Source organism: Aotus nancymaae, unplaced genomic scaffold (assembly GCF_030222135.1).
Source record: "Aotus nancymaae isolate 86718 unplaced genomic scaffold, 86718_ANA_hifiasm-v0.15.2.pri h1tg000011l, whole genome shotgun sequence".
NCBI classification, from domain to species: Eukaryota; Metazoa; Chordata; class Mammalia; order Primates; family Aotidae; genus Aotus; species Aotus nancymaae.
Window position 1 is genome coordinate 60,282,087 of NW_026988422.1, and position 286,715 is coordinate 60,568,801.

General features: G+C 47.8%; 3 protein-coding genes, 1 long non-coding RNA gene and 1 pseudogene across 5 annotated transcripts; 2 read left to right on the top strand and 3 right to left on the bottom strand.

The window, feature by feature from the left end:
• Positions 1–4,760: 4,760 nt before the first annotated feature.
• On the bottom strand, positions 4,761–59,811 carry LOC135274180 (uncharacterized). The gene is made up of 3 exons (XR_010341963.1): positions 59,399–59,811; positions 44,582–44,675; positions 4,761–4,862 (listed from the first exon to the last, which is right to left on the bottom strand). It is a non-coding gene; the product is annotated as an uncharacterized LOC135274180 (long non-coding RNA).
• LOC105734105 (histone H1.8-like) lies at positions 34,091–39,523 on the bottom strand (annotated as a pseudogene).
• A 27,520-nt stretch (positions 59,812–87,331) lies between the features above and the next one.
• VASH1 (vasohibin 1) lies at positions 87,332–107,770 on the top strand. Its single transcript, XM_012476892.3, has 7 exons — positions 87,332–88,199; positions 95,350–95,438; positions 96,533–96,589; positions 98,416–98,490; positions 100,065–100,446; positions 102,095–102,207; positions 103,714–107,770. The coding sequence occupies exons 1-7, from the start codon at positions 87,891–87,893 to the stop codon at positions 103,784–103,786; spliced, it is 1,098 nt and encodes a 365-aa protein (XP_012332315.1). The 5' UTR covers positions 87,332–87,890; the 3' UTR covers positions 103,787–107,770.
• A 5,754-nt stretch (positions 107,771–113,524) lies between these two features.
• Positions 113,525–139,336, bottom strand: ANGEL1 (angel homolog 1). Its single transcript, XM_012476891.2, has 10 exons — positions 139,223–139,336; positions 132,936–133,511; positions 131,798–132,024; positions 131,293–131,362; positions 130,269–130,702; positions 127,665–127,791; positions 127,251–127,361; positions 115,957–116,026; positions 115,275–115,438; positions 113,525–113,774 (listed from the first exon to the last, which is right to left on the bottom strand). Exons 1-10 carry the CDS (start codon positions 139,284–139,286, stop codon positions 113,614–113,616), a joined length of 2,004 nt encoding a protein of 667 aa, XP_012332314.2. The 5' UTR covers positions 139,287–139,336; the 3' UTR covers positions 113,525–113,613.
• A 16,967-nt stretch (positions 139,337–156,303) lies between these two features.
• LRRC74A (leucine rich repeat containing 74A) lies at positions 156,304–197,342 on the top strand. 2 transcript variants are annotated; one of them, XM_012476802.2, is made up of 14 exons: positions 156,304–156,628; positions 158,186–158,314; positions 161,080–161,252; positions 166,136–166,243; positions 167,688–167,784; positions 171,326–171,375; positions 171,719–171,800; positions 179,150–179,235; positions 179,955–180,149; positions 184,105–184,200; positions 187,500–187,646; positions 193,049–193,156; positions 194,046–194,128; positions 197,165–197,342. In XM_012476802.2, the coding sequence occupies exons 1-14, from the start codon at positions 156,592–156,594 to the stop codon at positions 197,187–197,189; spliced, it is 1,416 nt and encodes a 471-aa protein (XP_012332225.2). In that variant the 5' UTR covers positions 156,304–156,591; the 3' UTR covers positions 197,190–197,342. The 2 variants fall into 2 exon arrangements, with proteins under 2 accessions (XP_012332225.2, XP_064230565.1); XM_064374495.1 differs by lacking the exons at positions 171,326–171,375; positions 171,719–171,800.
• The last annotated feature ends 89,373 nt before the right edge of the window (positions 197,343–286,715 follow it).

Here is a 286,715-nt window from a genome sequence, read left to right on the forward strand (position 1 = left end):
CAAGGTGGCCTCACTCTTTCCTTTCCTGCACTAGCGCTGAGATACTCAGATGGTACCCAGACCTAATTCTGCCATTAGCCCAAGCCAGGAACAGCTCTGTTTGTGGAGAAAGTAGAAGGCAGCCAAGTGCTTGGGATACACTGTCTCCTTTCTACAGTGTAACCTTAGAATCCCAAAATGCCCTGAGGCAGCCCAATCCTGCCTACCCCTCAAAGATGGCTTCAGTATTCATGTTTTATTCTGTTACATATTATTATAACTGTTTTAAATAATAGAAAAGAAATTTTAACACAGAGCTGTCTGGCTCTAGAGTTCCATGCTCTAAGTTTTTAAGGCTATGAATTTTCCTCTTAATATAGCTTTGACTATATCCCTTAGTTTGCAGTTTGTACTACTTTCATTGTAATGACAAACATTCTGTAACTTCAGCTTTGACTTAATTCTTGACCTAAGAGTTGTTTAAAAGAGAATTTTAAAATCTTCTAGTGGTTTGAAGTTTGTTTATTCTTATGAGTCAGAATTCTCTGATTGCAAGGAAAATAACCCGAACTGACTTAAATGAAAGATGGGAATTTTTATAAGGATATAAGGACCTTGTGTACTCCAATAGCAAAAATGCATTGAGACTCTTAAAATGGTATAAATCAACGACTGGGAAGTCACTGGGAGTCTCTCTCTGATCTCTGCTCTCTCCTATGTATCTAATCCATTGTTTCTGGATTTTTGTTGTTGTTGTTTGTTTTGTTTTATTTTTTGAGATGAAATCTAGCTCTGTCACCCAGGCTGGAGTGCAGTGGCATAATCTCAGCTCACTGCAACCTCTGCCTCCCAGGTTCAATCAATTCTCCTGCTTCAGCCTCCCAGGTAGCTAGAACTACAGGCACAGGCCACCATGCCCAGCTTATTTTTGTATTTTTAGTCGAGATGAGATTTCACCATGTTGGCTAGGCTGGTCTCGAACTCCTGACCTCAGGTGATCCACCTGCCTCAGCCTCCCAAAGTGCTGGGATTACAGATGTGAGCCACTGTGCCCGGCCTATTTTATTGTTTCGATAGTGGTTTGGTGGGGAAAGTTTGTTTTGTTTTATTTTTTGCCAACCAATTTCTTTTTTCTTGACTTCACATGGCAGATCACAATCACTGTTAATCCTCAAACTTGTCTATTTAGGTGCAACCACCTGAGAGATGATATTCCTATCTCTGTGCCTCAATTCCAGATTTTCAGGGAAGGAGGTCTGGCCCATCTGGATCAGGTGTCCAATCTTATGTCAATCAGTTGAGGCCAGGGAATTGGGATCATATTGTACTAAGTTGTTGCTGAAAACCAAAATATGGGAGAAAGAGTTATGGAAGAGAAGGGACAGGGATTTGTTTCTATGAGCAGATTAGACACAGAAAAAAGGTATCCACTACTGTTTAGTTTTTCTTATTTATTTCTGGGTTTATTACATTGTGGACAGAAGGTGTAGTCTGTTTTATTTCAACCTTTAAGAATTTATAGGGTTGGGCCGGGTACAGTGGCTCAAGCCTGTAATCCCAGCACTTTGGGAGGCCGAAGCAGGCGGATCACGAGGTCAAGTGATTGAGAGCATACTGGCCAACATGGTGAAACCCCGTCTCTAATAAAAATACAAAAAAATTAGCTGGGCATGGTGGTGTGCACCTGTAGTCCCAGCTACCTGGGAGGCTGAGGCAGGAGAATTGCTTGAACCAGGGAGGTGGAGGTTGCAGTGAGCCGAGATTGCGCCACTGCACTCCAGCCTGGTGCCTGTTGACAGAACAAGACTCTGTCTCAAAAAAAAAAAAAAAATGTATAGAGATTTTCTCAATCATGATTATGTTCTCATTTGCTTTTATAGAAAAGGAAATGTGGTAAACTTTTTTACTACTACTGTTCCTGTCCGTTTCTTAACATGTTAATACTACATTGTTTGGCACATGAAGTTTCAAGTATATCACATTCAACTTGAGTATATTACAATTTTCTGGAATGCTTAGTGAAATCATAGGCTCTCAGGGTTGCAAGAGACCGTAAAGGTCACTTAGTCCATTCCTCCTTCAGAAACTTTCCTGCTGTCTAACAATCCCCCAAGTGACCATTAGCCGTGTTTGAGCTCTGCGTTCCATTATTAGACTGCTCTGACAGTCAGGAAGTTTTTCTCAAATTGAACTGGACTCTGCCTTTTTGTCACTCTGTCACTTCTAACCATTGGTATCCCAGTCCTAACACTGAGTATCCTCTTTCATATATCACCCCTTTACATTTCTCAGATCAAGTTCCAGAAACGCAAAACCAGAGCCCCTCTTTCTGGATGTCTTTTCTGATAGCTTTGAATGTACTAAACATTTCAAAAACTTCAAAATGCCAGGTGGGAAAGAAATACCTTAATCCCAAAAGTATTGTTTCTGCCCCTCACTTTTTAAGGGATCCTTGAAAAAGTTAGGTTATGGGGGATTTTGCCTCAGTTTCTCTCAACTTCATCAGAGGGTCTAGAAACAAGTTTGCAAACAATTCTGATGGGGCAGAAGGAAAGAGAGGGAGTGAAGAATAAGGTTTATGTGTAAGAGGATGCCTTCAGAGCCCCGGTAGGGCATGCTTTATGCTGGGAAACAGCTATTTGGTAAGAACATTGATCATCAGTTGAAAATTGCTTGTGTCTTGTCTGTGGGTGAAGCTTTTAGAAGCAACAGGAGATGTCACAGGGAGAACTGCTGCTGCCCAAACTGCCACTGTCAGGGGTGAACATTCGTTTTGCTTGTGTGTGCCTGCCTCCCCCAACTAGGATGTAAGCCCCATATATCAGGGATTCTTCTTCCCCTGTCTTGATCATTTCTGCACCCTCAAGGCCTAGAACAGTGCCTGGCACATAGTGGGTACTCAATAAGTACCAGTTGAATGAATAAATGAATTCATGCAGCTCAGCTTTCTTAATGTAAGTATCACTCTCTCCTTTAGTTAACAAGTCATCTGGTTGCTTCTCTTCTCTTTAATGCATGAGAGGAGAACCCACTTCAACCACCTCTCCCCTCTGGATTCTTATTTGATCTATATTGCCAGACTTTGTCAGCAGCTTCCCAGAGGGAATGGAAACGTAGAATTAAAGAATGTTTGAGCTTCCTTGGTTCTACCCTCGAAAATGTAATGTTCTGGTCCCTGGAATTCCCATGTTACTAACTTCTTTGGGTAAAGACACTTGCATTAGTTTCTCAGGGCTGCCATAACAAATTACCACGAGCTTGGTGGCTTTAAATAACTGTTTATCCTCACACTGGCCTGGAAACCAAAAGTATGAAGTCAAAGTGTCAGCAGGGTCATGATCCCTTCAGAGACTCTAGGGGAGAATCCAGCTTCTGGTGGCTGTCAGCACTCCTTGGCTTGTAGTCACATCACTCTATTGCTTAAAGGCCAGCATCTTCAAATTTCTCTCAGCTCTGAGCCCTTCAGATCACCTTTTCCTCTCATGTGTATTGATATCTCCCTCTGCTTCCCTCTTATAAAGAAACACATGACACATTTAAGTTTCACCCAGATAATCCAGGATAACCTCTCCATCTCAAGATCCTCTCATCACATCTGCAAAGAGCCCTTTTCTTTATGAGATAACATTTACGAGTTTCAGAAATCAGGACCTGATGTCTTTGGGGCCCCTTATTCAGCCCACTGCCCCCAGTTAAATATTTGTCCATTCAACAGACATTCACCTGGCATCTATTCTATGCCAGGCACTGAGCTGATCTCTGGAGACACATAATGGGAAACAAGGGTGATGTGTGTCGTCCCCGAGCCCACACTCTAGTGAAAGATACACACAGCAGGCGAGCCATGGACCCCCAGTGCTCATCAGTCAGTCACCTAGCAAGGTCTTCCCTGAATAAAACCCAGGACAGACAAATGTGGACATTATCAGAAGACAAATGCCTTTAGGATTTCACTGGGAGGCGGGGGAGAAGAGGCCTAAATAATAACTACAATCTACTCAGCACTTATTATGCACTAGGCCCTGTGCCAAATGCTGTAATATGTTATCTAATCTAGTCCTTAGAACAAGCTCCGCACATAGTTCTGATTATCCCCATTTTACAGAGTGAGAAAACTGAAGCTCGGAATAAAAATAATTTGCCTTGGGTCTCACAAGGAGTAACTGGCTGAGCTGAGATTTGGGCCCGGGTCTGTTACACTCTAGTGTTCTTAATCAGCATGACCCTGCCTGAGCCATCTGAGGACAGTGGTGACCAGGTAGATTGCAGGCACTGAAAGAGTGAGAGAGGCAGTATTGGGCATGGGAAGAGCTGAATTCTGCTTAAGGTCTGTGTGTCCTTGGGTAAATCCTTTCACCACTCCAGACTCAGTTTTCTCTCTGTAACATGAGAGGATGGGAACAACGGAGCTCAAAGCCCCCATTTTCTGCATCTGCATCTGAAATGGAGGGCTGACAACAAATTTCATTATCCTCATGCTTTTGCCTGGAACAAGGGCTCACATCAGGCACCCAGGAACCCCCAAAGCTAAAAACAAGTAGGCACAGTGGAGATAGTGGGCCACAGAGCCCCAGATTGGAGCTCTATCAAGATTATCCATCTCAGGCTGGGCGCAGTGGCTCACACCTGTAATCCCAGCACTTTGGGAGGCCGAGGCAGGTGGATCACTTGAGGTCAGGAGTTCAAAACCAGCCTGGCCAACATGGTGAAATCCCATCTCTACTAAAAATACAAAAGTTAACCGGGTATGGTGGTACTCGCCTGTAGTCCCAGCTACTCAGGAGGCTGAAGTAGGAGAATCTCTTGAACCCAGGAGGTGGAAGTTGCCATGAGTTGAGATCACGCCACTGCACTCCAGTCTAGGCAACAGAGCAAGACTCCATCTAAAAACAACAACAACAACAACAACAAAAAAGATCATCAATCACACAAGATCAGTGGCCCAGGAGACAGGGATGAGGTGTTTGGAGGTGACTCTGCAGGTCATTCTCTTGCTCCAACCTGGGTTCTTAGCTCACATGCCCTTATGATTTCACTGCTCAGTGACAAGCAGATGGCTTCTCTTCCTGGCTCTCCAGGGGGAAAGGGTCTTCTGGGGAAATTGCATGAGACTCTCCAGGATCAGAGAAGAAATAGAGATCCAGACGCTGTGCTAACCTTCCCTGCTTGTAAGATGTGGACAGGTGGTTGGACCCTATGAAGGGTCACAGACCTCTTTGGCAATTTTATTAAATCTCAGAATTCTCTCCCCAGAAAATTTCTTACAGATGTGTACCCTGCCAGCAGCACCACCGTCTTGCTATGAAGCCCATTCATGGACAGCAGTTTCAGAAGCCCTAGTGTAGACGGTGCACCCTCTCTCTGAGAGAACCTCTTCCGGGAATAACTAAGCCTCAAAGGATGAGGAGAGTCAAGGCCACTTAGAAGCCGCTTTGTTTTCAAGTCATCTCATGTGATTCAAAAGCTGAGGTTTATGTTTGGAGGGAGGGGGACTAAGAGAGATAACAGGGTGAGATTTGAAACCCACCTGCATACCATTCTCAACCAATGACATTCTTCCCTCTCCATCTATCTTTCATAATGTTGAATTTAACATTATTTCTATGTCCTTGGTGATCTAGAAGATCATCTTAAATCACAGATCTGGCTGTGTGCAGTGGCTCACGCCTGTAATCCCAGCACTTTGGGAGTCCGAGGCAGTTGGATTGCTTGAGCTCAGGAGTTTGAGACCAGCCTGGGCAACATGGTCTACTAAAAATACAAAAATACAAAAATACAAAAATTATCCGGACATGGTGGCGTGCACCTGCAGTTCCAGCTACTTGGGAGGCCCAGGCAGCAAGATCGCTTAAGCCCAGGAGGCAGAGGTTCCAGTGAGCCAAGATCCCACCACTGCACTCCAACCTGGGAAAAAAATGGATCCTAGGAATGATATTGCTCTGCCAATGACAAGAAATGTCCCCTCTCTCCTGTGATGGCTTTTCTTGCATTCCAGTAAGTCCTAGGTTGTCCCTCTCATCCTTCTGGAAACTGCGTTCGTATACAGAGTACATACTCCATACTCAGAGCCAGCCAAGAGTGTTGGAAATGGTGGACAGGGTACCCACCCAGCACCACAAGGCCAAGTTTGGGATATCACAAGATTTGGCACTGAGAAAATGGAAATTTTTCCATTCAATCAGTAGATCTTAATCCTTTGGGGGTCACTGATGCCTTTGAAAATATAATTAAGCTACACACACACACACATAAAAATATACAATGTCCATAGAAACAAAAACTTGCCACCAATTTTAAGGGGTCCTGAAGTTTACCCCAAAATTCTTTACAGCTGCCTTGTCCAAGATGGTGACCACAAGCTACATGTGGATACTGGGCCCTTGAAATGTAGCTACTCAGGGTGGAGATTTACCATAGATATAAAATACATGCTACGTTTCAAAGACTTTGTTTGAAAAAAGTAAAGAATGTAAAAATATCTCAATCTTATATGATTACAAGTTGAAATATTATTTGGATATATAGAGTTACAAAAAATACATTATTAATTTCACCTATTTCAGGCTGGGCATGTTGGCTCACGGCTGAAATCCCAGCACTTTGGGAGGCTGAGGTATGTGGATCACGAGGTCAGGAGTTCAAGACCAGCCTGACTAACATGGTGAAAACCCATCTCTACGAAAAATACAAAAAATAACCAGGCATGGTGGCAGATGCCTATAATCTCAGCTACTCAGGAGGCTGAGGCAGGAGAATTGCTTGAACCCGGAAGGCAGAGGTTTCAGTGAGCCGAGATCATGTCACTGTATTTCAGCCTGGGCGACTGAGCGAGACTCTGTCTCAAAAGGAAAAAAAGGTTAATTTCACCTGTTTCATAAGCCTCAGGAAAGGCTTCCCAGGATTCTCAAATTATAAATGTTCACTTTAGGTCCTGCCACACCCTGCTCCCCACTGGCCATTTCCTGATACAGTCAGAATGGCTGGGCTAGGCCAGGCTCCCAATGCCCCACTTCTTCCTTAGCAGCAGCTCTCATCCCCCTGCTACCAAGGAGGTGCCTTCCCACGGGAAAAGGACCCCAGTCAGGCAGGATGTGGGTCTCTTGGCAGAGGCAGAGCAATGAGCCCTCACCAGCCTACTATCCCCAGATGGAAATCCTTAGGCCCAGTCCCTGGGTCTGCAGCCCTTAAGGACCTGGGCCCAGCTGTCCATACAAAGAGTGATGTGCTTTCCTGAAAATACAGGAAGAAGGTTTCCACTACAGCCACCTACATGAATTCCCGTTCCGGGCAATGTCAGCTAAGAAGAGTCACAAATGCCACCTAGTCCCTCCTCTTACAGGTGGAGAAACTGACTTCCAAATGGTTCGAGTAACCTGTCTGGCCACACAGTTGATTACTGATATCACCAGGGTCTCTCAGAGCATGGCTCAGAAAACACATGCAGCATGAATGATCCAGAGAAGGAATCTATTGGTCCAGGAAAGGAAGCCAACTCTCTCACTGTAGTGCAGTGCCCCTCTTACAACCCCCACTGACATACCCTCATCCCTATTCAGAAAATGGGGAATTCATTTCCCTGCTGGTAACTGCAAGGGGATGAATGCAGAAGAAAAACAGAAGCAGCAGAACAGAATTCCAAAGGTGAGCTTTGACTCGAGAGTGACCATTTAGTCATTCTACCCTCCTCCGTGGCAGATGGTGGGTCTTTGCAAGCCCGAGGCACTCTCACTCACCCCACTCCACTGCCTAGCAACCGTATTCAAAGACTCACATATCCTACATTAAGTCACATTTATATCTACCTGCTTAAGAGTTTACTTGCAATTAACTAGTTGACATGTTATGATTTAGAGACATTTAATTAAAACATTATTAACATTCATATTTCTTTTTGTTTCGTTGGGTCTTAAGCATTTTCATGGGACCTTGTAGAACTTTAAACCCAAAGTCAGAGCAAACGGCCAGCTGTGCACCCTAGTATAATTGCACTTTTTGTTTACCTCTGGTATCCATTTTAATTGGTCAGGGTCTGTGCCTACCAGATAAGTCTCTTGATCATTATCCCTGCCCAAAGGGTAAAATGGCCCTGTCTCCCACGGGCTTACTTTGTCATCTTAGCTAAGCAACAGCCTTAATTAACAGCCTCCATTTGATCTTTTGCAGAAAAAAATGAATGAGACATAGAGGATCCTAAATAGTAACAGCAACAGATACCAGAAATCTGAGGGGCACTTGGGTCCCACCCTCACTGTGTTGGGATTCCACAGTCATTGACCACACAGCTGTTGACACTGCTCGCTGAAAACGATCACCAATGGATACACATAGAACTGTAGGGTTCACAATTTCACATACAAACTTCTGCTGATAGGGGATGGAGAACATGATTGTACAACTGCTGTGACCCACCTCTTCTAACACCCAGAAACTAAAGTCCTGGTGTAAACACCTGGGCCCCTCATCGGGGCTGGGAAGGTCACACAGCCCCTCCCTTAGGCAGGTGAAACATCTGATTCATTGGCACGTGAGGCTGTGAGCGGGAGTGTGCCCTGAGAGGACAAATTCTTGATGGCTCCATCCCCGTGGGAATGGCACACTGCTGTTGCATGTGGCTGTGGTGTAGTTTGGATGTTGGTCTCCTCCAAATATCATGCTGAAATATGATCCACAGTGTTGGAGGTGGGGCCTAATGGGAGGCATTTTGGTCACAGGGGTTAATTCTTCATGAATAGATTAATGCCTTCCCTAGGTGGGGGATAAGTGAGTTCTCACTCTGTTAGTTCCTGTGGGAGCTGATGATTGAAAACAGCCTAACGTCTCCCCTGTCTCCCTTGCTTCCTCTCTCACCGTGTGATCTCTGCACACAGCAGCTCCCCTTCACCTTCTGTCATGAGTGGAAGAAGCCTGAGGCTTTCACCAGATCCCAATCTTTTAGACACCAGAACTGTGAGCCAAATCAAATAAATTCTTTTTTGCTTTTTCTTTCTCTTTCTTTTTTTTTTTTTTTTCAGATGGAGTCTTGCTGTCTCCAGGCTGGAGTACAGTGGCATGATCTCGGCTCACTGCAACCTCCCCCTGCCAGGTTCAAGAGACTCTCTTGCCTCAGCCTCCCAAGTAACTGGAACTATAGGCACCTGCCACCATGCCCAGCTAATTTTTTTGTGTTTTTAGTAGAGACAGGGTTTCACCATGTTGGCCAGGAAGGTCTCGATCTCCTGACCTTGAGATCCACCCACCTGGCCTCCCCAAGTGCTGGGATTACAGGCATGAGTCACTGTGCCCCATCAAATTCTTTTTTTTTTTTTTTTTTTTTTTTTTAATAAATCACCCAGTCTCAGGTATTCCCTTATAACAACACAAATAGACAGAGACGGGCTGGTAATAAAGCCCTTAAGGGGTAATGAGAGAAGTGTGGGCTTTGGAGTCAGAAACTCCTGAGTTTTAGCCTTGGCTCTATCACTTGCTAACTGTGAGACTTGGGAAAGGTTATTAGATTGCTCTCCCATTTCCTCATCTCTAAAATGGGAGGCTCCTCCTACCTCAAAGGGCTGTTGTCAGACTTGAGGGGGATATTGTTTGTAAAGCACCAGTCTTATATGGCCAAATTACTTGCCTTCCTATTCCGTGTTGCACGTTCCTCTGAATACTCCCAGTTCATCCCAGAAGTGGAGGTGCACAGCCAGGGGGTTACGAAGCTGGAGTCAGCAGGGGAGAGGACTGGATTTGAATTCATGCTCTGCCATCTATTTCCTATGTGACTTTGGGCCAGTTACATACTTTAAGGGTGGATAGCAAGATTAAATGAACATGAAAATGTTTGAAACCATGCCAGGCCCATAAGAAACCCTCATTAGCTACTGGCTATTGTTATTTTTATAGTAGATGTTCAATGAATGCTAATTGAATCTAAATTGATCCACAGGTGTCTTGGGGATGAGATGGAGGCTCATTCATTAGAGGTAGGTGCCCTTTCCTCCAATAAAGTTTCCAGAGTATTTTCATTACTTAAAAATTTACACTTTTCTGATAGAAAACTCAAAGGAGTATGGAGGCCAGAACCCTGCTGGTTTGTCCTCAGCTGGGCACTTTTTATGTGATTTACTGACTTATGTTTCTCATCTTCATGATCCTAAAAGGAACTTGTAAGTTGTGTATTATTTCATTTACATTTTCCAAAAAAAGAAATGGCATCAAACAAGACATGTTTTCCTTTTATTATTATTATTATTATTATTTATAGAGATGGGGTTTCACCATGTTGGCCAGGTTGGTCTCCAACTCCTGACCTCAGGTGATCTGCCTGTCTCGGCCTCTCAAAGTGCTGGGATTGCAGGCATGAGCCACCTCGCCCGGCCTTCTTTTCCTTTTGTAATTCTTTTCACAAATGTCCTGAATCTACCCTACCAAAAAAGAAGCCCCCACACAAGATCACAAGGGAAAAAGCAAGGAGGAGACTTGAACAAGTGTGACCTAGTGAGGATTTCAGCCTGAGAGGGATGATCAGTGCCCAGACCAAGGCACCATAGTCTAGAACTTCACTGCCCAAAGTGTGGTCTGTGGGCAGCAGCATTGGCATCATCTGAGAGCTTGTTAGAAATGCAAAATCTGGCCAGGCACAGTGGTTCACACCTGTAATCCCAGTACTTTAGGAGGCCAAGGCAGGTGGATCACCTGAGGTCAGGAGTTCGAGACCAACCTGGCCCAATATGGCAAAACCCTGTCTCCACTAAAAATATAAATATTAGCTGGGTGTGGTGGTGTGCGTCTGTAGTCCCAGCTACTCAGGAGGCTAAGGCATGAGAATTGCTTAAACCCAGGAGGCAGAGGTTGAGATGAGCTGAAATTGCACCACTGAACTCCAGCCTGGGTGACAGAAGACGACTCTGTCTTAAAAAAAAAAAAAAGATTCCTCTGCACTGATGGATAAATAAAAATTAAAATAAAATAAAAAAAGAAAGAAGAAATACAAAATCTCAGGCCCCATCCTAGGCCTCCTGAATCAGAATCTGCATTTAAACAAGATCTCCAAGTGATGTATTTACACATTAAAGTTTTGAGAAGCCTCCGGGAGGGTAGTTCACGCCTATAATCCCAGCACTTTGGGAGGCTGAGGCCGAGGCCGGCAGATCACAAGGTCAGGAGTTGGAGACAATCCTAGCCAAACATAGTGAAACCCTGTCTCTACTAAAAAATACAAAAAAATGAGCCAGGCGTGATGGTGGGCGCCTGTAATCCCTGCTACTCCGGAGGCTGAGGCAGGAGAATTCCTTGAACCTGTGAGGCAGAGATTGCAGTGAGATGAGATCATGCCATTGCACTCCAGCCTGGGCAACAGAATGAGACTGTGTCTCAAAAACAAAAGTTTTGAGAAGAACTTTTGTAATAGATACAGTGGTAGGTTTGAGGTCTGGAGAATTGTGTTCTCATCCGGGTTCAGCCATTCACTAGTTACATTACTTTGACAATTTACTTATCATTTCTGAGCCTCCATGTCCTCATTTAAACAATTATGGAAAATTATAATGTCCTCCTGCAACCTACCTGCTATGAGGATTATTGGAGCATGTGTGTTCAGGCAAGAATTTGGAGCATGTATGTGGAAGTGTTTTGTAACGTATTAAGTGCTAAATAAATACAAGATTTCATTCTTTCCATCATACGCATTTTCTTCAAGTAGTTTCAGTGGTCTATAGGCTGAGAGATCTCCATCCTATTCCTCTTTTGACTTAGAGCAGGAGAGTCTGCCCAAATATGAGCCTACTCTCATTGAAATTATGATAACTGCACCCAAAGCTGCTCCTGTTTGGTGAGGATTGTTGTCACTATTTCCCAAGGCTTCCGTGTAGGCTAAGACGAGGCAGTTTCAATGATTCAAGCTGTCCACACAATTTCTAGGAGACCTGCCAGAGTGATATTTAGGCTATAAAGAACCCCCTTGGATAGTCCAAAAAAAAAGTGGGGGAGGGGCTTTGGGCACATATATCTAGCTCTGCTATTCCTAGTCGTGACCTAGAACAAGTCAGCTTAGTTTTCTAAGCCTCAGTTTCTTCATCCATACACTGAAGATAAAAATACATACTTTCCCAGACTTTTGTAAGAATGTTGTAAGGTAATGTGTGTAAGCTGGGTGCGGTGGCTCATGCCTGGAATTCCAGCACCTTGAGAGGCCAAGCTGGGGAGATCACTTGACATCAGTTTGAGACCAGCCTGGCCAATATGGCAAAACCCTGTCTCTACTAAAAGTAAAAAAATTAGCCAGACATGGTGGCACACACTTGTAGTTCCAGCTACTCATTCCAGCTACTCAAGAGGCTGAGGCAGGAGAATCGCTCGAACCTGGGAGGCAGAGGTTGCAGTGAGCCGAGATTCAGCCTGAGCGACAGAGGGAGACTCCATCTCAAAAACAAACAAACAAACAAAAGATGATGATATGTGTAAAGCATCTAATATAGCACTTGGCACATAGATGCTCAATAAATGATGCTAATATCCATAGTTACTGTTGTGTTTTTTTTGAGACGGAGTTTCGCTCTTGTTACCCAGGCTGGAGTGCAATGGCGCGATCTCGGCTCACCACAACCTCCGCCTCCTGGGTTCAGGGAATTCTCCTGCCTCAGCCTCCTGAGTAGCTGGGATTACAGGCACGCTCCGCCATGCCCAGCTAATTTTTTGTATTTTTAGTAGAGACGGGGTTTCACCATGTTGACCAGGATGATCTCGATCTTTTGACTTTGTGATCCACCCATCTCGGCCTCCCAAAGTGCTGGGATTATAGGTGTGAGCCACCGCACCCGGCCATAGTTACTGTTATAGTAAATGAGAATAATTAAAATGTCTATTATAGATGTCTAGTTTCCCAGTGATCATGAAGCGCTTGTCCTAGGCAAATATTTTGAGCCTGGAATAGCCTGGGAAATATTCAGTCATTGACTCATATATTCAAGCATTTTTAAACTCTATCTATATGCAAGGAAGCTTTATATAATAGAAAGAGCATAGACGGTTTTAATCTCCAGGGTTCCTCAGTGCTCTAGGATTCTAGAATGTGCCACGTTTCAGTGTAGAGGGGAAGAGAGGAATACCCCAGAGCAGGATCAACCTTGAGTGTCACCAAATCAGGGAAGATTGTTCCCTTGCTTAGGGAAAAAGCCAGAACTGGAGGCAAAAAGAATGGAAGAAAAGGGAACAGCAGAGAGCCCCTCTTCACAGGGAGAGCAGGGAGTCAAGGATAACTCACTCTCTAGGACAGAGCCCATACCAGTCCCTCACACCAAACCAGGGTAATGCTTGGTTTTTCTTCGAGCAGCTTGAAACCTATCAGAAGTTGGGATGAGGCCTTTGGCAGTAATCCTCAAACTTTAGGGATATCAGAGTCACCTAGAGAGACTGTTAAATAAACAGATTACTAGGTTCTAGCTCTGGATAGTCTAATTCAGTAGGTTTGGGAATTTGCGTACTTAAATGTTTCTGATGCAGGTGGAAGAAAGTCTGCAATGGGGAGTGAAATCCAGTTCTTCCACCTCCAAATCCTTTTTTTTGAGACTGGGCCTTGCTCTGTCACCCAGGCTGGAGTGCAGTGGTACAATCACAGCTCACTGCAGCCTTGCCTTTTGGGCTTAAGCAATCATGCCCAACTAATTTTTGTTTTTTTGTTTTTTTATGGAGACAGGTTTTTGCCATGTTGCTCAGGCTGGTCTCAAACTCCCAAAGTGCTGGAGTACCACCTTGAGACACCATGCCCAGCCCCAAATCCTATTCTTTTTCTATCATATTAAAGACCCCTAGATGGTGGGTGAGTGGGTGGGTGGGTGGGTAGATGGATGGATGGAGGGACAACAAATAAATGATATTTCTCCCACAGAAGTCCACAGGGCTATAAATAGGCAATAGAGTCTGGGGCGCTGACTTTGTTTGTCTCTACTGTCTCATTACCTGAGAAGGGGCTGAGCCTTAGAGTGCTGACTGGATGATTCTGGGACACTGATCAAAGCCAGCTTAGCATGGTAGAAAGGGCATGAACTATGGAGTCAGAAGACATGAACTCATGTCTAAGAATTGGTCCTCCCTCATTGTATGACCGTGTGGAATTCATGACTTTATTAAACTTTTATTTTCTCATCTGTGTAAAGAAGATAAAAATGTCCAACGTACAAGGTTGTTAACTACTAAAGTATAATAAATATTATCTTATTTCTCCAGCTAAGGACACATCTTCAGTCTCATTCCATTTTCCCTCCTGATCGGAAATCCTTAGGAGTATCTAATAACTCCACACATTTATGTACACATTGTTTTTGGGTACATAGTCTCATTGGAGTCTTTTTTGAGGTAAGTAGGGAGTGTGATTCCTAACTGAAAGAAAGCTGAAGGAATCAGAACACAGAGAATTGGGGTTCCTTATCCAAAGTCACCCCGCCAGCAGTTGAGGAACGACAGGACTCCAGGGCATCTTTTGGTTCCAAGTCCACTGGTCTTTCAACAGTCCCTTGTTACCCCTTCCTGATGAGGGTACTGTAAAATCACATTTGACAACCTGGTAGTGGGGAGAGGTCACAATTAAAATTAAATTGGTCCCTAATATTAAAACTATAGATTATAGTGGGAAACATTTTATTTTTCATCTCGTGTATCTGTATCTTGCTGCTTAAGACTGGTTGGACTGAAGCCACTCCTGGGAACTCTTCCCTTTTGAATTCATCTCTTCAGTCCATTTCAGGGACTCTTTACCCCTCTGGCCTTCAGAAGGCATTTGCGTCCTGGTTTCTGATAGAGGAGGCTCTGCAAGGGAACAGAGTCTATTTATTCTAACTTGCTCCGTTGTCCCTAATGTACTGTCACACAAGTGACTTGCTGTGCGATGCTAGAGAGGAAACCATAAAATGCACGATTAAGAGTGTGGCTAATGCCTCCCAGAGAGTCAGGTTCTCTGGAGGTCACATTTCCAGCGAATTCATTGCCCATGGACGGTTCCCCCATGTCCTGCAGAGGAGCTTAGCTGTGGGATTGCCTGCCTTGCCCTTTTCCACTTTTCCGTGAAGATTTGAAAATTAGGTGAGAAGTGGGGAAGGGGTAGTAGAAAAGGTAGCTCTAGTCCGCTCTACCTGGAGCCCTCCAAGGTGAGAACGGACCTATCCTGCCCTTTCTGTGAGAGTTGTCTCTCCTCATCCTGTGGTCCAACCCTTGCTTTAAGGAGCCTGTCCATCTCTGATTTCTATGACTCAGAATGACCTAGAAAAAAGACATTCCATTGTGCTATTATTTTGTTCTGATTTTTAAAGTAATTCCAAGTCTTCCTGGTTCTCTCCTTTTTGGAGACACTGAAGAATTGGCTTCATTCTGAGGTTTTTTTGTTTTTTGTTTTGTGATGGAGTTTTGTTCTTGTCACCCAGTCTGGAGTACAGTGGCATGATCTTGGCTCACTGCAACCTCTGCCTTCGGGGTTCAAACAATTCTCCTGCCTCAGTCTCCTGAGTAGCTGGGATTACAGGTGTGCACCACCATGCCCAGCTAATTTTTGTATTTTCAGTAGTGATGGGGTTTCACCATGTTGGCCAGGCTGGTCTTGAACTTCTGAGCTCAAGTGATCTGCCTGCCTCGGCCTCCCAAAGTGCTGTGATTACAGGCATGAGCCACCATGCTCAGCTTTTCTGAGACTATTTTAACACAGCCATTTGACTTGACAAGAATGTCACTTCTCTCCAATCCCAACAGTCTGAGAATCAGGGCAATATTTATCCCCATATTGTCAACAGATGAAGGTGACAGAAATGCAGATGTATTAGTTGGAGTACTCCAGGGAAACAGAACCAATAGGCAATAGATGATAGATAGAAGACAGAAAGAGAGAGAGAGAGAAAGGAAGGGAGGGAGGGAGGGAAGGAGAGAGAGAGGAAGGGAGCAGGGAGGGAGGGAGAGAGAGAGAAAGGAAGAGAGGGAGGGAAGGAGGGAGGCAGGGAAGGGGGAGAGAGAGAAAAAGAGAGAAAGAAAGAAAGAAAGAAAGAGTTTTGCTCTAAGGCATTACCTCACATGATTATGGAAGCTGACAAGTCCAAAATGCTGTCAAAGAGAATTCATTCTCACTGTGGAAGGGCCACCTTTTTGCTTTTCTCAGGCTTTTAACTGATTGGATGAGGCCCCCACACCGAGGAGGACAATCTGCTTTACTCAGTCTACAGATTCCAAAGTTAATCTCATCCAAAAACACCCTCTGGGAACCACACTTCAGGCTCCTGTGACTCCAACCTGTTGGCTTTTGCCTTAAAGAAATTCCCTTACCATCACTTACCCTCAAACACAGGCTCCTCCCAGGCTTGAACGGAGAGGTGGAATCTTGACTCCCTCCTGCAGCTAGTGACAGCTGTACGAGTGGCCCCGGGACAAGTGCCTCTAAGATTTCACTTCTTTGGAGCCTCCCAGTTTATCTCATCCCCAACCCTTGCTACTACCACCATATCCAGTTGCAAGGAGGCAAGAGCTGAACCCTGTTTACAGGAAAGACGAAGGTATTTTTCAGGAGCTCACCGGGTCCCAATCCTTGAATGCTGGCTAAAAGGAGAACCCACCCACAAGGCTGATGTGTAGAGCCAAGGCCAGCCCAACTGTGGGATAGAAGAAGGTTGGATCTAGGGGTAAGAAGAGTTCTAGCAGAGCAGCTGCTCAGCCCTGAGCTGGCGAAGTGCTCAGAAAGAAGAAGGAGGGCTTTAGACCAGTGGTCCCATCTGCGCGGACATCACAGGTATCCCTTGCATTAAGACAGAGATCAATTAGGAACTATCTCATGCATCATAAAAGAAATCTGCACTTGATAAAAAGGAGAGTGACTAGAACGTTCTCTGAATAGTGACCATCACCACTCTTTCCAAACCCCCACCCACTGAAAGCACATTCCAATTTAGGGACAACTCTCAGGACAGCGTTTTCAGGACCACGCCTATGACCCCAGTGAAGTGCACCCACCCTGTTTGATGTCCCAGGAATCTGAGGACACCAAGAAGGCTTTAGGACAAGCCAGCCTGCGTGGATCTCAAGAAATGGGCTCTGCTAAACAAACCCAGAAGGCACTTTCCATAAGTAACAGCAGAAATGCCATCATGCAAATTGTGACAAATCGGACTAGCTACCGTAAGGCTGGGAGCAGTGTTTTATTCTTTCCTTTATGTATTTAATTTTTGAGCATCTCCGTCAGCCTAGGATGGAGTGGAGCTGACAGTGGGGTGGAAGAGATGGTGGGCAAACAACTCAGCCAAGGATAGAAAGTCCAGAGGAGGGAGCTGAAGGAGAAACAGCCAGGGGGAAGCAAAAAAGCCAGGACTCTGCGGGGCTTGCTGCTCAGGAGCTGAACTTGCAGCTTTGACAAAGCTGACTTTAAGCCGACCTTCAGCGGCGCTTCTTAGCAATGTACACCGGGCAATCGCTGGTAAATCTTTATTAATTTTAATTGGCGGCACCCATTTATAAGAACCATTAAAAAGGATAAATTGAGCCCATCCGGCGTAATGTCTTTTGTTAATTAGTTTGTCAGCACTGTTTTAATATCCCCTAATGACTTCATATTTCAGACCTGACATTAAAGGAGACGCTGTGAGAAAGGAAATGGTCTTATCACAGTGTACTGTACCGTTTTTCTTTTTTGAACAAAAAGTGTCCTTCCAAATGCTGACCAAGGTTAGATGTCATTTAATTCTCAAAGGTGGGTGCCTGAGGACTTCTGAAGCCCCCAATTCTATCTCCAAGTCCTGCCATCCCATCATTTCTCAATTTTCCTCTTTCTCTTAACCATCTCAGGCATCCCCAAAACACTCCTTCATTTCTTCTTTCCTCCTGCCTTCATTTATTCCACGAACATTTATTGAGCCCCTCAGAATAGGGGAGATGGGATGGCAGGCAGTCAAGCAACATGCAGGTATTTCCTAGAAAAAAAGATCCAAAAGCTTTACATTTTAATTCCACTGAAGGACTTTTTTTTTTTTTTTTTTCCTTCGGATTCAAAGCCAGCATTTTTCTTTTGGCAGAAAACAAAATACGAGAAGGAAGAGAAAGAAAGACAAAAATAATTAAGGTGGGTCTTGACTCCTGGTTCCAAACATTTTTGCTCTAATGAAAACCAAAATTGACACCAAGCACAGGTCTTGAGGCAGTGGAGGGGGGAGGGATGGGGGGGGGAGAGAGAGAGAGAGAGAGAAAGAATGCCCTGTGTTTGGATCTTAGGACCACTGCCATGGGCCTCAAAAAAGGGGGCACAGGATGATGCTTGGAATGCTGGAAGCTTTTTTTTTTTTTTTTTTTTTTTTCTGGAGATGGAGTCTTGCTCTGTTGCCCAGGCTGGAGTGCAGTGGCGCCATCTCAGCTCACTGCAACCTCTGCCTCCCCGGTTCAAGCAATTCTTCTGCCTCAACCTCCTGAGTGGCTGGGATTACAGGCACGCGCCACTGCACTTAGTTAATTTTTTTGTATTTTTATTTTTACCACGTTGGCCAAGCTGGTCTCGAACTCCTAACCTCATGATCTACCCGCCTTGGCCTCCCAAATTGCTGGGATTACAGGTGTTAGCCACTGTGACCAGCCCTCTGGAAGCTTTTAAAACTATTCACACCGGTCAAATCTAAACAAAAAGAAGGAAATTAAGTTTGTCACTCTGCCCTGGTCTCTCATTGTCCCAGGGCCAGTGAGACTTGGGGTAAGGAGCAAGGAAGGGACCTTCAAGAAGGAGCTGAGGCGCCCATGCTGGCATGTTGGCCCCTTGCAGTTATCTTTGGCTGGTTAAGTGAATTTACAGGCAGTATTACCTAGTTTTAACTGATTGCTCTCACAAAGAGGACAATTAGAAATCATAGCTCAAACTGCAAGTTGACATGAAAAATGACACAGCTGAAACCTCTCCTACTACTACAAGCTCTTTGTCAACCATCTGATGAGGTAAAAATAATGTTGATCTAATCACATCTGACAAGCAATTGGCCAAAAAAAAAAAAAAAAGTAAAAAACTATCAAGAAGACTATTTGAAATGTGGATTTACATCCACTATTATTCACAGTAAACTTTTCCCTGAGCATATTCTGTGCCTTGAGATATTAACTAATAATCATGGTACTAATTTATACTTTATGGATAAATAGGTGGAAAAGGAGGCACATACATGCTCAGAAAAAATTACTGACAGAAGAATTACGTGGCTGTAAAAGTGTGCCTGGAGACCGCCCAAGTGTGGGGCTTTTGACCTAACTCCCCGGATCCTCAATTTTCTCCTCTGTAAAATGGTAATAACTCCACCTACTTTGTAAGGTTGTTCTAACGACCACAGGTGAAGCATCTAAAGTGCCCATTGCAGAACCTGGCACTGGATGTGGCACAGCGTGATGGAGCTAACATCATCATTCTCATCATCATTACGCCATCATCATCCTGGTCACCACCACTGATATAGTTGGGAATATATATCCGTGTCTCTGCCCAAATCTCATGTTGAATTGTAATCCCCAGTATTGGAGGTGGGGCCTGGTGGGAGGTGATTGGACTATGGGGATGAATTTCTCATGAATGGTTTAGCACCATTCCCTTGGTGCTGTCTGCCCAATAGTGACTCTCCTGAGATCTGGCTGTTTATTTTTATTTTTTATTTTATTTTTTATTTTTTTGAGATGGAGTCTCACTCTGCCACCAGGCTGGAGTGCAGTGGTGCAATCTTGGCTCACTGCAACCTCTGCCTCCTGGAGAGATTCTCCTGCCTCAGCCTCCCAAGTAGCTGGGACTACAGGTACACCCAGCTAATTTTTGTATTTTCAGTAGAGACAGGGTTTCACCATGTTGACCAGGATGGTCTCCATCTCTTGACTTCATGATCTGCCCGCCTCGGCCTCCTGAAGTGCTGAGATTACAGGTGTGAGCCACCGCACCTGGCCCAGATCTAGCTGTTTAAAAGTGTGTGGCATCTTATTCTCTTGCTTCTGTCTTTTGCTCCTGCTTTCATCATGTGACATGCCTACTTCCCTTTGCTTTCCACCATATTTGAAAGCTTCCTGAGGCCTTCCCAGAAGTGGATGCCAGCACTACGCTTCCTGTATAGCCTACAGAACCATGAGCCCACCAAACGTCTTTTCTTATAAATTATCCAGTCTCAGGTATTTATAGCAATCCAAGAACCATAATCATCATCACATCATCATCATCCCATCATCACCATTAACATCTTTATCATCACCCCACAAGCAATCTTCTGTGATCCCTTTTGACGGTGTACAGCAATCAGTGAATTACTGAAGTTTTTTTTTAGTTATTATTACAAGTCCTGTTAAGAAAATCTGTAAGAGTTTCTTGCGTGGCCCAGAGCTCTCTTGGATACACTTTCTCCTTTTTCATCCCTCCTACACTTTATGGATGCTGTAGAGCAAGGCCTCACCAACTCCAACAGACAGATGAGATGCATTTGAATAAAGCCAGCCATAGGGACTGGGAAGAGCTTCAGGATGACGGACAGCCTATTTAAAGGGCCAGCCTGGGCAACAGAAGGAAACCACATCTCAAAAAAAAAAAAAAAAAACAAATAAAAAATAGAAACCAAACCAAAAAAAATTAAGAGTGGCTGCTTCCCAGCACCACGCAATAGTTGTCTTATAGTGTGACATGGCAATTGCCCCATAAACTGCATACCTCGACCATACCTTGGCTTTCCGTTGAAACTACTCTCTGTAACCCTAATGTGACAGGCAAGCAGTCCAAACCAATGCTATTTTGGCCCCTGAGCCATTTTAAGGAAAACTAAGACTTGTAACAAGTAACTAAGGTCTATAATTTTCTACCCTACCCAGACAATGTGTAAACTAATGCTTATCTTGACTTCTGTGAACCACTTAAGTAACAATCGGAATGTCCAAAGTCCCCTGGCCCTTGGAATGTCCAAAGCCTCTCACCCTCACCCCCGCCCAGGTGGTGGTTTATGGGCATAAAAGGTCTTGACACCCTCCTTTCGGGGCCACAGGTTAGAGAGACACGAGTCCTCCGTGGCCGCCGGCAATAAAGACCCTGTAATTTGGCCCAGTCTTTGTCTCAGTGGTGATTTTGTGCTCGCTTGGTTACAATAGGACAATAGGCACAGTAGGCCATAGCATTCAATCTTCAAGAAAATCCAGAAATGGGTCAGGTGTGGTGGGTGGCTCATGCCTGTAATCCCAGCACTTTGGAAGGCCAAGGTGGGAGGATCGCCTGAGCTCAGGAATTCAAGACCAGCCTGGCCAACAAAGCGGGCATGGTGGCAGGTGCCTGTAATCCCAACTACTCAGGATCAGGAGGCTGAGGCAGGAGAGTCGCTTAAACCCAGGAGTCAGAGGTTGCAGTGAGCCAAGATCACAACAAAAGAAAAAAAAAAAAAGGAAAAACCAGAAATGGAGATACTTTTCAGTGAAATCTTTCCTTTTTTTTCCCTGCACCAATCTGTTACAGTGCCTAAAATAGCACTTTGGAGCTGTGCTGCTTGAGTTTTACAAGCTTTTCTGCCTTAAGGGATCCCCTGTTGAACAGCAAATGTCCATGAGGGAGGAGTACATTAGGTCTCAACTGACATCTAAAAAGATATTTGCATGTCAGTCTTTTGAGATGAAATCAAAGACAAGAGAGGTGGGAGTGAGGAGCAGGGCTAGAGTAGGGGGCAGGAAGGGACCCAAAAGGCAAACTGGGGGGAATTCCAAGCGTCTAACATTACCTACACCCCGGTTTTGCTGAGACTGGCTTTTACTCTGGAAAAGGGGATTCTTTGCTTTTGAATATCTACACTTTGTCCTTTTCCTCTGAACACCCTCCCCCTTCCCCCGTACACCCTCCCCCTTCCCCCTCCAATCTCCTTTCCTCAGCCTTTGTGTGTACCCCTGCATGTGTATACACACACACACACACACACACACACACACACACCAGAAAACTCTGAATTTAAGAAAAGATTAGGATAAAAACAAGAGTTGAGGCCAGGCGCGGTGGCTCACGCCTGTAATCCCAGCACTTTGGGAGGCCAAGATGGGTGGATCGCTTGAGGTCAGGAGTTCCAGACCAGCCTGGTCAACATGGTGAAACCCTTTGTACTAAAAATAAAAAATTAGCTGGGCGTGGTGGTGGGTGCTTGTGGTGTTCGAACCAGAGCAACTCCATCTTGAGTGGGGGTTAGGAAGATGATGCTGGGACTTGCTGGGCCACATTCCCAGAAAGTTAGGTATTCCTAGCCTCCAGATGGTCATAGTTAAAGGAACATGATAACGTTTAGATAACTTGATAATGTTTACTAAACAGACCTGGACTTAGGAGTGTCCTAGTATCCTGATATCTTGAGAACAAAGGCATTCCTAATTTTGCTTTAAAGACCATAATGATTCTTGCAAAATATAGTCATTAATAAAATTAATCCTCTAACACAAACCCTTGTAGCAGAGCACATCTCCCTATGATCTTTTTCTATCCTCTATATACAAGCATTGTACCTAGGGAACACGTGTTCCTCCTGTTACTTTTGGTAACGCCCTACTCCTGTCCAAAAGAACAGGAGTAGCTGTTCTTTTGTCAGAGGTGTGTGAACCAGAGCAACTCCATCTTGAATAGGAGCTGGGTAAAATAAGGCTGAAGCCTGTCAGGCTTCCACGTGCAAGACTGGACCCAGAAAGTCTGAAGTCCTGCCTGCCTTGGCTGATTGCTCCCCCATCCCCCCACTGCCTGCACTGGCCATTATCCCTGATTGCCCAGCGGAGCTTCTTCCAGACATTGAGCTTCTCTCCCCACACTGCCATCTTAACTGTTATGATAATGTGAATACTCCTCACCCCACCCTGCCATCTTAACTCTTGTGGCTCTGTGAATATCCCTCCGCCCCACCCTACTATCTTAACTACTCTTACACCTTACCCCACCTGCCACTGTAACTGAACTTATGGTAATGTATACTCCTTGCCCCTACCCCCACCACTGTAACTAATCTTACTCTGTAACACCCCTGGCCCCCCCAAAATTGCCCCAACCTATAAAACCAATTCCCACCCCAGTCCTTTCTCGGATTCGCCTGCCTGCACCCAAGTGAGAGATAAAAACAGCCTTGTTCTCTCGACCTCGTGATCCACCCGCCTCGGCCTCCCAAAGTGCTGGGATTACAGGCTTGAGCCACCGCGCCCGGCCAAGTAGCCATTCTTTTATTCCTTTACTTTCTTAATAAAATTCCTTTCACTCGGCACTGAGGACTCACCCTGAATTATTTCTTGTGCAAGATCCAAGAACCTTCTCTTGGGATCTGGATCCGGACTCCTTTCCTGTAACACTTTCACCATTTTACTTTCTTAATAAACTCGCTTTTGCTTTGCACTGTGGACTCACTCTGAATTCTTTCTTGTGTGGGATCAAAGAACCCTCTCTTATGGTCTGGACTGAGACCACTTTCCTGTAACATCAGTGACTCCGGAGGCTGAGACACCAGAATCCCTTGAACCAGGGAGGCGGAGGCTGCAGTGAGCTGAAATTGTACCACTGTACTTCATCTTGGCAACAGAGGGAGACTCCATCTCAAAAAAAAAAAAAAAAAAAAACCAAAACCAACAACCACAGCACTACCAAAAATCAGGAGTTGGAAAATTGCTAGACTGTAATATAAGACAAATCTGAAAGGAAAATAAGCTGTTGTTGGAAATACATGCTTGGTGCCCCCCCAAAAAAATAGCACTGAGACAAAGGATTGTTTAGCAACACAATTTTTACTTCCTGGACTAGGAATGTCCAGGAAGGGCACTCTTACTAGCCATCTTGCCACAAGAGTACAAGGAACAAAGGAAAACAGGCAAATCTATTCCTTACGCATTTGGGGTCATCACTGCTGTGTCTGATCTCCATTGGCTGGCGCCAAACCTCACAATCTAAACTAAAACCCACTGGCTAACAACTTAAAACTTTTCTAAACAGGTAAGAGCAATGGAGCGCTGGGACCTGCCTGTGAGCATGTCCAGCACAGTTATCTTGGTTAAAGTACAAGGACATAGAATGTACTACGTGCCTGTAAGCATGGCATGTCTAACAGCTACATGGGATAGGGCTTAACAAAGTTATTAGCACACTTATTTTTTTTTTTGACAAGAAAGGAAACTTTAAAAGGAACTCATCCACCTCCCACAGCTGTGTATTTGTGTTTGCATAGGATGTGTATGGTTTACCATCTTTCAGCAACAACTAGTCCCCTCATTTCCCTAAAACAAATTTTCATTAGCCAGACCATGTGCTAAGTGCCAAGGATACTAAGATGAATAAGAAAAGTAATTCTTATCTTCAAGGAGCTCGCCATTTAGGTGGCAACACCAACAAATATACAGTAATGAATAATTTGCTACAGGTTTTAAAAGAGGGGAATCTGTGGGAACATAAATAAAGGGCATACCCACCTATTCCTCTAGAAAGTCGATTTTGTGAAAGCTTCATGGGGGAAATGTCCCATAGACTAAATATTTCTTAAAACTTTTCAATTATGCAATGTGTCATACAGAAAATAATATAAATGATGTATATGTACCATTTAAAAATAGTAAACAAACACCTGTGAACCCACCACCCAGCCTAAGAGATAGAACAGCTTCCATATCTTTGAAGTCCCTCTCTGACTTCACATGAATGTCCTGTTTTTCATTCCTTTGTTTTTACTAATAATTTTCTTCCTGTATATGTGTCACTAAACTATTAATATATACTTTTTTGGTTTGTCTGGTTTTGAATTTTATGTAAATGGAATAATACAGTATTATAATTCTGAGACATGACTTGACCATATGTTTTTTGAGAATAATCTCTGTTCGTATACAGTTACAGTTTATTAGTTTTTAGTGATGTGTAGTCTTCTGTTGTACGAACATATCCTAACATATAGATATTTTATCATTGATAACTATTCCATTCTTTTCCATTTTTGCTATTATAAACAGAGACACAATGAAAATTCTTCTGTAAGACTCCTGGTAAATATGTCTCCTTCAAGAGGAACTCTTGGATTGTTGCTGGAATTATATTGGCTTGAACATTGATTTTGTGTCCATTAATTCTGGTAAATGCTCTTATTAATTCTAAATTTGTCTCTGTAAAAAGTTTGGTATTTTTTTAATAGACAATCCTATAATTTGAAAATGGTGGTAACTTTCTTTCTTTTTTTTTTTTTTTCTAATTTTGTATACATTTTTTCTGTTTTTCTTTCTTTTTTTTTTTTTGGAGACAGAGTCTGTCTCTATTGCCAGGCTGGAGTGCAGTGGTGCAATCTTGGCTCACTGCAACCTCCACCTCTTGGGTTCAAGTGATTCTCCTGCCTCAGCCTCCCAAGTAGCTGGGACTACAGGTGGGCACCTCCACACCCAGCTAATTTTTGTGTTTTTAGTAGAGATGGGGTTTCACCATGTTGGTCAGGATGGTCTCCATCTCTCGATCTTGTGATCCACCTGCCTTAGCTCACACCTACAGGTGTGAGCCACTGTATCCAGCACATGTTTTTCTTTTCTTACCACAATTATTAAGACTTTTAATGTGATATTGTATGTAAATGATGGTAACTGGCATTTAGATCTAGTTCCTGACCTTAAAGAGAATGTTTTCAACATGTTACCACTAAGTATACATTGTACTTTTCTGAAAATATATAATTAATTTTCTTCTATTAGGTTAAAGATGATTCCTGCTACCCATAATTTGCTAAGAGTTTTTTTTTATCATAATTTTTAGTATTGCCAACAGTTCTTCACTTAAAAAAAATTGTATATTTTTTCCGCCTTTAATCTGTGAATATGATACATTACCTTATTCAGTGGTCTAACATTAAACCAACTTTGTATTCTTTGGGTAAGCCTAATTGGTCATTATCTGTGTTAATATATATAGCTAAAATTAGTTTTTATTAATGTATATTATTTTAAATTGTCTCAGAGCCTTTTAGACCTAGCCAGCAGTGCTTTTGCCAATGCAATTTTCATAAAGACTTTGTGGGTTTCCAGTTTACCTGATTCTGGTCTTCATGTCATAGAGTCACATTTGAAATTCTTTCCTAGATAGCCTCTTGCTAATTTTGGCAAACTAAATCCCTTTTGTCTAGTTGAGAGGATCTACTAGGAGCCACCATAAATCTTTTAGTGGTCTTATCTAATCTAAGGGTCCCATAGTTACACTCTTAACTAGCTTTTTACCCTGAGGCCATTACTTACTTTGAAAATAATTTACTGGCTTGAAGGACAAGAAGCAGTTTTGGTTTTCAACCCATTACCTTCTGACTTCTCTATAGTTATTCAACTCTTGTTTCAAACTTAACAATTCTTTCTTTAGCTGATCTCTCTCTTCCCATACCTTATCTTAGGCACCTAAAATACTCAACATTCTTCCTGGAAATCATTTTGCCAATGTCAACAGTTTATTAGATTTATTTTCTATTATACGAATTACCATGGGCAACAACAACTTTGTGAGATGTTAATACTATTCAACACAAGTCATCAATTTCCGAGCCTTCTTTTTTTTTTTTTTTTTTCTAATTTTTGTCAGTTTTTTTGTTGTTTTTTGTTTTATTTTGTTTTATCGTACTTTAAGCTCTGGGGTACATGTGCACATCCTGCAGGGTTGTTGCATAGGTACTCACATGCCATGGTGGCTAGAACAGTTTCCTTATTTACATTCCAGCCTCCACAACTGCTTACTTGCAAATTTTTCAAGTTTTGGAAATAGTTCCCTTGCTGCTTTTCTAGCCTCTGTTTGTCACCCAGTCCTAAAGAAAATGCCTCATGTTTTAGGTTTTTAGTTCAGCAGCAACCCACTTACAAGGTTTCAATTTCTCTATCAATCAGCTCTTTTTGCATAACAAACCACTTCAAAATTTAGTGGTTTTAAACAACAATCATTTGTTCAGCTCAGAATTTTGTGGATCCACAATTTGGGCTGGATTTAGCCAGTAGGTTCATCTGCTCATGTGGGCTGGGCTTACTCATACTTCTATGGCCAGCTGTTTGGTGGTCAGCTGGATGACTTGTTTCCAACGCTTGCCTGGCTGGTCCTTGGGGCATAGAGACAATTGAGCCCTACATCTATCATTGAATGACAAGCCAACAAAGGCATCTTCACATGGCAGCCATGGCAAGGGTCCCTAGAGCAATAAGAGAGAAAGCCTGAATGCACAAGTGCTGTTCACGTTTCTGCTTACATCATATTTGCTAATGTCCTATTGACAATAAGGATTACAACATGCTTCCTTGATTCATCCTTTTCTTTTTCTCAGACTATTTATTTCCTTTTTTCTTCTTTCAGCTTTAGAGGTTAGATTGACAAATAAAAAATTGTATATATTCAAGTAAAATGTTAGTATTATAGTCACTATGCTATATATTAGGTTTCTAGAACTAATTCACCTTTTCACTGTAAATGTGTACCTTTTGACCAGTGTCTCCCATTTCCCCCACTTCTCTCCCCTGGAAACCATTGTTATACTCTGTGTCTCTGAGATTTTTAGATTCCATATATTAGTGAAATCATGCAATATTTGTCTTTCTGTGCCTAGCTTATTTCATTTAGGGTATGTCCTCCAGGATTATCCATGTTGTTGCATATGACAGGATTTTTTTTCCTTTTTAAGGCTGAATTACATTCCATCATATATATATGTAAATATGTACATATACATATATATATATATCACATTTTAAAAATCCATTCATCCTCGGCTGGGCACGGTGGCTCACACCTGTAATCCCAGCACTTTGGGAGGCCAAAGTGGGTAGATTTTAAAAATTCATTCATCCAAGGCCAGGTGCGGTGGCTCACGCCTATAGTCCCAGCACTTTGGGAGGCCGAGGTGGGTGGATCATGAGGTCAAGAGATCGAGACCATCCTGGTCAACATGGTGAAACCCTGTCTCTACTAAAAATACAAAAAAATTAGCTGGGCATGGTGGCACGTGCCTGTAATCCCAGCTACTCGGGAGGCTGAGGCAGGATAATTGCCTGAACCCAGGAGGCGAGGTTGCGGTGAGCCGAGATCGCGCCATTGCTCTCCAGCCTGGATAACAAGAGCAAAACTCCGTCTAAAAAAAAAAAAAAATTCATTCATCCATTGTCAGATACTTGCTTTGTTTCCATATCTTGGCTATTATAAATAATGCTGCAGTGAAGATGGGAGTGCAGATATCTCTTTGATACAGTGATTTTATTTCCTGTGACTATATTTCCAAAGATAGAAATGCTAGCTCATATAATAATTATATTTTTAATTTTTTGAGGAACCTCTGTACTGTTTTCCGTATGAGTGTACTAATTTACATTCTCACAACAATGGGTAAAGGTTCCCTTTCTCCACATCCTCACCAACACTTATCCTTTGACTTTTTGATAGTAGCCATCTTAACAAGTTTGAGGCAATATCTCACTGTGGTTTTGATTTGTATTTCCCTGATAATTAGAGATATTGAACACCTTTTTATGTACCTGTTAGCCATTTGTATGTCTTTTTCAGAAAAATATCAATTGTCCACTTTTTTTAATTTTTCAATTTTTTTTATTTTTTATTTTTTATTTTGAGACGGTCTCACTCTGTCACCCAGGCTGAAGTGCAATGGTGTGATCATGGCTCACTGCAGTCTCGACTTCCCAGGCTCCAGGGATCCTTCCACCTAAGCCTCCCAAGTAGCTGGGACCACAAGTGTGCACCACCATGACCGGCTAATTTTTGTGCTTTTGTAGAAATGGGATTTCACCATGTTTCCCAGGCTGGTCTTTGCCCATTTTAAAATTCAGTTATTTTTGAGTGTTTTTGCCACTGAGTTGTATGAGTTCTTGGATATTAATCCCTTATCAGATCTATGGTCTGCAAATATATTCTCCTGTTCTGTGAACTGTCATGTCACTTTGTTGACTGTGTCTTTTTCTGCTTAGAAACTTTTAGTTCAATGTAGTCCCATTTGTTTATTTTTGGTTTTGTTGCCTGCATTTGGTATCATATCCAAAAAATCATTGCCAAGACCACTGGAAGTTTTCCCCTATGTTTTAAGAATCTTACATTTTGAGGTCTTACGTCTATACCTTTAATGCATTTATAGTTGCTTTTTGGTGTATAGTGTGAGATAAGGATCTGATTCCATTGTTTTTGGTTTATTTGGTTTGGTTTGTTTTTGCTAATGTAATTTTCCTAAAACCGTTAATTGAAGAGACTATCCTCCCTCCATTATATATTCTTGCCACCTTTGTCAAAGATTAGCTGATCACTATGCATGTGTTTATTCCGGAACTTTCTATCCTGTTCCATTGACCTATACATCTGTTTTTATGCCAGTGCCAAACTGTTTGATTACTATAGTTTTGCAATATGATTTGAAATCAGAAAGTGTGAAGCCTCCAGCTTTGTTTTTGCTCAAGATTACCTTAGCTATTTGGTGTCTTCTGTGGCTTTATACCAATTTTAAGATTTTTTTTTCTATTTCTGTAAAAAAAATGCCACTGGAATTCTAAGGAGATTGCACTGAATCTGTACATCACTTGAGTAGTATGAACATTTTGACAATACTGATTCTCCCATGAATTTGTCTGTTATTATTATGTTATATTTGTCTCTTCTTGGATAAATGCAAGAACTTCAGAACCTTTTAAATCCATTCCCCCTCCTGATTTATAGGCCATTGTTGTAATATATTTTAATTCCATATATATTTCAAATTGAATAAGTTCTGTTATTATGATGTCAATATTTATTTAGATGTATCCACTAGTTATCATTTTCATTGTTCTTTATTCCTTCTTACATCTCTGAGCTTCTGGAAAAATACCTATTGCTTTGTTTCAGGTTCTGTGGTAACACAATTCTCTGAAGTTTACTTGTTTGTTTTGTTTTTTGTTTTTTTTTGTTGTTTTTTTTTTAAAGATGAGGTTTCACCATGATGGCCAGGCTAGTCTTGAACTCCTGACCTCAGGTGATCCACCCACCTTAGCCTCCCAAAGTGCTAGGATCACAGGCGTGAGCCACCGCACCTGGCTACTTGTTTGTTTTTTAAGTTTTACTGAGCTATGGTTGACATATAATAAACGGCTAATATGTAAAGTATTTGATGTATTTTGACACATGTGAACTACCTCTGCAATCAAGATAATAAACATATCCATCATCTCCAAAGCTTCCTCATACTCCTTTGTGATCTGTTTCTCCCTTTATTGCTGAGTAGTAGTCTATCATAAATATGCCACAGGGTTTTTTTTTTTTTTATCCATTCACTGGTTCGTGGTCATCTGAATTTCTTTCAGTTTTAAGCTATTATAAACAAAGCAGTGGTGAACATTTATGTGCAAATTTTTGTATGCACATAGGCTTTCATTTCCCTTGGATAAATATCTAGGAGTGAAATAGGGCTCAATTATATTCTAAGTGTATGCATAAAGTTTTAAGAAATGCCACAGCTGCTTTCCAAAGTGGTTGTACCATTTTACAGTGCCCACAAGGTTTGAGAGTTCCAGTTGCTCCACATTCTCACCAATACTTTCTAATTTTAGCCATTCTAAGAGGTGTGGTGGTTATCTCATTGACATTTTAATTTACATTTCCTTAATAACCAATGATGTTGACAATCTCCTCATGTGTTTATTAGTTATCTGTATATTCTTTGGTGAAATATACATCCAATTTTCTACCCATATTTTTATTGTATGTTTTGTTACCACTGAGTTGATTTTTCGTTTTGTTTTGCTTTCCTCAGAAATGGGGTCTTGCTATGTTACCCAGGCTGGACTGGAACTCCTGGGCTAAAGTGATCCTTCCACCTCAGCCTCCTACATAGCTGGGGACTGCAAGTGCACACCACCATGCCTGACTTGTTAACTATTGAGTTTTGAGAGTTCATTAAGTAGTCTAGCTACAGGCTTTTATCAGATATATGATTTACAAATGTTTCTCCCAGTCTGGCTTCATTTTTCACTTCCATAACAGTATATTTTGAAGAGCAGAAATTTTTTTGATAAGGTTTAATTTATCAATATGTTGTTTTGGGTCATATTTTCTTACTTCTTTGCATGCTTAGTAAGTTTTGCTTGGATGCCATACATCTTCAGTAAAAAATGCCACTTTATACTAAGCTTTAAATCAAGTTATATAGTCCTCCAACATATTCTTCTTTTTCAAAATCATTTGAACTATTCCAGTTATGTTACACTTACATATGGAGTTTAGAATCAGCTGATAGTCTTCAAGTTTGGCTATAAAAATAAAGGTACTATGAACAATCATATACAGGTTTTTGTGTGGACATGTTACAGTAGGTAGCTAGTCAGACAGGAGCAGGGCAGGAGAGGGCTTCCCCCACCACAGACACACCATGAATGTCAGGCATCCATCAAGTGCTGATCAGGCAGTCTCCAGCTGTCTCTCTAAAGTAATTATTGGTCACAGCCTGCACCAGGGAAAGGCAATTTCCCAAAAAATAGAAAAAACCTGAAACGTGATCAGTAGCTTCCTGATAAGATCTCCAGAACTGAGCCAGTGGGTTCAGGCATGCGCATTAAGAGGCAAAATGGCAGCATTTAACTCTAGGAATGCCAGACTGGTAAGGGAAGAATGCCTCAAGTGAGGATGCTACAACTCCAGCAAATAGGCTGCACATGTGCTCCCTCCCAAGCGGGAGCAGGCCACTACACACGCCTACAGCCCATCCCAGGGGAAGAATCAGGAAAAAAGCAATGCAAGACCCTGAAAGTATGCCAATGTGTACAACAGAGTCAAAGATCAAACAGTGCACTGGATCTCTCAAGTCGCCCACTTGGCCCTTTTCCAAGTGTACTTTACTTTCTTTCATTCTTATTCTAAAGCTGCTAGTAACCTTTCACTCCTGACTCAGTCTCTCCTTCCTTGTGCCCCTCCATTGAATTCTTTCTTCTGAGGAGGCAAGAATTGAGGTTGCTGCAGACCTGTATGGATTCGCGGTTGGTAACATACTTTGGTGCCGTGTGACTCGGATACATTCTGTTGCTAACAGGCATAAGTTTTTATTTCTTTGGGATAAATGCCCAGAAGTCCTATTTCTGGGTCATATGGTAAGTATATATGTGTGTGTGTGTGTGTGTGTGTGTATATATATATATTTTTTTTTTTTTTGAGACGGAGTTTCGCTCTTGTTACCCAGGCTGGAGTGCAATGGCACGATCTCGGCTCACCGCAACCTCCGCCTCCTGGGTTCAGGCAATTCTCCTGCCTCAGCCTCCTGAGTAGCTGGGATTACAGGCACGCGCCACCATGCCCAGCTAATTTTTTGTATTTTTAGTAGAGACGGGGTTTCACCATGTTGACCAGGATAGTCTCGATCTCTTGACCTCGTGATCCACCCGCCTCGGCCTCCCAAAGTGCTGGGATTACAGGCGTGAGCCACCATGCCCGGCCTTTTTTTTTTTCTTAACTGATCAAGTGTTTTGGAGATGGGCTATACAATTTCGCATTCCCATCAGCCATATGTAAGATATCTAGTTTTTCTGCATCCTCACCAGAATTTGATATTGTCACTTATTTGCATCTGAGCTGTTCTGATAGATGTGTAGTAATTTCTCTTTGTGGCCTTAATTTGCATTGCCCTAAGGCCAGTGCTATTGAACATCTTTTCATGTGCTTATTTTCCATCTGCACATCTTTTTCAGTGAAATGTCTTTCATGTCTTTTGCTCATTTTCTAATTAAATTGTTGACTTCTTTTACTGTTACAGTTTGAGGGTTTTAGAATATATATTATAGATACTAGTCCCATATGTAGTTTGCAAATATTTTCTCTCAATCTGTGGCCTGTTATTTTTGTTTGTTTGTTTTTATGTTTTTAACAGAGTCTTTTGCAGAGCAATTTTTTTTTATTTTGATGGAGTCCAATTTGTTAACCATTTCTTATATGAATCATGCTTAGTGTCATATATAAGACCACCTGACCAAGCAAGTAGAATCTCAAACTAGAATACATTCCTGTCTTAAATCAGACCAACAAAACTGGTATAGATTCAAGTTTGAGTGAGCGAAATCAAGAGAACCAAAAATCCCGGAATTAACTGTCATCATCATCAATTAATGTTTGTTTTCCATGGACCATGCATTGTTGTAAGCAATGCAATACTTCAGAAATGATCTCTCCCTTTTTTAGAATGTAAGCTTCTTTGCCAGAAGAAAAAAAAATGATACACTACTGAAATCTTTGGGAGACAAAAACCAGAAAACCAAAGCAAACAATGAAACAATGTAGGAACTGAGTACATAACAGGCTCAGAAAAACAGTCATGAAAGATATTGCCAAAAAAAAGGAGAATAAAGGAAAGTGTTGCTTCTTTATATGGGGACACAGAGGAAGGAGTCACAGAAAAAGCCACAAAATAGCATTTTGATCTGGTTTGATCTTGATCAATATCAAAAAAATAAGGTGCAGAAAAGTTTAGTTAACACATGGATTTGTAAAAAGGAAGGACAAAGTTGCAGATGGCTTGAAACTAGGTAAGTAGCAAAGAAAATTCATTTCAAGGGGCTGAAGCCTGAAAACAGACAATCTTAGGGAATCTAAGGAAAGTCATTGCCTATAATTGTGAACTTGACAACTGTGTATGGAATATTACTATATTCACAGGGAGGGCAATTTCAGATACATTCCACATTGTCCTCACAATGATGCTTTCCAGTAAAAATTCTTGTCCCTAATTGATAGGTAATGAAACTGGGGCCAAAAATCACATCATAAGAGTGGCACAATTGGGGCTGAAATGCCGGATCTTAGTGCATTTTTCCAAAACACGTCTGTGTCTTCCCAGATAGGGAGGTGGAGTGATGAAGAGATACAAAGACACCTTTCAGGGTAGCAGGGACTGGAGGGCTGCTGACAGACACAGAGGCACCTGACCCAAGAAGACACAGAGAAGACGAAAGTGCACTGGGCCACAAATCAGAATTAGATCCTGCCCCAACTGTGCAGCTTACTAGCTGTGTGACCTTGAGGAAAGCTACTCTCCTGCCTTGAGCTTCTTATAGAGGACAGAGGGCAGGAAAAAAAATTCTTTATTGATAAATAACTTACAATTAAATAGAGAGGTGCATTTGTTGGGGAATAAAAACTAGGGCAGAAGCTCAATCTCTCTCCATTTCCACCCTGGCACTAGGCCTCAGCCCTCTGATTGAACACTTTGGATGATGAGGTCTTGATGGACAGCCCAGGCTTTTTCGGGCCCTTCGGGGCCTCTGTCTTCCTGGTCAGGTGTGCAGGCACCACCTTGGACCCACTGCCCCTAGCAGGAGAAGCTGCCTTGGTGTTTGGCCTCTGCTGAGCACCCTGGGCAGCTGCCTGTTTCAGGGCCTCGGCCTTGGCCACCACCTTTCTGGTGGGGGAAGCAGCACCATTCTTGACCTTGCTGGCTGTGGGTTTTGAACTCTCACTCCTAACTTTGGTTTTTCTGTGGGCCTCGGCGTCTCCTTAGCTGCTCCTGCTGCCTTTGGCCTTTGACTTCCTGCTAAGCCCATTGGCATGGGAAGGGGCCTACGTGGCTTTGGCTTTGTGGAGGGGTCTTCCGAGCCTTCCCCAGCTTTGCCTTGGTGTCCCCAGCCCCACTGCCTTGCTGGGGAAGGCCTTCTTGGCTGTACCTAATTTGGGGGGAGATGTTTGCACCTCTGCTGGCTTCTTGGTTGCCTTTTTCATCTTGCCTGAGTTGGGAGGGTCCTTCTCTGCTTCACCTGGTTTCTTGGGGCCCTTTACCCTGGCCTCACCAGCTCTCCTGGGGGCGGTCCGGGGGGGGCCATCTTCCTAGACTGGATTTTCCTCTCAGACTTGGGAACTAATTTGAAGTTGCTGGTAGCACCCCCTGCCCCCTGGCCTTGGAGTTGAGGGACCTGGCAAGGAGGCTGAGGTACCCGAGGAGGCTGAGCCACAAGCTGGTTGCCAGGGCCTGCTTCAGCAGGTATTTGAAGTGGAAGATGTCCCCAGGAAAGCCAGTCCTTCTAGTCCTTCCAGACAGGGTATCTGTGTCCCAGCCAGCTAGGCTGGAATAGAGGAGTTCAGAAGAGGAGGCTTGGCCTGTTCTGGGGATTCAGAAGCCAGCCGCCCTCCCTAGCCCAGACCCTGGGCCCGATTCAGGGTAGCAGGTGCTGGAGGGTAGACAGATAGATAGCATGCTAACTGCTGACAGAGACAGAGAAGCTGAAGGAGCAATTGGCCATGAATTGGAAATAGATCCTGTCTCAGCTCTACAGCTTACTAGCTGTGTGACCTTGGGGAAAGTCACTTTCCTGCTTTCGGCCTCGGTTTCCTAGTAAAATGAAGGGGTTGGAACACATAACCTTTGCTGTTACTTCACATTCTAACAATCTATGATTCTGGCTATGATTTGGAAACTCAAAGAGGGATTCTAGAAAAGCCTATGAAAGACTACAATGTCCTTTTTTCTCTTTTTTTTTTTTTGAGTCTTGCTCTGTTGCCCAGACTGGAGTGCAATGGCACCACCTCGGCTCACTGCAAACTTCACCTCCCAGGTTCAAGCGATTCTCCTGCCTCAGCCTCCCAAGTAGCTGGGATTACAGGTGTGCACCACCATGACCAGCTAATTTTTGTATTTTTAGTAGAGACATCATGTTGGCCAGGCTGGTCTTGAACTCCTGACCTCAGGTGATCCGCCCACCTTGGCCTCCTAAAGTGCTAAGATTACAGGTGTGAGCCACCGCACCCAGCCCAATGTTCTGTTTATAGAACAAATACAGATTATTTTGCTATTTCTGCTGCTTTGCCTAACATCCCTTTCATCTGTTCCTTTGGGGGGGCACTGTCCTTCCCACAGTCCATGGGATTCTGTTAGGGCTGCCAATCACAGTGCAGGGCCCCAGCCCCGGCCACACTGATTGGCCCAAGAGTTGCACACGGGACCCAAGAAAACCAATCAGAATCTTTCCCTGAATGTGTATGTGTGGATACAAGGAGAAAAAGAGAACTCACTTCTCGGGTTGCAGAACTGATACAAACCTGGAGATGTGTGCTCCCTACCCTCCTCCCTGCCATTCCCTCCCTCCCGGTGTAGAGGGGGCATCTACCTTCCTCATCTACCTTCATCTTTCCCTCTCATTGTGGAGGCTCATCTAGGGCAGAAGAGAAAAGTGGAGGCAGGAGCGGGTAGGAAGTAGGGAGGTCGGGCACTGGCCTTATGGCTGGAACGTGTCAGATGCCAACTCCCTTCAAGGCTTCTTAGGACATGCGCCTCTAAATTCCCCATATTTAGAGGGGTTGTTCATTTCCTGTGGCTGTCTTCACCAATTAGCACAAGCTTGGTGGCATAAAACAGCAGGCATCTATTCGCTCACAGTCCTGGAGGCCAGGAGTCTGAAATCCCTATCACTGGGCCAAATTCAAAGGTGTGAGCAGGGTGGAGTATTCTCCAGAGGCTGAAGGGGAGAATCTGTCTCGTGCCTCTTCTAGCTTCTAGGGGGGCCGCATCCTCGACTTGTGGCCACATCACTCCAATCTCTGCCTCTGTGCTCACACTGCCGCCTCCTCCTCTGTGTCAAATCTCCCTCTGCCTCCCTCCCTCCTGAAGAACATTTCCATGGCATTTAGGGCCCACCCAAATAATCCAGGATAATCTTCTCATCACAAGAATCTTAATCACATCTGTAAGACTCTGTTTGTTTGTTTGTTTTGTGGTTATGTTTTTTGTTTTGTTTTTAGACAGACTTTTCTTCTTGTTACTCAGGCTGAAGTGCAATGGTGCCATCTCGGCTCACCAGAACCTCTGCCTCCTGGGTTCAAGCGATTCTGCTGCTTCAGCCTCCCAAGTAGCTGGGATTACAAGCGTGCGCCACCACACCTGGCTAATTTTTGTATTTTTAGTGGAGACGAGGTTTTACCCTATTGGCCAGGCTGGTCTCAAACTCCTGACCTCAGGTGACCCACCCGCCTCGGCCTCCCAAAGTTCTGGGATTACAGGTGTGAGCCACCGCACCCAGGCTGACCCTGTCCTTAAATAAGATAATATTTACAGCACCCAGAGATTAGTACCAGATATCTTAGGTGGCCATTAATCAGCCCATTACAGGGTATAAACTAGCCTGAGTTTCATTTCTATTATTTACTACAGAAAGAGTTGTAACACAATGTTTATTAAAAATAGAGAAGTACCAGATAAAAGAAGAAAATAAAATCCAACCCCACTCAATTAAACTACAAAGCACGTGCCACCATGCCTGGCTAATTTTCTGTATTTTTAAATACAGAAAAATAAATTTCTTTTATTTTTATTCTGTATATTAACCAGGATGGTCTGACTCTCCTGACCTTATGATCCACCTGCCTCAGCCTCCCAAAGTGCTGGGATTACAGGTGTAAGCCACGGTGCCTGGCCCATTCAACTCTTAAACGAATACCTAATGGACAGCAGGATGGAACAAGGTGCTTGTTAACAGAGAAGAACAAAATTGGCCTGACTTCTTGCCCCAGGATCTTACAGTCTGCAGAAAGAAACTCTCCTGCCTCTCCTCTTCCCCTGCCCTCCCCTCCCCTCTCCTCCCCTTCCCTTCCCAGTGGGGGCTGTGAATGTGGTTAATTTCCAGTATTTACAAGGTCTAAAAATCAGTTTTTAAAAAACCAGCTCCAGCCAGGCACAGTGGCTCATGTCTGTAATCCCAGCACTTTGGGAGGCCAAGGCAGGTGGATCACTTGAGGTTAGGAGTTTGAAACAAGCCTGGCCAGCATGGTGAAACCCCATCTCTAGTAAAAATACAAAGATTAGCCAGGCATGGTGGCGGATGCCTGTAGTCCCAGCTACTCCAGAGGCTGAGGCACGAGGATCGCTTGAACCCAGGAGGCAGAGATTGCAGTGAGCTGAGATAGTGCCACTGCACTCCAGCCTGGGCACCAGAGTGAGACTCCATATTAAAAACAACCAACCAGAAAAACCCAGTTCTGGCCAGGCGTAGTGCCTCATGCCTGTAATCCTAGCATGTTGGGAGCCTGGGGCAGGAGGATTCCTTAAGCCCAGGAGTTCAAGACCAGCAGCCTGGGCAACATACGGAGAACCTGTCTCTATTTTTAAAAATAAAATAAAAACCAATGCCCAGAAACACACACAAGTTTCCCTTTCCCTTTAAATCGATGCACTTTGGGGCCAGGTGCAGTGGCTCACGCCTGTAATCCCAGCACTTTGGGAGGTCAAGGTGGGCGGACCACGAGGTCAGGAGATCAAGACCATCCTGGCTAACACGGTGAAACCCTGTCTCAAAAATAAAAATAAAGTAAATAAAAATAAATTGATGCACTTCTGGAGAAGCCATCCCATGTGGGAAGGAAGGCCTTACAAATCGGCGTGCAGGACCCCATTGGGAGCACATACAGAGTTACCACACGCAGGCCCTACTCTGCAGCCCTGCCCTGAGAGAGCCTGTGGGGTTTGGTGTCACTGTTGTTGTTCATTTGCTTTTCAGTGCTTTGGTAAATTGTGCCCCTTACACATGTCTGAGTATACAAAGACAGTCCCTAACCTGCATCCTCAAGTGCTGGGGCCAACAAACAATTGGGCTTTTGATTTAACAAGTTGGGTCCCCAAGCTGAGAACCAGTGTTTAATCACTCAGGACAAGAAGAAAGATTTTTTTTTTTTCTGAGATGGAGTGTCGCTCTGTCACCCCAGCTGGAGTGCAGTGGCATGATCTCGGCTCACTGCAACCTCCACGTCCCAGGTTCAAATGATTCTCCTGCCTCAACCTCCCCAGTAGCTGGGACTACAGATGGGTGCCGCCACACCCAGCTACCTTTTTGTACTTTTATTAGAAATGGGGTTTCACTGTGTTAGCCAGGATGGTCTCGATCTCCTGACCTGATGATCCACCCGCATCAGCCTCCCAAAGTGCTGGGATGACAGGCGTGAGTCACCGCGCCTGGCCACAAAGAAAGATTTTAAAAGCCACAAAGGCAGAAAGAGGGAAACAGTGGAAACTTGTGCTGGCACCTGAAGAGAAACTGAGGCAGGAATGATGACGTTTGAAGGGGATTCTAGGAATTTTATCATGAGGTATGTGACACAGACCTTCTTCCTCATCTCCTGATGAAAGCTAGGCAAGTACCCACTCCCTGCAGGTGTGCTTGGAACTGGGCCATCAGATCAGATGAAAAAGTGAGAACAGCCTCGCAGAGGATGCAGGGCAAGCCCCAAGGCCGGCGGGGGGAGAGGTCAGCCAAGTCCAGCCTGCAGAGCCACGTGGCAGTGGCAGCAGCAAGACCCGCTCTGGTTCACCTGCCTGCGCTGGGCTGGACAGTGAGATGACACCTTCCTCTTTTAGCCACACTGCCCAGAGTGAGCTCACACCCTCACTGTGTCTCACCTGGAACATTTTAGCAGCCCTTCACCTGTCCACCCCCACACACCAACATGATCTGTCTGAATCACAAATCTGATCCCATTTCTCCTTGATGATAACCTTTGATGTCTCCCCATGTGCCAGTCTATCCTGTGCATCGAAGGCCCAGTGACAAGGCTCTGTCCCAGTTCCCACCCTCAGGGTTTCTTCCCTGCTCACCTCTGCTCAGCGACACAGGGGCAGCCCTTGACAACCTTCATGCCCTTACACACGCCCTTCCCCTTTTGCTGCCTCAGGAATTCTTATTCATGTCCCATCTTAAATGCCTAACGCCTGGATCTCCCTAGCAAGTTTATGCTCTCCCTTCTCTGGGCTCCCAAAGCACATCAAACCTATGTGGATTCTTGTAAAGGGAACAGATGAAGTCTCTGAGTACTTCCCACACAACAGGAATTCAGCTAAGCCTTTTCATGCATTAGCCCATTGAATCCACAACCCTAAGAGATCAGTCTCACTGTTAATCTATGTATAAATGAGGAGACTGAGGCCCAGAGAAGTTACACACCTTGCCCAGGGAACACAGCTAGAACAGCCGACCTGGGATTTAAGGCCTCTCACATTGGAACTGGGCAGCTTCACTTCAAAATACATTTTCAAACCTTCTGGCCAGGTGGGATGCCTGTAATCTCAGCACTTTGGGAGGCTGAGGTGGGCAGATCACGAGGTCAGCAGTTGAGACCAGCCTGACCAACATGGTGAAATCCTGTCTCTACTAAGAATACAAAAATTAGCTGGGCATGGTGGCATGCGCCTGTAATCCCAGATACTCAGGAGGCTGAGAGAGAACTGCTTGAATCTGGGAGGTGGAGGTTGCAGTGGCTGAGTTTGCACTACTGCACTCCAGCCTGGGCAACAGAGTAAGACTCTATCTCAAAAAAAACAAAGAAAACAACAACAACAACAACAAAAACCTATTTCCCCATTCATCTTTCTTCCCTAGTTTCAAGACGTAACCTTGAAGCAAAGGGGAGAAGCCCTTTCCCTTAACCTCAAATTAGACTCCACGCCCCTCCCTTTCCCACCATATACTCTCTTCACGTGTATCTGACTATATGCTAGTATCTAACTATGTGCTTACTTAGAAGTTCCAGGGGTTAATCTTGAGACAGACCAAGCCTGGAGACCCAGCTGCAAAATGCCAGCGATTACCTCCAGGCAGCTACTCAACAAGCCAGCCATTGTTGAGAGGATGCCAACCCAGGTTCCAGGTGACCGAGACCCAAGAGAGGTACCGAAACAAGACACACAGACTTTGTACTCAACACAAATCCTGCCTGCCTCCCAGCTTGAATTTCCCTTTTTTTTTTTTTTTTTTTTTTTTGAGACAGAGTCTCACTCTGCCACCCGGGCTGGAGTGCAGTAGCGTGATCTCTGCTCACTGCCAATCTCCACCTCCAGGGTTCAAGTGATTCTCCTGCCTCAGCCTCTCAAGTAGCTGGGATTACAGGCGCATGCACTACGCCTAGCTAATTTTTTGTATTTTTAGTAGAGATGGTGTTTCACCATGTTGGTCAGGCTGGTCTCAAACTCCCGACCTCATGATTTGCATGCCTCAGCCTCCCAAAGTGCTGGGATTACAGTCGTGAGCCACTGCGCCCGGCCAAGTTTCCCTTTTTAAGCTCTTGCTTTCTTTCCAGAAATTCAAAGTGGTTACTTTGGGTATGAATCTGGTCATTTCTCCAATTGCCAGTTTTGATAAATAAAGTCACTTTCTTTCTACTGTACCTCGCTCTTGTTATTGAGCTTTGCAAACAGCCAGCAATCAGATCTGTATTCCATTACAAAACCATCCTATTAGGTGCCTTGAAGTACTTCCCATGTGTGTCTTAAATGTGTCCACATCAGTAGCTCCCAAACCTGTTTAGCCTCAGGGTGACCTGTGGGCCCCATCCAGATGGAGGGAACCAGAAGCTCTTGGGATAAGGCCCAGAGTCTGTCACTTCTGAAAGCTGTTCATGTGAGACAGAGGCTCAGCCAGGCTTAGGGTGACCAACTATCCTAGTTTGTCTGGGACTGTGGGGTTTCCTGGGAGATAGCAAAGCCCTGGGCAAACTGGAACGAGCTGATCACCCAGGTAGGAAGTTCAGGCGTGAGCGTCAGTCTCCTCTCAGAACCCTTCAGCTCCCTGTGGCTGGGAACCCTTCAGCACCCAGTACAGTGTCTGACACCTACGAGGTGCTCAGGAAGTGGGGAGAACCGTGCCTTGTGCCTGAAGCTCAACAAACTTGACAGTTTTCTTCAGCTTTAGCCTCAACTGGAAAATAGTGTTCAGGGGCCTTGAACATGGGGGACTCATGCCTGTAATCCCAGCACTTGGGAGGCTGAGGTGGGCAGATCACCTGAGATCAGGAGTTCGAGACCAGCCTGGTCAACATAGCAAAACCCCATCTCTACTAAAAATGCAAAAATTTGCCAGGTGTGGTGGTGGGCACCTGTAATCCCAGCTACTTGGGAGGCTGAGGCAGAATCGCTTGAACCCATGGGGTAGAGATTAAGCCAAGATCATGCTATTTCACTCTAGCCTGGGCAAAAGGGCTAAACTCTGTCTCAAAAAATAATAATAATAAATTAACCTCAGCTTACTGTAACTTTTTTTCAACCTTATAAACATTTGTTTACTTTGTAACTTTTTGACTCTTGAAATAATACTTAGCTTAAAACTCAAACACATTGTACTACATCCGTACAAAACATTTTCTTAGAATGAAGACACGAACACATACATTACACACGTTAGGGTCAGGGTCATCAGTATCACTGTCTTCCACCTCCACATTTTGTCACACTGGAAGGTCTTCAGGGACAATAACATGCATGGAGCTGTCATCTCCTATGATAACAGTGATTTCTGGAATACCTCCTGAAGGATCTGCCTGAGGCTGTTTTACAGTTGACTTTTTTATTTTGTAAGTAGAAGAAATACACTCTAAAATGACAGGGAAAAGTACAGTATAGCAAATACATAAAGGAGCAATATAGTCATTTGTTATTAAGTATTATGTACTCTGTGTCATTGTATGTGCTAGATGTTTATAAGCCTGAGAGCTCAGTGGGTTCGTTTACATCAGCATCACCACAAACCTGTGAGTAATGCATTGAGCTAGGACATTGCCACAGCTATGACCTCACTAAGCTATGTAATTCAGCTCCATTACAACCTTGTGGAACCACTGTTGTATCTGGAGGCTGTGGCTGGCCAAAACATTGCTATGCGGTGCATGGCTGTATAATTATTTGTTTAATGTCTTCATCTCTAGACTGTAAATTCCACCAGGGTAGAGACTGTGTTCCTTCCGCCCTTAGCCCCAGCACCCAGCACAGGACCTGGCCACTGGGAAATGTTTGATAATTATTCTATTTTACTTTATCTTATTTATTTTTTTGAGACCAAGTCTTGCTCTGTTGCCAGGCTGGAGTGCAGTGGCACGATCTTGGCTCACTGCAGCCTCTGCCTCCTGGGTTCAAGTGATCCTCCTGCCTCAGCCTCCCAAGCAGCTGGGATTATAGGCGCATGCCACCATGCCTGGCTAATTTTTGTATTTTTAGTAGAGATGAGGTTTTACCATATTGGTCAGGCTGGTCTTGAACTTCTAACCTCAAGTGATCTGCCCGTCTTGGCCTCCCAAAGTGCTGGGATCACAGGGGTGAGCCACCGCACCCAGCCCACCCTGCCACTTCCTCCATGGAAGCCCAGCCCGCAATGTCACTTCCCCTCCCTGCCCCACTCCATGTCCAGAGCCTCTGCCCAGGGTTCTATAATTTATTACATCCCATCTCACTAGTAAACACTCAAGAACCAATGAGATGCAGGGAGAGCTCCACCAATCCCCCTTGGCTCAGTGGCTCATGCCCGTAATCCCAGCACTTTGGGAGGCTGAGGGGGTGGATCACCCGAGGTCAGGAGTTTGAGACTAGCCTGGCCAACATGGCAAAACCCCATCTCTACCAAAAATACAAAAATTAGCCAGGCGTGGTGGGAGACACCTGGGAGTAATCCCAGCTACTCACGAGGCTGAGGCAGGGAGAATCACCTGAACCAGAGAGGCGGAGGTTGCAGTTTGCCGAGATCACGCCATTACACTTCAGCCTGAGCGACAGAGCGAGACTCTGTCTCTAAATAAATAAATAAGCTGTTGGGGCAAAAAAAAAAAAAAAAAAAAAAAAAAACCTCCAGCTGGTGTCCCCCTCCCTTTAGCCTGAAGTCTGGAAGCAGACACAGTATCTAATGGATACTTATAATTTTAGCCCAAAGTGCCAATGAAGGCATCGCAGGCATCTTTTGGAGCAATTAACTATGAATGCAAAGGACCTCCCCTCTCCAGTGTTCAGCCAAATCGCAAGTATATTCCCTTCACTCATTATAATGTATCTAAGACAATTAAGTATTGTCTAACTATGTCGCAATTAAATCCCCTATAATTAAGGAAGCGGGGAGCCAGGAGAAAAGGACTCTGGTTTTGAAAACTCAGTCCAAGAGGTTGAGCAAAAGAGCAATATACACATTTGCCACTAGATGGCAGGCTTTCTGCTTTATTCGCTAGCTTGCCCAATTTTACTTAATACAGAAATGATCCTGACCAGCACTCTAACAACCCGATCTTCCAAAGTATCCAAACACATTAAAACTCATAGAATGTTAAAGGTGGACAAAAACTTAGTGATTTTTTTTTTTTTTGCCAAACCTTACATTTACAGAAGAAAGAGAGAGAGTCCAAAAAGTAAACCCCAGGTTTTCTATTATTCCCTTCTGCCTCTAAACAAAAGCCACCCAAAAATCTCCTCAAAAAGAGATATAATAAGGGCCAGGTGCAGTGGCTCATGCCTGTAATCCCACCACTTTGGGAGGCCAAGGCGGGCAGATCACGAGGTCAGGAGTTCAAGACCAGCCTGACCAACATGGTGAAACCCTGTCTCTACTAAAAAAAAAAAAAAAATACAAAAAATTAGCTGGGCATAGTGGCAGGTGCCTGGGAGCTGAGGCAGGAGAGTCACTTAAACTCAGTCGGTGGAGGTTGCAGTGAGCCGAGATTGCACCACTGCATCCCAGCCCAGGCAACAGAGTGAGACTTTGTCTCAAAAAAAAAAAAAAAAAGAGAGAGAGAGAGAGACAGAGAGATAATACAGGTGTGTTCCATTTCTGAAAAGTGCGTACAGCGCAATTATGATTTTTTACACCTTTCTTCATGCACGTAATACTGACAGAGAAAGATGAGCTCTTCCATAAACATGGTGGGATGTTTACCTTGTTTCTGTCTTACCTTGTTTGTGAGCTTGGTAAGTCCTGGGGCGAATGAATATCTTGAAGTCCAAGATCCCTTATTCAGCTCTGTGCTCTCATAGCCTTGCCAAAGCCTGGAAAAAGGACAAATGAGGCATCTGAGTTGGTCGCAAGCAAGTAAATTAAAGTGGAGTCCCTACAACCAGCTGGGTGACTTTAGCCAAGGGACTTGCTGCTCAGGACCCTGATTTCAAGAATAGGGGATGTTGGATTCACTCTATCATCTAAATCTGTAAGTGCAAAATATACAAGAGAAGTGCCCTGTGGAGCACGAGGAGTGTTGCAGGACACAGGCTCTCAAAGTGTGGTCAGAGCCCTAAGAGAGCCCTCTCCCTTCTCTAATCACGTATCCATGCAGGGACAGGTTTCCTTCATAGACTTCAGTCAAAACAGCATGTCATTGAAGTGCAGTGGCTCAATGCCTGTAATCCCAGCACTTTGGGAGGCTGAGGTAGACAGATGACCTGAGGTCAGGAGTTCGAGACCAGCCTGGTCAACATGGTGAAACCCCGTCATTTTTAAAAATAAAAAAGTTAACCAGGCATGGTGGGGGGCACCTGTAATCCCAGCTACTTGGGAGGCTGAGGCAGGAGAATCACTTGAACCTGGGAGGCGGGGGTTGCAGTGAGCCGAGATAGCGCTATTGCACTCCAGCCTGGGCCACAAGAGCAAGACTCCATCTCAAAAAAAAAAAAACCTCACAAGAGATTGAATGAAGGAGATATGAGAATCTGTAGACCACTTAAAAGATTTGCAAAACTATAAAACAATACCACTCTCCAAATGTCTTTTAGGAAATCTAATTATTATTGGTAAAAATGTATAATTTATGTTAACACGTAATGGGTTTTTACAGTTATTGTTAGACGTATTAATAAACATTTGAATTTCTCAGCTATAATTTCTAATATAGTAAGGCAAATATAAAAATGTCTCACATGAACAAAAGCACTTGGAGGTTCTCAGTCATTTTTAAGAGCATAAAGGGGTCCTGGGACCAAAAATCTGAGACCTGCTGCTGTAAGTTTCATCAGCCCCTGTCTTAGCCCTGTTATTTATCTTTCATTCTTCAGAAGCAGAGAATTGTATATCCAAAGATGTTAATTTCAGCATTATCTACAATAGCAAAGAAAAAGGAGACTAAAAGAGAATGTCTAATACCAGAGGAAAGGTTCAACGACAATAAATATGCTCCATTAACTCAGCAGCATTATATTATAGTATTATCATAAAATGATTATATGGCATAATGTTAAGTGAGAAGACATGCATTGGCACTACCACTGATTGTAAAATGTGAGACTGGGGCCTAATATATAAAAGTGAAAACACTAAACAGCTACTATGTTGAATTTGGATGTTAAAATCATGGGTAGTGTTTTTCTTTAAACTAGTGGCTATCACTATTTTGTTACTTTTTTTTTTTTTTTTTTTTTTTTGAGGCAGGGTCTCTCTGTCACCCAGGCTGGAGTGCAGCAGTGCAACCATGGCTCACTGCAGCTTCAACCTCCCAGGCTCAAGCGATCTTCCCACCTCAGCCTCCTGAGTAGCTGGGATTACAGGTGTGTACCACCATGCCCGGCTGCTTTTAATATTTTTTGTAGAGATGGGGTCTCACCATGTTGCCCAGGCTGGTCTTAAACTCCTGGGCTCCAGTGATCCCCCCACCTGAGTTCCCAAAGTGCTGGGATTACAGGCATGAGCCATCACACCCAGCCTTGTAACGTGTATCTTTAAGACAGCATTTTAAAGTTACCATTGGTGAGTGCCTAGGGCTCCCCCAGGTAGGCTAGAGACAGAGGCCACTGTCCTTTTCCATTTAGCAAGCCAAAAAGTCCCAGTTCTGAAAAGCTACCTTCCTTCAGCATACCCCCACAAAAGTCATTGTCCTCAAGGCCTCTGGGAACAGTCTCTGACAAATGGCAGATCTGTGCAAATACACCACTGCCCCAGTCAAGGCCACAGCCACCGGCCCACTTAGGAGAGCTGGTGAGCTGGTGTCGAAAGGGAAGTGGCCGGTGCTGTCAGCCTGGCCAGCGGGCTGACAAGGGGTCTTTGTGATGGGAATAAGACTGCATCCCCCTCACCTGGAGATTCTCCAGCACCCCCTCCTCTCCTGTACTGCCCCCCAGTATACACGCACACACGGTGGGGGGGTTATGTTTGCTTCGTAGGTGTGTTAATAAAAATCCCTCTTAGCCTCACCACTTCTGAGGTTTTGAAGTGAAAAACTTTGCCCAAAAGGAAGGTTCATCTTCAAGGCAGCCTCACCTTCACCCCATTAAGTAGCTCCTGCTCACATCTTTCCTGAAACCACTTAAGGTAATTCCCCGTCTTAACGCTGAAGGTGATTATGGTTCTATTTCAGACTCCCGGTGTAGGCAGCACAGGGTGAAAGCAATGCCCTGGGTAATCAAGGAGGTGATTTTCTTCAGGCGATTGCATAGGGAGAATGTTCACAAATACAGAGAAAGTTCTCAGAGAAGAAATGCTGGGGAGCTGGGGGTGGTATAGAGGCAAGACTAGGGGAAAGAACGGACGTGGACACGGCTTATTTGAGGCGTGGGATGGAAACCTGCAGAATATGCAAGGGCAGAGGGGTCCTTTGCAATTTCTACCTCCCTTTGGAGCACCAAATAAAGTTCAACATAGGCACAGGGTACCAGAAAGCTGGCCTCCCTTTTAACTGAGCAAGGAGGAAGTAAGTAGTAAGAGCAAGGTCCTAGATGCCTCCAGGGGAGGTGGTGCTGGGGACCCAGGTGAGAGGAGGCTGTGGGGAGAGGAGGAGGCTGTGGGAGGAGGGCACACATCTCCAGGTACTCTTTGGCAGCTGAAATTTCACTCCTCAAATTAAGAAATCGTCAGCCTGGGTGTGGTGGCTCATACCTGTGATCCCAACACTTTGAGAGGCCAAGGTAGGTGGATCACCTGAGGTCAGGAGTTCTAAATCACCCTGGCTAACATGGTGAAACCCCGTCTCTACTAATAATACAAAAATTAGCCAGGTGTGATGGTGCACATCTGTAATTCCAGCTACTCGGAAGGATGAGGCAGGAGAATCGCTTGAACCGGGATGTAGAGGTTGCAGTGAGCCACAATCATGCCATTGCACTCCAGCCTGGGCAACAAGAGCAACTCCATCTTAAAAAACAAAAAATTCAGAAATCATGTCCTCCCATCCTATCCTTCTCCCTGTGTCTTCCTCAAATAGCAAGAGAGTGAGGCTATGGTTGAAAGAAAACCAGCTCAATGCCTTGTATCCCCCGCAAACACATATACACACATGCAGCTCTGTTCCAACTGCCTGGAAGGAAACTGGCTGTCACCAGAGGATTCCAGCCAAATACCTGGGGTTCCTCAAGGATGTCTTTTGAAAACAACAACAACAAATGTAGATGGATTTTGTTTTTTGTTTTTTTTGAGATGGAGTTTCGCTCTTATCACCCAGGCTGGAGTGCAGTGGTGCGATCTTGGCTCACTGCACCTCCCAGGTTCAAGTGATTCTCTTGCCTCAGCCTCCCGAGCAGCTGGGATTACAGATGTGCACCACCATGCCCAGCTAATTTTTGTACTTTTAGTAGAGATGGGGTTTCACCATGTTGGCCGGGCTGGCCTCAAACTCCTGGCCTCAGGTGATCCGCCTGTCTCGGCCTCCCAAAGTGCTGGGATTACAGGCATGAGTCACCGCACCCAGCCAAAGACAGAGGGTTGAATAGCTCCAGTCACAATGGAAAGTTTTAATTTTCCTCTGCAATAAGAACAGCCTTTTTCTTAATGTTTTCTTTGATAGAGGCAAGCCCCACATCTCCCCACTCCCCACCACTGGCTTCTTGGCCCCAGTCCTCCTCTTTGTCCAAACAGCCAGATGTGTGCATTTTTCTCCATTCACATGGCACAGCGTTTAAAGATGAGCTGTTTCCCCCATTAGCGACTCTTTCCACCCCGGGAGAGACTCTGTTTGTGGAGGATTCGTGCTGTTGGCTGTAGATAAAACAATCGGGGTGGGGGCTGCTTTGGAAACAGGGGGAGGGGTGGGGATTTTTCCATCTGGAATCACAAGGCTCTTCTGGTAGGCCCAGATGGAACCACGATCTGTCTGTGGAGACAAAGCTTCTCTTGGAACTGGCCATGGCTGCAAGAATACGAGGCTTTTGACAACCAGTGGCCGAGAGATAGGAAACTGAAGTGGGTTATGAAATGCCAAGGACAGATCACTAAGCCCATTCATAAGCTGAACTCATGTAATTCATCAAGGAGCTTCCCTGAGCCAGTGAGAACAAGGATTGTAGAACTTTGAATTCAGACCTGGATGTTAGGAAAACAACTCCAAGTCCGACAGTTCCACCCTCCTTAGCTTAAGTCGTCTCTCAGCCGGGAGCACACACTAGAACAATGCTGGGTCTTCAATTACTGTAAAGAATTTTATAAATGCTGAGTGTCCCTGTCGACACTATTAATGAACATCCTCTAAGCTACACTTAAGCCAAATCCCAAGGTATAATTAGGGATACTGAACAATGATATAACGTAGATTGCTAGTTTGCTTGAAGCTCCCAACATCCAATTAGAGGGTGGTAGCGATTTCCCAGAGCACAGGAGATGAAAACCATCTGTCACAGCCTGCTTCCTAAGTCCTTCCTTCCAGGAGCTCTTTGTGTCACCTAATACCACAGAAAAGGAGCACCTTCTCAGCCCTGAAATGCCATCTTCCGACCAGACACCAGTTAACAAGTTGCATGCCCCAGGGCAGGCCACCTTTCCTCTCTGAGCCTTCATTTTCTCTTCTAGAAAATGAAGCTGTTGGACATAGGTTGGTGGCTTTCAAACCTTTTAAAGCAGTGGAAACTTTTGTTTTTCTCAAGAGGAAAGCCTGATGATGGAACTCAATTAGGAATATCTTTATGTCACTGGGAGGAAGTATAATAAACACTCCACTAATCAGACTGCTGGAGGGAGATAGCTCAGCTCTTTTGTGTCTTAAGTCTCCAAGCAGACGATCAGCTCCAATGGATTGGATCACTGCCTGAAAGTATTAACTGCTTAATAAATGTCATGTAGGAAAAAAATGTGTGCTTCATTGGAAAAATGTATCCTTTAGGGCATACCCTCCCAGGTTATCTGAGTGCGATGCTTTAGGGGCTCTGGGCCACTCATTGCCTTTGAGCTATTTTACAAATCTGTAAATTGTAGATAACTGATACCAATGTAAATAATTCCTGTTTGTAGACATACAAATAAATTCTATCCTGAGGTGGTTCAATTTACTTCCTATTTTCCAAAGGAAAGCCAGTTTCTTTTTATTTGTAAATATACTTCTTTCTATTTGTAAATGTATTTCAACATTGCTTTTCTCTATATAAATTTGTGCCTCTTTTGACTTCTCATTTGAACTGGTTGTCACATCTTACCAGCCTTCATTCATGACACACTAAATACAATTTTAACATGTCTACTTTATGTTTGTAGGAGTGTCATCATTTTAGCTTTCTTTGAAAATTCCCGGGCGTGGTGGCTCATGCCTGTAATCCCAGGACTGTGAGAGGCCAAGGTGGGCAGAACACCAGGTCAGTCGAGACCAGCCTGACCAACATGGTGAGACCCCATCTCTACTAAAAATACAAAAATTAGCCAGGCACGGTGGTAGAGCCTTGTAATCCCAGCTACTCGGAAGGCTGAGGCAGGAGAATTGCTTGAACCCAGGAGGCGGCGGTCGCAGTGAGCTGATATTGCACCACTGCACTCCAGCCTGGGCTACAGATCAAGACTCCATCTCAAAGAAATAAAAAAGAAAATTACCTTAGTTAAAAAGTTGATCAATAAAAATGAACATTTGGGTATTTTTTTCAAGTTATCCCCGATCTCCAATAGCATTTACACTCACACACAGTTGACTTTAAAAGTATAATGTTAAGGAAATGCCTTTAGAAAAGCAACACATGCTCACTGGGAATAAGAAATGAGAGAAACAGCAACAGGGATACTAGGAGCTGGGCTCCCTTAGGCATAAAAGGGCAAGTGGGGGAGCAGTTACCCCAACTCAAGAGAGAGGGTATTGAGAAGGCTGGTGATGGGAGCTGAGGGCTGAAATGAGGGGAAGCAACCTACCCGGGGCAACCCAGTATAATCACACCAGACCAATCTGCTTCGACTTTTATGTAAGAAAGTTGTCAGTTGTTTTTCAGTTGCCATTGATCCCCAGGTTGAAGGTCAAATAACCTGAGCATGCCCAGATGAACCAAGTGTGCAACCACAAGCAGAACCTAAATGCTGGAACCCAGGAGCAAGGACTGCTTTAAAAGGTGGACAGCACATGACAGGATCCAGGATCCAATCAGATTGCACTCTGGTGCCACCTCATGGCAGCATCCAGTCAGATTATGCCTCCCAGCATCACCTCATTGCAAGATCCAATCAGATCATGCCTCATTACCCTTTGCCTATAAAACCCGCCCCAGCCCACCAGCTAGGGGACATAGATTTGAGCCTTGCCTCTTGTCTTGCTAGTCAATTCCCAATAAAGGTTTTTGGTGCCATGGTGTTGGCTTGTGTGTGCATCAGGCAGTGAGCCCATTGCTTGCTGGGTAACACCAACAGAAAGAGAATAGAAATTAATATTCCAGCCTTACTCTACTCCCTGCCCCCATGGGCCAAATCCAGCTGGACCAAGAGGGCAAGGGAGTACACATATTCATAGGCATCAGCCTTCTTGGTGGAGGGAACATCACAGCCATTTAGACAGTCAACCAAAATAGCTTGGGATGAGAATCCAAACATCCACAGCTCACTGTCTATATTAACATGACTATATGATTCCACTGTCCTCATCAATGTAACTCCACTATTCCAGAAAATGCTTGCCTAGGAAGATAAAAGTTGCAAATAACTCTACTGTTCATCCCAGGAACTTCCTGAAGGACACACAGGTCTTCAATAGGAAGCATCAAAAGACAGTTTATACCCCACGATTCTTTAGAGTGCCTCAGCTGGAAATCCTCACTTTGCTGTGTCTACTAATCACGATCCTACCCACCCCAACCAAGCATGCCACCTCTGCATGGCAAGAGCCGCCTTGCACCAGGCTCAAAGTTTCAATAAAAATCATGTTGCCCTCCGATTTGGAAAGCTACCGAGGCTTTGTAGAGGGGGTACTCTCCCTCACCACCGCGAGCAATCAACTCAGCCTTGCCTTCTCCACAGGTTGCTCTGGTGATATTTAGGAGCTGGCATTTGACAGAAGGGAAGCGTATTTGGAGATGATTGTGTATGTGAGCCTGAATCATCCAGGCAGGTTTCTTCCCTGCTCCAGTTCAGCGGGATGACAGCATAAATATTCTTTCATTTTCCTGTGTGGATACAAAATCTTAAGTTCGGGGGCTGGAAGGAATCCCAGCAATGAACTCATCCGTCCCCTCCTTTATGGATTAGGTCAGTGGAATTCACGCGGGGAGGTCAGCCAGGGGGCTGGGATCTGAATTCAAGTCCTGCAGCTCTGAGCCAGGTGGCCTGCATTCATTCGTTCTCTCGCTGCCTTCTTTTTGTTTTTTTAAACAATCCTTTGCTGTGTGCCGGGTATTTTCTCAGGTGACGAGCACTCAGAAGTGGGGTCATATTTTTGAGACACTTGCCCCCTTTTTGCCTTCTGGGTCCTTTAAAGCAGATCCTGGGCTGTGTGTCCCTTCACTGAAGAAAGTGGTGGAAGGAAAGAAAGTTGGTAACAGTCCATGAGAACTCCCAGTTTCCAATCCCTGAAGTCTAAACATTTGGGAAGAACAGAGAAGACCCTGAAACTCTAAAATAACCAGTGGAGAGCTGGTTTTGTAGACACTCAAAGAGGCAGATGCACAGAGCCAAGGGGGCTCCGGGATTTTGCCCCAAAACTGGGTCAAGGAGCCAGAGTCAACCTAGCACTTTGGGAGGCCAAGGCGGGTGGATCACGAGGTCAGGAGTTTGAGACCAGCCTGGCCAACATGGTGAAACCCCGTCTCTACTAAAAATACAAAAATTAGCCGGGCATGGTGACGCACACCTGTAATCCTAGCTACAAAGGAGGCCGAGGCAGGAGAATCATTCGAACCCAGGAGGCGGAGGTTGCAGTGAGCTGAGATCATGCCACTGCACTCCAGCTTGGACGACAGAGCAAGACTCCGTCTCAGGAAGAAAAAAAGAGACAGGGTTTCCTCCCTCCCACTCCCGAACAGTGCGCCAGGAGTGCCATGCTAGGCATGGGGCAGCCTGCCCTCCAACACACTCTGGTCGTAAGAGAAAGAAGAAGATGCCTCCTGAGTTCGGTTTTAAGGAGCTCCTTAAGAAAAAGCAGCCCTGAGCAAAGTAATACTGGGTGAGAGACGCTGCTTTTGCTTTTAAAATAAACCACAGTCTTCCCAGCAAACAAAGAGTGTTTTCTGAGTAACTCAAAGAATATTTCTTTTCTCCTGGTAAAGAGAGGGCATCTTTCACATGAGTCCGGATCTCCTGTTTTCAGGAAACTAGATTAGAATGCCCGTCTTGCATCTGCTATTTTTCAAGTGCCTTAAGCTCAAAATAGTCCAAAGTGGTATGTTTTGGGGTGGTGTATCCTGGCACCTTTCAGCAGAAACAGGGGTGCAGAAGGGGTCATGTGGAGTGAGCCTGCCAAGGAGGACCAGGAAGCCCAGGCAGCCTCACTTCCTCCTTTACACCCCACCCCAGGCAGCCTCACTTCCACCTTCACCACCACTGCCCCCTGCCCCCCAATATCTCCTCTACCCCTTCCCACCCCCGGCTGCTGATGTGACCCTGACCTTGCAGCTGTTCCTCCTGGCTCCCTACTGGCTGCAGGCCAAGTCTCAGATTCCAGTCTTTTCCACAGCCTTTGTGTACCAAACTTTCAAAGGAGGGAAGGAAGGGAGGAAGGGGAGGGAAGGAAGAGGTCAGAAGAGAGCATGGAGAATTTAGCAGAGGAGAAAAGGAAGTGAGAGGAGCACTGGAGGGTGGTGGGGAAGGGAAATGAGACTGGAGGAGAGGAAGGAAATCAGTAACTAATTGTGAAATTGTGGCACCTGAGGCCTGGGTCCTTCTGGGCCTTAACTCTTCCCCTGGGGCCTATCACAGGGAACTTAGGAGGACTGTTTGCTGTGACCAGCCTGGGCAACATGGCAAAACTCTGTCTCTACTAAAAATACAAAATACATTTGCATTCATGAAGCACCTCAAATTTAGATTTGCAAAGACCTTCAAACAAAATACCTGCATTTTAAGAAGATGGCCTGGCACGGTGGTTCACGCCTGTAATCCTAGCACTTGGGGAGGCTGAGGTAGAGGGATCATTTCAGGTCAGGAGTTCGAGACCCGCATGGCCAACATGGTGAAACCCACCTCTACTAAAAATACAAAAATTAGCCGAGCATGGTGGTGAGTGCCTATAGTCCCAGCTACTCAGGAGGCTGAGGCAGAAGAATCACTTGAACCCAGGAGGCGGAGGCTGCAGTGAGTGGAGATCACACCACTGCACTCCAGCCTGGGTAATAGAGAGAGAGACTCCATTTCAAAAAAAAAAAAAAAAGAAGACTGCTCAACCTTCAACTTTGAACTTGTCCCCATCCTGGGTCACACCAACTACAGTACACTGAGTCAGTATTTTTCATAAATTTAATGGCCATGGTGCCCAATTTTATTGCAGTGTTTTCTTGGTATTAAGAAATGAATCTGCTGGAGGCAAATACTTAAAATAAATTGCAAACTTTATTTTATTTATTTATTTATTTTAGGATGGAGTTTTCACTCTGTTGCCCAGGCTAGAGTGCAGTGGCAAGATCTCGACTCACTGCAACCTCTGACTCTGGGGTTCAAGCGATTTTCCTGCCTCAGCCTCCCGAGTAGCTGGGATTATACGTGCCCGACACCACACCCAGCTAAGTTTTGTATTTTTAGTAGAGACCAGGTCTCACCATGTTGGCCAGGCTGGTCTCAAACTCTTGACCTCAGGTGTTCCACCCGCCTCAAACTCTTGACCTCAGGTGTTCCACCCGCCTCAGCCCCGCAAAGTGCTGGATTATAGGTGTGAGCCAAATTGCAAACTTTATAACGCTGTTAGGGTTCTCCTCTTGTATTTTTAATTTATAGAGAGCTTTAAAAATGAGTGTAGCCCAAATCTCTCTCAGTTGCTGAGAGGCCCTGATGCTACCTCCCACAGCCCTGAACCCCTGTAGGACCAGCCTCCCCTGGAGGACACCCACAAGAACAGGAAAGCCCCACCAAAACGCTAAGGAAGGAAGCAGAATTGGTGATACTGGGTCACAGCCACTCGATCCCCAGAGATCCCATGGATGGTGACACCATAAGAACTTGTTTTCTTCCCTGAGAGATGAAGAAGAGCGGGGGAAGATGATTACATGCCAACTCTGGGAATACGTTTGGTCCTATCACTGGGCCCCATTTTTGTTGGTGGCCAACCCAACGGCCTTTCCCTGACTCCTTCCCATGAGCTTGCCTCTCATTGTAGGGGATAAAAGGCCAAAGATACCTTCCCAGTCTCTTCCACGGCTAAAAGTAGCCCGGTCAATGAGATACAAAAACAAAAACAAAAAAAACCTGGGTCGTTTTTAGAATATATTTTCCTCTCTGATAAAAATAGAGGGGCAAGGCCAGATGCAGTGGCTCACACCTGTAATCCTAGCACTTTGGGAGGCCAAGGTGGGCGGATTGCCTGAGCTCAGGGGTTCAGGACCAGCCTGGGCAACATGGCGAAACCCTGTCTCTACTAAAAATACAAAAAATTAGCCAGGTATAGTGGTGCGCACCTGTAGTCCCAGCTACTCAGGAAACTGAGGCAGGAGAATCGCTTGAACCTGGGAGGCGGAGGCTGCAGTGAGCTGAGATCATACCATGGCACTCTGTTGCCTGGGCAACAGAGCAAAACTCTGTCTCAAAAAAAAAAAAAAGAGGAGCAAGAGGAGAGTTCCTTTGCCCACCTCCTTGTTTCTGGATTGAATTGCGGGGCGTGGGGGCAGGTGAAGACAACGTGCTGGTGCTCCGACGGGCCAGGAAGTGTGCTAAAGGCAAAAGGATAGAAGGACCTCACTGAGCTGTTGCACCAACCCCTGAACTGTCTACACCCAGCTTCTTAACTATGGCAGATAATGGAGCAGCTTTATGAGTTAAGCTACTCTGACACAGGTGTTCTACGACTTGCAGTTAAAAGCATTTCCCACACCCAGGTCTGTGCTAGCACTCATAGAGGATACTGAGACTTCCAAGATTTGGTTTCTTCTTTCTATTCTAGGAGCTTATATTCAAAGTGGGGAAACTAGACATATGTACAGGTGTTCAACATCCTTAAAAATTAAGCAACTTGGAGTATAATCAAATTTTAAACTGAAAGCAATAGCAATTCCACTTGTGAGACTTTTTCCCAAGAATGTATGTTCAGAGATATTTGTTGAATTGCAGCTTAGAGCAGAGAAAATGTGGACATACCTTAAATGTTCTGCAATTTAGAAATTACAGCGCACACATAAATGGAATACTATGAGGTCAGTAAAGATGATGATATTGATATATACTTGATGATGGCAATTCTATAGACTATAATCAGAAAAGAAACAGGTTAGCAACTGTGTACTGTATAAATCCACTCATGGACAAAAACAGCTCTGAGTCTGTTATATGTGAAATGTCAGCAGTGATTATTGCTGTACAGTGGAATTATGATGGATTTTTAGTTTCTTTATGCTTTTCTGTACTTTTTGCACTGGTTGCAATGAACGCATACTGTGTTTGTAATAGTTGCACTAACAGCGTTTGGAAATGCAACTGAATATTAAGACTATCTGTGCTAACAGAGTACAGTGAAGAGCTTTTAAAAATCTACCAAAATTCACTGTGCATCAGCTATTTGCAAAACAACATGGTATATAAGAAGGGGATGGAGAACATGAAAAACAGATCCACAGTCACACACACAGTCCATGGCTTTGAAGAGTGGCAGAATATGCCATCCCCAAAATATGCCACTTTGCATGATTATTTTGACCTAAAGGCACTTGAAAAAACAGCAAGTGCAAAAGGGGTACACTCACCTCCCATTTCCTTTTTTTTTTTTTTTTTGAGACAGAGTTTCGCGCTATGGCCCAGGTTGGAGTGTAATGGTGTGATCTCGACTCACTGCAACCTCCGCCTCCCAGGTTCAAGTGATTTTCCCGCCTCAGCCTCCTGAATAGCTGAGATTACAGGCACACACCACCACATCCGGCTAATTTTTTGTATTTTTAGTAGAGACGGGGTTTCACTATGTTGGCCAGACTGATCCCAAACTCCTGACCTCGTGATCTGCCCGCCTAGGCCTCCCAAAGTGTTGGGATTACAGGCATGAGCCACCATGCCTGTCCTGACCGCCCCCACTTTTCTTCTTAAAAACAGGATATAAATCTCCCATGTAAAAGGTGCATTCCCTCTACCAGGAGAAAATAAATATTCTCCTCATCAGAGATGGGAAGTTGAGGCCTAGAGAAATCTGTACATACGGAACTTGTTAAAATAATCTTGATGTTCTTTTAGTTCTCACATATATTTTAGTTACTCTTCCACAATTGCCTCTCTTTGTTCACTCTAGTATATAAGCACTTAGGTTTGCCAGTTGTTTAGATCTTCATTTTCCTTTGGGGGCTCCCATGTACATGTCAAAATCTCTGTGCCTTCTTCTGTTCATCTGCCTATGCCATCTTAATTATCAGCCCCAGCCAGTAACCCTAAGATGGTTGAGGTAAAGTTTTTCTTCCCTTACAGCTTTAAAGAATCAAGTGTCTGCCTGGGCAGCTAAGACATAGACAGGTGACATACTTCCATCCATTCTTAGGAGCTTAGAATATTTGTTACGTATCCCACCCTCTCCAATGACATAATAGATATTGAAACAAAACACTGAGTTTTAAGTATTTGGCTTTTATGAAAAAAAATTGAAACAACAGTTTTATATTATAATTTTAAATACAAAGTATTTAAGTCAGACATTGTGAAGAGCTTCTGGGAAATGCTTTTGAACCTTGTTAAGTTTTGCCTAGGATTGTTTGCAAAGTCTGATTTAATACTGTCTATAATAGAGAAATGTAATTCACACCCAAAACTTTTGTATCCTTCCTTCCTTCCTTTTTTTCTTTCTTTCCTTTTTTTTTTTTTTTTTTTTGAGATGGAGTTTCACTCTTGTTACCCAGGCTGGAGTGCAATGGCGCGATCTTGGCTCACCGCAACCTCTGCCTCCTGGGTTCAGGCAATTCTCCTGCGTAGCTGGAATCCCAGCCTCCTGAGTAGCTGGGATTACAGGCACGCGCCACCATGCCCAGCTAATTTTTTGTATTAGTAGAGACGGGGTTTCACCATGTTGACCAGGATGGTCTCGATCTCTTGACCTCGTGATCCACCCGCCTCGGCCTCCCAAAGTGCTGGGATTACAGGCTTGAGCCACCGTGCCCGGCCTTTTTTATTTATTTATTTTTTTTACAGAGTTTCTCTCTTGTTGCCCAGGCTGGAATGCAATAGCACCATCTTGGCTCACTGCAACGTCTGTCTCCCGAATTCAAGCAATTCTTCTGCCTCACTCTTTCGAGTAGCTGGGATTACAGGTGCATGCCACGACGCCTGGCTAATTTTTTTGTATTTTTAGTAGAGACAGGATTTCACCAGGTTGGCCAGGCTGGTCTCAAACTCCTGACTTCAAGTGATCCACCCACCTTGGCCTCCCAAAGTCCTGGGATTATAGGCATGAGCCAGCATGCCTGGCCAACCTTTTGTATTTCTTAAAGTTACAAATGCAGCAAAGCATCTCTTCATTTCTAGAACCCTTCCAAACCATAAATACTATTATCAGTTTAAACTCTGTGATGTTCTGATAGGCTTATCATTTATGTAGTGTGACCCTGAAATACCAGCAGCATAGCTTAATTCTTGAATTTGACCCTGTGTTAGTCTGTTCTCATGCTGCTAATAAAGACATACCCGAGATGGGGTAATTTATAAAGGAAAGAGGTTTAATTGACTCACAGTTCAGATGGCTGGGGAGGCCTCAGGAAACTTACAATGATGGTGGAAGGGGAAGCAAACACATCCTTCTTCACATGGCAGGAGAAAAAAGTGCCAAGCAAAAGCAGGAAAAGCCCCTTATAAAACCATCAGCTCTAGTAAGAACTCACTAACATGAGAGCAGCATGAGGGTAACTGCCTGCATGATTCAATTCTCTCTCACCAGGTCCCTCCCATGGCATGTGGGGATTATGGGAACTACAGTTTACGATTAGATTTGGGTGGGTACACAGCCAAACCATAACAACACTCTTCCCCTGTTTCTAGATATATTCTAGCAAAATAGATAGCATTCTAGCTTTCCGTAGACTAGAATGACATTTAAACAATTGTCCTTACATTTAACATTTGAGTACAGAAAAAGATGGTCTAGGTTTATTTACTAAAACTGTCAACTGGTTTCACCAAACCACCCACAGTCCCGATAACATGGATTCATCCCAAATTCTTGTGCTCAGCACTGGCTCTGAGCTGCATCTGCCAAATCACATCACTTTAGGAATCTTCTTGCCATCATGCTGCTATTGTCGTTGCCACACACACCATTGGCCCAGGCATGGGACTCAAGCCACGCCCTAATTTGCACAGAAGCAGGTGCATGTGTGTGTGCATGTGTGTGTGGACATGCATGTGCATGTGCATGTGTTTGTGTGTACGTGTATGTGCAGGCATGCATATGTGTGTGCTTGTGTTTTGAAGGTCTTACCAAATATTGGGCATGGCACCCTCACCCCTTTCCTCTCACCTTAATGCAGGAACTGGTTTGTCTCTCTTTCGTTGCTTAAAGTTCTGCTGGCCAGTACCCTCAATATCTTAACTTCTTGATTCATTTTCAGTCAGCAAATCGTCACTGAAGACCATTTATGTGCCAGGCACAGTACTAGGTGCTGGAGGAAAACAGTAATAGTCCTCAACTTCAGAGAGCTTACAGTCCAAAGTCTCCTGTCAAAGACAAACCTTATTCGAAGAATCATACTACCAAATACAGTTTCTCTAAGTGCTTTTTGTAAGGCCGCTGGCCTCGCCGAGAGCACAGACGCAGACCTCCCTACTTTTTTCCAAAGCCCGGACGAGCTCAGGCAAGTTCAGACAGGCTCAGGCATGTTCCCTTCTCCCATGCTGGCACAGCCTGACCTTCCCTTAAAAAGCCCAGTATGCAAACAAGGTGCTGCAACCCTGGCCTCTTTCTAGCCAATAGCAGCCAAGTCTTTCTGGCCAATAGCAGCTGAGCCTTTCTAACCAATAGCAGCCAAGTCTTTCTGGCCAATAGCAGCCGAGCCTTTCTAGCCAATGGCAGCTGAATAATTCTAACCAACGGCAAGCCAAGTCCTAGCTGAAGGCTTGTAATTCTACCCAGTGACAGTCTTGCTCTCCTACAACCAATCGAGCTATTTCACTCCCTATAAAATCCCACATCTGAGAGGAGTCTGAGCGACTTCTCCGGCCCCTCCTGTCAAGCCGGAGAACCTCATCTGGGAGCCTGAATAATATTCCTTCGCATTGGATCTTCTCGTGCTGGTCTCAGTTTCTTCTCTTTAAACTCGGTGAGAACAAACCTTACACTTTTTAACTTTGTATTTTTGAAATAATTTTAGACTCACGTAGAAGTGCACATAGAAATACTATACAGTTCCCGTGTACTCTTAATCCAGCTTCGTCCTGTGATAACATCCTGCATAATCATAGTACAATAATCACAACTGAAACCAGAAAAGTTCCCTTGTCCTCCTTGCAGGTCGTGCGATGGGGGTGTGGCTTCTTCAGTGCCCCACTGCTCAAACCTCTAGGGGAGAATACAGACGGGCATGCTGTAGGGCTCCCACCCCAGGGCAGTGTCTAGGGGTGAAAGTTTACAGCTGAAGCCCCAGTGGGCGTGTTACAGTATGCTCTTTTAGTTTTGCTATTAGTTTAGCCGTCTATAGGTGGCTTGTGTTAGTCATCTCGATTAGACTCCTGCCTTACCACAAGGACGGAGGGCTTTCTGTATCCTGAGGTTCTTGTCTTGGTGCACCAAAGACTCGGATCACATGTGGGCTTGGAGAATGAGCGGAAGGTTTTATTGCGTGGAAGTAGCTCTTAGCAGATGGGAGCAGAAGGGATATTGTTTTCGCCTGGAGTCGGGCCGCTCGGTGGCCGGAACGCTCCTCCGACTGCCCCAGCCAAACTCTGCAATGTTCTGCCGGTCAGTGGCCTGCGGGAATGCCGGTGCCTGTGAGTGGGTTCCTCCACCAATGCACTCCTCTTGACTTCCAGCTGCTTCTGTCTCTGCCTTGCTAGGGTCTGGGGTTTTTACAGGCACGGATGGGGTCATGGCAGGCCAGGGTGGTCTTGGAAAATGCAACATTTGGGCAGGAAATGCCTGTCCTCACCTAGGTCCGTGGAGGTGGAGCTCTAACTAGGGACCACGCTCTCCTCTACCCAGCATTCCCCTTCTTTCTTCCCTATAATTTAAAGGGACCACACCCTTCCCTTCCCAGCACTTCTGTATCAAACCAGGAAATGTACATGGATGCAATACTATTAACTAAACTACAGCCCTTATTAGATTAGCATTTAGCCATCTCTAAGTGCTCTTTTTTTGGTGGGCAGGGACAGTGTCTTGCTCTGTTACTCAGGCTGGAGTGCAGCAGCAAAATCACGGCTCACTGCAGTCTTAACCTCCTGGGTTCAAATGATCTTCCCACCTCAGCCTCCTGAGTAGCTGGGATTATAGGTGTGCAGCACGATGCCTGACTAATTTTTGTAATTTTTGTAGAGACGAGGTCTCACCATGTTGCCTGGGCTGGTCTCAAACTCCTGACCTCAAGCAATCCTCCTACCTTCACCTCCCAATGTTTTGGGATTACAGGCATGAGCCACCATGCCTAGCCTCTGTGCTAGCCTCTAAGTGCTTTTCAATGCACAAATTGGTAATATAACAATCATAGGCAGTAAATACTACCATCACCCCCATTTTATAGATGCAGGAACTGAGATCAGAACAGTTACATAACTTGCTGAAGAGTCAGTTTGCAGTGGCATGACAAGGATTGCAAATCCAGGCGGCCCGACTGTAAGGGATTTGCTCCCCACCACTGTACTATCCTGCCTCTTAACATTGTCCAACCTAGCCAGAACGTGCTTTCTAGTTCAAATCCAAACAATCTATCATAGCTCTACCATAAATGGCCAGGGAACTATTAGAAAAACTTGTAACACTTGGATGACACCTTCAAAGCCAAAACTTTCGCTTCCAAAATCAAAGTTTGTTTCAATGAGAGGGTTCCCAAAGGAAATGACTACTTCCATCACTATTCATGAAACAATATTCTTTGGTCTAACAAAGGTTGAGATTTCAAACATTTCCTTCAGGTTGAAAATAACTTCAGTTGAAATATTTTGATTTGCTAAAGGAAGTTTCTTTGTAAGAAACTGCAAAACTGCAGGTGCAGTGAAGGCACACCCAAAACAAAGGCCTCAGGAAATGCAGGGCTTCCTCTCCAAATTATACACTGTTTCCAACTGTCTCATTCCCACTGAAGGAGTTAAGAACATGCCATCCCCAAAATATGCCTCCCTGGCATATTGACTATTTTGAGTTAAAGGCATTTGAAAAACAGCAGGTGCAAGAAGATCATTCTGACATTCCTTCTGTTTCTTAAAAGTAGGAGATGAAATTCCCATGTGAAAGATGCCTTCCCTATACTAAAAGGAAACTAACAGTCTTATTATCAAGAATGGAAGCTAAGAATTCTGCACAGACCTTGTTAAAATGACTTATCTTTTTTAGCCTCCCCACTGAATTTAGTTAGTTTTTCACAAGTCTACTACTCTAATTCAGTACGTAAGTGTTCAACTCTAGCTGCGTCTTTGGGTCTTCAATTCTTGCTGAAGTCTCCCGTGCCATGTAAAGCTTGTATTAAATATATTTGTATTCTTTTCTCCTGTGGCTCTGTCTTATGTCACTTTAATTATCAGGCCCAGCTAAAAAACCTTAAAAGGGTAGGAGTAGGCCAGGTGCGGTGGCTCATAATCTCAACACTTTGGGAGGCTGAGGCAGGGGGATCATGCGGTCAAGAGATTAAGACAATCCTGGCCAACATGGTGAAACCCCGTCTCTACTGAAAACACAAAAATGAGCTGGGCATGGTGGTGTGCACCTGTAGTCCCAGCTACTCGGGAGGCTAAGGCAGGAAAATCGCTTGTACCTGGGAGGCAGAGGTTGCAGTGAGCCAAGATTACGTCCCTGCACTCCAGCCTGGCAAGAGTGAGACTCCGTATCAAAAAAAAAAGGTGGGGGGGGGTGGTAGGGGTAAAATTCTGCCTCCCTTACGCCACACAACTCATCTGCAACATATGCACACTAATCTGCTTAATGTTAGAAAATACCAATCCCAGAGGAGAGATAAATAGAAAAGAAAAATTAAACAAGGAAAAACACCTTTTTGCTTAACCATGCATTTGTGGCATGTATATGTGTTACCAAAGTGCAGAAGTGACCTAAATGACCAAAGAACCCCACTTCTCCTTTCCCCACGGCTGAGATGTGTCACTACCATGTGCATCCTAAAGCCAGCTCAATCACCACAATGAGAATTCTCTTTTCTAAGGCATTACCACCCTCTTTAACATTTTGTGAATCCAGTTTTGGCACAATCATTTGAGATTATAATTTGGGCTTGCTCTCCCATAGACTCATCCCTGCTCTGATTTTAAGCAGGTAGCCAGGCCCTTTGGAACTGCTTACCTTTGAGATTTTGCAGCACAGAAAGCTAAAAAGCCTCAAGTCCATGTCTCCTTCGTTGCTGGTGGTGGTAGGGTAAGGAAAATGGGACAAGTGTTAAGGAAATGTAGTCAAGAGATGTGTCCTAAGTGAAAAGGGGAACAAGAGTAGCAAGGGGTGTTGCTGAACCAAACTTAATCTGTTTGCTCATGCACGATGGAAAGCCACACACTGGGGCATTTTTGCAGAGATTTCTGTAGAGAAAGGTATACTGCAAGATAGCCATGCAAGGAGACAGAAGACAGGTTCAAATCTATCTCCCCAGACCAGCCTTGAAGCAGTATACTTAAGAGAGAGATTCTGAGAAGCTTTGGGATTTATTAGTGATTGGCAGCAAAAGAGAGGAATTTTGGAAAGGCCCTTGAACATGTACAGTTTTGTCTTCCAGTTGAGTCACATGTGCAAATTCAGGTGAGTTGGTATGAAATATGCAGTGGAAATTTTGGCTGTGATGTCAAAATCACCCACTGGGCAAGTAAGTCTATTCTGGGAAGACTCTAGTCAGCCATATTGGTTCCAATCAGTTTCAGCCAGTGAGCCAATTATTGCTGCAAGTGAAGGGGACTGTATCAAGCTGTTTCCTTATCTGCTATCCTATAAGTCAAGCTCAAGGATTCTTGTTAGTGACCAATTTCCCTTTTTTTTTTTTTTTTTTTTTTTGAGACAGTCTCGCTCTGTCACCCAAACTGGAGTGCAGTGGCACAATCTCAGCTGACTGCAAACTCCACCTCCTGGGTTCTAGTGATTCTCCTGCCTCAGCCTCCCAAGTAGCTGGGATTACAGGTGTGCACCACCACACTGAGCTAGTTTTTGTATTTTTAGTAGTCACAGCGTTTCACCATGTTGGCCAGGCTGGTCTCAAACTCCTGACCTCAAGTGATCCACCTGCCTTGACCTCCCAAAGTGTTGAGATTACAGGAATGAGCCACCATGCTCAGCCAGTGACATATTTCTTTAACTCTATGGGGCACAGCTCCAGGGACAGAACATGTTACTGAAATGCCAGGGGTCCCACTGCTGGTGGCACAGAATGCCAAGTGTCCCATCAGTCATTGCACAGAAAGTCAATCTGAGACAAGTATTGCAGGGAAGAATGCTTTATTTGGGTGCTGTGGCCAAGGAGAATAGGAGATCAGTCTCAAATATGTCTCTTCAACCAACTAAAATTAGGAGTTTATATAACATGGAAGAAATATAACTATCTGTGGGAAAATAGGAATTAGAGAAGGTAAAAAAGAGCTGGTCAACAGCAGGTGATCTGTGAGGCAATCATGACTGGTGAGGGATCTCACTGTCCAGATGTGGTAATCTGGTAAATTTCAGTTCTTTGATACTGTCTGGGAGGCTTGATGGTTGGTTTCCTGAGAAAGAAACTTGAGTAAGACAAATGTAAATTCCTCATGTTTTAAGACTGGGAGTGTCAATTTCTATGTTTATTCCAAAGAAACCATAAACATCAATGCCATGGAACAATTGGTCTGGTTTCAAAGAGAGAATTCCCCAGCCTGCAGTGAGGAGCCATGCATCACTTTCTGGAAAGATCTAAAGAGACAGATGGCTGTTGGGACACCTAAGGGTGCTAAACTCCAGGCACTAAGGGCCTCAAGTTTCCCAAGAGTCCCTTGCCCCAAATGTGGCATAGATGCAGCAGAGGCAGGAGCCAAAAGGGACACAGAGGTCTCAGAGTGACCAGTGGGGTTGGGGACTGGCAGCAAGTCCCAGATGAGTCTTTAGTGCTTAAGGCTTTAAGAACTTTGTATGGGCCAGGCACAGTGGCTCACAGCTGTAATTCCAGCACTTTGGGAGGCTGAGGCAGGTGGATCACCTAAGGTCAAGAGTTCAAGACCAGCCTGGCCAACATGGTGAAACTCCATCTCTACTAAAAACACAAAAATTAGCTGGGTGTGGTGGCTTATGTCTGTAATCCCAGCACTTTGGGAGGCTGAGGTGGGCGGATCACCTAAGGTCAGGAGTTTAAGACCAGCCTGGCCACACGGAAACCCCGTCCCTACTAAAAATACAAAAATTAGCCAGGCATGGCAGCTGGCACCTGTCATCCCAGCTACTTGGGAGGCTGAGGCAGGAGAATCACTTGAACCCAGGAGGCAGAGTTTACAGTGAGCTGAGATTGTGCCACAGCAGTCCAGCCAGGGCAACAGTATGAGAGTCCACCTAAAAAAAAAAAATTACAAAAATTAGCTGGGTGTGGTGGCGGGCACCTGTAATCCCAGCTGGGGCAGGTGTAACACTGTCAGAGAGACTTAGTAATTACTGAAATTTAACATCCCACCAATTACACAGGTGGGATTAATCCAAGTCGACTTAAGGAAAACAAAAAAGGTTGTATTCTTGAATATCTGAATTTGTGGACCAAGAGTCATACTGTGTCTATATTCATTTATTTATTCATTTGGCAAATAATTACTGAGCTTCCACCACGTGTTGTACATAGTGGTCCCCAGGCTTCCAGTGATCACGCTGGAAGATGTTCTTCCTAAACCAAGGAGGGGCCACTGCAGGCCCCAGGACATCTTACGGGTAGCATTACAAATGACCCACGCTGCACTGATACTCTTACACTGTTAAATTAAGTGCAGTGTAATGTGATGTAGGGGAGGAAAATTTTAGCTCTACCTTCCTTAGGGCTTATCAGCTGAGCTTAAGAATTAAATGACATACTAAGAGAAAATCAACAGGAGCAAAGCATACAACTTCATTCAATACAAGTTTACATGGCCCAGGAGCACTCATAAGGAAATGAAGACTCAAAGACACAGAGTTTAACATTTATATACTGAATTGGACAAAGAGTAGTAAAATGTGACAAGGCAAAGGGGCTTGGGCTAGGGTAGTTAATTGGGAAGAGGAGTGACTAGGAAGATAAGGGTTAGTCTAACAAGGTGTGTTCGTACAGATCTCCCTTGCCTCAACTTCCTATTCTTTTTCTTTTTCTTTTTTATTTATTTTATTTTATTTTTTGAGACAGAGTTTTGCTCTTGTTTCCCAGGCTGGGATGCAATGGCGTGATATCGGCTCACCGCAACCTCTGCCTTCCGGTTCAAGCAATTCTCCTGCCTCAGCCTCCTGAGTAGCTGGGATTACAGGCATGCACCACCATGCCCAGCTAAAATTGTATTTTTAGTAGAGATGGGTTTCTCCATGTTGGTTAGGCTGGTCTCAAACTCCCAACCTCAGGTGATCCGCCCTTCTCAGCCTCCTAAAGTGTTGGGATTATAGGCGTGAGCCACCGTGCCCGGCCAACATCCTATTCTTGATGACGAGAATCATCCTTTCTTTCTGGTATAAGGAAGACATCTTTCACATGACAATTTCATCTCCTGCTTTTAAGAAACAGAAGGAAGGTCAGAGGGATCTTCTAGTACCTCCTGTTTTTGAAGTTCCTTTAACTCAAAATAGTCAATATGCCAGGTCAGCATATTTTGGGGTGGCATGTTTGTAACTCCTTTAGTGTTAAACTTCAAAGTTATACATATAAAAATTTATTGCAAGGAAATAATCATGGATGCAATTATTTTGCTGGGAGAATGTTCATCTTGGTGTCATTCATCATAGCAAAATCCTGGAAACACCCAAAATAGGCTAAGTATCTTACAATACATCTAGTCACTAGAGCACTATACAGGCATCAAGAATGATGTTGTACAGCTGGGCACAGTGGCTTATGCCTGTAATCCCAGCACTTTGGGAGGTCAAGGCAGGAGGATCACTTGAGGCCAGGAGTTCAAGACCAGCTTGGGCAATAAAGATAGATCCTATCTCTATTAAAAACTAAAATAAAATCAATTAGCCAGGTGTGGTAGTGCATGCCTGTAGTCCCAGCTACTTGGGAGGCTGAGGCAAGAGGATGACTTGAGACCAGGAGTTAGAGGTTACAGTGAGCTATGATCACATCACTACACTACAGCCAGGGTGACATAGCAAGATTCTCTTTAAAAAAAAAAAAAAAAGTATGGCCTGGTGCAGTGGCTCATGCCTGTAATCCCAACACTTTGGGAGGCTGAGGTGGATGGATCATTTGAGGTCGGAGTTCTAGACCAGCCTTGCCAACATGGTAGAAGCCCGCCTCTACCAAAAATACAAAAAAAAAATTTATCCAACAGGCACCTTTAATCCCAGCTACTCAGGAGGCTGAGGCAGGAGAATTACTTGAACCTGGGAGGCCAGAAGTTGCAGTGAGCCGAGATTGCGCCACTGCACTCCATCCTAGGAACAAGAGCGAGACTCCAAAAAAAAACAAAAAACTTGTTTGTGTTACTTTTACAATTAAAAATAAATCATTAAAGAAAAATACTTTAGAAGAACATTTGATAACATAGAAAGGCATGAACAGTATACTGTTAAGCTTTTTAAATCATAAAACTGAGAGTATCACATTTTTATAAAAACAATATAAATATGTGTATGTGTACATAGGTGTATTGTATACATGAGATGCTGGGGGATTGGCGTGATATAAAAAAAAGAAAACAAAAATGGTGATTTCTGCCAGGGTTACATCTGTAGGCCTTAAGCACTTTTGCCTTCCTGGATCCCTTCCTCCATAAAAAAAAAAAAATGTAGAAAATTATATTTGATGACTACATTGGTATAAAGATGAACATAACCCAGGCTAGGTTTATTATTATATATTCATTATTATTACATTTATTTTTTCTTCTCATGTTAAAAAAATTAAAATTAAAACATTTGAGGGCCCTAGGTGCTTCCTGTGCCTATTGGGTAGGTCAGCCCTGATTTCTAAGTGCTAGGATTGCTTGCTTTTTATGTCCTTCTGTTTGCCTATCTGCATTTTCTAAATTTTAGATACCAAAGATTTATGCGTTTGCTACAAATGAAAAGCTATTTGAACAAAGAAATTTGTAAGCATAAATAAATGGTCCATTTTATGCAACATACAAAACTGAGAGCAAATGCAGCACCTAGGGTCTGTAGCCTCTGGCGACTTTAAACATCCCATTGGACACAATGCAGCATCCCCAGCACTGCTGGCTAGACTATCAGATGAATTCCTGCCATAACCAAGCAACAAGACAAAACTGCTGGTTCACAGAACAAAGTAGCTGTCTGGCTTACTGGAAAGAATGGATCCATGCTCTGTCCATCACATACAAAAATGACACCATCAACCCCCACTGGTGGATGTGCAGTGGAACCTCAAATGCTTTCCACATTCTTTGCCCAGTAGGGCTCAGCCTTCAGAACCCTACAAATGAGTAAAATGTAAAAGAATTCTATACTGTCCTAGTACTATAGATTCATAATAAGTTGATTCTTCTGGTATACATTTTCCCTTTATTTTTCTTCTTCAAGGTTATCTTTACTCTTCTTGGCCCTTTGCATTTCCATATGAGTTCTAGAAGTTAGCTTGTCAATTTCAAAAAAAAAAAAAAAAAATTTAATAAAATCTGCTAGTCCTTCAAAAAAGACTGCATTGAATCTAAAGATTAATCTGGAAGGAACTGATATCTTTGCAGTCTTAAGTCTTCCAACCCAGGAATGTAGTCTAACCCTCAATTTATTTAGATTTTAATTTATTTCAATAATTATGTGCCATTTTCAATGAAGAGGTCTTGTACATGTTTTATTAGATTTATTCCTAGATATCTGGTGTTTTTAGGCTATTGTAATTAGCAAACATTAAAGATATTAATTGAATGAGATAATATGTAAGGAAAATACTTTGCAAGATGTAAAACTTTATACAAATTTGAGGTATTTTTTTCTCACCAGCACTAAACATATCATTTTGGAAAATCATCTATACACTCTTTTTAAAACATTTTATTGACACATGATTTTTATACATATTTGTGGGATACATGTGATATTTAGTTACATGTGTAGACTGTGTAATGATCAAATTAGGGTATCTGAGGTGTCCATCAACTCAAGTATTTATCATCTCTACGTGTTGGGAACATTTCAAGTCTTCTCTTCCAGCTATTTGGAAAAACACAATACAGTGTTGTTAACTACAGCCACCCTATTCTGCTATTGCAAATTGGAACTTATTTCTTCTACTTAACTATGTGTTTGTACCCATTAACCAACTTCTCTTTATCTCCCTGCACCACCTGCCACCACACACACCCCTCCTAGACTCTGGTATCTATCATTTTTCTCTCTACCTCCATGAGATTAACTTTTTTTTTAAGTCCCCCATGTGAGTGATAACATGGAATATTTGTCTTTTTGTGCCTGGCTTATTTCACTTAATATAATGACCTCCAGCTCCATCCATGTTGCTACAATGACATGATTTCATTCTTGTTCTGGTGAAATAGTATTCCATTGTGTGTGTATATACACATACACACACACAGCATTTTCTTTATCCATTTTTCCACTGATAGACACAGGTTGATTCCATATCTTTGCTATTGTGAACAGTGCTGCAATAAACTTGGGAACGTAGGTATCCCTCTGATACACTGATTTCTTTTTCTTTGGATAGATACCCAGTAGTGAGATTGCTGGATTCTGTGGTAGTTTTATTTTTAGTTTTTTGAGTCATGTCCATACTCTTTTCCATAGTGTCTGTACTAATTAACATTCTGACCAACAGTGTATGAGAGTTCTCTTTTCTCTTCATTCCCATCAGCATGTTTTTTTTTTTTTGTCTTTTTTGTAAGTTAAGCCATTCTAACTGGGGTAAAATGATATCTCACTGTGGTTTTCATGTGCATTCCTCTGATGGTTGGTGATGCTTAGCATTTTTTCTTATACTTGTTGGCCATTTGTGTGTTTTCTTTTGAAAAATGTCTATTCGTGTTCTTTGCCCACTTTTTTTCAGTAGCGATATTTGGTTTTTTACTGTTGAGTTGTTTGAGTTCCTTGTATATTCTGGATAGTACTTCTTTGTTGGATGAATAGTTTCCAAATATTTTCTCCCATTCAACAAGTTGTCTCTTCACTCTGTTGATTGTTTCCTTTGCTGTGCAGAAGAATTTTAGTTTAAAACAGTCTCATTTGTCTGTTTTTTTATTTGTTTTCTGTGCTTTTGAGTCCCCATAAAATGATTGCCTAGACCAACGTCCTGAAGTGCTTCCCCTATGTTTTCTTCTAGTGGTTTTAGAGTTTTGGGTCTAATTTTTAAATATCTTGAGTTAATTTTTGTACATGATAATAGGAATCCAGTTTTCATTTTTGGTATATTAATATCCAATTTTCCCAGGACCATTTATTGAAAAGGGTGTCCTTTTCCCAATGTATGTTCTTAGCACTTTTGTTGAAAAACAGTTGGCTGTAAATATGTGAATTCATTTCTGGGTTCTCTATTCTGTTCCTTCAGTCTATGTGTCTGTTTTTATACCAGTACCATGCTGTTTTGGTTACTAAAGACTTGTAATGTATTTTGAGGTCAGATAATGTAATACCTCCAGCTTCATTCTTTTTGCTCAGAATCACTTTGGCTTTTCTAGCTCTATTTCAGTTCCTTACAAATTTTAGTGGCTTTTTCTATTTCTGTGAACAATAACATCGGTATTTTCATAGGGATTGCTTTGAATCTGTAGATTGCTTTGGGCAGTATGATCATTTTAAAAATTTAACAATAAATATTTGTTCTTCTGATTCATGAACATGAGATGTCTTTCCATTTGTTTGTGTTTTCCTCAATTTCTTTCATCAATGTTTTATGGTTTTTCTTATAGAAGTCTTTCTCTCCCTTGGTTAAGTTTATTCCTAAGCATTTTACTTTTTTTGCAGCTATTGTAAATGGTATCGCCTTCTTGATTTCTTTCACAGCTTATTCATTATTGGTATATAAGAATGCTACTGATTTTTGCATGTCAATATTGTATCTTGTGAATGAATTTATCAGCTCTAAGAGTTTTTTAGTGGAGTCTTTAGGTTTTTCTAAAATAAGATTATATCTGCAAAGAGGGGCGATTTGACTTCCTATTTTCCAATTTGGAAACCTTTTATTTCTTTCTCTTGCCTGATTGATCTGACTAGGACTTCCATTACTGTGTTGAATAAAAGTGGTGAAAATAAGCATCTTTGTCTTGTTCCAGTTCTTAGAGGAAAGGCTTTCAGCTTTCCCAGATTCAGTATGGTGTTAGCTATGGGTTTGTCATATATGGCCTTTATTATATTGAAGTATGTGTCTTCTATTCTAATTTGTTTAGTTTTTATCATGAAGGGATGCTGAATTTTATCAAATGCTTTTTCTGCATCTATTGATATGCTTATATGGTTTTGTCCTTCATTATGTTGATATGATGTATCATGTTTGATTGATCTGGGTATGTTGAACTATCCTTGCATCCTTAGGATAAATCCCATTTGGTAATCGTGCATTATCTTTTTTGATATGTTGTTAGATTCGATTTCCTCCCATTCAACAGTTTGTCTCTTCACTCTTCCAGAGTGGACATTAGGGACATTAGTCTATAGCATTCTTTTTTTGTTGTGTCTTTATCTAGCATTGGTATCAGGTTAATGCTGGCCTCATAGAATAAGTTAAGGAGAATTCCCTCTTCTTCAATTTTTTGGAATATTTGAAGAGAGCTACTGTTAGTTCTTCTTTGAAAGTTGGGTGGAATTTGACAGTGAAGCCATCCAGTTCTGGATAGGAGATTTTTATTACTAATTCAATCTCATTACTCGTTATTGGTCTGTTCATGTTGTTTCTTCCTTATTCCATCTTAGTATGTTGTATTTATCCATTTCCTCTAGGTTTTTCAGTTTGTAGTTACAGTTGTTCATAATGGTCTCTGATATGTTTTTGTGTTCCTGTTGTATCAGTTGTAATGTTTCCTTTTTCATTTCTGACTGTTTATTTGGGCCTTCTCTCTTCTTTTCTTGGTTAGCCTAGCTAGCAGTTTATCATCAATTTTGTTTATCTTTTGAAGAAACAAATTTTATTTCATTGATCTTTTGTATTGTATTTTGGTCTCTATTTCATTTAGTTCTGCTCTGATCTTCATTACTTATTTTCTTATGCTAATTTGGGGTTTATATTGTTCTTGATTTTCTAGTTCTTTGAGGTGCATTGTTACATTTTTAATTTTCAATCTTTCCACTTTTTTGATTTAGGCATTTATTGCTATAAACTTCCCTCTTTCATAGGTTTGTGTGTGGGTTTTTGTTTTCGTTTTTTATGGAGTTTTGCTCTTGTTGCCCATGCTATAGGGCAGTAGCACAATCTCAGCTCACTGCAACTTCTGCCTTTCAGGTTCAAGTGATTCTCCTGCCTCAGCCTCCTAAGTAGCTGGGATTATAGATGCCCACCACCACACTCAGCTAATTTTTTGTATTTTTAGTAAAGATGGAGTTTCACCATGTTGGTCAGGCTGGTCTCGAACTCCTGACCTCAGGTGATCCTCCCACCTCGGCCTCCCAAAATGCTGGGATTACAGGCATGAGCCACTGCAGCCAGCCTGTGTGTTATGTTTCAATTTTCATTTGTTTCAAGATTTTTAAAATTTTCCTCCTTAATTTCTTCCTTGATCCAGTGGCCATTCAAGAGAATGTTGTTTAATTTCCATATGTTTGTACAAGTTCCAAAGTTCCCCCTGTGATTGATTTGTAGTTGTATTCCACTGTGGTCTGAGAATATACTTTGTATAATTTTGATTTCTAAAAATTTGTTGAGAGTTGCTTTCTGTCCTAACATATGTCCATCCTAGAGACTGTTCCATATGCTGATGAGAAGAATGTATTCTATAGCTGTTGGGTGAAATGTTCTGTGTCTGTGAGGCTTATTTGGTCTAAAGTGCAGCTTAAATTTAATAATTTCTTTGTCAATTTTCTGTCCTAGATGATCCATCCAATGTTGAGAGTGAGGTATTGAAGTCTCCAGCTATCATTGCATTAAAGTATATCACTCCATTTAGATTTAGTAATATTTGTTTTATATATCTGGTTGCTCTGGTGTTGGGTGCATATATTTTAAGAATTATTATAACCTCCCACTGAATTGATACCTTTATCATCATACAGTGGCCTTCTTTGTCTCTTTTTATCATTTTTCACTTAAATCTACTTTATGTCATAGCAGTATAACTACTCCTGCTCACTTTTGGTTTTCATTTCCATGGAATATCTTTCTCCATTCCTTTACTTTGAATCTATATGTGTATTTACAGGTGAGATGTGTTTCTTGTAGGCAGTATATAGTTGGATTATGTTTTTTATCCATTCAGCCAGTTTATATCTTTTAAGTAGAAAGCTTGATCCATTTACTTTCAAGATTATTATTGATTTGTGAGGGTTCATTCTTGTCACTTATTAATTGATTTCTGGTAGTGTTGCATATCCTTTATACTTTTCTTTCTCTCTCATTTTTTTTTTATTGTGGTTTGGTAGTTTTCTGTGGTAGTAATATTTTAGTCCTTTTTTTCTTTATTGGTATGTTTGCTCTACCAGTGCTTTTTATACTTTCATGTGTCTTAATCATGATGATACCTTCCTTTCACTTCCAGTTATAGGACTCACTCAAGCATTTCATTTTTTTGTAGGGTCAATCTAGTGATGATGAATTCCCTCAGCTTTTGCTTATCTGGAAAAGACTTTATTTCTACTTGGTTTATTAAGGATAACTTTGGTGGGTATAGTATCCTTCATTGGAAGTATTTTTTTTTTCTTTTATGAACTTGGGTGTATCATTGTATTTTCTCTTGGCCTACAAGGTTTCTGCTAAGACATCTGCTATTAGTCTGATGAGGGCTCTTTTGTAAGTGACTAGAAACTTTCCTCTTGCTGGTTTTAGAACTCTCTCCTTGTCTTTGACTTTTGACAGTTTGACTGCAATGTGTCATAGACAAGAACTTGTTGCATTTTATCTCCTTGGGGATCTCTGAGCTTCCTAAATCTGGATGTGTAAATCTCTTCCTATACTTGAGAAGTTTTCAGGTATTATTTTGTTAAATAAGTTTTCTATCCCTTTCATTTTCTCTTCACTTTCTGGAACGCTGAAAATTTAAATATTTGGTCACTTTATGGTGTCCCATATGTCATGCACCCTTTTTCATTCTTTTTATTATTTTTTCTTTTATTTTTGTCTGGGTTATTACAAAAGACCAATCTTCACGTTCTGAAATTCTTTCTTCTGCTTAATCTAATGGATTGTTGAAGGTTTCCAATGTATTTTGTATTTTATTTAATGAATTCTTTATTTCCAGAATTTCTGGTTTTTTTTTTTGGGGTTTTTTTTTTTTTTGATATTTCTTTGGTAAATTTCTCATTCATATCCTGAATTGTTTTTCTGATTTCTTTGTATTGTTTTTCAGAATTATCTTGTATTTTACTCGGCTTCCATAATATCATCAGTTAGAATTCTTTTTCTGGGATTTTATAAATTTCTTTTTTTTTCTTTGAGACAGAATCTCGCTCTATTACCCAGGCTGAAGTGCAGTGGCACGATCTTGGCTTACAGAAACTTCTGCCTCTCAGGCTCAAGTGATAATCCTGTCTCAGCCTTTCAAGTAGCTAGGACCACAGGTGTGCACCACCATGCCCTGCTAATTTTTTGTAGAGTCAAGGCTTCCCCATGTTGCCCAGGTGAGTCTTGAACTCTTGAGTTCAAGCAATCTGCCCACCTCAGCCTCCCAAAGTGCTGGAATTTTAGGCATGAGTCACCACCCCGGTCAAGGATTTCATAAATTTCTTTTTGATTGGAATCTGTTACTAGGGAACTATCATATTCCTTTAAAGGTGTCATATTTCCTTATTTTTATATTTATCTTGTGTTCTTAAGTTGATACCTACATATGTGGTGTAATAGTCACTTTTTCCAATTTTTTAAATTTGTTTTTGTAGGGAAGGTCTTTTTCCTGAAGATGTGTTCCTTGGGTAGGACATGTTGGCTTTGATTCTGGATGCATGCAGTAGTATATTCTCCATGATTTTTTTTTAAATTTTGGCTATTAACAGCATCAATGATGTCTATGATTTCCTCAGTGACTTATGATTCAGTTGCTAGTGGAGGCTATGGTGAAGTCTTGCTGGGAATGGGGTCCTCAGGTGGGCCTCTCCTTGGGCCCCAGTGGTAGCAATTGTGGGCCAAACATGCCTATCCTTCAGCGTATGCTGCCACCAGTGTAAGTGGGTCCAGGTAGGCCAATTCTTGGGTCTCCAGGTGATTTGCTCAGGTACTAATAGCAGCAGCAGTGGGCCAGGTGGGTCAGTGGATTCTTTGACCTTGGTCATTGGGCATGATGTGGATGATGGCAGTAGCAGGGACAGGACAAATCTCTGGCCCCCAAGCAGTCTGTGCCGGTGTTGGCAGTGGCTGTGATGGGCTGGACAGGCCAGACTGCTCAGGCCTGCAGCAGTCTACACACTCTTGCAAGGCAACCAGAGGTTGCAGTAAGCCAAGATTGCACCACTGCACTCCAGCCTGGGCAACAGAGTGAGACCCTATCTCAAAAAAACAAACAAACAAACAAAAGAAAGAGTTCTCCATCTAAGTCTGAGTTTTACTCAACAGCCACTAGATGGCCTCACAGAAAAAAAATGTCAAAAAGCACGATTCAATCAAAATCCATGGACTTGATACAAAGACTTAATCTATGAGCTTCTTCTTACTTTTTCTTTCTTTTTTGACAGAGTTTTGTTCTTGTTGCCCAGGCTGGAGTGCAGTGGCACTATCTCGGCTCACTGCAACCTCCACCTCCCAGGTTCAAGTGATGCTTCTGCTTCAGCCTCCCAAGTAGCTGGGATTATAAGCATGCGCCACCACGCCCAGTTAATTTTTGTATTTTTAGTAGAGACGGGGTTTTACCACACTGGCCAGGCTGGTCTCGAACTCCTGAGCTCAGGTAATCTGCCCACCTTGGCCTCCCAAAGCGCTGGGATTACAGGCGTGAGCCACCACCCCCGGCCTGAAACTGCCACTGAAAATTCTTCCACACCTTGACCAGCCCTTAGTGTGGGCTAAGGCCCTATTGAGCCTCTCTGCCTCCCTCCCATCTTCACAGGAATCCTCAACTGAAGAACAGATGAAGGTGAGATCTAGCTTCTTCCCGGGAACAGTTCCTGGCAATGGGACACTCTCACTTTCAGCTGCCCCTGAGTCTGAATGGTGACTCACACCCCCATCCGAGCCCAGCCTTGATTTCAGCCTCCTCCACCTGCCAAGCACTGCCTGTCCCAGTCACCACTGGGTTCTCATTTCCTTCCTCTTTCCACCAGTCTGAAGAAGAAAATGGCCAAGAATCAAGTCCTTGGGATATTAAGATTACGTATAAAACACAAAAACGAGAAAGCCTTTGCTGTTATTTACCCCAACATCATTTCATGGAAGTTTCTTGGATCCCTTCTTCATCCATGCAGCAATAATTCTGGGGGTGGGAACCAGCAATCCAAGTCCTCCAAATGATTTAGGGGTTCCCCAAGGATTATCTGATTCCATAAGGACGGACATTTATGGTTGTCTTTCTGTTGACTAGGCTATTTTATAACCCTGTAAAGACAGAAGTTTAGTTGTAGAAAAACTGACAATAATACAAATTATTCTTATCCAGAGATATGCAAATGAATTTTGTCTAGTAGAGATACATGGATTTTTAGAAAAGATAACGCCACTCCAATTTATAGCATACAGACCAGTTTTATGTCCATTGGTAAATTCAGCATTATTGGTTATATAAGTCTCTTTAAATTTACTCTTAACTGGATTTAACCATTTTCTGGCTCCCTCATTAGCTAAGGAGTTAAATAAATAAAATCTTCAACACAGACTCATTTTATACTTGTATGAGAGCCATTGTTGTACTTCGTTGAACAGTATACTTTAGCATAGCGATTCTCAGAGTGCAGTCCCAGACCAGCTGCAGCATCACCTGGGCGCTTGTTAGAAATGCAAGTTCCGCCAAGAGCGGTGGCTCATACATGTAATCCCAGCACTTTGGGAGGCCAAGGCGGGCAATGATGAGGTCAGGAGATTGAGACCATCCTGGCCAACACGGAGAAACCCCATCTCTACTAAACATACAAAAATTAACTGGGTGTAGTGGCATGCGCCTGTAGTCCCAGCTACTTGGGAGGCTGAGGGAGAATTATTTGAACCCGGGAGGTGGAGGTTGCAGTGAGCTGAGATAGCGCCACTGCACTCCAGCCTGGGTGACAGAGCAAGACTCCATCAAAAAAGGAAGGAAGGGAGGGAGGGAGGGAAGGAAAGAAGGGAGGGAAGGAAGCAAGGGAGGGAAGGGCAAAGCGAGTTCTCAGACCTCACTCAAGTCTGCTGAGTACGAAACTCTCGGGGGCGGGACCCAGCCATCTGTGCTGTAAGGAGCTCCCCCAGGTTCTTCTGATGCACACTCAGATTTGAGAAGCTCTGCTTTATCCAACCCAGCAAACATTATCAAGATGCTACTTTAGTCCCAACTGAAGAAAATTTGGAACTGACCATCTTTGTTTCCCCCATCCCAGCCTGCCCGTGATGGATGTAAACAGGCCATCCTTCTCTCTCACCTCCAGCGACCATCCCAGTGGGCCCACTTGTTCCCTATCTTTCCCAGAAGCAGTAAGGGAGTGAACGAGAGTTCTGCGAGCTGGATAGAACAGGAATGTCAAGGTTTCCTTCAGGAGGTTCACCTAGGGCCTGTTTGCAACTGCAGGTCTGACCCTGTAGAGCTAAAACCCCCACAAGCTTCATAACTAATGTTCCCAAAACAGGGAGCATTTGGCCATGACCCCAGAGAGAAGGGATGAGGATAGAGGTAAAAACAATCTCAGGACCCAGCCTCGAATGTTGTGTTTCTTCTGTCCTCCTACAGTAACAGAGCATTATTTCACTGCTGGCAGATGCAGAATCACAAGTTCATTGTGCACTGGGCTGGAGCACATATGCCTCCCATTTGTCTTGCAGCCTGGCTGGGCACTCTGCCCTGTTCATGGGAAGCCTTCCCTGACTGCTGAATGTCAAGCAGGCTGGATAATCATCCTCAACAGAGAGAGGATCCATCAGAAACACTGTCTTCCCTTCCCTGGCACAACTGATGGGTAGGAAGGGCACTCTTGTCTCCCTTCACCCCACCCCCACCAAACCAGCTGGAGCTGGCTGCTGCCTGTGTTCTCCTGTGAGCATATCACAGGGGTACATGGAGCCCTGTGGGCAGCACAATGGGTAAAGTGTATTCTTGGGAGGCAGCAGAGCACAGTGGTGAAGAGGAGGCTCAGCAAGGTCTGGGTTCAAGTCCCTCCTCCTTTCCACTTATCAGGGTTGTGAATTGGGCATGTTGCTTCCCTCTCCTAACCTTAATTTCCTCCAGAATGGGGATGATAAGGACACCTTCCTCCAGGGGAGCTATGCGAAGCTCTTAACACAGAGCCAACCCCCAGATAAGCCTCTGTAGTTGGTGGCGGCGGTTGATGATGAAACAGATTCCCTAAAAAGCCCCCCGGAAGGAGAGTAGAGATGAAGGACAGCAAACAGGCATTAAACACAGGTTGAACACAGAGGCCACAAAGGAGCTGGGTACTGAGGAAACTTGTAATGGATGAGAAGCCCCCAGTCTGCATTGCAGCCCACTGGCAATTGTATGCAGCTGTAATTTGCTTTCTAAGTTGATGCACTCAACCATAGGACAAATGGGAAGACCAAATTGGAAAATCTAAGCGGATGCCCTTTGTCAAACGGAAAAACACTAGACGAATGAGTGTTTTCTTCCTTTTCTTTGTTTGCCAAAATCTTTGTCTACAAATCTTTATAAACTTAGGTTGAAGACGCTTTCTTACCTAAAACCAGTGGTTCCCAACTGACAGTGGGTGTCACAATGAGAAAGGTTGCCACTGGCATCTAGTGGGTATAGGGCCTGATGCCACTAGCCGTCCAACAGTGCACAGGACAGGCCCCCACAACAAAGATGTGTGCGGCTTGAAATATCAACAGTGCCTAGAGCCAAACTCAGTTGCCTGGATTAGAACAAATCACACACTCTGTGCGCCTCAAACACCTTGTTCAAGCCTGGGTGGGAGCCTTGGCCTGAGTCTGCCAGGTCTTGCAGTTAGCTGGCGGCCTCCTGGTACAGCAGAAACGGCATAGCTTCTGAACGCGCTCAGCCACTCACTGGCCACAACACAAGAACAGTTGTTTAGCGTCTCTCAGGCCATTTTCCTCAAAATGGAGAATAGAATGCCCATTTGCAGGATTATGGTAAGGATTACATAAAATACTGTATGTAGAGCCCCTGGCACATGGTGAGGGTTCAATAAGTTATTGGGATGTGTCATCTTAGACAAAACCTCAGGGGCCACAGCAATATCTCGCATATGTGCCTCTCTGCATCAACTCAGGCTACGCCATGCATACGGTACAGGCACTCAGAAACTGTTGTCGAATTAAGTGAAGTCTCCCCTGAGAACCAAGCCTCAAGAAATAAGCCCAGCCCACCTCATGGACCCACAGCCTTGCAACTTGTAAATGGTTTTGACCTAGTCTTCAGGATGCACCAGCATCTCAAAACCCCCTCTGTTTCTCCCTGCTGTACGTCTGGGTCCTATCCATTGAACAGGGAGGCTGAGATCAGCCTTCGATTCTTTCGGGGACACCCAGAGCCTTGACCACAGTTTGACAGCCATTACCACAGCCCGGCCCTTCCTGGCTGACTGACTGGATCACTCCCCAACTATCCAAACACCTGCTGCAGTGCCTGGAGAAAAAAGTCGGGGGGAACACCATGCTCCTGACCACGGGAGAGACACAAGTCTGGATGAGTGTGATTTGCCTGGAAAAGAGAGGGGCCATCACCCAGCCCTTCAGGTTGAAGAGAGCTTTCCTAAGTACACACCCCCATCCACAGCCACCCACTGACACATACAGCTTGGCCACACCCTGAAACAAACATGGGAAGACCTTCTCTATCCCTTGTAGCGCTTTCAAGGGCTCACCTACGGCTGAGTGTAGTGGCTCATGCCTGTAATCCCAGCACTTTGGAAGGCCAAGGTGGGTGGATTACGAGGTCAGGAGTTCAAGACCAGCCTGGCCAACATAGTGAAACCCCGTCTCTACTAAAAAATACAAAAAAATCAGCTGGGCATGGTGGTGCGTGCCTGTAGTCCCAGCTACTGGGGAGGTTGAGACAGTAGTGTCACTTGAACCAAGGAAGTGGAAGTTGCAGTGAGCCGAGATGGCGCCACTGCACACCAGCCTGGCAACAGAGTGAGGCTTCATATCACAAAAAAAAAGTGCTCACCTACTATCAGTTTCTCCCCTGCTAGTGGATATATCGGGGAAGACAGACTGGGCCAGGAATGAGGAGAGCCCTGAGTTCAAGTGTAATCCCACCACCAGCTGGCTGAGTAATCCTAAATCCTGTCACTTCTCTGAGCCTCAGTATTTTACCTGTGAAATGAGAGCTAGACAAGAAAATCTTTAAGGGTCTTTCGAGCTGTGCTATTCTGCAGTCTTTCTATGACCAGTTGTGGCTTTGGTCCCACATGAACCCGCTGAATGCAACGCAGACAAGCCCTGAACCATTCTAAGATCAGCCCTTGCTGCCTGTCAAGGCCTGGATCTCCTACTACTGTATAAGGTGGCCCCCAGAGAATGGCAGGGGTGAGATCTTTCTGTTAGAGTTCTTTGGAATGGACACAATGAGTCCTGGCCCTTCTGGGACCCTGGAGGCCAGGCCAGCCTGCCCAGGAAGTATCAGGCAGGGATCAGATTGCAAAGATACATGGCAACACAGACACTCTGCCAGCCCACGGGAATCCAGGCCAAGAATAGATAATGCTTATACCAAGCATGCATCATCATTGTTAGATGTTTTAGAGCTAACTGCTTCAGGTGCCACATTGCTCTTAGCTGCTTCTTCCAAATCCCTCAGTAAGAGGAATCCAGGCATAACCATTGACTAAAAGAACTCAACTCCAAATCCCCTCATCTGTCTTCTCCCCAAATCCCCCTTTCCTCCATGCCCCTGGTACTCTCATTGAGCTCCGGTAACAGTTGTCTGGATCATATCTGGAGCTTTACCAACACAAAGCTTTCTTTCCTATGTGAGGCCAGAGCAGAATGCTGCCATCTGCCAGCTGCCTCACGCTCTCGGCTGTGGGGTAGTTGCAGGGTGGTGTAGGGGAAAAAGAACATGAACTCTGAAGTTGTAATCTCAGTGGTGACGCCCTGGACAAATTATAATCCTTAATGGTTTTGAATCTCAGTTTGCCTACCTGTAAACTGATGTCAGCAACACCTACCCTGCAAGATTGTCCCGGGGAGTAAATGAAACACTGCAGGTAAAGCACCTGACCTACACTCGGTGCTCAGTAAAGAGGAGCTATTTTTATAGGCTTTCACTCACCTGGCTGAATAATTCAGTTCCAGACACAAAATGGACAAACAGTTTGAAAAAGAAGTGATGTAAAATGAACCCCAAACCAGAAGGCCTATTGGCACTTTATTTGAAGTGAATTGGATTCTGTTTGAATTAAGGAAAAATAGACTTATTCTCTTTTTTTTTTTCTCCAAATGGTCAGGCAACTGGAAAAGAATATGTGATCCAATTTTTTTTTTTTTTTTTTTTTGAGATGGAGTCTCCCTCAGTTACCCAGGCTGGAGTGCAGTAGTGAGATCTCAGCTCACAGCAACCTCCGCCTCCTGGGTTCAAGCAATTCTCCTGTCTCAGCCTCCTGAATAGCTGGGATTACAGGCGTGCACCATCATCCCTGGCTAATTTTGTATTTTTAGTAGAGACGGGGTTTCACCATGTTGGTCAGGCTGGTCTCGAACTACTGACCTCAGGTGATCCACCCGCCTCAGCCTCCCAAAGTGCCTCCCACGCTCGGCGAAAGATAGACTTATTCTCTAAGAATTTAGCAGTCAATTCAGACAGATGCCAAGTCCATGAAGAACTGTCTAATTTTGTCATGTGAACCCCAGAGTGGAAGTCAGACCCATGCAAATTCAGGTTTTCAGGTGACCTGAAGCAAATCGTTTCACAGTCTAGACTAGATTTCAGCGGTTCCAAGCCCAGCTACCATTCGCATTACCTGGGGATAGTTTCTAAACTATGGGTACCAAGCCCCACTCCAAACCAGTTTCATCAGGATTTCTGCAGGGTGCAGCCTGAGTATCAAGAATTTGAAGAGCTCCTTGGGTGATCCTAACGTAAGCTCCACTGCAGCAGAAGCTCTCCAAGCTCCTTCCAGGCATCCCTGGTGCCTACAGCCGTGCATGATTCAGAGTAGACACTTAGTATGTGTTTGTTGAATAAATGAATGAAGATTCTGGCTCACTTTTTTTCTGTTTTCATGTTCATAATTTATGAGGTAAAAGAAAAAAAGGAGTTTAATCCCAAGAAAGAATCACAGAGAAACACTGTTCAATAGAAATTTCTGCAATGATGGAAATGTTCTATAATCTGTACTATCCATTACAGTATCCATGAGCCATAATGGCTACTGAGTACTTGAAATATGGTTACTGTGGGTGTTGAACAATCCCATTGTTCAACACATGGACACAGGGAGGGGAGCACTATACACTGGGGTCTGTTGGGGCGGAGTTGGGGGGGACAGCGGGGGGTGGGGAGTTGGGGAGAGAGAGCATGGAGAGAAATGCCACATATAGGTGAAGGGGAGGAAGGCAGCAAATCACACTGCCACGTATGCACCTATGCAACAATCTTGCATGTTTTTCACATGTACCCCAAAACCTAAAATGCAATTAAAAAAAAAATATATATATATATATATGGTTAGTGTGATTGGAGGAACTGAACTTTTAATTCTATTTAATGTTAATTAAATTGAAATTCAAATAGACACATAGAACTCGGGCTACCATACTGAACAGTCCAGAGCAGCTACCTTTTATAAACACATCTATGCCTATACACCTCCATGCTCCGAACAGCACACCATTTACCTTTAACTCAGTCCTTCTCCCCCACCACCTGTAGTCTTGGCTAATAAAATTCCCCACCCTCCTCTAGCCAAGGAGTAGGCCAAGGATCCAAGCTACATCAATAGACTCTTTCTCTCTGGGAATTTCACTCTAGCTTCTGTGTCACAAGAATAGAAAATGAGTCAGAGCAGATTAATGTGAGTGTTGATGCCCTAAGACAATGTGCGTTCATTTCCAGACCATTAGTCCAGAGTGTGACGATAACAAAAGTGATACATGATGTGAGTTAGGAATCATTATCATCATCCTTGTCATCATCATCAAAGTGACTTGTACCCAGCAGCTTGGATGTGCCTGCTCCTGTAACTAGGTATGTCATTTGCCTAGCTTCTCTTATGCATCCTCTCTTCATCTGTAAAATAGAAATCATACTCATCCTAACTTCTTCCATGGTTTTTGTGAAGACAGCAAATGGAATAATTGTCTTGAGAGCCAGGTGCGGTAGCTCACGCCTGTAATCACAACACTTTTCAAGGCCGAGGCAGGCGGATTACTTGAGGTCAGGAGTTGGCCGGCCTGGTCAACATGATGAAACCCCATCTCTACTAAAAATACAAAAATTAGCCAGGCATGGCGGCGGGCACCCGTAATCCCAGCTCCTCAGGAAACAGAGGCAGAGAATCGCTTGAACCAGGGAGGTGGAGGCTGGAGTGAGCAGAGATCAAGCCACTGCATTCCAGCCTAGGTGACAGAGCAAGACTCTATCTCAGAAAAAAAATAAGGGAGGGGAATAATGGTCATGAAAGCTTTGAGCCAAATAAGGAGTTACCCAAGTGTCTGTTGGAGGTGTTATTCCCAGGGCATAGGTGTGGGGAATCATGGGAGGGTTTGATGAAGGACCTAGGATCTGAGACCAATTCACAATCTGTGCCACACCAGATAAGTCACTTGTTCTCTCTGGGCTCTGGGCTTTTTCGTTATACATCTCTTTCCAGTTTCACCATTTTCTAATCTATTTACAAGCCCCCTTGCCCGACGCATATCCTCTTCCACTTCTTTTTTTTTTTTTGAGACGGAATCTTGCTCTGTCACCCAGGATGGAGCGTAGTGGTGCAATCTTGGCTCACTGCAACCTCTGCCTCCCGGGTTCAAGCGATTCTTCTGCTTCAGCCTCCCAAGTAGCTGGGACTACAGGCATGTGCCACCATGCCTGGCTAATTTTTGTATTTTTAGTAGAAACAGGGTTTCACCATGTTGGCCAGGTTGGTCTTGAACTCTAGACCTCGTGATCCGCCCACCTCCGCCTCCCAAAATGCTGGGATTATAGGCATGAGCCACTGAGCCTGGACAACACATGGCATTAATTATCTAATGCTGTGTAACAAGTTAGTCCAACACTTACTAGCTTAAAACAAGAATAGTTACCATCTCTAAATTTCTGTGGGTGAGAAAGACAGGGCACAGCAAGGCTGGATGTTCTCTGCTACATGTCTGGGACCTCAACACTAAGACTCAAAGGCCAAGGGCTGGAAAGATCTGAAGTCTCAGTTCCCCACGATCTAGTGATTGACTCTGGCTGTTTACTGAGAGCCCAGCAGCAGCTGTCAGCCAGAACACCCTCATGTGGCCTCACCACGTGGCTTGGGCTTCTTCACAACATGGTGGCAGTTTTCTTTTGAGAAACCAAGAAGAAGCTGTCTCTTTTTTATGACTTAGTCTTAAGAATCATACAGCATCACTTTCATCACATTCTATTCATTAGAAATGAGTCACGAAGTCCATCCCACATTTAGAGGAAAAGGAATTAGATTCCATCTTTTTAAAAAAATGATAGAGCTTGCAAGCCAATTTTAAAACCAGTACCACTTGGCTAACACAAGAAGCAATGCATAGAGTGAAAGCAAGTGTCTGAAGAAGTAAGACTTCTGTTCACATTCTAGCTCTGCCACTTACTAGCTGTGTGAGTTTGGGGAAATGACCCTCTGAGTCTTGGTTTATACAATACAGGGTGGCAGGTGTTGATCCCTGGCGACTTTTCCATGCTTGGAGTCTTCTTGCCTCAGTGAGTTTAAGAAGATCCAGCCTGCACTAACTTTCTTGGAGTCCCGTGATCCTTCCCATCACTGATAACCCTTGGTTTCTGACTCTGGAGGTAGTAAGAGGTTGCTACGGAAGCACAGGGTACCTGGAAACTTCAGGTGCCAGGGACAGCTTTAGGGAACAGATGCAAAACCACTGAGGCCCTTGGGACTCTCTAAGGCCTTCCCTAACCCAGCCCTTGGGTAGTAATCTCAGTTTGTCAAGAAATACAATGACCCCATTGAGGAATCTGAATCTGCCGTCTAAGGCCAAGGAATCTGCATCCTCCCACAAGACTTATTCATGCTAACTACAGGTAGGGGAGAGGGGTAGACTCTTAAAGCACACACTCGGCCATCTTTACGTAAAGTTCTTGGCTTCAGCCTAGAGATAGTGCCTTTCCCACTGTTTACAGCTCTATGGCATGGGGGAGGCGGAGGGTGCTTTCAGTGTCCAATGCCCAGGGCCACGCACCACAGCCAGTTGTACCCTCACCTTGCTCTAGGCCAGCGAACCCTCCCCAAGCATCGCCTCCCACGCCCATGTCGCGGTCCCAGCGGGGTCCGGGGCGTCCAAAGCCCGGTGGTCTAGGGGCGAGCTCTGCGCACCCCATTCCCACCAGTGCAGCCGCCCCATTCCCACCAGTGCAGCCGCCCCATTCCCACCAGTGCAGGCAATCGGGTAAAACAGGGGGGCTTTTACCCTTTTCGTTTCCAGAGGTAGTGACCCACCCCCCACCTCAATCCCTAGATGTCCTCCTGTAAGGACTGGGCGCGCTGGGAGGGACTCTGCACTCACTCAATGTACTCGGTGTGACCACCTCGGCCGAGATATTGGGAAACTGAGGCCTACAGAGAGAGGGAAGTAAACTGCTGAACATCCCAAAGCAACACAGGCACTGAATCTGGTCTAGAATCCCAGTCTTCCAGCCTAGTGCTCTCGGTCCTACCCGCTGAGGGCCCCTGCGAGGAATCCTTTTCAAGAAATTCCCGATCCCAGGAATTCCTTCTGCGCCAGGAATCTCAATGGAGTTTGCGCTCCGTTTGGCACGTTGAAAACTTCCTCCGCAGCTCCGCACCGCCTTCGCGGCGCCCTGACGGCTGGGTGAGGAGAGAGCGAATGGCCACCGGCGTCCTTGAGGTAACTCGGGACAGAGGGACCGCTGCGGGGGGCTGAGGACCCGGCGCGAAGACGCTGGCCCTTTAAGGGGGGGACGGAGCGCATGCGCGGCGCGGGCCGGAGTCGAGCCGGGTGGGCGGCTGGCGGGCAGGGGACGCGGGCGGCGGTAGCGGCGGCAGCGGCGGGGCCCAGGGGCGGCGGGGGCTGCAGCGGCGGCGGCGGCCCTAGCGTCGCGGAACTGCGGAGCCGCGATCGGCGCGTGGACTCCGCGTGGGCGGGCTTGCTCCCCAGGCACCAGCGCAGCCCGCGCTCGCCCGGCTTCGTCACTTGCCTCCAGCGACATCCGCCGGCCGAGGCTGCGCGAGCCTCCGACTTGCGGTCCCCGCCCCGCGGTCCTTCCTCCACCCTCAGCCCGGGCAGCGGCAGCCGGAGCGAGCAGCCACGGAGCATCCTCTGCCCGCCCCGGCCGCGCCACCGCCCATGCTGCAGCCAGTCCCGGGCAGCGACCCCGCGGCCGGAGCCCGCCGCTCGGTGACCTCAGCCTGGCCCCTGCGCGCCGCCGGAGCCCGTCCCGCTGAGCCGCGGGCCCGGTGCCCTGCGATGGCTCGGCTGGTGCAGCGCGGCGCCAGGTGCCCGCCGTCCGCCCGCTGAGACGCGCGGGGCTGGGGACCTGCTGGGCCTCGGCGCGCGCAGCCTTCGCCTCCCCGCCGCGCCCGCTCCTTTTCTGCGGACTCCGCGGCTGTTTCTGGGGGCCAGGGAACTGGGGGCCCAGACAAAGCCCACTTTGTGCGGGGAGTTGGCCGCGGGCGTGGAATGTGCGCGTCGGCGTGCGCCCCCTCCCCGCGCCCAGCCAGCTGCGAGTCTTGGCTCCCGGACTTGTCTCGTCGCGTCGGAGAAATCGCCCCCCGGCGCCGCTCTCCCTGCCGGGGGTCCGGGTTCGGAGCTCGCGCGGCCGGGAGTCCCCTCAGTCTTCCCTGGGGCGTTCGAGAGTTGTATAGGGGATTTTGTTCTCTGAGAAACTGAGACCCAGGGCGCCCAGTGGGCACCCGTGCCTTGACTCTTCCTTTCTGCAGCCTCTAGTCCGAGCTGTCTGGCCTCAGTTTCCCTCCGACTTTTCTCCGCTCTGCCAGCCCTGACTGCTGCCCGTCATTGTTCTTGCAGTCAGATGGGGGTGCTTTGTGACGGCTGCCAAGTTGGGGTGTGTTCTCTTTATCCCGCTGTTCAAACAGAACAAGGCCTCCAAGGCTGACCCCAGACAACCCACTCCCTCGGACCCCACTTCACGTTGTTGCACTGATTTTTTTTTTTTTTATCAAGTAGTGTTTTATTGTACAGGAGCCACGCCCTGATTTCTTAAAGGCGCCTGGCACTCTGGCCATGTGTTATCTCTGCAGCTGGTGTGTGGGAGGCCTCTTGTGAGCCACCTGTTTTCCCGCCTCCACCACCCCCCTCGAGGATTTAGGGATGCCAGGGGGAAAGAAGGTGGTTGGGGGTGGCAGCAGTGGTGCCACTTCAACATCCGCTGCGGCCACAGCCCCATCTGGGGTCAGACGTTTGGAGACCAGCGAAGGCGCCTCAGCCCAGAGAGATGAGGAGCCAGAAGAGGAAGGGGAAGAGGACCTGCGAGACGGAGGAGTCCCCTTCTTTGTCAACCGGGGTGGGTTACCTGTGGATGAGGCCACCTGGGAAAGGATGTGGAAACACGTGGCCAAGATCCACCCCGATGGAGAGAAGGTGGCGCAACGGATCCGTGGGGCCACAGACCTGCCCAAGGTGAGATTTGGGGGCCGAGGGGTGATAGCACAGTGTAGAGTGTTGGTGATCTTGGGGCTAAGAGGAAAGCCACACTGTCCTCCCAAGGGGCAGGGGACCACTGGCTCCGTAAGATCTTTAAAATGCAGAGGAATCATACCTGTCCAGGAGAACTTTCTCTCACTGCCATTCTAGGAGGGAGGTTCACATACATGTCTTCAGGAGGCCCTCCCCGCTGTCTTTTAAAATGCCCACGTTTTACAGGAGGGGACAGCAGATGGAACTAACACACTAGGATGGCTTGACATCTCATTTGCCTGATGACACTTGCCAAGCCAGAGAACCGTGAGCAGACAAATGGAATGAATGACTCAGGAGATGCAGGGCTTCCTATGTTGAGAAAATATTTTCGTGCATTATGTCATTGAATTCTCCCAACAGCCTTGTGACGTAAGTGCAGTTTGGGTTCCCATTTTACAGATGAGAAAGCTGAAAACTCAAGTAGAAATTCAAAGTCCCACAGCCAGTAAATGGCAGAACTGAGATTCAACTTCAGGTCTTCAGGGGAGCGTGGGGTGGGTGGTGGAAGGAGGTGTCCAGGTCCTCTGCTCTGTTGGACACTAGATTCAAGGACATTAGAAGAGGTCTTATGGAGAAGCATAAAATGAAATGATTTTCCTGTGTTGGCTGGAACTCCTTCTCCAGGACAGCTATCCTTCAGTTGTGTCACCAACGAAGGCAGAGGCTGTATCTCATTCATCTTTGTCTTCCCAAGGCCTCCTGTGTGCCTGGCACAGAACAGGCACTTGTGTGTATGTTTGCTGAATGAAAGGATATTTGAGAGTTTCTGTGCTGTATGCTGCTATATAGAAATACATGGCTGATATTTAAAAAAAAAAAAAAAAAAAGACAAAGAAAAAGAAAAAACATAATCAAGACTAAGGAAGCATTTTCCAAATGCAGAGGCCTGAAATCTCGAAACAAGAGCCCTTTGGACTGAGTTCAGAGCCCAGTGCTTAGCCCAGCCTGCCCAGGTCAGAGGGAAGAGGGCTAGGGAGAATGGAAGTTAGTCTGAATTAGACATGAGTACAAGTTGCCCATTTTGTTTTTACCATGTTATTGATACTGCCATCAGGAAGTGTCTTCTGGGAAAAAGAGAATCAAAGGTTGAAGGTTAAGAAACTGCCCAATATTTCCAGGGGAAAAAAATGTAGATTGATTTCGAATGGCTGCATAAATGTGCTCTGCACTGACTTACAATTTATTTAGCTAATCCCCTAGAGTTGGACATTGTTTCCAATTTTATTCCTAAAATAAATACTGTGGTGAACATTCTAAAATATAAATTTTGGGGTTCATCAATGATCATTTCCTTGGGAAAAATTCAAGTATTGCATCAAAGGAGACTGATATTGGTAGGGGTCACCTGCTTGTCTAAATGGCCCCTTTCACCTCTTTGAGATGCAGTGTTCTTACCAATAAAATGAGATGGATTGTAAGGAAGATGAAATGAGAGACCGTGTTTTAAAGTATTTGACAAACTATAAAGCCACAAACCAGTACCCGGTTGTTGGCTGTCCATTACCTTATTTTTTTTAATTTTTAAAAAATTTTTTTTTGAGATGGAGTCTCACTGTGTCTACCAGGCTAGAGTGTAGTGGCGTGATCTCAGCTCACTGCAACCTCCGCCTCCCGGGTTCAAGCAATTCTCCTGCCTCAGCATCATGAGTAGCTGGGAATACAGGTACCTGCCACCATGCCTGGCTAATTTTTGAATTTTTGGTAGAGATGGGGTTTCATCATGTTGGCCAGGCTGGTCTCAAACTCCTGACCTCAGGTAATCCACCCACCTCAGCCTCCCACAGTGCTGCGATTACAGATGTGAGCTACCACACCAGGCAAGATGTCCATCACCTTTACTCATGTCCTTTATCAGGCGGGAAGACTAGGTTTTGCTCAGATCATTTGTACAGCTGAGGCCAGAGTCACACCCTGCTCCCATGTGAGCAAGTTCTTGTTGGGCAGCTCTCCAGCCATCTTGCTTATGTCTAAATCAGGCCATAAAAGAGTGTGAATGGTTCCCTGCAGAACTGTCACCACTCCTGGGAACTAAAAGAAAAATCAGTGCGCTCACTAGTAACTGGTCTATAATGTCATCTTATCACCTTCAGTCCTCATGTACATTCCTTCTGGACACGGATGAAGGAAGTCTAGGGGTGGGGGCTGTGTTGTGACCTACCTCTAGACTACCTAGGATGGAAGGAATTTTGTGAGACTGGAAAAATTTGAACTTCCCCTCTTCAAACCACAGATCTCAGAGAAACTGCATGCATCTGCATGAGGTCCTTCCGCTACCTGGGCCCAGAATAGAAAAGCGCCTGCGGGGGGTGCGGTGGCTCAAGCCTGTAATCCCAGCACTTTGGGAGGCCGAGGCGCATTGATCACGAGGTCAAGAGATCGAGACCATCCTGGTCAACATGGTGAAACCCCGTCTCTACTAAAAATACAAAAAATTAGCTGGGCATAGTAGCGCGTGCCTGTAATCCCAGCTACTCAGGAGGCTGAGGCAGGAGAATTGCCTGAACCTAGGAGGCGGAGGTTGTGGTGAGCCGAGATCGCGCCATTGCACTCCAGCCTGGGTGACAAGAGCGAAACTCTGTCTCAAAAAAAAAAAAGAAAAGAAAAGCGCCCTTAGAGTCTGGGAGTGCAGTGGAGTCCAGGAGGCCTTGGAGAGAAGCAGCGTGGGTTGGGTGCCTGGGTGCCAGTGGCGGGGGGTGCTGATCCCGCCCTGACCATCCCTAGGCACCATGCCACTGGAGCTGACACAGGGACCTTCCCTACGGCGGCCACACAGTATGGGGCTCAAGAAGTGTTTTTTTGGGACTGTACAATGTTTTAAAAGGCGACTTGAGCCAAAATTTAAAACTGGGAGATTTCTCACATAACGATCCAGATTTTTGGCATCTTTTCAGAAAATTAGACTTGGGAACACGTGGGACTCTGCAGTCCCACGTGGCAGCTGTCAGCTAAGGCTGGGGAGTGGGTCCTACTCCCCCATCTTGCCACCGTCTCCACCACTCACCTACCAGGCCTCCCTGCCCCATGTACGTGACCTGCCTGGCCCTTGCACGTGGTTGAGTCTGGGACCCCTGCACCGTGATGTCATAAAAGGAGAGCACTCTGGAGTCAAAGCCACCATGTTCAAATCCTTGATCTCCCATAACTACTTACATGAGGAAAACAGGCAACCTTTTCTTGTGCCTCAGTTTTCTAACTGTTAACAGTGCCCCTTGAGAGGATGTTTGAGGAATTAATGATGTAAAGCATGTGTGCTTCATTAGGTGCCTCAAATAGATACCCAGTAATGGAGCAAAGAATGAGTGTTCCGTCAACACTCTACTAGCGCTTTGGAGCAGCAGCCTTTACGGGGATGATGCCAGTATGTTATAGGACAACAATTTCTAGAAGGATCTCCAATCCAGCAGCAGCTTAGGCTCCTTGATAAGAGTCTCTCCTTGATGTTTCAGGCTTCCACCACCTTTAAAAGCTTAGTGGCCACTGACCCCAGACCCAGCTGCTGAAGGTCTTCTAACCACGGCTCAGGCCACAGAGCTCCTGCAGAATGGGAATTTGGACATCTCCTCTAGTTACTTACGATGACTCCAGAGTCCTTTCCTTTTGTTTATTTATGAGACAGAGTCCTGCTTGGTCACCTAGGCTGGAATGCAGTGGCACAGTCATGGCTCACAGTAGCATCTATCTTCTGGGCTCAAGTGATCCTCCCACCTCAGCCTCCAGAGCAGCTGGATTACCATGCCTGGCTAATTTTTTAAATTTTTTTGTTGAGATGGAGTCTCGCTATATTGCCCAGACTGGTCTCAAACTCCTGGGCTCAAGCGGTCCTCCTGCCTCAGCCTCCCAAAGTGCTGGGATTACAGGCGTCAGCTACTACACGCAGCCTGCACATCTCCTCTAAAAGGGCAACATTTCCGGGATCAGCATGTGCAGACTGCTATGTTCGGGGACACTGATAATGACAACAGCAAACAGGAATTAAGTCTGTGCTATGTGCCTGACCCTGTTCTAAGTCCTCGACCTGAGCATCTCATTCGCGCTATAAGGCTGATTCTGTGTTGGTGCCTGCTTTACAAATGAAATGTCTGACGCACAGGGGAGGTCAGGAGCCTCACTAAAGTCATGACTGGGTCGGGTGTGGTGGCTCACACCTGTCATCCTAGCATTTTGGGAGGCCCAGGCGGTTGGATCCCTTGAGGTCAGGAGTTCGAGACCAGTCTGGCCAACATGGTGAAACCCTGTCTCTACTAAAAATACAATAATTAGCTGAGTGTGGTGGCACATACCTGTAATCCCAGCTACTCGGGAGGCTGAGGCAGGAGAATCGCTTGAACCGGGGAGATGAAGGTTGCAGTGAGCCAAAATTGCGCCACTGCACTCCAGCCTGGGCGACAGTGAGACTCTGTCTCAGTAAATAAATAAATAAAGTCAGGACTGTAAATGGAAGAACTGAATATCCACAGTGACGATCTAGTTGGAGACTCGTTGCCCTCCAGGCCACGCTTTTTGGGCATACACATCCAGCCACAAGCTCTCCCTGCCTCCCTCACGCCTCATTGTGCCAGACTGAAATAGACCCCTCCAGTGAGAATGTCTCAGTAGAACTCAGGACTGTAGGGGTTCCTGGAGCCAGGGGAATCTTTGGCCTTGGCTGTGGAGGAGGACTGCTCCCTAGGGAGATCTGGGTAGCTATACCACTGCCCCACTTAACCCCACCTCTCAGCAGTGAGGAAGTATTCCCTGACTCCTGTTTCAGAGGTGGGGTTGAGGGGCAAGTCCTAAACTGGGCCTGGTCATTTGCATATACAGAATCTTCTTATTTGTGTTTGAGTGAATGAGTCTATGTAAAGGTAATGAACATTCAGAAAAAATGTGTAGGTGCTGTCTGCAGTGAGGTGACACAAGTCAAGGAGCTAGCCTCGGTGATGGTGGCCTTTAAGGTCCTGCCTGTGAATCCCCAGGTCTTTTTTTTACTCTTCCTTCTCCCAGAGCAGCCAGCTCCTGGGTACTTTGTTTGGACAGCAGGTGCCAGTTGCTCTCATGGGTACTGCCTGGCCCCGGTCCAGGCCTGGCTCTGGGTGAATGATGCAGTGCTGGGACTGCAGCTCCCTGTTGCAGCTTCTTGTGGGAGGGTGTATTTACAGTCTTTATCTCAAGCTCCTCAAGGTCACCGGATCCCCGCTTGTAAGTGGGGATGATCTGCCTGCTTCCCTGCCTGGCAGGGGCTGCCACCTGTAGAGATCAGGTGACTGGGTGGATGTGGCGTGCTATTTAGAGTAAATTGCTAAGTAATTCCTCTAATTCCTCTTTTGCCTCCTCACCCCCATATCCTTGATATGGGAGGCCAGGCCAGGCCCTGGGGCCCATTTAGCACAGCGTGGCCAGACAGGAAGAGGGGGAGCCCCTCCACCCCAGACTCTTATCCTGCTGGTGACCGTAAGTGGTGGTGCCAATCTGGGGAAGAGGAGCCATGTGAAAGGGAAATGGCTCCTTCCAGACAGAGGTGTCAGCAGCGCAGGAGCAAGGGCAGCCAGAACAGTTGCTAGGGACTGCCCAGACAGGAAGGAGACAGATGGAGGGGAGGGTGAGGAAGTGCAGGCGATGCTGTGGCTCTGGACCAGGGCCCCTGCCCTCTTGCGTCTCCACCCATTAGAGTGAGGAGGTGTCTGTCAGACACTGTCCTGTTGCCCGTGCCATCAGCAGCACCCCAGACATGAGTGTGCAATGATAACCAGAGTGTCACTTCCCTCCTGTCAGAGCCCAGCCCCTGCAGTCACATTATTTAAAAAGCTGGGCTGGCATCTCCACCATGCGAGAGCCTCCCAAGGAAAGGAGGAGAACAGCTGTGTCCTCCCTCCCCACCCGCCCTTACCCCCTTCCCTTCACATGTGCCCCTGAGCACAGACTGTGACTCTCAGCAGCCCCGTAGGGTGGGTGAGCTCAGTGTGGCCTTGGAGGGCCAGGTGCAGGCCTGGGGCAAGGGGTGGGACCTCTCTTTGTGGGGAGCTTCATAGCTGGTGGCCAAGGGGGAGCTGGTGGCCAAGGGGCAGCCCCGAGGGGTGGGTCTTGTCCTTGGAAGTCTGGTTCTTCTACCCAAGGAAGTATTTTCTGAAACCTCAGAGGACCCTAGCTGATATGTCTCTTAGCCTCCTCGGCCTCACTGACTTGTTGCAGCCAAACTGCCAGATTCAGGCTCCCCTGGCTGGAGAGGGGCCCATACCGGCATAGTGGTCTCTTTTCTGGAGAGTGGAGGCCAAGGGGAAGCCTAGGGGTCTGCTGATCCTGACCTCACGCCAGCAGCCTCCGGGCTCCCAGGCGTTGGCAAGCACTGCCTGACCTGTTCTCTCCTCCCCAATTTCTGGGCTGGGTGCTGGAAAGTGCATTCTGGGGAGGAAGACTGTCTGGGTACCTGGAAACCTGTGATGCTTAGGTGTAGAGCTGTCAGGAAAGGGAGGCTTTGAGGAGAACCTGGCCCCTGTGCAGGCCTCAGCCACAGAGCCACAGCGAGACCTGTTTCAAAATATGTCTCTCTGGCCTGCTGACTGACTCCTTGACAGTTTAAGTTGGCACTCTGGAAGGCCTGGCGAATATGCCCATGATACTGGGTGGGTCGTATCCCCTATCAAGGATGCTCACCCCCCTCAGGACCACTTCCCAAGTCTCAGGCACCACCTAAGAGGATGGGACCCCGGAGACACCAGCTTTGATCCGGCACCTGAACCACAGCAAACTTCAAACCTCAAAGAACCTAATCTTAATATTATATTCTTAAGTCTTGAAACAAATGAATATTTAACATTTAAAACAGTCGGTGAATTAACCTATGTTTTTCTAAAATTATTAAAGAAGGATAAAATTGGAACATCAACATACGCTCTGAATGAGGAATGCTGTTAAGTGCCAGGAGGGAAGGAATGGGTGGGCTAGGGCCTTGGCAAGAATCTTCGAAAAGAGGGGGTGCCAAGAAAGAAAGCTCAGGGTGGGAGGCAGAGAGGCCGCAGGGTGGGGCACCTCTGGGCCAGTCCTAGGTGTTTGGTGGACTGGAAGCTCCACGGTGAGCCTCTTCTCGTGACCGGAGCTCTTTCTCTGTCCCCAGATCCCCATACCGAGTGTGCCTACGTTCCAGCCGTCTACACCTGTCCCCGAGCGCCTGGAAGCTGTGCAGCGCTACATCAGGGAGCTGCAGTATCCTCTCTGGTCCAGGGTCGTGGCCACCTTCTGGCTGGTGTGGGGGGCCTTGTTTCTGGGCAGAGCTGGCGAGATATCAGCAGAGCCGCCTCATTCCACAACGCCAGGGCCGCCATTCATGTGGCATCTCTGTGCTCCCTAGTGCTGTGGGACGCGGCCCGTGTCCCTCCTGGGTGTCGGAGGAATTTTGTCTGATGAGTACAGAGCCCACTCCGGACTCTCTGCCACCTACTTCCCGCTCCTGCCATGTGACCGGGTAAAGAGAGAGAAATGGGTCCCAAGTGACTGGCTGGTGGGGTGGCCAAGTATAGATCTCCCGCTCTGTTGTCCACCTGCCCCTAGCAGAGAGGGAGAGAGGGAGCTGCCTTGGGGCTTTTGAAAGTCTGGTTTTGAATAAAGGGAAACATAGTGGAGCAAAAGGATTTTATGCTCCAGGAGGTAACTTCAGGATCCCAGAGTTTTCTCCTGGTTCTTCTCCTTTTTCTTCCCTGGCAGGAGGCTGGTTGGCCAGCAGGGGAAGAGCTGGGCTCCCCTGGGCCCAAATTGCCCTGGGTCCCTGCTCTGGGCCCTCCAGCCCCTGCACCCTGCCCCAGAGCTGTCTGTCCTGGGTCCTCTCTCCCAGGCTTCTGGCTGCAGAGGTCAGAGATGGTAGGGCCAGGCTGATGACTGCAAATTGGGTCCAGCTCCTCATTCTGCCAGTGGGGAAACCGGTCCAGTGAGGCAGGTGGCTGGCTCAGAAGCACCCAGCAGTTAAAGGCCGAGTGGACCCCTATCCTAGCCTCCCCTCAGTTCATGTGGCTTCTCAGCTGATTGGAGAAAGAAGTGCTGCAGGCAGCTGTTCCCAGCCGCAGACTCTGTCCATCCCTCACTAGGCTGGCTGCCTGCTTCATGTCTCTTGTCCAGGGGAGAATAAGGGAGAAAGCCAAGGAGGGTGAGAGAGAGGCAGAGAGAAGGGCCGTGAGGTGGGTGAAGCATGCATGCCGACCCCATCTCATCTCCAGGAGACTTGGCTCTTGAGCTTGGAAACAGGCAGGGAGAGAGGGTCACCCTCCTTCAGGCCAAGCTAGGAAGCCCTTAACCCCTGCCTGCAGGTACAATCACACAGGGACACAGTTCTTTGAAATTAAGAAGAGCAGACCTCTGACAGGGTAAGTATGGGGAGGCCAGTCCTCTGCCCGAGGGCTGGCTTGGAATCTCTTGAAAGCCCTGTAGTGCGCCTTGGAATAGAAGTTTATGGGGCAGTCAGGGACCCTTCCGAAGGGAGGCAGCCTTTGGGGCAGGCACCACCCTGGGGCCTTAAGGATGTCACAGGGAGGAAAATCCAGCAGAGACTAACAGCCAGGGCTGCCTTGAATGAAAAGGAAATCCTGGGTCCATGCTGAGCTAGAGGGTAGGAGAGAGCCCACTCCCCCCTCTGCCCTTGCCAGGAGAGAAGGTGGTCCCAGGTGGATTGTAGGTGAGCCTCAGCATTTTTATTTTATTTTATTTTTTTAGTGGGAGATGGACCTAGCAGGAGAGACCCCTCCCCCTTCTCTGTGCTGCAGCTGCCCACTGCAGGGACTTGCATGGCCACCCCGTTTGCCTTACGCCATGGACTCTTCTGGTCACTGAGTGAAAGGTCCAGTGTCTGAGAACAGGGAACTCCCTGGAGAGAATGTCGCCCCGTGTGTAGCCCCCTGCCTGGGTTCACTTGCCCTGGAAACTTTCTGCCCATGAACCTCTGAGGGCAGAGGAGAGTGGAGAGTGAATGCCATGGTTGGGACTAGAGACTCAGCCCAGAGATGCCCACAGGCTTAAGACCCCGGGCATTAAAAATTTATGTGAATAGGCCAGCCCGGTGGTTCACACCTGCAATCCCAACACTTTGGGAAGCCAAGGCAGGTGGATCACGAGGTCAGGAATTCGAGACCAGCCTGGCCAACATGGTGAAACCCCATCTCTACTAAAAATACAAAAATTAGTTGGGCGTGGTGGCACACACCTGTAATACTAGCTACTCGGGAGGCTGAGGCAGGAGAATCGTTTGAACCCAGAAGGCGGAGGTTGCAGTGAGCCGAGATCTCGCCATTGCACTCCAGCCTGCACAACAAGAGCGAGACTCTGCCTCAAAAAAAAAAAAATTAATGCAAATTTTACATCTTGCCCCACACATAATCTATGTTTGCTTCTTTGTGAAAATGCTTTTAAATGGCTTATTAGCACAATTACTTAATTATCCTCTCTCCAAGGCCCTGCGTGGAGTCCACCCTCCCTATCCCCAAAAGCTTTGTTCTTTTTGGCCTATGGCTGCTGTGTGCTGGGGGCCCACTCCAGCCTTACTTGGCATAGAGGAGTCTGGGTGGCCTCCTGGACAAAGCCAGTGGCCAGGCTGAATCCTCAGGCTGGGGACAGAGGGAGGGAGGAACCAGGCCTCGGGGAAAGGCTGTCTTAAAATGGCCTGAATTCCAAGTTCAGGAGCAAATCTGGAAGTCTCTAGGCAGCTTTCTGCCTGAGATCCAACATCCAGGGCCAGGTGGCTGCAGGGAGGCAGTTGCAGTCAATTAAGAAGCTCTTGGGAGAAGCCATGGTTGGGTCAGGGGTGTCCACTGTGTTTCAGAAGGGAGGAGATCGATGCTGACGCCCCTCTCCCCACACTGCCTCGCAGAAGGCCCCAGCCTGGTGGCGGTCAAGGTCCTGCCCCCAACGCTGGCTGCCCTCCCCCAGAGCTCTTTGGAGCAAGAGCCAGGCGTGGGAGGTGGAAGTGAAAGGAGGAAGAGTGGGCCTCCTTCCTATCAGCAGTGGCTGCCTCTTTCCCACCCCCTCAGGCTCCAGATGTGGTTGGGAGCATGGGGGGAGGTGTTGGGCCTAAGCTGAGGGCCGCTTGTGGGGCAGCCTCTGTCCTTCTAGCAGTTCTAGTCCACCCCGCCCCCTCCTCACACTTCCCTGGAAGGGGCTAGAGACGCTGTCCTTACTGCCCTGCCTCCCTTTCCCACAGGCTGATGGACCTGGCCAAGGAAATGACCAAAGAGGCCCTGCCAATCAAATGCCTGGAAGCCGTGATCCTGGGAATGTATCCTTCCTGGACTGGAGGGGAGGGGTCCGGGCTTCTCTGGGCCTCTACTGCCTGCTCTGAAAGTTAGGGAAGGGAGGTTGAATGGGCTCCAGGGCTCTCCCATATGTGTCATCTGGTTGGCCCTAAGATGAAGAAGCCCTCCTAAAGTGGAAGAACCCCCGCCAAAAAATGGAGGCGCCCCAGGGGCTCAGGACCCCACCTCTCAGCTGCCATCTTCCCAGGCTTACTGGGTAGCTCTTTTTTGAGTCACATGGACACAAGGACCCTGTTCTCTGAACCCCAAATCAGGGCACAGTGTCTCAAAAAGGCTGTCATACCATTTCCAAGAACCAGACGGTCTGGGAGGCACAGTTGGAATGCCCAGATGTTGGCATTTCCAGAACACGTTGATTTGTGGATGAGATATTTAAAGCAAAACTGCGTTAAAAAACCACAAAGTTTCCCAGTCACACCCCACCTCCATCCCAAAGGGAAGAAGTGGGGCCTATAGCTGAGTCACCAGGGTAGCCCTGGAGACAGACTAGCCCCCAGGAAAGACCGCCCTCCCCAGTCCCACAGTCAGCAGGGGGACAGGAGGACATGTCTCTGGCTGGTTCTCCATCCTAATCGGTCAGTGCCTGAGCCCTACCTTTTCTTCTTAGTCATTGTATTATTAAAAATGTCATACACAGCCGGGCATGGTGGCTCACGCCTATAATCCTAGCACTTCGGGAGGCCAAGGCAGGCAGATCACGAGGTCAGGAGATTGAGACCATCTTGACCAACATAGTGAAACCCTGTCTCTACTAAAAAAAAATTATAAAAATTAGCCAGGCATGGTGGCACGCACCTGTAGTCCCAGCTACTCAGGAGGCTGAGGCAGGAGACTTGCTTAAACCTGGGAGATGGAGTCTGCAGTGAGCTGAGATTGCGCCACTGCACTCCAGCCTGGGCAACAGAGTGAGACACTGTCTCAAAAAAAAAAAAAAAGTCACACACATGAAACATAACAACATCATGAACTCCCATGCACCCATTACTCAGCTCCACCAACTTGAGGCCAGTTCTGTTTCATCTCTTCTGGCCCCGCCCACCTTCTCTACCAGCTTTTAAACGTTTTGCCTGTGCCCTTGGGGTAGGCAGCCTACTGGGCTCAGCGCTGCAGAGGAGCACAGATTAGGTGGGAGCCAAGAGGGGACGGGGAGGGGCCTGATGGAACAGGAGTCCCTTCTCAAGGCAGGTCCTGGGAGGACTGCGATCCAGGCAAGGCCTCTCCTCTGTTCTTGGGCAACCGAGGTCTGGAAAGCCCTGCTGTGTGGCACCAGCCCTGCTTGACTTTAGAGCAGTGGCCACAGATTCCTGGAAGTCTCCTGCCTAGTAGAGATTCCTTTTATTGAGCACCTGCTGGATACCAGGCTCAGTGTAGATGGCAGGAATACCAGGAGGAGACGCCAGGAGTGTGGAGATGAGCAGGGCAGGCATCTGCACTTGAAGGCTGGCGGTCCCTTGACCCGTAGCTCCCAGTCCCAGGCCCTCCCCGTGTGCTGGCCCCGTGCCCCTCCTGGCTCTTTCCTTAGCAAGGCCCTGGCCAGTTACCTCACCAACAGCATGCCCACCCTGGAGCGCTTCCCCATCAGCTTCAAGACCTACTTCTCAGGGAACTACTTCCGCCACATCGTGCTGGGGGTGAACTTCGCGGGCCGCTACGGCGCGCTGGGCATGAGCCGGCGCGAGGACCTGATGTACAAGCCGCCCGCCTTCCGTACACTCAGCGAGCTCGTGCTGGACTTCGAGGCCGCCTACGGCCGCTGCTGGCACGTGCTCAAGAAGGTGAAGCTGGGCCAGAGCGTGTCACACGACCCGCACAGCGTGGAGCAGATCGAGTGGAAGCACTCCGTGCTGGACGTGGAACGACTGGGCCGCGATGACTTCCGCAAGGAGCTGGAGCGCCACGCCCGCGACATGCGGCTCAAGGTCGCCCGTCCTACACGCCCTCGATCCCCTCCCCCAGCCCCTGCCCCGGCCCTTACCCCTACCCCAGCAGAGGCAACGTGAGACTTGAGGGAGAGGACTGGGGTGCTGGGCCCTTGCTTAGTGGTCAAGATCGTTCAGGTGGTCCCCTGGGGTGGGCAGACCAGGATGGCTGCGGAGGGAGAAGGTGGGTGGGTGGCTTTGGATAGTAGTAGGTGTTGACCACATGGGGAAGGGGGCTTTGGAGTCAAGGTCATTGGTGGGGAATCACTGCCTCTCTGGAGGGTGTGGTCGGGTGCTGTGATGGGTGGCCTCCCCACTCCTGTAATGCATCCTGACTCTACCCCCCAACCCTAGCAACCACTAAGGACTAGAGGGAGGTCAGAAGAAAGGGAAGTGAGACCGTGGGGAAGACAGTGAGGGCAGTGTTCCTTCTTCCTCTTCCCATTCACACTTGAGCAGGAGGCTTTGGAGAGTTGGGCTGGGGGCTGTTGTGCCCAAAACAGCTGGGCTGAGCTGTTGAGTTGAGCCCTAGAGCCTTTCAGCAGGCAGAATTCTGACTTCTGCCGGGGTTCTCCTGGGGCTGCGAGGACCCCATAGCTCAGTCACTGCTGCACTGTGACTGTCCTCCAGGCAGCCTGGAGCCTCCTCTGCACTGCTGTGTGCACTGCTTCTCTTGCCAGCCCTGGGAGGCCAGCGGGTGGTAGCTCTATTTTCAGGGTAGGAAGCTCAGAATCTTGCTCACAGGCAAGTGAGAGGCAGATCGGACTGGAGCTCAGCCTCCTGCAGGGTGATGGGGAACCCACATGTGTTGCAGGTGTCCTGGCAGGGGTTTGTAAGAGCTAGGACTGTCCTAGCCATGCTAGCCCTAGGCCAAGACCTCATGGGGTGACAGTGCCTTCCCCTAGGGGAGAGGCAGGCTGCAGCCGACACTGCATTAGAGAGAGCCTGCTGACTTCTGCCTCTGCGCTGCTGCTCCCTGCCTCGCTCTGGGCCCCCCAGCACCCTGGCTCTTGCTGCTCACTTTGCTATTGTGTCTTTAAGGCATCAGGTTGGATCTAGCGTGGGAGCCAGTAGTTCCCTAACTTTGAGAGCTGTGATGGATTCCCACCCTGTTCAGTGCTAAATACTCCCCGGTGTTATTTGCCCCTCGTCAGCGCTCCCGTGTTTTGAAAACTCAAGTCAAACTGTGGTGCCACATAAAGGATGACTCCTTTGTTTTTCTTATTTTTTTCTTAAGCAGAGCTAGAGCTACTGGCCTGACTTCTCAATAGCTGGAGATAGCCAGCATCACCCTTGGGGTGAGTGGGATGTAGCCCAAAGTTCAGCATGGGCTGCTCCCACAGCCGGCACATTTACCTGGCCTTTGTTGAGGGCTTTTTGCAACATCATGGTATCTCAGTGACTTCCCCCACTTCCACTCTACCCTCAAGGAGCCACAAGGATTGGACAGCCCCGGGGAGGAACTTGTGCCCTGGCAGCTTTCGTGCCTCGGAAGTAGATTGGGAAAGATCCAGACAGGGCAGAGCCATGCTCAAGATTCCCTGAGCCTTCCCCAGGGCAGCCTCTGGGGACCCATGGATCCTGGAAGGGGAGGTTGGGCTCCGGGGCAGCCCTGAAGTGACGCTGTTGCTTCTTCCTCTGCACCTAGATTGGCAAAGGGACAGGCCCGCCCTCTCCCACTAAGGACCGGAAGAAGGATGTTTCTTCCCCGCAGCGGGGCCAGTCCAGCCCCCACCGCAGGAACAGCCGCAGCGAAAGACGGTGAGAGAGGGATTACACCTGGGTGGGTCCAAAGAGGGTTTTTTCCTTTCCTTTCATCGTGTGGGTCCCTCTTTTTTTTTTTTTTTTTTGTATCTCTCTCCCACCCTTCTCTCTTTTCTGCTCCCACCCAAGGGAGGTGAGGTGGGATGGTGGGTTTAGGAGTTTGTGTATTGACATTTCCCATAACAAGGCAGTTCCATTTCCCCAGAGAAACCAAACTCCAGCTGGGCGCAGTGGTTCACGCCTGTAATCCCAGCACTTTGGGAGGCTAAGGCGGGCATCACCTGAGGTCAGGAGTTCGAGAACAGCCTGGCCAACATGGTGAAACCCCATCTCTACTAAAAATACAAAAATTAGCTGGGTGTGGTGGTGTGCACCTGTAATTCCAGCTACCTAGGAGGCTGAGGCAGGAGAATCGCTGGAACCAGGAGGCAGAGGCTGCAGTGAGCCAAGATGGCGCCACTGCACTCCAGCCTGGGCAACACAGCAAGACTCCATCTCAAAAAAAAAAAAAAAAAAACAAGAGAAACCAAACTTGGCTACCCCACTAGTCTGAGCAATGGGTTATGTGGGAGAAAAGGCAGAAAGGATGGGGCTCCTGCCAAGGCAGTAAGCCTCCCAGAATGTCATGAGGGAGGGCTTGAAAATTAGATGACTTTGAACATAACTTTGCCTCTGCCCCAAGAGTCTGGTCTTTGTCTGTATCTAGGTGGCAAGAACAAGCCATTAACGTACCAGGTCTCCTCCTCTGATTTCAGCTCCTACAACACATCGCTCTGGCTCTTGCTTTAAGTATGTCATTCAGGAGCCACCTCTCTGGTATGAATTCATGGGTGGGGTACTAAGCAGGCCTCTAACACCAAAATATCCATCATCTTTGACTTTGATCTAAGAGCTTTTGTAGATGACAGAGTCCCCTCAGAGAGATTTAAACTTTTTTTTTTTTTTTGCACTCCACACTGTCACCCAGGCTGGAGTGCAGTGGCGCAATCTCGGCTCACTGCAATCTTCGCCTCCTGGGTTCAAGCAATTCTCCTGCCTCAGCCTCCCAAGTAGCTGGAGCTATGGGCGTGTGCCACCATGCCCAGCTAATTTTTTTGTATTTTTAGTAGAGAAGGGGGTTTCACCATGTTGGCCAGGATGGTCTCGATCTCCTGACCTCATGATCTGCCCACCTTGGCCTCCCAAAGTGCTGGGATTAAAGGTGTGAACCACCGCACCCGGCTGAGAGATTTATACTTTAAGCTGTTACCTACCAACTGCAGCCAGATTAGCCAGCCTCCAGGAGACAGCAAGCCTGTGAGAGCGAGCCAGAAGTCACATTCAGACAGCACAGGCGGGCCGGGGCCTCCAGAAACACAATTCCACATGCACTGTGCTGTGCGTTGGAGGGCTGCATGGAGAATGTAGTGGGGAAGTCACCAGGCAGCCACTGCTGGCTCCCCTGCTCCCTCTCCCTAACAGACCACTCACTCTCCCTGCACTCTGCTCTCTTCCTTCCTATAGGCCCTCAGGTGACAAGAAGCCTTCCGAGCCCAAAGCCATGCCAGACCTCAACGGGTACCAGATCCGGGTCTGAGGCGGGTGCCAGCACCCCAGACCCCACCCACTCCTGAGGGCCAGGATCTACCTACTGAAACCAGCCTCACACGTGGGGAAGACGGGGCTGGTGACAAGGCAGGGCAAGAGGCTGCAGGAAGAGTGCATTCCAGTTCAGCCCCCCAAGCTGCTCCCACTCCCACTAAGCCAAGACCCCCAGCTTTGGGCTCAGAGGCCGTTAGTATTTTACTTGGAGTTTTTAACTCTACAACTGAAGTTTAAGGTATCCGGGGAAAACTTTATCCAAATGGATCTGCTGATGGTGGGAAGGCCAGGGCTTAGGAGATCCATGTGCCATGGGGCCAGGTGAGGGGGGTTGCTGGCTCTGCCGGTGCCTCTGCCCCTGGCTTCTCTCTGGGAGTTGAGTGCATCCTCTCAATGGGAAATTTCCCAGCCTTACCAGGCCCGTGGTTGGGGGTGGGGTTGGGGGTGGGGTGGAGATGTTTCTCCAGTTTTGCCTGCCCTGGCAGAATCTTAACCCAGGGAAAAGGAAGCAGGGTAGGAGTCCTCCTGAGAAAGATCTGTGTAGCCCATAAACCAGGAGCTTGGCAGAGGCCACATCTGCCCCAAGAGCACAAGCTCGTGGCCCAGGAGAGCCTTCAGGCCCCTAGACCTGCATGGGCAGTGCTGTGTGGGCTGAGGATGGGTGATAGGAGAGCCCAGGGAAGGACCCCTGGGCAAAAAGTTCCCAGGCTAACTGCGTCTACTTGCCCAGTCCCAACTCTGCCTGTTTCTCTAGCCCAGGGGCTCCCTGCAGAGGGTCTGGGCTTGGTGGAGGGCCCAGAGTGGCGCTGAGGCCAGCATGGCTATGAGAGTTGAGCAGACCCTGGGTGCCAGTCCAGGAGCTGTGGCTGGGCATGGGGTGATGGGGTGGGGTGCGTGGGCCTGAGTCTTTCCCCCGGCAGTAGCAGGAGCCCTTGCTGGGGAAATCAAGACCAGACTGGGATGCTTGTGCCCCAGGCCGGCCTTCCATCCTTTTAATAGCCCATCTTGGCTTGGGGGTTGCAATGATGGCTGGGCCAGTCGCTTGTGGCAGGGTATCAGGGCCCTGGCAGGGAAAACGTAGGCACCTAGGGGCGTCCCCAGCCTGCCCGTCAGCATGAGATATCTGGTGGGGAAGTGAGAGGATGCAGAGAGGTTGGCAGGGCCGGGGGTAGGTTCTGGAGGCTCAAGCAACAAGGAGGTGCCGGGAAAGGTGCAGTGCAGCTGCCGAGGAGGGACAGAGCCCAGAGCTGGGGGATGTAAGTGAGAAAGGGATGTGGGGCAGAGTTTAGGATCAGGCTGCTTGAGGAGTTGTGGGTTGTCTACAGCAAAGACTAGATGGCTGTCGGGAGGTGTAGAAAGGATTCGGGTTGTGGAAGGATACGTGGATGAGATGACCCAAGTTGAGGTTTTGCTGTTTTACTGAGAGGCTGTAAGTCAGCCAGGGGCTGCTGTCAGTCAGGCTGTGGAAGGGCTCGGGGCTACATAAGGAAGATCAGAACTAGGGCTGTAAACTCTCAAGGCCACAGGGCCGGCAAATGGTGAGAAGGAGGCTGCAGGGCTGGGTGGGGCCTGTGGCTACCTGAAGAGGGCACACCCTGTTAAAGGGGCTGCAGCTGCTCAGCTGTTCTTACAGTGCTAGCCCTGTGTTGCCAGATTGTCTGCTGTGTCAGAGGCCAGAATTCTGATTTTTTATGCGAAATAGGATTTTTAAATGCTGGTGATCAGTTCATAAAACTTAAAAGCCCATTACAGGCGAAAGAGGATGCCAGTTTGCAATCCCTAAAGTAGAGCGAGCTCATGCTGGGGAGAAGTCTGCCAAGAGAGGTGGGGTGTATGAAAGTCCTGTTTCCCAGAGCTGGGCTGGGCCGGGTGGCAGGGGATCCTGGCAGCTGAAGAGGAGGAAAAGCCACTGAGGTCCCTCCCAGAGCGGGACAGACTGGAGACCCTTTGCAGTTGCTGGGTCACCAGTGGGGGTGGCGTGAAATAGAGACAGTGCAGCTCTGGGCCTGCCAGGGAGATGGATGTTGTCTTCAAGCAAAAAAAGAGGAAAGGAGGGCAGAGCCAGGGATGCCCTTGCTGATGAGAGTGCCTGTCAGGGAAGGCACCACAGGCTGGCAGCTCGTCAAACCAGCAGCTCTTGACGCAGAGCCAGACTCAGCAGGGCCCGGCCCAAGGCACCCTGGGAGGCCAGCTGGTCAGTCCCTTGCCTCCCCAAGTTTCTCCTAGGTTCAGTGAGCCCTGGGAGGTGCCTAACCTAACTCCAGCCAGACTAACCAGAGGGGCATGCTGACCCCTGACTCACTGTCCCATCCCAGCTTTCAGGGAGTGGGGATGGTGTGGTCTCCATGCTCCCTCTAAGCCTAAAGCGAGATGGCTCACCTTGGGAGGTGCCAGGCTGAAACTAGGTCCTCAGCCGCCTCTAGGAACTCCCGGGCATGACAGGGTTTCAAGGGAGTAGATATGAGAGGGAGAATCCTCGTTCTGGAGTCTTAGAAAGTTCCAACTTGCAGGCTCCTTTCCCAGATCCCTCCATGGAGAAGAAAGCAGAATGAAACCCTAACCCGCTTACTGTCCTTAAGGGAGGGAGCCTTGCTCCAGCTGAAAATCTCCCCTCTCCCCCCGCCCCCTCACCATACTCACCCTTCCTGAACGGAGATTTCGGGCCTGTGGAGACCAGCACAGGACATAGTGGTGCTTTTTAATTTATTTTTAACTGTTTCTCATATGTAGCAACCCCTCCTCCCCTCCTGGGCGTGTTTACACAGGCTCTGCTCGGGGGCTGGCGTGGCCTTGAGGTTTCTGGGGAGGCGGAGAGGCAGGGACTTTGGGGCCTTAGTCACCATCCGTGGTATCACCTCATCTCACTTCCTGTGAGGGACGGGGCCTGGCTGACGTGACCCCAGCTCCCTCCAGTTCAGGACTGCCTTAGGGCTTCTTTGCCTTTGGAGTTGGGGGCTGCTGGCTGAGGAGGGGTCAAGGTGAGTGCCAAGAAAGCTACCTGAGGAAAATGGACCCAGGCTGGGGGGTGATTGCAAAGTCTCCCCAAAGCCTGGCTCCTTGTGCTCAGTGTCAGGAGCAGTCCACTGGGGAGCCAGGTGTAGAGAGCCTTCCTGCCCACCTAACTGCCAGCCCTCTCCCTCCACAGCCTCCGCACACTCTCATGTTCCCCCCATCCATCTTGCCAGCCACCCCATCCCTCTTCTGGCAGAGCCAAGTTGGGGAAAGCAGCAGCCCTCTGGCCTTGGGATGTGATGATAAAGCAAGCCTAGGGTCAGAGTTTGGGGAGCAGAGAGAGCCAAGAAGTTGGCCACGTCTGATTTCCAGCCCTTCCCGCTTGAATTTGACTTCCCAGGTCAGGGAGTGGGTCTCATTCTGGCTGTCGGAGTGCCCAGAGGCCTGTGTGGATGTGCGCGCTTGCTTTTCCTGCCTAGACTGTTTTCTGGCTCAGCTGCAGCAGTGTCGGCAGGCCCAGTGTCTGCCCTGTGTCCCTGGTCTCGCTCCAAGTGCAGGGACATGCGTGCTGGGCCCAACATGATGATGGTGTGAAGGGCAGGAAACAGTCCTCTGAAGGAGTGGGAGGTGGGCAGTCTGCCCCCGCCAGGCACCATCACCTCCTGGCAGCTTCCCCAGACCAGGCAGGGCTGCCACGGTGCTAGCTGCAAGTCCATCAGTATTGACCGTCTCACTCCATCTTGGTGCTCCGGAGTCCCAAGTTTCCCTTTATCATCAAGTCTGACAAGAGAGAAGAAACATGGGTGCGCCTGGCCCACAGGGCCTGGTGGTGACGGACCTCCTCGCTCCCTCAAGCTCTGTATGGCCGCAGTGTTGTACTGGACTTTGTTCTTGCTGTTCTCATCTCAGTATTGCCTCTCCCTTTCACTTTCACACTTCATCTCATTCCTGTTGTCGCTCTCCCTTGAAATGAATAAAGTCTCCCCATCTCCTGCCGTATGGGTTGGGCAGAAACCACAACCTGTAAGCCTTGTCTCCTTTCCTTTGGAGCTGGGGCCCGAGCCCTCCCCCAGCCGGGCAGCATCAGCCTTGTTGGCTCTGGAAAGAGCCTGACCTGACATGAGCCCAAAGCCAGGAACAGGAAACCTCCCAGCCCCGGCAGTCACGATGAAACTTCTGTGGTCCCAGACTTCCCTTCTCAGCCTGCTGAAGCCACTCAGGCCTTGTTAACCCTGATCTGCGAGCAGCGCTTTCCCCTTCTCTCCACACAGTGGGCCTGGCCCCCGGAGGCTCAGGTCAGCTCCCAGGATGTATTCCAGGATCCTGCTCTTCCGGTCCCAGTCCACAGCAGTCCCTCAGGAACAAAGGAAAATGGAGAGTGTTCTCCTGGGAGATGAGTGTAGCTCAGGAAACCATAGCAACCTTCTCATCACTATTGACATCCAGAACCCATGTTTTGGAAAAAACACCTCTGGGTCCATCCACCACCCCCGTTCTTCCTGTCAGTTGTCCCTCCAGCTCTGGACCTCTTCCCACACTTTAAGACAAGCCCAAACAGTTGAAACCAGACTTGCACAGAAAATATCTTTTAGATTTCACAGCAGATTTCACTCTTAACCCTTCCTGCCCTTGTCTCTGCTCTCCTTTCATTCAGCTTAAGGGTGAAACCCAGACCTGTGAGAGAGGAAGCAGTGTACTTCCTTACTTTTCATCCCAGCCAGTCCCCATGAAATCTTAGCCAGAAGTATAATTTAGCATCACAAGACCCCCTCATTTTCAGTGGTGTGGTAGTGACCGGGGTGGGGGGGAGGAGGCATGGCAGTGGGAAAAGGACAGGCGACCTGTTGGAATCCACCAACATCTGGGACTGCATACCAGTACATAGAGGCAGTTTAGTTACAGGGCTCCTTTAAATCCAGCTAAAACATTACCCAAAAAAAAAGCATTTCAAAGTAACCAGAATTTGTGAATACCTTGCATTGCACACACTTTCACAGAGGTGGTGTTGTAATTTTCACATTTAAGTCCAGGTAATATGATACCAAGTAAAGGGTAGGCTTCAACAAGACAGGTTTATACACAGTGGGGCCCCTGGCCTGCTCTTGTATGAATGAGGGGCTGGGTGAGTGCTGGGGTGAGAATTGATGTAATGAGTCAGGCAAGCTCTTTGTGGACACTGGCCATTTTCTTAGAAAGCAGAAGGAAATGTCATTGCAGACTCCTGGAGGATCAGCACCCAACCTGCTCGGGGGTGGAAGGGGCTACATCACTTCCTGCTGTCCCGTTCCTCAAGCTCACAGCACACACTTGCCTAATTTAGGCATGTGACTGAGTTACACCTTTGGGTGCAAGTGGCCCTTCCAGAGGCCTGATGATGAAGGGGTTGAGGCTCTGCTGCCCCATTTGCCAGGAGCTCACATTTGAAACACTACCGTGGAGGTAGTAGCAACAGGAAACAGTCATACCAAGAACCAAGCAGAATGGCCCAGATGCAGGCTGCCTGTAATCCTTAGTGTCTGCCAGTGGGGTGAGGGGACCAGCTGTTGAGGCCTGGCAGGTGAGGAGAGGCCACGTCAGGTCAGCTGGTGGCTCACCTCTCCGAGCCCAGCCCAAATACAATGTGCACACAGATACATGGACTTTTTCCAACCCTGAGCCAGAAAGGACGTGGCTGTTGGAAGCACAAAACCTCCAAGAATTTTCAGTGTAGGCTCTGCTCTCCTCTCTACAGCAAGCTGAGGCTCCAGGCCTTAGGGTCATAGGAACTGACTGGGGATGGGGCAAAAGTTGAGTTCTCTCCACAACCCATGAAGTCCACATTCTCTTGCTTCCAGCAGATCTGCAACCCTACCACCATGCTGCCATCTGGCTGGCCCATGCCTGGAACAGTCTTGTCTAGCACATTTGCTTAGAAGGGAGAGGAGAGGGGATGCACCAGAGTGATGGGAGCCCAGGGCTGCAGGGCAGCTCCCACAGGTGGAACCCAGAGGTGGCCCCTCCCACTCCTGGGAGAAGAGAAGCCACACTGTGCACTATGAATCCAATTAAAACACAACCCTCCAACAGAGGATGGGATGGGGTTACCAGAGGCTGGGAAAGGCAGGGGAAGGGAATGAAGAGCAGGTGGGTGGTGAAAAAATACGGTGAGGAGTAAGTTCGAGGATTCGATAGTGCAGTAGGGAGACTATAGTTAACAATTTATTGTATATTTCAAAATAGAAGAATTGGAATGCTCCCAATACAAGGAAAAAAAGGAAAAGATAAATGCTTGAGATGATAAATATCCTTAAATACCCTGACTGGTCATTACACTTTGTATACATGGATCAAAATATCACATGCAGCCCCCAAATATGTACAACTATTACATGTCAATTTTAAAAAGGAAAAACAAAAAAAACCCATAACATTCCTCTAGTTAGTAGCTACATCAGGGCAGGAACTGGAGAGAAAAAGCAGCAACCTCCTCACTGGCCATTTCCCTTCTTGGTCTCCAGCTAAAAGCTGCCTCTGAGCTCCCCCGGCCCAGGGCCCCACCACCAGTGTCTGCCTTTCAAGATAACCTGTCTCACCTAATCCTGGAAAGGCTTGTGAGAAGCTTGGGGTGGTAAGAAAGTAAGCAAGGAGATTCTCCATCTGTCTCTGGGATTCCTGCTTTCTCACATGCAAAGGTAGAATCTGACCACCACCTGAACTGCCACCATACAGTGCTACTGTCTTCGCTAGCAGACGTGGAGGTCTTGCGTAAACTTAACAGAAGTGCTGTGCAGATGCTAACTGACTGAGGCAACTAGGAGGCACCTTCCCTGCCAGGAAGGGGACCTTGGGGATATACCTCAAAGCTTAGGGCTTTCAAATACTTCCCAGCCGAAAGGCCCAACTGTCCAGCCTGGCTGGGGTAACTATCTACTCCCAACTCCTACCAATAATTCTGTGGAATTCTTAGCATCTTTTTCTTGCCAAAGCCCAAAGAAATTTCAGATCTGAAAATTCTTCACAAGTAGAAGTCATTATTAATTTCTATTTCACCAAGGAATGTGAACTGAATTAGAGAGGCCAAGTAACTTACCTGCAGTCGCCATCCAAACAGGCCAAGAGGACAAATGACGTTTCTAATCCCTAGCTATCTTTTTACTGTATCAGTGAGCGGATCCCAACCCAGGTAGTGCAATGGAAGCATCCAGGTGGCTTTAAATAAATCAGATTCTCAGAGACTGATTCAGAGACCTGGTATGGGGTCTGGGAATCTGTTCAGGTGAGAGAGAAAACACCTGGTTTCAGGACTCCCAGTGGGCATGTGGACTTGGCTGGGCTTACTGCATAAGGAGGCTGGAGGAAAAAAGCACCAGCAGAGTTAGGCCTGGGAAGGAAGAGACATTTTTCCAGCAACAGATGGCCCACTGCTCAGCCCTGGCTCCAGAATGCAAAAGAAATCAGAAATAGATGCTCAGCAAGAAGCATGTGCGACCCGCATCATGCCTCATACAGCTGCCACAGCTTTAACCAGGAAAATACACACCTTACCCCACTTTGCAGACCCTCCTGAAGCGTAGTAGATGCTAGAGGAGGCATGGGGGGAGCAGATGGAGGAAGAATGAAAAGCAGTCCAAAGAGTCATCCTCTCACTTGGCAAGGACAGAAGAAAGCTATACCCAACAGCGTCAGGGCAGGAGGCTTCACTCAAGCCCTGTTCCTCCCAGGCTTCAGAGCAGTGGGAATTTACCTCAGTGAATAGAAGGAAATCTTACAACACATTTCACAATCTAGATTTATGTCTTGGGACGCCATCCCAAGATCAAAAGCTTCTCGGTCTCTTCCACTCCGCCCACTTCATTCTTCAAGCCCTCTCTTAAGGGCCTAATCCCTTCAGCATCCTAAAAAAAATGACTAACAGTAGGGGGAAAAAAAGGTAAACCTTTATTTGGAAAAAGAATGTAAATAACCATTTAAAACCCCATTTCATTTTCAAAACAGAAACAAGTAAGCAAGGAAAAGATAATCTATCAAGCACCTGCCATCTGCCCTCATTAGCCATTTTAAACCTGCATTTCCCAGCAGAAGAGACAGTGATGGGCCCTAGTCCTAGGACCCCACAGGGCACTGTCTTGAGACCCTTTTAGGCAGTACCCAGGGGACAGACAGAATGAATGGTGGGGTGTGGACAGACCTGGGGCTCAGACAGGCACATGCCCAGTACCTAGGCAACAAAGATTTAAAATATACGCAAATAGAAAAATAAACCTAGAACCTAGGCATGGAAAGCTTCTAACCATGAATGCAGCAGCACAATTCAAACTGGGTCTTTGGCTTTCAAAAAAAAGGAAAGAACCTTAACCTCTGGCTCACTGTCCCGAACTCAAGTCTCTTGGCCACTGTCTTCAGTCCCACTCTGGAGGTCGAGTGGGGCAAGAGCAAGTCCAATCTACCAGGGCCAGCAGCTACTCTGACTTAGGAGATGTATGGAGGGGGCGGCCCAGGATCTCTCCAGGCCACGCCCCAGCAATGAAAGATTAAGGGATGCAGGTGACACGGTGTGGACTAAGGCGTCCCCTGAATAAGCCAGGGTACTCCTGTATTAGGGGAGGGAAAGCAGAGGCAATAAGCAGCTGAGGCCTTGCTGGACAGAGCCAATCCACAAGCACTGCCACTCTAAATTCTTGGACCCGTTTTGTCCAAGGCCACCTTTCTGCTGAGGCAGTTTGGCCTGAGCTAAATACCAGGGTTTTCTAGAAAGAAAATGGAAGGGAAGTGGGAGACGGGAGGCAGCAGAAAGTAAAAAGTAGTAGGAGGAGAGGAACAGAAAACTGCTTCTTAGGAGTGCAGAGGAAAGAGAATCAGCTTAGGTCTGAGTCCCAGCTGGGGCAGCTGCAGAGTCCACCTGCTCTTTCCCCTACTGGAACTCCTACCCTTGCCCTAGTTCTGAAGCCTGCAGGGTCCAGTGAAACAAGAGTTTTCCTGAAGGCTCTTTCTCCTCCTCATCCTTAAATAGTTTTAAACCTCATAACACTTACCCTAGCCCTGTGGACCCCATATAAGGGTTCAAACTTCTGCCTCCCTCAAGGAAGTCTGGAAAAAGGGATGGGCCATTGAGAAATTGCACCAGGTCTGTGGGGAGCTCTGGGTTGGAGGCACAGGGCCCGCTGGGGCAGGCAGCACATCCTTGAATCTGCCACTCCAGGATGTGGGCCCCATTTGTTCCCAGAGCCCAGATGCCAGGCCTGCTCTGGTTGGCATGATGAATGTGCAATGAAACACAGAGGTTAAAAGGAGAGATGGGGCCATGCCCTGCTGCTGCCTGATCATACACAGGTACTTGGGTCAGACTCTGCACCTGCCCCTAGGCCTGCAGCACCCATGTGAAAAGTGGACTGGTCAGAGACAGGCATGGCTGTGCAGAACAGTCCCACCCCAAGAGGACACACGCATGATATGCACATCTCACATGTGCATGCCTGGAAAGAGGGCCCAGAAGTCCTGAAGGCAGGGAAAATGTCGGGTCAGAAGGTACACCAAGAAACGGCCTGAAAGCAAATAATCAATGAGATCAGTAACTCCCACAAACCTGGTAATTAAAAATGAAGGGGGAGCGCTGGATACATGGAAGGAAAGGGGAGCCCCCCTTCTGCCTCTCCCAGGGCCACTGAGTGTGTGGCACAGGATTAGGAAGAGGCTGGGGTAAGGCAGGGACCACAGGCAGAGAGCATGGCCAGGCCTGGAGAAAATCTAACCATGGGAAAAGGGGAACAAGGAGTGGGAGGGGAGGGGATGTAAGTTTCTTGGATCTAAGTTTCCAGAAGCATGGGATTTTTCCACAGTCTCTGATCCAGTGAGCTCTTCTGGAAGAGAAGCTCTCTTCCCTTGGGAGCCCCATCATGGGGCGGTGACTTCCACCCCGAAGCTGGCTAGCAGGCAGAGGTGGTCTGAAGAGCAGAAGGGGTTAGGTAACCCATTGGCAGCCCAGAGAATCTCTTCAGAGAGAAGGGAGAGACGGCCCAGGAGCTTGAGAGTTCCATCTCGATACAGCCTGTGATCTGGGGCACAAAACAGAAGCCAATGGGTAAAAGCAGCCACAGCCACACTGCACAGGCCTTCTGCAAGCTGCATTCCCGTGGCTGCCCACCACCCCTCACCTCCTCCTGCAGCCTCTGAGGAGGTCTTATTTTCTCAGAGATATTCCATAATATCATCAATGAATGAAGACTGGTGAGTTCCGGGGGACTGGGGCAAGCTGGAGAGCCCGGCATTACAAGATCTTTTGATTTTCTAAGAGAATTTAGAGATCCAGCTTCTCTATATAAAATCTGATTTTTTTTTTTTTTTTGAGATGGAGTCTCACTCTGTTGCCCAGGCTGGAGCACAGTGGTGCGCTCTCAGCTCACTGCAACCTCTGACCCGTGGGTTCAAGAGATTCTCCTGCCTCAGCCTCCCAAGTAGCTGGGATTACAGGCACCTGCCATCGTGCCCAGCTAATTTTTGTATTTTTAATAGAGACAGGGTTTCACCATCTTGGCCAGGCTGGTCTTGAACTCCTGACCTTGTGATCCACCTGCCTCAACCTCCCAAAGTGCTGGGATTACAGGCGTGAGCCACCACACCCAGCCCATAAAATCTGATTTTTAAACATAAGCCATCAATTCAAATATTTAATTAAAAAAAATTTTTTTTTTGACAGTCTTGCTCTGTCACCCAGGCTAGAGTGCAATGTAGCACAATCTTGGCTCACTGTAACCTCCACCTCCCGGATACAAGCGATTCTTCTGCCTTAACCTCCTGAGTAGCTAGGATTATAGGCACCCACTACCATGCCTGGCTAATTTTTTTTTTCTTTTGAGACAGAGTTTTACTCTTGTTCCCCAGGCTGGAGTGCAGTGGCACAATCTCGGCTCACTATAACCTCCATCTCCTGAGTTCAAGCGATTCTCCTGTCTCAGCCTCCCAAGTAGCTGGGATTACAGGTGCCCACCACCACACCCAGCTAGTTTTTTGTATTTTTAGTAGAGATGGGGTTTATCATGTTGGCCAGGCTGGTCTCAAACTCCTGACTCAAGTGATCCAGCCACCTCAGCCTCCCAAAGTGCTGGGATTACTGGTGTGAACTACCACACCTGGCCAAAAAGAAGTACTCTTTACATAATACAGGCATAGGGCTGGGAGACTGCTGTACTGTGACTACTACTGGTATAGGGAGAGGCAATAGACAATAAAGTCTCTAAACTAACTAAGTCCCCCACTCAATGGCTGCCATTAAACAAATTCAACCACTTCCTAGATCTCTATTTTTATCTTTAAAATGGGGATTGGGAGTGACTGTCCTACCCTCCTCTCTTTAATGCTGCAAGGGTAAAAAGAGACAAGGCAGTCAAGTAGGCTATGGGGAGAATGATAAGGATGACCAGTGCAGGGGAGGTATGAAATCTGCTCCTTTGCTGGTTAAATCCCAGCAGCCCAAGACATGCTACCAAATGCCTGACCTACCATTAGCTGTTCCCAGGGACCTCGGGGTAGAGGAACCCAAGATCCATCAAGCTTACCAGTTCTATTCCCATTCTCATAGGACTCAGCTGAGAAAAAGATGTAATCTACTGTCGTTCCAAGACCCAACGGCATTGTAGTGACCTCTGGGCAGCCACGCTGGGGCAGGAAGTGGGTATATACTGAGGTCAGGTGGAGGCAGTGCTGGATGGTACCTACAGTCCTACAGGGAGGGAGGGGAAAATATTAGTCAACAAAAATTATTAAATTTTCCCTAGGTCACTTTCTCTGTGGGTTTTATGAAGATTTTTTAAAGGGAAGATCTCAAAGACTCAATCTCAGCCAATTCCTTCCCATGTTAAGAAGAGGCTAGCAGTCTTAGCTAAAATTAGCCTAGAAACACACATTTGTACTGAGACTTCCTGACACTCCTTATCCCCCACTATCTGCTTGTGACCTGGTAAAGTATACCCAGTGTACCCCTATCTGGGGCCCAGGGCTCTTCTGTGAGGCTTTACCCTCTGAAGAAAGAGTACGTGGCCTTTTCACCTGCAGGAACATGGGTGGGTCACCGCTGGCTTCTGCATACCTACATGACCCTCTATAAGCTTAGCAGATATTAGGGGGGAAATACCTTAGCAAAAAGTGCTCCCTCAAGTCAGCCTCAAGACAGCCTATGGGAATCTCTCTCTTACACCTAGGCAGGGGCTAGACTGAAAACTAAAGAGAACTGGAGGTTACCTGGGGAAGGCAGACTCAAGCTCAGGTGTATCTTCCTCGAGGACAGACTCAGTCCAACCCGCAGGTCGCTCTGTAGAGGACCAGAGAGAAAAAGGTTTTCTCATCCACAGACAGTGAAGCAGGGTCAGAACTTTTCACCCTAAAGTCCCTCTCAGATCCTTGACTGGACTGCTTCAGAAGGATCCAGGAGGAGAAAGGGAAAGAGAAACAGTGAGGAGGAGAAGTGACAATAAACCAAAGTCAAGAACTTCAGAAAGCAGATTTAGGGCCTCTAACACAGACATTGTCTCCTGTGGCTCCTTGCTTTTGGTTTTCTTTAATTTGATTAAAAAAAAAAAAAGTCATATAGTCACATGGTACAAAATCAAAAGGTAGCAAAAAATAACAGTGAAGCTTCCCTCCCACTTGCCCTCCTCTACCACTCACTTCCCCTCTCCAGAAGCCACCAATGTTACCAAATTCCTGGTATATTCCTTCAAAGACTTTCTATTACATACCATCCATTGTGTATGTCTATGTATATATGCATACATGTATATATACATACATATTACATATATGAATAAACACACATTACACACACACATATCATACATATAAACATTAAAAAAGGAAGATACAAATTACCAATATCAGGAAAGAAAGAAGGGACATTAGTACAGATCCTGCTAACATTAACAGGATAACAAGATCAGCAACAACATTGATAAGCTCTTAGCTAGACTGACCAAGACAACAGAATACTCAAATTACTAAAAGTAGAAATGAAAGAGGGGCCCCCACCACCAACCATATAGAACTAAAAATAACTCTATGTGAATGCTATAAATAACTAGATACCAACAAATTAGATAACATATAAAATTGAAAAATTCCTAGAAAGACACCAACTATGCAAAATAACTCAAGAAGAAACAGAAAATCTGAATAGGCCTGTAACAAATAAAGCGATTAAATCTGTAATTTTAAAACATCCCACAAAGAAAACTTCAGGTTCGATGGCTTCACTGGTGAATTCCAGCAAACACTTCAAGAGGAATTCATACAAATCCTTCACAAACACTTCCAAAAAAAAAAAAAAAGGAGGAGATGCTTCTCAACTCATTCTATGAGACATTACTCTGACACCAAAACTAGAAAAACTATCACAACAAAAATTATGGACCAATATCCCTTATGAATACAGATGCAAAATTCCTCAATAAAGTATCAGTAAACCAAATCCAGCAAAATATAAAATGATTATATACATGACTAAGTAAGATTTATCCTAGGAATAAGTATGAAAATCAAATATGTGATACGTCACAATAGAAAATTTAAGTTTTTTAAAAAAGCCACATAATTATCTAAACAGACACAGGAAAAACATTTGACAAAATCCAACACCCTTTTATGAGTTAAAAAACACCCAAAAAACTAGGAATGAGAAAACTTTCTCAACCTGATAAACAGACTCCATGAAAAACTCACAGCTAGGATCACACTTAATGGTGAACTGAAAGCTTTACCCCCAAGACTGGGAACAGGAAAAGGGTGTCTGTTCTCACCACTTGTATTAGACACTGTACCCAAAGTCTTAGAGTAATTATGAAAGAAAAATAAATAAAAGGCATCCGGACTGGAGGAGAAGAAATACTATTTCTCTTTGCAAGATGACATGATCTTATATAGGGAAAATCCTAAGAAATCCACTAAGAAACTATTAGAACTAATAAATTAGTTCAGCAAGATTGCAGGTACAAGATTAGTACACAAAAACACTTCTATACACTAGCAATGAACAATCCAAATAAGAAATAAAGAAAACAATTACATCTACAATAGCATCAAAAGAAATTAGGAAAAATTTAATAAAAAGTGTAGGCACATTAAAAATTACAAAACTTGGAAAGAAAGATCTAAATAAGGAAAACCAGCTCATGTTCATTGGCCATAAGACAATATTATTACAATGCTTCCCTGGGCCACAGAGTGGGTCCCTGTCATGGAAAGAAGGAAAGAAAAGGGGAGAGGGGAAAGGGGAGAGGAGAGAAAATAAAGGAGAGAGGAGAGGGGAGGAGAATGAGGAGGGGAGGGCAAGGAGGAGGGGAGGGAGGGGAAGGAGGAGGGGAGGGGAAGGAGGAGGGGAAGGGGAAGGAGGAGGGGAAAGGGAAGGAGGAGGGGAAAGGGAAGGGGAAGGAGGAGGGGAAAGGGAAGTGGAAGGAGGAGGGGAGGGGAAGTGGAAGGAGGAGGGGAGGGGAAGGGGAAGGAGGAGGGGAGGGGAAGGAGGAGGGGAAGGGGAAGGAGGAGGGGAAAGGGAAGGAGGAGGGGAAAGGGAAGGGGAAGGAGGAGGGGAGGGGAAGTGGAAGGAGGAGGGGAGGGGAAGGGGAAGGAGGAGGGGAGGGGAAAGGGAAGGAGGAGGGGAGGGGAAGGAGGAACAGGGAGGGGAGGGGAGAGGAGGAGATGAAAGGAAAAAGCAAAGTATCAAAATCCCAACTGGTTGGTGGGTTTTTTTTTTTTTTTGCTGGGGGCGGGGAGTGGGGGCACAGAAACTGATATGACGATCCTAAATTTCATATGGCAATGCAAGAGACCTAGAAGACACAAAAATCATCTTAAAAACAACAAAGTCAGAGGACTTACTGGTCCCTATTTCAAAAATATAGTAATCCACCTTATCCATGGCGGATACATACTGAGACCCCCAGTGGATGCCTAAAACCATGGATAGTACCAAACCCTAAATATACTGTTTTTTTAAATATACCTATAAGAAAGCTGACTTTATAAATTATGCACAGTAAAAGATAAATAATAAAATAAAACAATTATAATAATATATTGTAATAAAATATGTGAATGTGGTCTCTCTCTCTCTCAAAGTATCTTACTGTTTTTGAACCTCAGTTGACCATGGGTAACTGAAACCACGGAAGGCACAACCACTGAGAAGGGGAACTACTATATACAAAACTATAGTAATCACACAGTGTGGTACTGGCATAAGGACAGACACAGAGATGAAGGGAACAGAATTGAGAGTCCAGAAATCCATACATCTATGGTCAATTGATTTTTGACAAGGGGAGAAGTGAATGGAAAGTGACTAATGGGTGTAAGGTATCTTTTGTGGGTGATGGAAATGTTCTGAAATTAGATTATGGTGATGGTCACACAATTCTGAATATACTAAAAGCCAATGAATTACACACTTTAAATGGGTGGATTTTATAACATACGAATTTCATCTCGATAAAGCTGTTCAAAGGATATGGGAATGTTACAAACAACTTCATGCCAATATATTTGACACTTTAGATGAAATGAAATGCCCCTTTTTATGCCTTACATTCTTCCTGTTAGATTTATTTCTATATTTTTTGTTGCTCTTACACATAGTGTATGTTTTCATTATATCTTTTAATAAACATGTATCTTTATATAGAAACACTACTAAGTTCTGCACATTAATTTTGTACCCAGTTACCTTTCAGAATTATCTTAATGCTTAATGCTGTTTTTAGTTGATTCTTTTGGATCACCAGTTATATAACAATATCATCAGCAAGTAATAATTTACCCCCTCTCCATTTTTATACTTCTATTTTGCTGTATTTCTATTTTCTACTTCCAATTCTGTTCGCTGGTATCTCCAAACACAGTTAAATAATGATGGTCTTGTCCCTGTCTTGTTCCTAACTTTAACAGGAATGCTATGAGAGCTTCCTTCTTTAATCAAGATGCTGATTTTGAAGCTGAAATAAATATATTTCAACAGTGTAAGAAACTATCCATTTTCTTCTTAATTTAAGAGGGTTCATTTTAAAAGAATCTAGAATAGATGTTAAATGTTAACAGATGTCTCTTCAACATCTATACAGAGGATGGTATAGGTTTCATATATTTTAGTAGATTTCACATATATATATAATTATATTTATAGATATCTCAATATTGAACTATCCCTATATTTCTAATTAACTCCACTTGGTCACAAAATCTAGCAGCACATTGAAAACTCTTTCAATGTGCTGCTAGATTTTGTTTCCTGATCTTCTATTTTACAAAAAAATTTTTTTGAAACAATCTCAAAATTATTGTCTCATTATTATTTTCTAGATATTCTCTAACTTCAGTTTAAATTTTCTTCTTTGATCAAAGTTTTTTAAATGTCCAGTTCATAGTATTTTTTCTCTCTTTTTTTTTTTGGAGATAGGGTCTCGCTCTGTCACTTAGGCTGGAATACAGGTCACAGCTCACTGTACCCTTGACCTCCCAGGCTCAAGCCATCCTTTCATCTTAGCCTTTTGGGTAGCGGGAGTATAGGCACGTGCCACCATACCTGACTAATTTTTCTATTTTTTGTAGAGACAGGGTTTTGCCACATTGTGCAGGTTGATTTCAAACTCCAGGACTCAAGCGAACCACTTGACTCAGACTCTCAAAGTTCTGGATTTACAGGCTTGAGCCACTGTGCCCAGCCTCTTTTTCGGTTTTTTTTTTTTTGAGATGGAGTCTCACTCTGTTACCTGGCTGGAATGTAGCGCGCGATCTCAGCTCACTGCAACCTCCACCTCCTGGGTTCAAGCAATTCTGCCTCAGTCTTCCAAGTAACTGAGACTACAGGCGTGTGCCACCACACCCAGCTAATTTTTGTATTTGTAGTAGAGACGGGGTTTCATCATGTTGGCCAGGATGGTCTCGATCTCTTGACCCCGTGATCCACCCGCCTCAGCCTCCCAAAGTGCTGGGATTATGGGCGTGAGCTCTTTTTCAATTTTAACTTATGTGTTTATTGCAATGTGCTTTGTGATCTAATATACGATCAATTCCTAAGAATTTCCTAGGAATATTTAAAAAGAAAACATGACCTCTCTGCTTTCAATGTTTGGTGGTTGATACATATCAATCAGATTTATCATCTGACATGTTACTTATTCTATATCCTTAGTCACCTTTTATCTACTTAATCTGCTGCAGACTCAGAAAGATCAATTAAAGCCTTCTACCTTGCCAGGTACGGTGGCTCACGCCTGTAATCCCAGCACTTTGGGAGGCCAAGGCAGGCAGATCACCTGAGGTTGGGAGTTTGAGACCAGCCTGACCAACATGGAGAAACCCCATCTCTACTAAAAATACAAAATTAGCCAGGCATGGTGGTGCACGCCTGTAATCCCAGCTACTCAGGAGGTTGAGGCAGGAGACTCACTTGAACCCATGAGGCGGAGGGTGCAGTGAGCCGAGATTGCGCCATTGCACTCCAGCCTGGGCAACAAGAGCAAAACTCCATCTCAAAAAAAAAGGCTTCTACCTTTAGTTATTGTCTGTTACTCTACGTTACAGCCTATGGTTTTACTTTGTGACTGTTGATGCAATGTTATTTGGAGCATAAACATTCTTAACCCCAGTATCTTTGAGTTACATCCTTTATCATTACAATATGCCACACACATACAAAAAAATCACAGTGACCTGCAGGATCTTAAACATGATTTCCCTAGACAACCATTCTTACCATGCAGCACTGTGAACAAACAGCACTGCTCTGGCAGTTATACAGGACTCAAGGCTTCCACCTACTCTGCTCCAGGTCACATGAGCTAACCTCTTCCTGGGCCCATGCAGCATCAGTAGCAGCCAAGCATGCAAGTTCTTACGTAAGTACTTGGGGAAAGGATCCTCAGCTGTATCACACAACAGCCAGTAGAGAAGCTGGATTTAGGACTTTCCTGCTCTTTTATGATGTTAGCTGTAGGCTTGTTAAAAAAAAAAAAAAACAAGCTAAAAAGAACTTTTCTGCTTAGAAAACTGACCAAACAGGCTGGGCAGAGTGGCTCACGCTTGTAATCCTAGCACTTTGGGAGGCCGAGGCAGTTAGATCACTTGAGGCCAGGATTCAAGACCAGCCTGGCCAACATGGTGAAACACCATCTCTACTAAGACTACAAAAAATTAGTTGGGCATGGTGGCACACACCTGTAATCCCAACTACTTGGGAGGCTGAGGCAGAAGAACCACTTGAGCTCAGGAGACAGAGGTTGCAGTGAGCTGAGATTGTGCCAATGCACTCCAGCCTGGGCGACAGGGTGAGAGTCCGTCTCAAAAAGAAAAGAAAACCGACCACATAGCCTTAGGCTTTGCTATGTGACTGTGTGACCTCCTGGTCAGTTTGTTAACTAGGAGTTTACAAAAATCACCCATTAGCAATTGTTTTTTCTGTAATGTGCTAAACTGTGCACATGGTTTGCTCTTACTTGTTAAAAGACTTAAAGCCCCAAGATTCAGTGTAATATGCCAGTGCCTGTGAGAAAGAAAACACAGTAATTCCTTTTAATGTCTGCTATGGTCTAAATGTTTGTGTCCCCCCAGCCAAATTCATATGTTGAAATCCTAACCCCCAAAGTGATGATAGTAGGAGGTGGCACCTTGGGTTGGGAGGTAATTAAGTCATGAGTGTGGGGTCCTCATGGATAGGATTAGTGTTATAAAAGATGCCCAAAAGAGACCCCTCTCCTCTTCCACCACTGAGATGATGATGCTCATGAACCAGGAAGCAGGCCTTCACCAGACACCAAATCTGCCAGTGCCTTTTTTTTTTTAAAGACAGGGTCTCTGTAGCCCAGGTGGGAGTGCAGTGAGGCAATCATAGCTCACTGTAACTTCAAACTTCTGGGCTCAAGTGATCCTCCCACCTCAGCCTCCTGAGTAGCTAAGACTATAGTCACATGCCACCCTGCCCAGCTAATCTTTTTGAATTTTCTGTAGAGATGGGGTCTTGCTATGTTGCTCAGGCTGGTCTCAAACTCCTGGCCTCAAGTGATCCTCCCACCTCAGCCTCCTAAAGTGCTGGGATTACAGATGTGAACCACTATACCCAGCCTCTGCCAGTGCCTTGATCTTCAACTTCCTGGCCCCTAGAACCATGAGAAATAAATTTCTATTGTTTAAAACCTACCCAGTTTATGGTATATTGTTACAGCAACCCAAATAAACTAAGACAATATCTTTAAGAACCATACTGGAAAAGAGAAATCATTCATAATACAAATGTTAACAATGAGGGAGACTTAAAAATTAAATATGCTTTTTACAAATTATTCCATTACAAAGGGAGTTGGGGGCTGGGCCTGGTGGCTCACACTCTGGGAGGCCGAAGTGGATGGATCACTTGAGGCCGGGAGTTTAAGACCAGCCTAGCAATGTGGTGAAACTCGGTTTCTACTACAAATACAAAAACTAGCTGGGCACAGTGTCATATGCCTGTAATCCCAGCTACGTGAGAGGCTGAGGCACGAGAATCACTTGAACCCAGGAGGCAGAGGTTGCAGTGAGCCAAGATTGTGCCACTGCACGCTAGCCTGGATGACAGAGTGAGACTCTGTCTCAAAAAAAGCAAAACAAACAAACAAACAAACAAACAAAAAACAAAGGGAGTTGGAAAGAGTGAGAATCACAATGTTTTTTATTATACACATTGGATGGCGCAGAATGCTCCAGCACAATGCAATGTCAGGTTATGGGAAAATCATCACTACCTAGCACTGAATCTTCCTTTGCACTCAGAGGCTCCCCATTCAACCTAGTGTCACAGTTAAGTTGTCATGTTCTGAAATGCACAGTTGGGTTGGATGACTCTGATATTGAACTGGAAATACTGTTCGCATATCTAAACAGATCCTCTAGAAAAATGAACTCACACACTAAGATCTCCTTGCACTCCATTCATGGCCCTTTTAAAATAAGGATAGTTGGCCAGGCATGGTGGCTCACTCCTATAATCCTAGCACTTTGAGAGGTCAAGGCAGGAGGGATGGCTTAAGCTCAAGAGTTCGAGACCAGCCTGGGCAACATGGTGAAAATCAGTCTCTACAAAAAATACGAAAATTAGCTGGGCATAGTATCATTTGCCTATAGTCTAAGCTGCTTGGAAGGCTGAGGTGGGAGGATCACTTGAGCCTAGGAGGTCACGGCTACACAATGTGCCGCAACTATGCTACTACATTCCAGCCTGGATCAAACAGTGAGACTCTGTCATGAAAAAAAAAATTAGATTTGGAGTCTTTAAAAGAGATTCATCAAGAGCCTGTTCAGCCCTGGGTAGGAGCATTGAACAAACAGAAGGGTACATTCAGAGTATGCAGAGAATAAGTGTGTTTATCCAAATCTAATCTCAATTTTGAAAATACTACTATTATTTCGCACCATTAGTGAACTGGCTATCTTTGCCCTATAGAATGAGTCTTTTCTACCTACAAAGTGACTATTAGTATATATTTTAAAGGTCCTTGGTTTAATTTTGTTACTAAACTATTTATGTTTCATTCAAGTACATCACTGATTTAAATAACCTATTCTTAATATGAATTTATGTAAGTGAGATCCTGTTTTTGTAATCCTAAAACACTGAACTACAACTCCCCTACCTGAACCTGACTGACACAAGCACTTGTCCCAGTTCCTGGTACATGCTGGTTCACTCAATACAGGGTGGCCATCACTGTTATAACTATTGCTATTGCCACAGCTGTAATAATACTTTAATTTTGCAATTAAAAATAAACTGGGGCACTGACATGTCTGCTGCCCTGTACAAAAAGCCAATTCAAATTAAATTCTTACCAGAAGAAAATAAATTCAGTGTTCATCAGCAGGCCTTTCACTATAGTTTTCCCAGCCATTGCTTGGTTGCCTTCAGTTACTCCTCTAATAGTTTCTTGAAGAAAGGTTGTTAGTTACTAAGTATAATATTCTTGAACTATATCTTCTTTCCTAGAAACCTTAATCCACTATCTTCAAAAGTAGGATGTCAATATTAAGAAGTCTGAAGTCTGCCAGGCACGGTAGCCCACACCTGTAATCCTAGCACTTTGAGAGGCTGAGGTGGGAGGATCACCTGAGGTCAGGAGTTGAGACCAGCCTGGCCAACATGGTGAAACCCTGTCTCTACTAAAAATACAAAAAAATTAGCTGTGCATGGTGGCACATGCCCAGAGTCCCAGCTATTGGGGAGGCTGAGGCAGAATTACTTGAACCCAGGAGGCAGAGATTGCAGTGAGCCGAGATCATGCCACTGCACTCCAGTCTGGGTGACAAAGCAAGAGTCTGTCTAAAAAAAGAAAGTCTGAAGTCAAAAAAAAAAGGTCTGAAGTCAATCTGATTACCATTAGGCTTCAAAGTAGCTCAATCTTTTGATTTAACTGCCCAAAAGATTCTTTCATCTTTGACTTCTAGGAACCTCACTAGAATGTCTTAGTATTAATTCTCCTACATCTTTTTTTTTTTTTTTTTGAGACACAGTCTCACTCTGTCACCCAGGCTGAAATGCAGTGGTGCAAACAAGGCTACTGCAGCCTTGACCTCCTGGGCTGAAGCAATCCTCTTACCTCAGCCTCCCATGTAGCTAGGACCACAGACATACACCACCATGCCTGGCTAATTTTTTAATTTTTTGTAGAAACAGTGTCTCACTTTGTTGCCCAGGCTAGTTTGAAACTCCTGGGCTCAAGCAATCCTTCTCCCTTTGTCTCCCAAAATGCTGGGATTACAGGCATGAGCCAGGGTGCCTAGCTCCTATATCATTTTTTACTGAGACACACGTCTTCTTGATCTGAAAATTCACATCTTTTCATTTTGGGAAAATCTTTCTTGAATAATCGTCTTTTAATATTTCTTCTGTATTATAGGCTTTCTTCTTTGTGAACTCCAATTACATGTATGTTAAATCTCCTTTATCTTTTACTACTGTCGTTTTCTCTCTAACCCTTTCTAACCTTTTACTTCCTTCTCATTTTGTTTTTTTTGTTTGGATTTCCTGGCCTGTCTCTTACCTTATTTTTGACAGTATCTATTCCTACTTGTTTTGCATTCAATTTTGTCTTTATTTTTTGTAATGCTTTTTAATTCCACTTCTTTTCTGAGCTCTGCAGCTTACATTTCATCTTCTGATGTCTTGCCACGTGCCTGAACTTATTTTATAAAGGCAATTATTCTATTTTTGTGCTCTTTCTTTCATAAAGACAATTTCCTTATTCATGAGAAAGTAATAATTTCCATAAGCTCCATGGCAATTATTTTTATCTTTGAAGTTAAACATTTTTTTTTTTTTTTTTTTAAAGATGGGGTTTCACCATGTTGGTCAGGCTGGTCTTGAACTCCCAACCTCAGGTGATCAGCCCGCCTTGGCCTCCAACGTGCTTGGATTACAGGCGTGAGCCACCACGCCCAGCCAAAGTTAAACATTCTTTATCTGCCTTTTGTTTTTCTGTTCCTTCCTTTTTTCTTGTAGTATTTTAGTACAGATTCCATGCTCTTCCTTTCTGACAAACCCAGCTTTGTATTAGTTGAGGTTTTTCTGCACCAGCTATTTGTACAAAGTTTACATAAAGGAAGGACTTGGTATTTCAAGTAATAGGAACTTTCTTTTTGACACAGGTTATGTAGGCATCCTCTTAATCTTTCTTTCTCCCAAGCCAAGAGATATGCGGCTCTACACGTATCTCATTTACCCTCTCTACCACTTGAACAGATTGCTTAATGGAAATATGGCTTGATTCCTTGATCAGTCCCTCCTCCACTGCCTCTTAGGATCAAAATGGGTCCAGAGACTCTCCTATCACAAGCTGTGCGTTCTATTCTTGTTGAAAAAGAAAAAAAGATTTGGGTTTTATGTCTCCAGGTGGAAAAAAAGGACTCAGTTAGTTCTTTCTGAGATCCACTATCCCCACAGGTAAGTCTCTCTACACTTCCTCTAGCACCCCTGCACCATCTCCAGTGCTTTTTGCAGGCATTCCTTCTGTGTTGTGGTGCTTGGCATCAGATATCTTCAAATCTCCCAGTTTTGTCTACAATGGAGTTTATATTTCTTTTTTCCATTCTCCTTGTTGCTATGAAGTGGTTTCAGAGACCAGAAGAGGAGAATGTCAAGTCTATTTGCTACATTCAATCGGAAAGCTCTCAGTAGGAAACCACTGAAACCTTATGATTTTCAAAGCCTCATCATGTGTAACTTCTCCCCTATATATGCTGTACATATGCTAGTTATCAGTAACTTAAGCCTAAAAAGGTTAAGTGGCTTACTCAAGCTCTCAAAGCTAGTTAGAACCCAGGTGTCTTGATTCCTGGTCCGGTGCTCTTATCACACTGCACATCAATGCACACATACGGCCACTGAACTCAAGTGACCTTCCTTCTAATTATACATATTACCAGAGCTAATCTCTTAGGATTATACTTAGAATAAGAAACCCCATAACTGACAAACATCAGGAGTGAGGAAGAAAGAAGACCAAGAAACCAAGATTAGTTCCCGTTACCTGGCTTAGTATCTGTCACTCCTTCCATGAGGACCAGTCCTACTGGTCGCTGACAAGCGATGCTGCAGAAGCGGAAACGCAGCAGGAAGTCTCGGCCATACTTGCGTCTCTCTGCAAACCAGGAAAAGCCATATAGTGAAAGAAAGATGACAAAGCCACGTGTTGAGACCTCCTTAGTACCAAGCAACTTCCAGCATAGGTACACAGAGGAAGGACTCAGAAGAAAAGGAAATTTTCCAATGGCTATGATTTAAAGTTGTCCATTTTATTGGAGGACCATTGGGAAGACAGTGAGAAAACAGATGAACTTGCTAAGTGAAATGAGGGATTACACTTTTTCTTGTCAAGAAGATACCAGCTTTCTCCCAAATGGGCATGAAGACACAGCCAACCAAGAATATGACATGTGCTCACCTGATCTCTTGGGGTGACAGGAGGTGATATACTGACAGCAATCAGTGATGCCCAGGGAGCTGGGCCACAGTGGGGCCTGCAGCTTCCTCTGGTAAAGCTGATGGGAGAAGTCTTCCTGTCCAGATACCTGCAAAGAAAGAGCAGGGTAGGAATGAGGAAACCAAAAAAAAGGAAATAACAGTCCATGTTTTGGGACATGTGGACAGATACAAACACATACAATCACATACTACATACATGGTATAAGCAAGCATGTAAGTCTCAGGGGCAGGTTAAAAATAAGGACCTAATTAAAACCACTACTTTTTCACTGGCAACACTGAAATGTCCATGAAACAGGAGGAGGGGTAAGGGACTGAATCAAGGAGAACTGAACTGTATTAACATGTGGTTCCCTAAATTTTACCTCTGAAAAATCTATACAATTCTCCTCCACAGAGAATATCAACTCTCAGGGGCTTTAAGTTGCAATGGTTAAAGTTTTATCTTCATCTTTGGATCTTCTGGATCAAGGTCTAATATCCTGAACCTATTACTGGGAAACCACAGGGTCAAACCAAATGGGAAAGCACCAAAGCACTTTACCGTATCTACGTCACCATCCTCGGTCAAAGCCAATGAGCAGCCTGGGAACGGACAAAACGTAGTGGGGGAAACATTCGGCAACATCAGTCATCTGCACATCTCCAACATGTGTAGCAAAAGTCCCTTCATGCCATTTAACAACAACAAATATTTGAAAGCCAAAAGACACTAGCTAGGTGCTGGGGATAGAGCAGTGACAGATAGAATCCCCCTATCCTAAAAGGGCACACATTTTCAATGTCATCTGAAGTAAAACAGATCTGCAATTCAATGGCCACTTAATAGCTGTGTGACTTTGGGCAAGTTAGTAAACCCTCTTGGGTTCAATATCTCCTACTATAAAATGGGATAGGCCAGGTGCGGTGGCTCACGCCTATAATCCCAGCACTTTGGGAGGCTGAGGTGGATGAATCACCTGAGGTCAGGAGTTCTAGACCAACGTGACCAATGTGGTGAAACCTCGTCTCTACTACAAATACAAAAATTAGCCAGGCGTGGTGGCACACGCCTGTAATCCCAGCTACTCGGGAAGCTAAGGCAGGAGAACTGCATGAACCTGGGAGGCAGAGGTTGCAGTGAGCTGAGATGGCCCCTCTGCACTACAGCCTGGGTAACAAGAGCGAAACTCTGTCTCAAAATAAATAAATAAAATGGGATAATAATACCATGTACAATTAAGAACCTTAATAATCATTACCAGTTACTGACTTTGAACCAGATACTGGAAAATACTTTACATGCATTATTTTATTAAATCCACCCAAAAAAACATCTCTGAGGCAGGTCCCATTATATCCCCCATTGTACAGATGAGGCAAATGGGGTTTAGGAAAGTTAAGTAATTTGCCCAAGGTGGCAGAGGAGGGATCTGAACTCAGGACTGTCTGGCTTCAAAGCAAGTGCTCTAATTCACTATGCCTAACAGTGCCCGTCATGTGGCAGGCATTCAGTAAATTCTTTTCCCCGTTCCAGGAGCTCCTTGATTACACCTCCTTTGGGGCAAGATCATGCCTTTCTCTGCACACATGGCAACTAGGACACTGCTGGTTCATTAATATAAAATCCCACGTGTGCAACAATAATTCAATCGTTTTGTGTCCTTTCATCATTGGGCCTTGCCAAAAGTTAGGCAATAAACTGAACCAGTAGGGGCACAACAGAGGAAGAAGGAGATTAAGTAACATAAAGAACTCAGCATAAGCTAATAAAACTATGAGGTATCTGTCATCAACACTCAATAGTTAGAAGGAATTAGATCCATATACAAATTGCTGAGTGAAAATAAAGCAAGCAAAAATGAAACATATAGTAGTGTATCATGTTTATAAATCACACATAATAGATTACATATTGGCTGTTATAAGCAATCACAGCACAGTATTTGAGGGTAAGAGCTCTGCAGCCAGACCGCCTGGTTACAAATCCTGGCTCCACCGCTAACTACCCACACAACCTAGCACAAATTACTTCACTTCTCTGGGCTTTAGTTTCCTCATTTATAAAAGCCATGATAGAAATTGTTTAAATTAATGAGTTAACGACCATAAAGTGCTTAAAATAGCATAGCACATAGTTAAGTGCTTAACAAATGTAAACACTGATTACAATATCATAGGAACACAGATATCACTGTAAATGCAAAGAAGACAATCTAGAAGACTACCACCAAACTTTTCTTAGGTCATTACGTGACTCTAAGAGAACAGGATAGGGAATATGGGTAATAAAACAGGCCTGTGCCTTACTATATAATGGTTAAATTCCTTCAAGTATGTACTTATGTATTACTTGTGAATTAAAAATATTAATGATAAAAACTGAAAAAATTCCAATATGCCAAAGTACTCAAGAATTCTTAACTTCCAGGCTTGGTCACAAGCTACTCAACATAACAAGAAAAAGGAGAAGCAAGCCAGAGCAGGTGTCTAAGGTCCCTGATACAGAAGAAGCACTGATGCTAACACCTAAATCTCTCTCTAGACCATGTTCCCAGCCCCACTGTGGACTCTTCCATTTCACCTTCCAGGCTGGCATCCCATGGTACTGGAGCTCTCCATCCCTGATGAAGTTGTAGAGAGGTGAATCAGGGACAGAATTGAGGTCCCCGCACAAGATGATGGGACAGTGGTTGCCATCTGACAGTCTGGCCACCTTGTCCACTTCCGCCAGGAGAATGGCCATCTGGGCCAGCTTGACATCACCCCGGCGTGGGTTGTAAAGGATATGGGTATTTGCCACACACAGCGGGGCCACTGAGACTTGCCCCAGGCCTTCTGGGACAAGTGGTTGCAGTAGCAACACTAAGCCCACATTATCCCGATTAAGGAGCTCCAAGCCAGGCCGGAAGTACTCCACAGGGCTGGCACAGAGCAGGCGGAATCTGGTAGGCTTGTAGCAGACAGCACAGCCATCGGTTTTACACCCGGTCCTCCTCTTGTAGAAACAGGTAAAGCCTGCAAGGAAAACCCCACCAAGGAGATGGGTCAGAGTCCTTAAAGCCTGAATCCCTTCCAACCAGCATTAGCAGCCCCAGTGTGTGCCCCTAAGGCATTGTTCCTGCTCCCAATAAAGGAGCCTTGCCGCTTCCTTGATTCAGGAGGTTCCCCCTTACAGTTGTAGCCAGGTGACTTGGGTGGGGTGGAAGGGCAAGGAGGGAAGGGTATGAAGCAAGTCAACATGATAGAAAAGAGCACGGAATCTGGCGTCAGACAAGCTGGATTCCTAGCTCCACATCTACTAGCATTGTAGCTTTGTGAGTCTGAGGAAGTCACATGACTTTTCAGAACTTCAGTTTCCTCATCTATAAAATGGGAATAAGTCTCACAGTCTCACCACACTGGTTACTTCAAGGATCAAATAGCAATATATGTCAGAATTGCTTCAAAACTGCAGAATTCTACTTTCTCAGGCACACATGGAAGGAGCTAGCTGACAGGTGAAACTGAGGGTTTACTAAAACAAAAGGAAAGGATGGGGTCTTCAGGAGAGAGTAGACAAGGCTATAGGAAGAAAAGGTGGCAAGCATGCCAGGGAGCTGCATTACCCATCATTCGCAGAGAGGGTTCCAGCTGCTCCCAGTAATGATCTTCCTGGACTTCCTGGAGACACAGGATCTGGGAAGTTGACAAGGAACCCAATCACTCCAGAGTGCTGGAATGTGACCCCCACCCTCTAGGAGCAGGTCCTGAGGCCAGGTGGGAAGCTGCTGGGTCACACTGAAACTTCCCCCAGGGCTGACTCTTCTTAGAGTCACCAACAGCAAGAACAGGCCCAGACTTAAGCTGAAAAGATTAGACACATGCACTGGATTTTCCTGCTCCTTGAACCCCTCAAGCCTCCCTTCCTGAATAAAGGTGCTGGAAAGTGCACACCTAGGGCGATTCTTCTCAGCATCTGCCAACAACTCACTGACACCAGGCAGGCAAGCTCCAGCCCTAGATAGGACTCCAATCATTTGAACAACGGGGTTGAACTCATCTTCTAAGAGCACTAGGAAACAGCCCAGGTCCAGCAACAATACAAGATGGCACTTCCCCCTCTTCACTCACATCGGGGTCCCAGCGCTGGAATTCCTGCATGAGGTTCATGAAGCGATAGTTCCAATTGAGGATGTCCGGATGGCAATGTAGATAGAGCTCTGAGCTCTGCTGCATCAGGTCCTGAGCCAGGATGTTATAAGACATCAGAGTGAACTGGAACTGAGGACTATCTCCTGCTTCCAGGCCCTGAGCATCTGGCTGGGTGGAGAAATCCTCCCATTCTCGCCACAAAAGTTCTGCAAATGGATTGGGAGAAGCGTTCCATGACAAGGACGAGTAATGCAGAGGCGCCGCCATCTCCACTCCTGACTCAGTAATATTACGCCTGAAGTTCCTTTTCCATCTTCCCTGTCACCCATCCCTCTCTGTGGGGAACTGAGCAGTCTGTGGACATTCTTCAGATGACATGGTTAGCTCCACAAAGCCAGAGACAATCTTGGCCTGCTCACCACTACATCCCCAGTACCTAACATCTAAGAGAGGCTGCATATATGCAGGCTGACAATCTCTCACTTTTGACAAATCCATGAATCTCTGGAGAATCACTCAGATGAGTTTTCTTAGCAGTCACCTGAGGTTAACGACTTTTCTAGAGTAATTACAGCCCTGGGTGATTTCTGACCCCTAAATCTGGAAGAGTCTGTGGGGCTAGAGACCACAATATGTCCCCATCTCCCCTATGGCATTTTGCTGCATAGTGGATTTCAAATCTCTTGATGCTTTTCTTCAAATTTTAATGGACTCTGAATACATAACACAAATAAAACTGAGGCTGATTGTGACTGAGACAGAGAGCAGAGGCTCCAAGACCTCTCCATCCCTACCCCCAGAAAGCCCTAGGGTTACCACCAGAGAAACGACACTGGACAATCAGATCTAGAGTATGCTTTCAGCTCTGCCCCTACCTGGCTTTATGACTTTAGGCATGTTCTGCTACCTCTCTGTACTGTGATTATTTCACCTTTAAAACCATGGGGCTAGATGAGATTATCTGTAAGGCCCCTCTAGATCTGACACTCCAATATTCTTAGAAAAATAGAATGCAGTGGCAGAGCTCCCTACCAGAGAATCTTCTCTTTAGCAATTGCTCTGCCCACACCTGAGACACCCTGCTCCCTTGGCTCACTCAGCCAGTTATCAGACTTACCATGATATGGCACTTCCACTGGGGGAGGCTGCAACTGCCCCAGGCCCTCAAAGGGCCAGATGGGAGACTCTTCCTGGGGCCGAGGCTCAGGTGCTATGCTCCAGGCCACCACTGCCGGGTCCTCTTCCCACTGCTCTGTGGCTAGGGCACCCGCTGGGAGGACAGCACAGTCTGCATACTGGGGGTCCATCTGCATGGGGACAGCTGTCCACATGGGGCCTTCCACCTCTGGCAGTGGCTCCTCTTCTAGCATCTCAGGGAAAGGCTCGTCCAGGTTCTCTGCTGCCCGAAGGTCACTCAGCTGCCTGCTGGACCACTTATCCTCTGAAGCAGCATTCTCTTCTCCAGGATTATCCATCAGAAGTGCCAGGCTGCTCTGGGCTAGTCCCTTATCTATAAGGGGACCCTCACTTGCAGTTGAGAGCACCTGGCTTGACCCTTCTTCTCGCCACTGCTGCAGCAGGCCCTCACACTCCTCCTGGTCAGGGCCCCGAGGGGCCATGGCAAAGTCGCCCTCTACCTGGGAGGATGAGCTCTTCGCCAGAAGGGCATTTTTAAGACATGTGAAGCAAGCATCTAGGAGGAAAGTCAAAATAGCAGGTTATAAGAAGACTGACATTCAACCCATACTCTTCTCCCAGCTAAAACATAAGCCCAATAAAAGCAAGACCCATAACCACCTTGCTCATCATTGTACCATCACTGAGCCTGCCCACCTTAATGCCTGAACATCGTCATTATTATCATCATATTTACAACGTGCCAGGCACTGTTCTAAGTGTTTTACAAGTTTTGACTAATTTATACGGCAGGGATCTGATAAATATTCAGTGCATGAATGAAAGAACAGCTGGCCCACATAATCTAGAACACAGACGGGCAGACATAACCACACCCCTTTTAGAAATCTTTTTTTTTTTTTTTTTATTGCATTTTAGGTTTTGGGGTACATGTGAATAACATGCAAGGTTGTTGCACAGGTGCACACGTGGCAGTATGATTTGCTGCCTCCCTCCCCTTCACCTATATCTGGCATTTTTCCCCATGCTATCCCTCCCCAACTCCCCTCCCCCCCAACAGACCCCCGTGTATAGTGCTCCCCTCCCTGTGTCCATGTGTTCTCCTTGTTCAACACCCGCCTATGAGTGAGAACATGTGGTGTTTGATTTTGTGTTCTTGTGTCAGTTTGCTGAGAATGATGTTTTCCAGGTTCATCCATGTCCCTACGAAGGATGTGAACTCCTCCTTTTTAATGGCTGCATAATATTCCATGGTGTATATGAACCACACCCCTTTTACACGATAGTTAAGACTACTATTAACAAACTCTTTGGTTCTAAGAACCACATTACATTGGAACCAGCACTTAACTATGAATCAGAACTGTGGGTTATGGTCTAGCACCAAAATTAATAAAACTGACCTTGAACAATGCCCCTAGTCAGATGGAGTTACTCTTGACTGCAAAATGGGGACAAGAGACCACACATGGTGGCTCCCAGCACTTTGGGAGGCAGAGGCAGCAGGATTGCTTGAGGCCAGGAGTCAGAGACCAGCCTGGACAACATACTGAAACTTCATCTCTACAAAAAATTAAAAATTAGCCAAGTATGGTGGCACATCCCTGTAGCCCTAGCTACTTGGAAAGCTGAAATGAGAGGATTGCTTGAGCCCAGGTGGAGGCTGCAGTGAGCTATGACTGTCCTTCTGCACTCCAGCCTGGGAGACAAGTGAAACCTCATCTCAAAAAAACGAAAAAAGGAGAGGAGAGAGATCCAAGATGGCTGATCACTAGCAGCTCGGGCTCCTAGCTCCCAGTGAAAGCGCAGAGAACGAGAGGACGCCACACTTTCAGACGAATATTTGGTTGCTCCCGGACCAGGAGATTCCCAGTAGAGGAGCCCCACGTGTCGCCAGGGCGACTCTTGTGGCCGGCGCGGTGGTTTTGCTGGTGCCTTAGCACGCCAGTTTTTGGTGCAGAGTCCGGAGATTCCCGGGCAGAAAAGCACCATCAATCTTAACACCGCTATTTTGGCCGGCGCAGTGGACTGCTCAGATTTCGGCGCTGGGAATCAACAAGTTGAACGTCTGCTCAGAGACCTAGTTAGAAAGTCGGTAATTACAAAGACAACAGATGGATAAATATATAATGAAGGGAAGAAATCAGCGTAAAAAGGCAGAGAATACTCAAAATCAGAATGCCTCTCCCTCTACAGGGGATCGCAATTCCTCATCAGTAATGGAACAAGGCTTAATAGATTACGAGTGTGTTCCAATAACAGAAGCAGGCTTCAAAACGTGGGTGATAAGAAACTTCTGTGAATTAAAAGAACTTGTTCTAACCCAATGCAAAGAAACTAAGAACCTTGAAAAAAGGTTTGACGAAATGTTAACAAGAATGGACAATTTGGAGAGGAATATAAGTGAATTGATGGAGCTGAAAAACACAACACAAGAACTTCGCGAAGCATGCACAAGTTTAAACAGTTGAATTGATCAAGTAGAAGAAAGGACATCAGAAGTCGAGAACCAGCTCAGTGAAATGAAACGAGAAGACAAGATTGGAGAAAAAAGGATGAAAAGGAATGAGTAAAGTCTCCAGGAAATATGGAACTATGTGAAAAGACCTAATTTACGTTTGATAGGTGTACCTGAATGTGATGAAGAGAATGAATCCAAGTTGGAAAATACTCTTCAGGATATCATTCAGGAAAACTTTCCCAACCTGGCAAGACAGGGTAATATTCAACTCCAGGTAATACAGAGAACACCACAAAGATATTCTTCAAGAAGACCAACCCCAAGGCACATAATTGCCAGATTTATTAGGGTTGAAATGAAGGAGAAAATACTAAGGGCAGCCAGAGCGAAAGGTCAGGTTACCCATAAAGAGAAACCTATCAGACTTACAGCAGATCTCTCAGCAGAAACCCTACAAGCCAGAAAAGAGTGGGGACCAATATTTAACATCCTTAAAGAAAAGACTTTCAACCCAGAATTTCATATCCAGCCAAACTAAGCTTTATAATCGAAGGAAAAATTAAATCCTTTGCGAACAAACAAGTACTTAGAGAGTTCACCACCACCAGGCCTGCTTTACAAGAGCTTCTGAAAGAAGCACTATACATATAAAGGAACAACCAATATCAGCCTTTCCAAAAATATATCAAAAAGAAAAGAACATTAACACAACGAAAAATTTACACTAACTAATGGGCAAAACAGCCAGCTAGCATCAAATGCTAGTATTAAAGTTATATATATTCTAATTGGATAAAAAGCCAAAACCCATTGCTATGCTGCATCCAGACCCATCTCACATGCAACGATACACAAAGACTCAAAACAAAGAGAAGGAGGAAGATTTATCAACCAATCAGAGAGTAAAAATAAACAAATAAAAAGCAGGAGATGCAATTCTCTCCTCTGATAAAGTAGACTTTAAAGTAACAAAGAGCAAAAGAGGCAAAGAAGGACATTACATAATGGCAAAAGGATCAATGTAACAAGAAGAGCTAACGATTTTATAGATCAACGAGACAGAAAATTAACAAGGACATCCAGGACTTGAACTCAGACCCGGAACAAGTAAACTTAATAAACATTTATAGAACTCTCCACTTCAAATACATAAAACATACATTACCACCTCACACATATTCCATAAGTGACTACATAATTGGAAGTAAATCACTCCTCAGTAATTGCATAGCATTTCACAGGTTTAAATGAAATATTGGTTGGCTGCTCGTTTGTTATTTTCTTCCCTTATTCCTTCCTGCTTACATCAAGTATAATTATTGGTATAAAAGAGGTTCTCAATACCCATTACTAAACTGCATTCTAGCCTGGGCAAGAAAGCAATACTTCCATTCTCTCTCTCTCTTTCTCTTCCTTTTTCCTCCTCTTCTTTATTCTTTTTCTTTCTTTCTTTAAAAAGAAAAAAGAAAAAAGGAAAAAGAAAAAAATTAAATTTTAAATTTAAAAAAATAGAGACAGAGAAGTTTGAACTAGATAATCTCTAAGAGCTTTTCTAGCTGTATAAATTCCCTAATCTATGAATGTATTCCAAAAGAAAAAGTCCTAAAGTAGTCTCAAAATCTATACAATTTACATCTTAGCAAAGGCCCCTAAGCCTCTTCTCAAGGCTACTTATTCTAATAAAACCTTCACGAACTTCATTATCTGCTTTCTCATTCCACAACACATCAGAGGCTATAAATTAGGAGGTGCCAACAACTGACAGTAAGAGAGAGCCGCAAATGACAGCCAACAGCCAAGAAAGAACATGGGAAAAACTCTAAAATTAGAGCCCCCAAACTCTAAGCACAGTAGTTTGGTGAGAGCAAAAAACTCCCACACTCACACACTCAGTCATTTATTTACAGCACGGGACAAGTGGCATGCACGATGCTAGCCCTCAATCACTAGACTCACTTTATTGGCAATTTTTTTTAAAGGCAAGAAAACGTAAAAGTGGCTCAAATATTGAAAGACAGTTCAAATATCTTGTTTGGGGCCTATGTATACTTATGTCCTTCTAAACAATGCTTTTTAACCACAGTGATTTTGCCCTCGGAAGACATTTAGCAATGTCCAGAGACACTGTGGTTGTCACAACTGCAGCAGTGCTACTGGCATCTAGTGGTTAGAGGATAGAGATGCTACTTAATTTTCGACAATTCACAGGACAAACCCACAACAAATGATCTGGCCCAAAACGTCAACAGTGCTGAGACTGAGAAACCCAGCTCTAAACCCTTAAGCTGGGTTGCTGAGCTTTAGTCTCAAGGACTTGCTAATTATCTGCTCCTTGAAACATCCTTTGTATATACCAGATGGCAGAGGTTCTTTGGTTCAGATGCACGAGGTTACTGGCTTTCAATTTTGGCAGATGTTTGGTGGTGGTGGTGGTGGTGGTGGTGGATTTTCAGCAGCAGAATGCTTTTATTTTTTAAAAATCCTATCTGGAAACCAAATATGCCAAGTAAATGTAATTGAGACTACTTTAAGGTGTAGGTGGGGACGGGCTCTCCTCTGAGATTCCTGGAACTCTACGGGTTTGCAAACCTCTGGACTAGTATACCACATCACTAAGGCTGCCATAGTGGGTATGAGAAGAGCTCCAGGAATAACAGCAACGTAGTTAAAAGAATATGCTTAGCTCTCTGAAAACAATTACTTCTGTGGAGTTTCCCAGTCCTCAGAGGTATGGACACACAAGACATTCCTGAATTCACTGGGTGCCAACTATATATCAAGCAATGTGTTAACACCAGAGATACAGCGAACAAAATGGACGTGGCCCTGCCCTCCTGAAGCTCGCACTCTAGTCGCAGATACACAGTAAAAATAAATTTAAAATATTCCTGTATGAAATATATATTATCAATGACACACAATTGAGTATCAACTGTGTAAAGTTCCACAAAGGAAAACCACAGAATACACAGTTGGGGCCCTTATTCGTAAGTACTTCTTAGTCCTGTCCCATAAATTAAAGGCAAAAAGTCTGGGAGTCCCATGGGATCTCAGAAACTGAGGGTCGCATTAAAGCCTCTGGAATTTCAAAGCCCAGGAACAGATAATGCAACAAATCATGAAAAAGTAACGGAATAACCACGCCCTCCTCTCTTTGAGGTATCGACTGGGCATTGCCCCCACCCCAGCCCATCTCCCTCTAAAGTGCCGGGGGTGGGGGCGGGAATGCTCCAAAGCTGACATCTATACGTGTCTTTGATTTCTGAGCGTCCGTTTTTCAACCAAACACACCGGTGAGAGCTGAGCGAGAGCTGCCAGGTAGCAGTGAAAGGTGAGTGTGAAGTCAACCTGGGGAAGACCGGCGCGTCCAGGACTTCGGCCATAGACCTCCCAGGACCGACCCGCCTCCCCCGCCGAGAATTTGGGCACTCGCCTCGGCCCCAGCTGCTACCCCTTCCCGACCCCCGGGGGGCTGACTCAGCCGACCCCATAACCCCTCTGCAACCCCAGGGCCAGGAAAGGGCCCCGCCCCGTCCATAGCCCCTCTCCACCTTAACCGTGGCCCGACGCCATCTGACAACAGGCAGGAAGAGGGGCCGCCCACAAGTGTCGTCGGCCAGGTCCAGGCCTCTTGGGCCAGGAGGGGCCCGCGGGGCGGGGGCTCAGGACCGCCTCCCCACACCTCGGCACTGCCCCGGGCACGGTAGTTGTGAGGCCCAGCCCACCGCACGCCGTCCCAGGCCCGCAGAACCCCGCAGAGGCGGGACCAGGCCGGTCTCCCGCCTGTCGGTACGCGGGGCCGGTACCTGAGAGGGTGCGGAAGAGGCGCGCGGCGGGCAACAGCAGGTAACACAGGCACGACGCGATCATGGCCGGCCCCCGCGCCCGCCTCCACTCCTCACAGCCTCCTGCAGAGCCTCCCTCAGCTCGGCCCCGCCCCTGGCCCGGCCCAGCCCACGTGGTATCGCAGCCGCTCCCGCCGCCGCGCTTCAACAACAACTTTATTGGGAGCGCAGGTTTACGGGTTGGCACGCAGGAAGTGGGAGGAGCCGGTTCCCATGGCAACTAGCCGCGCCTAGCTCCCGCTAGCCACCCAATCGTCCGGGATTAGAATTGAGCGCCTCTGGGAGGCGGAGGCGGGCGGATCACGAGGTTAGGGATTCGAGACCAGCCTGGCCCACATGGTGAAACCCCCGTCTCTACTAAAAATACAAAAATTGGCCGGGCGTGGTGGTGGGCACCTGTAATCCTAGCTACTTGGGAGGCTGAGGCAGAAGAATTGCTCGAACCCGGGAGGCGGAGGTTGCAATGAGCCGAGATCGTGCCACTGGACTCCAGCTTGGGTAACAGAGCAAGACTCCGTCTCAAAAAAAAAAAAAAAATGAGCGCCTCACTGGAGGCTCCATAGTGTTATTCAAAGGCCACAGTTTATTCCCACCCCTGCTGCTAACTAGGTGTCCACCTTGTGACCACACTATAACCTCTCCGCCCCTCAGTTTCCTCACCTGTAAAATGAAGAGCTAGACTTTCTCTAAGGCTTCTCTTAACCTTGACTTCTAGCCCTTCTCAGCCCAGAAAGGAAGCGAGTTCTCCATTTTCTCCTTTTTCCTGCCTCTACTTCCCTGTCTCAGATTCTAGGTCACAAATGAGTCCTACCTTGCTTCAGCGAGTAAGATTTTGTCTCCTTCCCCACCTTCCAAATGGGCCTTCTTTTCCCTAATCTAGAAAAACAAGATGTCCCACTGGTAAGGGAGTCAAGAAAGAAAGGATAGAGAGAGAGAGAGGAGAGAGAGGGGAGAGAGAAGAGAGAGAGAAAAGAGAAAAGAGAAATTTCCACAAGCCAGGGACCAGTTCTGGCTGCTTGGTTGCTTATCTTGAGGTGTTTCTAATACAGTCCAAGTACCTACTGTAAGCAAATACTCAACTTGAAAGTTGTATTCTGTTATTTCTTTGTTTCTTTTTGACCACTAGGCAGCCCCTAGCCCTCCCCTCCACACACACACTGTTAGCATATCTAATTGTATGTTTGCTTAAAAGTTCCAGAGACTAAATCTTGGAACAATATAGGCATCTGTGGAAATCTCCCCCACCAGGAGATTGCTTCAAGGCTACAGTTAATTTACAGCCTAGCCGGAGATGGTGCCAGCCAGTTCACCAGATGGGCAGGAACTCAAGGCAAGTCATTGGAACTCCTCATGGAGACCTGCACTGCCTCACCCCTTGCATGCCCTCCATGCCAAAACTTCTTAAAGCCTCACATTTTGCTTGGAAATGTGAAGCAGTTCCATTAAGGCAAAATCTGGACCGTTTTTCCCCACTGCTAACTTTGGTTTATAATAAAGTCACTCTCCTTCTACCATACCATGACCTTGCTCATTGGTTTTGCAAGTGGCCGAACCTGCATTCGCTAGCACTCCTAGCCACCATATAAGCCTCTGCTGACTGGTTGAACAAAGCATATGTCACTAAATGAAGGCCAGTTCTGCCATCACTTCTGTGCCACCCAGCACCCTCTTTGAGTCTCTCTTCCCCAGTCTCCCTCCCTCAATCTTCTGCCCCAAACATGCTGTGCAGGAGGGACTGGACAATGCACCCAGTTTCAGTACCCAGTGTCTGAGTCATGCAATTTCCAGTTTGTGGCTGGAGCCTTGGTTGTTCAGGGAAGCTTTCTGGGGAGTCACCAGATCCTGGACCAGCTGGGTACATCATCACACTGAAAGGCTAAAAGGAGGAAGAAGGAGAGAGTTAGTATTGTGGCCTTCCCACTACTTACCCTTAGTTCTAGAGGTTGCAAGGTCTGCCTGCCTTCAGGCAATAGCACTCATCCCTTTGCTTCAGTTGAAGCGGAGGCCCTAGCAATCTGAAGGTTGGGAAGCTGCTTAGAAATTAGTGCACAATGCTGGGCGCAGTGGCTCACACCTGTAATCCGAGGACTTTGGGAGGCCGAGGCAGGCGGATCATGAGGTCAAGAGATCGAGACCATCCTGGCCAACATGGTGAAACCCCATCTCTACTAAAAATACAAAAATTAGCCAGGCGGGGTGGCATACACCTGTAGTCCCAGCTACTTGGAAAGCTGAGGCAGGAGAATCACTTGAACCTGGGAGGTGGAGGTTGCAGTGAGCCGAGATCACGCCACTCCAGCCTGGCAACAGAGCAAGACTCCATCTCAAAAAAAAAAAAAGAAAAAGAAAGAAAGAAATTAGAACACAAATGGTGGATCTACCAAAGGTGGTCCCGAGGTCAGGCTCACTCATTTGATACCACATCAAAGGAGTGGAGGGTTTAAGCAAACCCTCCTTGTACCCTCCTTCCACTTCACACCATGAGTTACCCCAGAAGTCCAAGTTCCAAATCAGATCCTAATCAAGAGTAATGGCTCCCTTATCTCTACTGGGAAAATGCTTTCAAAATACAAATTTCTAGGCCCTATTCCCAGAGTTCTGATTTAGCAGCCCTGGAATGAGGCCCTTAAACACTGACTTATTGCAGTGCATGGTTTGGGAACCAGGACTGCTAAAGGATCCAGTCTCGACTGGGCCGTTCAGTGCACATGTGTGGACACGATGTGTCAGCCCAACTGATCCATGTTCTTTCAGAGGCTTTTTCTGAGCTAAGTAAGGCTTCCTTCTTTTTTGTTTCCTGGTCCATAATCAGCTGTGTTGGAAGGTGTGGGGTGATAAGAGGATCACAGCTCTGAGTTAGACTACCTGAGTTGAGATCCTGGCTCTGCCACTTTTTACTTGTGGAATCTCTCAGGTTGCCTAAGCTCTTGGGGCCTCTGTTTCCTCACTGTGCCTGAACCAGGGTAAACCCTCAATGTTTACTATTACATTTTTGGACTTGGGCAAAAAACAGCTCTGCCTGCTGCTGACGTGGGATCTTCTTTCACAATTTCTGGCTAAAATAGGTCTCCTGCCCTTTAAATCATAGTGGGCATTACTAAGCAAGCCAATAACTACAGGTTCCAAGGAGACGGCCTGCAGAAGTGGAGCCTTAGGCTTCCCCAGTCAAAGGAAAATTACAAGTGCAATCTGCACAGTCTCCAGCCTCATCGTGTCAGAAATATTCCAAGAAGGGAGATGGTTTCCTCCATTCCTTCCAGCTGTGGTAACAATGAAGACAAATATGAGCACCTGTATCCATCACTAGCATGGTTTCCAGGCTGCAGAATCTATCTAATGGAGCAAGTGGGAGGTTTTGCAATACTTTGAGAGACTTAAGATGCTCTCTTAAAGGGACATTTCCAGTGTACAAGAAAGTTCAGCCCTTGAGGGCTCAAATTTTATTAAAACAATAAGTACATATGGAATTCCAACAGAGTGGCTGCATTTATTAACTTTTTGGTTGAACATGTGCAAATATCGGGGTGGCATAGTGCTTTCTTCAGGATTACAGAGGCTACTGACCAATGCCTGGAACAGTGCTATCCAAAAGAAATATACTGTCAACCTCACATGTAATTTAAAATTTTCTAGTAGCCTCATATAAAAAGTAAAAATAGAGAGAGATCCAAGATGGCTGATCACTAGCAGCTCGGGATTGTAGCTCTCAGTGAAAGTGCAGAGAACGAGAGGACACCACACTTTCAGACGAATTTTTGTTGCTCACGGACCAGGAGATTCCCAGCGGAGGAGCCCCACGGGTCACCAGCGCGACTCTTGTGGCCGGCGCAGCGGTTTTGCTGGCGCCTCAGCGCGGCAGTTCTTGGTGCAGAGTGAGCGGGACTGGGTCCCCTTTTGGCCGATGTTGTTTGGAGCTTCAGGAAGACAGTCACCTATTCAGCTGATTCAAGGACAGACTCAAGAAGGGAGCTAGACTGGAGATTCCCAGGCAGAAAAGCACCATCAATCTTAACACTGCTGTTCTGGCCGGCACAGTGGATTGCTCAGATTTCGGCGCTGGGAATCAACAAGTTGGATGTCCACTCAGAGACCTAATTTGAAAGTTGGTAATCACAAAGACGACAGGTGGACAAATTTACAATGATTGGAAGAAACCAGCGTAAAAAGGCTGAGAATACCCAAAATCAGAATGCCTCTCCCTCTACAGGGGATCACAGTTCCTCGTCAGCAATGGAACAAGGCCTGATGGAGAACGAGTGCGTTCCATTAACAGAAGTAGGCTTCAGAAGGTGGATGATAAGAAACTTCTGTGAATTAAAAGAACTTGTTCTAACCCAATGCAAAGAAACTAAGAACCTTGAAAAAAGGTTTGATGAAATCCTATGAGAATAGACAATTTAGAGAGGAATATAAGTGAATTAATGGAGCTGAAAAACACAACACGAAGTATGCACAAGTTTTGACAGTCGAATTGATCAAGCAAAGAAAGGATATCAGAGGTCGAAGACCAACTTAATGAAATAAAATGAGAAGTCAAGATTAGAGAAAAAAGGATAAAAAGGAATGAGCAAAGTCTCCAAGAAATATGGGACTATGTGAAAAGACCTAATCTATGTTTGATAGGTGTACCTGAATGTGACCAAGAGAATGAATCCAAGTTGGAAAATACTCTTCAGGATATTATTCAAGAAAACTTTCCCAACCTAGTAAGGCAGGACAATATTCAACTCCAGGTAATACAGAGAACACCACAAAGATATTCCTCAAGAAGACCAACCCCAAGGCACATAATCGTTAGATTCACCAGGATTGAAATAAAGGAGAAAATTCTAAGAGCAGCCAGAGAGAAAGGTCAGGTTACCCACAAAGGGAAGCCTATTAGACTTACAGCAGATCTCTCAGCAGAAACCCTACAAGCCAGAAAAGAGTGGCGGCCAATATTCAATATTAATATCCTTAAAGAAAAGAACTTTCAACCCAGAATTTCATATCCAGCCAAACTAAGCTTCACAAGTGAAGGAAAAATAAAATCTTTTGTGAACAAGCAAGTACTTAGAGATTTCACCATCACCAGGCCTGCTTTACAAGAGCTTCTGAAAGAAGCACTACACATATAAAGGAACAACCAGTATCAACCTTTCCAAAAATATGTCAAAAAGTAAACAGCATTAACGTAATGAAGAACTTACATCAACTAATGGGCAAAACAGCCAGCTAGCATCAAATGGCAGTATTAAACTCATATATATTATTAACTGGATAAAAAGCCAAAACTCATCGGTATGCTGTATCCAGACCCATCTCACATGCAACAATACACAAAGACTCAAAACAAAGGGACGGAGGAAGATTTATCAACCAAACGGAGAGCAAAAATTAATAAATAAATAAAAAGCAGGAGTTGCAATTCTCGCCTCTGATAAAATAAGACTTTAAAGCAACAAAGATCAAGAGGCAAAGAAGGATATTACATAATGGTAAAAGGATCAATGCAACAAGAAGAGCTAACGATCCTAAATATACACGCACCCAATACAGGAGCACCCAGATACATAAGACAAGTTCTTAATGACTTATAAAGAGACTTAGCCTCCCACACAATAATAGTGGGAGACTGTAACATCACATTGTCAATATTAGACTGATCAACGTGATAGAAAATTAACAAGGACATCCAGGACTTGAACTCAGACCCGGAACAAGTAAACAATAAACATTTATAGAACTCTCCACTTCAAATACACAAAACACACATTCTTATCAGTACCATATCACACCTATTCCAAAAGTGACTACATAATTGGAAGTAAATCACTCCTCAATAATTGCATAGCATTTCATAGGTTTAAATGAAATATTGGTTGGCTGCTTGTTTGTTATTTTCTTCCCTTATTCCTTCCTGTCTCCATTGTTAAGCACAATTATTGGCATAAAAGAGGTTTTCAATTCCCATTTTTAGACTGCATTCTAGCCTGGGCAATAAAGCAACACTCCCATTCTCTCTCCCTCTTTCTCTTCCTCTTCTTCATTCTTTTTTTTCTTTCTTTCTCTCTTTCTTCCTTTTTTTCTTCTTTAAAAAAAAGTAAAAATAAATCAATTGATAAAGCAGGTGAAAATAATTTTAACAATATTTTATTTAACACCATAGATCCAAAAATTTGTTGTGATCGATAGTTCAAGATGAGATATTTTCTTTTCTTTTTTTTTTTTGTACTAAGTCATCAAAATCCAATGGATGTTTTACTTGTTCAAGCAAATTTGGACTAGCCATATTTCAAGTCCTGAATACTGCAAGGAGCTAATGGCTACCATATTGAGCATGTGCTGGTCTAGAGAACACAAACAGCATCTCAGATAGGACAGACTGAAGAGACTTGCTCATCTTCAACTCTTATGATAACCTGAGGCCTCTACACTCCTAGTCATCTGGCTTCTCTGAGCCTAGTGTTTTCTTTGGGAATCTCAGGATTTATGGCTAGATATTCCTAGAATGTACCAGATTGGTCTGAATGAATGCATTCATTTGCTCACTTATTCACTGATTCATGCATCCATGTGTTCATTAGAGATTTTTAGGCACTCGTCAATGTTTACCCCAACCTCACCCTTGTCTTTCCTTGACCTCCTGCCCACTCCCCAATTCTTTGAAACTTTAGCCCTGGACTCACAGTCTTCTTTCCTACCCGTAGTCCTCCTGTCACCCGTGTGGATGAGCCATCCTAACCCCTGGAAGCTCATTGCCATTGCCTCCTCAATGACCTTCATTTCCATGTACTTCAGATGCTCCCTGCCCTGGCAGCTCCTTGGCTACGCTGTTTCCCCTCTGAAATCATAAATGCACTCACCCACTCTGAGGTGTGGCTCCCTCATGGCTTTCTGCCTCTCCCACTTCTACTTCATCCTTTCTTTGAAATCCATCAAACAATTGATTTATCTATTCTGTCCTTCTCAAGCTTTCTCTCAGTCATCATTTCTTTCTCTATCCAACATGGAATCCCCATGACCCATCTTTTAAATCACTCTTCCCAAAATCATCAACTCTCCTGTCCATTGTTCTTGGATTATATCTGCCTAGGTCAGTGAAACTATTCTTCTTCGCTCTTACATCTGGGCTGCTGAGCACCGATGAATAAAATTAGCAACCGCATAGATTGAGGCCATTTGTGTGCTAGTCTCTAACCTCACTTCTACCCTCAACCCTCCCTGGCAATTTAATTAGCTTTCTCTCCCATTCTCACAATGATCATTCTTCTCAGACTTGCTGCCCTATTGCCTCCCTTCTTCCTCACAGCAGATCATCTCTCCATCAGCTTCAGAGAAAAAACAGAACCACCAAGTGTAAATTCTCTACTCCCTGTCACCACAACAATGCACTGACCAGCATCTCTAACCACCTTCTTCTCCTCTCCCAACACAGCAGTCGGCACTTCCATCGTGCTCCGGACCCTCTTCTGCCTGCCCTCTGTAAGATGATGCTTCTACTGCCCCTCTCCTTTCCTTCCCTGATCCCTTCTCATTAATATTTAAGCATGCTCAAATCACTCCTGTCAAGAAGCCCTCTTTCAGTGCCAGGTCCCCTCCAGCTAGCCCCTGCGTTCCCACCTCTCACAGCCAATCTTCTTGCAAGAACTGTCTGCAGCCGCTGTCTTCAATTCCTCACTCTCATTCATGCTCATTCCACTGAGATATAGCTTCCACCACCATCACACCAGCAAAACTCCCTCACCTGATTGATGTTCCTGACACTTTCCTTATTGAAGATAGTAGGGTCCTGCAGAAAGAACATGCCCTGGGCATTATTATTTCTCGAATATGCTGTAATTTTGCATAACTTCCCCCTTCTTGTAAGGTTCTCTTCCCTTGGTTTCTGTGACATTTTTGTTTTCTGCCTGTCTTAATGGATGTCCTGTTCTTATGTCCTTCACTTCTGTTCCTCTCACCACCACCCTCTTCTTTCTTTCTTTTTCTTTCTTTTTTTTTTTTTTTTTGAGACGGAGTTTCGCTCTTGTTGCCCAGGCTAGAGTGCAATGGTGCAATCTCGGCTCTCCGCCTCCTGAGTTCAAGCAATTCTCCTGCCTCCACCTCCTGAGTAGCTGGGATTACAGGCATGTGCCACCACACCCGGCTAATTTTGTATTTCAGTAGAGACAGGGTTTCTCCATGTGGGTCAGGCTGGTCTTGAACTCCCAACCTCAGGTGATCCGCCCACCTCGGCCTCCCAAAGTGCTGGGATTACAGGCGTGAGCCACTGCACCCAGCCATCCTTCTCTGATGATGTTCCTGGAATTTCTCCTTTGGCCTCTCCCCTCCTCTTACTCCACTGTCCCTTCTTGAGAAAGTCTCACCCCTCCAATGGCTTCAAATACCATCCATATTCTGACAACTCACACATCTACATTTTTAACCCACATCCTTTTCCTGGGCCACAGATCCATAAATCTTTTTGCCTGTGGACCTCTCCCAATGGGCATCCAGCAGCAACTCAAAGACTCAACACAGGCAAAGCTGTACTCGTCACCCCCCTGCCACCATCCTCCAAAAGACCCCTGCCCCAGCTCCTTCGTTCCCTCCTTTAGGAGTGGCACAACCATCTACTGAGCTATCCTGGCCCCCACTTTTTTCTTCTCCCCTTTCTTTTTTATATCTGATTGATTCCCAAATCCAAGTGGTTTGGCCTTCTTTGTATTTATTCAATGATCCCCTTCCTCCAGCCACTCCTAACTAGTGTTGATTCCCACCCTCCTCCCCGCAGCTCGATCAGTTTTCCACACTGCAGCCAGGGCAATCTTTCCACTCTGTGAATCGTATCAGATCTCTGCTGCCGAAAACCTTACTGCAAACTCCCACTGTACTCAAAATGTAAGCCAAGCTTGTTGGATTAATTGTACAGTCAATTCACCTCCCACCCCAAGAGTTTTCAGACCCACCTCTCAGCACCATCAAGGCTTATCTCACAAACCAGTAGTTTAAAAGCACAACAGTTTAATCAGAGCGCATGCTAATTATGTGGTTTCTGAAATACTAGCCCCACAACAAAATTGAAAAGATACAATTCAGCTGATTTTCAACAATAGTGAAATGACAACTAAATGGTGAAAGAATAGTCTTTTCATTAAATGGTGATGGAACAATTGAATGTCCACATGTGAAACAAATGAATCTCAACCTATAACTTCACACCTTATTAAAAAACTAACTCAAATTGGGTCGTAGAGAAAGGTCTGGAAATAGATGGCAGCGATGGCCGCACAACATTGCGCATGTACTTAATCCCACTGAATTGTACACTTTAAATTGTTAAATTTAATGGTTAAAATGACAATTTTTATCATGCATATTTCACCACAATAAAAATTTTAATGGCTCGTAGACCTAAATGCAAAAGCCAAAACTATAAAACTTCTAGAACAAAACAAGATAAAATCCACAAGACCTTGGGTTAGGCAAAGAATTTTTAGATAGAACACCAAACATGATCCATAATAGAAAAAAAAACTGATAATATTTGTATAATTTTGGCAAATTTTGACTTTATTAAAATGAAAACTTTTACTCTTTGAAAGACGTTGTTAAGAGAATGAGAAGACAACCCACAGACTAAGAGAAAATATTCGCAAATCACATTTCTGATAAAAGACTTATTTCCAGAATATATCAAGAATTTACCAAGAAAATAAACCAAGAATAAACTCAAGAAAATAACCCAATTTAAAATGGGAAAAAGATCTTTACAAAGAACAAAGGAGATATATGAAGGACAAATAAGCATACAAAAGGATGCTCAACATCATCAGTCATTGGGGAAACGCAAATTAAAACCACCATGAAATACCACTACGCACTTGGTAGAATGGAAGGACAAAACCAAAAACTGGCAATAGTAAATGTTGGCAAGGATGTGGAGCAACTGATGCTGTCATACATTCCTGGTGGGAATTCAAATGGGCATACACGGCTGGGCGCAGTGGTTTACTCCTGTAATCCCAGCACCTTGGGAGGCTGAGGTGGGTGGATCACTTGAGATCAAGAGTTCAAGACCAGCCTGGCCAATATGGTGAAACTCCATCTCTACTAAAAATACAAAAAGTAGCCAGGCGTGGTGGTGGGAGCCTATAATCCCAGTGGCAGGAGAATCTCCTGAACCCAGGGGGTAGAGGTTGCAGTGAGCCAAGATCACACTACTGCACTCCAACATAGGCAACAGAGCAAGACTCTGTCTCAAAAAAAAAGCCCACACTTCTGAAAATCACTTGGCAGCTCCTTACAAGGTTTAACATACACCTATTTTATGATCCAACTATCCTAACCCTAAGTATTTACTCAAAAGAGAAGAAAGCTCATGTTCACACAAAAACCTGCACATTAATGTTTATAGCCATTTTATGTATTATCACCAAAAAAGAGGAAAATACGAAGATGTCTTTCACCAGGTGAATGCATAAGCAAAGTATGGTACATCTCTTTAACAGACTATTACTCTGCAATTAAAAGGAATTCTGCAGCAACATGGATGATTCTTAAATGCATTTTGTTAAATGAAAGAAGCTAGTTCCAAAAAACTACATATTGTATGGTTTCATTAATACAATTTAGAACAGTTCCCGGATAGAAAAGAGAAGAGTGATTGCCAGGAGATAGGGAGGGATGAGAGGTAAAAGCAGCAGCATGAGGGGCTTTTTAGGGTGATGGAACTCTTTTGAATGGGACTGTGGTGGTGGATATAGGACTTCATGCATTTGTCAAAACGTGTAGAACTGCACACCACAAAGAATGAATCCTACCATATGTCAACCATAATAAAATCAACCAGATGTGTGGGAAAAAATGAAATGCAAACCATAGCAAATAAATCTAACTGTATAGCTGGGCGCAGTGGCTCACGCCTGTAATCCAGAACTTTGGGAGGCCGGGGCGGGTGGATCACGAGGTCAGGAGTTCGAGACCAGCCTGGCCAACATAGTGAAACCCTGTCTGTACTAAAAATACAAAAAAAAAAATTAGCCAGGCATGGTGGCAGGTGCCTGTAACCCCAGCTACTCAGGAGACTGAGGCACGAGAATCACTTGAACCCGGGAAGCAGAGGTTGCAGTGAGCCCCGGCAGCAGTGCAAGACTCCATCTCAAAAAATTAATTAATAAATTAATAAGTTAATTAATTAATCTAACTGTATTACAGGTGAATTAAATAGCTCAGTGAAGCAGATGGGAAGAAAGAGTTGACTGGGGAAGAAAAGTATTTTGACTGGATACCATAAGGAGAAACAACCACAACCTTATATACTAACAGACTCTGTGCTCTAGTTAGTAAATTTGTTTCTAGGACTATGACTTAGCAATTCTGAAAGTAATTACGTACGTATACTAGAGATGAACAAGTAAGTAGATATATGGTAGAAAACAAGAGCCCGGTTTCTGGCCAGGAGAAAGAAATGACAAATATGAAAAAGGAGAAGGCATGAATGAGTCATGGAGTGCTGGGCTGGGGATTGAGGTATCAGTATAGACTCATGGTTTTTGTTCAGTGTACGTATATAGATAGACTGGTATGGAAATAAATATAAATGTGTGTTATGGATGGGTTAATTTATATGCACACATATATGTTTCCTAGCTCTGTTCACCAAAAAGACTAGAAGCAGTGACACTCACATGGTGATGAGCACACAGCTCTCAGATCTAGGTTTCCAAATAAAATTCTCCTTGGAAAAGTAATTTTTTTTCTTTTTGAGACAAAGTCTCACTCTGGCCCAGGCTGGGGTGCAGTGGAGAAATCTCTGCTCATTGCAACCTCCGCCTCCCGGGTTCAAGTGATTCTTGTGCCTCAGCCTCCCGAGTAGCTGGGACTACAGGCACACGCCACCATACCTGGCTAATTAGTTACTGTGGCTCTGTTAATCTCCTCCAACCTGTGACATTTCCTGAGTCTTTCTTTTTTCTTTCATAACCTTGACACTTTCAAAGAGTATTGGTCAGATATATAGAACATCCCTAGTTTTGGTTTGGCTGATGTTTTTGTCATGATTATTGGGAATGGTGCCACATAGCTGATGTAACCTTCTTGGTGTGTGTCAGCAGTACATGATGTCAAGATGTTTTATACTGGTCACTTGGTCAAGGTGGTATCTGCTACCTGGCTAATTTTTTGTATTTTTAGTTAAATAGGGTTTTGCCATGTTGGCCAAGCTCGTCTCAAACTCCTGATCTCAGGTGATCGCCCGCCTCAGCCTCCCAAAGTGGTGAGATTACAGGCGTGCACCATCATGCCCAGCCAGAAAAGTAATTTCTGTGGTGCCAGAGAGTAAGGAAGGGCTCAAAAAAAGGGGCAGGGGGATGTCAAAAGGGCACAGGAGCCCACCTGAATGAAGTCCCAATGGCCAAAGTTGGAACTTAAACAGTAAAAGAAATGATAGTATTGTAAGCCAAGGAATAAAATAAACCTGAGTCCCTATAAACAACTGAATAAACAAATAAGTGGCAGAGAGGGGCAACTCCTGTAGAAAAATTCCTTCCATAAATGTAGAAGGGTTGCGCAGAAAATCACCATGAGAACACCACAGTTAACTGTTGAGCATGATTCTACTGAGACCAGCTCAGTTGTAGAGACCCCAACCCAGGCGGCGATGAAAGAATTAAGAAACAGGACTTTGGGAGGCCGAGGCGGGTGGATCACGAGGTCAAGAGATCGAGACCATCCTGGTCAACAAGGTGAAACCCCGTCTCTACTAAAAATACAAAAATTAGCTGGGCATGGTGGTGTGTGCCTGTAATCCCAGCTACTTGGGAGGCTGAGGCAGGAGAATTGCTTGAACCCAGGAGGCGGAGGTTGCGGTGAGCCGAGATCGTGCCATTGCACTCCAGTCTGGGTAACGACAGTGAAACTCCGTCTCAAAAAAAAAAGAAAGAAAGAGGAACACAGATAGAGTACAAAAGTGGGATCAGAGTGGGACCATCAGGGGACTGACAGCATTTCCCAGCTGAAGCCCAAAGCAGACTCTGACCCACATATTTATTCTTTGTGAACAAGTGATTATTTTTAATAAGCAAGTGCCCAGTGTTTCTTCATAGAAGATAGACTAAACAGACAGATAGTGCCTGTTCACTGCTAAAGTAGAAATAAGCTGGACAGCACTCTTTGTGAGTCAGCAATGGGAACAAGGTCAAATACCCTGTGTTTTGGGAGCTGGTTTAACTAGTGCATGACCGGTACATATTGCCTACTGTTCTAGCAGTTTTCTGCCTGGGGATGGCACAGTGTTCTTGCCATTGCCTCTCAGCAAATAACATATACTCCATCACACACAGGTGACGACCTCCTCCCAACACGATCCATTGATGGATGCTAACGTTAGTGGGCAAAAATTTAAGCAGAAAGAGGATATTTGCAGAGTCTTAAAATATCTAAGTCTATATTGTGTATAAAAGGAAAAATAGCAACTTTACTGTAGCAAAAGCTGGCAGATACCACCTTGACCAAGTGACCAGTATAAAACATCTTGACATCATGTACTGCTGACACACACCAAGAAGGGTACATCAGCTATGTGGCACGCTTCCCAATAATCATGACAAAAACATGAGCCAAACCAAAACTGGGGACGTTCTAAATATCTGACCAGTACTCTTTGAAAGCGCCAAGGTCATGAAAGACAAAAGAAAGGCAGGAAATGTTACAGGTTGGAGGAGATCAACAGAGCCACAATAACTAATGTAATATGGCATCCTGGCACCAAAAAAGGACATTAATGGAAAAACTAGTAAAATACAAATACAGTCTACAGTTTAATTAATAGCATTGTATTAATATTAACTTAGCTTTGATCATTTTTCTATGGTTATGTAAGATGTTAACATAAGGTGAAGCTGAGTGAAGAGTAAATGTGAACTCTGTTATATTTGTCACTTCTGTTATCTAAAATTATTTCAAAATAAAAAGGTTAATTTTTAAAATGTGAGCACAGTGGCTCATGCCTATAATCCTAACACTTTGCAAGGCAGAGGCTGGCAGATCACTTGAGGTCAAGAGTTCAAGACCAGCCTGGCCAATATGGTGAAATCCCATCTCTACTAAAAATACAAAAAATTAGCTGGGTATGGTGGTACGTGCCTGTAATCCCAGCTATTCGGGAGGCTGAGGCAGGAGAATTGCTTGAACCTGGGAGTCAAAGGTTGCAGTGAGCCAAGATAGTGCCACTGCACTCCAGCCAGGGCAACAGACAGAGCAAGACTCTGTCTAAAATAAAAAGAAAAAAAAAAAAGAAAGAAAAGATACCCTTGGCCGGCGCATGCCTGTAATCCCAACAATTTGGGAGGCCGGGGTGGGCAGATGATTTGTGGTCAGGAGTTTGAGACCAGCCTGGCCAACATGGTAAAACCCCCATCTCTACTAAAAATCCAAAAAAATTAGCTGGTTGTGGTGGTTCATGCCTGTAGTCCTAGCTACTCAGGAGGCTGAGGCAGGAGAATCGCTTGGACCAGGGGGCAGAGGTTGCAGTAAACCGAGATTGCTCCACTGCACTCCAGCCTGGGCAACAGAGCAAGACTCCATCTCAATAAAAAAAAAGATACCATTTAATAATACAGAAATTCTGAAAAATAACTTATAAAAAGAAGTTACAGGTATTACATTTCAGGAATTTTAAAAGATACGTACTTTTAAAATTATGGTTCTTAAACATTTTTATTTTTTCCAGAAATGACTATTATGCAAAAAATATTGCTGTCCATCATTCTAAAGAAAATATCTGATGATATCACTTTCCTGTTCAAATATCTTCAATGTCTCCCTTTTGCCTTTTAATTGCATTTGGATCTCTCTCTAAAACTGCCCTGGCCCTGGTGGCCTCCCCTTTCGCTGCTTCTCTTCACAGCCTGTACTCCCATCCAGGAATCTGATGCTTCCTTCATCCTGACCTCCTGGAAATGCCTTTTCCCCAGACCCTATTTGTCCAGAGCCCATGAAAGTTCCCCAGTGTGAAGAAACCTTACCCTCCCCTGAACTCCCAGAGCATTTTCCCCAAAGACCCTTCCCCATTTCCCTGCTGCTGTTAGACCCAGGCTGGTGGTGCCTCTGTCCAGTGGCTTAGTTGGAGTATCTACCTCTAGATTTTCTCACTCACCCATTAGTACCTGAGACGAGATGGTGCCGTCCTAGTAGAGCACCCGGAACCCTAGACCAGGACACACATACTCTCTGATCCCTCTTTCTCCCCTTAATGCTTCCTTATCCTCTGCAATAGTATAGGCCAGCCGGATGCCCTGAGGATCACCAGGACTCATGTCTACCTGGTCATCCTAGGAGCCGATCACTCTCCCTGGCCTGTTTGCTATTTCTTTAGAAGGACCACATGAGGTTGGGCCACCAGAATGGTGCCACGCTGATTTAGGGTGATTCAAATTGTTTATATGAGCAAGAACTCCGCAAAAATATTTGCCAAGGACCCTCACCCTAGGGTGACCTTGTCAATTTCTTTCTTTTTTTTTTTTTTTTTTTTTTGAGACGGAGTTTCACTCGTTACCCAGGCTGGAGTGCAATGGCGCAATCTCGGCTTACTGCAACCTCCGCCTCCTGGGTTCAGGCAATTCTCCTACCCTCAGCCTCCTGAGTAGCTGGGATTACAGGCACGCGCCACCATGACCAGCTAATTTTTTGTATTTTTAGTAGAGACGGGGTTTCACCGTGTTGACCAGGATGGTCTTGATCTCTTGACCTCGTGATCCACCCGCCTCGGCCTCCCAAAGTGCTGGGATTACAGGCGTGAGCCACCGCGCCCAGCGACCTTGTCAATTTCTATCATGCATTGCACATGCCTTGAAAGGGTCCTGTCTTTTTAATTTATTTATTTTTATGAGATGGAGCCTCACTCTGTTGCAAGGCTGGAATGCTGTTGCATGATCTTGACTCACTGCAATTTATGCCTCCTAGGTTCAAGCCATTCTCCTGCCTCAGCCTCCCAAGGAACTGGAACTACAGGTGCGCACCACCACTCCCAGCTAATTTTTGTATTTTTAGTAGAGATGGGGTATCACCATGTTGACCAGGATAGTCTCAATCTCTTGACCTCATGATCCAGCCGCCTCAGCCTCCCAAAGTGCTGGGATTACCGGCGTGAGCCACCGCGCCCGGCCACAGGGTCCTGTCTTAATCATGTCTGCAACCCCTCCCCACAGTGGTGCCTATTTTAGCGTCCATAAATAATAGAGACTCGATAAGTATTTCTCAGCATGAACGCTTGAAGGAATAAGTAACATCTCAGGCATCCATATTTCTTTTGATTCATGGTTCTAATCATGTTTTCCTTGCACAAATTTCTAGATCTTCCTCATTCTGAGTAGCAAGAAAAAAAAGGAATTTTCACATCCCCAAGCCTCCAGTCACTGACCTGACTGTTGATGTCCTGAAAACTTATCAAGAAAGAACAAATGAGCCTCCAGACTCTCCTGACACCAAACTGCAAGTGGACTTCAACTCCAAGACAGGTGAGAACAGTCAAGTGTGGGAATGCTGGCTGAATGGTCTCAAGGTAGGCGACCCTGTAGTTTGGATTGAACAATGCTTTGGCTGCAACAAACTGTAGTGATAGGACATATGTTCGTTGTGCTTTGCTTTTGATCTTCAGCTCCAAGGTTGAGATACTGTCCCACAGGGAAAAGAAAAAAGGAAGAAGAGCTGGGCAGAAGAAAACTGACTTCACCCATCACCAAAATACTTCGTACCTGAAGCACAGCTATCTTGCGAGAAGAACATGGTGACAGCTCTTCACATTCACCTAACTAAGGGGCTTGGGTTGGGTCCCGACTCAGAGGGAAATACACCACCACTGAGAGGCCCCTCCACAGCACCTGAGCACTCATAGCCAAGCCTGGGCTTGGCCCCAGTGGACATATGAAAACAGGTGCCTGCCAGAACCACCCAGAGGGCGAGAGGCCTGCTGTTGCCAGGTCTATCATGTGAATCACAATGACTGCATGAGGTCACGGAATGTTGAAGATGAAATGAAAGTGGCTCCTAAGTCACAAAGCTGCAGGCAGGTGGGCATCTTTTCGACAGGGCTCCCAGCAATAGAGCAGTCCCACTCTCCCGGATGAGCTGGAGAAGGAGCCACCTCTCCCAGACAGAGTTGGGGTCAAATTCATGAGCATCCCATTCCCACCAAAGCCCACTCTTCCCAGGGCTTGCTGAGAGGGAAGAATAACTGCAGGCTCCCCTAGAGTGTGCCCACGTGAGGGAAGTACACAAAGTTTGAGACAGAGGTGAATGGACAGGTGTGCTTCTTGGGGAAGCAGTCAAGAGGTGGCAAGAAGTTGAGTTGCCCTCAAGAGGGTCCTGGCACTATGGATGATGACAAACCTCTTCAGCCTGAGACAGAAGGTGAAAGGGCATCCCACCTCTCCACTCAGGCCCATCCCCGCTGCCTCAGTACAACACCTAGGGATCACAGAACCCTGAAGCCCACTTCTTTCCTAACCTGGGACCCTCTAGAAGTGGGATGATGTGTGACATTGACTTGGGTTCAGAGCTTGGCAAACAGGAAGAGTTGGCTGCAGTGCTGTGCTGGAACTAGCCATATTGGCTCTAGCCAGCTTTAATTTTTATTGTGTGGGCTGGTTGATATCATATTTATAGTTTGAAATCAGCCACATTGGGAATATTTACACCACATGAATTGGCTAACACTATGAATCAGGATGCTTTTGGTGTTTTTATTGTTGTTTTTTTCCTGGAGATCAGTTGTTAAATATTTACCAGCATTCTACTGGTTGAATGGAATTCTAAATTGTTTGACAAGGAAATTAAGACTCAGAAATTCATCACTTTTCTTAGGGCACTCAGCAGTCTGGCAGCCAAGCTGCTGTCTGTCTTCCAACTACCAGGCCACTGCTATCTGCACTGTGTATCCCACAGACCAGCTGGGAGATTAATGTTGGGACCTGGGTCTATGGGGAAGGACTAAGAAAGACCTGCCTGGACTCATTAGGAACCCCACCATCCTAGATTCTGAGTAGTCAAAACTTGGGACCCCTGCCACAAATGCTCAGCCCACCCAATCACCCAGTGAGTAGGCTGGCTAAGTTCTGGCAGGTCATCCAGAGGCATGGCATGGCTTCTTGAAACTGTTGAGTCCTGCTGATGCCCGAGGATTGGGCTCTGGATTTTATGTGTGGCTTCCAGAAGCCCTGGGCTTTCAGGAGTCTATGGCTGATCACACAGGTCAATGGCCCAGAGGTGGGAAAAAAACCACATCTAGCAAGTGCAGAGGACTGGAGTGAAGGCAGCTCTGCTCCCCTCACCAATGTCTCATCAGATCAGAACTCGTGTTTAATTATAGTAGATCATTTAGACCCAAGGGAGATTTTCAAGCCCCTCCTTCTTCCTGATCACAAAATCAGTGTTAGATTGGAAGGAAGAGAAGCTAAGTCTAATTCTTAGGAATCAAGTTCTCTCTCTCATTCTCTGGAACTGCTCCTGGCCCATTGGTCCATTTTATTTTCTATTTGACCTAAGTTGCCACCTGCCCTGACCTGCCCTGCCTCTTATACTCCCTGGCACCATTTGTACCTGACAATAAGGAAGCCTGTGTATCGGCACCCACACTTTCACCTGAAAGAGTAACAGCAGACCCTGAAACCCACCCAAACATTTAAGAAGGGGAAAGTGTGAGCAAGGAGCCAGTCTCCAAGGCAGACCCCAGACAGGGAAGCGGGGAGGGGCAGCCAGTCTCCAGGGAGCAGCAGGAAGTTAATTTCACAAGCCCCTGCAGACCCTGCAGCCGGAGGCACTGCTATTGGGGAAGGGAGGTTTGTAGAGCAGACTTGTCCTGGCAGGGCTTGGCACCTTGAGGACCTGGGACTCTCAGGAAGGGAGCAGAGACGGAGGGGCAGCGGCAGGCTTTATTCCAGGCATTGAGGAGATACATTTTTCTACCAGATGAGACTCCAACCGAGCCAGCACCACAGAGCAGCGATGAAGCGCTCTACTGTGAGGCCGAAGCCCCGCAGACTGTCAGAAAAGTGAAACCAGACCGGGAGAATTCAGAAACAGACCTGGAGATCGAAGGTGAGCATGGGCATTCGGGGGCAGTCAGGGCAGCCTCTCCTCAGAAGCTGAAGTCGGGTTTTCGGGAGCTGTCATCTCACTCCTTTCCAGAGTCTCCCTGTGGACAGCCTGTGGAGGGAATGTGGCAGAAAGGCTTGTGCTCAATTTTGCCTGGAGTCCCTCTCCAGGCTGGCCAGAGACAGCAGCTGCAGCTTCCCACGCTTGTCACCTGCCTCAAGAGCAGTGCCCTCACGTCGGCTTGTTAAAAGTTGAACCAATACACAAACAGGGTTTTCTGATCTTCTAAATATTTCCACGTGGGGCATCCTATGCGATTTTTTTCAATAGTCCTAGGAGGTAGGCATCATTGCCCGTTTTCAACAGAAGAGGAACCGGGCCTTAAAGAAATGATAGGCATGGCCCGGGGACAGCGGGAGTTTGCTCAGCACGTTGGCTGACAAATCCCATGCCTGACTCACTCTGAGTCCTGCCTTATTCCATACTCCAGGCCCCTGCAGTAGTTCTGTGGCGCATCTTGCATCCCAGTGACTTTCCCGCACTCACCTCAGAGCTTTGGTTTCCCCTACTGTTCTTGATAAATCTAAGCATACCTGGGTATCGGGACTGGCAGAGCTGAAACAAAGACTCTATGAATGCAAACAACACCTCCACCCTCTCTCTCCTCCCAGTTTCCCAGAGAAGGGAAGCACCAAAAGAGAACACTTGGGAAGCAAGGGGAGAATGACACTGGTTCCATCGGAGGGGCCAGCCTCAAGCTTCCCAGGCCAAGGCTAGCCCAGTTGCCCTTCCTCTCCTGTGGCCTTGCAACTGGCTGGTGGGCAGCGACTGACAGGTCACAGAGAAGGAGGAAGGTCCGTTCTGCCAAATTAAACTGTGAAGTTCATCTGCATAGGGTCAGCTTATAAGCCTCCTCACCGTGGTCAACGTACAACATACAACTTCACCCCTCTAAGCAGACCTCCTCCCCACTGTCCCCCAGGCAGCTTGTTGCTGTTTTTCTGGCTTCTTGTCCACTTCAAGCCTGTCGCTAATGTTGCTTCCAACACCTGACTTCATTCACCTGGTTGGAGAAGGTGGCAAAGGGCGACACTGGACGTTTGGCCCAAGGGTCCCGATTCTATCTCACTCCCCCTCCCTCTTCCCCCAACCACAGCAAGTGCTAATGCTGTTGCAAACTGCCCATAAAATATAACCACAGGGAACACAGTTAGAAAGGGTCAGCATCAAACCCAGAGGAATTCGTCCCAGGGAGAAAACTGGGGGTTACCTCCCCTGCTTTGGCCAGCAGGAACCTCTAATGTCTAAATTTGGCACCAAAAACCCTGTTCTGAAGAGAAATGCTGGGCTCAGCAGCTCTGGCTCCTGGTGCCCCTGAGTGGGTGCTGAGACACTGGGAATGGGCAGGGAGGGCATGGGAAATAGGCCAGCTGGGAGCAGTGTCGGCTGTGAGTCTACCGAAGAGGGAGAGAGGAGCCTGGTTTGCTCACTTGCCATGAGCTGTTTTTCTCCACAACAGTGGTTCTCACCTGGAAGCAATTTTGCACCAAGAAGACATTGGGCAAACTAGGGCATGGGGGGTTGCTACTGGCATCTTGGGGGCCCATGCTGGGGATCCTACTGAACACCTTACAACGTACAGGACAGCACTCAGAACAGAATTATCCAACCCAAAATACCTGCCGTGCTGAGGTTGAGAACGCTGCTGTACAAGCATCCCAAAGAGAAGTCTGATTTGTAGCTGTGCTTGCAAAATCAGCTTCCCTGTAAAGCAGTTGTTCTTTCACCAACAAAGCTCCCATTGTCAGCCCTAGACTTGTTTGGGGTGAGTTGGCCAAAGGCCCTGGGATCCGAAGGAAAAACAGATGCAGACATAGACGCCAGCTGGCCCCAGGAAGCCCTGCCATTGCCTGGACTTGCCTAATGAGGACACAGCTGTGGGGCACCCAGAATCCAGGGAGACCCAATGCCCAGTGACCCCGAGCCAGGCTGGCCTAAAGCCTAAGGAATAAGGGCCCCCAGGGATTAGAATGGAAAGGTGCAGTCCCTACTTCTGTTAGCTGGTTTTAGCACTGACCAACCATGCGTTGTTTGAGGCTAGGTTTATCATCCATAAAGCAAGGATGACAGTCCTTTTTATAAGGAAAATGGCATCCTAGCCTTTGAAAGGAGATAGACCACTCACATGCAGGCAGGCTTGTTTCTTGCTGATTTGGAGGTTTTTCCATATTCACTGGACAGAGTCTCACTCAGTCCTATTGGGCTTTTAAATGTTGGTGCCTCTCTAAGTCTTTGGTGAAACTTTGTTCATGACTCACGACTTTTAATAGCTGTAGCAAAATTAAAAGTGAAATGAAGACTCCATCAACCATCAGAAGTCATCTGCTTTTTGGTCTTTCAGATTTGCCCAAAGGTGGGCAAGAGGGCTTGGGCCTTTCTATGTCTTTGATGACCTGTCATTGGATGTGGCCAACCTGGGCAGGTGGGGTGAAACACACTGCTCACTTCTAGAAAAGCTTCTCGCCTAAAACCATGGGCCTCATCTTCTACCCAAAGAGAAACATTCATCTGGGGCTTTCTGGAGTTAAAGTCTCCCTCTCCCACCATGGACTGACTTCCCAGACTGGAGCTGGCTTCTTAGCACTTACCACAGGGACAGATCCTCCAGCAGAGGAGAGTGTAGACCTGAGTGAATGTCACCTGGGGCTAGAGGGGAGAGAAGGCAAAGGTGGAAGAGAAATCCAACTAGAGCCCATCTTTCTCTGCAGATAATGAGAAGTTTTTCACCACTGGACAAAAGGAGCTGTACCTGGAGGCCTGCAAACTGGTGGGTGTAGTGCCCGTCTCATACTTCATCCGGAACATGGAGGAGTCCTACGTGAATCTCAACCACCACGGCCTGGGCCCCAGGGGTACCAAGGCGATTGCTATAGCCCTGGTGGTGAGCGTGCTAGTGGGGGCTCATGAAACCTGGTGGAGGTGGAGGGTTGGCAGGACAGTGGTAGGCCTAAGATTCAGAGGGCCTCTCCTATGGAGCCTACGTAGTGACCTTTATGCCCACACTGCCCTGGGCTCTGCTTGGCTGCCAGATGATTTCCCCAACAGGCATGAACTCTTCTTTAGCTCCTGGCAGGAGGCTGCTAGCAACCTAGGCCTTAGAAGTCTATGCTCCTTTCAGAAACTCTGGGGAGAAAAATAATAGAAGTCTATATACTCTTTACTGTTCAGGAAACAAAGGCACCAGCCCCTGGGCCCATGAAAAGTGACTGGGCCCAATTATCAATGTAAGAGCACCAACAAAATACCAGCCTGGGTCTCCATTCTAAAGCTCACCTTTGCTATAAATGGGTTTACTACTGACCCATTCCATTCAACGTCTGCCTTTTGCAACATTCTAATTCATAAAGACCACACTGTAGAGTAAGTTTTCCCACAGAAATAGTGTTGTCTCTCAGCTTGGCATGACCAAACAAGGACTTGACCTTGAGTTCATCATGACTTTTTATAATTTTAATTGCTTTGCACACAAAACTGACTCCCATCACAGAAAAACAGAAAACCTAACAACTGCATGTCAGCACAACACCGTTTGTTCACTTAGAGAAGTAAACAGGAAATTCCATTATGAAAAAGCTTAGTAAGGTAGAGAGGTAGATGTGTCTTTAGAGGTGACATTTATAATTGGTAATAGTTAAATTATCCATGGAAAGAATGAACAGAGAAAAATAAAGAGGACTTAGAAGACCACCAGGTTTATATGCCCGCTGTGCAGTAAGGACCAATACACCGAAACATCAGAGTTTGCAGCAAAGAAAGAGTTTAATGATCACAGGGTGGCCAAGCAAACAGATGAAAGGAATCCTTCCATCCATTTCCCTAAGGAGTTCTGGTCTAGAGTTATGTTTGTTTGAGACAGGGTTTCTCTGTTGCCCAGGCTGGAATGCAGTGGCATGATCATGGCTCACTGCAGTTTTGATCTCCTGAATTGAAGTGATCCTCCTGCCTCAGCCTCTTGGGTATCTAGGACCACAGCTGTTCACCATTGCACCCAGCTAATTTTTACATTTTTAGTAGAGAAGGAGTCTCACCATGTTGCCCAGGCTAGTCTCAAACTCCTGGGCTCAGGTGATCCACCCACCTCAGCATCCCAAACTGCTGGGATTACAGGCATGAGCCACTGCACCTGGCCTGGCCAACAGTCTTTAAGGGGATCTCGGAGGACAAGGGGCTGAAAAATTGGGGTCACTGATTGGTCAGGACAAGGGGGATGAAATCATCAGGATGTGGTAACTGCATGCTTTGGTGAGTCAGCTCCTCTGGGGGTCCTTCAGACCAGCTGATGTCAGTAGCTTTACCAGCCTCTCAGATGGAAAACTTAACATTTCAAAATGCTTGCGATGTTATCTGTAGAGCAGTGAAAAGGAACTATGATCTTATGATTCTGGGACAACAAGCAGCAAACAACTCTGAGGAAGGGGCCAGAGAGCAGCTGACCTCATGATCAATGCTGCAAGCTAGGCTTATTTCCGTTTCTCCCCTATCTTCTTCCCTGATCAATTTTATAAAGTTTATAGGGACAGTTTCAGGGCTGAGAAAGAATTCTTTAAAAATATTATTTATAAAGGATCTGAAAGAAGAAAAGGGGTCAGTGAATTAAATAGAGAATGAGTGACTGAGAGACAGTAGAAGCTACAGAATGACAGTGTATTTCAAGGCTTTTTGGAGCTCGCCATGTATTTCATAACCAAAGAAATATGGAAGCACAGAATTGCCTTCCTCATTCATCATTCTCTTGGATGTCTGCATCATTGAACATGGCCGAGTCAGTCTTCCTGCAGTTTGTCTTTGGCTGTCTCTACCGTTCTGTACCTTCCTTCCCATCCCCAGAAAGCAGTGCAATCTCACATTTCATATGCTAAACGCAAATGCTGTTATATTTTTAAGAAAGAATGAGTGTGTTGGTGAAGGCGAGAAAAAATTCTCCTGCCTCAGCCTCCCAAGTAGCTGGGATTACAGGCATGCGCCACCACACCTGGCTAATTGTTTGTATTTTTAGTAGAGACAGGGTTTCACTATGTTGGCTAAGATGGTCTCGAACTCCTGGCCTCAAGAGATTCTCCCGCCTTGGCTTCCTAAAGTGCTGGGATTACAGGTGTGAGCCTCCTGGTTCAAGCAATTCTCCTGCCTCAGCCTCCCAAGTAGCTGGGATTACCGGCATGCACCACCACACCCAGCTAATTTTTTTTGCATTTTTAGTAGAGGCATGATTTTATTATGTTGGTGAGGCTGGTCTTGAACTCCTGGCCTCAAGTGATCCTCCCGCCTTGGCCTCCCAAAGTGCTGAGATTACAGGCATGAGCTACTATGCCCGGGCAACATAACTTTCATGATAGTATATTATCATAAATGTTCTATTTTATTATTAGTTATCATTAACCTCTTATTGTGCCTAATTTATAAATCAAAATTATCATAGGTAAGTATGTATAGGAGAAAAACATAGTATATTTTGGATTTGGTACTATCTTTGGTATTAGGCATTTACCAATGGTCTTGATGTTTTTCCCCGAGGATGAGGGTGGATGACTGTAATCATTGTTAGAATGTAAGAGGAGGGATACGCTTGCGTGCTGTTCATTTTGAGTGCCTAGCCCTCTGTTGGCATTGAACAGTGTATTCCTAAAATACATGGTCTTATTTTTCCTCACCTTCCCTAACACACTCATTCTTTCTTAAAAATATAATAACATTTTTAAGGCCATTTGGCATACGCCCTTTAAGGAGTTACATGAAATGTGAGCTTGCACTGTTTTCTGAGGATGGGAAGGAAGGAGCGGGGAAAGAACAAAGCCATCTTGAGATTTATTGAGAGTGGAAAGGCTGACTGATGAAGTGTTAGGAACGCACCATTACCTCATGAGCTTCGTGGGAAAAACATGGATGATAATGAAATCCTCTCAGGACTTGGACCACTTGTTTCTTAGTAACAGCGATTTCTGTTTGTGGGGAGTTTCTTCTTCCTTCATTCTCTGCATCATTCATTTGACAATTAATCATTGTGACATTCCGGGGGACTGAACTTCTATTTGCTCTTTGTACTGATTAGCTTTTCACATGTTTGTGTTTCCCTGGCTTAGATTAGGAGCACTCTAATAGCAGGTTTCGTGTTTGTTTCATCCTTGCCTGTATCCTTCGACCACCTAGCACTGTGCCCTTGCACTTGGGGGCAGCAGGTGGGGTGGGAGTAGAAATGTTCTCTGTTAATTCTTGTTTCCCCAGCAGTGAACACAGAGAGTGACAAATAGACACCGGCCCGTGTGGAATAAATGTGGATGGAATTGGGGACTGGGCCTCCTGCTTCACCCTAGAATGTGCTGGTCCCCAGTATGACTCTGGCAGTGATGATTCAACTGATGTTTCTAGACACTGCTAAATAGCACCCAGACTGGGAGGCCCCCTGAGCCATCTCCCTCACCTTTGAGTACAACTCAAGGCAATTGAATTTTGCCCAACCCAGAGAGCTGAGACCAGAAAACATTCCAGGAAGCTCCGGGGTGAATCATCCTGCATTGCAGTAGCTGGGACTATCACACTTTCCTTTATCAGAGGAGAGGGTCGGGGAGGACCAGCATTAACACTCCTTCCACTTGCTACTTCTCTTGCTCCTTAGTGGGCCTTGAAAATGCTCAAATCCAAACCTGTGTTTGTTCTCTGTCCCTGTGTGTACTGGGAACAAGGTGGGGAAGGCAAGGTCAAAGTTCTGATTAGAGCTTAACCCCAGTCCTTCAGAGTCCTTTCCTCTCCTCTTGTTCCCTGTAGAAATGCAGACTAGCAGCCGGGCGCGGTGGCTCACGCCTATAATCCCAGCACTTTGGGGGGCCAAGGCGAGCGGATCACCTGAGGTCAGGAGTTCAAGACCAGCCTGGCAAACATGGCAAAATCCTGTCTCTACTAAAAAGAATACAAAAATTAGTAGGGTATGGTGGTGGGTGCCTGTTAAGCCCAGCTACTTGGGAGGCTGAGGCAGGGAGGGTTGCTTGAACCCAGGAAGCAGAGGTTGCAATGAGCCAAGATTGCACCGCTGCACTCTATCCTGGGTGACAGAGCAAGACTCCATCTCAAAAAAAAAAAAAAAATGCAGACTATCTTGGCTCTAGATATTTACCAAAAATTTATGTCCAATTCCTTCCAAACAGCCTTGAGTCCACCTCCTATTAAAGACAGTACCAGAGCCAGGTGTGGTTGCTCATGCCTGTAATTCCAGCTACCTGGGAGGCTAAGGCAGAACACTTGAGCCCAGGAGTTTGAGATCAGCCTGGGCAACATAGACCCCATCTCAAAAAACAATAAAGAAAGAAATAAAAATTTAAAAGAGTATACTAGATAAGACTTAAGCCTAAATCAGAAGAAAGGCCTTAAGAAAGCAAAATCAATGCTTTAAGGGACCTCCTGGCAAGAATCTTTATGTTTAAATATCCTTATTCAATGTATCAAGTTTTCCTTAGTCTTAGAGTAGGACACAGTCATCTCTCCTTGGGGCTAAGTAGTTAAAATCTGTTTAGCTCATCCTTGTGCCTCTGACTTATCAGGGTTTTCATTGCTTTCAGGATCCTTTTCTAAATTCTCCCAGAGTAAGCGAATTGTCCTAGCAAAACTCCCCGGGCTGGCTCAGCCCTTGTGCTGGTCTCCTCGCCCTTGCCACGCCCTCGGAATTCCTAGTCTGCATCTCCGCACCCACTCACCTGGCTGGCCCAGGGAGAGCAGGAAACGACTGGGTCACCAACCCCTTTTGTGTCTCTCCCCATCCCCTTGTGCTGGCTGAAGTCCAACACGACTGTTACCAAACTGGAGCTGGAAGATAACGGCATCACGGAGGAGGGCATCTTGAGCCTGGTGGAGATGCTACAAGAGAACTACTACCTCCAGGAGATGGTACCGTGCCCCCCTGCGCTGGCTCCTGCCATCACCCCTGGGGGCTCACAACCCACTGGGGACAAGACAGAGGCCCTGCCAGGACCCAGGCTGCCTCCAGGCCTCTGCCCTCCCCACATGACTTCTCGGAGGAGGGCCACATGTAAGAGGCTGTGTTTCCTACAGCTGTAGAAAATCCTAAGAAACCATTTCTGGCTGGGCGAGGTAGCTCACGCCTGTAATCCCAGCACTTTGGGAGGCCAAGGAGGGTGGATCACCTGAGGTCAGGAGTTTGCGATCAGCCTGGCCAACATGGCCAAACCCTGTCACTACTAAAAGTACAAAAAAAAAAAGTGCACCTGTAATTCCAGCTACTCAGGAGGCTCAGGCAGGAGAATTGCTTGAACACAGGAGGCAGAGGCTGCAGTGAGCCGAGATTGCTCCACTGCACTCCAGCCTGGGCGACAAGAGCAAGACTCAAAAAAAAAAAAAAAATTATTTCTGTCTGGACCTTAGAAGCCCTTAAATTGATAAATGTGGCCAGGCATGGTGGCTCACGCCTGCAATGGCTCACTAAAAATATAAAAAATTAGCTATGCGTGGTGTTGGGCACCTGTGATCCCCGCTACTTGGGAGGCAGAGAAACACTTGAACCCTGTAGGGTGGAGGTTGCCATGAGCCGAGATCACGCCACTGTACTCCAGCCTGGGTGACAGAGTGAGAATCTGTCTCAAAAAAAAAGAAAAAAAAAAAAGATAAATGTACCTCTGCATAGTTTCCTTAAAGTGAACTTCCTTAAAGAAAATAAAGACATGAAATAATTTCATAAAAGACAATGTGCCTTGCGATGGCTGGTGGTGATGAGTGCACGATGTGAATGTGCTAATGCTGCAGCACTGGACACTGAGAAACTGCAATGATGGTAACTCGTACGTTATGTGTAGTTTACCATCACAAAAAGATATCCAAAGGAAAGGGGGAAACAACCAATTAAGACAGTAATGGCCACTATATAAAGTTCCTCGCACTAGCTTAAAAGGACAAGTCATACTTCCCAAATCAATGAGTGGAATTTACAATGATTATGCACTCTAAATGCATTTTTCACTGTTTCACTGCCAAGCTCTCTAAATGAAGCTGTTTGGGGTTTCCATACAAAGAAAAAATAATAATGCACTTATCTGAAGCACCAGGGCTAAATTGGGAAAGTAGGGAGTCCTTGAAGCCAGCTTCAAAAAGCTGAGACCAGCCATCTCACGGGTCCCACAGTGAGGCACTGGGAAAGCCGGGACTAGAGCCTGATTTCCTGTCACCCTTCTCTTGGTCCTTGGCACCACCCTAATCCTTCCCACCCCAGCCCTACTCCCTCGCCACAGGACTCAAGTAAACCACAAAAGACATCATTTGTTCATGAGGGCCCTTTGGTGAGGTTTTTTACATACCGAAGTGTTTTCTTGCCTTTTAGAATATTTCCAACAATCAACTTGGTTTGGAGGGGGCCAGAATCATCTCAGATTTCCTCGAGACAAATACTTCTTCCATCTGGAACCTTGAGCTTTCAGGTGAGCACGTGGAAAGGGAGGGAGAGGATATTGGGACTCAGAGGGAGGGAAGAGGGGAAAACAGAGGATTCAACTTCTGGCTAAACAGACCATGTCTTTCTAGTCTTGGAGACCAAAGACTGCATCTATGCCTGCTAAACCCTCCCACTCACACTCCCCTAACCCCCTCCACCATATCTGATGATTCGGATGATATATACACAGTAATTTATCATATACTTTACCACGCAAACTGAATAGGGGCACTATTAATTAACTGGAACCACAAGCATATTGAGATACCTTGCACCCAATTATATACTATGTTTAATATGATTAAAAACATAAAATAAATAAAATCATAAAAGAACAAATCACTTTTTTTAAAGAAAAAAAGACCTCTCCTCCTTCCCTCACCAAGAGTTTCTTACAACGAAAAATGTATAGTCACTGATATTAAAGGCTCAACAAATAAATTCAATGGCACATGAGTTACAGGTGAATAGAATTAGTGGAAAACACATTTTATCTATCTTTGCAGCATAGAAAGACAAAGACATAGAGAATATAAAAGATAAGAGAATATAAAAGATAAGAGAATATAAAAGATAAAAGAATATAAAGGAATGAGTAGAATGAGTAGTTTCCAGAAGGAGAAGAAATGAATGAGCAGCAATATTTGGACAAATAACAGCTAACGTGTTCCCTGAATTGATAAATTTGCAGATACAGGAATCCTAGTAACTCCTAAGAAAGGTATATAAAAAGGAATCTATACTTGAGTATATCTCTGAAAAACACTTAAGATACAGAGATCTGTAAAGTGTCTAGAAAAAAATACAGAAATAAAGTTTGTGTATTTTCTTTATAGAGATGGGGTCTCACTATGTTGCCCAGGCTAGTCTCACACTCTTGGGCTCCAGCAAGAGTGCTGGGATTATAGGCATAAGCCATGGTGCCTGGGCTTAGTTCATATATTTTTAGCATAAATATTGTTACATGTCAGTTATTATTCTATAGTTTCCCTTGTTTCCCACTAAATATATCTTGGATTTCTTTCTATGGCAGAACAAATAGATTTATCTAGTTCCCTTGAACTGCTGGCTAGTATTCTGAGTCATGGACATAGTATAGTTTATTTAACACCCCACTATTTGGGGGAAAGGGGATCAATTTCATTTCTAATTTTGCTTTCAAGTAATGTTTTTTGTTTGTTTTTGTTTTGTTTTGTTTGAGATGGAGTCTTGCTCTGTAGCCCAGGCTGGAGTGCAGTGGTGCAATCTCGGCTCACCACAACCTCTGCCTCCTGGGTTCAAGCGATTCTCCTGCCTCAGCCTCCCAAGTAGCTGGGATTATAGGCATGTGCCACCATGCCCAACTAATTTTTTTGTATTTTTAGTAGAGATGGGGTTCCTCCATATTGGTCAGGCTGGTCTCAAACTCCCAACCTCAGGTGATCCACCTGCCTCAGCCTCCCACAGTGGGAGGTGTGAGCCACTGTGCCCGGCCTTGCTTTGTTTATGATACTTTCTTGTGGCAAAGTTTGTGTCTTTTATTGATGTCAAGTTTTATAGTCTTTTCACTTTATGGATTTAATTTTTGCAGCCTTGCTTTAAAACTCTTTCCTAAAGTTTATAAAAATATTTTCCTGAACCAGGAGTGGTGGCATGCACGGATAGTCCCATCTACTCAGGAGGCTGGGGTGGGAGAATTGCTTGAGCCCAGGACTGGCCCCCCTGGGCAACATAGTGAGACCCCATCTGTAAAAAAGAAAAAGAAAAAAAAAGTTAGGTAAAAATATTTTCCTTTATTTTCTTCAAATTTTTTTAAACTCTTAGGTCTCTAATGTATCTAATACTTTTTTGTACATGGCATGAGGTAGGCATCGAATGTTTTATTTCCAAAACTGATAGCCAGGTGCCTCAGCATCATCAATGGAATAATTCATCCTTTTCTGACTAATTTGAAATGTCATCTTTATCACGTACTAAACTCCATTATAAATCTAGGTTTCCTTCCAGGTTCTCTCTTTCATTAATCTATGTATATATTTCTGTGTCAACATTGCATTGTTTTAATGTTTGTTAGAATATTAAAATTATAATTACTACATAAGATGTTGTGACTAACACAAAAAATGATTTTGTACAATTTAATATATTAGTTATAAAATCTTATAATAAATATTTTTGTTTGTTTGTTTGTTTTTGAGATGGACTCTCCCTCTGTTGCCCAGGCTGGAATGCAGTGCCACCATCTCAGCTCATTACAATCTCTGCCTCCTGGGTTCAAGCGATTCTCCTGCCTCAGCTTCCTAAATAGCTGGGATTACAGGTGCCCGCTGCCATGCCCAGCTAATTTTTTTATTTTTAGTAGAGACAGCATTTCATCATGTTGGCCAGGCTGGTCTTGAACTCCTGACCTCAAGTGATCCACCTGCCTTGGCGTCCCAAAGTGCTGGGATCACAGGCATGAGCCACTGCGCCCAGCCAATAAATATGTTTTGTATGTGAATGGGCAAAGACTACCCCTTTTTTTCAAAGTAATCTTGAATCTTTTTTTCAAAATGATTCTGCAATTTTGGCTATTAGTGTTGTTAGTAATAGTAATCTTGGCTGTGCCTGTACAGTTTCTCCCAGGTGAACTTTAGAATCATTCTTTCAAGTTCTATTTAAGAAAAAGAAAAAAAGATAAAACAGCTGTTGGGGTTTTGGTTGGGGTTTTCCATTTACTATTCTAGATTAATTTATGAAAGAACCGACATATTCACAATATTGAGTCTCCTCATTTATGAACATGGTTTATCTCTATTCCTCCAGGTCTTTTTGTGTTCTTGAGTAAAGTCTTATTTTCTTCTATTATAAGCCTTGCATTATTCATATTAGGTTTATTTCTAGGTCTTCCATTATTTTATCTTATGTGAACAGAATGTTTTTCTATCATATTTTCTAATGGGTTATTACTGACGAGTCTGAAAGCTATTAATTTTTGTCCATTGAGTCTATATCCACTTACCTTATTAAATTATCTTATGAGTTCTAACATTTTGTTAGTTTTATAGAATTATTTAGATAGGTGATCATATCTGCAAATAATGAAAGTTTTATCTCTCCTTTTCCAATATTTATAGCTCCTAGTTATTTTTCTGGTTGTATTGGCTAAGACCCCTAACATAATGTGTTAACATAGCACAGAAAGCTCTTTGTAAAAATACAAATTCCCCAGTCATATCCCAGACTGCTGAAATCAGAATCTTTAGCAGGAGAAATCTGGGAATCTGTATTTTATCAAGTTTCACAAATAATTATCTTACAACCAGCTCTGTAGAGACAAGTGCTCCCTATGTTGCCCAGGCTGGTTGTAAACTCCTGGGCTCAAGCGATCCTCCCACCTCGGCCTCCCAAAGTGCTGTGATTACAGGCATGAGCCAATGTGTCTGGCCCCTGCCACTTTTTCCATGTCCGATTGTTCTAAATGGAAGTGGACTGGGAGGGGCAGGGGGTGGGAGAGGAGGGGAGTCATGGTCTAGCAGTGCACTGCTGACACACCACCCTCACTACAGGAAATGACTTCAAGGAAGAATCTGCAGCACTGCTCTGCCAAGTCCTGTCGGTAAGAGGCAGGGAGCCAAGCCACGTGGGTGATGTCCCTGGGAGATCTGGGCAATCTGGGGCTGCTATGGGTACAGTGATGTGAGGCTACTTGCACATGTTAGGGACTAGAGAGTGTTTAGACCCTGCCAACCCCAGCAAAAGCCACAGCAAACAGTAGAGCTGTTTATATGGCACCAAGTTCTCCCAGCAAACATCAACAGCCAAACGAAAAATGCCTAAGACATTGTCTTCGCCTAATTTTCTGTACATTGGCGCCCCCATCATACTGTCCTCCGATAAGTAAGATATTTGCAATCAGAAGACAAAAAAAATCCTTCTCTTTCCCCTGTTTGTTTCTGTAGAGCAATTACCGAATTAAGAAGCTGGATCTCAGCCACAATCAATTCTCTGATGTAGGAGGGGAGCACCTGGGACAGATGCTGGGTGAGTCTCCCCGGAGGGAAGGGGCAGCAAACGGGAGGGATGGGGGAGGATCGCTGCTTGGCAGAGCTGAATCTTCCTTTTTAACATTATTTTTCAATGTTGTGAGTATAAAAGTGATGTAAACCATGCCCAGAATACATTCAGAATCAGCTGGGTGCAGTGGCTCGTACCTCTGGGAACCTGAGGCAGGAGGATCACTTGAGCCCAGGAGTTCAAGACCAACCTGAGCAGCATAGGGAGACCCCTGTCTCTATAAAATATCAAACAATTAGCCAGGTGTGGTGATGGGCACCTGTAGTTCCAGCTACTCAGGAGGCTGAGGCAGGAGGATCACTTGAACCTGGGAAGCGGAGGTTGCAGTGAGCTGAGATCACGCCACTGCACTCTAGCCTGGCAACAAAGAGAAAGTCTGTCTCAAAAAAAAAGGAAGTTGAGGCTTCAGTGAACCATAATTTTGTCACTACACTCCACAACAGAGAGAGAGACTCTATCTCAGATGAAGAAGAGGGCCAGGCACGGTGGCTCACACCTGTAATCCCAGCCCTTGCAGGTGGATCGGAAGGTCAAGAGATCATGACCATCCTGGCCAACATGGTGAAACCCCATCTCTACTAAAAATCCAAAAAAACTTAGTTTGGTGTGGTGGCGCACGCCTGTAGTCCCAGCTACTCTGGAGGCTGAGGCAGGAGAATCGCTTGAACCTGGGAGGTGGAGGTTGCAGTGAGCCAAGATCGCACCACTGCACTCCAGCCTGGCGACAGAGACTCCATCTCAAAAAAGAAAAAAAGAAGAGGAGGAGGAGGAGGAGAGAAGCAGTAGCAGCAAACACCTGGTCATGGGAAGTAAACCTTTATGATGATTAGAACACAGAGAGAAACAACTAACAACTTGCCGATCTCAGGAAGGCTAAGGACTGTTAAGTATGGCCCAGTAAGCACAAACGATCCAAAAGCAATTGAAAAGTACCTTTTGGGTACTATGCTTATTACCTGGGTGATGAAATCATCAGTACACCAAACCCCTGCAACATGCAACTTATTTATACAACAAACCAGCACATGTACGCCTGAATCTAAAAGTTTTAAAAATTCCCGTACTTGACAACAATACATTTGAAACATGCATATGATAAAAAGACACACAACTGTGAACAACCCTAAAAGACAATCAACAGACAGGGAGTAGGTATTTGCAGCATTTGTAGAGTAAAAAATCAGTATTCAGAAATGTTGATAAAAGATCCTTAGCTCAATTAGACAATGATAAGTAGCCTCAATAGAGCAATCATTAAGGCTCATGCATAGCAAAAGAAGAAAGCAGTGCTCACATCTCTCCACTAATTAGAGAAATGAAAGGTTCTCCTTGTCATCTACTAAAGCTGTGAAAGTTTAAAGCCAGTGAATGTCAAAGGCTGTGGACAATAGAGTGAAATAAGAATAATTCCAAGCTGCCAGGCACTTTTGAGAACAATTTGACAGTCCTTGGTAAATTTGAAAATGTGTGTATTCTATGATGCAGAAATTCCTTCCCATCAAGGGGAATTGTCTCAGAGAAGCTCTCACACATACACAGAGAAATGTGTGAGGAGGTTATTACAGCATCATCCTAAAAGAGAGAAAAAAAAGTAACAACCTAAATGGTCATCCCCAAGCAAATGAGTAGAAAAAAGGAAGTTGTCGCCGGAGTCTAGGCAAGACAGGAAACTAGCTTGAGCTCAGGGAGGAGGTAGGATAGAGAAGAGTGGATGAATTCTGAATATACTTTGGCGGTAAAGCCAAAAGCACTTGTTGATGTGGAGAATGGGGGAAAGAGGAGAGGGAGAGAGACTCATGGTCTTTTTGCTTCAGTCATTGGTTGGATGATGGTGCTGTTTACAGGAATGGAGAAAATTCAGGGAGCAGCAGGGGCAGGAGAGAGGAGGCCAGTTTTCCATTTCAGCCACATAATGTCTGCAATGGCCATTTGATGCCTACATAGAGAAGTCAGGCAGATGGTTTGCTGTATGAGTTTAGAGCTTGGTGAAGAGATCAGGGCTGAACATACACATTTGAGGGTCATAGGTATATAGACGTATTTAAAACCATGAGGCAAGATGAGGTCATCTAGGCAAGGAGTGTACACAGAGTTGAGTAGGTGACCATGGAACTGATCTTTGAGTCACGCCAACACTTTAAGGTTTCACAGAGGAGCAAGAGGAGCCTGAGAAGGAGTGGTCAAACAGGAGGAAAACCAGAAAAGCAAGGGAGCAGTTCAGGAAGAAGGTTGGCAGTTGCGTCAAATACTGCTGAGAGGTCAAATAAGACGAGGATAAAATAGTGACCATGGCAATTGGCAGCATGGAAAGAGTTAGTGGCCTTGAAAGTGCTTTTTTTTTTTTTTTTTTTTTTGAGACAGAGTCTTGCTCTGTCGCCAGACTGGAATTCAGTGGCACAGTCTCAGCTCACTGCAACCTCCACCTCCCGGGTTCAAGTGATTCTTCCACCTCAGCCTCCTGAGTAGCTGGGACTACAGGCACGTGCCAAATGCCCAGCTAATTTTTGTATTTTTAGTAGAGATGGGATTTCACCATGTTGGCCAGGATGTTCTCAATCTCTTGACCTCATGATCCACCCACCTCGGCCTCCCACAGTGCTGGGATTACAGGCATGAGCCACCTCGCCTGTCTCGAAAGTGCTATTTTAACTATTCACAGTAACAAGGACATGGAGTCAACCTAAATGTCCATCAGTGACAGACTGGATAAAGGAAAAATGTGGTACATATACACCATGGAATACCATCCAGTCACAAAAAACAATGAAACCATGTTCTTTGCAGAAACATGAATGGAGCTGGAGGCCATTATCCTTAGTACACTAATGTAGGAACAGAAAACCAAATACCCCATGTTCTCACTTATAAGTGGGAGCTAAATTATGAGAACACATGAACACATAGAGGGAAACATTCACTGGGGACTAACTGGGAGAGCAGGGCAGGAGGAGGGAGAGAAATGGGAAAAATAACTAATGAATATCAGGCTTAGTACTTGGATGATGAAATAATCTGCACAACAAACCCTGTGACACAAATTTACCTATATAACAAACCTGCACATGTACCCCTGAACTTAAAATTAAAAAAAAAAAAAGAAATGAGGGCCTGGCACACTGGCTCATGCCTGTAATCCCAGTGCTTTGGGAGGCTGAGGTGGGAAGCCAGGAGTTCAACACCAGCTTGGGCAACATAGTGAGACCCTCTCTCTACAAAAAACTCAAAATTTAGGCCGGGCATAGTGTCTCACACCTGTAATCCCAGCACTTTGGGAGGCCGAGGCAGGTGGATTACCTGAGGTCAGGAGTTCAAGACCAGCCTAGGCAACATGGTGAATCCCTGTCTCTACCAAAAATACAAACATTAGCCGAGTGTGGTGGTGTGCGTCTGTAATCCCAGCTATTAAGGAGACTGAGGCATGAGACTGTCTTGAATCCAGGAGGCAGAGGTTGCATTGAGCCGAGATCCCGCCATTGCACTCCAGCCTGGGTGACAGAGTGAGACTCCATCTCAAAAAAAAAAAAAAAAAAAATCAAAAATTAGCTGGGCATGTGGCACATGCCTATAGAATAGAATGCAAAGCTAAAAGAACACTATAGGCAACTGCAGAAGTTCTTCTGGGAAGGCTGGAACAGAAAGAAGGGGTGGGAGTCAAGGGAGACAGACAGTCCAGAGAGGGACTTACCTTTTTTTTTTTTTTGAGACAGTCTCGCTCCGTTGCCCAGGCTGAAATGCAGTGGCTCTCAGCTCACTGCAACCTCTGCCTCCCCAGTTCAAGTGATTCTCCTGTCTCAGCCTCCTGAATAGCTGGGGTTACAGGCGCTCACCACCACGTCCAGCTAATTTTTGAATTTTTAGTAGAGATGGGGTTTCTCCATGTTGGCCAGGATGGTCTCCATCTCTTGACCTCATGATCTGCCTGCCTCGGCCTCCCAAAGTGCTAGGATTACAGGTGTGAGCCACCGCTCCCGGCCCCAGGGAGGGTTTTAAGGATAGAAAATGCTGAGAGGAAAAACAGAAGAAACTGATGCTACAGAAAAAGGAGGAGGTAATTACAGGACAAAGTCCATGAGAAGACTGCAGGCTGTGGCATCCAGAACAAAAGCGCAGAGCTCGCCTTAGAGAGCAGGAGGGACAGTTCATTCGTTGAAAAACGGATGAGGAAAGGGTGGATACAGGTGCAGGTAAGTGGGTAGATTTCATGATGGTGTTTGAAGGCTCTCATTGCTGCTATTTTCTCAGTGAAGTAGGAGGCAAGATCTTCAGCTGAAAGTGCAGTTCAGACCACTAGGGCTGATGGGAGGGTAGAAGGTATAAAATACCATGTGTAGGGGAGGAGCAACCTGTAAAGGAAGCGCCTTTCCACGTGGGGCAGTTTGAGTCTCTGCCTGAAAACCGAGGTCATAAATTTAACATGAGGCAGACTGTGCTCTCTTTTTTGTTTTGTTTTTGAGACAGAGTCTCTCTCTGTTGCCCAGGCTGGAGTGCAGTGGCAAGATCTTGGCTCACTGCAACCTCCGCCTCCTGGGTTCAAGAAATTCTTGTGCCTCAGTCTCCCAAGTAGCTGGGATTACAGGAGCCCACCACCATGCCCGGCTAAGTTTTGTATTTTTGGTAGAGATGGTTTTCACCATGTTGGCCAGGCTGGTCTCGAACTCCTGACGTCAAGTGATCCGCCCTCCTTGGCCTCCCAAAGTGCTGGGATTATAGACATGAGTCGCCACGCCTGGCCTGTGCTCTTTTAAAATGGTTATAAACATACTGCAAATGCAGCTTTTAAAAACACTTATTATTGCCAGGCATAGTAGCTCACACCTGTAATCCCAACACTTTGGGACGCCAAGGTGAGTGAATCACCTGAGGTCAGGAGTTCGAGACCAGTCTGGCCATATGGTGAAACCCTATCTCTACTAAAAATACAAAAAATTAGCTTGGCATGGTGGCTTGGGCCAATAATCCCAAGCTATTGGGGAGGCTGAGGCAGGAGAATAGCTTGAACCTGGGAGGCGGAGGTTGCAGTGAGCAAAGATTGTGCCATTGCACTCCAGCCTGGGTGACAAGAGTGATATTCTGTCTCTAAACAAAACAAAACAAAACAAAAAAAGCTTATTATTTGAAGTGATTGCTATGCAACAGGCATCATGTTGGGCATTTTACATCAAACCTCATAAAAAAACACTCTATATAGGTTTTTATCTCCATTGTACAGATAAGGAAACAGATATAGAGGAAGGATAAGTAACCTGCCAGTTGTCACACGGGTAGTAAGTGGCGAGATCAGAATTACAATCTAAATTGTTTGGCCATTTGAGTGATGCAGGTGTACAAGGTGTAGCTTAAATGAGAGAACTGGCAGAGAAGAGGAAATCAGGGTTAAGAAGAGAGTGAAAGAGAGAAGGGAGCGGGTAACAAAGGCACGAGAAAGTTTGCTCCCAAAATTATATAAGGTGTTATGCACTTTGCTAAAAACAGACACCCAGAGTTGACACAAATAGAAGCAGGATGAGAACATAGTGCACTATCCACAAAAAATAGGCTGTGCGCGGTGGTTCACACCTGTAATCCCAGCACTTTGGGAGGCTGAGGCAGGCGGATCATCTGAGGTCAGGAGTTCAAGACCAGCCTGGCCAACATGGTGAAACCCCGCCTCTACTAAAAAAAATACAAAAATTAGCTGGGCGTGGTGGCAGGCGCCTGTAATCCCAGCTACTTGGGAGGCTGAGGCAGGAGAATCGCTTGAACCTGGGAGGCAGAGGTTGTGGTGAGCCGAGATTGTGCCATTGCACTCCAGCCTGGGCAACAAGAGCAAAACTCCGTCTCAAAAAAAATAATAAAATAAAATAAGAAATAAAACATTATTCCTGGGCCAGAGGACTAAAGGCAATTCCTCCCATTCAGTCATGGTTCAAGAGGACTTTAGCCTTACCATTGATGGCATCCGTGGCATAACTGCCCTTCTCAAATAAAAACAACAATACTAACATGTTTAAATAGAATGTCCCAACCCTGCGGAACATGTAAGCAAAATCATCTGTAGGGCAAAACCAAAGTATGATTTCTGTGCAGACCCAGCTTCTCCACAAACCTGATGCCTCCCTACTTCCAACTGATTGTGCTCCTAAAGCTTTGCTGAAGAGAAATTCTGGAGTCACCACTGCAGCCATGGCCTGCCGTGATAAAGATATAGTGTGTCATAATATGCCACATCCATCACAGTGTTCCTGTGTAAATACAGCCCCTGAAGATGTTTTCCAGCTACTTCCGTCTATTTTAATGCAAAATATTCCACCAGATAAATAATTCTTACATTCATTCATCCGTTTATTTATTTATTTATTTATTTGAGACAGTGTCTCGCTCTGTCGCGAGGCTGAAGTGCAGTGGCACGATCTCGGCTCACTGCAACCTCTGCCTCCTGGGTTCAAGCGATTCTCCTGCCTCAGCCTCCCAAATAGCTGGGATTACAGGCACCTGCCACCATGCCTGGATAATTTTTATATTTTTAGTAGAGACGGGGTTTCACCATGTTGGTCAGGATGGTCTCAATTTCTTGACCTTGTGATCCACCCCCCTTGGCCTCCCAAAGTGCTGGGATTACAGGTGTGAGCCACCACACCCGGCCTATTTATTTAATTTTGAGATGGAGTCTCGCTCTGTCACCCAGGCTAGAGTTTGGTGGCACCATCTTGGCTCACTACAACCCCGCCTCCTGGGTTCAAACAATTCTCCTGCCTCAGCTTCCCGAGTAGCTGGGACTCCAGGCATGTGCCACCACGCCCAGCTAATTTTTGTATTTTTAGTAAAGACGGGGTTCCACCATGTTGGCCAGGCTGGTCTCAAACTCCTGACCTCAGGTGATCCACCTGCCTCGGCCTCCCAAAGGTATGAGCCACTGTGCCTGGCCAAATAATTCTTACTTTTATAAATGATGCCATGGTAAACCTCTACAAACACGTTGCTCTTCTCATATTCTGTGCTGTCATCTTAGGTAGAGAGAGTGTCAGAGGTGCTGACAGGGTGTCCACATTTTAATGGGAAAATATCTGTGATCAGCTAATATCTGCCAAATAGACTATAACGATTTCCTTCCCACCTAAACTATGCAAGGAGGATTATTTCACCACATCTTTGTCAGCTTTGGGAATTGTCTTACAATTTTGTGTTTAAATGAATAACTAAAAAAAGTATTATCTGAGAATTTTACCTTGCATGACCACTGAGTGGTCTTTATCCCCAATGTCATGGACATCTGTCAACTCTGAGAATGGGTTTTTTGGGCTGTGGGAGACACTAAGCCAATTCCCTCCCTGTTTCAGCCACCAATGTGGGGCTCACGTCACTGGATCTGAGCTGGAATCACTTTCACACACGGGGAGCTGTAGCCTTGTGCAATGGTCTCCGGGTAAGGCACTCTCCAGGAATGATGTGTGGAGCCCGACTGAAGCTAGCCAGGGCCTCCCTCCTGCCATCCTAAGCCTCTTCCTCATGGTCACCATCAATGAAGGCATACTGAGATCTCATCAAATGCTTTTCAAGTTACTGGTCTCTCTCCCACAATTCCTGGATGCACGTTATTCTTTTTTTCTGAGACAGAGTCTCACTCTAACCTCCGCCTCCTGGGTTCAAGTGATTCTGCTGCCTCAGCCTCCTGAGTAGCTGGGACTACAGGCGCCTGCCACTGCACTTGGCTAATTTTTGTATTTTTAGTAGAGACGGGATTTCACCATATTGGCCAGGCTGCTCTCGAACTCCTGACCTTGTGATCCACCCGCCTTGGCCTCCCAAAGTGCTGAGATTCCAGGTGTGAGTCACCGCACTCGGCCTGCACGTTATTCTTTAGTATAATCATATCTGCTGAAGCCAGGGTAGCATCTTTGGAGACACTTCAAGAGGGCAGTTTAATTAATGGGTAGTGAATGACAAGAAGCCAAAGGGAGAGAGTCTCATGAATACTCAAAACTGAGTCCTGCTGGGAGCTCTGGAACAATCTGGCAGATCTGTCGCTCCTAGGGACCACTGAGCACCCAGTCAGGATGCCAACAGTGGGTAGAAATTGGGGCCCTTTTGGTTGGATGAGTCACGTGCAACCTTGATGCTGGTGCTTCTCTCCTCTCCCTGGAGGGTAATGTGACCCTGACAAAACTGGACCTCTCCATGAATGGCCTCGGGAATGAGGGGGCCCTGGCCCTAGGGGAGGTCCTCCGACTCAACAGCTGCCTGGTCCACCTGGATGTCAGCGGCAATGACATCAGCAACGAAGGGGCCTCCAAAATCAGCAAAGGACTGGAGTCCAATGAAAGCCTCAAAGTTCTGAAGGTAGTCTTCTGCTGGAAAGGGGCTATTTTGTGTGTGTGTGTGTATGTGTATGTGTCTCCATGTGTGTCCATGTGTGTGTGTGTGTGTGTGTGTGTGTGTGTTGGGGTGAGGTGGGGGCTGCATAGTACTGGAGAGCATCATTGGGAACATCTGTACATCATATATGCATGTATTTTTTACCATCTCTCGGCTGTAAACGCAGCGACCATTCTGTGCTCTAAAGCCAGTGTCACCCTCGGTGCCCCCTGGTGCCCTGCAGGTCTTCCTAACTGGTCTTCTTCCTTCCTCCCATCTGGGTCTCCTTCAGGATCTTCACAACATTGCCACGAGAGTGTGCTTTTTTAATTTTTGAGACAGAGTCTGGCTCTGTCACCCAGGCTGGAGCGCAGTGGTGCAATCTCGGCTTACTGCAACCTCCGCCTCCCAGGTTCAAACCATCCTCCCACATCAGCCTCCCAGAGTGCTGGGATTACAGGCATGAACCACTGTGCCTAGCCCTCAGAGCATATTTTTTAAACACAAATCTGATGTGCATTTCCCTTCCCCAGCCCTTCAGTCTTCTCTCTTTTGGCTTAGACCCACCCATGGCTTCGTGTTGCTCAGACCGTTTGCTGAGCTCCAAGTGCTCCCCAGCCTCGGTCCACCCCGTGCTCTCCCTTGCTCTGCACCCAAGGCCCTCAGGTCTTCTCTCCGCTCCCTTCCTCCTACCACAGGGCTTGGCCACTCCCCCTCCACTTGCTTGCTTCTGGAATCCTCCGTCTAGGGGAACTGCTCCCAGAGCCCTGCTCCCTACTTTCCATGGAACTCGCTGCCCTTTCTCATTCCATGCATTTGAGGGCTCTTTGCTTGCCTATCATCCCTTGAATGTGAAAGCTTCATCAGAACGAAGACTGTGTTTAGGCAGGGTGCAGTGGCTCACACCTGTAATCCCAGCACTTTGGGAGGCCAAGGTGGGTGGATTGCTTGAGGTCAGGAGTTCAAGACCAGCCTGGCCAACATGGTGAAACCCCATCTCTACTAAAAATACAAAATTAGCCAGGCATGGTGGTACATGCTTGTAATCACAGCTACTTGGGAGGCTGAGGCAGGAGAATCACTTGAACCTAGAAGGTGGAGGCTGCAGTGAGCCGAGACCGCACCATTGCACTCCAGCCTGGGCAACAGAGCAAGACTCCATCTCATAAAAAAGAACGAAGACTGTGTTTGGTTTTGCCCATCATTAAACCCCTCATACGTAGTCCCTCATACCTAGCATAGTGTTGAGCAGGTAGCAGCCCAGTGAATATTCATTAAATGAATGAATTAATGAATACATATTTCATTTTAAATTAATTTACTTGTAGATGCTAATTTATAACATAGATGCTATTGAGCAGTTGGAAAACAGATGAAAGATGAGGACTTATATGAATCGCCCCCCTTTCTGGGGCTCCTGCCAAGAGCCCACTCTCATTACTCATAGCCTAACCTGGTAGTGCAGGCTCTGTTAGCCCCACTTGTCAGATGAGAAAACTGAGGCTATGTGACTTGCTTGAGCCACACAAGTAGCAAGAGGCAGAGGGAAGCCCACTCTACCCGGTTTTCCATGGCAACTCAGACTCCCTCAGGAGGTGAGGATGGTTGGAGGGACCACAGATGTAAGGGTCTTGAAGAAGGAAAGCAGTGAGGAGCCAGTGAGGAAGGGGCTGCCCTCTGAGAGGACAACATGAGCAGCTGCTAAGGAGACGGGAGGAAGCCAGATTCCGACAGCCAGAAGGAGCACAGTGACAACAGACCAAACAGACTGGCCGTCCAGGGACCAGGAGATCTGGGAGTCCCAGCTGGGGTGGAGTGGGACCCACTCAAACAGAGACTGACCCAGGCTGTGGGTGGCTCAGCCCCAGTGGCTGAGGAAGCCAGGGACAGTCTGAGAACCTGAATTTTAAAAGACTAAACAGTCGCCTCAGCAAAATGGCAATAGGGATCTTCGCTGTTTTGTGGGTATAGATGGTTCAAACCATTTTTTACCACTTTTCTCATTTTTCCACAGTGACCATATATAATGAATACAATTCAGTTTTCTAAAATGTTTTAGAAGTAAAAGAGAAGAGTTTAAGACAAAACTCTTAGTTTGGACACCATGGAGACCACATCAACTTTGTTACAGGAATTATCTTTTTTTTTTTTTTTTTTTTTTTAATAAAGATGGAGTTTCACCATGTTGGTCAGGCTGGTCTTGAACTCCCTACCTCAGGTGATCCGCCCGCCTTGGCCTCCAAAGTGCTTGGATTACAGGCGTGAGACACCACGCCCGGCCTGTTACAGGAATTATCTAGGGGTCTCCACATCCAGCCCTGGTGCCCCTTCCCCTAAGCTTGGAAAAATAAGGAATTCCCATTGGGAAGTGAGTCCAGCAAAGGATTCTAGATGCTGAGCTCCATGAGGTCAGGGCTCCAGTCTGCATTTTCTCAAAGGAGTACATCAGAGCCTGGGAAACAGCTAACACATTCTAGTTGCTCAGTAAGAGTTTTGACTGTCTCATGATGAAGCCACTTAGCTGAAAGCCTTCAATAATAAGAACTATTGTTCATTGACTGCATCCTGCCTACCGGGCACTCATTTCAATGCTTTGCCTGAGTTAGTATGGTAAGTCCTCAGAGCAGCCACAGGTGATAAGTACAAAGTGGTCAGGGAATTAATGCAAGGCCAGGCAGCTGGTAAGCAGAGCCACCAAGCTCCAGAGTCCCTTCCGTTAATTTCTATCCATGCTTCAGCAGCTCCTAGCACCCCTGGGATAATGTCCTTGTTCCTTCTCCACGCCTATAAGGTTCTCCATGATGTGGCCCATCCCAGCTCTGTGGACTCATTCTCTCTGCTTCTGCTCGCCAACATCTCATGCTGTTTCACATCCCTATGCCTTTGCACTTGCCTACTCTTCTCTTCTTTGAATCTTATTTCTTCCTCTGGTTTTGCTCCCCTTCCTCGGACCCCACTAATCCTCATTAGTCCTGCAAGGCTTAGCTCCATGGTCCCCTCCTCTATGATGCATGCTCCTGCAGTACCCATGTGTACCTCTCTCTGTTATCAACACACTTCTGATGCTATTGGCTTGTTTGTCTGTCTCCCCCAGTTAGAGTGTTAAGCTACCTGAGGGCAGAAACCTTGCCATGTCTGCCTATGCATCCCTCAGTGCTTAGTCCAGAGGCTGGCATATGCAAGCCTCTAATTAATACGTGCTGGCTGGCTGGATGAGCAGTGATTAACAGATGGATGGATGGATGGATGACAGGTGAATGGATTAGTAGATTGACAGGTAGATGAATGGATGGATAGATACATGGTTGAATGAATGGCAGTTAGATGGACAGATATGTGGGTGGGTGGATGGATGGATGGATGAGAGGTGGATGGATGAGTAGATGGACAGGTGGATGAATCGACAGATGTTGGGTGGATGAGAAATGACATGGACAGATGGGTGGGTGGGTGGATGTATTCATGGAGGGGAGAGCAGTGAGTGGATAAGTTGGTGGATGGATGGGTGGATGGATGGATGGATGGACAGATGGATAGATGGATAGATAAGCAGCGAGATGGATGAGTAGACAGGCGGGTGAAAGGATGGATGGATGGATGAGCAGTGAGATGAACAGATGGTGGATGGATGGATAGACAGATGGGAGAGCAGTGGGATGGATAAATGGTGGGTAGATGGATGGATGAATGGATGGATGGATGACAGGTGGATGGATCAGCAGATGGACAAGTGGATGGATGGATAGATGGGTGAATGGATGGATGAGCAGTGAGATAGGCAGACAGATGGATAAACAAACAGATGGACAAGGAGATAAGTACTTACAGAGAAGTCTGAGTGTGAGACAGAGGTTGTGATTTGTTGAGCTGGAGAAGCTGTGCTCTGGGCCAGCCTCTCCTACCATCTCAGCCTCCTCTTGTCTTGATTCTCCCTCTATAGCTTTTCCTGAATCCCATAAGTGTGGATGGGGCTCTTTTACTTATCCTGTCTATCAAGAGGAACCCCAAATCCAGGATGGAAGAGCTTGATATTTCTGTAAGTGATCAAATGGTAGTTGCTTGCATCTGTGTGCATGCCAGTGACCCTGTGCACTTTATACTCTCTGCTGGCCGGAGCCAACAGCTATATCCCTTGCAGGCCCTCACACAAGTGCTCCATGAAAGAGTCACCTCTTTTGTTACAACTCTGCTCTCTCCAGGGATCGTTTTAGGAAGAGTAGCTGTAGCTTGATTAGTCAATAACATCATAGCGAGAAATAATTTACCAGATGCTGGAAACCCAGGCCATGAACACCTGAGAGTAGAGATAAGAAAATGCCAAAAAGAAAAGCAGGAGGACTCCAAAACAGAATTCTTTAACATCAGCTTTGCTGATGAATGGCCCTGGGTCCCAGAATGGTTCCGGAATCACAAAATTTGTAGAATCTGGATATTAAAACACATACTAAATTTATTTTCATTTCATGAGTTGGCCTGTTATACTCAGAGCAGTATTTGCCGGTGAAAATTTCTTGATAAAGGAGGAAAGCCCCAGGAGGTGACTTCAGATCCTGCCGGAAACTTTTGCCTGAATCAGTATACAGGTGGCATCTGATAATAGCCTATACTTACCTACCATTTTATACTCGTTTTTTTCCCAAAGTGATTTTATATGTGCCAGCTCTTTTTTTTTTTTTTTTTTTTGAGATGGAGTCTTCACTCTGTCTCCAGGCTGGAGTGCAGTGGCACAATCTCAGTTCACTGCAACCTCCACCTCTCAGATTCAAGTGATTCTTCTGCCTCAGCCTCCCAAGTAGCTGGGACTACAGGCGCATGCCACGACGTCCAGCTAATTTTTGTATTTTCAGGAGAGACGGGGTTTCACCATGTTGGCCAGGATGGTCTCGATCTCTTAACCTCATGATCCTCCCACCTCGGCCTCCCAAAGTACTGGGATTACCGGCATGAGCCACCATACCCAGCCACCAGCTCATTTTTATCCTACTCTAGAAGGTAGGTAGAGTACTGTATTAATTTCCTAGGGCTGCTGTGAAGTACCACAAGCTGGAGGGCTTAGACAACAGACATGTATTGTCTCACAGTTCTGGAGGCTGGAAGTCCAAGTGTAAAGTGTCAGCAGGACTGATTCCTTCTTAGGGCTGTGAGGGAGAATCTGTTCCCGACCTCTCCCCTGGCTTCTGTGATTTGATGAGCTGGAGAAGCTGTGCTCTGGGCCAGCCTCTCCTCCCATCTCAGCCTCATCTTGTCTTGATTCTCCCTCTATAGCTTTTCCTAAATCCCATAAGTATGGATGGGGCTGGCATGCTTTGGTGTTCCTTAGCTTGTAGAAGCTTCACTCCCGTCTCTGCCTTCTGCTTCACAAGGCATTCTCCCTGTCCCCTTTATATAAGGACACAGTCATATTAGATTAGCACCCACCCTAATTACCTCGTTTGAACTTGACCATCTGCAAAGACCCTATTTCCAAACATTCACATTCACGGGTCCTGAGGGTTAGAACTTCAACATCTGTTTTTGGAAGGGGGCCAAATTCAACCCATAACAAGTACTTATCCTCATTTTCTCATTTTACATATAAGGAAACTGAAACAGAGAGTCTCACTCTGTTGCCCAGGCTGGAGTAAAGTGGCACAATCTCGGCTCACCTCTGCCTCCTGGGTTCAAGCAATTCTTGTGCTTCAGCCTCCCAAGTAGCTGGGACTATAGGCATATGCCATGCTGGGCTAATTTTTTATATTTTTAGTAGAGACACCATTTCACCATGTTGGCCAGGCTGGTCTCGAAATCCCAATCTCAAGTGATCCAGCCGCCTCAGCCTCCCAAAGTGCTGGGATTACAGGCGTGAGCCACCACATTCAGCCTCCAGTGATGGCATTTTGAATATTTAAACCCAAACTCCTTAGAACTGAATAATTAATACAATGTGGGTTTCTACTTGCTACAGATTTGGAGACATTGTCAAACATGGCTGCTTTTCCTTTCGTTTTGTTCTTTCACCCACCCTCCCTGCCCCAGGCCCTTCTTGTACTCCTGGGTCTTCCTCCCTTTCCCCATCCTCATGCTCCAGTTCTGAATCTGCACGCCAGGATGCTGCCTTCATCTCCCTGAGTCTCTACAGCAGATTCAGATTTTGTTGGCATTTGTATTTTCCTCTCCCTGGCAATACAGTTTGGAAGGCATGGAACCAGGCACTGCCTTGACGTGTTTGAGAGAACATAAGAAATGATGCGATGGAGGCCCTAGATGGCCCATAAACCTGTAAGCTGTGACTACATTGGCACTTAACAAGCCTACCAGAACAAATAGGTCTGAATTAGCCTTTTTTTTTTTTTTTTGAGACGGAGACTCACTCTGTCACCCAGGCTGGAGTGCGGTGGCATAATCTCGGCTCACTGCAACCTCTGCCTCCCAGATTCAAATGATTCTCCTGCCTCGGTCTTCCAAGTAGCTGGGATTGCAGGTGCCCACCACCAAACCTGGCTACTTTTTTTGTATTTTTAGTAGAGATGGGGTTTCACCATGTTGGCCAGGCTAGTCTCGAATTCCTGACCTCAAGTGATCCCCTGGCCTCAGCCTCCCAAAATGCTGGATTGCAGGTGTGAGCCATTTCGCTTGGCCTTAATTAGCCTTCTCCTTCCCTTTTGTCAACAATGCCGCCATAACTCTGAACAATATAGAAATTCCTCTTTTGTAGATGCACCTAGAACTTTCTCTAGAATAGCTACAAAGCCTTCTGCCCTTAAGCAGGTGTTTAATTCCTTGGAAGGGCAAAAAACGTACTCTACATCTGAGGAATAAAGCAAGTTGACCAAACTGGTGGAGCCCAGATTTCATGAAACTCTATTTCACGGGACACATTTTCTCCCATGTCCTACAAACCAGCTCTGAGGGCGCTTCCAGAAGGGCAAGTTTCCAGTTCGTTCCGGGTCACTTAATGAAATCAAAGATCCTCTTCCAGGCACTTTCTCTGAAGAACAACACTCATGCAGACATGGACACTTCAGGGATTTTGTTTAAGGACCATCTTGCCACTCCACAGCTGTATCTCATCTGTCATATGCAGATGCCATCTGAGAGCAGAGCTGAGCTGGCAGCAGGTGACAAGCCACCAGTACTCAACAAAAACATCCCATCAAAATTACACAGGAAACTTACAAGTCAATTCACAAGCTCTAAAACGCCCAAACTATCCCAGTCCGGAAGCAGCACTGAGAACAAACTGGAAAAGACAAAACTTCCTGACTTCAGCTTGGGTGGAAGGGGGAGGATGCACTGGTTGGGCAGGCACGATAGCAGTGTCCTCGTCATCATGGGTCCCCTCTCTCCCTGCCACAGAATGTGCTGGTGTCCGAGCAGTTCATGAAAACGTTGGATGGAGTGTATGCTGTACACCCGCAGCTGGACGTGGTGTTCAAGGGAGTACAAGGCCCCTCTGCCAAGAACACCATCTCCTTGTTGACAAACCCCATGAAACTGATCCAGGTGAGCGCCTGCCTTCCTCTCAGGGCCTCTGGGGAGCCCTGGAGAAAGCTGGCCTTTGGCTCCAAATCAGCTTCCAGACTTTCCCTCCCCAACAGTGTCTGTACAACCCTCTCTGATAAGGAATGTCTCAGTGCCTTGGACTGCAGACATGGAATATTCTCGGTGACTATTGGATCCCTAAGCAGTGATTCCTGATCCCCAGAGGAAGGGAGGAGCTGAGATCTAGCTGAAGGGGGTGGGTGGACAGGATGGATTCTCCCACCCAGGTTCCTCCACCTGCTAATATATAACCAAGGGCAAGTCACTGAAGCTCTTTCGTTCACTTCTTTTCACCTGCAGAATGGACACAACAGTAGCCACCTCAGTAGGGTTGCTTGGAAGATCAAATTATGTAAAATACGTGAAGTGCTTAGAAGGATGCCTGGTCTAGAATAAGCACCTGCTTGGCCAGGCGCGGTGGCTCACACCTGAAATCCCAGCTTTGGGAGGCTGAGGTGGGCAGATCACCTGAGGTCGGGAGTTCAAGAACAGCCTGACCAACATGGAGAAACCCATCTCTATTAAAAATACAAAATTAGCTGGGTGTGATGGTGCATGCCTGTAATCCCAGCTACTTGGGAGGCTGAGGCAGGAGAATTGCTTGAACCCAGGAGGCGGAGGTTCAAGCAATTGAACCTCCTCTGCGCTGAGCCGAGATCACGCCATTGCACTCCAGCCTGGGCAACAAGACTGAAACTCCGTCTCAAAAATGATAACAATAATAATAAGCACCTGCTTATTATAGACACAGTTTCTTTCCAACAGCTGGTAAGGATGTCAAGACATCCCTGTGGTCAGATCAGCTATTTGGCAGCTTCAGCACTTCAGTCCTTTGTTTCTAATGGTAACTTGCCCCCAACTCATCTTTTCTTAGATTAGCTCTGGCAGTCACAGGAGGCAGATGTAAAGCTGTTCTTTCCAACAGCTGGTAAGAATGTCAAGACATCCCTGTGGTCAGGACAGCTATTTGGCAGCTTCAGCCAAAGAGAGACATTTGAGTCCTTTGTTTCTAATGGTAACTTGCCCCTGACTCATCTTTTCTTAGATTAGCTCTGGCAGTCACAGGAGGCAGATGTAACGGTGGAAATACAAAATCACAGAATATTAGAGCTGAAAGGGATGCGATTGCTCTTCTAGTCCCATTGTCTCACAGACCAGTGCCCAGATCCTGCTCTGGTGTTTCTACTGCAGGCCTCTCACCCTGTGGTGGGGGCCAGGAGCCTGCTGCTGGCCGCAGAGGGGTTGCTATCTGGGGACCGGGCGTGGGGATGGCATTCTGCCAGTGCATGTTTTGCAGGGTGTCCCTGGCTGCTTTCTGCCCCTGATGGGTCTGCTCTGTGCCTCAGTTTCCAGAATTAAATAAAAGAGCTCCCACATGAAAATCGTTATGTGAAAAGTTCTAAAGGCAAAGTATTTGTATGAGTAAGATGACTTCAGATGGAACCAAGAGCAAACCTGTTCTGCAAGGGGAGAGGGTGCTCTAGGGAGCAGGAATGGAGCTAACTGAGGCAAAGTGGGGATCCCACCTCTTGTTTAAAGATGCACAGAAAATGAATCTTGGAGACCAAGCAAGACATTCAGAGTCAAGCTTAGTCGTCCCCTCAGGGGACCAACAATCTGGCTGGAAAGATGGGATGCATACAGGGATGACCCATAGACCATAAAAAGTTTCATGTGGCCGGGCGCAGTGGCTCACACCTGTAATCCCAGCACTTTGGGAAGCTGAGGTGGGCAGATCACTTGAGGTCAGGAGTTCAAGACCAGCCTGGCCAACATGATGAAACTCCATCTCTACTAAAAGTACAAAAATTAGCCAGGTGCGGTGGTGGGTGCCTATCATCCCAGCTACTTGGGAGGCTGAGGTGCAAGAATCGCTTGAAGCCTGGAGACGGAGGCTGCAGTGAGCTGAAACTGTGCCACTGCACTCCAGCCTGGGCAACAGAGTGAGACTCTGCCTCAAAAAAAAAAAAAAAAAAAAAAGTGTCATATGATAAATAATAAATAAGTGACGCAGGCAGAAAATGTAGTCGGAATCCAAATAAGAGATCAATGTAGGATTCGGCAACCAGAAAAGGATGACTTTCTGGCAGAGATGGGATTGGGTAAGGGCCTTGAAGAACGTCAGAGATTCAGGTGAGCCACAGAGGGTGAGAGGGTGTTCCAGGGAGAGGCTCCTGCCAGCAAAGGTACCAAGCTGGAACCGCACGCATCATGTTCAGGAGACACAAACACATGACCCCAGGTTCATAGAGAAGCCCAAGAGGCAAAGATGGCAACAGAGGCTGGGCTGCAAGGTGCAGCCATCAGATTTTAGGTTTGAGTTCGGGTTTGATTCTATCAGGAACAGGGAGCCAGAGAGAACTGTTGGGCAGTGGATGTGATGTGAATCCAGCAGGATTGAGGGGTTCCAGCAGTGGGGAGTGAACTGAAGAAGGTTAAAAAAAAGAGTAGGAAAGCCAACAGGCACACTATAGCAGCACTCTAGGTGTGGAATGACGGCTTGGCTGAGAACAGAAATGGAATTGAAGGGCAGATGTAAGAGTTGTCATTATGGAAACATCTCCAGGACTTGGCGAATGGTTGAGTACATGGGGGTGTGTATCGCACGCATGTGGGTGTGTGTGTGTGTTGGGATAGAAAGGCCTGTGATGATGAGAAAAACCCAAAGATAACCCAAGATTTCCAGCCCAAGGAACCTCAAAGATTGCCAGAGGCAGGGAAGTGCAGAGAGGGAAGGTGTCTGCCCCCGGCCCTTCCTGCCTCTCCATGTTCCAGCCACACTGGATTGCCCCCCGACCCCCTTAGCCTCAGCTCTCTCTTCACTGCAGGCCTGTGTACCTGCAGGACAGGCTCTTCCACCTGGAACACGTCTTCTCTTGCCTCTGTGTCTTGCTCATTCCTACCCATTCTTCTCAGGTCTCTACTCAAATGTCACTTCCTAGGGAAACTCTTCTTGGATTCCCTGGTCAAGAGCGAACACCCTTGCTGTGTGTTCCCGCAGCCCTTGGCTTCACGCTTTCTTTCTTTCTTTTTTTATTTTTTGAGACAGAGTCTCCCTGTATTGCCCAGGCTGGAGCGTGGAATAGCGCGATCTCAGCTCGTTGCAACCTCCACCTCCTGGGTTCAAGCGATTCTCCTGCCTCAGCCTCCCGAGTAGCTGGGACTACAGGCATGTGCCACCATGCCTGGCTAATTTTTGTATTTTCAGTAGAGACAGGGTTTTGCCATGTTGGACAGGCTGGTCTCAAACTCTTGACCTCAGGCAATCCGTCCATCTCAGCCTCCCAGAGTGGATTATAGGCTTGAGCCACTGCACCTGGTCCAGCTTCACCTTCACCCTTTGATCGCAACCTTGTGAACTCCTCCAGGGCAGGGCTGTGTGGGGTCTTAGCAGCAGCACCTACTGAAGTAGCTGGGCAAGGTTCTTAGTTGCAGGCCACAGAATTTACTCCAGCAATGTTAAGCACACAGGGGTTTATTACAGGAGAGAGACCACAGAAACGTCAGGACAGCTAAACAAACAGACTCTCGGTAGATTCCAGAAATAGCTCTCAAAGCACCCCAACTGGGTTGCCAAGAGGGTGCTGCTTCTGCTGTAATCAAGAAGCTGCATGATTGCGGGATCCCCTGCTCAGTCAGGAAGCAGCCACCGCCGCTGCCCGCCACCTGCCTCTCTCAAATCAGGCACAAGCCTCACACTTACATCTCAGGCAGGTGCTTGGCAAAGGCCATCCCATTCTGACCCCCAGCTGCAAGGGGACTTGGGGAATGTCACTTTCAGCTTTGCAGCCTCTGCATGGAAGAGAAACCTGCTGTGAAGAAACAGCAGCGGGTGCTGAGGGCTCACCCACGGCATCTGCCATAGCACTCAACAGCAGTGTGCAGGATCGGGGGACAAGATGTACTTTGGCTGTGTTGATTGAGGTGCCCGTGGGGTGTCCAGCAGCTGTTGAGGATAGAGGACTGGAAGTGTAGCTCTGGAGGTCACTCTGGAAGGGTGAGAGGCCATGTGCTCCAGAAGGAGAAGTGTGGGGAGCAAAGAGCAAAAGTCCCAGGGCCGAGCCCCGAGGAAATGCTCAGTGAGCAGGACGTTGCCAGGAATTGCTATCGATACAACAGAACCTCGTCTGGGGCTTCTGAGAGTGGGGACTGGGGGGTGGCAGGGGGAGGAGAAACAAAAGGATAATTAAAAAGGACCCAAAAGAATATTATAAGGCCGGGTGTGGTAGCTCACACCTATAATCCCAGGGCTTTGGGAGGCTGAGGTGGGCAGACCACTTGAGGTCAGGAGTTCGAGACCAGCCTGGCCAACATGGTGAAACCCCGTCTCTACTAAAAATACAAAAATTAGCCAGGCATGGTAGCAGATGCCTGTAATCCCAGCTACTCGGGAAGCTGAGACAGGTGAATCACTTGAACCTGGGGCAGAGGTTGCAGTGAGCCGAGATCACACCACTGCACTCCAGCCTGCGATAGAGCGAGACTCCATCTCAAAAAAAAAAAGGTACTGTTTTAAAAATAGTCTGACAAAGTATGTTTCCATATGAGCATTGATGTGAAACTGTGAGAATCCTAGGAATTCGTAGAGCCATGATCACATTATGCAGCTGTGGTTTAACCTACTGATCTCCGACCATCTACCTGCTATCCACAGCACACCGTCTATACGTCTATACCAGCATTAACAGATCACGTATGTAGATAGGATCACTGCCCCATCCCCTTGACACTGCAGTGCCTGAACAGCCTTGACCTCCATCCTTCCACCTTTGAAATAGAGGGAGCATCTGTATGGTGCCAAGGGGCTCCTAGAAGCCTGGCGAGCACACAAGAACCATCCCGGCATGCACCCTTGCCAGGCCTGGTGGGCCTGCACTTGGCTCTTGGTCTTAGGGGACGGCCAACACCTGGGAGACGCAGGCTTCTCGCCTTGGCCTTCTGCCCTTCTCAGCCACCTGGAAGCGTGGGCCGGCCTTTGGGGGAGGGAAGGGAAAGCTGTGATCGACTTTAGAAAGCCAAGTGTTTCAAGAACAGAAAACCAAACACCGCATGTTCTCGCTCATAGGCAGGTGTTGAACAATGAGAACACAAGCACAGGGAGGGAAGCATCACACACTGGGGTCTGTTGAGGGGGGCTAGGGGAGGGACAGCAGGGTGTGAGGAGGTTGGGGAGGGATAACATGGGGAGAAATGCCAGATATAGGTGACAGGGGGATGGAGGCAGCAAACCACCTTGCCATGTATGTACCTATGCAACAATCCTGCATGATCTGCACGTGTACCCCAGAACCTAAAGTGCAATAATAAAAAAAAAAAAGAAAGAAAACCAAGTGTTTGCTCCTGGTCTCTCCTGCTTCTCTCAGAGCTATGCAGACCAGCACAAAGTCACGGTGGAGGACTTCCTGAAGAGCCTGAACCCTACTGGGACAATGAGGATGTCTGTAGGCGAGTTCCAGAAAGTGATGATAGAGGTGTGCTGGGTCCTATGGCCTCAGGCTGCGCGTGAGCATGAGTGTGTGTGTGTCAGAGGGAGGGAGAGAGGAGGGGGAGGAGCCAAAGAGCTTGTGAGCACTTCCTAGAGCTTCCTGGGACTGGCTGTGGGACGCTCCCCTCATTTCTCCAGGCCCAGAGGGGAGCCCAAGACCTCCCCCAACCCCTGCTGAAGTCATTCCTGTGCTGTGGCTTGATGCCACCCATCAACACATGTTCTATCTGGAGGTCTTTCTCCCCATTGCGTTTCACTACTGGGCAGATAATAAAGGAAGTGAGAGGAGACCACATCCCAGAGTCCCAGTAGTTCCACCTTGGGCCTGTCATTTTGCCTGAAATCCCACATTCCTCTCACTCCTCATGTCATAAAGGTGCCAAAAGCCCCCTGTAATGCATACCTGAAGGGAGCATCCTTGCAGGAATAGGACTCCAGAGAAGTTCCCAGGGGGCCGGGCAGGGACGGATAAGACAGTCGGTGCCCGGTGCCCAGTGCCCAGGCCAGAGGTGAAGAGGCTGGCTGGGACCCAAGGGCAGGGAGTGAGAATGAACTTCACAGGCTGCAAAGGAGAGTCCTGTCCCCTCCGCCGGCCACTCACTCCACCTGACTCTGATTTCCTACTCCCCTATTGCCCCCAGAAAAGGAAGGCCCTTTGGAGTCTGAACAATGGCGCATGGATGAGGAGCTTTCTCCAGCCCCTCCATGCTATGGAATCAGTTTCCCCTGAGTTCTCGATCAGTCGCCATCCTCTGTCCCAGGAGTGAGGCATTGTATGGGGAATGTGTGTGCATGTGTGAGAGGCAGTGGGGAGGTGCCTAGGGTGGGAGTGAACGGAGTTCTATTAACTGCACATGTTCTATCCTCCTCCTCAGCAAAACAAGGTCCCTCTGAACCGGTACCAGGTCAGGGAGGTGATAAAGAGGCTGGATGAGAAGACAGGCATGGTGAACTTCAGGTCAGCCCAGGCCCCGCGATGCTCCCTATTCCCTGCACAGCCCTGGCTGGGTTGATGGGAGCTCCTCTGGCCGCCCTGTCTATACTTTCTTACTTGGAGCCTCACCCACCCGCCTGTTTCCTGCATGCCAAGGCCAGGCCCCGCTGCCTACCCTCCTTCTCATTCCCAGTTCACTTCTTTAGCGAAACTTGAGCCCAATCCGGTGCTGCTGGGCTGGAGGCTGGGGGAAGCCACTGGGAGGAGCCAGAGCCCACACCCACAGCCCAGGAAGAGGGTCGGCAAGGGATCTTTAGGCCCCAGGGAGGTGAGAGGAGACATAGGTGTGTGTGCCAGGCACCCCTGCAGCCCACAGAGGAGGCAGCAATGTTTCAGCACGGTCTGGCAAGACAGAGACCTAGACAGAGGGCGGAGGCACGCAGTGCGTTAGGGACTACAGGTCCCTCCTCTCTGCCATCAGTTGGCAAGTGAGGGATGTTGTATCTTAGGCCAAACTCCTTGAAGAAAGAGGAAGGTCCATGATGGTGGTGATGCCAGTAAGCAACCCACGCCAAGCCCACCACACGCTCACCCTCTCCCACTTGCCAGACAAGCACATTCTGCAGCCTCACGGTGCCCCACGGCAGTGCTGCCATCACCCACTTAGCAAGTGATGAAACAGAGCTCTAGTAGGTGCAGCAAAGAAGCCAGGTTCCCCGGGTGCTGCAGCTCATGCCTGTCATCTCTGCACTTTGGGAGGCTGAAACAGGAGGATCCCTTGAGCCCAGGAGTTCGAGACAAGCCTGGGCAAGACGGCGAGACCCCCGTCTCTACTAAACACCAAAACCACATTAGCTGAGCATGGCGGTGCATGCCTGAAGTCCCAGCTACTTGGGATGCTGAAGTAAGGGAATTACTTGAACCCAGGAGGCAGAGGCTGCAGTGAGTCGAGATTGCACCACTGCACTCCAGCCTGAGTGACAAAGTGAGATCCTGTCTCAAAAGAAAAAAGAAAGAAAGAAAGAAAAGAAATGAAAGGAAAGAAAAAGAAAGAAAGAAAGAAGAAAGGGAGGGAGGGAGGGAAGGAGAGTGGGAAGGAGGGAGGGAGAGTGGGAGGGAGGGAGGGAGGGAGAGTGGGAGGGAGGGAGGGAGGGAGAGTGGGAGGGAGGGAGGCAAAGCAGCCAAGTTCTCGCAGCTCTGGCCGAGACTCCAGGCCTGAGGAGTCTACAGCTGTTCTGTCTCTCACTATGCTAGACCTCTTAGCCCAGGCATGGGACAAAGAGGCCCCTGCCAAGCATGAGTCTGCAGCTGGGCTCCCCTCCGTCTCGGTGGCTCTGTGGCTGGCCTATGTTCTTAGGAGCTTCTGAGGGATGTGGCCCCACCCCCTCTGGCCCTGCCCCACGAGCCTTCTCCCAGGACCTCTTTGCCCCACTCAGCGTCCTCCATGTGAAGAAACCACGATGTAGACAGGAAAGGCAGCCCGACCCAGCTGCAAGCCCCACTCTGCTGAATAAGGCTGAGGCTGTGCGTGGGGCTCCTCTCCCTTTAAAATGGGCCTGAACCGCGGCCCCTGGGAGGAGGTTGTAAGGAGTGAGTGGGGGCAATGCACGCAGGGGCTGGCATGGGGGTGTCACTCGGTGGCGACACTGACACCCAGCAAGGGCGACCCAAGGGTGGCTCAGGCCCGCCCGCTACCATCACACCTCCCACTCTTGTGCTGCTCAGTGGCCTATCCCATGCCTCCTCACCTGCTCCTCTACCTAAAGTGGCACCTCTTGTTCCTGGGGAAGCTAATGCCAAGTGCCCATTTCAGAGGCTCCAGACCAGGTCCCATGCCCAGCAAAGTCTCCAGATTTGCAGGCAAGGTCATGTGGCCATTGAGAGACAGAACTGGGGTCTAGGTCTCTCAGTCTCAGCATCTGAGCAGGGGGCCCTTGGGGCCACCTCAAATTGCCCCTCAGATCACACACTGCCACTGTTTTTTAAATTTTGTTTTTATTTTTATTTTATTATCTGTTTTTTGAGACAGAGTTTCGCTCTTGTTGCCCAGGCTGGAGTACAGTGACTCGATCTCGGCTCACTGCAACCTCCGCCTCCTGGGTTCAAACGAGTCTCCTGCCTCAGCCTCCTGAGTAGCTGGGATCACAAGTGTGCGTCACCACACCCAGCTAATTTTGTATTTTTAGTACAGATGGGGTTTCTCCATGTTCATCAGGCTGGTCTCGAGCTCCTGACCTCAGGTGATCCACATACCCCAGCCTCCCAAAGTGCTAGGATTACAGGCGTGAACCACCGCGCCTGGCTCACACTGCCATTTTATCAGCTCTGATTGAAGAGCAGAGAATAGAGTTTTAATTTTTTTTTTTTTTTTTTGAGATGGAGTCTCACTCTGTCGCCCAGGGTGGAGTGCAATCGTGAGATATTGTCTCACCGCAACCTCTGCCTCCCGGTTCAAGTGATTCTCCTGCTTCAGCCTCCCAAGTAGCTGGGATTACAGGCGCCCATCACCACGCCTGGCTAATTTTTGTATTTTTAGTAGAGACGGGGTTTCACCATGTTGGTCAGGCAAATCTCGAACTCCCAATCTCAGGTGATCTGCTCACATTGGCCTCCCAAAGTGCTGGGATTACAGACGTGAGCCACCACGCCTGGCCCAGAGTTTTAATTTTTATTGTTGCATGAATCCTTTTCATTTTTAATGTTACAAATATCTCGTAAAAATTCTAAACCCACAGAAGTATAGCAAGGAAAAAAATGAAGGTTTATTTTTATCTCCCTCCATAGTTCACTCTGCCTCCCCAAAGGCTCTTGCAAACAATTTTAGGTGAACATTTGCATGCCTTTCCCACGTACGTCTAATAAGCCTGTGTGTGTGTGTGTGTGTGTGTGCATGCACACACGTATGTAGCGGGGAAGATATAATGGTTAACAACATGACCTCTAGGGCCAGAGATGGCTTTACAAATGGTCTCCTTTGGATTTGAGCCTGTCCTAACATTCTCTCCCATCAGCCACAAGGCTGTACAGCACTCAGCATCTTTCCCTTACCTTTCATACCAGTTTCTTGAAGACAGTGAAGCCGTAACAACAAGTCTGGTCTGGAAAGAAGTCTTGGCGAGAGAAGTCCTGGCAAGTCGGATGGTGGCAGGGAGGAGACCAAGAGGTGGCCGGAATCTTGATGGACAGATGCCATGGCCAGGGCTGGGTGCAAGCAAATAAAGTCTGGCTTGGTTCTGGGCGTCCTGGGCTGCTGGTGGTGGGCCCGTCACCAGGGGGACCACCTTCTGCTTTTAGTGACCACCAGGGGACATGTTGGTGCAGCCTGGTTAAGAGCTGCACAGACGATTGGCAACGTGATGGGGTTGCTAGGCAGCAGGGAAAGAGTCTCAGGTAGCAGGTCGGGGCCGAGGGCAGACGTCATAGCGATTAGAAACAGAGTCCGGGGAGACCTCCTTGGTGGGAGGCAGTGGCAGGGGGAACAGATGCTGAGGGAACGAGGGCAGGGGCTTTTTTTTTTTTGAGACCGAGTCTCGCTCTGTCACCCAGCCTGGAATCCAATGGTGCGATCTCAGCTCACTGCAACCTCCGCCTCCCAGGTTCAAGTGATTCTCCTGCCTCAGCCTCCTGAGTAGCTGAGATTACAGGCACCCACCATCACACCCAGCTAAATTTTGTATTTTTAGTAGAGACGGGGTTTCATCAGGTTGGCCAGCCTGGTCTCAAACTCCTGACCTCAGGTGATCCACCCTCATCAGCCTCCCAAAGTGCCAGGATTACAGGCATGAGCCACCGCACCCAGCCACAGGGGCTTTTAGGAAGCAAACAAATGCTGTGGGGTCACAAGGAGAGAGCCAGGACGGAAGACCAAGAGAACGGGCATCTCATCCTGGCCACATAACCTTGGAGCCTGGGTGGCTCCCCTTGAAAATGGAGCAGCTGAAATAAAGCCTTCCCAGTCCATTCTAGGAGTCTATCATTCTGCATTTCACCCTTAAATTCCTTGGGAAATGGGGAGACAGAAAGAGTTTAGCGAAGGAAGAAAAGGAACAGCCAAGAACAGCAGTCACCGATTAGGTGGGCTGAACAGAGAAGGGTCTAGGAACTAAGTCACCATCCCCTGGGTTTCACTTGGCTTCACCAAGGGTGGAGGTAAACACCAAGACCCCTCTGCACATGCAGCAGAATATTGGAAATAATTTATGTCCCCACTCATGTACTATATTTCCCCCCCATTCGCTTCCTTATTAAAATCTTAGCCTTGCCGGTAGTGGTGGTTCACGCCTATAATCCCAGCAGGGATTGGTTGGCTGAGGAGGGTGGATCACGAGGTCAGGAGTTCAAGACCAGCCTGGCCAAGATGATGAAACCCCCAACTCTACTAAAATACAAAAATTAGCCAGGCCTGGTGGTGGGTGCCTGTAATCCCAGCTACTCAAGAGGCTGAGGCAGAGAACTGCTTGATCCCAGGAGGCAGAGGTTGCAGTGAACCGAGATCGTGCCACTGCACTCCAGTCTGGGTGACAGAGTGAGAATCTGTCTCAAAAAAAAAAAAACAAACCTTAGCCTTTGTGAGGTTTAGGTGCAGGGTAGAAGTTTCTAACAAGACTCATCCCTCCCTAGTGCCCATTTCCCCCAGCCTAAGCTTACTGGGGAGAACAGAACAGAGAAGGGTGAGAAGGGTGGGTCACAGCAGCCCTCAGAGGAGCTTCCCCACCACTGCTGGGAGGAGAGGGAGGCCTTCGAGTCTGGCAGAACCTCAGAGCAAGTAGCTGAGCTGTGCCCTGGAGGCTGACTGTTGGTCTGGGCTCCCAGCCTGGCAGAGCTCCCTTGCCCCAAACATAGCATGAGGGCAGCAGAGCAGCAGCTTGCAGGGACCCCCTGGGCTGGAACAAAAGGCCCCCAGCAATAATCAGTGTGGACTAGTGACCAATAGGCAGAGGGCCTCGCCTGACAAGTGGGCACCACGGAGGCTCACTGGCACCACCCTGAGCATGTTCCTGAAATGGAATTTCTATCAACTTGGTGGATTAGGGGCTCGCAGTCAAAATGAGGATGATAAGGCTGGGTGCAGTGGCTCAAGCCTGTAATCTCAGTACTTTGGGAAGCTGAGGCAGGCAGATCATCTGAGGTCAGGAGTTCGAGACCAGCCTGGCCAAGATGGTGAAACCCTGTCTCTGCTAAAAATACAAAAATTATCTGGGCATAGTGGCAGGCGCCTGTAATCCCATCTACTCAAGAGGCTGAGGCAGGAGAATCACTTTCACATGAACCCAGGAGGCAGAGGTTGCAGTGAGCTGAGATTGCGCCATTGCACTCCAGCCTGGGCGAGAAGAGTGAAACTCCATTAAAAAAAAAAAAAGGATACTCTGTAGATATCTGCTCTATCTCCCCAAATAAAGTGAAGTCCTTGACGTCTGGGATCATGTCTCCTTTTTTTGAGACAGAGTCTCGCTCTGTCACTCAGGCTGGAGTGCAGTGGCATGAACACAGCTAACTGCAACCTCCAGATTCAAGCGATTCTCATGCCTCATCCTCCCAAGAAGCTGGGATTACAGGTTTGCACCACCATGCACAGCTAATTTTTTATATTTTTAGTGGAGATGGGGTTTCCCTATGTTGGTCAGGTTGGTCTTGAACTCCTGGCCTCAAGTGATCTGCCTGCCTCAGCCTCTCAAAGTTCTGGGATTACAGGTGTGAGCCACCTGTAATGGGATGGGATCCTGTCTTTTAAATCTGTTATAATCCATAAAATTCTCCAGTTCCCTGCCTGTAACTGAGTGTCCCATCAACGTTGGTGCCCAGGTGGAACCCTGAGGGTTATGTGTGGGCAAGGAGAGGCTATGAAATATCAAAATGTGTAATGAACAAGTTACAAATTTAAATGTGTAATGAACAAGTTACAAATTTGTAATGTTTATGGATCAATAAAAACACATTTTTTTAAGATGATTTTGTTCTCATCTTTTGAATAAAATGGAAAAGGCAACAATTGTTCTTATCAAATCTTATTTTTGTTTGGGTGGCTTTGGGGAAATGATGGAGATTACAGGGAAGTTAAAATCTCCCCCACCTGCCACCCAAACCCTCCAGGCCACGCCTTGACTTTCAAATAAGCCCAGCTGCCTCAGCGGCCCTGGGAGCCTCCAGAGGTAGAGTAATTCCTACTTATGGCCGCTAGGTGTCAGGTCAGCTCCAAAAGTCCTCGGGAGAATTGTGCTTTGCCTTCTAAACGTGGGACGTCTTTGCAATGCACTTTCTCTAACCTCCCAAACTTCTGCTCCTGAGGAACGCCGGCTTGGAATCCGCGCCTCGAAAGGCCCAGCAGCCCAACCCCTAGGCTGACCTCTCCAAATCTCCATGTCATTGTGACCACCTTCCACCCTTGTGAAGAAGAAAACCAGGCACCCGGGAAGAGCTCCATGAATATTCATTCCCCTCCTCCAGGCAGCCCGCCCTGGAGCTGGGCAGAACTCAGAGACGAGTCCTGCTCCACTAGGGCAGGACTGCACAAGCACTTGTCAGCTTGGCAGGTCAGGAGGCTGGCAGGCAGGAGGACACCCGCAGCGGCTGCAGCGCTCCCATGGAGGATGACGCGGGGGTAGAGGGGCCTTGCGGGAGCAAGAGGGGCGTCAAGGTCAAAGACAGCTCAGAGGCACTGGCCCAACCTCCGAAGGCGGTCAGGCTGCAGCCCAGAGAGAGGGCACCCTGGGCTTGCTGTCCCTCCGTACCCAACTCAGTGCGGCTTCATCACTCACTCCTTGCATCCTGTTGGAAATAGATGCTCAGTGCTGCAAAAAAAATCAGCACTGAGACAAAGGGTCTTTCAGCAACGCAATTTTTACTTCCTGGACTGCAGGAAGGGTACTCTCACTAGCCATCCTGCCACAAGAGTACAATGAACAAAGGAAAACTCAAATTTATCTCTTATGCATTTGGGGTCATCCTGACTGCTGTGTCTGATCTCTGTTGGCTGGAGCCAGACCTCACAATCTAAACTAAAACCCCATTGGCTAACAACTTAAAACTTTTCTAATCAGGTAAAAGCCATGGAGAGCTGGGACATGCCTGTGAGCACGTCCAGCACAGATATCTCGGTTAAAGTACATAGAATGTACTATGTGCCTGTAAGCATGGCATATCTAACAGCTACACAGGATAGGGCTTGACAAAGAGTTATTAGCACACTTATGATTTATTCTTTAACAAGAAAGGAAACTTTAAAAAGGAACTTTTCTATTTCCCACACATCCTCGTGGTCATTCTGCATGGTGAGCACTGTATAATCCCCATTTTGGAGGCCAGGAGTGGTGGTTTACGCCTGTAATCCCAGCACTTTGGAAGGCCGAGGTGAGTAGATCATGAGGTCAACAGATCGAGACCATCCTGGCCATCATGGTGAAACCCCCTGTCTCTACTAAAAATGCAAAAATTATCTGGGTGTGATGGCTCATGTCTGTAGTCCCAGCTACTCGGGAGGCTGAGGCAGGAGAATCGCTTGAACCCAGGAGGCAGAGGTTGCAGTAAGCTAAGATCACGCCACTGCCCTCCAGCCTGGCCACAGAGCAAGACTTTGTCTCGGGGAAAAAAAAAAAAAAAAAAAAAAAAAAAACATTTTGCAGCCAGGGAAACGGGGGCCATGGAAAAGTTAAGCATCTTGCCCAGCCAGTAAGTAAAAATGCCAAGATCCAGGCCTTGGCAATATGGCTATGGCTCCCTGAGGGCTTAGCCACGATGCCTCCCTGCCCCTTTGCCAGGCTGGACTGGCTAATGGAAGGGAGTAGAGGCTGAGATGATGCTCTGTTGTGCCAAATTCTAAGGGCAGGTTGATTCTCCCCACTTCTGCATGGCTTGGAAGCTGTGCTGGGTGTGGTCCAGTGGGAGGAGTGTGGATACCTCTGCGCTAGAACTGTAAATGGGTTAAGCCTGTGAATTCTGGCATTTGACACGTCTGGGTTTGAATTCTGTTTGGCTTCACCAATGACCATCTCTATGACTGAGCAATTCATTTATCCTCTCTGAATCTCAGTTTGCTCATCTGTAAAAGGGAATGATAGTGGTACCACTTCCTCTATGGGGTGCGTTCTCTGTGGCTGGAGCAGATGGAGAGGAGGAGAGCGTGGTGGGAGTGAGTTCAGAGGGAACGTGGCCAGGTCAAGGCGGAGCCTTGACGGCCATCGGAGAACGTGACTGTGAAGATTTAATGAAATCACACACGTGAAACACCAAACCCAAGGCCTGGCATACCAAAAGTGCCTAATATAAGCATGCCCTCCTTACGGCGGTATTCCACTCCTAAGAGGGAGAGGTATGGGGGGCTGGGGGAGCAGCAGAGCCCAGGAGGGGCCAAACTGAGCGGGCGCCATCTTTGAAACACCCAACTAGTAGGTGTTGGCAATTCCACAGGAGGTGTTCCAATCTCAGGCCGTGGCTTCAGGCTCGAATAAAAACAAAAGCATCTGTCCAGGGTCTTGGGGAGGGGGGTGGGAAGGCCAGGGGCCAGCAGCACTGGGGGACGTGGTGTGGGCAGCACAGGATCACAGGCCTGAAAGAACAGGAGACACAGAGACATCCCACTTTTTTTTCGGCTGCTCTCCTGAGCTGAAAATGCCCCACCTTACAAGTCTCAGGGACAAGCTGGGACATTAAATCATGCCTACCCAGATATCCACTCCAAATACAGGAGCTGGCACCAAAGAACCAAGGGCCACAGAGAATTCCCTGTGGTAGCTGCAGTGCTGAAGCTCAGTGGAGTGCCCGGGGCAGCGGCGGTAATGGTGCAGAGGGTCATTCATGGTCCCAGGCCTGCAGGTTCATGATACAAATGGCAGCCTCTGGTGTCTGACTGTGGTGGCAGCTGTGGTGTCCTCAGGGGACCAGGCCTGCCTTGTCAAGTGGGGACTTGGGATTTGTTTTGTTTTGTTTTAACAAAAGAACACAATGATTGGCAAGGCCAGCCTGTGCCCTAAACATGGGTTCCTGCCCAGTGGCCTTGAACTTTTCTTCAGGAAGCAGGCATCAGGGAGGGGAGGGAACCCAAGGGCAGCTGGGGTGAGGCTGCCCCGGGCCGGGGGCTCCTTTTAAGGAAGGTCAGTGAGGGAACCCTCAGAGGGCTTCGCTTTGTTTTGCCACCACCCTGGGGAGTCTGTGGATGAAACAAAGTGACTGGCTAAATGCTGTGGCGTCCAAGCTACTGGAGACATGACTCTTGTGCCTGTGTGGATGTGTTATTTAATGACAAAGAATATCATTGGTCTTCTTCCCGGTTCTTGGCACAGAGCTTCAAAAACCCTTGGAATTTCCTGAGAGATGAAAATCTTCGTTATGCTAATGAGGTGGCTCAGGCTGGACCCCTACATCACTTTAGGCAGGGGTTGGTCACCAGAAAGACCGCCCACAGGATTAAAGTTTGGGACTTTCAGCCAACCGACTTCCAGGAATGAGGGAGGGGGCTGGAGATTGAGGAGATTGAGTTTATCATGCGGCCAGTGATCCGTCAGTCAAGCTTAGGCAATGGAACCCCAATAAACACTCTGCACGCTGAGGCTCTGCGGAACTTCCTGGTTGGTAAACACACTGAGATGCCAGAAGCTGGCGATCCCTGATTCCGTGGAGAGAGGACATGGAAGCCGTGGCTCCCTCACAGTCCTTGCGCTCTGTCGCTCTTCGTGTGCCTGTTCCTGAGCTGTATCTTTATAATAAAGCTGTGATTTTGTAAGCACAGTATTGTGCTTTCAGTGAGCTTTGAGTCATTCCAGCAATTTATCAAAACTGGAGAAGCAGTGGGGATGCTTAAACGTGCAGGTGGTCTAGGGACCCTACATGCCCCTGGTACTAAAATAGGGGCAGTTTTGTGGAGGACTGAGTCCTGAAACCAAAGTCTGCTGCCAACACTAGGGGGGTTAGTGTCAGAACTGAATTACAGTTACTCCCGTTGGTGTTCCTCCAAGTGGGATGGAAATGGAGCAAGCGTACACAGCAGCATGCTCACATGTGAATTTCAGAGATGGGGTGTGTGTGCTCCAACGTGCCCATGTCCCCAAACAGGGGCTTGTCTATGAGCTAAGTCCGAGTCCTCCTCTCTGCTTTCTGACCAGTGTCTAACAACCCAGGTTCAGTGCGGCCACTCCCGGCTGTACCTCTGCTTTCCCAGCAGAGGGTGCTCTAACCTCACAAGTCCCCATCTCTGTACCCTTTTCCAGCTCTGGAAGGATCAGTGTGAGATGCACATAAGAAAATAGGACCCCCTACTGGCTCAGGGAAATCAAATTCTCATTAGGTGCCCTCAGAAACGCAGTAATGCAGCCGGCTTCAGTGACACAGATTGCACCGGGGGAGCCTGGGCCAGAGCCTTCAACCTCCCTGCGACATCCAGTTTCTGTGGGAGCTGAGTTCATACAATTTAGGGGCCCTCTTAAAAAAAAAAAAATACATACAACTCCCAGAAAATGTTTATGCCCTAAAGAAAAAAAGAAAAAAGAAAAAAAGTATACAGTCTGGTGCGGTGGCTCACGCCTGTAATCCAAGCACTTTGGGGCAGAGGTGGTTGGATCACAAGGTTAGGAGTTCGAGACTAGCCTGGCCAAGGTAGTGAAACCCCATCTCTACTAAAAATACAAAAATTAGCCAGGTATGGTGGCGGGCACTTGTAATCCCAGCTACTCAGGAGGCTGAGGCAAAGAATTGCTTGAACCCGGGAGGTGGAAGTTACAGTGAGCCGAGATCTCGCCACTGCACTCCAGCCTGGGTGACAGAGTGAGACTCTGTCTCAAAATAAAATAAAATACAAATTCACAAATACAACTTTAAGGATAGAAAGTGGATATTTAGAATGAGAGGGAAGAATCACAACAAATGGCACATTTTCTTAAAGCTGACAAGACCATAATTAACAAATCGCACCAGGGCCTTGGAAGGGCCCTCATTGCAGTGCGGGTCCCTGCAGCTTGCATTTTCTCAGCTTCTCAGCAACTCTGCCCCACCTGTCACATCCAGAAGCTGCGGGAAGGGAAGTCTAGGCAGCAACCAGACACCTTCCTGATGCAGAGACTGATTTTCTTCTTAAGCCCACCCTGCCAAGAAAAAGGGTTGATTCCGGGTGTGGTGGCTCACGCCTATAATCCCAGCACTTTGGGAGGCCAAGGTGGGTGGATCACAAGGTCAGGAGTTCGAGACCAGCCTAACTAACATGGTGAAACCCTGTCTCTACTAAAAATACAAAAATTAGCCAGCATACTGGCAGGCGCCTGTAATCCCAGCTACTCAGGAGGCTGGGGCAGGAGAATCACTTGAACCTGGGAGGCAGAGGTTGCAGTAAGCGGAGATCATGCCACTGCACTCCTGGGCAACAGAGTGAGACTCCATCTCAAAAAAAAAAAAAAAAAAAGATAAAAGGTCGGAAGGACTTCATCTCCAAGGTTCTGCCCTCGCTAGCAGCTTGTCTATTTCTCCATGCCTGTCTCTCTGTTCCTGTCCTTCGAGCAGCCAGCTGTGGTCACATAATGAACATGGGTGAGATGCTGTCCCTTCCTTTCCTCTCTGTCACACCCAGGAGGCTGCCACCCGCCCCCTCTGATTTTGAGGAGCATGAGGCAGTTCTTTGGGCTTCTCTCTCCTTGAGTCCTTGCCCCTCAGTGGGTCTTCAGTCTACTCAGTGTTATTTCAAGACTGTGAAACCCACAGCCCCCAAAATGCCTTTTCCTAGTGCACTGTGATGCAAAAAATAACCCCTTCTAGAAATCTATAGAGAAAAGACAGAAGGCAAATTATCTGGGGGAAAGCAGGAGAAGGTACACGTATTTATACAAAAGTGTAAATGACTTCACTTACATTCAGCAAATACTTATTAAGGGCTTGCTAGGTGTCCTGTGCTGTATGGGTGTTTGGGCTACATCAGTGAATAAAAAAAGACAAAGCCTGTCTCTCATGTGAAGTTTGCATTCTAGCAAGAAAAGACTGACAAATAATGTAAGAAATCAGTGAATCATATAGTATGTTAGAAGTGCTGTGGGAAAAATAAAGCCAGAAGCTGGCAGGCTTGCAGGCCGTGTGGGAAGCCATGTGGCACCTGGGGGGAGCGCTTTCCAGGTAGAGGGCACAGCTGAAGCAAAGGCTGCAGGCAGGAGCTCTCCAGCTGAGCGTCCTTTGTGGTGAGAGCAGATGGAGGAAAGGAGAGTAAGTGTGGAACAAGCCAGTTCAGAGGCCAGGTCAGGTGGGTCTTGAGGGCCATCGGGGAACTTGGATGTCTGAAGGAAATGGCTCTGCAGTCAGGGCACAGTCATAGCATACCCCAAGGCCTTTTAAAAGGATACTGTGGGTCAGGCACGGTGGCTCACACCTGTAATCCCAGCTCTTTGGAAGGCTGAGGTGCGTGGGTCACTTGAGGTCAGGAGTTTGAGACTAGCCTGGCCAACATGGTGAAACCCCGTCTCTACAAAAATACAAAAATTAGTTGGGTGTGGTGGCAGGCACCTGTAATCCCAGCAACTCGGGAGGCTGAGGCAGAGGAATTGCTTGAACCCGGGAGGCAGAGGTTGCAGTGAGCTGAGATCATGCCACTGCACTCTAGACTGGGCAACAGAGCAAAACTCTGTCTTTAAAAAAAAAAATGTTACTGTGGGCTGGACACAGTGGTTCATGCCTGTAATCCTAGCACTTTGGGAGGCCAAGGTGGGAGGATTGCTTGGCCAAGACCAACCTGGCCTCATAGCAAGACCCCATCTCTCTCTCTCTCTCTCTCTCTCTCTGTGTGTGTGTATATATATGTGTGTGTGTGTGTGTGTGTGTGTGTGTATATATATATATATATATATATATATTTTTTTTTTTTAAGAGAATACTATGGCTGGTGTGTTGACAACTGACTTTAGGGATCCCAGGGAGAATCAGGGAAATCAGCTGAGAGGCAATTGCAATAACGCGGGCAAGAGAAGAAGGTGGAGGCAGCGGAGGTGATGAAATGTGGGCAGACCCTGGGTATATTTTAAAGGTGAAGACAAGATTTCCTCACACACAGGATAGGGACTATTGGAGAAAGATGAGTCAAGGATGCCCCCAAGGCTTGGGTCCTGAGCAATGGGGAGGATGAAGTCTTCATCACCTGCGGTGGAGAAGACGCTGGTGGAGCAGATTGGGGTGTTGGGAGGCGGAGAGAAAGAAAATCAGGAATTACTTTGGGGAAATCTACCAGATATTATGGAGAGGAGTCACATGAGCATTAGAAATCCAAACATGGCCAGGTGTGGTGGCTCATGCCTGTAATCCCAGCACTGTGGGAGACTGAGGGAGGACGAGCACTTGAGCCGAGGAGTTCAAGACCAGCCTGGGCAACAAAGTGAGATCCAGTATCTACAAAAAATTAGCTGGGCATGGTGCTGTGTGCCTGTGTTCCCAGCTACTCAGGTGGCTGAGGTGGGAGGATTGCTTAAGCCCAGGAGATCAAGGCTGCAGTAAGCTGAGATCACACCACTGCACTCCAGCCTGGGTGACAGAACAAGACCCTGTCTCAAAATTTTTTTTAAAAGGCCGAGGGCAATGGCACACGCCTGTAATCTCAGCACTTTGGGAGGCTGAGGTGGGTGAATCACAAGGTCAAGAGATCGAGACCATCCTGGCCAACATGGTGAAACCCTATCTCTACTAAAAATACAAAAATTGGCTGGGTATGGTGGCACATGCCTGTAGTCTCAGCTACTCAGGAGGCTGAGGCAGGAGAATTGTTTGAACCCAGGAGGTGGAGGTTGCAGTGAGCCGAGATCGTGCCACTGCACTACAGCATGGGGGACAGAGTGAGACTCCATCTAAAAAAAAAAAAAAGGGCCGGGCACGGTGGCTCACGCCTATAATCCCAGCACTTTGGGAGGCCGAGGCAGGTGGATCACGAGGTCAAGAGATCGAGACCATCCTGGTCAACATGGTGAAACCCCGTCTCTACTAAAAATACAAAAAATTAGCTGGGCATGGTGGAGTGTGCCTGTAATCCCAGCTACTCAGGAGGCTGAGGCAGGAGAATTGCCTGAGCCCAGGAGGTGGAGGTTGTGGTGAGCCGAGATCGTGCCATTGCACTCCAGCCTGGGTAACGAGCGAAACTCTAACTCAAAAAAAGAAAAAAAAAGAAAAAAAAATCCAAAAGTAGACTTTGGCTGGGAGGCCTGAACTAGGGCGCGTATTTGGGAGTGCTGTGTGCATACATGGTATTTAATGTCATGAGGCCAAATGAGGTCCTGAAGGGTCTGAGTGTGAACAGAGAAGAAAAGGGACCAAGGTCTGAAGAACACCAGCATGATGAAGCCCGCCAGGGGGGAAAGAACCAGCAAAGGGACTGCGAGGAGAGCCCGGTGAGTAGACAGCAGAGTGTGGGGTTCTGGAAAGTAACCAGGTAAAAAGGATGCTCCCCAAAGCCTTTCCCAAAAACAGTGGGGGTGGGGGCAGCTCAAGGACAGCACAGGTGGGCCCTGAGTATCTGATGGACAGCAAAGGAGTGGGGCAGGCACTAAACTCCGACTCTCCCAACAGGACACCACTCTGATTGTCACTGTCAAGGACTCTTGTCTAGCTGGGAGGAAATCAGAGGTAGGAGACACTGGGCAGAAATCATAAGTCTCATGGTCTCCAAGACTATGGCAGTTTCTTCTGCAACCCCTCCCACCCACTGGTGTCCCCATGTCACCAGGAAAATGGCTCCAGCCACAGCAGTTGTCATCATCATGTACCAATTCCATCATCAGTGCTGCCTTCCACCTTGGCCTCCCAAAGTGCTAGGGTTACAGGCATGAACCACTGTGTTCTCAGGTATAGTGGACGAAACACTGGGCTTAAAGACCTAGTTCCAGCCCACGTTCCACCTTCCCCAGTTGTACAACTCTGCATCCTTCCAATCTGAGCTCAGTCGGTACCTCTTCCAGGGAAGCCTTCCCTAACTCCTCAGTATGGCTTAGGGAAGACTCTTAGATCAGTGCTTCCCAGTGGAGGGTGGGCTGGGCACGGTGACTCACACCCATAATCCTAGCACTTTGGGAGGCCAAGGTGGGAGGATTGCTTGAGGCCAGGAGTTCAAGACCAATCTGATGAGGGTGATTTCATTTCCCTCCCCGGCAGGACATTTGGCAATGCCTGGAAGCGTTTTGAGCTGTCATAGCTTGGAGGAGAGGTGTAGGGGTGCATCCAGGGGCTAGAGGCCAAGGACGCTGTAAAACTTCCTGCTCTGACAGAAATTTTCCAGGCCAGAATGTTGATCCTTCTGTGGTTGAAAGCACCTGTTCTAGATAAAGCAGGGGCAGATAACCTCTTTCCAGCTCCATGCCACTGCCCCTGTCCTGTTTTCTACTGAGACAGAACTGAGAATGCCGGCTACTCTATTTCCCAGCCTCCCTTACAGCTAGCTATGCCCATGTGGCCTAGATGAGCCAATTAGATGTAACAAGAGGTCTGATGGGGGCTTCTGGGAAAGATTTTCCTTCTTCATAAAAGGAACAGGTACAGGAGGACCTGCCCTTCCACTCTGATTTTCAAAAAGAGGATATAATGCTTGGCATTGTGGCATTGCCAAATGCACTGAGGATGGCTGAGCAGAAAGATGGGATGAGCAGTCTTACTAAGCAACACTGTCCCAGGCCCCGCCCTGTCGAGTGAACCAATACGCATTCTATGTCACCAGGCATGGTGGCTCATGCCTGTAATCCCAGCATTTTGGGAGGCTGAAGCAGGAGGACTGCTTGAGCCCAGGAGTTCGAGACCAGCCTGGGAAACAGGGCAAAACTCTATCTTTACACAAAGTACACAAATTAGCTGGGCATGGTGGTGAGCACCTGTAGTCCCAGCTACTTGGGAGGCTGAGGTGCGAGGATTGCTTGAGCCCAGGAGATCAAGGCTGCAGCGAGCTGAGATCATGCCACTGCACTCCAGCCTGGGCCACAGAGTGAGACCCTGTCTCAGACAAACAAACAAACCAGCCCGCAACCACATCCTATGTCTAGGATGAGTCGATTTCTGTTACTTGTAGCCAAAAGCACCCTAGGACATATGGGCCCTCTCTGTGTGTCCCTGCAGCAAGCATCCCTCTGTGATAGTTGTTTGGAGATGTGCTTTCCTCCTCCCCTACCGGCCTGGCAGCCCCCCAAGTCCAAGGCTGTGCTTTCCCTGGTGCCTGCTTAGCCTGGGACAGAGGAGCAGCTCAGAGAGGATTCTATGAATGCATTTAAAGGACAGTGAGTCTGCTCTCAGCAACCCAGCTGTGGGGGTTCCTGAGTGCCTCTCTGGCAGACACACCACCCCAGTAGGCTGGCAGTGCCTGGTGAAAACACGTCTGGGGTGAACGCCCTCAGATGCTTGAGATAACAGAAGTGTTGACCCAGAGGCTGAGGTTCCAGGAAAACTATGAAAGCAGACGATCCAACTGCACCATGAAAGCCAAGGACTGAATTGCTCCATGGAGCAAGATTGGAAGCACACTACAAATGTAGATATTTCTTCCAGAAAAGGCCTCCCTGTTGAAGCCCTCCCTGCTTACAGCCCATGCAGGACCAGACTCCTCCAACTGCCCATGACCCCTGCTTTACGGGGCTGGGGAAGTAAGAAGCCACCCAGGAACCAGCTGGCCCAGTGAGATGTCCCATGGAAGAGGGACCTACCCAAAGCCTCAGAAGTGGAGACTCCTGATAGAGGGACAGAGAGGGGGTGACAGGGCCTCCTTCCCCCTTTCCCTAAGCTCCTTCCATGAAGTCAAGGCCAGTGCTGTCTGCTTTCCAGCCTAGACTGGGTGCAGGGCTCCATCTGGGTCTGTTCCCAGGACCTTCACCAGCCTCCCAGAAATTTGTCAAGAGAACCCTCGGGTGACAGACAGTGAGGTGGTATGCCCAGTGGTTAAGGGCACAGGCTCAGGATCAAGCTGACCTATGTTGCCATTCTGACCCAATGGTCTCCTTTCTTCTCATATTACTTATGGAGGTCCTATTATGTGCCAGGCACTGTGTGTGGCACGAGGGTCACAGCCTTGAGCATCGCATCGGCCAGACACAAAAGCACACAGTAGCTCTACTCAGCAACACAGAGCTTAGAGCCTTAATCAGGGAGGCGCAGGTGACACCAGGAGCCCCCAAACATTCCCATTGTGATGAGCTCCACAAAGGAAGGGTACAGCACACAGGAGGACGCAGCAGCTATGCGGGCCGGAAGCAGTTGCTTGACTGATCTGAATCTTGTTATTGTAATAACAGGACCACCCCGCCTTGGCTTTTGTGACAATAGGTGGAGGAGGCGCCCCGAGACCCCTTCCCCCTCGCCAGGCCCTGACTGAGTGCTGCCTTGTGGGAGGGGTTGTGTGTCTATGGTCCCTGAAGCCTGCGGCATTGGCTGCCTCTTGTGGGGCCTGCCAGGGCAGAGCGGTCATTCCACCTTCCCCAGGGCCTGGCCTTTCCCTGCTATTGGAGAGAGAATTTCCAGACCCTGTGGGCAGCCTGCCTGCTCTTCCTGACTTCAGTCCAGCTGTGGCTGCCAGAGTCAAGCAAATCAGAACACTCCTAGACCCCAATCCAAGTCCCTGTCCTCTCCCTGGTTCAGGGGACCAAACAGCCCAGAGGCAGCCATCCTGCCTGGTTGCCGACGGAGCCGGCTCCTATGCATGGGCTGCAAAGAACAAAGTGCCCAGCCGTGGCTGCGAGGAGGCCGGGTCTGGAGCTGGCAAAGTGGCCCCAGAATCTGCTGGCTCCCTCCCTTCAGGAACGCTGGTACTAATGGGTAACAGAAGGCCAAGGCAGGGCTTCTCCTTGGCCCCCACCACGAAGAACACTGAGACTGGCACGCCATGGGCAGTGCAGGGGAGCCCCTGGACTTCGCTGCCACCACCAGCCCTGCCCTGGCCAACTGGGATGGGTGGGACTGCATGGGATCAGAAGGCCCCAGGCCTCCCCTGGGAGGAAGGTCGAGATGGAGCATTAGACATTTCCACTGAGGACAGTGTGGGAAGCAAAGAAGCGGGGTGGGGTAGACATCCACTCAGACAAACTTGCCTTCCAGCCAAGGTTGCCATGGTACCTCTGGTCCAGGAGAAAGATGGCGAGGCCAGGGAGGGTCTAGGGCTTTCTGGGACCAGAGCCAGTTTGTGGGTGTTCAACCTGTGCCGTCACACGAAGCTCTGCACGTGGAAGGATCAGCTGCTTGGGCTTCGTGCTCTGTGGTCTCTGTCTTGAAATTTTTTTTGAGACAAAGTCTCGCTCTGTCGCTCCTGGAGTGCAGTGGCGTGATCTCAGCTCACCACGACCTCCGCCTCCCGGGTTCAAGTGATTCTCCTGCCTCAGCCTCCAGAGTATCTGAGACTACAGGTACACGCCACCATGCTCAGCTAATTTTTTGTATTTTTAGTAGAGACGGGGTTTCACCGTGTTAGCCAAGATGGTCTTGATCTCCTGACCTCGTGATCCACCCACCTAGGCCTCCCAAAGTGCTGGTATTACAGGCATGAGCCACCGTGCCCTGCCCATCTTGAAATTCTTAACAATTTTTTAACAAATGGCCCACACATTATCTAGAAGGCCCCGTCTAGGATATTCATACACAAAGGGCCTTCCAGTCTGGGAAACGGAATTGGAGGGTGTTGGAATGACAACCTATCCTTCTCCCCTGTCCCAACCCCACACCTCCCCACAGCTATGAGGAGGAAGATGAAGAACATGGCAGGGCCTCCTTTCCACGCTGGCCAGGTGGCACGTGGGTTTCCGGAAGAGAGGAGAGGAAACAGCCCTGACCTCCACAGGCTGCAGGTGGGGTTGAGAAGAAAGAAGGGCAGGGGCCATGGGAGGACAGGCCCCTCCCTGCCAGGGCCCTCCATGGGTGGTGGGCAAACAGATGAGCCCCTTCAGCTGGAACTCGCCATTGAAGGAGGCTGCAGGTCTGAGGCGGGCACAGAGGGGAGTGTGGGGTAGAGGGTGGTGGTGGTGAGGCCTGGAGCTAGGAGAAAGCTCTTCAGGGCCTCCGCCAGCAAGGCCAGCCCCCCACTCTAGCCTCTGGTCTTATTAGAGGAAAGGGGTCCTGATCCAGACCCTAAGAGCGGGTTTTTGGATCTCGCGCAAGAAAGAATTCAGGGCAAGTCCGCAGTGCAAAGCAAAAGCAAGTTTATTAAGAAAGTAGAGGAAGCCGGGTGTGGTGGCTCACGCTTGTAATCCGAGCACTTTGGGAGGCCGATGTGGGTGGATCACGAGGTCAAGGAGTTTGAGACCAATCTGTCTAATATGGTGAAACCCCGTCTCTACTAAAAATACAAAAAATTAGCTGGGCGTGGTGGCGCGTGCCTGTAATCCCAGCTACTCAGGAGGCTGAGGCAGGAGAATTGCCTGAACCCAGGAGGCAGAGGTTGCGGTGAGCCGAGATCGCGCCATTGCACTCCAGCCTGGGTAACGAGCGAAACTCCGTCTCAAAAAAAAAAAAAAAAAAAATACAAAAATTAGCCAGGCATGGTGGTGCAAGCCTGTTAGTCCCAGCTACTTGGGAGGCTGAGGCAAGAGAATTGCCAGAGGAATGCCTGGAATGGGAGGGGGCATGCCTGGAATGGCCAGAATGCCTGGACTCTGAAATTCTTAATGATCCAGAGGTTCTTGCAGCCATGCAGGATCCAGAAGTTACAGTGGCCTTCCAGGATGTGGCTCAGAACCCAGCAAATATGTCAAAATATCAGAGCAACACAAAAGTTATTCATCTTATCAGCAAATTGTCAGCCAAATTTGGAGATCAAGCATAATGCCCTTCTGATAAATAAAGCCCTTGCTGGAGGAAAAGCAACCTAGATCACCTTATGGATGTCACAATAATACAAACCAGTGTACCTCTGACCTTCTCATCAAAACAGCTGGGGTGCTTTGAAGATAATCCCTAATCCTCTCCCCGAAGTGCTGCTGAAGCACTTTACAGTGGTTTGCCATTAGGGCATTCATTCAGATAATGTTTTCCTACTAAGAATTATAAACTTTAAACACTTTTAAACCTTAAAAATATTTTAACCAAAAAAAAAAGTTTGAACCTGGGAGGTGGAGGTTGCGGTGAGCCGAGGTCCCGCCACTGCACTCCAGCCTGGGTGACAGAGTGAGACGCCATCTCAAAAAAATAAAGAGGGCTACTGATTGCCCATTTTAATGGTTATTTCTTGATGATATGCTAAACAAGGGGTGGGTTATTCATGCCTTCCCTGTTTAGACCATATAGGGTAACTTCCTGACATTCATGGCATTTGTACACTGTCATGGTGCTGGTGGGTGTGTAGCAGTGAGGACGCCAGAGTTCACTCTCATTACCATTTTGGTTTTGGTGGGTTTTGGCCAGCTCCATTACTGCGACCTGTTTTATCAGCAAGGTCTTTATGACCTGTATTGTGTGCTGATCTCCTATCTCTCCTGTGACTTAGAAAGCCTTAACCTCTGGGAATGCAGCCCAGTAGGTCTCAGCCTCATTTTAACCCAGCTCCTGTTTAAGATGGAGTTGCTCTGCTTTACATGCCCTTGACAGTCTCAGCCAGTAGGCAATTCAGAAATTCCCCCAGCAGGCAGCTGGCCGGCCGTGTGCCTTGCTCCTCCGGCACAGGCTGGGCCAGCTCTTGGTTTCCACCTCCCGGATGCAGCTGGCTGCTCCTGCGGCTCTCCTGTCCCTCACAGCCGGGCCAGGGTCAGGCAGTGTAGGGACACAAGCTGGCAGGAGGGGAGTGGCCCAGTTCCCAGGCCAGGGCTGGAGAGGATCCAGGATCCACAGAAGGAAGGGAACACAGGAAGGGAACCCCACCCTGCGTAGGAGGCCAGGAGAGTGGAGATGCAGCCACAGGGATCTGCCTGAGGCCCGGCCCGGACCCTGGCCCAACTCTTGGAAGCCAGGCTGCCCATGTGTCCTCCCTGGCAGAGCCAGGCCAGGCTGGAGCCAGAGTCCCCGGGCAGCGCCCGCTCAACACCCACACCCGGGTTCCCTGAGGCTGAGAGCAGGACTCCTTCCTCTGCACCTCCCAGGATCCAGGTGACGAATCCCTTCCATTCAAATGCACACTTTCCCAGGAGGCCAGGAGAGGGCGGGCTCAGGTCAATTTCATTCCTCACACTCTTGAGAGGTGTGTGAACAGCCAGCCCAGAGGAAAGCCCAGAGGACAGGGAGCGGGAGGAGACTGAGGGGACCGCCTGCGAGAGACAGGAATGGTGGACAAACCCACCACTCCCACACTACGCCCGGGCAGGCTTCGCCCCCAGCCCACCTCTGCCCTCCCATTCCCACTCCCAGCTCAGGCTCCCTGGGCCCCTGGCACTTCCACAGCCCCTCTTGGTTTCCAGAGTTTCGCTGAGGTTGCTGCTCTGTCACTGCCCTCCTTGCATGTATCCTCCCATTTTCACTGACAGGGAAACTGAGGCCTGAAATATCAGCTGAGGCCAACAGCTAAGTGGCAGGGCAACAATCCAAATGCCCAAGGTTTCTGCTGCCAGCTTCCCAGAGCCCTCCCTGGGCTGGGTGACAGCGGCACAGAGAGGTGCGGCGCTCAGGAGGCAGATCTGGGCTTTCCTGCTCCCCTGCCTCAGGACCCCAGGGACCTCGGTGCAGCTTTCTCACCTGCAAAGGAGGAACCCACGGCCCCCTCCCAGGGTGACTGAGAACACAGGCTTCCATCAGGATTAGGAGGAGCCAAGCACCCCTGGCTTTTGGGACGCGCTCAGCCAGTGGAAACCGTGCCTTCTATGGCAGGGATTCTGCCCACACCTAACACATTCCCACTGCCATTGGCAATCCCAGGCTCATTTCTCAGACTCGGATATTTTCAGGCTAGAAAGGACCTGGAAACATGTCCCTGGAAGAGCTCTGGGCCTGTGTTTTTCCCTAAGCAGCTGGTCCAGCCACCGCAGACACAGATGACAGGTACGCTGACTCAGTAGGGCCCAATTCCAATTGCCTTCCATTGTTGAAAGAATCTAAAAGAACTTTGACTCTCCTCCAGGTCTACCCAACCTACAAAAACTGCAGAGCACAAACCTTCAATTATCATCTCTTTTAAGAACAAGAGTGGTCCCCTTTCCCTGCACGGGAAGGAAAAGCTCACACAGAATGATAGCTATTTGGTGGGCAAATTTATCCTTTTTTTTTTCGAGATGGAGTTTTGCTCTTGTTGCCGAGGCTGCAGTACAGTGGCACCATCTTGGCTCACTGCAACCTCCATCTCCCAGATTCAAGCAATTCTCCTGCCTCAGCCTCCTGAGTAGCTGAGATTACAGGCATGCCACCATGCCCGGCTAATTTTGTATTTTTAGCAGTGATGGGGTTTCTCCATGTTGGTCAGGCTGGTCTCGAACTCCCGAACTCAGGTGATCTGCCCACCTCGGCCTCCCAAAGTGCTGGGATTACAGGTGTGAACCACTGCGCCCGGCCGGGGGGGTGGTATCTTTCTTGTCCACCCACTTCACCTCCCCACCCATCTTGGGGAAAGAGGACATGCTACTACCAAGCCTAGGCGTGGTGTGTGGACTCTCCAGGGTGACAGGGATTTTTTAAAAGAGAAAGTGCTATCCTGTCTTTCCATTGAGTTGGCACCTCCCATGCGGGTGTATCCAGAGGGTGGAGACCATCACCCTTCAACAGAAACAATGAGCTTCAGTGAGCGTCATGTTTACATGTGTTTTATGCAAAGCACCATGGTTGGTGGTACCATGGGGAACAAAGACATAGCTAAGATCAAGTCCTTGCCCTTAAAGGGTCTCTTAATATATTTTAGGTCACAGACACTTTTGAGAATCTGATGAAATCTATGAACTTGCCCCCAAAAATGCAACACACACACACACACACACACACACACACACACACACAGTGGGAAGTAGGAAAGTTTCTTTTTAAAGTTTCCTTTCTTGTTAAAGAGTAAGTGTGCTAATAACTTTGTTAAAGCCTATCCTATGTAGCTGTTAGATATGCCATGCTTACAGGACATAGCACATTCTATGTCCTTGTACTTTAACCAAGATATCTGTGCTGGACGTGCTCACAGGCGTGTCCCAGCTCTCCATTGCTTTTACCTGTTTTGAAAAGTTTTAAGTTGTTAGCCAGTTGGGTTTTAGTTTAGATTGTGAGGTCTGGCTCCAGCCAGCGGAGATCAGGTAGAGCAGTAAGGACAATCCGAAATGCATAAGGGATAAACTTGTGTGTTTTCCTTTATTCATTGTACTCTCATGGCAAGATGGCTAGTGAGAGTACCCTTCCTGCAGTCCAGGAAGTAAAAATTGCATTGCTGAAAGATCCTTTGTCTCAGTACTGATTTTTCTTTGCAGCACTGAGCATCTATTTCCAACACACACTCAGTTCTGTATTAATTTCAGAAGGTTTGCTGGTCCTCTGCTGCCAATCCATAGACCTTCTTAGACCCAGGATTAGGAAACCTTCCTTAAAGACACTCACAATTATCTGTGGAAGAACCACCAATAGGCAATTTCAACAGAACACAGAAATGAAGCCAGGCTATGATAGTGAGCCACCAAGTGCTCTGGGATTGCAGCAGACGACATCATGAATCAACATTGTGAATCTCCATCACGATCAGGGAGCCACAACCAGCTGGCCCTGAAGGACCGGTATCGTGAAGGGAAAGGGCCCAGAGCCTGAATGCAGCACTGTTAAGCCTCTGAGATCCACTCCAAGCCGAGAGAAGCAGGAAGTAACAGATCCTGAAGGCTCCAACAGAACTCTAGAGAATTCCAAATTATAGCTGCAAATAAAGATACCTCTATCTGGATGTCCCTAGAAAGAAGATTGGAAAGCTCATTAAAACACAGGTTAACGTGTTAACTTTAACACAACCTCCTTTCCCTGAAAATCTTATGCACATAAACTTTAGTGTGCATAAGAACTTCAGAGACAGGCTGGGCGTGGTGGCTCATGCCTGTAATCCCAGCACTTTTGGAGGCCGAGGTGGGTGGATCACGAGGTCAAGAGATCAAGACCATCCTGGCCAACATGATAAAACCCGTCTCTACTAAAAATATAAAAATTAGCTGGGTGTGGTGGCATGGACCTGTAATACCAGCTACCCGGGAGGTGGAGGTTGCAGTGATCCAAGATTGTGCCACTGCACTCCAGCCTGGTGACAGAGTGGGACTCCATCTAAAAAAAAGAAAATAATTTCAGGGAAAAGAGAACGTGTTAAAAGTGCAAATATGGCCAGGAACAGTGGCTCATGCCTGTAATCCCAGCACTTTGGGAGGCCAAGGCAGACAGATCACCTGAGGTCAAGAGTTCGAGATCAGCCTGACAAACACGGAGAAACCTCATCTCTAATAAAAATACAAAATTAGCTGAGTGTGATGACGCATGCCTATAATTCCAGTTACTTAGGAGGCTGAGGCAGGAGAATTGCTTGAACCTGGGAGGCAGAGGTTGCAGCGAGCTGAGATCACACCACTGCACTCCAGCCTGGGCAACAAGACAAAACTCCATCTCAGAAAAAAAAAAAAAAGTGCATATATATGTCCTTCCCCTCTCATTCTCGGGGCACAGGAATCTGCCTTTTATAGCATCCCATGTAATGCAGCTAGTCCACAGACCATATGTATGTGGCCTTTGAGTGAGGGGAGCTCTTATTTTCAAGGAGATTCCTCTTCCTGGGCTCCCTTTGTGGGTTCAAATCACAGAGCTACTACCTTGCTAGAGCACAGATATAATCATGTCACCTCTCCCTAGAAGACAGCACATCATCTCCAAGCCTGCAGGACTTGGGGCTCCCGATGGGAAGGTGAGGGCAGGCGGCGGAGGTTGCCCTGCACTCAAGGGGCAGGGTAGGAGCTACGAGTTCCCTCTCTGCCAGCGCCCCAGAAGACCCTACCCACTCCCCAGTGCTGGGGAAGGGGTTGCCTCCTTCCCCTCAACCAGCTACAACAGATGTCAGCACCACCATGTTGGTCATGCCCACTCCGGCCCCACCCTCATCTACACTTGGACTTTGGGAATATCTAGTACGTGTGCGCTCTGGGGGCCTCCCAAGCTGGGGTCTGGCAGGGTTGAACCTGGGACTGGGGTTGGGAGGAGGAAGGTAGACAAGGAGGAGGGGGAACGGCTCAGAGCCAGAAGCAGCTCTGCACAGCTCTACACAGCTTGGCAGGAAGAGCTGGCTTGGACGGGGCTCTGGCGAGGGGCACAGAGGGTCTGAGTCTATGCAGCTGTGAACAGTCCAGGGCTGAAGGGGAAGGGACACAGAGAAGGGATCAGAGCACAGGCTCCAGCCTATGGCTCAGAGAATTTAAGGCATTTGTCCTGGGCCAGCCTGATGGTATGGGATCCCAGTAGCAGGTTTTGCTGCATTTGGAAACGAAGCTCAGTAGCAAGGACACATGGGAATATACACATGTACACACTCATGTACACACATAGGTATACACACAGGCACACACCTGTTTGGAGGATGAGGATGTAATCACAGGATTCCGTCAAAACCTTCAGAGCTCACCTGGCCCAGCGCCCTCATTTTATAGGTAAAGAAATTGAGACCCATAGAGGACAATGCATCCAAGTTAAACTGCCTGTTGGTGATAGGACTAGAACCCAGAGGCTCTAATTTCCCCCAAAATGGTCTTTCCTTAACACTGAGGCAATGGGTCTCACCAGAGGAGATATTCACAAATTTTAACAGCCTGCACTGCAACGCAGCCCCAGCAATCAGAATGGACATTGCAAATGCATTAGGGTCCTGGAGGCCCACTGAGATGCCCTTTTGCTTGCTAGGGTCAAGCAGAAGAAGTCTTGGGGTCCCAAGGAGGGCAGGCTGGAATAATTAAGGAGTATTCAAGGGGCTCAGAGATGGCTATTTGCCAACCAGAATGAAAGTATTTCAATATGGCTGGGCGTGGTGGCTCACGTCTGTAATCCAAGTACTTAGGGAGGCCGAGGCAGGCTGATCATGAGGACAGGAGATCGAGACCATCCTGGCTAACACAGTGAAACCCCGTCTCTACTAAAATACAAAAAAATTTAGCCAGGCATGGTGGCATGCGCCTGTGGTCCCAGCTACTCAGGAGGCTGAGGCAGGAGAATAGCTTGAACCTGGGAGGCGGAGGTTGCAGTGAGCTAAGATAGCGCCACTGCACTCCAGCCTGGGTGACAGAGCGAGACTCAGTCTCAAAAAAAAAAAAAGTAACAGAGCGAGCGAGACTCCGTCTTAAAAAAAAAAAAAAGTAAAAATTTCAATACATTAGCAATGCTGTATTGGTTGGCTGGAGGAGAAGTTCCGGGTAGAGTTGGCCACCCCATGCCAGCCCAGAAGTGAGTTTCCTACTGCAGATGGCTGCTTCCTCCCTGATCCTGGGATTTGGTGAGAAAAGGGACAACGGGAGGGGTAATTAGTCTTGCCAGATATTACCTCCCACTTCAATCCATCTTTCACTTCAAAAAATAATGTAAAAGCCCCACATTTAACATCTGTATTCATCACCTTGCTGCTCGATGGCTGAGGAGTGTTAGAGCTAAATCATCGGCTCGTACTTACCTGGCCTGTCACAACCCCAGTAGGAAGGACTGGGTGTAACACCACCTGGTGGGAGCCAGTACCAAGCACTCAGTACCTACAAGGGTCCGGTGCTGCCAGCTTGAGCCTAGAGCTGAACTGCTAATTGCAGAGGGGAGAGGCTGCTTCCTTCCTCTTCCAAGGAAATGGGGAAGACACCACCTCTCTCAGTTCCACCCTCTTCCCAGAATAGACCAGAAAGAGCTGTCCCAGCTGCCCTGCAACCTGGCTTCTCCTTCCCTCCCCAGGGCCCCAGCTCCTTTCAGAGAAACTCATCGAAATCCTGCTCTGGGCTCTCCTCCCTCCTCACTCACTTGAGGCCTCCATGCCCTAATTCAGAACATGAGCTTTGAGTCAGGTAGACTTGGGTTTCCCTACCTCCACCACCAACTACCTGTGTGTCCTTGGCAGGCTGCTTAAACTTTGAGCCACAGTTTCCTTATCTGTAAAATGGGAGCAGTACTCACACTTCCCCCCAGCATCACGGTCATCATTGTGAAAATCAGATGAGATAGCGCATGTAAAGTGCTGAGCACAGTGCCTGGCTCAGTCATAGAAGCTAGTCATTACCATCATCCTCATCATCCCCACCACAGCAGGGAAGCAAGCTAATCAACTGCTCCCTGACAGACCCCATTTAGGGAGGCCTGAGGTGCAGGTGACCAGAACACTCACCCAGAAGGAGGTTCAGCATCATTGGTCCTGCAACAGGATTGGAAAGTTGTGTCCTCCAGCACTTCTCCAGGGGGACACCCACTTTGATAAGCTACGTGGGGGTGGAGAGAGACCTCACCAAAGTATATGCTTCGTACAAGAGCTCACTGATGTTCTTCTAAGGCGTATGTATTCATCATCTCGCATCTCGATGGCTGAGGAGTATCTGGTCCCTAGCAGGGGTTTGCTTGTGAGGCATCAGCAAGTAAGGGCAGAGCCAAATTGCTGAGGTGAGTAGTGGGGAGACTGAGGCTGCTGCCAGCCTCCCCTCCTCTACCCTGTGCTCCTCCTGCAGGGCTCAGCTTCTCCTCCAAACAAGCATTAAGCAAATACTTAAATAACACCAGTGTGGCAGGCCGGGCATGATGGCTCACGCCTGTAATCCCAGCACTTTGGGAGGCTGAGGTGGGTGGATCACAAAGTCAAGAGATCGAGACCATCTTGGCCAATATGATGAAATCCCATCTCTGCTAAAAATACAAAATAAGCTGAGCATGCTGGTGTGTACCTGTAATCTCAGGTACGTGGGAGGCTGAGGCGGAAGAATCGCTTGAACCCGGGAGGCAGAAGATGCAGTGTGTCGAGACTGTGCCACTGCACTCCAGACTGGCGACAGAGACTCCATCTCAAAAACTAAATAAATAAAAATAAAAATAACATCAGTGTGAAGCATTCTGAATTATTAACATGCCAAGCCATCTCGTATCCCAGCCTGACCTGCCTGCCTCCCAGAACCCTCACATAGTGGTGCAGTCATATCCACGGACATTTTAGAAGTACAGTCATCGGCCAGGTGAGGTGGCTCACACCTGTAATGCCAGCACTCTGAGAGGCCAAGGCAGGCAGATCACCTGAGGTCAGGAGTTCGAGACTAGCCTGGCCAACATGGTGAAACCCCGTCTCTACTGAAAATACAAAAATTAGCCAGGCGTGGTTGGCAAGCACCTGTAATCCCAGCTACTCAGGAGGCTGAGGCAGGAGAATCACTTAAACCCAGGAGGCGGAGGTTGCGGTGAGCCGAGATTACACCACTGCACTCCAGCCTGGGCAACAAGAGCAAGACTTCATCTCAAAAAAAAAGGGCAGTCATATATGCATGAGCACAGGTCAGGGGAGAGATGGGGCTGGGAAGCGATATTTTCAAGGCCCACCCTTTGGCCACCTCCTCTGAATGCTTCACCATCTTGATCTCCAAGGCTCTCTCCCATGTGGAGCTACTCAAAGCGTGGTCCACTGCCTTTCTGCAAACTGCTTGTTCTGGGTCCAGGATGAGATTAACTTCAGGAATTGACAGGAAGCATTTAGATGATGTACATTTCTAGCAATTTGACAGAGCAATTTTATGTCAGCTTAATTTAGAATTAAACAACTTGGCTTTGTATTTTGTGGGTCTCTTTTTCCTTTCATTTTTCCAGCAATTCTCTTGTATTCTGTTTTACAAAAGAAGCAGCCTGTAATTGATTAGAAATTAGAAAGAAAACAATTTGCCCTTGGCCACAGAGAGCTGAAGAAGCTCTTCTCCAGATGTCTTTTCATTTTGGTCTCAGCAACCTTCATGTCAACATATTACACTACAATATGCAGGGACTCGGGGGATGCAAAAGGCCCCCATCACCCAGACCCCAGCAGTACCCTCTGGCCCTGGGCAGCTCTCCATCTTTGCAGCCAGTTCGGAACTGTCTTTCTTCACAAGTCCTCCCTGTCACTCAGTTCACAGCCCCATCTCCTCCCCTGGAGCCCACGGGATTTTCTGTCTGCACCACTTATTTGGCAATTTACCTAACTTTTAAAAATAATAACCATTGATTACAAGGCTTTGTGCTATGAAATTAAGCATAAACCGCCTCAAGCTTGTCCCCGCTTTGTTCCTCTTGCAGTTACTTTTCAGCCCCTTGTCTTTGTGTGTGGATTCCTCCCCTGCTGGTTCCAAGGCTCCTTGGGCACCGTGCCCTGTCCACACTTCTCAGCACCCCAGTAGTAGAGGCAGAACAAATAGATCCAGCACCAGGGCTGACGAGGGGGAGGGTGGCAGATAGGGAGAGGGAGGAACAAAGAAACTCCTCTCTCCTTTTTCCATTTTTATTTCTAAGCACCAGGGCCTTTTGCTTTTTGTTTTTTGTTTGCTTGTTTGTTTTGTTTTTTAGGGATGGGGTCTTGCAATGTTGCCCAGGCTGGAGTGCAGTGGCTATTCCACTACGGACTAGCACGGGAGTTTTGACCTGCTCCATTTCCAACCTGGGCTGCTTCACGCCTCCTTAGGCAACCTGGTGGTCCCCCGCTCCCAGGAGTTCACCATATTGATGCCGAACTTAGTGCAGACACCCGATCGGCATAGCGCACTACAGCCCAGAACTCCTGGACTCAAATGATCCTCCAGCCTCAGCCTCCCGAGTAGCTGGGACTACAGGCATGTACCACCTCGCCCAGCTTTTCTTTTTTTTCTTTTTAGATGGAGTTTTGCTCTTGTTGCCCAGGCTGGTGTGCAGTGACATGATCTCTGTTCACCGCAACCTCCACCTCCAGGGTTCAAGCGATTCTCCTGCCTCAGCCTCCCAAGTAGCTAGGATTACACGTGCGCACCACCATGCCCAGCTGATTTTGTATTTTTAGGAGAGACATGGTTTCTCCATGTTGGTCAGGCTGATCTTGAACTCCCGACCTCAGGTGATCCACCTACCTCAGCCTCCCAAAGTGCTGGGATAACAGGCATGAGCCACCATGCCCGGCCTGCTTTTTGTTTTAAAATATCTTGTTGGATTTTTTTTTTAGTCATACATGCAAACAGTTTTAAAAAAATCAAAAACTACAGAAACAGGCCGGGCATAGTGGCTCACACCTGTAATCCCAGCACTTTGGGAAGCCGAAGGCAGGCGGGTCGCAAGGTCAGGAGTTCAAAACTGGCCTGGCCAACATGGTGAAACCCCATCTCTACTAAAAATACAAAACAAAATTAGCCAGATGTGGTGGCACATGCTTATAATCCCAGCTACTCAGGAGGCTGAGACAGGAGAATCACTTGAACCCGGGAGGTGCAGGTTGCAGTGAGCCAAGGTCACGCCACCCCACTCCAGCCTGGGTGACAGAGCAAGACTCTGTCTGGGGCAGAGCAGGGGGCAGGGAACCTACAGGAACAGACAATAGGAAGGAAGCCTGCAGACCACCCAGCCCAGGATCCTTCCGCAGAGACAGCCACTCCTGCCCTCCCTGCAAAGCTGTTCCTGCAGACACAGGCACTTTGCGGTGGATTGACCCCGTCGTACTCAGGCAGGTGTAAACACACCACGTGCACGTCTGCACTTAGCTTCCTTTGTTTTAACAGTAGACCGTGCAGCCAGCTACCCTTACTCCTGTGCACTGCTGCTCATGAGATCCTTCCTTTCTCAGAGATCTAGAGCTAGAGGGGTCCTCGGAAACCTGTTCTTCCAGGGATGCCCAAATGGGACCTCAGGTGGGGGTGCCTGCCTGGCTGTATCCAAGTCACCTGGGACCACGAGGCCACGCCCCCAGTACAGAGATTTGTGGGGGGCACCCGGGATCATTCCTATGTTTCTTTAAAGCTTCCCAGCCTGGGAATTCTGCGAGTCTCCCACCCTGCCACATTTTGTCTACTCCTCTCTTGTGACAAATAAGGAAACTGAGGCTCAGAGAGGGGAAATGATTTGACCTGGGTCACACAGGAAGTTAGTGGCAGGGAAAGGCCCAGAAGAGCCCCAAGTGCCTGACTCCCAGCAGGTGCAGTGCATCTCCCACTGTACCAGGTCTTGGGGCCCGTGTCAGTTTCCTGAGGATACCATAACTAACTGCCACAAAAGGTATGGCTTAAAGCAACAGATGTCTCTCCTCTCACAGTTCAGGAGGCCAGAAGTCTGAAATCGAGGTGCCAGCAAGGCCATGCCGCTCTGAGGGTCCCAGGAAAATCCTTCCTTGCCTCAACCGGCGTCTGGTGGCTGCAGGACGTCTGGCCCTGCTCACTCGTCTCTGTCTCCGGCGTCACATGGCCTTCTTCTCTGTGTCTCTCTCCTCTTCTTCTAACAACTCTCATCATTGGATTTAGAGCCATCCTAAATCTAAGATGCCTTTACCTCGAGATTCTTTTTTTTTTCTTTTTTTTTTTTTTTTCCCCGAGACGGAGTTTCTCTCTTGTTGCCCAGGCTGGAGTTCAATGGCGCAATCTTGGCTCACAGCAACATCTGACTCCAGGGTTCAAGCGATTCTCCTGCCTCAGCCTCCCGAGTAGCTGAGATTACAGACATGCGTCACCACTCCGGGTTAAGTATGTATTTTTAGTAGAGACAGGATTTCTCCATATTGATCAGGCTGGTCTCAAACTCCCAACCTCAGGTGATCCTCCTGCCTCAGCCTCCCAAAGTACTGGGATTACAGGCGTGAGCCACCACACCTGGCTGAGATTCTTAACTAATTACATCTGCAAAGACCCTGTTTCCAAAGAAGGCCACATTCTGAGGTTTCAAGTCGACATAAATTTGGCGGGAAGGGACCAAAATTATTTTACCTACCACAGAGCCCTTCCTTCATAAACAGTTCCCGGGGACAGACTGGCTTGTTTCCAGGCTCCCAGACTCCAGCCTCTGAGATTCTTGGCAGCCTTAAACTTTGGAGGCCAGTGGACCCAGAAGGACAGCTTCAGGCTAGGAGTTACACATCCAAGTTGCTGTACATAGCAACCCAGGCCCTCTTTGCAGGCTGGTGTGCCCCTCCCCAGCTGCTGTGAGTGGGGTCTGCTCAGAGCTGAGTGCTTCCGCTGAGAACAGCCCTGGCCCCCTGGCTACCTGGCCAGGAATTCTGGGTGCTTCTAGACAAAGGCAATGATTGAATGATACTAGGGTACAAAATGCCCATCTTGTCTCAAGGTGGGACAAATTCTATGGATCCACTCTGCTCCAGAGGTCCCCATGGGATCAGACTGAGACTTCAAACCTACACGTTTGCCAAGCCGCCTCCCTACCTTTTCCTTACAAGCTTCACCTGAGAGCCCACCCTTGAAAAGTCCCTTGCACAAGAAACCCCACTTCAAATTCTGCTTCTAGGTGACCTGACCTAAAAGAGTGGGGCAGTCGGGCCCCCTGAAACAGGTAGAGGAACCAGAGATGAGGGCTCTCCTTCCTGAGTCAGCAACCCTCCCAGCCCTCCTCCTCATTCAGCCCGCAATCGGCAAGTCTAGAAAGCAAGTGTTAATCTGGTGAGTACAATCCTCCTTGGACTCTTCCAAGCTTCCCAGCCCGGGAAGCAACATAGGAAAAGTCCAAACCCACTTCCAAAGACAGTGCTTCAAGTATTTAAGGAGCGCTGTCATGTTCCTTTTTACTAATACGGAGTGTGTTTGACCACGTGAAGCAGAAACCGTACAAACCGTGGCTTTGTTAAAAGGCCGAGATAGACATTTCTCACCTTACAGTAAGGCTGGGGCTGGGCAGGCTGGAGCTGGTGTGACAGCTCTATGAGGTCCTGAGTGTCTTCATTTCTTTTCCTCTTGCTGCTCTACCATCCTTTTTTTTATTTTTTAAATTTTTATTTATTTAGTTTTTATTTATTTTTGAGACTGAGTCTTGCTCTGTGGCCCAGGCTGGAGTGCAATGGCATGATCTCGGCTCACTGCAACCTCCGCCTCCTGGGTTCAAGTGATTCTCCAGCCTCAGCCTCCCAAGTAGCTGGGATTACAGGCATGCACCACCGTATCCAGCTAATTTTTGTATTTTTAGTAGAGACAGGGTTTCATCGTGTTGGCCAGGCTGGTCTCAAACTCCTGACCTCAGGTGATCTGTCTGCCTTGGCCTCCCAAAGTGCTGGGATTACAGGTGTGAGCCACCAGGCCCGGCTCTACCAACCTTAATAGGTAACTTTCATCCTCACTGTTGCTTCGCAGTTACAAAGTAGGTGCTCCACCTTCAAACTGCAATCCACACTCCAAGCAGGAAGGAAAAAAGGAAAGCAACACGAAATAAAACATTCCTGGAAATACCCCAGCAGACTTCTGCTTATGTCATATAGGCCGGAAGTGTGGCCCATGGTCTCCCCAAGTTGCAAAGGAGTATGGTTTATCTTTTGTTTGTTTAAATCTGAACACATCTCGAATAAAGTGATGATGCCACTGGTAAACAAGAAAGGGAAAATAGCCGGGCACAGCGGCTCACGCCTGTAATCTCAGCACTTTGGGAGGCTGAGGCAGGCGGATCACGAGGCCAAGAGATGGATGGAGACCATCCTGGCCAACATGGTGAAACCCTGTCTCTACTAAAAATACAAAAATTAGCTGGGCGTGGTGGTGAGTGCCTGTAATCCTAGCTACTCAGGAGGCTGAGGCAGGAGAATTGCTTGAACCTGGGAGGCAGAGGTTGCAGTGAGCTGAGATCGTGCCATTGCACTCCAGCCTGGTGACAGAGCAAGACTCCGTCTCAAAAAAAAAAAAAAAAAAAAGAAAAGAAAGGGAAATGGGCATTGGGTAAGCAACTAGCAGTTGCTTCAGAAGCTTTTTCCAGACAAAATTCATTTATGGAGAGGCAGCATTGGAGGAAGGCTGAAGCCTTGACTTGGGGAAGGGGGTGTCAGACTCCCAACTTCAAGTCCAGGCTCACCACTTCCCTACCTGTGTGACTTTAGGAGATATTCTTGAGTTCTTTGAGCTCCTGTCTGCTCATCTGTTTAATGAAGATAAATGCACTTTTCTCCAGGGCTTCTGGGATGATTAGAGCACCTGTATGCAAATGCCGTAACATTTTAGACAGGCAACAAATGTTAACTCTTCTCTTACTTCCTGTAATTGCTTATCATGTGACATGTTTCTAGTCCTTTCCTCTTGAACATGCTCCCAGGTTCTGTTCTATATATCTTTCTGTTTTGGGTTTTTTTTGTTTTTTTTTTTCTGAGATGGAGTTTTGCCCTTGTTGCCCAGGCTGGAGTGCAGTGGCGCGATCTCAGCTCACTGCAATCTCTGCCTCCCAGGTTCAAGCGATTCTCCTGCCTCAGCCTCCTGAGTAGCTGGGATTACAGGCACTCACCACCACGCCCAGCTAACTTTTTATATTTTTAGTAGAGATGGGGTTTTATCATGTTGGCCAGGCTGGTCTCTAACTCCAGACCTCAGGTGATCAGCCCACCTCGGCCTCCCAAAATTCAGGGATTACAGGCTTGAGCCACCGCCCCCAGCCTCTAATGTCTCTTTCTAAATGTAGCCCCAGGATGGCACACAAAAATCCCTTGTGTTTTGCAGAGTAGAAGACAATGGGCCATTTTCCGCCCTTATTCTGGGCACTGTACTTCCCACTCGCATTGCCTAGATAGCTGCCTTTGGAGGGCTGTGAGCCCAGATTGTAACAGGTAAGGGGAACCCCACACTCACTTCTCCTCCTCTTTGGGCTCTTGGTCTGTTGAGAACAGACAGAAGGAGCTAAGTAGGAACCTGCGCACTAAGTCAGGCTTTATTACTGCAGCTGAATGCAGACTTGGCTTCCTTCCTCAAATCTAGTCCTTGCACAACTCCGACAAATCTTCCAATTGCAGCTGGAGACATTAGAACCAGGGAGGAAGGACCCACCTGAATCTGCCAGCAGAAGGCCTGCTCTGTCTGCTTAATCCAGGACAGCTGGAGGTAGAGCCCCAGCTGCACATCCCACCTCCATCAGCACAGGTGAGCAGTTCCCTGCTCCCCACCACCACCCCGCAGGAGTGCTGTGAGCTTCCCAGGCTATCCCATCATATGGGTGGCTTTGCCTGCAGCAGAAAGAGTGAGGAGGGTGGTGAAGGAGGCCATGGTAGGCTAAACAGTGCCTGCCACCCAGAAGTCTACATCCTCATCCCCAACACCTGTGAATACGTTACCCTATGAGGCAAAAGCAACTTTGCTGTTCCAATTAAGTCAAGGACCTTGAGATGGGGAGATTATTCCCCCATCATCCAGATGAGCTCAATGTTATCATAAGGGCCCTTATAAGAGACTAGAAGGTCTAAAGCAGAAGAAGGAGACAGGACAATGGAAGCAGAGGTAGAGTGATAAGCTTTGAAGACGGAAGAAGAGGCCACAAGCCAAGGAATGCAGGCGGCCTCTAGGAGCTGGAAAAGGCAAAAAAAAAAAAAAAAAAAAAAAAAAAAACCAGATTCTCCTGGGCTAAACAGACTCTCTCCTTTAATTTTAGCCCCTAAAGACTTTGGATGTCTAATGTTCAGAACCATAAGATAATAAGTTTGTGTTGTTTTAGCCACTAAGTTTGTGGTAACTTGGTAGGAAACTAAAATGGGGCTGAAAAGAGAAAGGACCGTGAGAAAAGTGGAAAGAAGAAATCCTCCCAACGATGTTGCATTTGCAGTTGCCCAAGACCCCGGGGGTTCCCAGGAGCTCCAGGTATGTCCTTCCCACTCACTCTGCCCCCAGCTGTTTTCTCCATCCTTGGAGGTTCAGCTCACATGTCACTTCCCTCATGTTGGCCTTCCTCGGCTAAGCTGACCTGGCAGAGTTCCCCACCCCTTGCCCTGGTGCACAGGACACTCTGTCCATGGCATGGTTCTGGACGGCCCACCTTGGTACAGTAGTTCTCTATCGTAGTCCCTCATTAGACGGGGAGCTCCTTGGGGATTGGAGCTGTAGTCATTTCTTCTAACAATGTGTTAGACTGAGTGGAATTAAGCCAAGCCCTCCACATCTTAGACTTGCACTACTGAGTGTCTCTGATTTCATTTCAACCCTGCCCTGCCTTTCAAAAGTCATTACCCAAAACGGAAGCTTTCCTGCAGCCAGGCGAGGTGGCTCATGCTTGTAATCCCAGCACTTTGGGAGGCCGAGGAGGGCAGGTCACGAGGTCAGGAGATCAAGACCATCCTGGCCGACATGGTGAAACCCCATCTCTACTAAAATACAAAAAATTAACCAGGCGTAGTGGCGGGCACCTGTAGTCCCAGCTACATGGGAGGCTGAGGCAGGAGAATCGCTTGAACCCGGGAGGCAGAAGTTGAAGTGAGCTGAGATTGCGGCACTTCACTCTAGCCTGGGTGACAGAGCAAGATTCTGTCTCAAAAAAAAAAAAACAAAAGCAAAGCTTTCCCTCTCTTTTAGTGTCCTCTCTTGGCCATCAATGTAAATATCACTATGGATACCTAGTATTTTGTTTGCACACCTACAATAGAAGTCTTTTCCCCAAAAAGTTTTGAATCAGGACCAAGAGGTTCCAGCCCAGGCTGAAGACTCCCCTGAATGGAAGAATGTAAGCCCAGCCACTGTTATTTTCTACCCGAAGTTCTGAACATCCCAGAAAGCAGATGAGGGATAGAAGCAGGAGGCAGAGGGCAGAGAGGAGAGGGAGGACTTTCTGTGCTCCCACAGTGCCCTGGTTTTAGTTCATCCCTGAGGCCCGGTGGCAGCTATGCCCTGGAATTCCTGAGATGCCTCTGGGGTCTTTCCAGAAGATTCCTGTTTTGCTTAGCCCAGCCAGAGCTGATTTCCATCACTCACAACCAAAGAAGTCCTAAAAAATTTGGAATGAGCTAGCCCGAGCCAAGAACAGAGTGCTGGCACATTACATACATGGTGTGTTCCCGAACCAAATATGGTAAAGCCATACCCAGAGGCCACGAGTGCGGCCACCCTGTTGATGCAGAACACTGTAGAATATCCAGAAGGAGGAAAGGGGCCTATTGTTCTGTTTGCCTGGCTGAGGGCGGGGGCCAGGAGGAGGCGGGAGGGCAAGATGGAGCATGGATGCCAAATCATGGGGTGGCACAAAGCACGGGATATGGCCAGGAATGGGAACAGTGAGGAGCAGAAGCCAAAGACGCCGGGATTCAATGCCCGGAGAGAAGAGGCACAGACCACAGGACTGGGCCAGGGTCCAACCGGAGGAGGAAGCCGCCCTTGGGGTGACAGAGAGCTCTGTTAAATGTCCTAGGGCAGGATCTGTTCTTTGTGCATGAACACCTCTCTTGAAGGCCCAGAATCCCGGCCACTGGCACCGCCCACCTTGATAGAGCCACCGAGTCATGAGTCCAGTTCCTGAGCCCCAGTCAAACCTCAGTCAGGACCACAAAGCTCATGCATTTGACTTATGGGGTAGTTTATGGCGCTGGATTCTGTACCTCTTTACTCTTCTTTTAGAAGCAGTCTTAGCAAGCTTGAATAACTAGTTTCCCAGGCTGTGATGGATTGGAGTCATGCATTAGAAATGGGGAGAGATGGCTGGGCGCAGTGGCTCACGCCTGTAATCCTAGCACTTTGGGAGGCCGAGGTAGGTGGATCACCTGAGGTCAGGAGTTTGAGACCAGCCTGGTCAACATGGTGAAACCTCATCTCTACCAAAAATACAAAAATTAGCCAGGCATGGTCACGGGCACCTATAGTCCCAGCTACTCAGGAGGCTGAGGCAGGAGAATTGCTTGAACCTGGGAGGTAGAGGTTGCAGTGAGCCAAGATCATGCCACTGCACTCCAGCCTGGGCAAGAGAGTGAGACTCTGTCTCAAAAAGAAAGAAAGAAAGAAATGGGGAGAGATGGCTGGGTATGGTGGCTCACGCCTGTAATCCCAACACTTTGAGAGACTAAGGTGGGTAGATGACCTGAGGTCAGAAGTTCGAGACCAGCCTGGCCAACATGGCAAAACCCTGTCTCTACTAAAAATACAAAAAGTAGTCGGTGTAGTGGCAGGGGCCTGTAATCCCAGCTACTCTGGAGGCTGAGGCACGAGAATTGCTTGAGCCCAGGAGGCGGAGGTTGCCTTTATGAGATTCTGTAAAAAAGAAGGAAGGAAGGAAACAAGGAAAGAAACAAGGAAGGAAAGAAAGAAAAAAACAAGGAAGGAGAGAAAAATGGAGAGAGATACTATTAAGGAATTACCATCGCAACAACCAGAACTGATACGCTACAGCAGCGCTTCTCGGCCCTAGCCCTGATGACACTTGGGGCCAGCTCCCTCTTCATTGTGGGGGCTGTCCTGTGCCTTGCAGGGGGATTACAAGCATCTCTGGCTTCAACCCACTTGATGCCAGTAGCACCTTCTCTATTTGTGTCAACCAAAAATGTCTCAGATATTGCCACATGTCCTTGAAGGACAAAATCTCCCAGGTTGTGAACCACTGTGCTGTAGGAAGAGAGTAAGAAGCAGTTACAGGGTCCTCCCACTCCTGACAGCTCCTGGCGCTTCTGCCACACTGATGAATAGTCCCCAAGAAGCAGCAGGATGGTGCTGACCAGCCCATCTGAGAAGACGCTGTCTCAGAAAGCGTGGGAAGTGTATGCTCGAAGGGCAACAGTGCTTCCCTGGGGAGTGTCGGAAGACGGGATGTTTTTCTTCTCTTGACATCTTTTGACAGTGCCTGGCACATGGTAGGCCCTCCGTTAATATTTGAATATTTGTTAAATTATATTATAGGGCTGGGCACAGTGGTTCACGCCTGTAATCCCAGCACTTTGGGAGGTTGAGGCGGGTGGGTCACAAGATCAGGAGTTCAAGACCAGCCTGAATTGGTCTTGAATCCCATCTCTACTAAAAATTCAAAAATTAGCCAGGTGTGGTGGCAGGCGCCTGTAATCCCAGCTACTCGGGAGGCTGAGGCAGAGAATTGCTTGTACCTGGGAGGCAGAGATTGGAGTGAGCCAAGATCGCACCACTGCACTCTGGCCTGAGTGACGGAGTGAGACTCTGTCTCAAAAAAAAAAAAAAATTAGATTATAAAGGTTTCTAGGCTGACTGTACTGGTTTTGGACTTGGGGGATGGATGTTTAAGCCTTTTTTTTTTTTCTCAGACAAAGTCTTGCTCTGTCACCCAGGCTAAAGTGCCTTGGCACAATCACAGCTCGTAGCAGACTCTACTTCCTGGGCTCAAGTGATCCTCCCCTCCCAACCTCCCAAGTAGCTGAGACCATAGGTGTTGGCCACCATGCCCACATAATTTATTTTTTTACTTTTTGTAAAGAGGGAGTCTCACCATGTTGCCCAGGCTGGTCTCAAACTCCTGGTCTCAAGCAATCTTCCCACCTTGGCTTCCCAAAGTGTTAGGCTAACAGGTGTAAGCCATCACACCTGGCCTTTTCTGATGAGATTTTCTCCATCCTTAAAGGCCCATCTCCATTCCTGCTTCCTTCCCAAAGCCAGTCCTGAGTCCTCTCTCTCATGACCCCTCTCCACCTCTCACCAGCACTCTGAACTGCTCGGCTTACCGTGCAGGTCAAGAGGAGGCAAGAATCTCTGTATCCTACTCAGAGTGTGCACCAGGTGTGTTCAGATAACCAGGGTGTCACAGGGTAGAGGCCTCTGTCTCATTTCTTTTTTCTTTTTCTTTTTTTTTTTTTTAAGTTTTTTAGAGACAAGGTCTCACTGTGTTGCCCAGACTAGCTCAAACTCCTGGCCTTAGGCAATCCTTCAGCCTCAGCCCCCTGAGTGTTCGGGACTGCAGGTGCACACCACTGCACCAGGCTTCTGTCTCATTTCTGGTTTGCAGTGTGTGCCCCTTTCTCTTTCACTGCTCAAGTGGTAAAGAAAATTGAGATCTGGCTGGGTACAGTGGCTCATGACTGTAATTCCAGAACTTTGGGAAGCCGAGGCAGGCGGATCACGAGGTCAGGAGTTCGAGACCAGCATGACCAATGTAGCGAAACCCTGTCTCTACTAATAATACAAAATTAGCTGGGCATGGTGGCATGCACCTGTAGTCCCAGCTGCTCAGGAGGCTGAGGCAAGAGAATCACTTGAACCCAGGAGGCAGAGGTTGTGGTGAGCTAAGATTGCACCACTGCACTCCAGCCAGACTCCATCTCAAAACAAAGAAAAAAAGAAAAGAAAGAAAAATTGAGATCTGACCTATGGGGCCATAATTAGAAAAAAAAAAAAAAAGCACTGCTGTCTGGTGGCTGGGGTCTCTCCAAACATATTCTCTTTTTTCGCAGAACAACATGAGGAAAAACATAAGCCGAGTCAGAGTAACTGCCGTCTGGCAGAGGCACAGGGTAGGTGCGTGCATGCACACATGTGTGTGAATGTGTGAGCAGATAGGATGGGCCTGCTGGAGAGTGAGTGAGAGCGCGTGGGAGGGTGTGTGAGGAAATGCGTGTGTGCGTGCTTGCGCACACAAGCTCTATACACGAGGTTTCTGCTTGGGGTTATTCAGGGTCTGCATTCCAGTTGTTGGAAGCAGATCCTCAGCTGAGTGGCCTCTTTTGTAACCAGGGGTGTGGGTCTGAGCATTTCCTTTTGCAGAAGAAATGGGTGCCGTGATGAGTCACGCCAGTGGCTGGACAGAGGGGAGGCTTGACTGAAGAAGCAAGGCTTCCTGAGCTGGTCCAGTGCAGCCACGGTCAGACCTTCACAGAGACAGTCCCAGAAAGAGTGGCGCGTGGCAGGTGTGGGTGGCTCCTGGAGCACAGCCCCTGTCCGGGAGGGTCACATCTCTGGACATCAAGGTGGGCGCACACAGCCTGGCATACACCCAGGGACCTGTGCACGCCTTCACACTCACCTTGGAAGAGGTGGGTGGGCAGCCATTCCTGCTGGCCCGGGAACTTTCACATCATGGGAATTCCCAAGGGCTCTATCCTAGGAGACCTGATCTGAAATCCAGACTCAGCCTGGAAAGAAATTGGCCCAAGTCATCCTAGTCCAGTCACCACTAGGTGCTGGTTCCCAGTCCCGTGTCCAGGACAAGCACTTATTCCCATGCTCCTGCTGGGAACCAGGAGAGAGACTTACACACCAGGAGAGAGAAGGACAGTTAGGGGAAAACCCTGGGGTGGCCTTTCAGAGTGGTCAGGACGAACCAGGAACTTACAAGCTGAAGAAGGCACAGCAGAGAAGCTGACGAAGACTTACATTGAGAAAACACTTAGGGGTACGTGTCACTGGCACTGTGCCAAGCGCTGCGTCATCCACCCACTCGGGGATCTTCAAAGCAATGTCCAAGGGTACTGGGGCATTAGGCTGTTCAGCGGGCAGATGAGCAAACCGAGGCCCAGAGAGCAGAAGTGACCTTCCTGTTAGCACACAGCTATTAACTGCAGAGCCAAGATTCAAACAAAGTCAAGATTGAGGTACAAAATGTCTAGCAATCAGTAGGCTGGTTAAGTAAACACTGGTTTATTTATGGAATACTGGCAGCCATTGACATTTCTTGGTAGAAGAATAGTTAAGGCCTGGAAAAATGTTCAAGTTAGGTAAATGAGTGGGAAAAAAAAGCAGGGTACAAAACAGCATGTGCAGAGGGGTTATTAAAATGTAAAATACGGGCCAGGCACAGTGGCTCATGCCGGTAATCCCAGCACTTTGGGAGGCCGAGGCAGGGGATCACCTGAGGTCAGGAGTTCAAGACCAGTTGGGCAATATGGTGAAACCCATCTCTACTAAAAATACAAAAATTAGGTGTGGTGGCACATGACTGTAATCCCAGCTACTTGGGAGGCTGAGGCAGGAGAATCGTTTGAACTGGGGAGGTGGAGGTTGCAGTGAGCCAAGATTGCACCATTGCAATCCAGCCTGGGCAACAGAGACAGACTTTGTCTCAAAAAAACAATAAAAGATAAAACATAAAATATGGAGGTATGATTTCCAAGAAAAACTCAGAGTATTAGCAGGGGCTTTCCCTGAATAATAGGAGTAGGTATGAGTTCTACTCTGTGGCTTTGTTCCTTTTTCTTACAATGATCATTTTGTAACAAGGAGACACCTGACTTGGAAGAGCCCAGGCTATGCTTTGCTGGGGGAAGGTGGTGTTTCGGTGTGGGGGTGATGAGGGGCTCATGGCTGGCTCTGTGAATGATGGCTGAGTAGGTAGGAGGGTGTGGTGAGAAGCAATGCTTTTCCTAGGAACGCATTCATCTTTTTTCTTTTTTTTTTTTTGAAACAGGGTTTTGCCCTTGTTGCCCAGGCTGGCGCAATCTTGGCTCACCAAAACCTCTGCCTACCGATTCAAGTGATTCTTCTGTCTCAGCCTCCCAAGTAGCTGGGACTATAGGCATATGCCACGACACCAGACTAATTTTTTATTTTTAGTAGAGAGAAGGTTTCACCATGTTGGCCAGGCTGGTCTCAGCCTCCTGACCTCAAGTGATCCACCCACCTTGGCCTCCCAAAGTGCTGGGATTACAGGTGCGAGCCACCACACCCAGCACAACATCCATCTTCTTTCCTTCCTTTTCCATTTGTATCTCTTTTTTTTTTTTTTTTTTTTTTTTTAGACAGAATCTCACTCTGTCACCCAAGCTAGAGTGCAAAGATACAATCATGGCTCACTGTAGTCTTGACGTCCTGGGCTCAAGCAGTCCTCCTGCCTCAGCCTCCCAAAGTACTGGGATTGCAGGCATGAGCCACCACACTTGGTCATCTTTTTCCTGGACCTGATAGCAGGCAGGGGAGGCTGGGTACCCTGGCTGGCTCTCTGAGTCCACGCATGATTTGAGTTCCACCAGTCTGGGCCTGTCCTTGCAGAGCTAGGGGCAGGCAAAGGCAGGGAAGGGACAGAATTGGACAAGATGTGTCCTGGACGTGCACAGAGAGGGTGCAGATAGCTGTGACAGGGGCTTAAATGTGTGTGGGGGGACCAAATTTAGAGGGGAAGGTGCCCTGCTTAAAAATAATGAGAGTGGGCTGGGTGCCGTGGCTCACACCTGTAATCCCAGCACTTTGGGAGGCTGATGCAGGCATGATGATGTGTGCCTGAAGTCCCAGCTACTCGGGTGGCTGAGGCACAAGAATCACTTGAACCCAGGAGGTGGAGTTTGCAGTGAACCGAGATTGCACCACTGCACTCCAGTCTGGGAAACAGCAATATTTGGTCTTAAAACAAGAGTGGCAATATGAGTCCAGTCATCTAGAACTGTGGGTCTCAATCCCTCGAGACCCAATGATACTCCCTTTAAAATTGATATTTAAATATTTTACAAGCAACCTGAAAGTAAATGTGTTGATAATATAACCTATCTACAGACATAATATTTTTAATTGGCCAGGCACCATGGCTCACGCCTGTAATCGCAGCACTTTGGAAGGCAGAGGCAGGTGGATCACCTGAGGTCAAGAGTTTGAGACCAGCCAGGCCAACATGATGAAACCCTGTCTCTACTAAAATATGAACAATTAGCCAGGTGTGGTGGCAGGCACCTGTAATCCCAGCTACTTGGGAAATTGAGGCAGGAGAATCACTTAAACCCAGGAGGTGGAGGTTTCAGTAAGCCAAGATGGCACCATTGCACTCCAGCCTGGGCAACAAGAGTGAAACTCCATTTCAAATATATATTTTTTTCAAAAAATAACTATGTCATAAAGCAAAAAAAAATGAAAATGAAACAACAGGTATTTCAATATGTAAATGGTCATTAATGACTGCATTCTGTATGTAAATGCTTAGGCATGACTGCTTAAGAAGGCAACATTGCCACACCACCAGCGCTCATAAGGGCACACACATTTCCAAAATTCTTCCTTGGGGAGGAGATTCAACCCTGAGAACCACTGATTGAAATAATGAAAGCTGGCCAGGCGCAGTGGCTCATGCCTGTTATCACAGCATTTTGGGAGGTCAAGGCAGGTGGATTACCTGAGGTCAGGAGTTCAAGACCAGCCTGGCTAACATGGAGAAACCCCATCTCTACTAAAAATACAAAAAAATGATGCTTTCTGTGGGCCAGTGTTCTAGTGACCAGGGCACATGAATGGCATGGGCATAGCAGGAGGCAGGTGGCTTGTGTGGAGAGCATGTGAAATGGGTCAGGGTGGCCATGCACACATGAAGAGAGCAAAGCTGTGATCCTGTGGCGAGGAGGCGCAGCTGCCTTCCCTCTTGACATCACATACTGCCTTGGATGAGGAGCCCAATGAAGATAGCACCTAGAGATGATCTGGGTTGAGGACCCCATGTTGGTAAGAATTCATCATGCTTTTCACTGCTCACTTCCTCCCCGGGAGGTGAGCTTGACATTCAGACCCTCAGATGAATCATGTAGACCACACTTGGAGACCCATCTCCCTGTATTGTAATCTCCATGCATTCTTTTTTCTTTTTGAGACGGAATCTCACACTGTCACCCAGGCTGGAGGGCAGTGGAGCATCTTAGCTCACTGCAACCTCTGCCTCCTGGGTTCAAGCGATTCTCCTGGTTCAGCCTCCTGAGTAGCTGGGATTACAGGCGCCCACCACCATGCCCAGCTAATTTTGAATATTTTTGGTAGAGATGGGAGTTTCACCAGGTTGACCAGACTGGTCTCGAACTCCCAACCTCGTGATTCGCCCACCTCAGCCTCCCAAAGTGCTGGGATTACAGGCGTGAGCCACCGCGCCTGGCAAATCTCCACACATTCTTAGCCAGTCTCTCAGCCACACCTTCTCAAATCCTGACAGCCATTTGCAGTCTTTTTGGCCTCCACTGGCAGAGGAGGGGTGAGAAGGCTCTGTGCCCAGGACCCTGAGGAGGGTGAGGAGTAGCCTAGACACCTTGGGGTAATCAATAAGGAGCCTCCTGAAATACCCTCCTCACCTCCTGGCTGTCTGCTGAGCCACTCTAGGGGAAGCGGGGATTCTCAGACAACCCTTTGGCCAGGCACTTGGATCTTGACTGGAATAATTAGACACAGAGCCGACAGTGATGTCATGGCTCCACCGGAGAATGAAGGATGACTTTGAGCAAGGCACTCACCTTGGCCTCAGTCCTCTGGTTTGTCAAGCGAGCTGGGGTGGACCTGACAAGTTTTAAGTTTCCTGTGCTGCCATTCCAATGTGAAGACAGAAGTTCTCCTGGGCAGCCTGGCACAGTGGCTCACACCTGTAATCCCAGCACTTTGGGAGGCTGAGGAAGGAGGATCGCTTGAGCCCAGGAGGTTGAGGCTGCAGTGAGCTGTGATTATGCCACTGCACTCCAGCCTGGGCAACGGAGGGAGACCCCATCTCAAAAAAAAAAAAAGAAAAAGAAAAAAGAAAAGTCCTCCTGGTAACTTCAAGTCACTTTAAGAAGAATACGGCAGTGACGGCTTTGCATACCCAACTTGCTTCCCCAACCAACTTTCTCTAGTTTCCATGGGGAACTTCTCTCCCTCCGCAGGGGACCCTACCTGTTTCCAAGAATGTAAGGGTAGGCAGGTGACCCTGACAGCCCAGCCAGAGGCTGCTCCTTATGTTGATTGATTCTTTAATGGGCATGGTCCCTAAAGAGTCAGTTAAGAGTCTTCCCTAGTATATGAAAGACAGAAATTGGCCGGGTGCAGTGGCTCTCACCTGTAATCCCAGCACTTTGGGAGGCCGAGGCAGGCAAATCACGAGGTCAGGAGTTCGAGACCAGCCTGGCCAATATGGCAAAACCTTGTCTTTACTAAAAATACAAAAATAAGCTAGGCATGATGGTGAGCGCCTGTAATTAATCCCAGCTACTCAGGAGGCTGAGGCAGGAGAACCACTTGAACCCAGGAGGTGGAGGTTGCAGTGAGCAGAGACTCTGCCATTGCACTCCAGCCTGGGCAACAGAGCAAGACTCCATCTCAAAAAAAAAAAAAAAAAAAATGTGTTTCTGGCAATTATTAGACTGGAAAGATGTGAATTTAAAGCTACTAGTTGTCATCTTTCTGATACAAGAGAAAGCCCATGTGCAGAGTGAAGCTAGTATATAGAAGGAGACAAAGCTGAGAGACTAAGAAGGAGATAAAACCCTGATGACATTGTTTGAACCCCTGGGTCAAACTGTGCCTTAAGGTGGTGCCCAGTTGAGGGTTAATAAACTCTCTTTTTGCTTAAGCTAGTTTTATTTGGGTTTCTATAACTTGCAACTGAAACAGTCCTAAGTAATGCGACCTTTCAACAGCATCTCTCCAAAATCAAGAGCTCAGCCTGAGAAGGCGGATGTCCTGGTCTAGAGGCCAGGCGCAGTGGCTCATGCCTATAATCCCAGCACCCTGGGAGGCCAAGGCAAGTAGATCATGAGGTCTAGGGATCGAGACCATCCTGGCCAATAGGGTGAAACCCCATCTCTACTAAAAATACAAAAATCAGCTGAGTGTTGTGGCGCATGCCTATAATCTCAGCTACTCGGGAGGCTGAGGCAGCAGAATCGTTTTAACCCAGGAGTCAAGGTTGCAGTGAGCCGAGATCACGCCACAGCACTCCAGCCTGGGCTACAGAGCGAGACTCCATCTCAGACAAAAACCAACCAAACAAACCAAAAGCCCACAGGCAAGACCCTGGGTGAGGGCAGGGCCGTCAGGGTAGAGTGTAGAATCGGTTCACCCAGCGTGCCCCTGGGGTTGGGGAGTTGGGGTGTAATCCAAGCTCAGGGCTTGGTGTGGATTCCGATTTGGTCCTGAGGAGGGCAGCAGAATCTGCTTTATGCCCACACATCCCCAGGTGCTGACCCAGGGCTGACCCCCAGACCTAGTCCCTTCCTGACCTTTCTGGCAGCCTCATCCAACCCTAGTGGCCAAATACTTTGACTTTATGACCTGGACTGGCTCCCCTAAGTCCTTGTCTGATGGGACATTGACTCCTTCCAAGACTCAGCTCCTTGTTCCCAGTGGTCCCCAGTGCCCGGGACTCTGGGTTCAGAGGGAAATGGTGGGTTTTAGCCACCTGGGGGGATGAACTGAGATTGGGTGAGGTTCAGAGGTTAGAACCCACGGCTCAGCCAGTGTGGGGCTTGTGGGGTCTCCTTGTGATGGTGCCTGTGATCCACCAGTGTCGCTGTGTAGCCAGCAAGATGAAGGATGATGGTGGAAGGTCTTTCTCCAGCACCCACTCCAGGGACTGGGGAAGTAAAGGCAGGAGGCTGGGTTGGAGCAGAGCACTGACCCTGTCCCCCTACCCTCAAGGCCAGCAGAAGCACCCCCGAGAAGGCGCATGTCCTGGTCTACAAGCCTAGGGACAGAGGAGCTTTCCATCAAAGGCCTGAAATGAGTTGAGGGTGATGTGGAAGGACGGATCATACCTTCTCATCCCAGCAAGATGCCGGGTGGGACATGAGGCACCGCCACCCTCCCCATCTGCCCCCACGCCCCTGTCCAGGAGCTCAGTTCAGCTTCCTGGGGTCATGCCTGGACCAGGTAGACTGCAGGGCCACCTGGGAGACTTTGGTTTCTCATTAGATTCAGATCAAGCAAACCTAGTTCAAAGCCAGGGAGCACTGGGAGCTTCTGACTGGCCATTTCCAGCCTAATCTAAAGGCTTGTCACTCAGAAGCCAGCAGCCCCCACACCCAACACTGGCTTCCTTCCCATCAACTCGGGCTGGGGAGGGAGCGTGGAGAAAGCACTTGTTTTTGTCCTCACTGGTTCCAGGCTCTGAATCCTGAAGCCCCAGCACAGGAGATTGTAGACACTGCAGGACCTTCCTCCAGCTTGCTCGGCTTGCTTGTCGCTCGCCCAGACCCCACCCACCCTCGGACTCGCCACAGGCTCGCCCTGCAGATGCCAGAGGTGGAGTTACAGTTCTGGCATTTCTGGTTCCCCAGGTGGGCCTGGAGAGGAAAGGTCTGAAAGAGAAGAGGAAAGGAGAGAAGCCAGGGTAGAGTCGGCCTCCTCCACCTGACACCCCCACCAGGCCTGGGGCCTGCTCCTCCAGCTTCAAGTCCTTCCCCTCCAACAGTCACTCAGAGGCCTCCCTCTGGCTCTTCTCAGAGAAGAAAATCAAGAGGAGGAGAGAGGGAGGAAAGGCAGTCGTTCAGGGCATGGACTCAAATTCCCGTGCAGGAGATGGAAAAGGAAGGCAGGCAGAGACACAAAAGGAGCAGGAGGTGCAGGGTGCGGCCTTAGCACTTGCTGGGAGTGGGGGTGGGACCACTGAGTGAGCAGCTGGCCTACAGAGCAGACTGGGGGGTTTAGTACAGATAATGGCTTCCGAAAGTGTCATGGGGATGGTGGATGCATGCCGCCAAACAATTGTTAGCCTAACTCACCTGTCTCCAGTAGCCACCAACGCACAAATACAAATCGATTGCCTATTAGGGGCTGCACTGTGCCAGGCAGTAATACAAAACATCCTGGTGGGCAGGGCACGGTGGCTCACGCCTGTCATCTGAGCACTTTGGGAGTTCGAGGCAGTGGATCATTTGAGGTCAGGAGTTCGAGACCAGCCTGGCCAACATGGTGAAACCCCACCTCTACTAAAAATACAAAAATTAGCCAGGCGTGGTGGTGCACACCTGTATCCCAGCTACCTGGGAGGCTGAGGCAAGAGAATCGATTGAACCTGGGAGGTAGAGGTTTCAGTGAGCTGAGATTGTGCTATTGTACTCCAGCCTGGGCGACAGAGTGAGATTCCATTTAAAAAAAAAAAATCCTGTTTTAAAATGTGTTATGGGTAGGAAGACAAGACCTAACGAACAAGAACACATGTATGAGTATCTCAGACAATGCTGGCTGTGAAATCCTTTGACAGCTGTTCACGTCTGTGAGGCCCTATTACATGTTTACTCGTAAGCATCTATAGCCCGATGCTGCTCCCTGATCGTTGCTACCGTAAAAAGTACAATTAAAATACAAGTCTTTTGGAAGCCCTGCCCAGGTTCCATAGTGCATCTGTGTGACTCTGTTCAAGATTTTGCACCCGTAGGTATGCTCGTGTGTGCACATGCGCGTGTGACCAGGCAACTCAGTAGCATCTGTAATGTGCTTGGGAGTCCTGGGAGAAAGCTGTTTCTTAGGATTGTTGCATATCAGGAAAGCAAAGGAACTGAGGGGTCTCATAGGCCCCTCATTGTACAGAAGGGGAGAAGATAAAGTCCAAAGGGTTGAATCATATGCTCTGGTCACTCAGTGAGAGAACACCTTTTTTTTTTTTTTGAGACAGAGTTTGGCTCTTGTCCATGCTGGAATGCAATGGTGCGATCTCAGCTCACCACAACCTCCGCCTCCCAGGTTCAAGCGATTCTCCTGCCTCAGCCTCCCGAGTAGCTGGGATTACAGGCATGCGCCACCATGCCCGTCTCATTTTGTATTTTTTTAGTAGAGATGGGGTTTCTCCATGTTGATCAGGCTGGTCTCGAACTCCCGACCTCAGGTAATCCACCTCAGCCTCCCAAAGTGCTAGGATTACAGATGTGAGCCGCCAAGCCCAGCCCGAGAACACTTTAATAAAATTTGCCACCAGGCTTGTCTTGGCTGGTATGTGAGTTCCCAGAGGTTAGAGGCAGAAGCACTGTGGAAATGGACAATCGGCATGGGAGTTTAGGTTTCTCCTCTGCCTGTGGCAGCGCTGGAGAAGATGGTGACACCTGGTGCCATGATTGCCTGCATGGCAATCAGCAGGGAGCAGTGAAGGAAAGTGCCTAAGGGCTAGGCTCTGGAGACAAACTTCTACTGACCAGCTGCTTCTTAACATCACTGCACCTCAGTTTTCCCATGTGGAAAATACAGGTCACGACACTTCCTCCTTCAGAGGGCCATTGTGAAGATCAACGGATGGATGCATGCAGCAACTTAGAAAGGTGCCTGACACGCACTAAAAAGCTCAACAAAGATGTGTCCTTATGATCATTCTCCACTTGCATCCTCACCAACCGATCACAGCAAGTCCGCCTCAGCTCAGAGACCTCTGCCAGGGCCCAGAGCTCACCCTTTGGGGATTCCCAGCTCACAGGTTTTGTGGTTACTGACTGACTGTGTAATTTCCAAACCTGACCAACAGGCAATTCATATGGAAGCGCTTGCCACCTCCTGGTGAAAACAAGGACTCCAGGCAAATTGCTCGGTGCCCTGCTTTGTCCTGAGGCTGGAGCAAGGGTCGTGGGTGGGCTGGAAGCCTTGGGCAAGGGGCTGATGCGTCCTGAATGATGAGGCTGACGTCTGAGGGACACAGTGCTGTGTACTCTCCTGCCTTAAGACCGTTACGATTTGCCACTCTTGTGGCGCTATCCAAAATAACGCATCTAGTAGAGTGTTCCTGCCTTGGGGAGCTTGCATTAGGCTGCTGACATTCCCAAAAAGAGCCATTATTTTGTGTGCCACTTATTTTTATTTTTATCATTTGCTTTACTCTCTTAATTTCCACTCCACCTCCCAAGCCCCAACCCTGCTCCCACCCATATCGTTGCCTGTTAAAAGCAGCAGGAATTTTGAAGCCAGCCTTGTCCTCATTTTGGGATGAGGACCTGAGCACAGAGGGATATTTTTCTTGTGGCTGCTGCGAGCTTTGCCAAGCCTACTGAATTCAGGCTGGCCACAGCTCGTCCCAGGAGGCCAGGTTCAGAGCCTTCCCTAGCAACAGCTGAGAATCACAGCAGAGAGCACTCCTGGGATCTGGCCCCTGCGGTGGGTCCATTTAAAGAAGCCACACTTGAGCCTGAGCCTAGTAGAGCTAGTGAGAGGAGAGTGTTGGCTCCGTGCTGGCCCGGGGCCTGCCTGTCCCTCCACCCCTTCAAGAACCCGTGACAAACAACCTTGCCTGGTGCCCAAGTGCCTGCCAAGCCCTGTCATATTAAAACCCTGGAAGACTCAGCAAGGAGTCCAATTTCAGCCCAGCAGGTGGAGAAACCAAGGCAGTAAGAGCCCAATGTGACTAAGGTCACACACAGCGCTGGCTACAAGGCCCTGGAGGCTGGGCATCCAGAGCTGCATGCTAAGCACTGAGCACCCCACACTCACCCGGCCAAGGCTCCGCCCAGCATGGAGGAGGGACAAACACCTCCCACATCATTCAACAGCAGAGCCCAGAGAAAGGCCCAGCGCTTCCCCTCCATGAATGCCATCGCTAGTCTCCTCTTTCCCCAGGAGGGAAACAAAGGCACTGAGACTCCCTGGAGCCTCTTCGGCAAGTCAGTTCCAAGCCAGGCAGCCTGATCTCAAGCAGCTCCCAGTTGAGTGCCTGAAACACCAGACATCAAAAACTTGGCAGGCCTGAGGAGAAGGGAAGATTAGATCATTACAGCAGAATGAAGCAAACCAAAAACCCAGAGAGGGCAGGAGGGACAGAGGCCAAGAATGTTTCAAGGCAACCTGAAACTCCTTCAGATGAGAGCAGGCACAGCGGCAGCTTCCCCTACTGCCAGGAAAGCCTGGCGAGTCTCAGCTCCTTTTTGGGTGGAGTAGGGGGTGTGCGGGCCCATACACGTGCACCCGGAGGTGATGGGGATGGGAAGCGTGTTCTGGTCCTCCATGTGCACACACATTTGGACACACAAACGCCCATGCACAGGTGTCCAGGCCAGGCGTGTAGGCCCCCAGGAGTGCATGTGTGTGTTTGCGTGCAGTCTACAAACATGTTTTCACAAAGCTCAAGGAGAAGCAATCAGTCATCTCCAAGGAATCTTAGCAACAGCCATCCCCAGAAAAGGCTCCTGCCAGCTGGGGCAGCGATGAGTCAGCAGAGGCGGTGTGGGGGAGGTGGAGACGGAGACTAGGCGGCCTCCAAGCCCTGGAGCAGCCTCTCCCTTCTCCTGGGAAGGCCTCCAGACCCGGCCTGGCCGCCGCCTGGGTCACTGCTTTGGCACTGACGTCCGAGAACACATTCCTGGAACTGGCCAGCACAGGCGGCTGGAGGGTTTTTCCCTCCTCCTCTCTCTCCCTCTCACCCTCCCTTCCAGCCCCACACCCGCCCTTTTATTTTTCCTTCTTGCTGCAAAACCAAAACACCACGTTCACGAGTTCAGGCGCTGTGGCCAAGTGGCAGGAGCTGGCGGAGGAACTGGGAAACAGGAGCTGCCTGTCCCAAGCAGGCCAGGGGATGAGGACACCTCTGGCCAGCCGCAGAGAGGGCCCTGCTAGGGCGGGCTGAGCCCTGCTTAAGTCCTGCAGGGCAAAAGTGTCATTGCCTGGGGCTCCGGGGAAATGGAGTTCAAGGTGGCAGCTCCCAAAGAAATGGCCTATGTCTCTCTGCCACAGTGGCAGGGCCCGAGGTCACTAACAGAGCATGGCGGCTGGAAGGTAATCCGAGGAGCAGAGAGCCACAATGATTAATCATGAATCCAGTGCCTGAGTGCATACGCAGTCTTCACAGCCACCTCAGGGTAGAATCATGTCCTTGTACAGACAGGGAAGTGAAGGTGTGGGCAGGTGAAGGAATTTGGCACAAGGTCACGCAGCTTGCTATTAGCCAAGGAGCTTGATGGAATTAACCCAGCTTCAAGCTGACTTGGGGGCTTTCACTGATGGGCTGCCCTGGCTTTTCTTCTTGGGCTGTAGCTACAGTGCCAGGATCGCAGCACCCACAAAAAATAAAATAAAAAACAACAAAAAAAGGGCGAGTGCTGAATCCTATCTCTCCCTGACCCGCATGCGAACAGATCTGGGGGAAGAGCCATCTGCAACCTCAGCAGCGGAGGTGGTGGCAGCGGCGTGGCAGGCGGCAGCGGCGGCAAGGGCAGTAACAGCCCAGCCCAGCCCAAATCCCTGGCCTCTTTACTGGAGGCAGGAAATGAATAAAAGCTAAATGAGTTTGAAAATGCCAGGAGGCAGTGTTTATCCCCTTCCCCCACCCCCTCCCCCTGGCAAGGACCGCGTATAGTTACAGTTTAATCTTGGAAATGCCAAACAGCTGTTCCCCGTTGCTAAGAGACTGGCCCACATTATGCAGATGTCAGGGGCCTCAAATGTCTGCCGGAAATTACAGATCATGTTGGAAGAGCAGAGGGGCCTTCTCTTGACTGGGGAAGCACAGCGGGAGACCCCTTGGGTAGATGGCAGAAAAAAGGGGCCCACCCTTTCTGGGTTTCTTCCGAGGCTCTGAGGCTCCAGCCTGTCCTGCCTCCCAGCTCCCTGATGCCTTGGCTCCCACCCCAGGTCCTGGCCTCCATTTTTTGCCAATGCCCATGCCCACCCCCACCATCTCTCTTCAGTCCAGTGTCCCTATCTGTCTTCCAGTCTGCCCAGCTGCTGTGATGCCACTGAGCTGGCTGGGTCCGAGCTGGGAGGAGGAGCAGACCCCACTGGAGGAGGGCGGGATTCCACTCCGTGAGCCCTCCTCACCTGGAGCTGAAAATGGGATGAACTCACACCCTCCCTTTCATCCCCACCTCATGGAAACCTAAAGGAGGGATATCACCATGGCAACTGCAGGCTACCCAAGTTGCTGCATCACTGGTCCCTAGGGAAGAAGAGCCGCCATCTGGGCAGAGGGGTGGGAGAGGAGATGGGGAAGCCCTTTTCCAAACTGGAACTCTAACATGAACCTTGATGGAAGGTGACAGGAGGAATTCACCAGGGCTCTGGGCTGGGAGGGAAGCAGATGCACCCCTAGCTCAGGCTGGAGAGGGGCATGGGCAGGCTGCAGGGTGGTGCCAGCGAAAGCCATGGCATGCGCAGTGTCTTCAGGATGACCCCCAGGTGCTGTGGCAGTGGGCAAGGGTAGGCTGCGGCCAGGTGCAGAGTGAGTGCTGTGTGCCTACTGATTTCCTGAGAGCCCGCAAGGTGCCTTGAGTACAGAAACTGTATGTCACTACCAATGCATCCAGGTGATATCTGCTCTCCCTATTCCCAGCTGTGTGACCTTGGCCTTCTCCAGCTGAGGAGCCTAGCCATATAAAATGAAGCCGAGTGGACTTTACATGCATGGAAGGTGGCTTTGACGGTAAGAATGGTGTGCGTGTGTGTCTGTGGGTGTGTGTGTGTCTGTAGGTGTGTGTGTGTATGTGCGTGTGTGTGCGCATGTGTGTGTCTGTGTGTCTGCGCATGTTTGTGTCTGCGCATCTGTGTGTGTCTGTGCATGTGTCTCTGTGTGTCTGCACGTGTATGTGTATGTGTGTGTGCGTGTCTGTGTCTGCACGTGTGTGTGCATACGTGTGTCCGTGCATGTGTATGTGTCTGTGCATGTATATCTGCGTGTGTGTGTCTGCGAGCATGTGGCTGTGGCTGTGTCTGCGTGTGTATGTGTACGTGTATGTGTGTGTCTGTGCATATGTCTGTGTGTGTGTCTGTGCATGTATATGTGTGTGTGTCTGTGCGTGTGTGCTTACCCATATATGAAAGTGCTTTGGAGAAAGGTTCTTGGAAGCCCCATGAAAATGGGGCCTTATTACCATCCATCTGGTCTTCCCAGAAGATGCTGAGAAGGCTGCCGGCAGGGGAACACCATTTCAGAGCTTTCTTCCCAGGTACCTGGGGCCTTCCTTCCTCCCTGCAAGAGGACACAACCCTCAAACACTGCCTTACTGACCTTGTGTCGTGACTCCTTGGGCCAACTCTCCCTCCCACCACTCCTATAGCAACTGAGATGTCGGATGGGAAAATTGAGGCACAGGGACTTCCGAGACTTGCCCAAGCCATCGTAACCATCAGCTAATCCCATACTTTCCTACCGCAGCCCCTGCCCTGGGTTAAAACCCAGGAGGGCCATGACCTCTGTCCCTGGGAGGTGAGAGTTAGACACCAGGGTTCCTCCTCTTATTAGCTATGTGAGCTTGGGAAAATAACCAAACCTCCTTAACTCTCATTTCTCCTTCTGGAAACTGGAATGCCATGACCTCTTAGGGTTGCTGTGAGGATTAAACGAGATACAACATAAAACTTGCTTAGCTCCTGCTAAGCTCTCAACACATTTGAGTTTTTTTTTTTTTTTTGAGATGGAATCTTGCACTGTCACCTGGGATGGCGTGCAATGGCGTGATCTCGGCTCACTGCAACCCCCACCTCCTGGGTTCAAGTGATTCTCCTGCCTCAGCCTTTCAGGTAGCTGGGATTATAGGCACCTGCCACCATGCCCAGCTAAATTTTTTTTTGTGCATATTTTTGTAGAGACGGGGTTTCACTATGTTGGCCAGGCTGGTCTCAAACTCCTGACATCGTGATCAGCCTGCCTCGGCCTCCCAAAATGCTGGGATTACAGGCATGATCCACTGCACCCGGCCACATTGTAGTTCTTTTATTAAGAAAGAGCTGGTTCCTGGGCACTACCTCTTAGAAAGATGCCAGGCTTCAGCAGCTGGGGGGACGAGGAGATTGTTCAGACTGCATGCACACCCACTCCTCACTCCTCCAGCACAGCAATCAGTTTCTGCCTCTTTGGAAGGTTCTAGAAGGGTTGTCCAGGACAGTGCATGCTACTGGGAGAACTCAGGGCAGGTACCAGCCACAAAGTCCTGGGTGGTGGGGCTTTCATCAGGGCCTCAGGGAAGACTCCCTTCCAGTAAAGGAGTGGACAGTGGAGGACAGTGGGGGATGGGGGAGGATGGATGCTGGAGGACGGTGGGGGATGCATGATGGGGGAGCATGGTGGGGGATGGATGGTGTAGGATGGTGGGGGATGGACGGTGCAGGATGGTGGGGGATGGACAGTGCAGGATGGTGGGGGATGGTGGGGGATGGACAGTGGGGGATGGACGGTGGGGGATAAACGGTGGAGGATGAACGGTGGAGGACTGTGGAGGATTGATGGTGGAGGATGGTACACCCCCCTCAACAGAGTAGAAAATGCTGAGCCAGAAAGGATTTGTCTGTGGGGCAGGAGTGCCCCAAGGCTGAGTCATGACTGGCTCCAGCTTCATTCAGCCCCTCAGAGCCCTCTGAGGCCTCGAGTGTGGGGGGAGGGAGAAAGCAGCGCTGCTGCCGCTGCTCCTGGATCTGTGCCTTTGTTCTCCTTTCTCTCCCCAGGCCTCTCCCCACCCTCTCTCTCCCTTCCCCTAGCTCGCTCTCCTTCTCTCACTCTCCTTCTCTCGCCCTCCTCCTCTTTCTCGGGCTCTCCCACCAACCTCGGCTCCCTCCCCCTTTGTCCTTCCCTTGAAGCTGATTTCTTGCTTTCTCATCCTTTCTTCTGCCTCGGAGCTCACAACCACACAGGGCTGGCTTCCCTCCCCTCCTCCCTGTCCTCCCCTCTCCATCCGGCTGTCTTTCCCTCCCCCTTCTCCATTTCCTCCCTCCTCCTTCTTCCCTCCTGTTTCTCCTTTCTCCCCCAACCTTCTCACTCTGTCTCTCTCTCTCTCAATCTCTTTCTCTCTTCTCTTCCTTAAAGGAAACAGTTCAAGCCCCCAAAACGACAAAACCAGGTAAAAATCATCCATCAAGCCCTCACCAGCCCTGGTCTGAGAAGCTGGGGTCTAGAGCCCAAAGCCAGAGCTAAGCAGAAAATCAGAGAGTGGGCTTGGGGCGAGTTTGTTGGAGTCCCACTCACCTCGACCAGCAGCTGGAACCCTTTCCCCACCTGGGTCGCCTGCTTCCCACAAACACCCAAGCTTGGCTTCTAGCTCCCTGCTACACAAGCTTCCAGTAAACAGGAGATGTCTGAGTTCCTGACCCTCCCTGAGCATTTGGCTTACCTCCTTACTCCTTGCCCTGGTGCAGGGAATCAAGGCAGAAAGTAGGCAAGAAAGAAACCAGAAGCAATAATGACCTCCTTTGAACTAGAAGGAAAATGGCTGGGGGAGGAGCTGTACCATCTATGAGGTACACATCGGGGTAGAAAAAACACGGCTTTGAAACCAGACAGGCTGAGTTTGAATCTTGAACCTGCTTCTTATTAGCCAACGACCTTGAGCAAGACGCTCGCTGCGCCTCCGTGTCCACCTCTGTAAAATGGGGATAATGAAAACAGCACGGCCCTCCCGGGCTGTTGTGAGGATGCAGCGAGAAAACGCATGGAAGCTCTTGGCAGGCAGTGGCTGCGCCTGAGCACTAGTTCCTCCCTCAGAGAAAGGAAGGCTTCTTGGAGGAGATGGGGTTTGTTCTGAGTGTTGAAGGATGGATAATAATAGTAATCACACTTCTATTTTTGTTGACACCAGGCGCTATGCTGAGCACTTTGAATACATTGTTTCATTTAATCCCTCAGCAACTCTATGAGGCAGATTTTTTTTTCTTTATCCTTGTTTCATGGAAGAAGCTGGTGAGGTTCAGAAAGGCTAGGCAATTTACCCCAAGTCACACAGCTAAATGGAGGAGCAAATTCAGAACTCCTCTGCTATCACTTGGAGTGTGGGTGGGAGTGGGGGGCACAGCAAAAGTGACAGCAGGCAAGACCGAGAGCAGGAACTAAGCCAGGCGTGAGCCAAGAATGGCAAGGACTGGGCGTGGCCACAGGGAAATTCTGAGGCCGTGGCAAGCCCATCTCTCCTTAAACTAGCTTTCCTGCTTCCTGCAAGACCTCAGACTCTGGCCAGCCTTGCTGTTAAACCTTGGTGGGAGGCTGGGCACGGTGGCTCATGCGTGTAATCCCAGCATTTTGGGAGGCCGAGGCAAATGGATCACGAGGTCAGGAGATCGAGACCATCCTGGCCAACATGGTGAAAACCTGTCTCTACTAAAATACAAAAAACTAGCTGGGTGTGGTGGTGCGTGCTTGTAATCCCAGCTGTTTAGGAGGCTGAGATAGGGGAATCGTTTGAACCCGGGAGGCGGAGGTTACAGTAAGCCGAGACAGCGTCACTGCGCTCCAGCCTGGCGACAGAGGGAGATTCCACGAGGTCAAGAGATCGAGACCATCCTGGTCAACATGGTGAAACCCCGTGTCTACTAAAAATACAAAAAAATTAGCTGGGCACAGTGGTGCATGCCTGTAATCCCAGCTACTCAGGAGGCTGAGGCAGGAGAATTGCCTGAACCCAGGAGGCGGAGGTTGCGGTGAGCCGAGATCGCGCCATTGCACTCCAGCCTGGGTAACAAGAGAGAAACTCCGTCTCAAAAAAAAAAAAAAAAAGAAAAAGAAAAAAAAAAAACCCAGTGGGGAGAGGGGAAAAGGGGGTTCACATGTCCATCTCTGGAGCACCGGGACCCCAATGCTGCCCACCCCTTCCCACACAGGCGCCCTGTAACCCAGATAATCCCTGCAGCTCTGTCCTGCCCCTTGCATAGCAAAATGACCTCTGCGGTTTCTTGCCATCTACTGTTGTGTCTCAGGGATGATGGCTCCTTCTCTGGAGTGGGAGGTGGGCAGGACAGAACCTGGGGGGTTCTTGCCTCAGATTAGAAACAGGGTTGGGGAAGGTGGGTGGCGGTGGCGGTGGGACTGTGGGGGTGAGTTTCTTGTGGGAAAGATGGTGGCCTGGCCTCCGAATAGTTTTAGGTGGTAAGAGATGAGCTGGGAGGACTTCAGCCAAACAGGTGTAGATGCCCCACTTGCCTCTCGCACCCCCCACCCCCGTCACCCCCCAACAAGCCATCTCACATTACACCGTGTATTGCTTTCAAATAGAACTCCACAGTTTCCATGGCAACTCACCCACGTGGTCGCTGCCTTAGAGGCTGGGGGATGGCAGGGAGTGAAGGGCAGCTGACAAGAGGCACCAGCCTCCCAGAGGTGAGGGCAGAGTCAAGCCAGAGCCCACCCCCTCCACCACCAGCCCCCCATCACCCTGGTAGAGCCCCACCCACCCAGCCCCCTGTGGGCGCTGCCCACCCTTCACCCTCACCTCCAGGACTCCCAGCGGAGGCTGTACAAAGCGCTAGGGAAAGAGGCGATGGAGCTCCAGGACAAAGAGGCGGCAAGACTGCCCCCAGATGTACCCTTGAGCTGGGCTAATCTGTGTCACTGTCCTGGGGCAGGGTCTTCTCGAAGCTCTGGGCTCTTCTCGAGGAGGCCAGGGACGATCCTGCCCGGGAGGCACACCTTTGCTTGTGTGAAATGGGGTCAGCACCCAGAACTGGGGTTGGGATTCTTGTTCTGACTGCTTGGGAGCTCTGTGACCTCAGGGATGGAACTTAACCTTTCTGAGGCTGTGTCCTCATCCTCACAAAAGGACGGGCACATCTCCTCTCACGGGTGATGAGAGAAGCAAATGAGATGACATTTAGGAAAGTGCTTTGTGAAAGGGAAAAAAAAAGCATATAAAGGAGCTAAAAGCAGAGACTCTTCTGGTGAAATGGGAGGACACTTGGATGGACAGAGCCCACCCTTTGCCTCTCCTGTCTGGTTGGGGCCCAGCTCTACTTCATAAAACCCCTCAGTCAGAAAGCCCTGTGATTTAAAAAAAAAAAAAAAAAAAATGGGGCTGGGCCGATGGCTCACACCTGTAATCCAGCACTTTGGGAAGCTGAGGCAGGAGGATCACAAGGTTAGGAGATCGAAACCAGCCTGGCCAACATGGTGAAACCCCGTCTCTACTAAAAATACAAAAATTAGCTGGGCATGGTGGTATGCACCTATAATCCCAGCTACTCGGGAGGCTGGGGCAGGAGAATCGCTTGAACCCGGAAGGAGGAGGTTGCAGTGAGCCGAGATCACGCCACTGCACTCCAGCCTGGGTGTCAGAACGAGGTTCTATCTCAAAAAAAAAAAAAACATATATATATATATATATGTATATATTTTTTGTGTCTAGTCAAGGACCAGTTCGCCAGGAGCGCTTCTTGTTGTCCCATCCCCACCAGACTGTATGAGGCTGGTGTGGCTTTCCCTGGAAAGGGCTGTTCTCCAGGCATTTCTCACCCTTCCCCCTGCCCTTTCTTTAGGCTGGGAGGATCCCTCCTGGTCCTGTCCTGCCCACTGATGAGGGCTCACCCAGCTTTGTCCCCAGGGAGGCAGCCCGAACCTTGAAGTCTGAGCTTAGCAGAAGGGTGGGGCAAAGGGAGAGGAAGAAAGAGGCCAAGGCATCTGCGGGACTTCCTGTCCCAGCTAAAGGGGCTTGCACCTGCCCACCTGCCTCTCCCTCCCTCGAGGCTCCACATGCCAGCTCATGAAAAGCAAAGCCCCACAGAACCAGTGTGACCCTGCTTTTCTCCCAGGTGCCCTGGGTTTCCCGGCACTGATTCTTCCTGCCCTGGGACCTCCAGGAGCCGCCAACCTCCCTCCCCAGCACCTCCTCTCTCATCCATCAAGGGGGGTGGTCTCCAAGGCCCCCTTTGGCTCTAAAACACTGACTCGGCAATTCTCTGCCTCAGCAGAAGCCACAGCATCCTTCGCACAGCCCAGCCCCCTCCTCTCTGTCACCTCACTCTGCAGTGCCTTCAAATCCCAGACAGTGTGGCTTTCATTATTTTTTCTTTATTTTTATCAAAGGAGATATACATATATATATATATATATATATATATATATTTTTTTTTTTTTTTGGTCAAAAATTGTGTCTCCCCTGAAACAGTGCAGCCTCTGAACAGCCTCCCCTTATTTCCATGGTGACAGCAGCTGGCTCACATGTGTGGTTGCTATGGAAACAAGGCTGGTTCTCCTCCTGCCTCTCCCTCTCCCTTCCTTCCTCAGCTGCCTCACCACCCCTCCTTCTCCTTCACACCACGTGGGGTGCAAGGAAAGGGCCATGGGAGGGCCCAAGCCTCATAGGAACAAACCAAGTCCTGGCTTCTGTGACCTGGCCAGGTGACCAGACCTTTCTCTGAGCCTGGCTGCTGCAGGGGCTCTCCTTCCGCCCACCAGAGTGAGGCTTTGCTGACACGAGGCAGGACCACTAACAGCCTTGAGCTCTCTAGACAAGGGTCCCTGTGAATCCCGCTCCCACCAAGGTTAGGGCTGCTTCTCCCCTGCCCAGGGGCACAGTCCCAGCATGCAGCCCACCCAGGCCTGGGCCCTGGCACCCTCCCACAGTATACTAAGCCCTTCTCTGCCGAAGTATAGATGTGCAGACGAGAAGGAAGGGTTCTTGGGGAGGAAATCAACAGCAATAGACTTGGAGACAGAGAGGAGAGGGGACTTCTGGAGAGAGCCCTGCCTTGTCTGTAGATGTTATATAGATTATGTATAATTTTTTCCACTGACACGTAGGCAGCAGAAAGGGAGGAATCCTGCCTGTCTTGTCACAGAGAAGTCCTTAGTGTCTGCCAGAGGAATGAATGGGGAGAGAGAAGAAAATAATATGCTCCAAAATGTGAATAGTGATTGTTTTCCAGGTGAGGACTCTTGTTATAGCCTTTTTGCTTCTTTCTTTTCTTTTCGTTTTTCTTTTCTTCTCTTTTCTTTTTGAGACGGAGTCTCACTCTGTCGCCCAGGCTGGAGTGCAATGGAGAGATCTTGGCTCACTGCAGCTTCAACCTCCTGGGTTCGGGTGACCCTCCCACCTCAGCCTCCCGAGTAACTGGGATTACAAGCGTGTGCCACCATGCCCAGCTAATTTTTTTAATTTTAGTAGAGACAAGATTTCACCATGTTAGCTAGGCTGGTCTGGAACTCCTGGCCTCAAGTGACCCACCCACCTCAGTCTCCCAAAGTGCTGAGATGACAGGTGTGCGCCGCCATGCCCGGCCCTGGCTTCTTTTCTTTCATGAACATGCATGAAATGTATACAAATAATAACAACATGCCTGTTTATTTGATCTTGGAGAGAAAAATGAAGGGAACTTGGAAGAGGCCAGCATGGATGGAAGTGTAGGCTCTTATTCCATGCTGGGGCAGGCGTGTGACTATCCATTCTGATCTTCTGTCACTCAGTGGGGCCCAGAAAGGTGCAGTAACTCTCCAGCTGTCACACGGGGAGTTGCAGCATCTGAAATCTGTCATGTGAAAGAGGAGCGGGGGATGAGAAAAAGGACAAAACACGCTGTCAGCCCAGCCCGAATCTGCAGTTTATTGAAATGACAATGGTGCTGATGGTCCAAGGACACACACCAGTAGCCCAGGCAGGCCTCAGCCTAATCCTCCCACCCCAGGTTGATGCTGGTATCCCCTTCCCCACTCCCCTCCTCCACCCTGTCTCCCAGGCCTCAGATTGGGCATTTGACTCACTCTTGAGAAAATACAGCAGTCCCTAGAGAACTGAAAGCCACACTTGGCTGGCAGAGCCAAAGGGGAAAGTTCCAGCTCCTCTCCTGCTCTGTGGGGCAGGCAAAAGCCATTCTCAAGGTCAAAGAAAACGTCATGCAGATTCTTGTCCTCAGCCAAGGGCACGCTTCTCTGTTTTCTTCCCCCACCTGCAGCCAGCACACAAGGAGTAGACCCAGGCTTCTGGGGAGACCTGAGTGGAGGAGAACCAGGTCAGGTGTTGCTGGGAGGAGTGTGCGTCCTGTACTGTGGGAGCAAAGGGGCTATCGGGAGCCTCCTAGTGATCCCATCATCCCCCCTTTGATGGACAGACAGACAACAGGGGTTGCCAGGGCTCGCCCTGTCTCATCCCCAGCCAGCTCATCCTGCCAGCTGTAGAGGCAGAGAGAGAAATGGAGAACAAAGAGGGCAGGCACAGGAGGGAGGGAAAAGAGAGAGGAGGGAACTGCTCCCGACTCCCCCTGCCACCAGGGAGAGGGGCTTGCCCTGCTCCTCTGCTCCTCAGCCACAAGGCCACTGCGGATAGGCAGGGATGGGTGAAAGGTCAAGGATGGAGGGAGGCCAAAGATGGAAAGGTGGGCATGGAATGGGGAGGGTGGGGGATTTGGTGATGGCATGTTGCATTCAGTGCTTGGTAACAAAAACAAAGCTGAAAACTTATGTTAGTACTTTTACCATCACAAAACGTTCACAGCAAGAAAACCATCACATTCACAGGGTTATGGTCTCCCTGGTACTACCTAGTCTGAGCCGTGGCCCTGTGGCAAGACTGTCTTCCTGCTGCCTCCTCACCAATGCAGAGCAGGCGGAGCTCTAGGCAACCACCCCACTTGTCTCCCCTATGTTGGAGCAGAACTAAGGGTCAGATGGCCTGGCAAGGACCAAGGGGTTGTGTCCGCTCTAAAGTCTCAGAGGACTCTCCTCTACCACACCTCTGATGAAATGCTCCTCCAGTCTCTGTTTGAATACCTCCTATGACAGAGATCTCATCACCTTACAGGTATCTCATTAAAACCTAATCGGGGCCAGGCACAGTGGCTCACGCCTGTAATCCCAGCACTTTGGGAAGCCGAGGTGGGCAGATCACAAGGTCAAGAGATCGAGACCATCCTGGCTAACATGATGAAACCCTGTCTCTATTAAAAATACAAAAAAATTAGCCAGGCGTGGTGGCGCACACCTGTAGTTCCAACTACTCAGGAGGCTGAGGCAGGAGAATCGCTTGAACCCAGGAGGTGGAGGTTGCAGTGAGCCAAGATCGCACCACTGCACTCCAGCCTGGGTGACAGAGTGAGACTCCATTGTCTCAAAAAAGAAAAAATTCAGTTGAGTTTTAATCTCCTCCTGCTAAAATTTATGCTACCCTTTTCATTAAAAAGAAAAAGTATGCTCCCCCCATTATCTTTATAGAGAAGATCAATGACAAATAGCATCTGGGTACGTCTGTCATTCTGGAGTGCCAAATCAGCCCTCACTCCCAAGCAGGTCTTCCTGTTTCTAGAAAACTTTTCAAACTCCCTACCTGCCCTTCCTCTACCTTCAAAAAATTGTTTTGCGGTTGGGCCTTTCTGCAAGCCTCAGCTCTGTGCAGGTTGCAGCGTGCCGGGTTTATACTTGCTGTCTCTGCTGCTCCTTCATTCCTGCCCTTGGTTCTGTGCCCTTCCTCCAGCTTTGAACGTGTCCTTTCCAGTCCGAGCTCATCTGCCAGCCTGCGATGATACACTTTGTCTCTCAGGCTCCTCCCTCTCTCCTTCGCATCAAGACCTTTCGAGATTACACTGTCAGAATCTCATTTTCGAGGGCCTCCCAGGTTGGCTTGACTCAGGTTGGCTCGACTCCTTTCAAGGCTCACCTGTAGGATCTGCCTGCCCTTTCACTCCTTGTTTTTTTGTTGTTGTTTTTTTATTTGTTTGTTTGTTTGAGATGGAGTCTCGCTCTGTTGCCCAGGCTGAAGTGCAATGGCGCGATCTCGGCTCACTGCAACTTCCACCTCCTGGGATCAAGCGATTCTCCTGCCTCAGCCTCCCAACCAGCTGTGATTACAGGTACCCACCACCATGCTAGGATAATTTTTGTATTTTTAGTAGAGACAGGGTTTCACCATGTTGGCCAAGCTGGTCTCAAACTCTTGACCTCAGATAATCCACCCGCCATAGCCTCCCAAAGTGCTGGGATGACAGGTGTGAGCCACCATGCCTGGCCCCTCCATGTGTTGAATGTTACCTGATTCGGGTGGATGTGCTACCATCCTCCTTGCCGAGGCCTGGTTTCTTTAAAGTGGGGAGAGTGTATTCGTTCCCTGGGCTGCTATAACAAATGACTGCAAACCAGGTGTCTTAAAACAACAGACGTTTATTCTGTCACAGTTCTGGAGGCCAGAAGTCTGAAATCAAGGTGTTGGCAGAGCCCTCTCTCTCTGAAGGCTCTGGAGAGAAATCCTTCCTTGCCTCTCCTAGCTTCTGCTGTTTGCTGGCAATCTTGGACATTCCATCACCCCACCTCTGCCTCTACCTTCACAAAGCCCCCCTGTGTGTCTGTGCCTGTGTCCAAGTTTCCTTCTGCTTATAAGAATACCAGTCTTGGCTGGGCATGGTGACTCATGCCTGTAATCCCAGCACTTTGGGAGGCCAAGTGGGAAAGACCACTTGAGGTCAGGAGTTTAAGACCAGCCTGGACAACATGGTGGAACCCCATTTCTACTAAAAATACACACACAAAAAAAAAATTAGCTGGGCATGGTGGCACACACCTGAAGTCTCAGCTACTTATGAGGCTGAGGTGGGAGGATCACTTGAAACTGGGAGGTGGCGGTTATAGTGAGCCAAGATCACACCACTGCACTCCAGCTTGGACAGTGCAGTGAGACTCCAACTCAAAAAAAAAAAAAAAAAAGAACACCAGTCTTTGGATTTAGGGCCCACTTCAGTCAAGTATGTCCTCATCTTAACTTGATTATATCTGCAAAGACTCTATTTCCAAATAAGGTCACATTCACGGGTTCCAAGTGAACATGAATTTGCAGGGGGGGGCAGCGATTTGACCCAGGATGCTCCCTTACCCTCATCTTTGATTTTTCCCTCTCTCTCACCCTCACCACTCCCAAGAAGCTTTCAGGTCAGCCTGACTGCTCCTCCTTGACATCTGCCTGTCTGTCCCCTCTTCACTGCACTGACAGCCAGGGCCTTCCCATTTAGCACAGACTCTGGGGTTTTTTCTTTCTTTCTTTCCTTTTGAGACGAAGTTTCGCTCTTGACACCCAGTCTGGAGTACAATGACGTGATCTCGGCTCACTGTAACCTCCGCCTCCCAAGTTCAAGCAATTCTCCTGCCTCAGCCTCCCAAGTAGCTGGGATTACAGGCGCGCACCACCACACCCAACTAATTCTGTATTTTTAGTAGAGATGGGGTTTCATCATGTTGGCCAGGTTGGTCTCAAACTCCTGACCTCAAGTGATTCACCCGCCTCCGCCTCCCAAAGTGCTGGGATTACAGGTGTTAGCCACCGTGCGTGGCCAACTCTGGGGCTTTGATAGGGGAACTTGAACATGTTGCTTCATTTCTCTGGGCCTCAGTTTCCTGACCTGCAAAGTGGACATAATAGTTGTACAGTGCCTACTTTATAGTACTATTGTAATGATCAACTAAACTACTCTGTAAAGAGGTGGAGAACAAAGTCTGGCATGGAAGTGTGCCTGTTGTTAGTATCCTTTCAGGCCTCCATCACGTCTAGCATGAAATACTGCAAAGGCTTCCTAACCAGCTGCTCTCCAGCTTCAGTCTTCCAGCACTCCACATTGCCTTCAGAACACAAATCTTACCTTGTCACTCTGTGTCATCTGAATGTGCTCCACTGCATCCAAGTGTTCGCAGAAGAGCACACAGGGCATTTGGCAAGGCAGAGCCTTATAGCTGCTTAAACAGCCTTGTCTCACTTCTTGCTATTCTGTGCATGTAGATACACACGCGTGTATACACCGCAGCTCTAGCAAGCCCCCGGCTCTCCTGCCTCCCGCCTCTGCAAGGCGTTTCGGCTCCCTGGGTCTCCCCCACCCCTTCTCTACCTGGATGTCTGCCACTTCTCCCTCAAGATACATCCAACTGGGTCCCACTATCTCCAAGTCACCAACCACTACCCCTGCACCTTCCAGCCTGCACCAGGGGTCCTGCCCTGTCTCTGCCCTTCACAGCTGTGAACTACTCCAGGAACAGGACTGTATCCCTTCTCCACATCTCAGACCAGCCCCTGGAGCACGGTAGGTACAGGGAGGAATGAAGCATGCAGGAGTAAATGATACTTGGTCTTCTAGACCCTGCTGGGGCTCCTTTGATCTGTATTCCTCTACTTCCCATTCCACTTGACACCTACCGACCTTTGCCAGGTCATTGGGACCCTCTGTCTCCTGGCAGCCTCCAGAGCCTCCTCCTATCCACCTCATTATTCTATTTATTTACTTATTTATTTATTTTTGAGACAAAGTCTTGCTCTGTAACCCAGATTAGAGTGCAGTGGTGCACTCAGCTCACTGCAACCTCCGCCTCCTGGGTTCAAGTGATTCTTCTGCTTCAGCTTCCCGTGTAGCTGGGATTACAGGTGTCTGCCACTGCGCCTGACTGATTTTTGTATTTTTTAAGTAGAGACAGGCCAGGCTTGTCTCTACTAAAGACCATCTTGGCCAGGCTGGTCTCAAACTCCTGACCTCATGATCCACCTGCCTCGGCCTCCCAAAGTGCTGAGATTACAGGCATGAGCCTCAGCACCCGGCCCTCTTCATTATTCTTTAGGCTTCTCTTGCCTCTGGGCCTCTCCAAAGAACCCCCTGTCTCCCTAATCTCGGCTTGTTTCCTTTCATCCCTAGCTTGGGTGGCTCACGGGCTATCCTTCTCTGGGCTGCTATTGGCGTCTGTAACTGGATGGTTTGCGTGCACTTGTCGTTTGAGGATGCATTTGTGGACACGTTCTTGGTGGAACAGTCGTGTGGATCTGGGTGTCAGCAGGAGAGTGGCCCCCAGGCCTGGGAGGCGACTGTGGAGAGCAGTAAATGCTCACCCCAGCGGGTTTCCACCAGCCTGAGAACCTGTGCTCAACCTCTCCACCCAAAGGCAACAGCTCAGGGCACCCCCTTGGGATTTGCAAGGGAAGCGGGTACCTGAGCCCCCGAGACTTGTTGCCACCAGAGAACAAAGTGGCGCGAGGAGGAAGCCTCTCTCCTGGGGAATCCTGCCGTGGGAAAGACTCCTCTTGAGGCTGCTTGAGGCCCAGCTGCAGGCAGAAAGAAGAAAGAAAGGCGTGGGATGCCATGACCTTCAGAGGTCTGGGGAGCAAAAGCAGAGAGGGTCCGCTCCAGGCAGTGCTGGTGGAGCCCCAGGGCCCTGCTGGAGGGACTTTAATAGAATCTGTATTCCTCACCTGGCCCCTTTTCTCCTATGGGCTGTGGGGAGGCGGGCCCAGAACCAGCAAAGGCCTGTCTGTACCTACAGGGCCCATCTCAGCAACAAGGCTGAGCCTCAAACTCCTGGCCCTATTTCCGCCTACCACCAAGCTGTCACCCAGGAATCTCAAACTCAGCACCTTCCCCACCATCCGCCTGCACCAAAGCTTCTGGGGCCTCTCTTCTGGATTAGAGGAACCCCATCTGCCTGGAACCCAGTAGTCACACCCACACCAGAAACCTGGGAGTCTCCTTTGATGCCTCTTTCTCTGTTGGTAACCACCTATACGGAATGTCACCAGCAGTGCTTGCTTCTACCTTCTAAACAGCTCTCCCACCTCCTGCCCCTGCCCAGGCCCTCTGCTATCCCAGTCTCTTGCACCTGCACGACTCTGCCAGTCCCCTAACTAGTCCCCTTAACTCACCCCATGTCCCCTCCTTCCTAAATCACACAGTGACCAACAAGCTTAGAGGCAGAGACATCCATCAAGTGGGAGCAGTACTAAAAAAGATATGGGGCCGGGTGCGGTGGCTCACGCCTGTGATCCCAGCACTTTGGGAGGCCGAGTCGGGTGGATCATGAGGTCAGGAGTTCAAGACCAGCCTGGCCAACATGGAGAAAGCCCAACTCTACTAAAAATACAAAATTAGCCATGCGTGGTGGCAGATGGCTGTAATCCCAGCTAGTCGGGAGGCTGAGGCAGGAGAGTCACTTGAACTCGGGAGGTGGAGGTTGCAGTGAGCTGACATCACGCCACTGCATTCCAGCCTGGGCAACAGAGCAAGACTCTGTCTCAAAAAAAAAAGAAAAAAGGAGGCAAATATATAATAAATGGTTTGTTGATCTCCCATGACAATACAATAAAATTATCTATGATTTGCTCACACTTAAATCCGATCTTATTTGTCTCCTGTAAAATCCTTCCATGGATTCTGATGGAACTCAGGAAAAAAGTGCAGATGTGTAACTTTGAGCCCTTTTGTAACCAGGTGCTCTCTCACCCCCTGTGGATAAGGCAGTGAGGAGAGGCGGTGCCTTTTCCACCCAGGCCTACTCTAAATCCATCCTTATAGATTTATCTTCATTTATGTATTTATTTATTTAAGATGGAGTCTTGTTCTGTCGCGCAGGCTGGAGTGCAGTGCGTGATCTCGGCTCACTGCGACCTCTGCCTCCCAGGTTCAAGAGATTCTCTTGCCTCAGCCTCCCAAGTAGCTGGGATTACAGGCATGAGCCACCACACCTGGATAATTTCTTTGTATTTTTAGTAGAGATGGGTTTCGCCATGTTGGCCAGGCTGGTCTCAAACTCCTGACCTCAGGTGATCTGCTTGTCTTGGCCTACCAAAGTGTACCTTCTTCTTTTGACTCTTAAATGATACTCCTTGACCCCTAAGTTTTCCCCAATTCTCAAACTTTCAATCAGCTGGAAGTGCCCCACCCACCCTGCTAAGACATCTCCGGAAGCTCCCTCAGTTTCCCTCCAAGCTTTCCTCCTACCTTGCTTGCCAGTGCCAGCACCTCTGTGAAGATACAACGGGTGGACATTGCCTCCTGTCGCCCTAACGGACTGGAAGGCCAGACCTGGGACAGAGCCCAGCCCTTCTGCCCATCTGCAAGCCCCAGGCTGCTACCAACGCCACAGAGAGGCCAGAGCCAGACCCTGGACCCGGCACAGGGATGGCGAGTCCCTCAGCCCGATGGCCCAAAGGCAGCACCAAGCCCTTTCCTCCACTCCAGCCCCCATCTTCCCTCTGCTTTGCATTCCAGGCTCATTCCCCACTTTGATGAAACAGTAACCATTTTCTAGCTGCCCTGTGCTCTTCTCTGCATTATTCATGGGCTCCCGTCTCCTCGCCACCAGCAGGCACAGGCTGCTCTTTTGCCACATTAAGGGAGTAACAAGGTACAGGCCCTTGTGAAACAGCACCCCCTCCCTTCCTCTCCCACTTGCCTTTTTCTTCTCTGCCCTTTTCCTAAGTTAGGAGTGTGAAGAAGAGGGTGTGTGATGGCCCTGCCTGCTGAGGGCCCATGGTTACTTGCTGCTTCTCATCTGGACCAACTGCCTGCTCCACAGGCCTGGATCCAGAGAGATTTCTGGAAAGCCGACAGATGAGCTTGGGAAGTGCCCTTTCTTTCTGCAGAGTAGATTCAGGTTTCTCTTGTCCCGCTCTACCAGCCCCTAACCCACCGCCCTGGGTGGGGTCTGCCTCACTCATCTCTCTATTATTTATTTATTTATTTATTTATTTTTTGAGATGGAGTCTTGCTCTGTCACCAGGCTGGAGTGAAGTGGCGTGATCTTGGCTAACTGCGACCTCCGCCTCCCGGGTTCAAGCAATTCTCCTGCCTCAGCCTCCCAAGTAGCTGAGACCAGGTGAGCATGACCACGCCCAGCTAATTTTTTGTATTTTTAGTAGAGATGGGGTTTCACCATGTTGGCCAGGATGGTCTTAATATCCTGATCTCGTGATCTGCCCACCTTGACCTCTCAAAGTGCTGAGATTACAGGCGTGAGCCACTGCGCCCAGCCTACCTCACTTGTCTCTTAAGTGAGGAAGGTCATATGGGGACCACCAGATTTGAGCAAACCAGAAGAACACGTCCTCTTGGTCACGTTCCTGCTCCCTTGGCCTTGCTGTCTTCTGTATCCAACCAGGGCAGGTGACAGAGACCTTGGACAGCTCACAATGCTGGGCTTTCTGACACAATGCTGGGCTTTCCTGCCTCCTCCCCTCGTCTTCCACCTGCAGTCCGGCAGCTTCTCCCTTTGCCAAGAAAGGATGCTGAACAAGAACATTCGCCATTGATCGGACACAAAGCTGGCTTTCCTTTCATCACCTAAGATGCCGTCAGTGTCCTGCTGTCTGGTCTAATCTTCCCTAACCCATCCACAGCCTGCCCTTCAGCCCCAGCTAAGCCCCAAGGCCCCAGGGTCAGTCAAGCCTCCTTCCCTAAAGCAAGGAAGCAGGCTCCGGGCCACCTCCTCCCAGGCTCCCCAGCTGCCTGCTTCAGTGACCTCCACAGCTTCCCTGTGGGATGCAGACAGAAGGTTCTGGATGGGGCCCAATGGTGCTGGTGCGGGCAGGCTGTCAGGATTACTGAGCCGTTGTACTCTGTTGTGCAGTCACTTACTCATCATATTTATTCTTTTTTTTTTTTTTTTTTCCTGAGACAGAGCCTCACTCTGTCGCCCAGGCTGGAGTGCAATCACGCAATCTCAGCTCACTGCAACCTCCCCGCAGCCGCCGGGTTCAAGTGATTCTCATGTCTCAGCCTCCTGAGTAGCTGGGATTACAGACGCATGCCACCATGCCCAGCTAATTCTGTATTTTTAGTAGAGACGGGGTTTCACCATGTTGACCAGGCTGATCTTGAACTCCTGATCTCAAGTGATCCTCCCGCCTCCCAAAGTGCTGGGATTACAGGCATGAGACACCACGCTTGGCCCACATTTATTCTTTCAACAACTCTTTGAGGTAGGGGATATTTATCCCCTCTTCACAGGTAAAGAAACAGAAGCGCCAGAAATAAAAAAAAAAAAAAAAGAAGAAGAAGAAGAAAAAGAAACAGAAGCTGAGAGAAATTAACATGACCAAGGTCACACAGCCAGCAAATGGCAGGGCTCAGATTCTCTGACAACTCCTGGCACAGGGAGGTCTCTTCCATCAGTGCTCCCCCACCCCTGACCCCCAACTGTCCCTGCCACCTTTCCTAGGGCCAGTGCAGGGGGCTGGGGGTGCCACGCCCAGCTGGCTGGAGATGCAGCAGCTCTGCCTGCCCCTGAAGGACCCAACTGCGAATCAGCAGCCTGGTATCCAAGCAACCAGCCTCCCTGGCTTCAGATAAGCAGAAACAGCTGGGAGCTGCTGAGGCTGGAACACCATCAGGGGAGGGAGGGGGAGCCCACCAGCCAGTCAGCATGTTATTTTGACACACTGTTACTCTCACCCTCCCAGACCTTGGCTTGACTGGGGCCTTTCCCCCAAGCTTGTCCTTGCCACTGCCACAGGGAAGGGGTCTCCAGGGGCTCTACCTAGCCCTGAGCCTGGCACAATCGAGGGAACATAAGGGGAGAAATGTTGACCGTCCCTCTTTCCATGAGCAAGGGAGGAAAGGAAAGTTGGCCGAAGGCTGCCAAGATTAAGAGGCTCTGGGGTGACTTGATAAGCAGAAGTAGTTAATTTCACCTTTTGGAGCCTCCAGGCCTCAATCAGAGGTTTTCCTCTCGCCTATACCAGACCAGCTGAGTGTAGGTTCAGCTGAATAACCCCACCCAACTCCCATGATGGCAGCAGCAACTAGGCCGGGGGTAAGGGAAGCAGTGTGGCCAAGTGGACTGTCTGGCTCAGCCCCTACTCTGCTGATGACAAGTTTGGCCACGCCTCTCTGAACCTCAGTTTTCTCATCCATAAAATGGAGACAATCATGCACACCCTGCTGGCTGGAGGTGGGAAGTGAGTGGAGAAGGCTGGTGAAATGCTGGGCACCGTGTCTGACCAGGGGATACTAGCGTGGGTCTCCTCCCCTCCTCGTGTTGGGGCCTGTCCTGCCTGGCCTGGTCACCTCTCCCACACAGGATTCTGCACTCTCCAGGGCTATTTCTGTCTCCTGTTCTAAAGGTCAGTGCCTTTCCTGGGATATGGCAGCTGCTGCCTCTTTTCCATCTCTAAGTGGCATTAATCCCACGGCAGAGGGACAGTGGTTGCCCCAGATGGCTTTCCCCATCCCCTAACTTTATCCAGGACTGGCCCAGGCCTGTCCACCCTCTCTTCCACACATGGCCCCCCAAGGCTACCGCCAGGCCTGGAGCATGGCCATTTTTGACTGACTCATGACCAGAATATTCCACCATGCCTTCAGCACTGGGACCACCTAGGCTCTTCACTGACTGCCTTGACCTCTCTCCCTGGTGCCAGCTCCAGGCAATGCCCGGCCCTCCCTAAGGGCTGATGGTCTTTTCCCACAAGGAGGCTTGAAGAACAGGACAGTAAGAGACAGCGTGCCGGCCCCCTGCAGAGCCTCAGAGGCACACCCCCCTCCTCTCCTCCAGGGACTGGCAGGAGGGGATTACCTTGCCTCAAAATGTCCCTCATCCCAGAATTAGTGCCCACCTGCACCCCTGTCTGGGGGTGGGGGTGGGGAGAGGAGCCGGTGAATGACATTCACGTGTAACGGAGCCCAGAGCAGAGCATTCTGCAGACTGACAGCAACTAAAGCAGGCTGGGAAGGGGTGTGGCCTTCAGGAGGCTCAGGCCCCATCAGTACCCAAAAGCACCCTCCGCAATGGGACTGGCCCATCCTGCTAACACTAGTGACACTGATGGAGCGGTTTCTGCACATGTCAATGGTGCTATCTGTTCACCATCTCATGCCTCTCCCAGCAGATGCCTCACAGAAGGGGAACTGTTGTCATTCCCATTTTATAGAGGATGCAACTGAAGTTCAGGGAGTGCTGAATCAACCTCCAGCCCTCACACCAGTTTCCTGATTGCTCCTGTTCATTCTGTTCATTTTTTTTTTTTATTTGAGAGAGGGTCTTACTGTGTTGCCTAGGCACAGCTCACTGCAGCCTCGACCTCCCGGGTTTAAGCAATCCTCCCATCTCAACCTCCCAAGCCACCATGCTACCATGCCCAAGTAATTTTTTTATTTTTGGTAGAGACGAGGTCTCACTATGTTGCCCAGGCTGATCTCAAATTCCTGGGATCAAGTGATCCACTTGCCTCGGCCTTCCAAAGTGCTGGGATTACAGACATGAGCCTCCACGCCCGGCCCTCCTTTCATTTTCACCCAGGAACTCCTTCCAGGGACCCCCAGTGTGTCCTGATGCACAGTCAGGGGTTCCAGGGCAAACCCTTCCTGACCACTCCAGCCCTCACCTGAGATCCCCTGAAGCACAGATGAGAGGATTGGGCTGCCGAAGCGTGGGCTAGGGACAATGGTGGTTGAGAAGAAGTAAGGATAACTTGGTGACAGCTGAGTATTCTCTGAGCCAGGTTTTTTCCATTTTCCAGCCAAAATGGAGAAAGGAGGAAACGGCAGCCTCTGGGCTGGGGTGGGGAGAAGGACGAGAGCAGCTTCCTCTTCCTCAGCCTAGCCCTGGCCAGTGTGACCCGTTCTTTCTGACACCCTCAATCCCCTCTGCCTCTCCTGATGTGGAATTTTTGGGAGTGAACCAAGACTCCAAAGTAAGATAAACAGAAGTGAAGGGGGCTTGGGAGAGGATTCCAGGTCTAAAAATAACAGGGTCAGCTGGCTGGAAGAGCAAGTGGCTCTGAGCCCCTCCCCATCTCCTCCAGGGCCGGCTCACAGCCAGCTCCCTCCTCTCTCAACTGGGCTCCCAACCTGGGAAGCCTGGAATGCCAGTCTGCCATCACCATGTCCATGGTCCCCTCTCCAGACCCCTCCCCAGCTGTGAGGCCAAAGCCAGGGGGTTGGGAAACCCACCCCAGCTAGGCACCCCCTTCCACAGCACCGACTGGAAAACGTGGGCAGCTACAGTGGGCCTGCAGCTTGGCAGCCAACCCTCTCGCCTGCCTTCTGTACCATTTATTTATTTTAACAAAATACAAGTTTGGGCCTGGTGCAGTGGCTCACGCCTGCAATCCCAGCACTTTGGGAAGCCAAGACGGGAGGATTACTTGAGCCCAGCAGTTTGAGACAAGCCTGGGCTGCATAGCAAGACTCTGGCTCTACAAAAAATACAAATAATAAGTGAGCCAGGTGTGGTGGTGCACACCTGTGGTCCCAGCTACTTGAGAAGCTGAGGCGAGAGGATCACTTAGGCCCAGGAGACTGAGGCTGCAGCGAGCTATGATTGTGCCACTGCACTACAGCCTGGATGACAGAGTGAGATCCCTGTCTCTAAAAAAAACAAACAATAATCCCAGCACTTTGGGAGGCCGAGGTGGGTGGATCACGAGGTCAAGAGATCGAGACCATCCTGGTCAACATGGAGAAACCCCGTCTCTACTAATACAAAAAATTAGCTGGGCATGGTGGCGCGTGCCTGTAATCCCAGCTACCCAGGAGGCTGAGGCAGGAGAATTGCCTGAACCCAGGAGGCAGAGGTTGCTGTGAGCCGAGATGGCGCCATTGCACTCCAGCCTGGGTAACAAGAGCGAAACTCTGTCTAAAAAAAAAAATAAATAAACAACAAACAAAAAAGGGCTGGGCCCAGTGGCTCACGCCTGTAATCCCAACACTGGGAGGCCGAGGTGGGTGGATCACCTGAGGTCAGGAGTTTGAGACCAGCCTGGCCAACATGGTGAAACCCTGCCTCTACTAAAAATACAAAAATTAGCCGGGCATGGTGGCGGGTGCCTGTAATCCCAGCTATTCCAGAGGCTGAGGTGGAAAATTGTTTGAACTCAGGAGGCGGAGGTTGCAGTGAGCCACTGCACTCCAGCCTGAGCAACAGAGCGAGACTCCGTCTCAATTAGAAATAAAAAGCAAAAAACAATACAGGTTTGTAGTCTTGTCAGCAAAGGCAAGGGATCTTTCAAACCAAGCAGGATCTCATTCTCCCCACAACAGCATCCTCACTACTGGCAAGCAATTCCACTTCCACAGATGGTAACAGAGGGGAGAGTGTGGAGAAAAAAGAAAATTCTAGGAGAATACTCATCCGGTGCCCACTGTGCGCCAGAACTGTGCTAGGCTTGTCTTGTCCATCGTTTCACTCCATTCTCACAGAAAGTAGATGTTCTTCTATCCCCATTTTCCAGATATGAAAACTGAGGCTCAGAAATGCAAAGAAAGAATCAAAATCATCAGAGGTAACCTAGATAGGAGCGGTGCTGCCATGGCCCAGGGCTACCTCCCAAAGGGCCCAGCTTCTGCCCACAGCAGATCGTCGCTGGATGCCATCTCTCTTCCCTTCAGCTGCTCCCAGGGATCCATGGTGGCAGCTGAGATCAGCCCTGGAGAAAGCAATCCTGCCTGCCAGAGTTCAGGGCCTGGAAGTGTTAGCTTCTCCCCTCACCTGCAGCTGCAACCAAGTGGCTTGTGTCATGGCCTATGCAAGGCCCCTTTCTTCAAGGACACCAGAGGTGGGGTCCTTCCTATCTAGTGGCAGCTGCTGCTGTTCTAGTGGGTGCAGCTGGGAGGAGGGAGTCCAGCAGGCTTGATCAGAAAAGCCCCCGTCTCACACTCGTGACGCCTTTGGTTGTCCCAGCAGTAGTCGGACCTGTGGGCAGGGGAGTTTCAGGGAACCATGCCTGGCTCCAGTAGTCCCAGAGACATGAGGACACCCTTTCCTGAAAAGCCGGGAGGCCTTGGACAGGCCTGCATAGCATCCAGCCGGCCCCCACTGCTCCGCCCACGCTGGAGTTTGCTCTTCTCCTGGCCACAGGCAGGCGGGTGGGTGGGAGGAAACACTGAGATTGTTAAACCCAGAACAAGCAGGGCAGGCTTAGTTGTGACTTAGCTTCTGTCCTTAGCCAGCAGAAGGGTTTTTGTGCAGGAGACAGGAGGCAGCCGTCGTCCTCCCAAGATGCAGGGAAGCAAGAGGAAAAGGGTATTCACCGCCACAGGAATTCAGTCTCCTGGTTGACTGGCTGCCAGGTTGGAGACGCCCCAGCATCCTGTCAACCTCTGCTTGAATACTCCGAGTGATGGGAGGCTCATCCAGTGAAAAAGCTCTCATTATTCAAGCACTTCCTGTTGGCACTGCCCTGCAATCTCTACCCCCATGCCTCTCACTGTCTGGTTCTGCCCTCTGGGGCCACAGAGCTGCTCCCCTTTCTGCGGGAAGGCCTTTCAAAGGTAGAGCGCTCTCTCAGACGACTGGCTTTCAAATGCTAGAATTGGGGACAGTCACAGAAAGAATGCCATGATTCAAAACCGTGCTGAATGGTTGATGACCACTGCTGCCCAAGCTCTGCTCCTGTGACACTGTGCCTCAAAGACACCTGCCATTAGGGCGCCATTCACACGGGGCTCTTTATTTAGCAGGAGTGGAAGCTTTTATTGCCCAATCTGTAAGACTCTCAGAAAAGTTCTCACAGGTCCAACAAACATGGGCTCTCACTTTGACAATAGCTAGATATTGCATTTTTTTGTTGTTGTTGTTGTTTTGAGATGGAGTTTCACTCTTGTTGCTCAGGCCAGAGTGCAATGGTGTGATCTCCACTCACCGCAACCTCCGCCTCCCAGATTCAAGAGATTCCCCTGCCTCAGCCTCCCAAGTAGCTGGGATTACAGGCATGTGCCACCACGCCCAGCTAATTTTGTATTTTTAGTAGAGACAGGGTTTCTCCATGTTGGTCAGTCTGGTCTCAAACTCCTGGCCTTAGATGATTCACCCGCCTCAGCCTCCCAGAGTGCTGGGATTACTGCCGTGAGCCACCATGCCTAGCTGCATTGTTTACCAGGTTTGCTGGGTTTCTCCAGCCAGAAACCCAAGAGTCCCAGAGACTCGTCCTATTCTCTTCCCAACTCCAACCCACCCCCACCTTCATGCAGGTCTAGTTTCTACCCACTTTTTTCCACCCTTATGGCCAACCACCCTAACCTGTCTAAACCTCCCCTCCCTTTCACCTTCCAACTGCTCTGGAAGTGAGCCTCCCATCACTAGGAGTGTTCAAGCAGAGATGCCAGGATCCAGAGATGTATCCTGCTTTCCACCCCATCCCCAATCCACCCAGTCCTGGCTCCTAGAAGCTGGGTGCATGGTCCGATTATGTAGTTCTCCTGGGCAACCCTTACAATGATCATCTGGTGCACTTTCAGTAAAATCCAAACTCCTTGCTGAGGGCTATAAGGGTCTTCCACACTGGGCTCTGCCCGTTTCCCTGACCTCTGGCCTTTCAGGAACATGCCAAGCTATTTTCTGCCTCAGGGCCTTTGCACTTTCTGGCCCCACTCCCTGGAACATCATCCCATTAGCTATTTACATGTTTGGATCCTTCTCAACTTTCAGGGCTCAGCTAGAATGTCACCTTCTCAGAAAGACCTCCCCTGGCTGCCCTATCTAAATTAGATGCCCTTTTTAACTCTCTGTTACAGGCCTTTTTCATTTGTGTGTATCACTTACAACATATTGTCTGTCTACCACACTAAAATGTGAGCTGCAGGAGAACAGGGACCCTGCTGTCCTTCCACTGCTGTCTCTGCTGCATCCCACATAGGGTCTGGCACTTACAGGCACACAAGGAATATCTGTGGGTGATAAATAACAGCCTTGCCCTTGTCCAGTCTAAGGGGTATTTGCTTTTTGGCTTTTTAAATTTTTAAATTTTTTTTTTTTTTTTGAGATAGAGTCTCAGTCACCCAGGCTTGAGTGCAGTGGCTTGATCTCGACTCACTGCAACCTCCACCTCCTGAGTTCAAGCAATTCTTGTGCTTCAGCCCCCAGAGTAGCTGGAATTACAGGCTATGCCACCACACCAGGCTAATTTTTGTATTTTTAGTAGAGACGAGGGTTTCACCATGTTGGCCAGGCTGGTCCCGAACTCTTGACATCAAGTGATCCGCCCACCTGGGCCTCCCAAAGTGCTGGAATTACAGGTGTGAGCCACCATGCCCAGCCCCTACAGGGGTATTTGGAATCCAGCCCTCCTTGGAAACAGAAAGATGGATGTGAAAACTGCCCAAGGGCCTCCTGAACCCAATCAGAGGGGGAGTGCATGTAAGAAAAACTGGCCCGTTCTCTTGGTTTGTCCATTCACTCATTCATTTGTTAATTCCTCTATAAAAAACTGAGCCCTTTGGGCCAGACACGGTAGCTCACGCCTGTAATGCCAGCACTTTGGGAGGCCAAGGTGGGCGGATCACTTGAGGTCAGGAGTTTGAGACCAGCTTTACCAACATGAGTGAAACTCCATCTCTACTAAAAATACAAAAATTAGCTGGGCATGGTGGCATGTGCCTGTAATCCCAGCTACTCAAGAGGCTGAGGCAGGAGAATCGTTTGAACCCGGGAGGCAGAGGTTGCAATGAGCTGAGATTGCACCACTGCACTCCAGCCTGGGTGACAGAGCAAGTCTCTATCTCAAAAAAAAAGAAAGAAAGAAAAAACCTGAGCCCTTCCTGATTGCCAGAAACTGTTCTAGGGACTGAAACTTTAAAGGTGAGCAATAAACATTTCATCATAAACATGTAAACGACAAAACAATTACAGATGGTGATAAGTAAGGATGCTGCAAACACTAAAACTGGTCTCGGGAGAGGGGTTAGGGTGAGGGAATCTGTTCCAAAGGGCAGCAGGCAAAGTCTCAGGATTCCGGACACAGGGCAGGCCTGGATGTGCACAGCCCGCCCCCTCGCCCCTGCCCCCAGCCCCATTTCATCACCGAGTAACATGCGTGTTATAGGTAGGAAGACGAGAGTAGGTGGGAGGGTTCCAACAAAGTGTACATTTGACCAACCAGTCTCCCATAAAAATGACACAGGTAGCAGTGTCCCTGCAAAGATCTGTATCCACTGAGCCCTGCCGTCACTCCACAGCCTTGCAGGAGAGCTGCAGAGATTTCTTCCATAAAGTATGAGGTCAGCACTAACTGGATCTCTGGGTTAAATATCTACCTGCTGGATCTGCTTACTTACAACAAGGGGCACCTGCAACCCACACAGTCGCAGGTAGACAGATGCACTTTATGGCGCAGGAGAAAGGACTCCACCCTCACAGGGCTTGTGAAACTCTACAAGTAGAAAGTGAGTAAAAGCCAAATAGAACTGCAATAAAACCGTCTGCGACTAATAGGTTTCCCCCCTAAAATGTTTTGTTATTAAAAATTAGTGGCCAGATGTGGTGGCTCATGCCCGTAATCCCAGCGCTTTGGGAAGCTGAAGCAGGCAGATCACCTGAGGTCAGGAGTTCGAGAGCAGCCTGGGCAATATAGTGAAACCCAATCTGTACTCAAAATACAAAAATTAGCTGGGTGTGATGGCGGGTGCCCATAATCCCAGCTACTTCGGAGGCTGAGGCAGGAAGATCTCTGAACCCAGGAGACAGAGGTTGCAGTGAGCTGAGATCACGCCACTGCACTCCAGCCTGGGTGACAGAGGGAGACTCCATCTCAAAAAAAAAAGAAAGAAAGAAAAGAAAGAAAAGAATTGTGAAAGCCAATTTGAATGCTAAGATGACCAAAAAACCAAAATGATACATTTAGGGGACAAAGTTCAATAACAGTATGTGCGCACGTGAGAGGCTGGTGTGACTTCTTGTTCCGGGAGGTCTTGGGTGGTGCACCTAGGGGGTTGGTGTGTAAGTATTTGGAGAGAGGGCATCTCTGTCTCGTTTGTTTTACACATTTTCTTTCTTTAAAAAAAAAAAATAGGCCTGGCGTAGTGGCTCATACCTGTAATCCAAGCACTTTGGAGGCCAAGGCAGGCGGATCACCTGAGGTCAGGAGTTCAAGACCAGCCTGATCAATATGGTGAAACCCCATCTTTAAAAAAAAAAAGAAAAAAAATACTTTAAGTTCTGGGATACAGGCCAGGCGTAGTGGCTAATGCCTGTAATCCCAACACTTTGGGAGTCTGAGGCAAGCAGATCACAAGGTCAGGAGTTCCAGACCAGCCTGACCAACATGGTGAAACCCTGTCTCTACTAAATATACAAAAATTAGCCGGGCATGGTGGCATGCACCTGTAATCTCAGCTACTCAGGAGGCTGAGGCAGGAGAATCACTTGAACCCGGGAGGCAGAGATTGCAGTGAGCCAAGGTTGCGCCATTACACTCCAGCCGGGGTGACACAGACTCCATCTCAAAAAAAAAAAAGTTCTGGGATATATGTGCAGGATGTGCAGGTTTGTTACATAGGTAAGCGTGTGCCATGGTGGTTTGCTGCACCTGTCAACCCATCACTTAGGTATTAAGCCCTGCATGCATTAGCTATTTATCCTGATGCTCTCCCTTCCCCAGCCCACCTACCCACCCTGTTTCAGGCACTTTCTTTCTTTTTTCTTTTCTTTCCTTTTTTTTTTTAGAACTGGGGTCTTGCTTGTTGCCCAGGCTGGAGTGCAGTGGCACAATCATGGCTCACTGCAGCCTTGAACTTCTGGGCTCAAGGGATCCTCCCACCTCAGCCTCCCAAAGCGTCGGGATTACAGCTGTGAGCCACTGCACCTAGCTCTGTTTCACTCCCCATTTCACATATTCCTTCATCAAACTTGGACATCCCTGCCCTGATCCAAGTCCTTGTAGTCTCTGGGGTGGGGGAGAATTGGGAGGAGCAGAACTAGACAAGAGTGGGACAAGGGGGTCCTCCTTGAGACAGTTCACCGACTGGCCCCCATCCTTATGTTCTGTCTGGGGGGCACCCCCCCCACCTGCCTGCTGCCCAGGCCAAAGCCCTGGCATCCCTTCCTTCAACCAAGCACCAGGCCTGGTCATGTGTACCTCTTAAATCACTCTCATCTTAAATCACTCACCTCCTACCATAGGTCAAGCCACAGAAGCCTGGCCTAGCCTCTCAGGGCACACTCCCCCCTACACCCATCCTCTAGGAGTCTTCCGTAGGCACAGCCAACTTTAACAAACACACATTGGCCTTGCTGTGTCCCACTGAAAAGGCCTGCGGGCCTTGGAGAGCCTGTTCTGCCCCCTCAAGGCAGCCCCACTCTCCACGCTGGACCAGACGAAGTGTGTGCTTCCAGAGGCAACAAAAGGTACCTCCCAGGCCCCCGTCTCCCCTCGCAGGGGAGAGGGCAGCACGGTGCCTAGAGCACGGTGGCACTGGCTGGTGACACCTGGGCCAAGGCAACCCGTGGGATTTTTCCTCCCTACCGCGCTGAGTAACCATGTGGTGGCAGGCGAGGCCCCGCCGGGACGGCAGAGCCGGCGAGCGCGGGGCCCAGGCAGCAGCTGGTGTTGCCATGGAAACCGCTCGCAGCGCCTCCCGGGGCCGGCCTTTTCACTTGGCCTTTTTGGCAGGCTTCCTCAGCCACCCTGAAACCCATTCACCCGGGTGCGCCGGGCCCTCGCCCCTGCCCCCACCCTGCCCTTCTGCCTCTCTGGCCAGCTCTTCCCCCTCCCACTCCCCGCTCTGCTCCTCCCCGCCCCCCCACCCCGCTACAGCCTTTGCCAAAGCGCAGGGAGGGGAAAGCTGGGCCAAGGAAGGACTCCGATTTTCAATTCTAAGCTGATTTCCCCTCCGCCGGCAGCAAGCCCTTTCATGCATTTTTTCCCTATTATCATAAACGCAGGAACTTGCATTAGGATGAATGAGCAGAAACTCCTGTCTTTGTCAGAGCCTTGGCAGAATGCCAGGCATAGAATGACCTAAAACACTCAGAGCTAAATGGAGCTGGAGAGGGGGTGGAGATCCCATGTCGGGTGAGAAATGAGAAGGGGGGAGTGTGGCCCTTGGCCTCTAATTATCATAATAAAGTGTTTGCCCTGTGCCCAGGCACTGTGCTAAGCCCTTTGTATAGATTCTCCTTTAATCCTCGCAAAATTCATCCCCGCATTTTTATAGATGCTGAAACTGAAAATCAGAGGTATCAAGGAACAGGCCCAAGATCACACAGCAAATGAGTGAAAGAGTGGGATTTGAACCTTTCACACTCTGAAGCCTCCACTGAAACGTCAAGGTCACCTTCCTGAGCTGGTTCAGAGCTCCATAGCCAGTTCTCACCGCCCAAGCCCTCCAAACACTTTCCCTCCCCTCGCCTCCCCTCACCCGCAGCCTCCCTTCAACGGTGCTCCTGCAATTTCCATGTATCAGTGTAATTTTACAAAGCAGCCTTTTCCAAAAATCAGACAGGGATGGGAGGCCCCCAGGCAGAGGGAAAGGGGGGCTCCTCAAGACCCAGCCAAGGCATCCTGTCTGTGCTGCCTGGTGGGCAGAGACCTTGGTTATAAACTTGCGTGTGACATGTCTCGCTTCAGAGCAGGCACTCCAGCACCCAGCCAGTGCTCAGCAATGTTGATCAGGTGCTGCGCTGAACCCACACTTCCTCTCCAGATCCATAGTCCACCCTCCTCCACATTTTCCTTACCCCGACCTCCCAGGACTATGCCACAGAGCACTCTTACCCTTTGGCTTCTGGTTAGATTGAGCCAATGGGATAAGGTGATGGGTGATTGGAGGGCAGAAGGAGAAGGAGGTCGGGGCATTTATCCCACACTCACTTCCTTGCTGGGCATGGGGACGCCGGTGGCTGCTTTCCTCTACCCAAGGCTGCAGTTCCTGTCCTCTGGTCCTCTCCTGCAGCTTAGCTGGGCCACAGCTCTGGAGGGTTCCCAGGCCTTGCCCCCTCAGCCCCACCCTCTGCTCTGCAGTTAGCCCTGGGATGCATCTCCCTTCCTTGTTGGTCTCCTTTCTTCATCTACAACTTCAGAAATAGTTATTTATGGCTTGGAGCAGTGGCTCACACCTGTAATCCCAGCACTTTGGCAGGCCAAGGTGGGCAGATCACCTAAAGTCAGGAGTTCCACACCAGCCTGGCCAACATGGTGAAATCTCATCTCCATTAAAAATACAAAACAGGCTGGGTGTGGTGGCTCACGCCTGTAATCCCAGCACTTTGGGAGGCCAAGGTGGGCAGATCACCTAAAGTCAGGAGTTCCACACCAACCTGGCCAACATGGTGAAATCTCATTTCCATTAAAAATACAAAACAATTAGCCAAGCATGGAGGTGCATGTCTGTGGTCCCAGCCGCTCAGGAGACTGAGGCAGGAGAATTGCTTGAACCCAGGAGGCGGAGGTTACAATGAGCTGAGATTGCACCACTGCACTCCAGCCTGGGTGACAGAACGAGACTCCATCTAAAAAAAAAATTTTTTTTAATATTCTTCCCCCACCCCCAACCCCCATGAGATAGTCTTCCAGGCTGGAGTGCAATGGCACAATCTGGGCTCAGTGCAACTTCCAACTCCTGGGTTCAAGTGATTCTCCTACTTCAGCCTCCTGAGTAACTTGGATTACAGGCGCCCACCACCATGCCTGGCTAATTTTTGTATTTCTTAGTAGAGATGGTGTTTCACCATGTAGGCCAGGCTGGTCTTGAACTCCTGGCCTCAAATGATCTGCCTGCCTCGGCCTTCCAAAGTGCTGGGATTACTGTCATGAGCCGCCACCACAGCCGGCCAGTTCTTTTTGTCCTTATTTGAACTCTTGATCACTCTGTTTGATCACTTCCAGGACACAGACAGTTATAAGCTCCTACCATCTTTTTGTAAGTGGCAGGGATATAACAGTAAAAAAAAAAAAAACAAAAAACTCATGCCCTCAGGGAGCTAGAGTGAACTAAGACAGACATAAACAAACAAATAAGAAATACTATGTCAGGAAGTATAAGGGCTATGAATGAAGAGAAAAAAAGAATCGATGAATGCAATCATTTAGAGGTTATGACTAGACTTTAGAGATGATCTAATCTGAACCCCTCACTTTACAGATGAAGGCAAGGAGGCCTAGAAAGGATTTTCAAGGTCACACGGTGAATTATTGGTAAAAGCTGGGCTGGTTTCCAGCTCTCCTTGGCTCTGCCAGGGCTGGAGGAATCCAGCTCAGCCCATGGAAGGGTGTGTGGGGTGGGCAGGGGGTGGGGACAGGGGAATGCAAAAGTTCTTTCTGATTCTCTTTCTTTCTTTATTTTTAAATATAAATTTTCTGGTAGACAAAGGTATAATAAAGTGCTAAAAGCCTTTTTGTTTCTTTGCTTGTTTTTGAGACGGAGTCTCACTTTGTCACCCAGGCTAGAGTGCAGTGGCAAAATCTCAGCTCAATGCAACCTCCACCTCCCGGGTTCAAGTGTTCCTCCCACCTCAGCCTCCCAAGTAGCTGGGAGTACAGGTGTGTGCCACCATGCCCGGTTAATTTTTGTATTTTGAGTCAAGACGGGGTTTCACCATGTTGGCCAGGCTGGTCTTGAACTCCTGACCTCAAGTGATCCACCTGCCTCAGCCTCCCAAAGTGCTGGGATTACAGGCGTGAGCCACCACACCTGGCCTTCTCGTTCCTTTCTTTAAGGACAATCTTCTGGAAGCAACAGTGTGGGCAGCAATGGAGTTTACTGGAAGGCGCTTGGGCAGCTAGGCAGAAAGGAAGGGCTCACCCAGCAGAAGCTATGGGAGCCCCTCTGTCCCTTCTGAAAGCATCTTGGCTGTTTACCAGAGCAGAGGTCACTGTGGGCCCTGGTGCTGCTCAGGATGCCCGAAGGGGTGGGTGGGTGGCGAGGCCCATCCACCAGGGCACCGAAGCTGCAGAGTGGTGGGACTGGGAGGAGGGCTTGCACTGCAGGCCTAGCCTTTGGGGAAGAGTATTGTTCTTCTATTGCTGATGAAGTCCCAGCCCGTGTGCAGGGTTTGGCTGCAACTACCCTGGGTGACTGGGTTGTCCGTTTCCCAAGCCCCACAGTTTCCATTCCACCCAGCTCACCATGTTTGCATGCCCCCAATGCCCCACTGGGTGGAGGGAAACAGCAGTACTCATCCATGGAGTCTGCAGTATGCCAAGCACAGTTCACGCCTTATCTCAGTGCATGATGATCCTTGCCACTGCCCTATGAGTGCGTTGTTCTCCCCGTTTCACACAGGAGGAAACAAGCTCATGGAGCTCATGGAGCTCATGGAAGTTGCCTGACTTGCCAGGGCCACAGAGCAGGAAGTGGCAGGGAGAAATTCAAACCCAGGCTGGGCTAACAGGAAAGGTTGGGTTCCTTCCTCAGCTGCCCTTCAGACTCCTTCCAGGGGGTGTCCTGGAACCAGCCAGCTCACCCTCCGGATGGGCCTAGAGCATGGGCTGCAGCCACACATTCCCCTCTCCCCCTACCATGCCCCCTCGTTCCACGGGTGTTGGCTGCTCAGTGGCTCCCCATCCCCCCGGCCCTCCGAGTCTCAGGTCCACCCCCAGCATGGTTTCTCTGCCAGGTGGCTCTGCACCAGGTTCCTGGCCCAGTGGCCAGACTGAGGTTGCCATGAAAATGCCCTACCCTTGGACTGCCTCGTGGGCCCCACAAGCCACTGGAATGTCTCAGAAATCCCACCCTTCAGGCCCACATCCAAATCGCCTCTCCCAGACGGCCTCTCTCATTGTGAGCAACAGGAAAATCCTTTCAGATCGTGTTCTGATTTTCAGTTGGAAAACAGATGGCCACCATTGCAAGGCTGGCCCTACACCCTCTTACTTCCTTTTTCCCTTTCATTCCATTTTCTCTCTCTCTGTCCAATATCATGCTGTGGTTACAAACACAGACAGAGCCTGAGCTTGAATTTCAGATCTGCCCCTTCTCAGCAGTCTGACCTTGAACTCCTCACTTGGGCCTTGGTGTTGTACTCCTTAATAATTGTGACTGCATTCTTGGCTTTTTTTTTTTTTTTTTTTTTTTTGAGACAGGGTCTGGCTGTGTCACCCAGGCCGGAGTGCAGAGGCACGCTCACAACTTACTGCAGCCTTGACCTCCTGGGTTCAAGCGATCCTTTCACCTCAGCTTCCCCAGTAGCTGGGACTACAGATGCACGCCAACACTCCTGGCTAATTTTTGTATTTCTTAGTAGAGGCGGGGTCTTACTATGTTGCCCAGGCCAATCTCAAACTCCTGGGCTCACGCAATCCTCCTGCCTCGGCCTCCCAAAATGTTGGGATTATAGGCGTGAGCCACTGTGCCTTGCCTTTTTGTGAGTATTGAAGACATAATAAATTAGAATCAGTGCTACCTTCTCAGCAAGCTTTCCTCAACCTTTCTTCTTAAAATAACAGTTCCATCCCCACTCCAGCACCCTTATCCTCCTTCCCTTCTATATTTTTCTCCATAGCACATGTCGTCATCTCATGTACTAAATCTTTCACGTATTTTGGTTATTGACTCTTCCCTCCAATGGAATATAAACTCCATGAGGACAGGGATTTAAAAAATCTGTTTCTGGCTGGGCATGCTGGCTTACGCCTGTAATCCTGCCACTTTGGGAGGCCGAGGCAGGTGAATCACTTGAGGTCAAGAGTTCAAGACCAGCCTGGCCAACATGGTAAAACCCCATCTCTACTGAAGATACAAAAGAATTTAGCTGAGCATGGTGGCACGTGCCTGTAGTCCTAGCTACTTGGGAGGCTGAGGCAGGAGGATCATTTGAACCTGGGAGGCAAAGATTGCACTGAGCCAAGATCAAGCTACTGTACTCCAGCCTGAGCAACAGAGTGAGAGACTCTGACTCAAAAAAAAAAAAAAAGGGCTGGGTGTAGTGGCTCACACTTCTGCAATTCCAGCTCTTTGGGAGGCAGAGACGGGTGGATCACCCGAGGTCAGGAGTTCCAGACCAGTCTGGCCAACACGGCAAAACCCCATCGCTACTAAAAATACAAAAATTAGCTGGCATGGTGGCGGATGCCTGTAATCCCAGCTACTTGGGAGGCCGAGGTAGGAAGAATCGCTTGAACCCAGGAGGTAGAAGTTGCAGTGAGCTGAGATCGTGCCATTGTACTCTGGCCTGGGCAACAGAGCAAGACTCCGACTCAAAAAAAAAAAAAACCTGTTTCCACGGCTATGTCCCTGTGTGTCTAGACAGGGCTTGATGCACCGTGGGCACTCAGAAAATGTTTGTTGAGACTGGGCGAGGTGGTTCATGCTTGTAATTCCAACACTGGGAGGCTGAGGTGGGATAATTGCTTGAGGCCAGGAGTTTGAGACTAGTCTGGTCAACATGGTGAGACCCCCATCAAAAAAAAAAATTGGCTGGTTATCATGTCACCTGCCTGTAGTCCCAGCTGCTCACGAGGCTGCAGTGGAAGGATCACTTGAGCCCAGCAGCTTGAGGTTACAGTGAGCTATGGTTGTGCTGCTGCACTCCAGTCCGTAGGGCAGTGACCAAGTGAGACCCTATCTCAAAAAGACATATATAATTGAAGAAATGGAGAAATAGGGCAGGGCCGGTGGCATAGGTATTTTTCATAGGCTTGGGATTTTGATCCCCTAAGTTTTATAGGTGGATAAAGCACCTGGCAGGGCACGTGGCCTGAGGTTAGCTTCATGCTAGAGGCCGGCTGACGCCATTATCTTGTTCCTTTCACTTTCCTCTGCCCACACCCATACCTTTGACCTCCCAGTGACATCACTGGGAAGCACTGCGGCATCCTGACCCAGGGGCCCAGCCATTCCAGCTTCTAAAGCATCCCACAGGGGACAGCCCTCTGGCTGCCAGGCCCTCCCTTCCCGCCTCTCACCCACTTGGGAAGGGTGAGTCAGGACAGGAGACCAGGAACGGTGGCCTCAGGCCACTCTCCCTCTGCCCAGGCAGCCTGTTCTGCCCAGGGCTGTGGCAGGAAGGAGCCAAGCCACAGGGCAGGCCAAGGCTGTGAGGCAGCTCAGGGCAGGGGCCTGGGGTGGGGCTGAGGAGCTGCCCTTTTTTGCCGGGATCTGTCCGCAGCCGCTGGCAGGCCCTGAGCTCCCAGGGCGGCCTCTTCCACAGGGCCACTTTCACTTTCTCTTTTCTCCACTGAAGCAGAACTGGCCGGGTCAGGGGCTGCAGACCCAACTCACAGAGATGGGGTGGGAGTTAGGCATCAGGAAAACTGGCTCCTGGGGGGCCGCCTGAACATGGGAGAAAGGGAGCTCGACAGCCTCTGTGCTCTATATCCCTGTGGGTAAATCTCAGCAGAGAAACAGGAATAACGACAGTCCCTTATATTCCTCAGCCAGGGATACTGTTTTTCGTTTGTTTTTGTTTGTGTTTTTGTTTTGAGAAAGGGTCTCACTCTGTCACCCAGGCTGGAGTGCAGTGGTGCAATCTCAGCTCACTGCAACCTCTACCTCCCCGGCTCAAGCAATCCTCCCACCTCAGCCTCCCTAGTAGCTAATTTTTAATTTTTTTTGTGTGGAGATGGGGTCTCACTATATTGCCCAGCCTAGTCTCGCACTTCTAGTCTCGAGCGACCCTTCTACCTCAGACTCCCAAAATGCTGGGATTACAGGCGTGACTCACCACATACTCGGCCTGCCAGCAATACTTTCAAAGCACTATCATGATTATTATCTTACCGCATCCTCACTTGGGCGGGGATAGGAAAGACAGGAATTAAAAAACAAATGAAAAAAAAAATGTCCTCCAGGCTGGGAGTCAGCTGAAGCCAGAGAACCAGGGCAAGAACACTTTGTAGGTTTCATATTTTGCCAGATTTCCTCCCTGTTCCTGGAGGTTTACCTCGGAGGAGCAGAGCCATGCTCAATCTGTCTACCCAGGAAGAAACTGAGGCAACCCTGGCAGGACCCAGAGTGGAAACTCAGCTTATACTTCCATCACAGCCCCCAGTAACAGTCCAACACACATCTAAGGAAGGGAATTCACTCCTGGATTCCCCAGCAGAGCTGAGTGTCTTAGGAGCTGGCAAGGAGAAAGGGTGACATCTGGGAGAGGACCCAGGGTCTGTTGATAACACTGGAGAAGTTGTGTTCACTCTTACTTTCCAGATAGTAAATATCACCTGAAGACAGAGCTAGCAACTAAGAGGGCAGAGATTCTCAAGCCTGACGGGATTTCTCTAAAGCCTTCCTGCTGCTTTCAGGGGCCAGGAGCCCCTGCAGCTTTTTTTTTTTTTTTTTTTTTTTTTTTCCCTGAGACTGAGTCTCTCTCTGTCACCCAGGCTGGAGTGCAATGGTGTGATCTCAGCTTACTGCAACCTCCGCCTCCCAGGTTCAAGTGATTCTCATGCCTCAGCCTCCTGAGTAGCTGGGATTACAGGCCCCTGCCACCATGCCTGGCTAATTTTTGTATTTTTAGTGGAGACAGGGTTTCACCATGTTGGCCAGGCTGCTCTCCAACTCCTGACCTCAGGTGATCTGCCCGCCTCAGCCTCCCAAAGCCCCTGCAGCTCTTATCCATAGATCCTGCACACGAACACCCCCATGCATCAGGCCCTGGTCCTCTCCCTGTGGTGTGTCCCTGAGGCCGTCCTTCCAGGACCTGGTTCACTTTCAGGCCTGCCACCCGTTGGTGCATTCGTTCCCGTATATACTACTAAGCACCAATCATGTCCCACACACTCTTCCAGGTACAGGGGATACAGCAGAGCCAAACAAAACCCAGAAAGCCTTGCCCTCAGGCTTTTATTGAAGGAGGGAAATACACAAAAGAGAAGCAAACAAACAAAAAAGGTAAATTCAGAGGGTGCTAAATGCCATGAAGGAAAGAAAACAGTGTAACTGCTTAAGGAGCAGGGACCTCTGCAGGTGGACGGCAAGGGAAGGTCTCTCTGCGGAGGCGACATTGACATTCGTGCTGAGACCTGGGCCAGCCACGCAAAGAAGCGGGGTGTAGGCAGAAGCGCTGCAGTGGGGACAGGCTAGAAGTAGGGCTTGGTGCTGGGACAGTCCCCGTTCAGCCATGTCCTCCTCGCGTCGTTTTTAACAGCTCTTCCTTTCACAATCAAGAGCGGCTCATGCCGGAGATGAGTTGCCCGCAATGAGGGGCTGGATTTATTCTAAGGGCAGAGGGAAGCCATCACAGGAAATGATGTGATTGATGTTTTGAAAAGACCTCGCTGGCTGCTCTGTGAAGAATAAATTAGAGGGGCAGGAGGGAAGAAGAGTCCGCCTGGGGCGGCTGCCGCAACCCAGGCGTGCTGCGAGGTGCCCTTTGACTAGATTCCAGTGGGGGCTTTCGGGCGTGCAGAAGAACCAGGGGGACCAGCTCCAGCCGCGCTCAGCCCCCCGGGCCGGCCCTGGGCATTTCTGAGACGGCCCTCGCGCTCAGGGACCTCTCCTCGCAGCTCCATTGTCTGTTCTTGCGGAGCCCTGCCACACTGGGAGGGCCACCCCCTCCTCTCCCCGCGTCCAGCCCCTCCCCGGCCTGGTCCGGCTGCCGCCCAGCGCCAGCCAGATCCCACCCCGCCTCCCTGCAGGAAGCCGGCTGGCGGCGCCTGCTGCGTGACCTTGGGCTGCAAAGTCGGGCGTTTGCAAAGTCAAAACGAGTCACTTCCTCCCCCGAGCCTCCCCCCGAGCGGGCAGCCGGCCGCCGCTCCCTGCCCCCTCGCCCGCCGCGGGCCCGGGCTGGCGCTGGCACGAACGCGCTCTGCATGTTAAGTGCTCGCTCCCGTTCCCGCCGCCCGGAGGCTCATTTGTCACCCGCTGCTGACTCAGCACTTCTGGGGAAGGCTTTTCCCTCTGCTTTGGAGGAGGAGGAGGCCCGGAAATGAGGCAGCGGCTCTTCCTTCCCTTCCCTCCAGTCGGGGTGTGTGGTGTGGGTGTGTGCGGGTGTGGCAGGGTCTGTCGGCCTGTCTGATGCCTGCCCATCACAGGTGTGTATTTCCGCGGCTGTGCCTGTCTTTTGTGTATGGCTGAGTCTGTGTGTGTCTTAGCGCGTGTTGATCCCGGCGCCTGTCTGGTGAGTCTTTGTCCCTCTCTGTGGGCGTCTGTGTTGGCCTGTGGGCCTGTCATGTGTGTGCCAAACGTGTGTCTGGGTGTGCGTGCGTCCCCTCCCCTCTCCCTCAGACACAGCCTCCTCCTCTCAGACTTCACCTTGTCTCCTGGAGTGACTCTGGGGTTTTTGAGTCCAAAGTGGCACACTGTCCCTCCCCTGGCACCCCCAGCTCCGACCCCACCCTCTGCTACCAGTTCCCTAACATGGGACCCAGGAGCTGAAAGCATAGGCTCTGGAATCAGCCGCATCTAGGTCTCAGCCCAGGCTCTGCACTTGCCACAGCAACCTTACATGAGATTCCTTTCCTGAGCCTCAGTTTCCACACTTATAACAGAGGTGATCCTATCTCCCTAAAAGAGGGTAATTTCATGATGGGGCCTGGCATATCACATGCAGCAAACCATGCCTGCTATTTCTACTTCAAGCAATAGCCCCAGTATCAGGCACATAGCCAGGGCCTAATAAACGGCCACTTAAGAACAAAAGCACCAAGCAGCCCTTTCCTTGGCTGCCAGGGAAGGAAGCGGGTGGGGAGAGGGTGACCTGGATTGGGAGCTGGGCAGGAGCTGTTTGCATGACAGCTACTGTGAGGAGAGACAACTGGTGACCTGATTTAGTGCTGCCTTGGGCAGCCAAGGAAGTCAGGAAGGAAATCGCAAGCGAGGGGCTCAGGAGCTGCCCTGCCCTGCCCTGCCCTGCCCCAGACCACACACTGCCTGACACCCCAGGCACAGGGAGGGCCCCGGGGAGGCGCACATCTCCACCCAGCCTCTCTCTCCAGAGTAGCCCTCATGCTGTGTCCCTGGGTGAACGATTGATTATTTTTTATTATTATTATTTTGAGACAGAGTCTTGCTCTGTTGCCCAGCCCAGGTTAGAGTGCAAAGACGCAATCTCACCTCACTGCAACCTCTGCCTCCCGGGTTCAAGCGATTCTCCTGCCTCAGCCTCCTGAGTAGCTGGGATTACAGGTGCCGACCACTGCAGCCGCCTAATTTTTGTATTCTCATTAGAGACGGGGTTTCACCATCTTGGCCAGGCTGTTCTCGAACTTTTGACCTGGTGATCCACCCGCCTTGGCCTCCGAAAATGCTGGGATTACAGGTGTGAGCCACTGTGCCTGGCCCTGATTTTTCTTTTTTTTTTTTTCTTTAGAGACAGAGTCTCTCTCTACCACCTGGGTTGGAGTGCAGTGGCAAGATCATAGCTCACTGCAGCTTAGACTTCCCAAGCTCAAAAGATTCTCCCCCGTCAGCCTCCTGAGTAACTGGGACTACAGGTGCACACCACCATGCCCAGCCAATTTTCTGATTTTTTTGTAGGAACAGGGTCTTGCCATGTTGCCAAGGCTGGTCTTGAACTCCTGGGTTTAAGTGATCCTTCTGCCTCTGCCTCTCGAAGAAGCCACTTTGTCCGGCCCCTGGGAGAATGTGCACGTTCATTTGTTTTACCACTTTAACAACCCTGTTAAGGAGATTCTTAGCATCCCCATTTTGCAGCTAAGAAAAACTGAGACTCTGGGAGGTTACGTCCCAAGGTCACAGGACTGACAGGTGACTGAGGGAACCCTGAAATTCCAGCTGCCAGTCAGGTACTCCCTGGTTGCCTACACCACCTGCCGTCTTTCAGGCACACACAGAGGAATCAGCACACACCAGTGCACCCTGCCGTGGGCAGAACTCCTACACACTGGCTGGTCCCATACCCTCCCTAACACCAGCTCCTGTAGCAAATTCTTTCCAGGGCCAGCCAAACCCTGCTCCCCTTTGTTAAAGGCAGCTTTCCTCAGAAGGGTTAGCATTTGTTGTCTCAGGGCCTGCAGTGCGGATTCTCACTTCCCTCTTCACTGTGTTCAGCAGGAGCGAGGCAAACCAGCTGGGGAGAGAAACACAGGTGTTTCCTCCACTGTCAGGGTTTCCTGGGGCGGGCATCTGAGTTACTGCCTGGACCCACTAGCCCCTAGCAACAGGGCACTACTCTCACCTGAGCCACTTATGATGACTTTGAGTGGTGGAGCCAATTAGGGGGCAAACTAGGGATCCCCGCAGGTGGGAGTGGTTAAAGAGTGGAGGCTGGCCAGGCGCGGTGGCTCACACCTGTAATCCCAGCACTTTGAGAGGCCAAGGCGGGCGGATCACGAGGTCAGAAGATC

Excerpts from the sequence above, each read along its gene's own strand:
- VASH1 (XM_012476892.3), top strand. The coding sequence starts at position 87,891 with ATGCCAGGGGGAAAGAAGGTGGTTGGGGGTGGCAGCAGTGGTGCCACT. Across the intron at positions 98,491-100,064 it reads GAAGCCGTGATCCTGGGAAT|TTACCTCACCAACAGCATGC; the intron begins GTATCCTTCCTG and ends GGCCCTGGCCAG. Across the intron at positions 100,447-102,094 it reads CCCGCGACATGCGGCTCAAG|ATTGGCAAAGGGACAGGCCC; the intron begins GTCGCCCGTCCT and ends CTCTGCACCTAG.
- ANGEL1 (XM_012476891.2), bottom strand. The coding sequence starts at position 139,286 with ATGATCGCGTCGTGCCTGTGTTACCTGCTGTTGCCCGCCGCGCGCCTC. Across the intron at positions 127,792-130,268 it reads ATGGGATGCCAGCCTGGAAG|GTATCTGGACAGGAAGACTT; the intron begins GTGAAATGGAAG and ends CTTTCTTTGCAG. Across the intron at positions 127,362-127,664 it reads CTGTCACCCCAAGAGATCAG|AGAGACGCAAGTATGGCCGA; the intron begins GTGAGCACATGT and ends CCTGGTTTGCAG.
- LRRC74A (XM_012476802.2), top strand. The coding sequence starts at position 156,592 with ATGGATGATGACAAACCTCTTCAGCCTGAGACAGAAG. Across the intron at positions 180,150-184,104 it reads AAAGCCTCAAAGTTCTGAAG|CTTTTCCTGAATCCCATAAG; the intron begins GTAGTCTTCTGC and ends CTCCCTCTATAG. Across the intron at positions 187,647-193,048 it reads ACCCCATGAAACTGATCCAG|AGCTATGCAGACCAGCACAA; the intron begins GTGAGCGCCTGC and ends TGCTTCTCTCAG.